The 288358-nt window shown below is 36.1% G+C and overlaps 6 protein-coding genes and 1 long non-coding RNA gene across 10 annotated transcripts; 2 read left to right on the forward strand and 5 right to left on the reverse strand.

Annotated features, from left to right (window-relative positions):
• Positions 1 to 11559: 11559 nt before the first annotated feature.
• LOC148672821 (uncharacterized) lies at positions 11560 to 63111 on the reverse strand. The gene is made up of 3 exons (XR_015935882.1): positions 62895 to 63111; positions 61476 to 61585; positions 11560 to 12101 (listed from the first exon to the last, which is right to left on the reverse strand). It is a non-coding gene; the product is annotated as an uncharacterized LOC148672821 (long non-coding RNA).
• A 5970-nt stretch (positions 63112 to 69081) lies between these two features.
• Positions 69082 to 166038, reverse strand: galt (galactose-1-phosphate uridylyltransferase). 2 transcript variants are annotated; one of them, XM_088628782.1, is made up of 11 exons: positions 165670 to 165984; positions 164293 to 164462; positions 159380 to 159455; positions 156203 to 156251; positions 152576 to 152705; positions 151501 to 151557; positions 134332 to 134454; positions 113781 to 113913; positions 107693 to 107776; positions 76303 to 76457; positions 69082 to 73194 (listed from the first exon to the last, which is right to left on the reverse strand). In XM_088628782.1, the coding sequence occupies exons 1-11, from the start codon at positions 165713 to 165715 to the stop codon at positions 73114 to 73116; spliced, it is 1104 nt and encodes a 367-aa protein (XP_088484908.1). In that variant the 5' UTR covers positions 165716 to 165984; the 3' UTR covers positions 69082 to 73113. The 2 variants fall into 2 exon arrangements, with proteins under 2 accessions (XP_088484908.1, XP_088484909.1); XM_088628783.1 differs by lacking the exon at positions 134332 to 134454 and having other exon boundaries at positions 165670 to 166038.
• A 501-nt stretch (positions 166039 to 166539) lies between these two features.
• sigmar1 (sigma non-opioid intracellular receptor 1) lies at positions 166540 to 170687 on the forward strand. The gene is made up of 4 exons (XM_088628784.1): positions 166540 to 166878; positions 167397 to 167597; positions 168292 to 168384; positions 169050 to 170687. The coding sequence occupies exons 1-4, from the start codon at positions 166734 to 166736 to the stop codon at positions 169277 to 169279; spliced, it is 669 nt and encodes a 222-aa protein (XP_088484910.1). The 5' UTR covers positions 166540 to 166733; the 3' UTR covers positions 169280 to 170687.
• A 1658-nt stretch (positions 170688 to 172345) lies between these two features.
• katnal2 (katanin p60 subunit A-like 2) lies at positions 172346 to 188854 on the forward strand. The gene is made up of 16 exons (XM_088628785.1): positions 172346 to 172593; positions 176408 to 176478; positions 176655 to 176821; positions 177107 to 177146; positions 178129 to 178246; positions 179283 to 179381; positions 180040 to 180138; positions 180693 to 180770; positions 181758 to 181856; positions 182183 to 182246; positions 182693 to 182811; positions 184774 to 184865; positions 186069 to 186179; positions 186666 to 186828; positions 187271 to 187373; positions 187903 to 188854. The coding sequence occupies exons 1-16, from the start codon at positions 172537 to 172539 to the stop codon at positions 188040 to 188042; spliced, it is 1620 nt and encodes a 539-aa protein (XP_088484911.1). The 5' UTR covers positions 172346 to 172536; the 3' UTR covers positions 188043 to 188854.
• An 87-nt stretch (positions 188855 to 188941) lies between these two features.
• On the reverse strand, positions 188942 to 194826 carry hdhd2 (haloacid dehalogenase-like hydrolase domain containing 2). 2 transcript variants are annotated; one of them, XM_088628787.1, is made up of 7 exons: positions 194594 to 194826; positions 192528 to 192640; positions 191768 to 191976; positions 191090 to 191174; positions 190303 to 190519; positions 189743 to 189806; positions 188942 to 189396 (listed from the first exon to the last, which is right to left on the reverse strand). In XM_088628787.1, the coding sequence occupies exons 2-7, from the start codon at positions 192626 to 192628 to the stop codon at positions 189293 to 189295; spliced, it is 780 nt and encodes a 259-aa protein (XP_088484913.1). In that variant the 5' UTR covers positions 192629 to 192640; positions 194594 to 194826; the 3' UTR covers positions 188942 to 189292. The 2 variants fall into 2 exon arrangements, with proteins under 2 accessions (XP_088484913.1, XP_088484912.1); XM_088628786.1 differs by having other exon boundaries at positions 192528 to 192677; positions 194594 to 194823.
• A 7419-nt stretch (positions 194827 to 202245) lies between these two features.
• Positions 202246 to 205949, reverse strand: ier3ip1 (immediate early response 3 interacting protein 1). Its single transcript, XM_088628788.1, has 3 exons — positions 205793 to 205949; positions 204860 to 204961; positions 202246 to 203435 (listed from the first exon to the last, which is right to left on the reverse strand). The coding sequence occupies exons 1-3, from the start codon at positions 205932 to 205934 to the stop codon at positions 203380 to 203382; spliced, it is 300 nt and encodes a 99-aa protein (XP_088484914.1). The 5' UTR covers positions 205935 to 205949; the 3' UTR covers positions 202246 to 203379.
• Positions 205950 to 208034: 2085 nt separating this feature from the next.
• On the reverse strand, positions 208035 to 231841 carry skor2 (SKI family transcriptional corepressor 2). Of its 2 annotated transcripts, none has more exons than XM_088628791.1 (9): positions 231546 to 231841; positions 217385 to 219174; positions 216683 to 216746; positions 216248 to 216325; positions 213593 to 213658; positions 213156 to 213254; positions 211858 to 211925; positions 209292 to 209354; positions 208035 to 208674 (listed from the first exon to the last, which is right to left on the reverse strand). In XM_088628791.1, exons 2-8 carry the CDS (start codon positions 219137 to 219139, stop codon positions 209295 to 209297), a joined length of 2190 nt encoding a protein of 729 aa, XP_088484917.1. In that variant the 5' UTR covers positions 219140 to 219174; positions 231546 to 231841; the 3' UTR covers positions 208035 to 208674; positions 209292 to 209294. The 2 variants fall into 2 exon arrangements, with proteins under 2 accessions (XP_088484917.1, XP_088484916.1); XM_088628790.1 differs by lacking the exon at positions 231546 to 231841 and adding an exon at positions 221406 to 221755.
• Between the last annotated feature and the right edge of the window lie 56517 nt (positions 231842 to 288358).

The following is a 288358-nucleotide window of genomic DNA, read 5'->3' on the forward strand; positions in this document are numbered from 1 at the left end:
CATTAATTGAATTCATTAATATCATCAGAAGAAAATCAGATGTCTGAAATTAAAAAAGAGCAAAATGTGGACTGGAAATACACTAAACTGGATCCCTTGTGGGGAAAAATTGATGTACAGTATATAGAAGAAGGTCTTATAAAAGAGGGCAAGATGGCATCGATGACAGAAGAACCAAGGTGAAGAAGGATGGGGGATACAAGCTGTATAGGTCTGCTATACCACTGAAAACCAGATTTACATATTGTTCCCTCATAGTAGGTGCTTTCAGGTAGAGTTCAATTGAGGGCTGGGTGTATTGTTAATAAGCAAACATCCACTTTCTTTTAGCTCACCACGAAGAAATAAATCGCCTCTCCTATTGGTTTCCTACACAATAGCAAACTGCTGCTCAAAAGAAGAAAAAAAATTAAAGAGACTAATTCAGAATCTAAAAGAAAAGGGGTAGCCTGAACCCTCTCATCTAAAAAGGGGTAAAAGGGGAAAATAAGAAAATTTGGTACAACCACACAATCACAATAAAAGTGTTAGCGATGGATGATTTGCCTAGAAAAAAACCAGAAAAGCTGCAGGACTGAGGCTCTCCACAAGCGGGGTAGGTGTTCCTCTTGCACCATAAACTGCAGCAACATTGATGGACTTTGGAGCTTCTGTCTGTGTTAGACTCTGAAATTATTGAGCCAGCCTTTTTCTTATCATTATCCTTTCAGCCAGATTTGGTGAGGCTCCAACTAAGCATTCACTGCAACAGAAACACATGCAATCCAAGATGACAGCTGCACAGCAGTCTGGGCCACCATTCAAGTCAAATGACTTACCACAAAACTTTCACTGTTTGTTCTTTATGAGAATTTTCTGGCACCAGAACACATTGCTTTATGTTGTTCATCCTCACAGATTAAATTCAGCGACACATGCTGTATATCTCATTAATCATCTCCTGACTCTCCTTATGATGATTTTGCAAGAATTTTGACAACAAGTAATAATTATATTAATTTCAAATGACCATGCCATGGTATCTTAATCAATGTGAAATATTATTGTTATTATATGTGCTTAGGTTTCTTAAGTTCTCAAACATGTCTAATACCTTGGTTTTACAAACATTTGCAGCGATACCACATATACTTTGTGAAAAACGCTCCTTAATGCCTCAGCTGGTGTAGACTTCTTCTGGGAACTCAGGCCAGACTCTATTGTCCAGGCAGTGCTTGTCCCAGTGTTCAATTTGTCCTCAAAGACAGATGAATTCAGACATCCAAACAGAAAACAAACTGTAACCACTGACTATGCCGCTCTTCTCTTAATAAGAGCTAATTATAGGTATGCATGAATTTACACAATTCAGATTCTGAATCTAAACCCACCCCAGTGATTTTCCTTCTAAATATCATGCAAAACTAAAATTGGAGTTACTAAAAAATATAAATTATACTTGTTATACATGAGGAGGCTAAATGTGTTTTATTTTTTCAACCGATGTCCAATACATGATTATTAAATTCAAAGCTGACCCAACCAACATATACAGTATGACAAACCATGAGCAAAGAAATCTGGACCTCAAGTAACAGCACTGTACTGGAGTCTTGCGGCAGTAGGTTTAATATTGTGATCTAATCTGTACTTTATTCTAGTTTTTCAGACTTATTTTCAGAGAAGAGAAATCAAGCAAGAAGTCCTCATTCAGAGTGAATTACCATTTCCCGACTGATACCAAAGTGCTCAAATTGTTCAGTTTCAAATCAGATTCACCACTTTCTAAACTACGCTTGGTTATCAAAAAGTCCACATTTTGCTCTTGTGGTTGCAGTGAATAAACGTCATGCATGAAGAATTATATTTTCTTTTTTGAAATACACTGTATTTGCTGGCTTAAAAAAGAAGCTAAAGTTAGAAGCCTGGTGCTTGAGGTATTCTGTTGTGTAAAAGAAAGGAGCCTCTGTTAAACTAAATACCACCATCAAGTACATGGTTTGTAAATTGGGACTGGTGGTAGGATGAAATGGAAATTGCTTTAAAATTGTACATTATAAAGGGTTGTGAGAGCCTGGAGTGAGCCTCTCAGCTTTTCAAAAGCTCCTAATCTGGGTTCCTTCTAGAAATGTCTGGATGAAACCCTTAGATCATTTACTGCAGGTACCAACAACCGAAGAATGGCCTCTTATTAGCAAACGTCTCGTATTTCTTATCCATGATTTTAGTATTTTACCTTGCTTTCTCAGGATACATATATTTTTCCAGCTGAAGAGGAAACCAGATAGCAATGACAAAACCTGCGTTAGCACAGCACCAATGATCTTACTTGGATGGAGTTCCAGGGAATTTCAAAATTATATTTGAGCTTGCCATATTTTCCGCAAAGGCTCATACTGTATATGGATATATGGAGAGGCATTAAAAACACAACAAAATTAGCATTGGAACCAACAGTATGTGGTGAGTTTATTTAATGGGATTGTTAATGGTAAAGCAAATAAGGCTATATATTGAGATCATCTGTGCACAAACTTTCCCAAATATCCTTTGCATGTAAAAATGTGCATGCAGGACTAGTACAGTAATTACTCATTTGGAAGATAGATAGATAGAGAGATACTTTATTGATCCCGTAAGGAAAATTGCAGTGCAACAACAGCTTAACACAGAAAACACAGACACAGTGTAACGAACAGAACAATACACAAAAAAGTCGTATTGCACAATATGACTATAAATATAAATGTATTGCACAGGTCCCTGGCATATATTGCACAAAAACGGTTTTAAACAGGAAAAGAAAAAGAACAGATGTATCAGTTTACCAGAAACAGGTCACTGTCAATGTTGCCTCTACCCAGACACAAAGTGGATGCGTTGTACAGTCTTATGGCAGAAGGCAAGAATTACCTCCTGTAGCGCTCCCTGTCGCACCGTGGATGAATCAGTCTATCAGAATATATAAATAAAGAAAAAACAAGACTGGGAAATATATGAAAGAAATGACTGGAATTGTTCTACACACAATGCATTGTTTAAGAAATGGCTTTTGCAAGGAGTTAGACCCCTGGGCAGTGCATGGTTAAATTTCATGTGAAGCAAGTATTCTCAGCACTGGTCTAACCCGAGAATTAAACACTTGCAAACCCACACTAAGCCACATTCCAAACGGATCAGGAGATAAACTCATGATCCTTCCAAGTTTTACCACAGAAGAGGTCGATGTGGTAGGTCGACAGAAACTCTTTGACACCGGGACCCCCAACAGTTCGAAGAAAAAAATAAATGTAAATCTGACTTTTAAATTGAATCCATTCATTAAAGAGCTGCATACCAAAAACTAATTACAGATCTAAATGTATAGCTTTGCCTGTGAACAAAACCTCAGAAAGCTGCATATTGCTTGCTTTACATATAAAACTTTTTTTGACTGGACTCTATTTAGATCCCACTGTAAGGTGCAAACATTAAAAGTGCAGTGCATTTTTGTTTTCAAAATTTAATTTTCAACATCCAACTACAGTATTTTATGTTTGTTTTTTTATTTTATCCCTTTGCGGAAATGAAGGTGAAGTAAGATAGAAAAAATGTACAGTATACTGTACCAGTTTATTACCTTAATTTTTAATGGAATATTCATGGACTAAAACTCTAATACTGTTAGCATTGTACTTGTAGGCTGCATTTCCATCTGACTTGCATTGGTTGCCTTCAGCTGTTCTTAATAAAAGGACCTGAGGGCATGAGCAACCATTTTGACTAATGAAGTGTTAAAACATGTGAAGTAAAAACACATTTTCTTTTTTTTTAAATTGAATTATGGTTCTTCTCAGACAGAAATACAGTCTTTAGCAACAAACCAGTTCTGCTTCAAAAAAAATAGTACACAATTTGTGAAGATGTAGTAATGGAAGTAAATACGACATAATGATATAATGACAAGCATTATCGTGAAGGTTATTTTTTTGATCACAGCTTAACTAATGGTATGACAGTACATTACACTACAGCATCAGAGTGTTTTTATAACAATCTAGAGGACGGACTGACATAATCTGGTGGTCTGGCAATTTTTAATACTGGTTGCTTCTATGCATGTGAAATAAAACCAAATAAAGAACATTATTATAGTAATATGAGAAATGTTATAAAACAGTCAATCATAGATGCCCCAGTGTAACTAGCCATGTAGTAGCTCTTGCCTAATCTGTCAGTACTGCCAGGAGGTTGCATTATTCATATAAATAGTATTGAATTCACCTGAAACTGTAAGACAGAAATCAGATATAAAATCTCCATACTACCCCCAAGCCCAAGCCCCCCATCCACCCCTGAACAGACACCATAGAGGTGAGAATCATAAATAAACTAGATGTTTGAACTTCCATCTAAGAAAGACTAGAATAAGAATGCAATATTTAACATTTCCAGAGGGAGGAAATTATACATTCTGTAAACTATAGATGCAAAATGTTGTTTTCACTACACATATTGCAGTTGAAGGAGCCTCAAATTGCTTCCATGGTGTGTTCAAAAATCATTAACCAAGGAATTTTTTTGTTGTCGTTGTGATTTGTAAAATTTCACATTTTCTAAATTAAAGAATACTATGTCAAAATCTATTATTTTGACTGCTAAAGATTATGATGTATAATACAAAATGCATGTGTACATATGGATTACATACATAATTCAGTCATGCAGCTTACAGTATGTAGTTAGAAATCTACCTCAGAGGGTAATACCAGGACTCAAATACAGTACCTACACTGCACTAGTTGAATGACTTACATCAAGTAAAATGATGCTTTCCAGAACCTGAGGTTGTTGCAGAATTTAGGGGAGGAAAGTGAAACATGATCTCAGTCTGTAGAATGAGAAGTGCAATAAAACCAATTGACTCTTGTCCTTCTGGAAAAGATTTGGTGTTTTCTTTACCTTGGACATTCCTGAGATCCTCTGAAGAATAAAGATTGTTCTGCAAGTCTGAGAGCCTGGTTCACTCTTCAGCGACCATCAGTGTTGGGCCATCTGATGAGTTTTAAGGGGTAAGCATTGCAATGCAATATTTCACTCTAGGGCAGGGGTCGGCAAACTACGGCCTGCGGGGCCGCTGAACTTTTCTGAGTGGCCTGCAGCTCACTACTGTTTGAATCTCGAGGATTACTTTTTGCATCAGATATTGAAAATCTTCTGCTAGTGGCCTCTACATGTTAGCTCTGCTGCTCTCTCTCAGCAGTAGCGGTCAATCACAGATCAACACCTATTGCACGATGCATTTTACTTTTAGCCTATCAGATGTCAGCTTTAGCCTAGGTTACATATGCCTGTGCTACAACTGATTCTTACCATAAATTCATTTCGATTTTTGTTGCCTACTGTAATTGGCTCTGTCACGCAATGACGTCTAGTGTATGCTATTTTGTTTGAAAGCAGGTCATGATTTCAAATGGTTCTAGAAGTTACAAATGACAAGAGGCTAACTGTAAGTTATTTCTGCCATGTCGAAAAAAAAGAAAGATCGACGCAGAGGGTTGAAAATTCAATGACAAATTGTCAGAAGAGTACTTTTGTGTCCCTTGGAAAGAAAAGGTAATGCGTCTTATCTGTCAGGAAATAATTGCTGCTGTGATTAAAGAATACAATATAAAAAAGCATTACGAAACACAACATTAAGCTAAGCTTTTGAAATACACAGGAGATGGACGGAGGGAAAAATAAGAACAGTTGAAAAAAGTCGCTTCAGGGGCAGCAAAAACCGTTCAAGAAAATGTTCAGAGAAAATGTTGTGGCTACCCAATTGAGGATCACAGTTTCTAGCAGCAGCTGGGAAACCCTTCACAGATGGTGAGTTTATGAAGCAGTGCAAGTGGTCCGGAGGAGATGTGCCTGGAGAATCGTGACCTATTCCAGTCGCTGAGTTTATCGGCTAGATAGAGGATTTCACTCAGATGGCCCAGCAAGATTAATAAAAAAATTTTGTGGCCCTTGCTCTAAAAAGTTTGCCGACCCCTGCTCTAGGGCATTTATGTCAGTGCCTTCCCCAGTTTAAGTTTTCTTGATGTGGAAAGTAATATAGAGACTGAAAGCTTTTCCACAACACTTTTGTCTGATCCATATTATGATATTATGATGCTTAGGTAAAATGTGGTAAGATGTAGCTGTTTTTGTTCTTGACGTTGATCCACATATTATTCTCATGTTAATGTTGTGAAGTTTAATGTAGCATGACATTATTTTCAGATATACAGAGAGTACTATGTTTTCTATATGAAGATTTGTAGCATCTCTGTGTACTGTATATACAGTACAGCATGTGTGGACCCTTCAAAGTCTGGCAGCTTGAATGTGTATGTGTATGAATGTGTGACAAAGAGTGTAGGACATACTGTATAAGGTGTCCTTGTGCAACACAAGGAACAGCAGCTACAGAGGTCCAGGATACTGGGTTCCTTGTGGAAAAAGATTCAGATGACAAAGAGGCACCAAGAAATGGTCCAAAAAAATGAGAATAAAATTTTGAAAAGGATGCAAAGGATCAATAGTGATTTAAGGACTCAACCAGTCAAGCAAGACCAAAGAGGACACTTAAATAGGAGGAAAGAAAACCGAAAGTCAATAATAATAAACAAAATGAGAAGAACATAAATGCTGGCATCATTTTCGAAGAAGGTGAATCTCCATTACACTACTAGTTTTCCCAGATGAGATGTATAAAAATACCTTAAAGTTAAATATTTTATCATCTCACCCTGCTTGCCTGAATCAGTACATTTTTGTTGCTGTGCATAATGAAGCCTTATGTTTCAACCTCAGAGAGTGAAATAAAGTCAGTCAGGAGATGAAGGTGCTTTATCAAAGCATTTTCATTTCTTCAGCAGAACCTCATCTACAGTATGTTGACAAAAACAGCAAAATTGTTTTTTAGTAGTATGGTGATCTGTTGAGTAAATATTGGCTAGCTTACAGCATTTTTTATTTATTTGTTGTTTCCTTTTCCACCCACTTGAGCCCAAAAGAAAATATTTTTGTGCAAGGCTCCATTTGTGCCAATATTTCTTCATACATAGAGAAAAGAGAATTCATAAAATTTGTCACTCATTCTTCCCATTTAAGGCTCTTAAAAGCTTTATTAAAAAGTCAATTATTTAATAATCTCCAATTGTTTCATAACAATTCAAAACCTGTCTTTTCAATATACTGTAGATATCTGTGACAGTATGGAATAATATGGAGCTAGGTTATTTCATGAATGAGCACTTCTTTCTTTGTAATTTTGTCCTTACAGAATTGATGCAGTTTAATTAAAAGCCATTGGAAATTTGTATTATATTTTTCTGCATGTAAAGTGGATATTGATGGAAATGCCACTATATACAATATAGAAAATCTTAAACATGGCCCAAGTATCAGTTATTTAGCAGGCAACGTGCCTATAACATTATACTTTAATGATTACAATAATAATTAAATGAAATGTTAGAGTTTTTGTATGGCTCTGATCTCTGACTACCAAATTATTTATTTTATACTTTATACATACTTTCAAAAATATACTTCATGTTTATTGTTTAAAGCAAATTGGTGTTTTAGGAGTCTGAAAAAGGCAAAAGATGAAACTCAGGTAAATTTTCTGTGGCATTAAATCCCAACACAGATGGTCAAATGTTCATATTAAATGTTTTCACAATTAGGAAGCATGTGCACTTAATTGTTCAGTATTTATTATATCTTGTGCTGTTCTACTAATTCTAGAGAATGTTTGATGTGAATTTGTTCTCCTAGTCTCCCCTATAAAACTATAAAACATTATCAGCTTCTTTTCCTTCAGTAATCATTCTGAGAGTAAACCTGTCACAATCATCATCCCTCCTCTTAAGAGCCCTCCGACCCTTTCATATTTAAGTTAATTACGTGCACCTGCCCCCAGTTTTGCTGGTTATTATTTAAACCTAGTGCTCCCGCTATTTCTGGTTCAGCATTGGGAGAAGGACGCCCGGAAGCCCGCCTACCAGCGGGACCAGGAGAGACCCGACTGCATAGGCTTCATCACGCCATACTGACCATGTGAGTCCTGGGCTCGGAGTGCCTAGCCTCGTTATCCTGGTTTTATTCCCTGTCCCTATTCCGGATCCCTTTCCGTGTTTTTAACTGTGTTTGTTTCATCTTGGTTGGTTCCCCTGGTTTTGGACTTTGGACTGCCCCCGGATTCCCCCTTTTGGACTGCCTGAACTTGTTTGCCATCGCCACGCCCCCCGAGCACTGGATCACCATAGTGACGCCCCCGTCTGTCAACCTGTCCTGATCCTCTTCGTCTCTTCCCCTGATGTCCTTCTCGACTTACTTCCAAATTATACCGTCTGCATAGGGTCCTAAACTACGCTTCATGGGAGCCTGGATCGGCTTCCGTTACACCTCCTTGCAGAAAGGAATAATAACAGTAAGAGCAAATACCACCATACAAAAATAAAATAAAAAATCACTAATGACTTCAAGTAAAGGTCATAAATGGATGAATTTCATATTCCTTAATGAACCATCTTACAGATCTATTTCAATTTTTAAAAAATTTAATGTGAGATTTAGGTTTTATTTTGAATTCAGGATGTCTTTGTTTTATTTTTAAACACTTCATTTTTAACTTCAGTTTCATAAATAAATCAACTAAGATGTTTTACTTGAGTTACAGCAAAAAAAAATCTTCTGGGAGGGAAAGAGTGTTCAAAACAGAGTGCTCTGTCTGTTCAAAATCGCAAAAGCCAAGAAGCATAATACATTTTAGAAAGGAATACTAAAGTGTATCTTTTTATTGAACTTTTTACTCAAAAAGACCTGAAAGAAGGAATTCTTATGTAAAGATTAGAAGAAAAAAATGCTTAGTTGCATTCAAAGTATGAATTATCATTTGTGACTGTAAGCATTCTGATAGTTGATCAATCAATAGTAATAAAATAAAAATAACATCTTCTTATGCAGGTCTAATAACTTCAGTTCTGTGTATTTTACATATCTTGACTCATGAATCCTCCCTTATATCCTATATTAATTACATATGATACCCCAAAATTTTGTAAGAGCAATTTGTGTGTGTATGAGAGGTAAAGTTTGAATAATGTCCTGAATGGCACCTCATTGGAGAGTGTGAGAGCATTTTATATGAATGTGAGAGGTAAAATTGAGAGTGTGAGAGAATTTTGGGTGTGTAAGGAGCATTTTGCGTGTATGTGAGAGAAGTATGAGAAGTAAAGTTTAAATAATGACCTAAAAGGCACCTTATAAAAATGTGTTTTATCTTCTTCCTGCCCTTTTCATTAGACTACAGAGATGAATCACAGGACAAACTATTAATCCAACCTTTACCTGTGGAAAACAACTTCTAATAATACTTATAGAAATATGGTTTTCTTTCATTTTGCCCATGGAGACTGAAATACTGTATTGTTTTGTTGTGTCCATAATGAAACACATCCTTAACCTCTAATCCATAAACAACAAAACAAGTTCGATGATGTAGTCTGAAAACCAAACCAAAATAGCCAGTGTTTTCCTCAGTAATGTACTGCACAGTATGTGTCTTGTCCATTGGAATAGCTTTGGGATTAATTTGGATTCTATCTGTCACGTCCCTGAACACAAATTTACAACATGCCTACAGTACAAAAAGTAAGTTTGCTAGGCAAAAGAATCTGGGGTTCCATTTTGAATTTGTTCCAGCACAGACAGATCCAGATCACAAGTCTATTAAAATGTTTTCTGCAGCTGCCAGGACTGTCACAAGACACATGGAATTTCACTTCACTAATATGGCAATGGGGGAAAACTGAAATCAATACAATGCACATATATTCTCCAACCACTTTACGGTGGCAGTGCATTGTTCATTAACTACTACATTTGGGGAAAAAAAACATGAGCCGGTCAGAAGAAACATTTTTTACATGGTCCATTCACCATCTTTATTTGTGAAGTTTATTATGTCCATGTCAAACAGGTGTGAAAGCAACCTTTCCTTTTTTGCAAACATATCAAGGTCTGCTTTTCATGCCTTAAAACTTATGTAAAAGTGGCAATATTCTCTGAGCACTTACCCTGTTGTGAGCCACTGCCTAATTAACAGACTACTGTGTTAGGTTGGTTTAGTTTTGACCTACAGGATTATAGTTATAGTCAAGAGAAACATAACTGTTGAATACTGACATGTTTTTGTGCGTACCCTAATGTTAGAACAAAGGGTGCAAATATAAAGCTTATTTATGTAAATATATAAAATCATACTTATTTCAGATAAAACTGTTTTAACAAATTTCTGGTTAAACTGGTTAATCATTTTAGTCATAATCCTATTGTATGTCTGCCGGTGGCTGCTTGTATGTGACGAGAGAAGTCAGTCGAAGGTATATCTTCACCCTGTAAATACTGTATATTTTATGCAATATTAAAAAAAGGTTTATAATGCATGCTGTATGTTTTTTTAAAGGTATACCAAATATGGGTCAATGGATGCTGAATTATATATAATCTTACATATAATCACAATACATAATAATGACTGTATATACTGTATGTTCAAATGTACTTTAAATAAATAAGGTTCTACCACTAAATTTGTTCTATATTGGAAAATCTATTGCAATATACAGGTCAATTTTGAGATGTTACATTTGTATACATTTTCTGTATACATTTCTAAATTATTTATCAACAACACCTATAAAGTACACCGTTATTTTCAGAGTTAAAGAAATGTATCCTTGTACAACATATAAATCAATTTTTAGTTATTTGAGTTGCACTGGATTTTGAGTATGGCATCAAGGGAAAGAAAGCTGTATTGTTATATGGTACAGCATTTACATGAAGGCCTGCTGTGGAGATGCACTAATCCTTTTTTGACATAACAAGAAATTGACAGGGTCTATCCACACATCTTACCTTTCAGACACACCATGTGGATTGAAACTACATCAAAAGAAAGAATATTACTACAGGGACCTTGCATGTGTTAGAACCTTCCAAATTAATCCCTGTGTTGAATGCAAGGGCAAAGGTTAAAGTTCCAGCAGACATTTACATTTCAAGATACTCTTTATTTAATTTTGAGACGGTTTTTAAACAATTTCAACCCTAGAACTATCTCATAGAAAACAAAATATTAGCTTTAATGAATTTAAATAGTATTGTAACTGAAGTGTGTAGTATGGGATACAACCTAAAAGAAAAAAATATATCTTTCAAGTGCAAACATTAACAAAATTTTTTACCATTCTTTAATGAACTTCATATATTTTAGAGATACTGTGAAAAAATTCAAATACCAGAAACTATTTGAAATACAGTGTATTGCAAAGACATTTTAAAGCATTAATCCTGAAACTTGACCAGCACCTACATATTTCACATGCAATATATACTGTAATTATGTACACAATTATATAAGTTTACAAGTATATACACAAGTTCAGAAAGTAGAATGACATACTGTACAAAGATAATTTCGCCCAGCTGTTTAAACTCACAATCATTATGGACTTTTGCTATATATACTGCATACAGTACATTGTTTCTTGCATTTTTTGCCCAGCTGTTTAAACTCACAATCATTATGGACTTTTGCTATATATACTGCATACAGTACATTGTTTCTTGCATTTTTCTGTCATTCAGAATATTTTCACCTCCCAGAATGGCGTCACCCAGCATGCATCTTGATGCCATTTATCACCAAGTAAGACACCTGAGTTACCCCTCATGCCACCCCCAGGACCTTTCCTTCCAACTTATCTCTGTTTTTTTTTCTCCTACCATTCTCTTCTCTCAGTTTTTCCTCTTATTTGTATACTATCACTGTTGCTTCTGTGCTTCATGCTATCTCTTGTTTTCCTCATTCTCCTGTTCATTAGGAACAAGTAATGGTTTATTCCATTCTGAAAAGAAACGAGACACTACGTTTCAGCAGTGGAGCCTTCTTCAGTTGTGGGGGAGAGAGGAAAACTGGTGGTTGATAAAGCTTGGGAGAATACAAGCTGGGAGTGGAGAGGAGGCAGGAGCAGGAGAGAAGCAGCGTGGACACTCAGGTGGTGTGAAGTCAAGAGAAGTGAAGAAAGGTGTGAAGTCAAAACCTGCAAATGAATAGAGAGGATTAGAAGGAAACGAGTCTGCCGTTGAGAGAAGGGGGAAAGTATTTCAGTAGTTTCAGGATAATTTGGGTTTTGGATGTTCTGCAATAGGAGTTCTGAAACCCCTCTGTGAGAATGCAGACAGAGAGGTCAGTATGATCATGGCTGTTAAAGGTACAATGGGAAACTAAAGGTTTGGAGAGATCTTTGATCCTCACAGCCCTGACATGTTCCCTGAAACAGTCTCCCAGTTTACTTCCTGACTCACCAATGTAGATAGCTGGAAATTCAAGATTTTGTGATCAGAAATTGTCCAGAGGGGCCTTGGATATGTGTGGTTTGGATATCTATTTACAGGTGATGCAACGAGTTCTGTTGCAGAGGTAAGTGCCTGGTGTGGATGATTGCTGTGGGCAGTCAAGGGAGCTGTGATCAAGAAGGTTACGCAGATTAGATGGTCGGTGATATGAGATGATGGGACAGTCAGAAATAAGGGTACAAGTGGAGGGATCATCCTATAAGATGGGGACGTTGTCATTAATGGTCCTGGGGATAGATAGGGTTTTAGGGTGGTAGGGAAGCACCAATGGAATGTGGGTGAGAGTTCCTAATTAGGTTGATGATCTGAGGGCTATTTTTGGCTCTAGAAAAGGCCCTGTCAATAATGTGGGAAGGGTATCCTCTCTTAATGAAAAAAGATTTAATTTTGAGGGCTTGGTTATGGAATCCATTTCATCACTGAAAAGTCTTTGGAGCCTGAAGAACTGTGAAAAAGGGAGAGAGTTTTTTAATGTGTGTGGGTGAAAGGAACTGTACAGGAGACAGCTGTGTGAATCTATGGGTTTATAATAGACAGAAACAGAGAGTCATGCATGGTTAATGGATACAGTAGGTTTATGTCCAGAAACAGAAGAGTAGTGGAAGATAAGTTAACTGTATACATGTGGGATGCATGGAAGTTGGTGAAGTGATGCAGGAAATGCTCTAGCTGGATGTTAGAGTATGTTGTGACACTAGTGCAGTCATTAATGTGTTGCCTGTGGAGGTCAGGGACAAAGCCAGCAACTGCAAACTCAAAAATCTACAAAGCCTAACAAATGCACATTCTCTTGAGTTCTTTTGTTTGAAATAATATGATTATTTGAAATATTTACATTTGTCTTGTTCTTCTGTAAACTTTGATGAAACCAACGGATAACCTAACAGCAATAAAGGAATGTTGATATGCCGTCTCCTATCAATACAAGCTGAATACTGTACTGTATATAGGGAAAAATTACATTCTTCTGTCTGGTAATATACTGTACAAAGTTGTTTATATTGTTTAGAGTTCTTTGAAAGAACATAGTCCATCAATAAGGTTATATGCCAATTTGTGCAATTAATTATTTCACTCTCCACAATAATCACATGGTAAATGATACCACAAACAATGATGCCAGCATTTTTTACATTTGAAAACTTGTCATTTTAGAAGGCAACATTAAAGGCAAAATTATTTCCAGTTCGCCCACACATAGGTGAAGACAAACCTGAATCATGCAATGTTTTTTATATTAAAGATTGGTCTATCTGTTTGGATACAACAAGCATTTGAAAACAGTTCTATCTATTGAATAGTGTCAATCATTTTAAAAGGCTTATTAAACGTTAATTCAGACTCCAAGGTAGGAGACAGGTTTCTAACAGTATTGCCAGCAGAACTGAATGCCCATCAATCTTGAAAGTACAAGAAGTCTCTTCAAGTACAACACAAAGGCCCAGGAGCACATTCAGTCCTTCTGAAACTTAACTGCCAGAATTTTTTATTCCCTCCACTGCTAGATGTCTTGAAAGAAATTAGACTACATAGACTGTCCTAAAATTTCTTCAGGGTAAAAAAACATTTTGCTTAAAATGCCAAAGAGTGTGTTTACTTACAGTACATGGGGGAAGGAAGAAAATAAGAAAATGTTTTTTGTACTGCTATTTACAACAGCTATGGTATGTTGCTTAAAGCATTAAAGATCAACATTTCAATAATAAATTAATTAGCAGCATGGAATCTCTGTACATTTAAATATAGGTTTATGCCAATTTAAAATGTGTTAATATCTGGGGAAAAGTGCTAATAATAATGAACTACTTATCATCTTTGTTGTTATTCTATTGATTTCTTCTTAATCTTTACACTTACAGTTCCAGCACTCATCACAATTTTACTTAATAAATATTGTCTACTAAATCATACTGTGACAAGCTGGTTCTCCGGTTAGTCAGGAAACAACCAGAGCTTGGAGGTCATAACCGTCAGGACTGTGTTTTTAACAAAAACATAAATATAAAAGTGCATAAAACGTAACTGGGGATGAAGCTTAAGTTTAAAATACCAAGAAATGGTTTTGACAAAACAATTCTCTTCACTGTATTAAATTAATAAATGCCCTGAGGCTACTCTGCAGACTTTACCAAGATTGAAGACCGCGCTCTGAGAAGCTAATGAATTGCTTGACCAAACAATGAGAATGAGGCATATGTCTGCATTCTCATGTCGGTCAACCAGACAATCAGTCAGTTCTCCATCCCCATGACCTAATTATGTCCCTGGAAGCCCCACTCTGCCACACATATTTATTTATCACTGACAACTTTTCAAAATGTATTTAACAATAATTCCTCCTAGGGAGTAGTAGGAAAAACTCCAGGTGAATTATTTCTGTTTAGACAAGGCATGCTAAAAAAGTATATCTGAAACTACATATATTATTGGTTCATATGACGGGAGCCAGCAATTTTGACTGTGACTTTATAATGTATGGTTATGTTGGCTTTCCAGAGATAACAGTTTGACTCTTTAGATAAAAATCTCTCAATTCCAAAATACTGGCAAAACATTGCACGTTTTGAATATTTTAAAATTGCACAATAACGAGTGTGGTAAGTTAAATAAAAATGTTGCCTTCCCTGTCTGACAGCTTCTTAAGGAACTCACCTTTAATTCACCAGCTTCTGGAAATGAGGATTTGACAATAAGATGTACAGTACATATAACAAGACAATGTGAGCTGTGACTAGCTTAGGTAAAGCTTGAAACCAGGCTGTAGAGTTCAGTCTGGCTTTGGTTCAGTAAAAGTCCTTTGAGACCCAAGTCCTTTGAGGCATCAGTAAAAGGGCTTTGGCGAAATAATATGAAGAATGGACAACATGAGAGCTGTGGAAGATAATTTTACCATTCCAAAAATACATGGAAATTCATTATTATCATAAAGATAGGTTTACACTTTCACCAAGTTATAAGTGATCAACTAATTTCTTTTTACATCTCTGTATTCAATTAAAAATTTCATCTTGTGTGCCCAAAAACTTGTCTCCCAGGTATCAATTTCTTTGCAGACCTTCTGTGCCCATTCCCACCAGTCCCCATCCCTTTTTTAGCTATCTATTAACTCCCAAATGTCTTCCCACATTTTCTTCCTCCTGATTACATTGCCAAATCATTGTTTTTTTTTATTTTTTACTTTTAAACACGGAATTAACCTCTACTTGCTACTTCGCAGCTTACGTGCTGATAAAGCTCACCTCTATAATTTAATAGTAGGTGTTGTATAGCTACACATACTGTAAAACAGAAATACAGACATACACACAATATCTTGAATATGTGATAACCCTACTATTAAACTGATGCAATGACCACATCATTAATTCTAAATTAAAACAAAAAAGACGAGAAGAGGGATTAATATACTGATATTAATATATATATCATATATACAGTATATATAGATTAATATGTTTTGAAGGGAACCTAAACAATATAGGAGCATTTGCCAAGTTTTCCAGCAATGTAGACAAGCTGCTTTGACAAAATCATGTAAACTGTAATGTTTTTCAAGCACCAGAGTTATGACATCAACAAATAATATTCTCAGCCTATACATCTGTTTATTGAAATTTCAGTGTGTAAAGGTGATTAAATACTTTATTCATTCTGATACTCTAACATTCTGATAAATGTACATACATTTTTTAGACATTCTCTTTGCTCTACAGTTCCAGTAATATCACTTTCTGATTATAAAGTGTATTCTTGGTAAAAGCAGAACAATCAGTATAGCAAACTGATTGTATTTTGGAAACATTTGTTTGAAGCAGAGTCTTTAGGGTGAGTAGTCTTTAGTTGTCATTTCTTATATACTCCAAATATTAATGATGATTGGAACCTTGAGTTTGTTGAGGTTCTTTGAGAAAAAAAATATTTTGTCCATTATGGACAGCTCTTGCAGAGACATACTTTAAGCTTATCTGAATAACACTTACTGTAATTAAGAATGTTGTGCACGGACAATTTAGCAGTACCCTGGATTATTTTTCTTTCACTGGAATATCACTGACCCTAAACTAGGACTGCCAGAATCCTAGCTGCACTTTAGTCTGTGGAAAAAGCTTGTTTTACAATCTTCTGTGCTTATAATTGGAAATAATCATTCCGATCATTCAAATATTTTAACACGAATGGCAGTTACTGGATAACTATGGAGCAAGTCTAGACATCCAGGTAAAATCTCTGGAGCTCACAAAATGATTTGCAGAGTGTTGCTATCATAGCAGTTTCCCTATTCATTGCATGATCTCTGTACCTTCCAATGATGCCTGTGAGTTTCTTTTGTTGTTATATTTAGACAGGATGACAGCGGCACCCTTTCACATTTTGCTACACATTTGATGCTGAATCCAATTCAACAATGAAATGCAGAATGGGAGGCATACCTTGTCAGGATCATGAGGAAAGGTGATTGGAGGTCAAAATGTGTGATTTACTAAGCAAAATAAGTGAGGAATAGGGCTGAAGCCCTTGTACAATCCTGAAAAATATAAGTTGAAATATACCTCTTAAACTAATTCAAGACCATGAACATAACAGAAAAGGCTACACTAATAGAATAGAATAACATTTGGTAGAACAGTCAATTGATGTTTTATATATAAGGATAAAAAACTACCTATTGTGGAAATGTCAAGTATACAGGACACACACTCTCACACTTATAAAAAATATATGTATATTTTATATATATTATTCCATGTGATTAAAACCACACCAGTAGAGAAATAGCAGCAGGGAAGTGCTTTCTAGCCACATCTGTTTGAGGGCTGAGAGTATTGCATCTGAAAAGTAGTTCTTCAGAAAGGAAATCCCTTTACTGCCTCTCAGCTATAAACCTCTCAGACAGCAGGTGGTGACATCACATCCATCAACACCTCGGGATCCTTGGCACAAGAATGTGAAGAGGAAGCTGACCTTAGATGAGGGCTTGGCCTTCCCTAGTGGATCTCCAGGGTTCTTACACACCTCATGTAGAACAAAGAGAAGTGTCATAATTTATATGGGATGAGATTATTCCCCTTCCTTACATCACTTGCAGAATAGAAACACATCTATGATACCTACTATTAAAAGACATGTAAATTGAATGCATGTACTTGGCAATACAACAGGAAGAAATAAATACAGCTAAATCAACAAAATAGAAGTGAAATCCACATAATGACCTCTGGTGCACTGGGTTTGAACAGAGAGCCAATACTAGCCTTGGGAATTTAAATTAAATATCTTAATAATATTAATACAAGACTTTTCATCCCAAGGTGGTTCACATATACTGTAGGAAAGGGCCCATTCCATTCACCGCTGCATAACAGCACCCACTAGCTGATGTGCTGCAGCCATTATGTGCCAGCAGTCCCACTACCCAGCAGATCAGAGGGAGAAGCAAGAAACTATTACTAAGTAGTTGTCGCTAATTGTTTTGAGGCAAAAATGTACAGACCCTCAACCCAAATACAAAGTAGCAAAAACATAGTGAACACCTAAATGGTAGAATCAACACACACATGAACAGGGAAATACACAAGGCAATTAATGTATTGTAAGGTCTTGGAAAATCCTAAGAAATAAAGTGGTAATGTCACATTCCTGTCAGTGAATATAGAAGTGCTTACCATGTACCTTGGATAAAGACCAAAGTAGCAGTCTGCTGCTACCCGGGGTAGCAGGTGCTACCCCAACAAAATACAACACCATCACTACCACTAATAATGAGAATTCTTTGTAGATTGTTTTAGTAAGGTACTGCTTTTGTACTGTACCATTTTAAGAAATAAAATGTTTCTCAACTACTACATTTCATTTAGTCTTATAATAATGCATTGAGGGAAAACGATGTTAATTATGATGAATAATACATTTATTAATGGTGTTCTTGAACAGAAGGTTAAGTGGAGGTCTTTTTATCACATACTTTCTCATCCCTGCACGTAAAAGCTCACTGGTAGGACACAGCACTGCGCACATCCATCCTAGCACTATGCATCTTGCTTTGTTGCAGATTGGTGTGTTTCACATTCCACATTGCTGGGACCTTATCTCCATCACATTTATCCAGGATCAGAGTTGCTCTCACACTCTCCAACCTCTGGTCTGCTGATGTCAATAAGTCTCCTAGAAACTCCAAGCAACAGCAGCAGCAGTTAAATGATTTAGTTCTGAACCTCCTTTCCCTTCCTCTTTCTAATCCATTCTAATAATTCTAATCCATGGTCTAATCCATGGTCCCCCTTTCTCTCTCTGTTTCAAATGTCCAACACAAGAACTCTATGGACCCATACTGTTATTTATTTTTTTTCCTCTCTCCCCCATCCTTCTTTTTACTGTCCACCACTAGTGCTCCCAGTCACTGACTCTCGCCTTGCCCTATGGGTGCAAGGACACATCTGTACCTAATCCAGGCTTTCTCATTCATCCCCATACTGTCCCTAACATGATGCATGAAGCCTAGCAGCTACAGCAACGGGTTTTGCCCCATTTACTCTCAGGTTTTCGGTTGGTGACCAACTGGGCAGTGTTGGCCCTTGATTATTCCCCCTCCTAAAACCTCAAGCTACTGTACATACATAGCTGATATTCCTTCTCTTTTCAGAAGAATGCTCAATAGAAGGCTCAATATATGTTCCTAGTGTCTGGCTGAATTGAACAAAAAGCAACTCTGTTAAATTTTTAAAACCAGGCTACTCTTTTGCTTCTGCAGCACCATCTGGAGTTTGCTCTTAGCTCGGTGTTTGAAATCTGCATCGGTGCTTTGGAGATATGTGACAGTGCTGATTTTGTTAAAAACCAAAGTACTAAACAGGCTATCTGTTAATATTGACAGCTCACGTTTTTCATTATTACCAAACAACTCAAAATGTTCTTTGAGCTGTTTTCCTTTTATTCTGTTTTATGTTAAATGGAGTGCAGAATTCACATAATCCAGGTGGTGTGGTAATAATCAAGTGATTCGCCATGTACTTGTATCCTGGATCATACCATATTACATTCTGTGGCGTTTAATGTACATGCATCATTAATCCATCCAATTATTTACTTGATTGCTTTCAAAGGAGGTTGAATGGCCTCCTGTTATACTTAACCTTTGTAATGTACTTATGTTTTATGACAAGCAGTGTACCTTGGTTTGTCGTCTTTAGAATGAAGGGAAAGTGACTGCATCTAGAAAAATCACTAAGCATGCTTCTTCAGTCACATCCATGAGCTCATAAATGATTAACAATTTTAGTTATTTCTTTGAACATAGGCAAAGTGCAAAGAAACTAAATTTTAAAATAGAAGTTTACATTGTAGGCTATAGTATTTAGTACAGAATCATTCTTTAAAAGCAACCGTGAAGTGTAAGTTCCCTAGTTTAACTACCACAAAAATTAAGTAGAAGCACAACTTTTCCTTGTGTTTTATGCTGCTTTGAGAAGCTTACTTATAGCAAAACGATGTCATGATTATATTTGTAAGCACAATATGGCAAGTATTGGTATGTTAAAAATACTTTTTTGTGGGCTCCATGCTAGCTTTCCCAAAGTAATACACTCAAAATTAATTTTAAATGCAAAACAAGATATTCTCCTGTGAAAAGCAGGCAACAATCTAAAAGCTGGACAATCTAGACACATTTTCATTCTGCTGAAAAGCATCAAAAGAAAAGTTAAACCAAAGGAAATGTGCCTAAAATTAACTGAACACTAAATTCTGAACAATGAAAGTGTGAATAAAACTAAAATAAATTTTCAAAAAATAAATAATAATAATTTGCATATCAAGCTTTCAAGTCTGTTACCCTAGTATTATTCGGAAGTTTTCTTGCATTGCCACTTAAAGAAAATTAATGTGAAGATTTATTATTATTCCATCTATTCTTCTTATTCATTTTATGTTTCTAGCTTTCTTCATGAACTATAATTACTGTCCAGCTGCGAAAAGCATAAAAAATCATTTGTAAAACTAGTAGATAATTTGTTTATGGTGTGTAAATTATAACGTTTCTGTGGGTTCCCGTTAATGTACTGTCTTGTTATTTATGCGGTTGAGACCTGCAGTATGAATTGGACATGTGTTTCCATTTAAAGCACTCCCACTGTTTTTTTTTCTTCTTAGAGATTATGCAGACTTTTCCGGTATTCATTAATACTCTAGATGAGTATATAATTTTTGGTTTGCATTTCATTGTCTAGCTCAGAGCAAAGTGCCAGGCAACACTTTTGCTTTGTTCTTCTTTTCACTACTCAGTTCCCTGAAATCAACCCGTTCTTATTGTTTTAAAAAAATTAAACGTCATATTCATGGTAAAAATATGTATCTGCATAATATTAATACATACAAATGTGAAACTACTAAAACTAAAAGAATAAAAGAAAAAAAGAAAAAGAAACATCTAGATGCCATCTATCCTACTTAACTTTTCTACTAGATTCTACTGTCACCTAGACATTGACTTTTTTTAATGCATGCTAATAATGCTTGTAACAGTACATCAAATAATGTATGTGAATGTATGTATAACGTATTAATTTAGGATACAATTATGTACAGTATATTTTAAAAATATTCAACTCAGCGGTACTTGAAATAGTACGTACTGTAGTGAACAAGAACAAGTGACATACTGTAAGCAAGGGATAAAAATAATTTATTTTTATTTTTCCGTCTAAATTAGTGCCGATTACATTGAAACACCTAATCAATAAGGCAGTCTGGACTGATCAATGCTTTGTTGGTAGTCTATAATACCTAATAATTCTGGGGGGTAAGCTTGTATCGTCAGGGTTCAGATTTAGGGACATTTGAACATAACGTATTCACTGAAAATAGATAGTAAGAACAGCAGAACAGATTATTTACAAGTTGTGTAAGGCTGACTACCCATTTAATTAATTGTTCAGTATGTCCTGTCTCATAGTCATGTTATGACAAACTTTGGAAGATACTGCAGCCAAAAAATGCTCTGTCAACGTTACACCAGTTATCATTATGCTAAGAAGTGGAAAGAATTGCATTTAATAGTTTTTTTTGTTTAAAAAGTAATGTAAAAAAATGAATGGCATTTTCAGATAACCTATAATGAATGATAAATAAAATAAGACTTTATTCAAGTTATTGTAACAATGCATTATTTATGTATCTTGAACAGGTTTGAATTTTCTAAACATAAAAGTTCTAAGCACTTAGCACTGTGGTTTTGGAAAACCATTAACACCATAAAAATGCATTCCAGTACCGAGATATTTTAATAGAGAATGTTTGAATGCCAAAACGACTATTAATAGGCAGCTTTGCGAGAATAGTAAGGAGTAAGTTGTACATCTTTCATAAAATTATCTATTTTGTGCTGTTTGTACAATTTCCTTATATTTCTCTTTCAGGACTGTAATATACTGCTCTAATGTTACTATAATTGCTGTTTCTGCAATTTTGCAGCTGTTCTATAGGAGTATGTTCTCTACAGGGAGCTCTGCAGTTGCTGATACAAGAATTTTCACTTCAGAAATTTGACGGTCCCCAAATTCAATTATGGTTATTTCACTTTTAATTCAATCGAGCCACTGGTGAGGTCTTGGGTGATTTCAGTGTGTCTTGTGGTTAACGTGAAACCTGATAACATTGTTTCTAGTCAAATTTTGTGAAACCAACTTCTCCGAAACAACTGAGGTTCGAGATTTTTTTAACTGAATGAATGAATTTTAATTGTGTGTGTGAATAATAAAAATAAAACCCTCTTTTAATAGTTGTCCTTAATGTTATTTGATTTTGTGGCAGCTACAGGCAGCCCATAAAAAAACTAGTTTTATTAACAGTAATGTAACTTACAATGCTTGTATATATTATAGTCATTTCACTTAATTCTGCTGACAACTACTACAATAACAACAACCACAACAGCAGAGCTAAAACATTTGTTGAAGATTATTTTTTGTCATTGTGGTTTTTTATTAATGAAATAAATACATATTGTTACACCATAGCAGCTGACAGCTGCGGTTACTGATAGACAAGAGTCCAACGGCAGGGACTGGCAGCTGGTGGAGAAAACCGGGACTCGCCAGAGACAGCCAAAGACGAACGGAATTGTAGTTCAGTTGTAGCATACAACATTAAGGAATAGTGGAATCTGCAGACTGGCAGGCGGTTACAGGACGATGCCACTGGACTGTTGCGAGTTGCGAGGAATTCAGGCAGTTTTCAGGTTCCAGACCTCAGATTTCAGAATCTTTTGGGTTTCCATGTTTTCAGGCTGACACGTCTCTCAGAACAGAGCAGACTGCTGCCCTTCCTGAGGAAGCTCACTGTCAGAGCACCATTCCAGTGGCATAATCGGTATTAAATTAAAACAGAATTAAATAGAATGAATAGGTGGATGAATTGGATGATTGGTAGGATGAGGGTCATTCTGACAAATGGCCCAAGTGTTGTTGGGTGCATGGAAGTGTTACTGTGTCCATGAGCAAACTTGGACTGTGAGCTGCTGGTTGCCCGAGCATGACACATATACATTATTACAAAAGAGAGGCGATTTGACCCATTTAGCCAGTTTTGTAGTTAGTACAGTAGGTAAAGTATCCAAAGATTTTAGCCATCCCTTTATTGAAAAGAGCTTGGGTACCAGCTATGGGTGGTTAGTGTGTTCATTATTCTCATAATCCACTGGATAAAGAAGTGCCTCCTTTTCTCAAGTTCAAACTGTATTTTCCACAGAGTAACACTTGTGTCCAAATATTCCCAGAGCCAGGGCTGCAAAGGCAGTGTCTTCAAAAGATATTTGAAAGAAAGTGCCGAGTAATTCAAATTCATTAATATAGCTTTTCAGCAACATATAGAATGAAAATAAAATATGGCTTTAGTAGCATCTTTATACCTGTACTTTGCAAACAATGCATGTCACAGAAGAAGTACAAGGATTATATAAATGTATTTTATAATCCAATTAGTTTTGAAATTAAAGGTGAGGAACATTGTGACCAGTTAGGTCAGCTCTTGAAACATTACATTAAGACTATGTTAAATGCCCTAACCAAAGCTAAAAGTGATGCTCAGTGGTTTATGGGAAGTAACGTAACATACTGTAACAGAACCACAAACTGGTATTTTTCAAACCTAAGAAAATGTGCTAAAGACAATTGGCTGATGGATGGTGTTGTTCTTACCAGTATTTGTTGTCTGATTTAACTGTTATTTGTCTTTAGTAAAGGCGATAAATGGTCTTAGGGAAGCTGATTAAAGTATGGAGGAATTAAAGTTAACTGAGAGAGAAGATGTACAGTAAGTGTCCAACAGGTTTTGTTTCTTAGTTTATTTCTCATGAGAAAATATCAGTATTCTCTCCTTTTCTGTATAAAAATTAAAATAAGACAATTTATCAGCAATTACAGCTTTTTTTTCTTCTTATACCACAGTAGAGATACAGTTAAATGATCATGTCAGCACTTTTCTGTATTTTTCCTTTTAAATGCAGCTGTTATATATTTAAATCATAATGTCAGCATTTATTTGTTAATTGTTATCATCAGTAATATTTCAGTTCTTGTACATATTTTGTAAATATATTTATATTAGCAACACAAAAACACATGAAATATTTTTCAGCAAATCCATACCCGCTGAGAATATTTCCCATGAGATGTCTGGGGATTTTTTGAAGCAACCAGTGAAATATTACCATAAAACTCAAAGAATGTATAGTATCTATTCCCTGAAAATATATATAAGGAAATGTTTAAGCTCTCAAATAACAAATAGCAATGAATGAGGTGGAATGACGTAGTTTTAAAAAACATGGAGAAAAGTATTTTTATTCTTAAAAAATTAATACCAGTTTTAAGGGCGTGGGGATTTGGTACAGCAATAGCTATTTTGCTTGTAGTTTTGAACATAAAAGTTATAATCATGGTGCTACATTACAGATACTCCATTCAAATCATAATGGTACAAAGTATTAGTATGGTGGTGGAGGGGAGTCCCCATTACATATAAAGCGGTTTGAGTGGAGTGTCCAGAAAAGCGCTATATAAGTGTAAGCAATTATTATTATTATTATTATTATTATTATTATTATTAATCAGGTGTGTGTGACATTAATAATAATAATAATAATAATTGCTTACACTTATATAGCGCTTTTCTGGACACTCCACTCAAACCGCTTTATATGTAATGGGGACTCCCCTCCACCACCACCAATGTGCAGCATCCACCTGGATAATGCGACGGCAGCCATAGTGCGCCAGAACGTTCACCACACACCAGCTCTCAGTGGGGAGGAGAGCAGAGCAATGAAGCCAATTCATAGAGGGGGATTATTAGGAGGCCAAGATTGGTAAAGGCCAATGGGAAATTAGGCCAGGACACTGGGGTTACACCCCTACTCTTTTCGAGAGACGCCCTGGGATTTTTAATGACCACAGAGAGTCAGGACCTCGGTTTTACGTCTAATCCAAAGGACGGCGCCTGTTTACAGTTTAGTGTCCCCGTCACTATACTGGGGCATTAGGACCCACATGGACTGCAGGGTGATACAGAAGACCACCAGTCCATACAGAAGACATCTATTCATTTTCTAACTGTTTTATTTAATACAAGGTTGCAAGAGAGCTGGAGCCTTTCCTACTAAGCAAAAGGTGAAAAATAGAGTACAATGTGGATAGAACACCAGTTCAATACAGGGTACACATAGACACAAACATAGACACACACTCACTCCAGGACCAATTTTCCCAGAACCCAATTAACCTACGAGTACTTTATGTCTTTGGACTGTGGAAGAAAACCAGAGCACACAGAGGAAACCCACATGAACACATCCCCAAATTAATACAAATTCAATGCAGAAAGCACCCCAGATCCAGAATTGAACTCAGAGCCCCAGGGCTTTAGTTACAAAAGACATTTGTAACTAAAATGTATGTACAGTATGGGTTGAGTTCTCCAGTAAAGCATGAATAACAGCCTTGAGATGTCATTACAAGGGTCCCATTTGAAAAGGGATCAACAGTATTACATACGCCATATTTGAAAAGAGATTACTGCAGTCTGATACAAGGGTTTGACTTTCTATTTTGCAACCAGAGCCACAAAGTAGAAAGCAATGAAGAACTTTAAATCTACGAAAAGAGAACTTTTAGTTTTTAAATAAATGTTTCAGAAGGTCACAACACTCCAAATGTATGAAAGTGAAAACAAATAAATGACACTTTGAGATGTAATATAATATAATGCATCCTTATAAAAAAACAAAAGTTTCCAATAAGTATCAATCTCAAGTATTTTTTTCAATATTTAAAAAAAGTGAGAACATATTTCTTGTCAGTTGCCTCTATTGTGTGTTATTTTTTATTACTTCCTATTACATAGGGACTAAGGGAATGAAATTGTTCTCAGAGCCAAGAAAAATAAACAAGACATAAGCTCTCAAAACTGAATGAAATTTAAACATAAACCTGGACACAATTTTATACATAGAATGTATAGCTTTGTTTAAAATAAATTTCTTTGAAACATATGAATTACCTTCAACTTTCAACATGTATTTCGACATATTGTAGGCCAATTTATTTTAATTCCTTAGTGACCATTACAGATTTTTCCAAGATGACAAAACCTTTTTTTCTTGTTTTATTCTTCGCTTTTCCTTACACTAACATCTAGGACAGGAATCTGAGAGACTAAAGAAAGGTCAGTATTTCTGTAATTAAGCGCTTGTTATTTGAGTGTTCATTTTGGAAGGTTGTAGTTTTTATATTTTTATTATATTAACTTGTGAATTCATACCATACGCTTATTTAAGAAAGCAATTCATTAATTAATGTATTTTTAAGCAATATTAGAAACACAAATATATAATTTGCAATATCCCATTTAGTATTGTAAATTACGAAATCTATTTATAAGATGAAGTATGTAGTTTATGTTGAACTTGAATGACAAATAGAACTGATATGTACTTTGCGAAAAACAGTATTGGATTAAAAATTTATTTAGCTCTATTACTTCACAGGTTGGGCAGCTTGCTGGAATCAAACACCAGACAATCTGCATTCATTCTACACGTTGAATAGGTTCCACCTTGTCTTTAAAAACCATTCTGAGTTACAGTATCTCTTAGTTGCTTCACTATTAAAACAGCAAAGCTAACAGGACTGCCTTGAGAAGTAGGTAATGGCTGAATTTGGAAGTGGTGACAGAGCAAGTTACTGATACCTAACAGTTGACAAAAACAAAGGTCCTGCCTTTTCCCTAAAATGCTATTGTCAGAGGTTGTCCTTACCAGTCAGCCAGGTAGCAAAACTCCCCTGCCCCAATTTATCTCATCCCCTTGGAAGGCTTATAGCATGACTGACAACTCCTGACTGCAGGTGGGGAGCAACACAGCCTGGTTTAATGCTTGTTCTTCAGATAAGCATCGTAGGGGGCCCAAAATAATTACAATTGACCACATTACACTGGCCCCTAACATGATGCAAATCAGTTATACTTTTGCAGAAACTGATAGAAACCAAGGTTGTCTAGCCTGTTTTGCTTCTGCTTCTTAAAGCTTCCAACATAGTATAATGTTGGAAGACTACCTAACAGTTGTTTTGAAAAGGAAATTAACACTGTCACTGATTTTACTGGGTGTTTTGTTTAAGATCATAATGATACAATCAACCTGGTGTGATTACACAGCATGATGCATGCTGTTTAGATAGTATAGAAAGTGTAATTTATCATTACAGACATTAGTTTAAAACAACTGACAGCATGTGCTAGGACACATGACACAGCATATCGAGTGGTGCAGAGAGAATAAACTGGATATAATCCAGCAAGGGGCAACAGATGAATTTAAACTGGGCTTAAACTGTGAGTTAGATTTTAATGCAAATTGTCAGCATCTCTGATAAAAACGTTTTCAGCAATCTCTGATAAAAACGTGTTCACTGAGGGGAGGAAAGATTGTTGATTCCTTCTGTTCAATGTGGGTGATCATGCTATCCTAATATAAAAATGCACAGCTGTTTATTTTGCTGGACAGAGCCTGCAACATTACCTGCCTTGAATTGCTTTTAAATTGAATTGCTTTTAAATTGAAACGTTATTGCATGTGTGTAAGCATAAATATACTGCTTTCCTCATGAGTGACATTAAACAGGAATACAGGTATAGAGATGTCTCTCCAAAACAAACAAATTGTAAAAGAGGTTTTGTTCTGAAATTCTGATTCTGGTGAACTGTGGTGATTCCAACTTGTGTTCATAAATGCGCACTGTGTTTAGAACTATTTAGTTTAAAACCTGTTTAGTTTTACAGGGATCATCTTTCCCCATATTAGGGACAGAGTCTGGGCAAACCAAAATAAAAATCATAAAAATCTTGTTTTCATGGTTACATGATCCTTAAAACTTAACATAAGCCACATCAAATTTGAAACAGTGGTTAATTGCCTCTAAAATGTAAAAAAAATATACACAACATTTCAGCTGTGGTGATACTTGCACCAGCAAAATGTAACAGCCATACTATTCTATAAGAACCATTTTTGTGAATGGACAGTGTTAACCTTCTTTTGATCAGAGAACCGAGGTTAAGTGATGGGAGATTATGTTGCTTAATGAAACAATACTTTAGTACTGTTTATAAGCAATAGCAGTTATTGCCTTAGGGAATTACCCCTGATATGAGATACATTTTCAACAAGGAGGACATGAATTATTTGAGGTCGAGAGTCAATTAGTTGTACCATTGGTTTTCATATTTCAGTGTAATTATTTCTTTAAATGAACGCAGATTACAATATTTCTCTTCTAAATGTACTTATTTAGAGAATAAAGAAAGGACAAGTTCCAAAATGGCAATCAACAATCATTCCAAAAATTCTGCACTAGGTTACTTGCTATCTTTTGTGTAAGTAAAAGCTGCCATCTATGCAACAACAGCACTCTTCAGTAGCAAGGTGACCACTTGTTGTCAAGAAATGTCCAAGGAGACCAGGCATCCACCTGGATTTTAATGACCCAATATACTGACTGACAAGCACAGAGATTACAGGTCCCATAATTAAAGCCTTTGGTCTGACTCCTTCAGTATCTGAAACACAGCGTCCTAAATGTGAAGTCCATGATATAATCACAAGAAAACCAGTTGTTATATGCATACTGTACATATGGAATGACAAATTAATAATGTGCATTTAAATGATAAATACTGTCATTTTAATCTGCACTATAATTGCACTATAACCATGAGAGTCTTGGAGATTCGTGACCATTCATTCTTATTCTTTTTTTATTATTATTTCTGTGTATTTTGTCTGTGACAGAAATTAAACATATTGTAGTTTTCAACTCCTTCCAGCACAACAACACATTAAGGTAAATAGTTCTCTCTTTTCACTGCAGAGTGGAACAGAACAAATAAATTGTAGCCCTGGGTTTTAATTGTTTCAGTAAATATATAACTTTGTAATCTGTAAATTACAGTAACACTAGACTGCCCACGTAATGCGTAGGCTGTGCATACAAAAATACATAAACAGGACGAGTTAGAGTCACTGCACCTTTTGTCTTTAACAGTCTGCCAGCTGTTATTCAATAAAACAAAAACTTTAGGAGCAAATTCAATTAAAAAGTTTTTTTTTCAGTCTGAGTTGAGGTAATGTATTCATGGAGACTAATTCCTGCAGTCTTGACATGTAGAAAACAATACATTAAAAATCAATACATTCTAAAAGCTAAACACAATAAGAATCTTTTCATACACTTTAATTCAAACCTTCAATATTTAAAATATATCTAGATCTACAGATCTACATATATATATAAATTGTAGATCTACAGGTCTACAAATAGATCTACAGGCTTTGTTGAAGGCTTAGATTTCTTAGTGCAGTTTCAACAAGGATCACTTCTATTGTTTATAAAGTTCTCATTGTAAAAGTTCTAATTGATTAATCAACTCTAGACCCGCTGAAGTGCTCAAAGTAACATTTATTGTAGTCTTGCAGTCCATGTGTTTTGTTCAATTTTTTAAAAAGTCAGCTTTTGCCGACTCATGTCAAGTGTTTGGGCAGTCTTCCATAGATGGACAGACAATGAGGTTGGGATAAAAATGCAATAATAAAAGTTCAACTCTACAGTGAATCTTTTTTCATACAGTACCTTGAAACTAAAACCGTCCATAGGACAACCCATAAACCTAAGTATATTACCAAAAATCTAGCTTGGGTAAATGCTGTATTGTGCTATTATAAACTTCAAGAAGATATGTGGAGCATATCAAATAGGTTTGGAAATATTTGAAGATCCTCGTAGAAGAAGAACAATACCAGATTTAGACTTTTCAATATCTAGTACAATGCATGTATCACTTTTAATCACGTGAGAAAAAGTATAATTTATGGTATTTGAGTTAGTAAAAATAATGTTTTCTCTGCTCAGTTTGAACAAAGGACCAGTTGAAATACATTTTGTTGGTTTTACTAACAGAAAAATACAAAAGCATTGCAAATAACACAGGGTCTTGGATCATTAATACATGGGCACAGCTGGGCAAGAAAATTGGGTCAGACACTATGCCTGCCCATTCTTTGTGGGAAAAATGGAGATGAAGCTTTTTGTATTAAACCTTTTTGGCTTCTATTTTTAAAGTTACTCTAGAATGAGGTTTCTGACCCAAAGAAAGAAACTGCAGCATCTTTAATTTGGAACAGCTGCAGCTAAAAGAATTCGACAAGTCCAAGATGAAAATACTTCCTATTTTGTTTCTGTGGTTTGAATTCTGGGCACATATAGCACTTCCTAAATAAAAACATGTAACCCAGAGATTTGAAGTCCTCTTTGGCTTTATTGCAACTTAACCTCATAAAAATACAGATTTAATGCATGTTTGAATGTTTGGAATGAAAGAAAAGTGCCACGGGAAAAAAAAAAGACTTAATGAAAATACTTCAGATCAGCAAGGTCTGCATGCCAGATGACCAGAGATTGCACTTGTGATAGGACACTGAAGAGGGATGTTGGGAAAAGAGGATTTTTACAGAATAGTCCATCTTTTTTTAAGACTTAAGTTTGACACCTGCATTCAACAGCTCATTGAGATCATTTAGCATGAATTTAGAATGACAGCAATTCTAAATTCAGTGCTGGCTGTCAACAAACTGCATAAAACAAAACTGTTTCACAGTGAATGTTGAACGGCAATGCCTAAACAACTAAACATCTTGAATTTCTCTTAGAACATACTGAATCAACAGATTTAAAAGACGCCATTACAAAAGACACGTGGGTTGGATTTTAGAGCTATAAACTGAAGAGGTTAGCAAACTGAAAATGTAAAATGGATTGAGCTTATCCATGTGGTTTAACTTATGAAATTCAGCATGTGGAGATTGTTTCACTATACAAATACAAATATGTGCACAAGGCACTTGCGCTAAGTAAATAGCATTAGGCCTCTTATGTGGGAGGCTTTGCATCTGTGCCCTAAATAAATGTTCAGTACACCACAATGGGCCAAGACCTGTATTCTTTTATTTAAAATGGCATGTAGCTTATGAAGTCAACACTGCTGGTTTCAATACTGCCATCTCTGGCATACTTCCCAAGTCCCAGCTTCATACAACACAAGCGGGCATCAAACCCCTCTTGTGTGGGTTTGGCTCTTGCTTCAAAACAAAGGAAAAAAATGTATTGAATGATCCTAAACACAATTCTTTCCACTCTTTTGATTCATTCACAGCTCTAAACCAGGGGGACATTTATACACAGATGAGCACAGCAGTACAGCACTTTAGATGCATAACAGAAAGAAATACAGTCATAATTTCAGGGTGTTTAAAATTATGTTCTGCATGTAGGGTATAAGATTTGAAATATAAGTGTATCCAGACATCATTGGTCAGTATGTACTAACTGTCTTGTACAGAAGGTACCTTGGGCCTCAATGGTAAACAAGAAACAATGAACAAGAATTGTATTGGCAGAGGACATTCATAAAAATTGATAATTGGCCACTCCAAATTACAACTCAGAAATTAATAGAAAATGCAAATGTGAAGGGAAACATTTAATAAAACATGGCAATAAAAGAAAGTCACCAGTAAAATGCACCCGTGGTCAGTGTTGTAAGTTTAAATAATTAAAAGGGGCAAAAATTTAGAACAAGGACCAAGTCTAAAAAAGTGTCTTATCTCGTGCTTGAAATCAGCTGATACCTTCCAATTCATGGTACACTTTTAGTTCTCTTCCTCATGATGAACAGAATCAGTGCCTCCTATTCATTCTATTTAAGACATATTTAAGTCCAAATAATTAAATACACTGTAAATGTGTTAGGTCAAAACCTAACATTATCATTTACAAATAATGAGAAGTAAAAGAAGTAAAGAAATATTACAGGGATGCGTGTAATTTTAAATAGGAAACGTTTTCCATAAAACTCTGTTTATATGGTTCACCCCATTCCTAGCCTCCCAAGCACACATACTGATACCATCCATCCACATGCTAGCTGCTTTATCAGAGTCATGGGGGAACGAGACCCTATCCCAGCAAGCAGCGGGAGCAAGGTAATATACACCATGGACGAGATGCCAGTCCAATGCAGGGCAGACACAGACACAAACTCACACATAGTCATGCCAGGAACAGTCTTCCCCAAAACCAATTAACTTCCCAGTATGTTTTTGGACTGTGGGAGGAACCCAGAGCCAACCTGATACCAGTATGATACAGTATGATACTGATACTGTTTAGCTGGTATAGACAGTGTAGAAGAGAGCCTTTCACCATTGCCTGGTCAGCTGAACCATATTTTACTAGCCGAATCAGCACCAGGAGGGTTGCAAATGCAGTCCATAATGATGCTGAATGTTTTAATTTGTATTTAAATCATTGCAGGTAACAGGTTGGTAAAGGTAATATTTTATGCTTGATTTAATAAAGAATTTAGGTAAGAGACTGACAACAAAATGAAAACACTGTGACCCCAGAGGGTTAAATTTAGTTAATTTTTGCTTTAAAAGACCCAATTGTGTTCTGTCCATGCATCCTCCAGCCTTTTTACCAATTACCATAACTAAACTGGGAGTTCTTCTGCTTGAATGTAGCCAGAATTCAGGTACACAGCTGTACTCAGTCAAGTGGAGAATGCCTGAAGAACAGGTGCAAATGAGATATTTTTCAGTCAAGAAATCCAATTAAGGCCCCAAGCATGTTCCATCTGATGTTTCGTGTCTTTAAAACAAATGTGGGATGTACTTTGTGTGGTCAGATTAAACATAGATGAAAACATGTAAAAAAACAGGTGCTTACATAAAAACAAAAACATTTTCACTATCCATCTATATATATACAAAGTATGTTAAAAATGGAATTATACAGCATAAAGTCATAAAAATGATCACTTTTAAATGATCACTTGTTAAAGGTACAGTACATATATTTTCCAGGAACATGGCAAATCTGAGTGAACACTGATACAGAGATTCCAGCAGTGATTTCGAAAGAGCTAAGAGGGTTATGTTCGTGTTACCTGAACCTACTCTTCCACAACAGAGTTTATGTAGGCTAAAAATTACCATTTGAAGAGACTACTTACAAGAACAGAATTATTTTTCCCTAAAACTGTTTGAGTTGAAAAAACTCAAAGAGACATGATGGGTTCTGGCTGTGATTATAATGATCAACAGAGTATTTTTATGCCAGATACATTTGTATTGTGTGTCTCAAATGATACATTGTTCTACTCTGACTCATACTTTGTATATTTAATCTCATGTTGTTATATCATCTTTATGTAAATATGTCTTAGTTCTAGCATTTACGAACCATCCATCTATTTCCTAACCACTTTATCTAAAACAGGTTTACAGTGGAGCCAGAGACTATATCGGCAAACAAGGCATTATACTGTATACCATAGATAAGACACCAGTCCATCGCAGGGCACACACATGTTCACTGCAGGGCTATTTTTTAACCTACCAGTAACTTTTTGGACTGTGTTCTCCCCTTGTGCAGACAACATAAAACCTCCATGCAGATAGCGCTTCAGGAATTGACCCACGGCGCCAACAAAGCAATGCTGACTACCGCACCACCATGCTGCCCCCATTGAAGAACCTTTATACAAAAATCTTCGTATCCATTTGTGATACAGTATGTGAATGCAAAAACCATAATTTAAAAAATGTATCCTCACTCACATGACTGCTGCTCAATTCAGTTTTAAAAGGTCTATAGCATTTTATTTGTTTAAGTTTATAGCTCTTGAATCTCTTGCTTATAAAAAACCTACTGTATGCTCTTTTGTGCAGGTCAGTTCTATCTTGTGCTTGTAAAATAAAAGAGTAGCGTTTGTCTAGTTTTAAAAGACAGTCTCCTTATCATAAAGCAAAACTCATAATTTAAACCAGTTTTGCTATTAACAAGATTATCAACTGGATATTAGATGTACAGGGAAAAGTGAAAATAAAAAATAAAGTATTTAATTCTTATATTATTATTTTAATATAATTTATTATAGTTAAATAAATATTTTTTGTTGGGAGACATTTGCCCATTTCTCCTGTGTACAGTTGCAAGAAAAAGTTTGTGATCACTTTGGAATTACCTGGATTTCTTTCTTAATTACTTAATACAATTTATTTAGTAACTGGTAGAACCTCCTTTAGCAGCAATAACCTCCACCAAACATTTCCTGTAGCTGCTGTTGAGACATGCACAACAGTAAGGAGCATTTTAGACCATTCCTCCTTAAAAACTGTTTCAGTTCATTGATATTTCTGGGATTTCTTGCATGAACAGCTCGGTCATGCCACAGCATCTCAATTGGGTTGAGGTCTGGACTCTGACTTGGCCATTGCAAAACACAGATTTTCTTCTGTTTTACACATTCTGTTATTGATTTACTCCTGTGTTTCGAGTCATTGTCCTGTTGCATCACCCAACTTCTATTAAGCTTCAGGTGACGGACCGCTACCCTGACATTCTCCTGTAATATTTCTTGATACAATTTTGAATTCATTGTTCCCTCTATGATAGCAAGCTGTCCAGGCCCTGATGCAGCAAAGCAGCCCCAAACCATAATGCTCCCTCCACCATGTTCACTGTTGGGATGAGGTTTTGGTGTTGCTGTGCAGTCCTTTTTTCTCCTCCAAGCATAGCGTTGTGTGTTTCTGCCAAATAGTTCAACTTTTGTCTCATTTGTCCACAGAACATTGTCCCAGAAGCGTTGTGGAACATCCAGGTGGTCTTTTGCAAACTTGAGACGTGCAGAAATTGTTTTTGGAGAGCAGTGGTTTCCTCAGTGGTGTCCTTCCACTAACACCATTCTTGTTCAGTATTTTTCTTATAGTGGACACATAAACAGAGACTTTGTGGCAAGTTCAAGAGATTTCTGCAGGTCCTTTGCTGTAACCCTAGGGTTCTTTAGTAGCAACAGTACTGAATTTCCTCCATTTGTAGAAAATTCGTCTTACTGTGGATTGATGAACACCCAGGCCTTTAGAAATGCTTTTGTAGCCTTTTCCAGCTTTATGCATCTCTACAATTCTTCTTCTAAGGTCCTCTGATATTTCTTTTGAAATAGAGCATTTAGAGCAGATTCTATCAGTAACCAACCTTTGTGTGCCTATTTTACAGGGCAGGGCACCTCCAACCCACACCTCCAATCTCATCTAATTGATTGGAACACCTGACTCCAATTAGCTTTTGGAGAAGTCATCAGCCTAGGGATTCACAGACTTTTTCCAACCTTTCCAATGTTTAAACGATGTGTTCAGTACTGATAAGAAGTTTGACTTAGTTGAAGATCAGACCACATTTTAATGAGTAATTAATGCGGAAATCCAGGTAAATCCAAAGGGTTCACAAACTTTTTCTTGCAACTGTATATACCATAGACAGTATACTGCATGCTATATTATAATACTGTATTTTTCAATGTTGGGTATAATGATGTACTCATATTGTAATTACAACTCCAAGTATATGGCACTGTTGAGCCAAAAGACCATGCTACACATCATTTGAAACACGATTTTAGCTTTCCTCAGCTTGTTCTCACTGAACTTGCTTAGCAAATTAATATATTTGCAAACGGTCTTACCATTCCCCCAATCCAATCTTTAAAACCATGTATCCCTGAATTGGACCGACTCCCCTCATTAAGTAAACAAATCTTAAAATAAAAGATTTTCTTAAAATAAAAGTAGCGGCATTCTGAGAAAGTAGGGTAATATTAACCCACTGGCACCCTGTTTGCATCTGTGCCTTCTTCCCTCCTGCTACAGTGAGCTGCAGAGGTAGTTTAAGCCTGAAGTCATGAAACTCAGTACTCTGCTGCTTGAGAATATGAAGTTCTTAACACTGAAGAAATAACAGATAACCATGTCCCCATTGCATACATACTGTATATATACAAAACATCTTTAATAAGAAAGACTGGCATTTTTTTTTTCACTCCGATTATCAATTTAATCACATCAGACTTTTATTTGAGTGTAAAAACTAGGGACATGCAAAGCTTATCTACTTTTATGCCATAAGCCAACAAATGTTTTGGTGTCCCTATGCTCATCAGTATCATTTTTAGGGGGGCTCAAAAGACAGATGTGATTATTTTATATCATTTATATCAGTTTCTATCATTTTAAATGTCAATAACAAATCCAACTTCGCTCAACTACCAGAACTGCTGCTTTGTGAATTTTGAAATCGCATTTGCCACCTCCAGTGGTCATTTAAAGAACTTATAAAATTATGTTACATGTTATGGCACATGAATACAGTTGCTCTTCATCATAGGCTTACTTCCATTAAGGTTTCAGGCCTAGTCAAGTAGAAAATAGCTTATCCTATTTAAAGAATATTAACAGAAGTATTCATTTTTATAGCATGTGGCCATATTTCATTTCTTATGACTTATTCTTTGTGTAGTTATATAGAAATTTGATATCCTTGGATATATTGTCATTTATTTACAGTATACTGTACATGCTGAGTGGCATTAAAATACAACAATTGAGTATTGTAACCAATAAAATTTGTTGGATTTTTATTACCTCTTAGTATATTTTAAATAGTATAATTCATGTACTAATTTCCTTTTCCAAGGAGACACATAAATGGAAATAAATGTGAAATAAATATATATATATATTATATAGATAATACAGATTATGTTTAAATTCATACAACTGGTAATTCTAAAAATAGAAATGTTAAACAAACAAACCTATAAAAAGTGAATGAAAACAAAATAGGAACAAGGAAACGGGCTCTATATGAGTGATTTTCTTTATTTCCAAAAAGGTTTGGTGATGCCAAGGCAAAAATCATATGCTTCTGGAAAACAAACCTACAGACTGAATGCCACAACAGCAAAGAGGGCTAGAGCAAAAATTCTCGTTTTTTTCTGCATTATGTAAAATGATAGGAGACTGCAAGGTCAAGGGATTGGTGGTGGGGAAGTGGGTGGGGGCATTTTTAAGAGGGTGAGAATTATTTCCTCCTTGTTGTTTTTTCACATTATGCTGTTATTTGTTCCATATGTATGTCTTAGCACTAAGTCCATGGAATGTTATTAGAGACAGAAGCAGGCTGTGTAATGTCTGTTGTATCTCTCCCACACACAATTCTACAGCTTTCACTTGGACAGTTTGAACTTTTAGACTGAGGACACCGCCTTTTGTAAGACAAAGTATTTTTTTCCCCATATTAAACACATAGTAGAACAAAAGGATTCCAGTGTTAGGTGGATACATCTTACCTCATTGATTTATCAGCTACAGAGACATACTTTGGATGCTGGCCAAACCAGAAGCATTGTATATTCCGATACTGCATGGTGAATCAGTTCTTTGGAGGGTCAGAAAATCTGTTCTGTTATCAGAGGAATAGTGATAGCTAATAGTTTTTGGTTTTACTTAGTATTCTAAGAATCATGTGTTTTCATACTGATAGCCAGTATGGGTATTTTATTGCAACCAATTCTATCCATTGTGTTGCACAGAACATGGAAAGACTTGATCCACCTGCTTTTTGAAACCTGTCACAAAAGAGCTTTCTTTTATCATCCCAGAGAAAATCCTGACCTTTTATGATCACTCCCTTATTTAGAAATCACAGGCTCATACAGAAATTTATTTGTGCTTCTCAAATAACTAAAGTTTCAGCTGTGAGAAGCAAAATAAGTAAAAACATTATGGAAGTATTCACATTACTGTTGCATGGATTGAAAAATAATAGATACACTAATGCAGTGAGAAAAACAAAAAAACATTTGAACATGCAAAAAGCAGTCTCTCTCAATTCCAAACAGTTCTGAAAACCACTTCTCTTTATTCTATTCTAAACATTTAACAAGAACGTTGAACAAAGCTGTCAATCTTCCCAGTGTGTGGTCAAACAGTGACACAGATATGTCCAGGAATACATCAAAATAATACAAATGTTATCTTATGAGAGACAGAACATAAGGCAAGGAGAGCTGGTTAAAATTAATAGACAGGACTCAAAGCATTTATATATGGAGTAACACAGATGGTGATTGACCAGTGAAAGTAAGCAGTACTGTTGGTACCCGATGAAGATGTTCGGGACAAGTGTTCAAAGTAAAACAATAATTTAAGTGAAAATGTAGACCACAAAATTATAAAAAAGTAATATATTGACATATACAGTATGTGTAATTGGACAACCTCTTTTGTTTAAATTCAGTAAATGTGTTACCATTTTTGTTGACAATTAACTTGCTTTTCACAGAATTGTATGCGTTCAAACTGGAGTTTGTGTCAACAGCTCCAGTACTTTTCTAATTTTTGCTTTGCTGTTCCACCTGCCCATTTTGCTTTATTTCTTTTCTGAAAGGCAGTGTCTTAACTGCAGAATGGCTCCTTTCAATAGACCTATAATCTCAATATAGCCACTCAAAACCTGGTTTTGAATCTCAACTGAGTGACTTAATACCAGCTTCTCTGAAAAAGATTTGTAGGTATGCTTGCCCTTGGACATGCCAGTGAAACCTAAATGGGGAGATCTTGTAGGTCAACACCATAACAAGAAAGGTGTTTCTGTTAAAGAGGCTGTGTGCTTTGAATTACTTCTTGAATTAGGAAATAACAGAAATAAAAGGTGAAACGGCCACAGGTTTAATTAATGGGAAAATCCATATACTGTAGGTGTTTAGCAATTTGTCTTCGCAGACACCATCATCATTAAAACTACACACAGGTCAGGGATCTCCAGCAGTCTTGATATCTTTTTTAAAGGAATGCTGTTCCTTTGTTTCCATTCCTTTGCGCTGCATCCACTTGTTCACAACAGTTTTTTTAACTCAGAAACCCAGACACACATTTTGTGATTGACTGTCTTACAAGTGCCACGCAGTGGCATTTTTAATGAAGGTTTAGGAGAGATTATCACATTCCTTTCCTCAATTCTTGAAAACCTATAAATACCATAGTAAGCCCCTCTCTGTGTTGCATTTGTCATTCTGCATCCCTGCTTCACTCCATCTACTCCTTTGTAGCTCCAACCTGGCTAACCTCTCACTCACGGGAGATCTCCCTCAGTGCACCAGGGTCCTACCCTCCTCTTCCTGCTGGAAAGTGTTTGACCCTTAGCTAAGTGGATTAAACCAATAGTAGAAGGTAGTATAAGTACTGTATATAAACATTAATAAACCCATTATTGTACTGGATGTCTTTTATTATAAATTTGAATTTATTGATGGCCACCAGTGTCCTTCAACAGGTGCAACAGAAAAGCTACAAAATACATTTTCTAGTAGTTAGGAGGCTTCTGATTTCTGTAGTCCTTCTATTTACACTTCTTTGAAACACAAAAAAGTGCATGACGTATGGTATTATTCTATGGAAAGTACCCCAATGATAACTCCAACCATATTTGGTCAATGCAAATGCAATTTAGACTGTGTTGATAAGCAAATACTAAAAATATGTAGGCCCCAACCTTGATGATAAATTTATCAATGATGATAAATGCAAAGTGTGCACAGTGTAGCTTTGCTGGATCAGAACTTTATCAAGTATGCTCAACAGGGTGATCTCAATGTGGTAATTTACCCATGCTGGATTTTCTACGGAAGCTTGTCATGGTGAAGTGTTTAGATTTAAGACGAAGATACCCCCTTACTGTGTTCCAGTGTTTAGCCTTTTACTGTTGCTTCTACAGATTGGTATTACTGTATATGTGACAAACTGTTATCAAATGGAAATCCAGTAATAGACATGTCTGAAGATTTATTGACTCATGTTGTACACTATTTGTTTTTCAAACTTTAGTGATTCATTTAACTACATTAGTTAACTGGAACAAGTTTTAAGATAATACTGTCATCACTAGTCAAAGCATGGAATATTTACTGAGTATGAGAAGAAATTATTTTTGTCAGGGTTTTATTTTGTGTGTTTGAGGTTATGCGGACTTCAAAGGAAAAAATGACTAAACTAAAAATGAATTATTTTGCTTCTCTCTAATGTGCTAAGTATCTAATGATATTTAGAATTCTTTGGCTTTAGAATTTTTTTAACTTGACAAGCTGTACAAGTTACTACAACAGAAAAAGAGGTTCCTAGCACTGATTAATAAAAGCAAATTAAATAGAAATTCAAGGATAATTTGAAGATGTTTTTTTTCCACTTAGATGATCTTTTAAAATATTAAATTGTCATGTTTGTAATTCTTTTTTCAATAAACAATTACAAAAAATATTTTGGACAGTGTTTGCAAACAGAATTGCTTGCCTTGTTCATGCAGATTAATACTGTAATACCTGCCTTTAAGGTCAGATTTTAACCAGCATTTATAGAACAGCATCTTGTCAATGTCAACAGAGTGAAATAAATCATAGCAAGCTGCCTGCATAAAAATGGAATCTAAATAATCTACAGGATGTTCCCTTGTGCATTTTTAATTATACAACTGAGTTTAAAATGTAGAGTTTAAGACAGTTTCACCAAAAGAGGGAAACAAAAGCTAATACATTTTCTTTAAGATTTACTGTACCCAAGTGTAGTTAGCAAACTGTATTCCTGTGACATTCAATTCATTTCTATGGCTAATGAAGTCAATCAGACAGTGCAGGACATGGAGACATTGATACATCACTGTCACAGGATGAATTGCTGCCTTAAGCTATCTTTTTGGCTGCAGGCCGTCTTTTACATTAAAGTGGATATTTGTTTCCTGTGGTTGCAGAGGTCCATCAGGCAATACAGAATTGGCTCCAAATCTATTCATAACCTTGATATAAAGGAATTGCAAAGTCTATTTTAGCAAAAAAAAATCAGGTGTGCATTCAGTATCTGTTTAAAAAGTACAGTAAAAGAAAACATAAAAATATTAGACTTATCAGTATTAGGTTAAACAAACATTATCAGTACTGGGCGATAATTTTCTAAATATTGTATTCAATGTTCAAAATTATGCCAAATGCAGTAAAACATATTCTGTTGCTCTCCCTTTGGTTTTCATAACACAGAGAAGCTTTTAATATGCTCATGTGCTTTCCAGAAGGGATTTGTGACTATTCCTCTATGCAGAACATCCCCAGCTTCTAAAGAGGTGGCTTATGCTTGTGTACTACATTCTTTGGTTCATACTACAAACACTACACTGGGTTGACATCTGAAGACTGCAGTGGTACATCAAGGACACTGATTTGGAAAACCTATAAAAATTGCATATGCCCCCTCCCCCATAACTTTTGTCTTGCGAAGATAACTAGTAGATAACTTTAATTAAGTCATAAAAAACATCCTTCTGCTTTAACAGAAACTAGTTGCCAAAAACAAAAAGAATGAGGAGCATCTCAATTATTTAAAGGCCTCTGCTCAGAGAATAGGATGGGCTCAACGGTCCAGAGATTGCTGGGTGAAATCTGGGCTATGCCATTGAACAGCTATGATTTACAGCCCCCAGGAGGCAGTGCACAGCTGGCTGCCTGACACTGGTGTTGGGTGGGGTCAAAGACCAGTAGGCCTGGGTTTCATCAGAATACTGCAGAACAACAAACCCTGTCTGTGGGACAGGTGAATGTGGATTTGCTTTATTGTCAGTGGGAGCACTCTCAAAGCCCCCATCTTACACTTCAAGCTCTGCTGTTATCTATTATGGGCTTGAAGTTTGAAAAGAACACACAATAAAAAAATGGCCATTCTAAAACAGCTGGATATTTTTGAAAAAAAAAATCATTCCGCTCTAAAGAGTAATTAAAATATAAAAATAAGTTTTAAATTCTTCTTTAGAAACTAAATTTTTAAAATAAAGATGTGCACCTGTCAGACCAACAGCTCTGTCTTTATTGTCCAAAAAATAAAATAAAAAGACTCATAAAGACTAAATACTACAAATACTGACTTTAATTCTGTGTGCTGTGAGGAATCACCTTAATCCCTTGGCAAAACTGTTTTTAGCTTAGCTGTATTACAATTTCTCACATTATCACGAGTGATAAATGAAACTCTTTTTAGCCGGTCCAAGAAACTTTTTATGAAGATATTTTTTTTTTACATCCCACATGGTGTTCTGGACCCTTCTAGGAGCTTAAGTTCTGACTCCAGAATAGGACATTTCACAAAACCTCATCTTTCTTCAAATCTCCACAGAGCACAGTGACCCAAATGGAATGTTCATTTGCTCTGTACAAACATTTACTAGTTATGAGCATTACCTGTGGAGGAGAAGGTAAGTATGTATTATTATTATTATTCATATGCACATTTAATAACAAGGGCTCATCTGATTCTACCGAGATCAGATAAAAAGTATTATGTGTTTATTCAGGGAGACCACACAGGAGAATTCAGAGATCATGTTTCGGTAGCCTTTTTAGACTGTGCTAGAAAATACGTAGTATCATCTGGCTACTCATTTGAATAAGAGCCCTTTCACCAATCTTTTTTTAATTTTTACATGAATTTTCTTGATCAGGCTGTTTTTTTTGTGCTAAACTATAACTTCTATTTTTTACCGTAATAACTTTTTCTACTGTGATTGATATATAAGTAAACATATTACCAAATAGATAATCAGTCACATTTATAAACTAAATTTGTGTACCCATTGACTGATATTAGATAAACAAGAATGGAAAATGTTTGTTATTTAGTCATAATGTGTTTCTTTTCAGCAAAGTTTAACAGTGCCTCATTCATCTCAGCCTCATTAATAAATTCTTACAAATAAAAACAACATTTTATATCTATAACTAATGCAACAGTCCTACATGCATGACTGGCAAACAGTATTGTACTGAACAGTTATAAATATAGGTATTAGCATCCCCAATTTCCAGCCATGTTATTCCCTTATTTACTGTATTTAGTGCAAAATGTTGTCTGTTGAACTATACTCCCCTTTTGACAGAGATTTCCCACGCATCATCTCACAATAGATGGATTGGAATTACTGTAGTTGCCATTGGCTTTCTTAACTCTTAGTGAAAAAGAGGCTCCCGCATCTTCCTGGGCAAGTGCCAGCTGGCAGTGACATCACTGGGGGACACACTACTCTGCCTGTCCATGCCAGCTCTCCTGTCAGGTACTGGGCAGCTTGTGGATGAAGATGAATCCCATGATCCATTGCTTTGGGCCAAGTCAAAAAGAAACAACAGGCAATTCCACATTAGGTTAGCAAATAATTACAAAATGTTTAAAAATGTTTCAAAAATATCTACTGTTCGAAAGCGAGATCTCTTCTACATTTTTTAGAATCCCAGCATGTAGCATTTAGTAATGCAGGACTCAGGGTGAGAATACTTGAGACTATGTGAGAATACGTAACACCATAGAAATCTATATATACTGTACATTCTTAAAAGCTGATCTTGCTTCAGAAAAGAATAGTTTTAAAATTGCTACTCTGAAAAGCAAAAAAAAACATTTTGTTAGACCCAAGACATCTTGTATTTGACGTTATTCAGTACACTCAAGAAAATTGCCTGGTACTGGAAACATAAAACACACTGACCAGAAGTGAAGCCTTCTGTTTTTTCTTGGTTTTATTTTAGATGGAGCATTGTCTGTTAAACTGGAAATTTTCCACTACAAACAAATGCTCAGTTTTCGGGCCACTCTGTAAAGCTGACCACCTCAAGAGAAAGAGAGTTTTTTTTTACAAAATTCCCCATGTTTACATTATGGGAAGAGCTCAGGCGGTTCACCTGTCATTCCAATGGGCTCCTTCATCCATTTCATGAGAATAAATAAATAAAAAGCTCCCGGTTTTAGCAACAAACAGGAAATTGTGCTTCCAAATATTAACATCAGAAGGATATTAGAAACCTCTGCCTGTAGTGAAAACAGAAGCCCATGTTTCATAGTCTGCTTTCAATTAAAAAGATTACCAAAAGGATTGTATCACTTGTTTTTTCATAACAAAAACATATCCTCTAATCCAGAAGTTAAGAAAGAAACAGGAATTTCACTCCTTATGTATTCTTCTTTAGGTTAACATTTTACAAATAATACAATTTAAACTATTGTGAAATTCGTAGCAAATTTAAATGTGGGACAAAACTTTGGAACCCCCCTGACAATGTATGCATCCACAATCCTATAAAGAATTTGGCTTTAAAGGAATCCCACAAAGATTTCAAGCACTCACCCACCCTTAATTGAATGAACCTAAATGTAGTGGAATTTGGGATTTGGAAATGTAAGAGTAGTGCAGCTGTTTGTGAATGATCCTGCCTTTGGATAGTAGTAGTATGCATGAGACATTATTGATAATGTTGACATAGTCTTCAAGATTTTGACAGGCCAGTACAGCTTTGACAATGTAGTGTGCTTTTATCGAATGTACAGCATATTTACATATAATTAATTATATTAATGACGGAGCTGGTTGTTATCAGTGATTTGACATGGATTTGTTTCAGTTCTCAGGGTGGTATGAAGATTTATTTCTACAACTGTCATTCAATGATCTGTTCTTCCTTGAGATGGTGATTCTTGTGTCTCTTCAGTTATGATAATCTCTCATCTGTATCCCTTGATAGATTGTAATACAATATGAATGAAAAAATCAGTGGGAGCAACATGATATCATTACACAGCTTACAACACAAGATAAATTCAGTGCTTTGAAAACAGTGCTTCTGTTTACCCACAGAGAAGCCATAGTTATATAAGAAAGCCTAGCCATCACAATGCATTTGAAGAAGAAAATATATATACCAAGAAATGAAATGGTAAAATATACTGTATATTGTACCCTTGTCTGCAATCTGGCAGATAGTAAGTTCAGATACTATACAATCAGTGAAATGGCACTGACAAGTAATCCACTAAGACTATGGTTTGTGGTCTGTTATTTTGAGGGTAAAAAGAATGAGGCAGTGCACTTTAGAGTTCCCTGTTACATTGATAGTTTTTTTGTTTGTCTAGCACTGGAATTTTATAAACAAAGCATTTTTTGTTTATAACATTCAGGCCGTTTGCTCCAAAGAGAAATGGTCTCAAAATAAAAAGAGTTCTAATGTTTGAGTGATGTTGGTTTATTTTACCTTAATTTTTATTTTTGTCCACGTTATACAGGGTACATGCTAATATTCTTATTTTTCTTTTCTATTAGAGTTATGATTTGGCTGATTCTCAGAACAGATGAATGTTCAATAGCTGAGGCGTTGTACAGATCACACTTTTTCCTTGCACTCAAACCAGAACATTGTCAGGCCACGGCTGAGAGCAGCTTGCAGTTGCCCTTGGCAACCTCAGCACTCCCGCAGGCGCTTGCATACCACCCAAGCCCATGAGGACCAGGTCAAGCTGCTGTCCGTACATCTGTCTCCTTTCTAAGCAGGGAACCAATCATCCAATCTTTCCTCCAATTATGTACCACATTTAAGTCCTGAAACCCTGCTGGATCAGTGTTCTGACATTGAGATACCTAGAGTAGTGCAGTTCCCCACCAGCTTTAGAAACCTACCTTTATGAGATTTGAATTTCAGAAACCCTGCTCTGTTTCAACTTCTTGATTTTCACCTGCAGTCAGAACTGAATCCAATGGCATGCATTCCCTGTCAGACTCAACTCTCCAGGCTTCCCTTTCAGTCTAACTGTGCCAGGCACCTGTGTCTGTCTGACTACGTCAGGCTTCCCTTTAACGCTCAACTCTCCGGGCGTCTCTGGCAGCCTGTCCTCATCAGCCAGGTCCGCTTCTCTTACCCATCGGTTTACACCTCACAGAGAAACCCAAATCCTGTAGTTAGATCTCAGCCAGTCATTCTGACCACAGCAGTCCACAACAACCAGCCATGGCATAACAGAATATACATTTTATTGGTATATTCTGACTAGATAACATTTGTCATCAACTGAGTTGATCAACAGGGGTTCTACTGTGAAAGTCACAGGCTAATAGTGTGTTAAAAGCAACACAACATCCTGTGACACATGATTTACACCAGGTTTTAGATACTGTCTTGTGTCCAATTCCTCTCCTACAGACTGAAAAAGTAATGTCTCTGTTCATTGGTTTCTGAACCCTAGACACCACGTCACCTCAGCTCCCAAAGATTCAGTGGGACTCCAGTCTGCCAAACAGGGCATCCACAGCATAACAGCGTCTTTTACTGGCTTCAATGGAGCTCTTATAATTTCCTTTTTGAGAGACTGCTGACATGATTCAAAAAAGCTTCAGGAAAGCAAGAAAATTAAATTGAATTTAATTTTAATCAAAACATGAAAATTTACAGGAGAGTAGGTTTTAAAATGTAAATGAAGTGCAAAAATAAAATGTGAATAAAAACAGAGAAAAATGTACAGTATATTGAAGAAGGCTCCACGGCCGAAACGTTGTTTTCCTTCTTCTCTTTTCAGTGCGGAATAAACCTATTACTTGTTCCTTTGCAGTATTGAAGGTCTGCTTGTTTGCGTGTCCCATTCATGATTCAAATATGAACTCAGACTGTACTTTATTACATATTTTGTCAAAGTAACTATTAATAGTAGATTGTATTAATCTGGTTTTAAACTATTAAAAACTCGGGCAGCCTGCATACCAAGTCTTTTGACTCAGAACTGGAAAGTTGTGGGTTCAAGTCTCTGCTAAATACGCTTCTGTTGTACCTTGAGTGAGTAATTTACTCTGATCATTCCAGTCCATCCCTCTGTATGAATGGGAACCAGGATTTTGGGGGGTAGGCTCTGTGGTAGACTAGTGCCTTATCCTGGGGGGAGAGTCTGTGCTCTCTATGAGAACATCACCTATCTAGTATTAGAGTCCAAGCATGGGTGTTATGTAGTAGCTGCTGTTTAACAGTACGGCATCGAGTGAAAAAGTCGAGAACCAGGTTTAGGACTTCAGTGAGCTCTGAGAGAACACAGACAGACAAGTAAAAGGAAGAAAAATGAACAGGCAGGCTAGCTTGATGAACAAAGGCTGCAGACTGCAGTGCCTGTGTGTTCACCTGTATAAGAATAAAAATCATATAACAAAATCAATTTCAAAGCATATTATAGATGATGAAAGGGAAATTACTAATATTTTAAATGAATATTTCACTCAGGTGATTATTAAGGAAGAAATCAACGATGTGCAAATGGTTTTTAAAGTCTATAAAACCATACAAAAGACATTATCCATAGACCGTTAACAAAACTCATCCAATTGTCAGAGAAAACAGTATAATATCCTTTGACGGGAAAATTATTAATATATCATTCATCCAAACCAAATCAATTCGGCCATTAAAAAGTTCTATTAAAGGTAATGAAAATGCTAATTAGAATTAAAATTATCTGCATGGTTTCTATGTGGATTCTAGAGATTAGTCAACACAGATCTTGCAAATGTGTTTGTATAACTTGTTGGAGTTCACTGCAAATGAAATTCAAAAGGATTTAGCCCAAATTCAAGACTAGGCAGAGACCTGTCAATGGGTGTAGACAAGTGCAGAGTACTGCATGCTCTCTCTTGCTAATAGTAATATCATATATATGTCATTCTGTGATAAGATAAATAGCAATAAACATTTACTGTACATGCTTGGACAACTTTGGACTAATTAAATATATATTGCAAGTGAAAAACATCAAATATTTTACACTTGTTGAGCTCATTCATATTGAATTAGTTTTGAACCATTAACAGTTTCACAAATGTTTGTTAGACCCTTACTGATCTAAGTACCAAACAACAGGACAATACATTTAATTTCCCCTAAAAAATATACCCAAATTCCACAGCCAGTGATGTAAAGTGTTTTTCAGGCAAATATTTCCAGGCTGAATATATGGGACAATGTATCCCATAATGTGAATGTTTCCTATTAACTTGGGTGATTGTGGGATTTTTATGGGACCACATGGAAAGCTTTTCAATTGAAACCAAGTGTATTATGTACTGTGTAGCTGAAAGGGGATTAATCATTGCTAGTGATATATAATATATGACTGGCTTTTATAGTTTTTACCATCTGCCATTGGAATTCCGTCAATTATACCTTTTTAATATCATTTTGAAATCAGAATTTAGCAGGTACTATGTTCGCACATTATTTTAGGAAGGGCAACACAAAGGTAATGTTTACAGGTAAAGAGACTATAGTGAATGAGATGTCTAAGCCAATCTCATGCAGTATTACTGAAAACCCTTTATTACTGAAAAGTGTTTTTTATGTGCTGAAACTCCTTTATACAAAACAGTTTGCTTCATTGAACATCAGAAAGCATAACTGTAATGTATCCATTAAAATGATTTTTTAATTAATTGAATTCCTCAGTTTAGCGGCAGCATTCTTTTGAGGGTACTGTATACTTGTGTGTAATCATTGTTTTACAATGAATCACCCACTGTAGTGTGATTTAATCTGCCTTTTGTCAACAGGTAAGCTAATTGTGTATAGTTGTGGTAAATAAACAAAAACTGTTCATTTTTACCTAGAAAATCTCAATGCTTTTGAACAAAGCAATTTGGTTGTAAACTGAAGAAAAAACAACAGTATTAAAGTTGTTTCAGAAGTCTTGGGCAAATTAACATTTTCATTAGTATGCTAGTAAGCTCCAGAAAGTAAATCTATTGAATTTCTTCAGCATGCTGAAATTATGACTTAGGTTATTAAGGTTATTTTGAAGATTTTGATTTATTCAGTGACTTCTTGATCTTCTCTATAACAGAATAAATTATATAATATGACTATAAACATATCTAAAAAAATACTTAAAATATGATTTTTTTTACTAAATTTACTTTTACACTACTGTGTAAAGGTTTTAGATGCATTAAGATAAAAAGATAAAAAAGATCTGAATTGTGGGATATAAAAAGTAGTCTTTTAACTTTATCAATGCGTAAACACAAACAAATTGAGTTTATGATGAGGAACAGCTGACAATGAGTCAATTAGATATAACTGGTAAATGTGATTGGACTGGAAACAATTCCTACTGGCTGCTTGTGTTTACAGTAGTTTATCTTATTATGCCAATGAAAAGCATTTCACCCATATTTTGGTGTATTAATTACAATCACAGTTGTTATAATTCCATATAAAACTAGTGGAGCCTTTAAATAAATTATTGGTTTCATGAAATACATACTGTGTACTGTATTTTGTTTAAAATACTTAAGACTTTTACATGAATGCATCTATTGATTTTATATTGAAACAAAAAAAAAACATTAATTATACTGAATTAATGTTTAACCTGATGAAAGGAATACTTTTATACTCTGTATCATCAAAAAATAATTTATCTGTTCTGTACTTTTGGTTCCTTTGATTAATAATGGAACAAGTAATAGGTTTATTCCATGTTGAAAAAATAAGAAAGAAAACACAATGTTTTGGCCGTGGAGCCTTCTTCAGGTGTTCTTTGCTCACACCTGAAGAAGGCTCCACGGCCGAAACGTTGTGTTTTCTCTCTTCTTTTTTTCAGCATGGAATAAACCTATTACTTGTTCCTTTGCAGCCTACGCATGCTGATGCAGCTACCCACCTGAACTACTTTGATTAATAAAGCTAATTAGAACAGCTTGGTTAAATTGTCATGGAAATTAGTCAATTGAACAGAATGCAAAAACGTGTTTACTATGCAATGCAGTAGTATGTGAAAATGAGTAGCGTTAACAGAAAAATAACACACATGCTGCAACTCTCAAAGCAAAATAATGGTGAGGCTCCAAACACCTCCTTACAGTATGTAGTAGGCTGGCCTGGTGCCTGGCTTTGACAGTCATGCAGGAGGCTGATACTCTTCCACAGGCACGAATGTGAAAAATGAAACAGTGGAAAATGAGCACTGTTCCAGTGTTTTTATTTGGTGGCGATCGTCATTTCATATGACTATATTGATTTCAATCATCTTTTAAAAAGGAGAAATTAACTTGAAAGTTATAGAAGTGTTGAATGACGATATATTTTAAATTATTTTCTGTTGTTATAACACCCAAGATCCAGGTGAGTATGTAAAAAATTACCTTTTTTCTCTGCAGACATTATAGCCACAAGCTATATCATGTGGGCAGAGTAACCAAACGACTGAAGCAATTAAGTTAAATTTTACTTAAAAAACATAAAAAATTAAAACAAACAGTGCAATTAAAAATCAACAGCTGTATATTTACTTCACAATAATTAAAAGAAAACAGCTTTTCCACATAAGTTATGCTGGTTTAAAATCAATCTAAAAATCAATATTTAAAAAAACAGAAGTAAAACTGACCCTCTTAAAGTAAAACCCTCTTGCAATTATTTTATTCAATAATCTTTCTCACTCTAATCATGGCTGCTTCATTTTTGACAATCTTGTGAAATGGTCACATCAAACAGTAAATTAGTATTAGAAGGAGTGAAAGTAAGTAGTGGGGCAGCACCATCATTAGATATTAGTATTACCATTAGTAATGGTGGGTTACACCTGTGTTTTGTGAGGGAGGGAATAAAATTGCAAGTCATTGTCATCACTGTCAGCTTTTCACAATCCACTTTATCTACTGGATGAAGACCTCCGTACTAATCTGTTTGAACCTCCTTTCCAGCAAGGTGCAGCTTCTGTTTTTATTTTGATTTAATCTATGTGGTCATTTTTGTGTTCTTTTACTCTTGGGTTCAGCAGCTGCCAAAAAGCTGTTTGGCATTAAATTGCATGAGCGGTATGTTTATCATGTAAATCAACCCAGAAACCAATTATTCTAGAGGCACATTGTCTTTTTGACGTTAGAAATATTCCCGGCTATCAAGGGATTCTGATATTTCTGTCGGTCTTCAAGGCAATTCTAACATCAGTAATCTTAATTATTTGCTGTTTATATAAGGTTTAAAGGTATATACTATATCTAATGTTTCTTTGCAGTGTAATGGAAAATAAAACTTCTATCAAATAAACACATCACTAAACAATGGTTGTAGTTTTTAATATAGCACTAAATACATGAACTAAGAAACTAAATTCCCCTCTACTCTTTCAGTTGTCCATTTAACAATTTTAATCATACACTAGCAACAAACAATTTATGATTTATCCAATAGTGTATGATTGTGTATGATCAAGGCATGAAAATATTAACACTAACAGGTTAATACTAATTTTGATTCGCCATAGTATCTGTTTACCACCATAGTACCACCATAGGAGTCTGTTTACCACACACAGCTTCACTTTAACTCTTAACATAATTCCAACCTTTTTCCAACTGCAGCAAACTTTGTAAAAATGATTAAATCTCACTACACACCCCTTTCTTAGAAGAAGTTTAGAGAAGCTGAGTCTCTGATATCCTTGGGGAGAGAGTTCCAGAGCTTGGGGGCATCGCAGGAGAAGGCCCCGTCACACATAGAGTGTATACGGGCTTGTGGGAAAGTTAGGAGACCACAATTAGAGGAGCGAAGGTTGCGGGATGGGGAGTAGGGCGATAATAGATCAGACAGGTACTGACGTGAATTAATTTCTTAACATTAATTTTCCAAATATCTGTGATTTCTAACCCTTAGCGGGGTTACATCTCAGGTATTGTCAAGTCTACCCAAAATTCCAGATTGTGACATTGATCATTTTAGTTTGTCACATGTTCCAAAAACGTATTGCCAGAGATTCCAGCAGCTATAACACCTGACACCTGTGGTTTAGTGATTATTATGGACTTTAGAATTTCCATCTGTCTAGCATACAAGCATATATGCTAAAACATCACTGATCTTTTTTTTCTGTTTTCTTTTCCTATTTTCTATTAAATATATTAGGTGAAATTAAGGTTCTCCTGCAGAAAAATGTTTAAAAAAATAAACAGAAGATTGGCAACATCAGATTTTCCCATTTCACATTAATCAAATCTCTTTTTTTAATTTAGCCACAAACATCTCTGTTTCATATAAACTTGGCATGTCATATTTATCAAAATGTCCAGGTGGTGTTGAATATACAGTAGCTGATGACAAAATTCTAAGACAAAATTCGATTCACAGGTTTTGTACTGTTGTTTTGCAGTGGAAAGATTACTTGCCACAAGTCTTTCAATTTGTTTCCCACTAGCAATCAAATGAGCTAGATGAGCCAAATGACCACATCTTGTTTGTAACCCTTCTTATGTTCTCAAACTGATTGAAGTACATAATCATCTGATCATTCCATCAAGTTTACTCTACAGAGCCCTCTATAAATGTGTGTATGCTGAGAGGCATTAAAAATGCAGCATATACTAAGGTTCATGTAGTGCATTTTTAAAGCCTATCAGTATATATACAGTATGTATTGCTACAAAATTGTTCTGATGGGGCTGTAGTGGCTTTAGAAAAGGTTGAAGAGATTACATAATAGTTAAATATTTTACTGGATCTCTAACATCAACTCTCCCCACACAAACATGGACATAAATCTTTGATAAGTAACTTGGACTGCTTTCATGTACTAAACAATCTTGCACAAGCGTGCCAGCCATCTAAATGGATGCTAAAAAGAAGAGAAACTCTTGGCTCCCTATCACATGTTCCACATGCATATCACATGCATTAAAATTAACAAACTCCGCTTGACAGATTTGAAAAGGAAACTTAAACAGTTCCTCAAATGAAAATACAGCTGCTTTCCCTAAACCTGCCCCCCTAGTGCTTAATACCTGAGAGCTGTTGGTTCTTCAAGAATGAATATAAGGATGCATTATAAAGCTATTACTCCACACCTGCCTTGTCTCTTCCTTTCTTATTTTACATTCTATCTTACTGTTCTTTACTATTTGTCTTTTTTACACCACATGGCCACATGAGTTTGTCATTTTCTAGAAATTCAAACCTCATAAATTATAGGCCATACTTACTGTACATGTTGACCAGTCATCGCATCTCAACTAATTGTGTTGTTTTTTATCTAATTATACATCACTGAGTTTAAAGGTTACTATAAGGTATAACAATCCTTCTGAGTTGAAAATAATTTTTGTTTTCCATTAGACACAAGGATAAAATTGTATCATTGATATAATAAAGTTATTTTATTCTGAACATTTTGGACAAAACCACATTTCTTTCCAGTCAATTTTTTTTTGGAATCAATTATTTCTATGCTGCAAAAAATGTGCATAATGGTATATACAGTATTCCCTATATTATGGAGATTCTTTTAAGCTATTCTTGTTTAGGCTTTTGCACTAACAACACTGTCAATATTGCAATACTGTATACAGTATTCAAAATGTGCAAATAAAAGTGCACCTTAGAGGCTTTTAAAGAAATTGATTTTTTTGGATGACATCAGTCTGTTACAACATTTCATTATCACAGCACAGTGTTGTCACTCACAACTAGATTGCTTTTCACGCCAAGAGTCTGGAATTCAATTTGTAAAAAATAAAAATGTAGCATATTATGATGGCTCAAATAACATTTATAAATCTGTATCCTAAAACATAAGGACTGCGAACAAATGTTTCCTCTATGTGCAAGATTTAAAGTGGGTATAGAAAGTCACCACCCCCTTTTAAAAATGTGTTCCTTTTGTTGTTTGTTAAATTAGGCTTGCTCCATTTTTATTTGCACACAGTAACCTACATTAGCCAAGTGAAAATAAAATTCTAAAACATTCTGAAAATTCATATTACAACAGTAAAATACGTTATTTGGATAAGTAAACACCCCCCTTAGAATTGCATTTGTAAACCTTCTCAGGTATAACCAATCACCTTACAGATCAAACAACACACTAATTGGCTCCCACCTGTGATCAATTGTGGTGATTTTGATTAGTTCAGAATAAAAACAGTTGTTTCTAGAGGATTCCACTGCTTGGAAGTGCATTTCAAAGCAAAGAATCCACTATGGGCAGAAAGGTGCTTTCAAAAGAACTTTGAGATAAAGTTGTGGAAAGGCACAAGTCAGGAGATGGGTATAAAAAGACTTCAAAGGCTTTAAGTATCCAATGGAGCACAGTCAAGACCATCATTAAGAAGTGGAAGGTGTGTGGCACCCAGACCTTGCCTAGATCAGGCCGTCCCTCAAAACTGGATGACCGAGCAAGAAGTATACTGATCAGAGAGGCTCCCAAGAGGCAGATAGCAACTTTGAACGAGCTACAGGCCTTTGTGGCAAAGACTGGTCATTGTGTGCATGTGACCACAATACCACAAGCGCTCCACAAATCTGGCCTGGATGGGAGGATGGCAAGAAAAAAGCCATGGCTTAAAAAAGCCAAATCAAGTCTCATTTATGTTTTGCTACAAAACATCTGAAAGATTCTTTGACCAAGAAGCAAAAGGTGCTGTGGTCAGATGAGACCAAAATTGAACCTTTTGCCCAGAATGCAAAACGGTACGTCTGGTGAAAACCCAATACATCTTACCATCCAAAGAAAACCATCCCTACAGTAAAGCACAGTGGTGGCAGCATCCTGTTGTGGGGGTGTTTTTTATTCAGCTGGGACTGGGGCACTTGTCAGGATAGAAGGGAGGATGGATGGTGCAAAATACAGGCAAACTCTTGAAGAAAACCTGCAGCTCTCAGCCAGGAAGTTGTAAATGGGAAGATGGTTCACCCTTCAACATGACAATGACCCAAAGCACACTGCCAAAGCAACAATGGCTGAAGGACAGGAAGGAGAATGTCCTTGAGTGGCCTAGTCAGAGCCCCAACCTCAATCCCATCGAAAACCTTTGGAATGACTTAAAAAGGGAAGTCCATAAACAGTCATCAAGAATTTGACTGAGCTTGAACAATTCTTTAAGGAGGAATGGGCCAATATTCCTCCCTCTAGGTGCAAAGTTGGTAGAGATTTATCCACACAAACTCAAAGCTGTAATTCAAGCAAAAGGTGCTTCCACTAAGTATTAACTCTTATCCAACCCAGTTATTCTATTTTTTTTTTCAGAAATGTTCCTTTCTTTTTTCACTTGGATGTTGCAAGGTACAATTTGTAAATAAAACTGGAAAAAGTCTGATTTTATTTAATTATAATAATAATAATAATAATTGCTTACACTTATATAGCGCTTTTCTGGACACTCCACTCAAAGCGCTTTACAGGTAATGGGGACTCCCCTCCACCACCACCAATGTGCAGCATCCATCTGGATGATGCGACGGCAGCCATAGTGCGCCAGAACGCTCACCACACATCAGCTATCAGTGGGGAGGAGAGCAGAGTAATGTAGCCAATTCATAGAGGGGGATTATTAGGAGGCCATGATTAGTAAGGGCCAATTGGAAATTTGGCCAGGACACCGGGGTTACACCCCTACTCTTTTCGAGAAGCGCCCTGGGATTTTTAATGACCACAGAGAGTCAGGACCTCGGTTTTACGTCTCATCCGAAGGACGGCGCCTGTTTACAGTATAGTGTCCCCGTCACTATACTGGGGCATTAGGACCCACATGGACCGCAGGGTGAGCGCCCCCCGCTGGCCCCACTAACACCTCTTCCAGCAGCAACCTTAGTTTTTCCCAGGAGGTCTCCCATCCAGGTACTGACCAGGCTCACACCTGCTTAGCTTCAGTGGGTTGCCAGTTGTGAGTTGCAGGGTGATATGGCTGCATATTTGTCTTCTTTTTGGGCTTAAGGGCATTAAAAGGTGAACTTTCTGAAAGGGAGTAGGGACTTTCTATACCTACTGTACAGCATATGCAAAGTTAAGGTTAATAAAAAAATATATTTTAATAAAATTATATTTCATTCCAAATATAATTTTAAATTATATTTTGGAATGAAAGCCATAGCAAACAAACCTATAAAGAAAATTTGACCACAACTGAAAACAATAAGCTGTCTTAGGGTACCTTGATAATACTAACAAATGCAGTACAACAACTGAAACGCACACTATTTTCATGTTTAGGAATTAAAAAGAATAGGTCTGGATATGTAACTCTGTGGTGGTCCAGATTCATCTAACAGATTAAAAGGTGCTTTGAAGGAGTATTTTGTAGCTAACTGCCATTTATTCCCCATCTTAATTAATCGCTTATTTCCTCAACTGCCTGTGTGGCACTTGTTTCTTAACTATCTGTATTTAGGGTGCAATGCAAGTGTGTGACTGCCTGCCTCATTTAACACTGACACGATCTGATAGGCAACATGTGCACATTACTTTAAAATGCATTCAATCCCCACAGCAGCAGCTGGGTCTGGGTCTCTCCGTAATGCATGGGCTCCTTATGAGATCCTTTAGGTACTGCTTGTTTTGTGGTTTTGCTTTCAACGCTGCACTGGGGGTAAACAGATGCCACAGATACCCCCCCTTATCTTAAACCCCCCAGGCAGTTCCCGACGTAAATTCCCTGGAAAGTGAATCGCATAAACTGTATCATTAATACTCCCACTCGGAGTAGGAATGCAGCCGTCTCACTGGTGGCATTGCTTTTAACATGATGGTAATGGTCATACATAATTCACACGGGTTTCTAATTGCTCGCATGCTAGATCTGGGTAAGCCGCCCACATCACGGATAACAAGCCAGGAACACTTTTTCAGGAAATCCTCACTGAAAAAATGTACTTCTTGCAGTACTATTTGCAAAAGAAGCAATGTCTTTCTATTCAATGATAATTCATACAGGGATTACTAAAACCAAAATCTCTGCCGTTTTTTTAAAATGTTATGGATGCTACTTCTACAATTCTTTCACACACATAATCTTAGGCACATAATGGTATATAGTTCTCCACTAACACCTAATCTAGAGCTTCGAATTACACGTAAAGTGAATGTCATAACACAGTTACACATACCCAAGCACTTGTTATGAGGATTATATTGCAAATATACTGTATATACAAAATATAAAAGTTATTAATATTTGTACATGCCTGAATGTACTTGGCTTTGGGAAATTTTCTCTGGAAAAGTATGTCGGTGCCTGGATCCCCACGTGCTTTTCTGTAGAAAGATATGACTTGACAAATAGGCAGCTGATCCCCTTTGTTTCTCATTTGGCTTCTCATATAACTTATTGATCGCATAATCTTTTCAAACCATTTCTTCAAGGATTCAGCAATCAGCCTCGGCAATAGGGCTTCTTCTTGCTATCTACAACCTGGTATGTAAGAAAATACCTACGTCCAACCTAACTGCACCTGTAATTAATCTTTAGTGGTATACTCAGGAATTCAGTAAAACTTATTAGTTCAAATTTCACAAAGTTTGAAAAGAGATTTAAAACGTGGTTCAAATTTTCGAGTTCCTGTCATGTTACCAAATGTTACAGTTGTTTGGCTATTTCTATGGCAAACTGCAACAACGTCTTCTAAAATACATAACACAGTTAAGCACTACAATCGAAATCTTAGGTCTGGCTTATGTAATTAGTCAGCTGTGACTTCGAATCTTCCAGCAGCAGCACACAATTGCCCAACTGGTTCCAGAGATAAGCAAGTTGAGTCACTGAGGGTGCTCTGGGCTTAGCTGTGTAACGTCTGTGATTCACCTGGTGCCTGTGAGTCTGTAGTACAGTCAAGGACAGCTGCATGACTTCCTCTAGCTGCTGCTAACTCTGCTGTAGCAAGTGTGGGGCTTCCATTGTGAAATCCAGTGACTGGCATTGATAGTAACTGTTTCATAGGAAAGAGCATACAAATACACTAAACATTTACAAGAGGAGGTCACTTGTCCATATGCTGTAGTTCGGTTGTTTTTTATAGAAACTAAGATTTCAACCAGTGTTCCAATCCAATGCTAGCTGTTTCTAGGAAGAATCAATGATATCTTCATCATCAACATGGCTAAATAGTTTGTCCATACTCCCAGCGCCTTTTGCGTAATGGTTTATTTTATCGGGGCTGTAATTGGATACGACTCTGGAGTCATTCCAGAGCAGCATTTTTTATTTTTGCAAAGTGATGACCAAAACTGTTCACCATATTCTAAATGAGGTCTTACTCATTGCTGCAGCTGTTATAGTTTTAATATTCAGCAAGCATGGTCCTTACCTTTCTCATTCTGGTGCAAGTTTTGTAGTGATAAAATGGATTAGAATTCGTGATTCTAAACGGGTTAGGCAAATGGTCATTTTAGATGGCATTTTCAGATTTTAGCTGTTCCACCTAACTCTACTAAAATGTTGTATAGATAAAAGTCAGTAGGAAAGTATGGAATTAAGAAGTAAATTATACTGTACAGCATACTAGATTTTTGGTTTGAATTCACAATTATTTTGTCACATATGTTTTTGAAGTGATGCCGTTTCTGTTCTAGTGGGGGAACAATTGAAAAACAGCAGTATTCATTAAATACCCTCAACAAAACAGACAGTAACCTGATTAGAATTAAAAACCTGAATTATTTACAGAATGTGATGGAACTGAGATATACAGTAGTAAAAGCCATAGAACTTTCAGTGCTTTAACAAATTACCCAATTTGGGGTAATATTTCAGATATTTTTTAATGTTTTCTGTCAGCAGTACACACAATTGGATATTTAACTACTGTACCTACCCATTTCTAGTAAACAGAACAGCAAACTGACATCTGTCAGAATAAAGAATAAGATTATCAGAAATATCAAAAATATTTTATGAGGGAGAAGTAAAAATTATTTCAATATAATCTTATTCACAAATTTAATTTGAAACAAATGTCAGTTTTGTATTCCCTTCATAACCAGTGGAATGACTTTTGTACTAAAAGCACAGTTACAGGGCAGCATAGTAATGAAATTACCTCAAAAGATTACTGGAGAAATCATTTAGCACACAGCTGAAAGGAGCTACAGTACAATCCTTGTAAAAGTGGCAGGTTCCAAGATGCTATCATTAGAAATTTGAGTCATTTTATTCTCAGAACAAGTTCAATCCTAAAGACCAATAATTCACTTTGTCAACAGCTTCTCTGATATCGCTTTAAGTGCAAATCTTGCTTTATAATCACATAGCAAACACAGTTGTTAGTACCGAAATAGGCATTAATAAAATATTTGTAAATGACAAATACAGTATATGACTTCAGTTAATAACCAAACAATCATTGGCGAGAACTACTTAATATCAGGCTGCTGACACTGCATTAATAAGCCTTTTCAGGTATTACTGATTATAAGGACATTATGCATGAATTCCCCCCCCCCCCCCCGTACTGAAGTGCTGCTTGCTTACCATCTGCAGCTGTTGATTTTAATTTTATGTTGGTGATAACAACCATGCCTAGTATCTGTAAGGAACAGACGTACGGTATATCTTGATCTTAAACTAAACATTCATTTTCCCAGTGTACCTTCTCTAGATCATTATTACAGGGACACTTGCAGTTTTCACACCTTGTAAATGAAATGTACCTGTGTGATAAACGGCAAAGTTTAACAACACAAATGCAATGCCATTTCCACACATTTTTCCCAAGAGTAAAAAAATTTGCTCCATAAATTCTGGAAAAGAATCAAGTCAATCCTCTAGGGCTGTTTTATGGCGTACCTTTAAATAACATTTTGTTAGGGCCTGAAAAGGTGTTAAATGAGTTCAGTGGGGTAACTAATTGGTTGAATTAAATTAATGAGGAGCACAGAAGGACTGGACCCAGGAGGCTCTCAGGCAAACAAGGACTGTAAAAGTGTGAACAAATGCTTTAATCCATAAAAAATAAATGCAATATACCAGCATTTCTTTACATCATTGCCATTTAGCATCTTTGTCATTCAGTCCTTAAAAAGTCAATGTTAGGAAATCTCTCGCACTGTCATACCAAGTTAAACAAGATTTTGTTAAGAACATAACTGCTGTGTTATTTCATGCTATATTACCTTAGAATAACTGGGACACATGCGGGGATAAAAGTGCATAATCCTTTAACAGTTATAATTTTACAGTTATTTGAAAGACACTGGAATTCGAACACAAAGTACAGAATGTATTAATAAAAAAGTTTAACACTAAACCAGGACACCATGTCCTGATTAGCAATGCATGAGATGCAATAGGAATCAATTTGCTTAAAAGTCAAAATTAATGATACTTCCCTTTTATGAATTCCCAGAGCTGTAAAACTCTAACCGATAAACATGTATTTAGGCTCATGACAGTTATGTTTTACAAGAGAGGTTTAGGAAATATGTTATTATGTTTTAATAGCTGGCTGGTTCTTGCTCTAAACAAACATTATTAAAGCCATGTACCAGTCTGCATAGAGAACAGATGGGGAAATTGGCAGAATGCAATTCAATAAAACAGTTCAGTCTGTAAAGAGACATTATACTTTTTAGTCTTTTATGGCATCAAGCTCTTATTCCCCACCTAATTAAATGAATATACCCCCCTGACTGTTGATTAAGCTGACTAAGGAATAAAATATTGTATACTCTACTCAGAAAACACTGAAAGCAATTGAAAAGGGAACAAATATACTCTATAATCTGTTGCGTTGCCTGAATGCTTCAAACATTTCACATGAAATTGCTTTTTTAAAAGCTTAATCCTTTCCCTCATTGTCCTTCAGTAAATTCTTGGATTTGGTAATGGTTTTTTTTTGACTGAGGGATTGATTCTTTAGCTTTAGAAAGAACTGCTGCTCAAATTAAGTACATTTACTATAGTCTAGAAAGGCTCTCAAGAAAGAATACTGAGACTGGCTCAATTTGAATTACTCATTTCCACTACCCACATGTATGTGTGGGTAAATTGGGCTACCCAACTTACATTTATTCAAACATGGCTGCCTAATCTTTAATAGCAGCTTCTGAGCCGTAGCTGAATCAGGCAGATACAGAAGCACACACAGTACAGTAAGAGCGTTTACTTACTTCTAGCTCATTTGGTTGACCCAAGGAGCTTATCCATTCATTTCTCCCAAGAAGCCAGGGTTTCAACATCAACAATGTGGCTAGGTACAGTAGCTTGTTCCAGTCTCCCACACACCTTTGTGTACATCAAAGTTTCCTCCAGCATTGCATCAGATGGTTGACAAGTGTAGAAAACCATACATTCACTGTACACCACCGCAAAGCTAAGGCAAAATATTGTTTTAATACATCTTTTATAAATAGTTTTACTAAACTGATTATTGCTTTTTTGATATTACATTATTACTCCTTTAGTATTGCCGGCAATTCCAGTAATACGTATCTTGCCGATTTATTGCTGCCGATAATGCAAGCAATTTTATGGCAACTCGAGATTTGCTTTAACTGGAAAAATAATTAGGTCTGCAGATTTTTTTATTTGTCCATCGATGATCCAACTTAAAACAGAGCCAGGGGCTCATGGATATTTCTTATAGTATGGATATAAAAATGTCAGTGGTTTCTTGTGTTCTCTCTGCAATGCTGCAAACTGCCTTCGAGTTTTGGTATTAGCCAATTTCACCAAGAATCAATGCACAAAGGAGTATTATTATTCCTTGGTATATGTATTTTTACTGCTTAACTACGACTACTATCCAACACAGATAATGACCTTTATGACATCAACATAATATTAAAGTTTTATTACAAAATTGTTACATAATATGATCCTGGAGACTTTTTTCACGAAACACCATCAGAATCAGGATTCATCATACAGTACATGAAGCAGATATTTCTTTTTTTGGATTTAAATACAGTACGTGTAAAAGTGATTGTTTGTGAGCATTTCCAATGTACTGCAATATACAGTAAAACTATGATTTACATTTGTAATTGATGGCATGGTCCCCTGTGCCCTGTTTTTAAGTACGTTTTGACACATCCCTTTAAAGCTGGCCTCTCCCTCAGCTCACCATCGAGTAGACTGTAAATAGACTGTAAATAAAAATGAACAGTTGTAAATAAAATGAAGAGGGGAGAAACTGACACTAAGGTATGTTAATGACCCTCAGGGACAGACCCTAGCTTTAAGGGGGCCCTAGGCAAGACCCCAGAAAGGGGCCCCTTCAGATCACTTTTTGCACATACACATCTATTAGGGCGGAGCGGTGGCTCTGTGGCTAAGGATCTGCGCCTGTGACTGGAAGGTTGCCGGTTCAAATCCCGCGGTCGGCAGAGGAATCCTACTCCGTTGGGCCCCTGAGCAAGGCCCTTAACCCTAACTGCTCCAGGGGCGCCGTACAATGGCAGACCCTGCGCTCTGACCCCAAGCTTCTCTCCCTGTCTCTGTGTCTGTGTCTCCATGGAGAAAAGCTGGGGTATGCGAAAAGACGCATTCCTAATGCAAGAAATTGTATAGGGCTAATAAAGAAACATTAAAAACATTAATAGCTCAAAACACAACCTTATTTTACTATAATATACTGTGAAACCTTATTTTAGTAACAATAAATTATATAACTAGAAAACTTTTATTAACCAGCTTTGAAGAACACATAATAACTTTTAAACAGGAACACGAGACACACATTTCACAAAGATGACGTATTTTAACATTAAAAGTAATAAAAAGAAATATTAATAACAATAAATAATGATAAACAGTTACAAATTGTAACATAACTTACAAATTACTGCTTTGAAACCTTTGCAGAAAGAAACTGCAGAAATTGATATGAAATTAAGTAAGACACAAAAAAAAAAACAAATACATTCAATAATATGGGAGGTGAGATCAGTTAGGCTCGGCAGCTGGGAAACATACTAAAAACGTTCTATATAAATCAATTTCCCTATCTTGTCGACCTCAGGTATGTTTAATCGACGTGAGCTCAGAAAAGCTCCTCTTCTGCTCCCTCCGCTCTCACAGGGAGAGACTGCAATCCAAAGAGCTACAGGTTGAGTTCACATAACCCCATTTAATGAAATGCAGGAGAAACCGCAAGGTAAACAGCGCGTTTTAAAGTCTTTTGTGCTGTACACTTGCTTTCGCGATTTAGTATGGCCGGGCAGCGCCGATTTTCATCCAGCCGATCCACACGGCATGTGTACCATTGCTGGAAACGCGAATCTGTAAACTTTAGTAAAAACACTTCAAGCAGTCTACGTGTCTAGCTTGAGAATGTGACATTCGCTAGTTACGTGAATCTGACAGACTCAAAACCAAATTCAAATTCAAATCAAATACAAATAATTACATTATTACGCATATTGTGCATTATTATAATGACTTGATTTGGCGTACCTGTGTTTTGAGATCGCTTATCTCACTCTTCTTTTCTGAGCTTCAGAAACATTAAGTACTGGATTATCATTGGTCATTTTTTGAATAGGTTTCCATTACAATAATCCGTACCAGTAACAGGAAGAGCCGCTTTATACTGTAGGAATTTTTCGCTAACAGTTCAACGAACTATTTAAAAACACGTTGTTTTGCACATTGAGGGGCCCCCTGGCGGCCGGAGGCCCTAGGCAGTCGCCTAGTTCTCCTTGGGCTGGCCCTGATGACTCTCAAGGACATTCATTAACAAATGTGTGTTTAGACAATATATTTACAAAATCTTAAAAACAAACAGTAATATTGAGAAAGAGTCTTTGTGCATTTGTCCCTTAAACAAAAGATCACACATGTTCTATATGTATGTGAATTTAACTTGAAAGTTTGGAGTACTGCATCTTGTGGGTCAAAAATACTCTTTGGATACATTATTCTAATGATGAAAATATTGATAATGACTGTGTAACTAAATGCTGTGTATATCTTATCTTCATCTCTCATAAAAGACTATTCTATTTTTATAAACTGGGAAGGCAATTCAAATTCAAACTGCAATTAATACAATTAAGCCCCATAAAAAATAGGTTAATGCAGGCTTCTTTACATCTGGAGCAAAAGAGTGTGTGTATCGAAAATCAATATTTTGGGGGGATTTTGGATATCATTCAGTAATGAAATTGTTTACTTTATATTATTTTGAAGTCATTCCCACGGTCATTTTGAGCAATTTAAAGCCATGCTGATTAAATGATCCATACAGGAAATTCACATATATTACCACAGGCACACACAGAGTTAAACAGTCACGTTTTTTTAAATGTAATTCACTGTATCATTTTATCCTTGATGTTTCTAGATATTGGGTAGAAAGTTGTTGGGGTTTTTTTCAGCTCTCAGCATGGCAGTCATGTCTGCAATGTGAGTAGAGGTGAAATTGCAGAGAAATTGCAATGTCACTTCTTGGATATTCACTGCCTCTTGGTTATGTGCTTCTTGCTGCAGGATGGTTATGATTTGGTGATAAAAATAAGTAATTTAACAAACACTTTTATTCAAAGCAGTTTACAGAGAACACATGAACTGTGCATCAATAGTTGCTGCTGAAAGGGCTAGAACAGGAAAACATTTCATTTACTTACGCAGGGTACCATACAAGAATTCAGCAACACATGCCAGGAAGCTCTGTGCATTAAACACTTTTACCTTGACCGGTGAAATACTAAGCTTACCAGAGGGTACAAGCATAAAATATGTAGAGGTGCAGTTAAAGTTTAGAACAAGCTACTGTACCCAGCCATGTTCTGGAAGATGGTATCCTGTTTTTTCTTGCAGGAAACTGCTGCATGAGATCTTTGGATCACTAAGCTACAACACCAAATGGGCTAGATGTGTCCTTTCTTATCTTCTTACCAGGAATTAAATTTGAACTCATATTAATTGAGAACTTTTTTAGACTATTAAATAAGATACCATCCATCCATTAGGGTTGCAGGGGAGCCGTAATCTATCCGGCACGCAATGGCTGCAAGACAGGATCCAGCCTGTATGGGATACAGGTCCATCACGGGGCACAAGCAGACACACAAACACAGACAGAAGCACCTGGAGGGACCCCACCAGGATCATGGACATGGGGAGAACATATAAACTCCATTCAGGTAGCACCCTAGAATTGAACCCAGGGCATTGCAAAGTAACAATGCTAACCACTTTGCCACTGTGTCACCAAAATAAAATACCATTATCTGTCATCTTTATGCTGTAAAAACAGTGTGCAAACATGTAAAAGCTTTTCATTAGGCTGAGATTTATTTCAACACAAATGTGAAAAATATAAATTAAATTAAACATTGATGCGTAAGAAAACAACTTTATTTCTGAATACCTGGTAAAAATAAAACTCCAAATGTTTTCTTTAAGCAGTTCAGAATTACCCTGTTATTGAAATAAGAAATTGAGAAAAGCAAATGTGTTGAAATGTCATTTTTAATAGATCCTGAATGTTTAAATGCCATATTTAATGACTGCCAAGAAGGAAGCACGAATTATTCAGAGGACTGAGTGAAAAAAACATCTTAGAAAAACTAAGACATAAACAAGTGTTCCTGTTTGCAGCTTCTAAAAAAATAATACTTCTAGGAAAATTGATCTCTTAATCACTCTAGAAAAAAGCTTGGAGACTACAAGTGCATTATTTTATGTTTTGTTACAAGTGGCATTAATTCTCTGCTGAAATACTTGTCTATTGGAATTGCCTATATCAGGTGGATGTAGTCAAGCTCTTCAGTTAATTTCTATTTGATGAAGGCATAATTTTATCACTTCAATTTCATCTTGCAGGAGCTTTGGCAGCAATGAGTTAATGAGCAAAATGCAGATGCATAACCGCTCGAAAAGCTAAATGTCATGGCAATCGCCTGTTATACTCTATCTTTCACAAAGCGTATCCTAAAGGATTGTGAATAACACTATGCAGTCCTATGTAGCCTCTGTAAAATGCTTAAACATTAAACACTAGTATTAGGTTGCCTTATTGTCTCTTCGGGTAAGGACATAAGAGATTCCCTTCACTAACCTAAGATTTGCTATTATTTTAAGACCAGGTTATTTGATGATGCCTAATGTACTTGTCCTTAGACTAGTCCTGGGAGGGGGACAGTTTAGATACCATTTCCCCAACCAAGAAAGCCTACAAGCAAACAATGGATGGAGTGGAGGCAACTTTGAACACAAAGCATGTGTATACATGATTCATGTAATTGATTGGGCTTGTGGTGCATGTAGCAGCTGAAATGAAATGGGTCATGTGAATATGCTTTAAAGAGCGTCTTGAATTGTGTGTAATGGCCTAATAATGTCCCCTGCCTGGGCCATTAAAATCTTAATAGACTGAACCCTGTGGGATTACGAATTATGTGATGCTGTTACAGTATGTATCATTCTTTAATGTTTGTGTGCCCAGTCACCATCACCGGCACTACAGCACAGAAACTGCAAGGAATCTGTAATTGTAATTGAACTACATCTGCAATCCATATGAACTGCATTTGCAATGCATGATTTTAGTTTCCTGTGTTATTTAATTTAAAAACACTGCACTTTACTACTTTTAGTATAGTTATATTTGTACAGGTGAATAAAACCTAAAGAATCTTTGTTTTCTTTTCCGAAGGTCTCTGCATGTTACATCTTCCTGTATAAGTGAACTTGTGAACATACTCAGAGGATCCTTCTGAGTGGAATGTTTTTTTTAATCTAGAACATCATAGGTGATACAATAATTAAAGTATACAAGTCAAATGGTCTTTCTTGTAGAATCATGAGCAGATATATAAAGTAACTGAGAACTCTTCAAGGTATTGCAGGCAGGACCAGAGAGAGAAAATCTCAAAATAGAAAAATACAGGACCTAATTTCCATGACATATTCTAGGATGTGGAAAAAAATGATGATGCATCATATAATTGGACATACAATTTTCAGGAAAACCAAGAGGAGGCCCTCTGGTCTAAATTAAAAGTGGTTAAGAACATGGACATAAAGCACAAAAATATAGAGGACACATGCCCAGGGACACTCAGACTCTGAATTTAGTCATCCAATTCCTTACCTGAAAGCATGTAGAGCAGTATAAAATATTATTTAGAGTCAAGAGAAGGATATATTATAAACAGCTGCTGTCAGAGATGTTATACATTATGTGAAAAGCTTATGTATGGTAAAGTATGCAATGCAAAAAGGGCAAAGACCTGTGATCGCTTGTTCTGCAGCGTGTCTTGTCTCATTGTTCTTTACATAAATCATCTCACAAGCAGTAGTTGTCAAAAAATAATTTATAGTGAAAATTATTAACCGTACCATAGAATTAATGAAAAGGCTTCTGAAAAACTAAAGTTCTTCATGCCTGAAATGTTCAGCAGAAGAGAGGTAATGGAGAGCTATCCCAGGGTGCACTGCCCAGGGCTAATTCATAAAAATGCAAAAGGCCTCACAGTGGAACATCATCTATGCCAATTAATACTGGCAATTATCCATTACAAGTCCCATAAAGGGTCATTTGACATGAAAAATGTCACTACTAATACAAATTTGTGACTTTGTTAATTTACCAGCACCCCTCTTTATTTTCTGGTCAGCAAACTACCCTCAGGAAAATTAATACTGTTGCGTGCTGAAGGGTCTTCTAATAAATAGTGTCCCATATTTAGAAAAAGGACTTTCCTCCACTGTAGGCTACAGTATAACAGGGATAAAAGGGGCGTGATCAAAGATGATTTGAGGTGTTTGCACAGGTACAGTGATATTTAGCTATCAGAGGACAGAAAGTCACCACTTCAGGTGTAGTGCCTATCCACAGAAACATATAGATCTCCAACATCCACTCCTTAACAATCTTTCTTGCACATTACTTTACAAAAGCTTCATGACAATGGAAATTTCTCAGGAGCCATCAAAACTGTTTGCAGTTCTAGTCTGTGCTTTGCTTTTTCTTATGAGAACTTCCCATTGAATCCAAAGCAGTTCAACTAGTAAAGACTCTCAGAATGCTGGTTAATCAATATAGTAGAACTATTTCCATTTCACATCTGCTCTGCACATTTCTGATATGATTAATTGATTGTGACTAGGATTCACAGTTGTCAACTTTCAGTTGTCCCAATGTCAGTGCAGATGAGGCAGGGGTTGGGAAGACATGAGCTTAATAGGTTATCTTAGGTTTGCTGCAGAACAGCAACACCAGAAACAGGATTCTGGTTCAGGAAGACTCAGATTACTTCTCCAATCACTGCTTACTTTCCTGTACTGTAGGTGCTATGAGGTTCACAGTGTGAAAGCACAATGACCCAGACAAGTTCTTGTTTTAGTGGAAAGTTTACTGTGTTTGGTCCTCACCCCTCCTGTACTGGCACAAAGATCCTAGTGAAGCCAAGCTGATTAACAATTTCAGATTTGAAAACCTGTTGGAGGTATTAAATGCAAAATAATTGGGGATCAAAACAAATTGAAAGAAAATTGCTCCTTACATCATCTTTAAAGGTCTACTGCATGGCTTCAAATGCGATTTAAATAGAGCCTCTGGGAACAACACGTCAAGTTGGCTGGCTGCCTGGCATGACATGCAATTGCAGGGTGGAACAGGAAAACAGCATGAGAAGTACAGCCAGCCAGACCGAAGTAACTGGGCTGGTAGAGCTAAAGGGATTAAGGGAGAAAGTAATTAGCAACAATAAAAAAGGAACCAATTTGTCAAGCCTGTAATTGAACTGGCAAAGCATGAGTCCAGTGAGAAGCTTTAATTAAGAAGCTTTAACAGTGGCTTTCTTAAAAAAAGGGCATTGAAGTCGGGTATTTGGGCAGCCTGGCTACATTCCCCTCTGCACACTGTCACTGTCACATGCCAGAAATGTGCTTCCTTTTCCAAGTGGCAATTTTATGGAATCCCAAAAACCATAGTAGAAAAAAATCTTCAGACTTCCATTGGAAACTGGGTTTACCAAATCAATTCAGAATCACAATGTCACTTCAGGAACCACTGTAACAGAAAATCCTTGAGTCCTGTAAACACGGAACTTCCTGACTTTTAAAAGAGTGAAAGGTAAGAGAAAAAGAACTGTGTTGGAAAATATAACCAAATGCACGTGACTTACATGTTTGGTGTTAGGCATCTTCACAAAATGGATGGAATCATAGGTCTGCTTAAATATTGCAGCCTTCAGATCTACCATTTCAGTCCATGTGGGAAGAACCCATGTGCCCCAGATTTTATATGTTAAAAAAATACAAAACTTTTTAGATGACTGCAAAAATTCTTAACCAACTTCTGCAGTAACTGAAGGCAATTTTGTATGTAATGACAAATCTTAAAGTGTTCTAATAAATTTTCACACTACTGCTTATGATATGTGAATATTTTTTCTTTAACTTACATCAGTTCCAATGAAAGATTGGTATATTACCTGAAATGCAACTTTAAATAATGGCAGAATGTAATGAAAAAAGAATGTTGCCAAAAGCAGAATGTCACAACAGACACTGTATTAAACATTAGAGAAAATATGTCAGCATAGCTTTTTTTCTTCAGTTGTAGATAAAAATGTGCCACTCTTTTGCAAATAACAGGAAACATGACCATATATCAAAAAACACAAAAATGTGACTTTGAATAACACACACACTTTTTATTTTATTATGATCTCCTGGTTGATATTTTTCTTGCAGAACAGATTAATATTTGTCAGAAATTTTACATTCCTCATTATTTGAACAGCGTACTGTATGTACTGTATTATTTTCCCTACTACAGTAAATAAACATTTTATAGTTCTTCATGTCAAATCTGTATAGCAAATTATAGTTTCAGTGTGCAATTAAACCCCATAAAAACTGTTGTTGTTTTCTGAACACACCACACTAAATATTGGCTTGAACTGCAATACCTTTCCAGGATTGCTGTTTACAACTAACATAAATTTAAGATTGGATTTTCCAGTTCACTTCTGAATTGCACAGAGTAACAGGATTTAGCTCCACACACTGAGTTTGCAATCAGCAGTGAGATTGGCACTTCATTTGTCATCTTTTAGAATATGTTAAACAAAACAAACAATGACAACACAAACTATGTGATACAGACAGAAATAATGCTCAGGCTATTTCATTAAGGGGTCCTAATGCTAATCCAACCATTTTCAGTCCACTTGTCATGGTGAGGATTACAGTGACAGTCTGTCAATTATGGAGGACTGGACATCGTTCTCCTTCTTCCTGGGAGATTCCAAAACAAGGACAAAGATATAGTTCCTCCACTGTGTCCTTGGTCGGCTTTCAGGTCTCTGCCCAGTGGGATATGTCTGGTCGAGCATCAGGGGAAACATCACATTGAGGACATCCTTACTGGGTGCCAGAACCTTCATAACCATTTATTCTCCATCCAGAGGACTAGAAAATCTGAGGCTCTCACAGGTAACTCAGCTTATCAACCTCTAAACAAAAATCAGAACTTGCCCTGTCTAAGACACAGAGGTACTAAGACTTCCGTCCATAAGGAAAATTAGAGCACCATCATTAAAACTCAATTGTGACATTTGTGGAAATGATATGACGTATGAAAAGACATTTCACAGTGAGGAATACAGTATGTCTATATGTCAAAACACTAATAATTAATTGCCAAGAAATAAAATAAAGGAGAAAATAAGAAGGTGATCAGTGTATTTCATCGAGTTCATCTCTGAATTCAATACCATCAAAATTCCAGTTTAGGGGTTCCAAATTGTTTGTGGTGATTATCATTTTGTACAGCCAGCTCAGTCAGAGCTGAGCTAAAGCTGTCACAGGCAAACAGTAAGCAGTGAGTGAGCAATGGCAATAAATAAGAAATGGAAATGCCCTAAGCCAATAAGAAAAGTAGATAATGTTTTTTTATTTATTTTATAACTGGGGCTCACAGAATGTCAATAATTTCTGAACAGCCTGATAATTCCTTATTTTAACTCTTGTGTTCCTGTAAATAAATTATGCATGTGTTTCTGAGATTTACCACATGCACATATTGTCATTTTCAAAATTAATCAAGGCAAGCAGATTAGATAGAGAATGATATGTTAGAAGTCAAATTGAAAACAAAAATAAGTCAATGTGTAGGTTAGGTTCACTGATACTCCAGTGTAAATATGACTAAAACCACATAAAAGATGATCCTGTTTTGCTGTGGTCCCTGAAGATCAGGGCCGTGGTGAATACAAGCTGAGCTCCAAGCACAGGGTCTCAGACCAATCTTGGGGATCTTTGGATGGAGTGAGCCTTGCTATTCATCATAGCCCTAATCAGAATAACAGAATGTCAGAGCCATGAAGTGAGCAAAGAGAAAGCCTTAAATAGTCTGCTCCTGGAGCAGATAACTGAATTATAGGCCATCTGATTGAAAACTTAACAGCCTTCTGGAAACGTTTCATGACCGACTGCATTCTCATGGGGTCAGATTGGGACTGAGACCTCCTGCAAATACACTGGTTGCTAGTGACAATGCCACGACATGATCTGCTCCCAGCCCAGGGGAAACAGATCCTGATAAAAAAAAAATGTACTGGAAAATGTCGTTCTTGGACTTAAAGAAAACTTTTATCTCTATATTATCTTCAAAACATCATCTATCCACTTTTGGATAAGGGTCTTCCCAAGGTACATCCACAAACTTCTGTCTTTGTAAAGTCTTCCATCTTGATTACATTAGGGCATTTCTGGACTACGGCTGCCACCTAGTACAGTAATTCCTGGACACATTAAGACAAAAGTGGATTTTAAAGTTGTCCTGAAACTGAAAAAAATGTACTTGGAAAATGAGAGCTAAACCTCTGAATTACCATGCAAGGCCTGTAGAAAAAGTTTAGTGATCAATTAATTTAGTTAATCTAATTCAATTTGTTTCAAGTTCTGTTCTGTATCAAGAGTGTCCTGGCAATATGGGACTAAGTGGCAAATCTATTATGAACTCGTAGTTGAATATACAGTACAATACAGTATCTATTATATCATGGGTGTGAAATATCACATGCCTTATTGCAAAGCTTGGGAAAAAGAATGACCAATGACTAGAATGTCATAGAATTGACTCAGAATTCCAATTTTCATTGTTAAGAGGGTGTTTGTACTTTGTACATAATTTTTTTCTGCTGACGCTGCAGTATTTTATAGGGTGAACATACAGAACTGGTTTGAACTGGAATGGAAGAATGCTGGACACAAGGTTTAATATGTAGGTCTATACTGTGTTAAATAGCAATGTGGTCTATACTGTGGCAAATAGGGAAGAGGAAGATGTGTGTGATCTTGGAATCCTGCCAATCTCATCAGCACAGGGAAGTGTGACAGTAGAAAAATATTTAATCACTTTGAGAAAAATATACCGAGCATCTCTGTATTTTTCACTCCCATGCGCATTAAATAAGAACTTCTTTTAACTTCTGAGACAGACTGTCTTTTAAGGGGAAGCGGGAAAATTTCTCCAACACCATTATATGGAAATAGAAGTCGACACCTGTTTTACCTTATTAAGGTTCATCAGTGCAATGCAGCCAACATTGACCGGTGAATCAGGAATACAAATGTACAGTATCTTGGAAGGTATATCTTTCAGGTGTATGGTATGTTATGCTATGAATTATGGGTAGGAATGTAAATTAGAAACAAGTTTAGTTTGATTCCACATGCAGCTCCGTACCAAAATATAAATTAGTCTGGGAGACAGGACTGTATCTTGTCCTGTGTGATACCCTTAAGAAACAATTGTCCATAGCTAAAAACATTGACTCTATGTATAACAAATGGAAAGACATATCCATCTCTCAAGTGTTAAGAGCTAATTAATATTCACACCCAGAATTCATAGCAATTGTGTTATCTTAAAAAATTACTTTAACCTCAGAAGGTGGCTATGAGATACTGTATGTGTTTGTCTAGGTTATAATATGCGTAACAAAAAACAATGCAAAAAACATCATTTCGGAGATTTTGAATACATTTTATTTGCTATTATGTAGTTTATTTTTAAATTGTTTACATTTTTAGGATTTCTAAAAGTGAAACTCGAGTCTGTTCAAGTGAATAGTGCTGGTGCACTATAGGTTTCTGTAAATGTAAAATTATGTACTTTTATTCTGCATTAGTATTTATCTTAATCAGACTATCTAGTTAAACTGAAATATTTTTTTAATCCTGAGCTAAGATCCTCATCCAAGGCAGAGGGTACAAAGACAGCTTCTCCTGATTTTGACCTGAATTAATGACTGAGTTAATTATGAGTTCATGTTATCCTAGGACTCTGTATGAGAAAAGCCTAAAATGTTGCCGATTTGTAAAATGCCTTACAAATCCCACAAAATGTGTTTATTGTATTAAACAAGGAGGTGGAGGAGAGTCCCAGCTTGCCCACTAATTTAGAGGGTATATTTCTCCTGTGGACTTCTGTTTCAGGAACAATCAACTGGCACCTTTGCTTCAGTACAACATTCATCACAGATTGAACTGCAAACAATCGACACAACAACCCGTGAGGTAACTTTCAGTTTGATTTTGATTAATGCCGCAAAGAGGATGGATTTGCCTGATGGAAGATGGAGAGGCTTTCCATCCTGTGGCTTTTTCATCAGTGAGCAGAGAAGTGCGTGAGCTGCCCATTCACCTTCCTTCAGCAGCCCACCCCAGATTGCTTCTCGGCCGCTGCAGTTTTGTAGTGCTCCTCCGGCAAGTTTCTCAAGCGCTCAGCTGCCTGCATTGAAATTGTTTGAGAAGAAGGATTAAAAGTGCTGCTCTCTCTAGGCTTGGCTGCCACTAATGATGTGGCCTTCTACGATCTTTACCCGTATCGAGTCACCTAGAGTATGGTTATCAGATTTTCTGCACTTGGATTTCATTACTTTCTTACTTGATGCTGTATATACACTTAAGCCAAGCTTTTACTTTGATCTGTCATAGATATGTGTCATTATATCATTCTGGATCATACCTCTTTGCAGTGTACTCTGCTTTTTCTATGGCATAACACTGTAAACATCTATATAGGGTATCAAAATAAGTATCACAAAACAACTGAGCTGTTTTTAACAACAGCTATTGTGCACATTTCAGCCCTCTATGTCAGGCCATACAATTATACACCTAGCAAAGCTAGGCACATGCCTGCTGTTACATATTGCAGCTGTAAAGCTGTTCACTTTAATATACTAAATAAGTACTACAGGCATGCAGGTTTTTATAGAAATACAAAACAGGAAGCTCCATACTACAAAACAAAAAACCAACAGGAATAGTTAATGGACACTTTTGTATAAAAGTATTTACAATCACACAGCCATACGTTATTTTATCCATGGTTATATTTGCACTCATTTGCAGCAACAGGGGAAAACTGTCTGCAGGACCAGTGAGGTAAAAAATTGCCTATGGATTTTCTTTTTCATAATGAATTTTAATAAGTAGTCATAGATGCTGCTTCTGGCAATGATAAAAATAAGATTCTATCTCAGCTCAATGTTCAGAGAGGAATAAAATCTCTTAGTTGAGCTCTCCTTGGTGTACTATGAGCTAAAACATAATGTGTCTCTTACTACTTAATCCAATCTTATTCAGCTATATACAATTCAATATCTTACCATATCACTACAGAGCTATTGAATACCTCTCTTGGGCTTAGAGATTTAAACAGGGTCACTTAAATAATGCTTTAAAGTTTCTCCCATTGGCCCATGGAAAGCAGACATATCTTAAATCTTGTATGAGATTAGTTGGATTATACAGTACAGAACTGACATTTAGATAGGTTCAATTCCATATACACATATTCACTGATTGTGACTGACCCGGGTGCATAACTTCTTCAGAAGCTTACAGAACTCTGTTGTTGCTCAGTTTAAGACATCTGTCCATTGTGCTGTACTACACAAAGTATTCTATTTCCTTAAAATATGTTTTCTGTATTATAATTTGTATATCTTGAGTCACAAATCCATGGATGATAACAGAACACTGAAGCACCCAGTAAAAACCCATGCTGCTTTCACACAGATAGCTACCCAGGAACCAGGAGAGTTAAGAAATAGCAGGATGGGTTCAGAGCATGTGTTCTTAAACTCTGGGTTAGGACCCAAAGTGGGTCATGAATACCATTCCTGTGGGCAGTGGCAGTGGCAGGTTTGAATCTGCACTCCCTACTCGAACATCTTATCTCGGCACATGTGCTACTGTACCATCTAGAGTGTATGGGTAAATTATAGGGAACTACAGTTCATGGGGAGCATGGGAAAGAGAGGTTGTCAAAATGCAACTATTGCTTTTATTTTTGGTTCAATTATTAGAGCAAATTAATAGAGTAATTAAAAACAATCTAGTTATGCTGAACATGTTATGTCAATAATGCATGTTGCCCCAGAACATGCCTAGTATTTGTTTTCAGTACCAAGGAAACAAAAAGTACATGTTTAGAATGTCCAGTCATATAATCCGAGGATGGGATAATGCTGGCAGTTTGTAAGGCTTGACTATAAAAGGGGTTGGGGAAAAAATCAATTGATTTCTTGGTTTCCGCTTGTTCTATTCAAATGCTAGCGTATACCGTGGCATAATGAGCAGGGGTATCTTGGCAGAAAGGTGTCATTGGATCATGTCATCAATCAATCAAAGCCTCTATTAAACAAGACATCCCCACTGAAGAATAAGTCTTATGTACAACAGGAGGTCAAAAGAGAAAGCTAGACCTTTCAAAGAAAAACCCTGGGTAACCTTAATATTTAGTTACTCTGAGATTGAGGCTTTCAGGTTATTTTGCAAAGTGGATATCACTTTGTTGCCTGGTTTTAATTAGATTGTCAAATAACTCTTCAGACAGTACAGCTTCAGAGGATCTGTACTTTCACACCAGGTGACATTTATATGTGTTCCTGAGCTACCCTAATGAAAGCTCATCATGGCAAATTTATATGGTAATTTTGACACTTCTTGTTACCATGGTTTTCCTCCACACTTTATACTAATTTTCTTCTCTTTCCTTTCTTTTGGTTGGACTGCACTTTAGAAACCTAGACCATTATAGTGCCAGGGAATGTTAATAATGGTGGCAATTCTTTGCTCTTTTGAGCATTTCTCATTGCAAATGATGATATTATAATTGTCTATGACAGTAAAACCATAGAAAAGCTTAGTGAATGCAAGAAATATTCATGCAAAGCTTAGTAAGGGCTGATCCTTTTGAAAATAGTCAAAAAGAACAGCTGAGTTGAAGAAACCAGTGTGGTCTGGAGTGTTCTAGTATGTTGGAGTGTTAGACAGTGAGGGACTGAAGGCAGTGAGTTAAGCAGTACTGGTGTACAGCATATTGGGATTCAGGATCTGAAGGCAGTGAGCTCAGAATACAAGGATATGAACAGCACGAGACCTGAAATGGAGAACACCCTGTAGATCAGGGCCACTTCCAAACCATTAATCAGCACCTCAGCTGTTACACTGATACTGCTGATTATTTAAAATTGTGCAAGGGAGTAGACTGCAAATGCTGCTGGTTCAGTAGCCTTTTCTGAATGATATAATGGGTTACCAAACTATAACATTCATATGTGCATTCTAAAACCTACAGTACCTAAACTGTATATTCTGGATTAGCACAAATACATAGATATACTGTCCTGCTAACCCCCAAACCAAACATTTATGCTCAGTTACAGTATATCCAAGTACACATCTCCTGGCCAAATAACACCAGAAGCCAGATTGCCTCAGAGCAGCCTGTGGTCAAAGGGGGAATTACAAATAACTCTAAAAAGAAAAGAAGAAACAATATTCCTCTAAAGATATGGTGCAGTGGCTTCACCACCCAGGTCCTCACCTGCTCAGGCGTGAGGTCTCTTTGTTCCTGTGCCAACATTTCATACCCCACAATGAATTTTCGCACTGTGGCAGAGCGCAGCAGTGGTGGGTAGTAATGGGCGTGAAGCTGCCAGTAGCTCATATCCTCTCTCAGATAGTGGCCTGTGGGAGCCCCTACAAAACAAAGTGTATTGTTGTGCATATGTGGTACAGAGTCCGCATGAAGCTGAAATCAAGTGAAGATGATCATAACCTTCTAATGCTACACAAAAAAACACACACACATGGATTTTATTAACTGTTTTTATAGTACAGTATATCCTCCACCAAGGTAGAATTGCTTACAAGTGTATTTTGAATGTTAAGTGCTACAGAGCTGTGCCTACGCTATGCAGTATGTTGTAAATGACCCTCTTGTAATATGAGACAGGGTCTTCAGTTTAAATATAAACAAAGAAGACAGCATTCAGTGAAAGGTAAGGTCTTCAAAACACATTTTTGCACACACCATATTCTTATTCTGTAAGAGATAAAATGTTCAGAACATATTAACAGGTAGAATACTGTCTCAATTATTTTATTGTTGTGTTGTCTTATTGTTCTCGCAAAGATGATGAACCTTGAAAGGTGTTACATCACATAAAATATTATTATTATTATTATTATTATTATTATTATTATTATAGAAGACATGCTATGAGGTTTCACAGTGCATATTGAGATGTAATATGGTTGTGAGCACATAAAAATCTCAGTGGTTTGGCTTTGCTCCCAGTTGAGGTCCTCCTCTCATCCCCACATAATGAATGAAAAGCGTATCATATAAGTTAAACCTGATTCATCCTGTCTGCTTCTGTAAAACAGCAGATGATTTCCTAAGCTGATATTTTCTTCCTCTCCTCTTCCCTCTGTCTTCTCAATTACCATGGTTTTCTTTCCTTATCTTTGGCAGTTTGGCTTCTTTGTTTTAATTTATTTCTGCTTATTGGCTTCTTTTGTCTTACTATTGTTTGCTTATTACACCTTCTGTTTGTATGCTTCTTCTGTTTTTAGCCATCTAAAACATAAGTGAGGCCTACAGTATCTACACAAAATTAAACAACTATTTGGACATGCGTGTACCTTAATAAAGATAGGAAAGATCAGACAACTTTAAGCTGCAAACCCATTAATCATGTCTTGTATAACTATGGTGCGGTAAAATAAAAATTAACGTACTTGTTGCTTCCATTGGAACTCTGGAAAAATTCAGGCATAGTATCTTAGGAAGGAAAAAGTAGGCAAAATCTCTTGATGAGGTTTATCTTGGGAAACTCACTGCATTTGTTACTGTACATCATTTTCTGTATTTTACTTGCTTTATCTGTGCTTTCTGTGAAATGGTCCTCTGAATTTACCAGAATATAGTAGGTCAATATGCCATGCTACAGTACCTTTATAAACATACAGTAAAATAATTTAATAATACCACAGTTTAGTGTAGTAACAAACAGTGAATTATAAAAAAAAGAAGCATGACAAAAAAAAGTGGACTAGAGAAAAAGGAAGAGGCAACCCTGGGTAAAAAAGTAAATCTGATGAAAAACTGTGGCTTACTCCACAAACACATGCATTCTGCTTGTACCGCACTCAGCGATATCATCTAATTATATTGCTAAAGCCACATAAAGATACTATTGGCAATAATTAGAAGGACTCGGCTGATAAAATACATTTTAATATTGCAACAACACAGACCAGGGAATTAGCATCCCATTAATAAAATTCATTAAAAAAAATTTGTACAAAAAATCTTAACTTTCTGTTTTGTTCACTGCTGCTTTTAGTGACAAAAGTGCTGTGCTGTCTAAGCAGAAGTATGGATTCAATTATATGTCCAGTGAAATGCAGGGTGGGTAAGTGAAATCCATATCTTCATCCGTTCCATATTGTACAGCAGGATTTCGACTTATTCAATTACACGGCTGACATCAGGAATTTCATGTGCAGTTGGGAGTCTGTGTTTAAACATCAGTGGGCGCCGAGGGAATTCACTGTGCAAAGTAACCTAATATCATTCAATCACACTTCAGGTTTTCAGGATATAAACGAGGGTCAACAATCTAGCCCTGCAACTCCTGAGGGTAGAACAAGAAGAAAGAACAGCTGGAGGAAGCTATGGCCAAAGTAAACAAACTAAAAGTTGTTTTTTGCCTCCAGAAGACCATCCATATTAGGCAAATAGGGAAATATTACTAATGTCTCTGTTGAGTTGCATAAAAACTCCACTTGCACTGCTTACAGATTCAAACATCAACAGCAGTTTCTTCTTAAAACCAAATACATCAAGTTCATAAAGATAACAGAAGAACAGAACAGTTAAACTTCCTTCAAATGCCCTTAGCGTTCTTCACAAAATATACTGAACACTGGCATCTGTAGGAGACCCAGTGTTCATAGAACATAAGTTCATAACTGCAATTTTATACTGTACTTACTGAAATAACCTTTTTTATTTTATTCAGAAGCAGCTTTTATAGTCCCTTTCCTATAGTGCCAATATCATTATTTAAGGAAACTTTGACTAACTAAACACCATGAAACGATACATAGTCATGTGATCAAACTCATAAATCTGAACATGCCATACTAGCTAATGTTACTGCTTAACTTCAGCAGACTTAAAATAAAAACATATGATTCAAAACCAGCATTAATAAGGAGTACATTTAAGACTGAAATCAGGCAGCTCTTTTTTATACGAAAGGTTGTGGGGGTCCAGAACAGACAATTTTATTTAATTCTTTACCTAAAAGGAGAGGTCAGCTGCAACTATAGTAAACTCTTGTTTTTTTTTCAGAAACCTGATGGCCTGGCCAAGAGGTGTATACCATTATAACACACAAAGAAATTAAATAAAAAGAACAACAAAATGAAAATTGGTGCTCCTCCCAAATGAGAATTATTGGTCTCCTGTCATTTGTAACCATTGTATGACCATATAAGATTATATATTGAAATAAAAAGATAAAATGGAAACTGGCATTGGTGCCATTAATTTCTGATTAACTTCATAATTTAATCACATGTGAAATTAGCAAAAAGAGGCAACAAAATACACTTCTAACCCTTTTTTTCTTGTAAGTGTCAAACCTTGGGAACTTGACCTTTAGTCACTAGCAATTTATTACAGTACCCATACTCTGACCTAACCATACACTCTGCCTGGGGACAAATAAAATATGGTCAAGACATTGGAGCTCCAAATCTGACCCTGACTCTTATAAACCAAATCTCTGGAGTTCTGCTGAATTTCGCTCTGGGACAAATCTAAGAAGGTGCCGGTTATGTCAATTTTTCAAAACACACGCAGACACTATGAATGGATTGACATTTTCCATCCATTAACTTACTTTCCGCTTTTACCCACCAATAAATTTCTCAGTTCCTGGGAAATATCAAAGTAGGAACATTCCGAAGTGCGGCTGTTACATTAACAGTGTATTGCAAATGTTGAACTAGTATATATGCTAAAGACAAACTGATGCTTGAATAGGATTGAGCATCTACAAATTATGAACAGACAAATATTTTAACTGATAAATATACAAGAGCAGACAATTATATTGTTGTATGCTGGGGGGCATGTTAGTTATATCTAATGGATTATGATAGCCATTGAATATTTTATACCATTTAGCCATTACAGACCAGTAACCGGGGATAAATACAGATTGTACTCTTCCCCTCTAAGACCACCTGCTGAGAGGCGCTTGTGCGTCTAGAGTTATGCAGACTGGAAGACCTCGCAGGTCCAGTCGAGGGTTGTTTAGTGTGTTCTCTGCAACTACTCACCAATAGGAAAGTTGGTGCTAGGACTGAACGTAAACATGGCATAGCCTATGTCTTTTAGCCTAAGCCTAAGTCAAGTTTATGTTTATATCAGAGGTAGGGTCGACCACAACTCTCACTTGCATCCTCTGGAAGAAGCAAGACACAGTGAATGAGTTCTTACATGGTAAACCTCCAACAATTTGGACTTGGTTTTTGAGGACTGAAACCTAACAGGTCTAGAGAGATCAAAATGAATTTATGCACAAAGGGCTGTTTTTATATCTCAAGGAAGATTTATTACCTTTTAGTGTCTGCCAGACAGAGTTTGTATCGCTTGTATGCATTAAATGGTTTGGAGAAATGTTCCTCACAATTTATCATCAGTTATAGAGAGCAGAATTCCCTGTAGAGTCATTTTTGTTTAGAAACCAGCATTGCCTACCTAAGCTGTTGTTATTTCTAAATGGACAAATGGCCTCCTTTCATTTTTAAGCTTTCTTATATTCTTATGTTCTTAATTATGGTTGGTCTGTCTTGGAGGGGAAGAGTGAGGGTAGCTTTGGACTGTAAAAGGCCTGAACTAAGAAACTCACAGTCTTTGTAATTGTGAATAATAATGTACATTTTAATGTGAATAAATGCTAGTCTAGTTTGGGCCTCCACCAGGAAACAAAACCCACCCATGATACACCCAGTTGTTTGATTTTCATTCCTGATTATAGGGGACATTTTATATTTTATTTTAGCTTTTAAGCTTTGTACTTCTGCCTTTATAAAACATCTTCCTAATTTATACAACAGGTGATAAGCTAATTCATAGCTGTTGGTGTTACGTTTGGGATATCTTATAATATTTCCGAAATACACCACCCACCAAGCTAATTTAAAACAATATTAATCTTTAAAATGTAACAGAAGATATCTATGTAACTGCTTATCAAATATTTTGTAAATTTGTTATAACAGTGTTTATTACGAATATGAAATTATCCCATGAATAAAAAAAACTTTTATTGATGGAAAAACTTAAGGGTGACAGACAGTACAGTAAACTGTAAACAAAACTCCACTAGTTCATAACAGAGTGGACAAGTCTGTTGTGGAAAATGGTTGTTTGATAGTCAGCTGCAATACAGAGATAGCATACAGTATGTAATTCTAACCATCTTTTATTTAAAAAGCAAAAATAATATAAATATTGTTTAAAATGTAAGTCCTAATATATTTATAAACAGTATTTGTCGTGACAATTATGGAAGCTCATTAGCACCATGAAAAAAATATTTTTGCATTTATACAAGATAGTATTGTGTTTAAACATTCTGTTCAATGTTTAAAGAGTAGGCATAAACCTACAGTTTGTACAATTGTTTTTTCTCCAGTTTCACATCAAGAATAACATATGTTTGGAAAGCTGTATCATTTCTACTTGTTACAGAAATGGTGAAAATGACATACATTTAATCCACGAATGCTGACGGACACGGTGTTCTACTTCATGAATACAAAGGACAGTACACATGCTCCTTTAGATTATTGTTTTTCCAAAAACAGGAATGTGACGATATTCTGTTGTTAAAGTCAATGCTACTTTGTATGGGACAATATTATTGCATATGTAATGCAAGATATTAAAATAATAAGCAATATTGTTTACAAATTAACTATCACTTTTTAACGCAATGCTATCTCATGTAAACAAAATAATTTACTGATTTCAATGCAATATTAACTGTATCTCATAAAAAAAAAATATCTGTGGCACTAATACGCTTCCGTAGACAAACACAGCTTTACCTCCACAGGAAACAAAATTGTAAATTTTCTCTTAAATGTAACCAACCCTAAACAAAGGTCACAGCCAAATTATATTTGGCTTGGTCTACAAAAATCTAGAGCTCAAATTAAATTAGAAAGGCAACAGCTTTCAAGACAGTCAGTCCCTTCTTAAAGGTACTGTAAATGAAAATTCAATATTTTCGCTCCTGTAATGGGCAAGTAGTGTACGGTATATCACTTGGTGACAAAAAGGCTTGTATATTATTTATTTACAGAAAGTCCCCATCTGAGTCTTTAAAATAATTCACAATTCCTGTGCTTTGAAAATGAGGCAGTTAATAAGGTCCTGTGGTTTCATTTTATGTAAATCATACACTCGTATGCATACTGAGGAGAATAAAAGACAGACAGGGCAAGAGTGAGATAGGATTGATCCTGCTTCATCTGACAAGAAATAACCTAAAGGTTATTTTATAATGAAGGCTATGCATTGCTTTGCATTTGTGTTGTAAATGTGTAAAAGCAGCATTAGTTTAAGCTAACAGAAAACAATTTAGTCTAAAAGGAGGAATATTTCAAATGTGAACCCTCTTAAAATAATGAGAATGTAGCAATTTAAGATAAAAATTGCTTTTTACTCAGTAAATTATGTCGCATATGCATTAATAAATGTTGTCTGTTTCCAGGAAACAATAGTCAGCTTTTGCGTTGTTAAAATATAAGAAATATGAGGCTAAATCGCTCAGGTACTTATTGGGATGCTTCTGAGCATTACAGAGGCTAACATTAATAATAAAAGGTTATTTCATTATTAGAATAGCAAAGTAACAATAAAGAGTAAAGTAAAAATGTATCAAGGATGGTAATGGGAAATGTCTATACTATGAAAGAGAAATGACTGAAATACCAAATAAATACTTCACTTATGTGTTTACTAGGAAATAGCTCTAATCACACCTGCTCTGTCTATTATCCTTTTGTAGACATTTGAGATGTTCAAAAGTATTCAAATCTTACTAAATATGTAATGCTATCATACCATGTACACACCATGATACATAATTTAATAGTAAATTCCAGTACCTATTTATTGACTCTCCATTTTCCCCCATGAACACTATTTAAATCTTCTGCTGTGGTAATTTTGATCAAAATTATTTTTTAATGTCCTCATGTGCAAGTTTTTATTTGTACTGAACTCATCTATATTTCACAATATTATCACTGCATGCCTGGAAGTATTCTTTTCCTCCTCCATCACCCATCCTTTCAAATTTTAGGAAACAGAAGGCCTGAGAAATGGGTTGGCACAATGTACTGTATAGTAACAGTGTGTCACTCCATTAAGAACCATCACCGAGTGACTTTTGAGAGTAACAGCCTCTACGCTACTCATGCAGTGACTGACACTTGCTATCAGCATGGATCCTCGGTATGCTGAAGTTGGGTTTTGCAAAGGACTGGTGCTTTAAAGCTGGAAAATAGCGTCTAAAAAAGTGAAAATGAACCATCCTAATCTTCCTCTTTGATAAATAAGCCTGCATGTGTTAGATATACAGTATAAGGAGGAATAGAAAGTCTTATAAGTTAAGACCATTTGCATTGTGCTTCCCCTTCATGGATGTATGAATCTGAGATCAGACTTTCTAAAGACATGTTTAGAATGAAAAAATAATATTTATTAAAAATAAAATATAATATTCTGCAGCAATTGTTTAAATCTCAAACTATTTATCACCTGCAACAGTTTGTATTCCCTTTCTAGATAGTAATATATTTCAAGACAAGCATTAAATGGCACTTATTTTATCTCTTTTAAAATAAACATAAGAAATAACAGTAAAGAAACCAATCTTGTAGATTCTACTAAACAATAGTTCCTAAACAAGCAAGGATCACAGATTATACCAAACATGGAGAATTAGCAAACACTACAGAAGTTGCAAATGAAATGAGACAGGATCTTACATACAGATAACGAAAATGTAAACAACAAATATAAAATGGAAAGCACTAGACTTCAGGAAGCTACCTAAGAAAAAAGACTGACTTTTTTATTCCAGATAATGGTCGTAAGTAATAAAAAAGGCAAACAAAATGTTAGGATACATAGTAAAAAGCACAGAATCTAAATCAAGAAAATTCCATGTTACAACCCTACAATACCCTCATTCTGAAAATTGTGAAATCTGAAAATCACTACACAAAATCAAAATTAGTGATCTGAAATTCATGGTGACCAGGTTCATTCCCAGGATTAAAGGAATGTCCTACACTGAGATGCAATTGCTTTATATTTTGAAAAGACCTGATTCCAGAATTCCACACAGGCACTGACGTAGTCAACCCAATGAACTTCTAATGAATCAACAGTGAAATGCAAACCAGAGACAAAGCATAAAAACTACATGGAAGTGCATTTGAAATGGAGAACAGGAGGCACTTTACGCAATAGATTAGAGAGGTCTGGAACCATCCCTTCTTTCAAAAAATGTCTGGATGAAATGCTTGAATCTATTAGCAGGTAAAAACATGTAAGGTGAGCAAAAGGTCTTCTCATTTTTAAACTTTCATATGTTCTTACATTCTAACTGAAAAGTGGAATGTATTTTGTTATATTGTGTTTTCTGACATTATGACAAACTAATGCTGGGACTTTTTGCTGAGTTTTATTTAACTTGCATGTTCCAAAAAACAGAATCTATATTCCTAATCCAAGAAATATATGCTCTTCATAATTACTGGAATTCATTCATGCACTGTTTTTAATAATGCCTTTTATGTTTGTTTTTCATATTAATGCCATTTTTTTTCTATATTGTTGCAGTTGTATGGCTTGATCTCAGATATGGAATCTTAGCTGCCAATCAAGCTGAAGGAAAAATTCAGAACAGCTTTAGAAATGTGTCTCAAGTTTCCGAGAGTGCCTGAATGGTTCTAAAACATTATCCATGACTGTAACTGCTTCCATTTACCTTTCAGCCTTTAGGAAATGTATTGATACCAAAATCAGTTAATCAAAAGTGATTTGTCTTTACTGGGGATCATCTTGAATGTACAGGGGGTGATTTACTAAAATCAGTACCGTGTGTGATGCTCATTTTCAGAAAAACAAACCACTGCCTGAGTGAATATCTGGGATATCCTGTTTCACGTATGGAAAAGAAAAGCCTATTTTTGATTAACATTATCCATAGCTGAACACCATTGCACACTTCTCCCCATTTATTTTAACCTCTTGGCACACTGCTTTCTTCATCAACAACAACTAGAAATTAAGGTAATATATCATGGGACTGGAATATATTTTTTTACTGCCAGTGACTGGCATCTGGTGTAACCAGATGTCTCAAGAATGAATGCTACTGTACATGCACCTTGGTTAATCAGATAAGTGTATTCATACTGCAGGGTGAACCCCTCAAATGACATGAAGAGATGTCTGATAAATTAATAAGCTACTGAAATCTAAGTAAAAGCGTATTTGCCTTTTTTCTCACCTGTTGAGGAATATCTAGGCTCAACAGACCAGTACTTCCTGTCTGTTGTTGACTCGTGCCAGTTTTTTTAACAGGTCACATTTTGACAGCTATATTGCATATAGCCCTGCGTGAAGCAGTTCCTCTAGCACAATTTCTTCTAGTTTCGATCCTGGAATTCTGTCAACATCTTCCACATTAAGAAAACTGATACATCAGCTGTCTTCCACTTAGGAGTATTGTTTTATTGCTATACTGCTGTATCTTAACTTTAATATAAGAAAGCGAGTTTGACCTTTGAAATACACCATATTTCTTGTTTTGCTTAGCAGGATCAGGAGGGAAATAATTAATTTAATCTCCCTTTACTGTACAGATTTATACTTTCCTCTATTTTAATCATATTTCTTATGTGTCATCCAATACACAAAGAAACCTGCCCTATCCCTATATTGAGTATATGTAAAATTACCATTGAGCTAATGAGCAGCTTGAAAATCAAGTTTTCATTCAATGAACAGGAAAGTTGTCTTAAACTGTTTTTTATGAGGTTATGTTCTCTTTTAAAGAATAAGACATTTTTTAGCTTAAATTGTGGTGAAGGCAATGACTGTATTTGGCAAATATAAAAAGCTGTAATATAAAACAACAACTGATTGTCTTCGTAAATGCAGATCATTTCACTTATTTCCATTGACTCAGATAGGCTTCTAAAGCTGGGATCAGTGGTAGAGGGAAAGAGGAACAGGGCCTGACATCCTTAATATACTACTACCCTGTATAATCAGATGAAAAAGATTAAATCAGAATAATGCAGAAGCCTTAAATGGCTCAATAGGTTAAAGGTTCCACAGAGGATATTACATTGTGTAAAGGGTGAATCTTCTTCTATAAAGAGGTGTCATCTCACATAATTTGCAACTAATATCCATGAAGTGAAGCTCAACCATTCTTATGGTTCATAACACATGCAATTTCACCCCTCAGACAAAATAAAACACCCTTTAAACATACATCACTTTGTAATTCTCATTTATTTTGATTATTCTTATCACTGTCATCAAAATATTGCTCTATGTCTTCTGTTTTAGGGAGGCTAGATTCAAACACAGACTACCTTTAAGTAAAAATATTAAATTAAATTACTTTTAATGTGTTCTTTCAAGACAATTGGTTTCCATAAGCAAATTTAATTGCATGCAAAGATACAAAACAAAGTCTTCTGGAAGCCTTATCAGATATACAGTGACAATACCAAAACACTACAAAATCACAGGAAATAACTATGTAAAAATTCCTGTTAGAATCTAACAGAAAATAAGGTATGATATGACATTGTTTGTATGAAAAAGAAATGCCATTCACGTTCTGAAGCACTGAGGTGCAATGAAAAGGAGGCAGTGCTCAAAATTATCACCTTGATAGACTTAATTTCTGCCTTTGTGTGTATTTAAAAACCAACAGTGGTCAATTAGTGGCATACCTGTAAGGCAGTATCAATCAGCTTTTTTTGTGCTGATCAAATTGTGCAGGAGGTCAATTACTGAAATAGACTGAAAATACAGCTTCTGTATAATGGATAATTACAAACATAATTAATTTCACAAACAAACTTAATGTGACTCATTTATGCCCAACAAGCACTCTTTCTTACTGGCTGACCTGCAGCAAATTCACTTCCAGACGTTCAGGGGAGGTTGAGTACTTAGTTTAGAAATTAGAGCCAAAATGTACACAGAGAATATATATTTTTAATTACATAAGCACACCACAGTGAGAAACTACTAAGACCATTAACAATATGATGCTTACTCCCACCTAAATGTTATGTGTTTCTGTTGAACACAACAACAATTATATGGTTCTTATAAAAGAGAAGAACATCTGTGCACTGCAGTGCTTAAACTTATTGACGACAAATTGATTACACGCTCATTTTTTTACTTTAGTTTACTAATGTAAATGCGAGAAAATTATCCCTACCAGTATGGAAAAGCCTGGAGCCACCCAAAATTCCAACACACAGTCAATCCTTGACTAAACGCACTGAGTTTGGCATGCTGCTTATGGAGGAAATACAGTGGCTTACCTGTTTTGATTGTACTGTGTGCAATGTACAGTATTTGGATACCTGTGAATATTTTTCCATGTTTTTATATGTGTAAGAGTGCTCATTTGATAACCTTCCAAGGTAACTTACAAAAGTAAATGTAAAAGAAGTAATACTTTCTTTCAGGAGTTATTAGGGAAGCACAGATCCATTTCAGTGAGGCGAGATGGGATGGCTGTTGGCCCTCAGGTCCAGAATGCCATTAAAATAATGGTGGATAGCATTTTCCCCCCAGTTTATGGAGGGCAGACCTAATTAATATTGACAGTGAATGAGCTACTGATGCAGAACAACGCCAGGGCTTTTAAGTATGCAATTTTGTTTCACAAGCTGATCATTAACAAGTACACTGACAGACAAATAGCTCAGATTTTTTTCCACCTTAGCTTTTTCAGCTACATTGGATTTTTTGGCCCAGTAATCACACGAGCCTAACTAATATTTTACGCTTAACGGTTATTGATCCTTTAAGCCAGAGTCTACCCCTGAGATGTACATGTTTATTTGACATCCCTGTAAAAAAACCTGCTGTCATTCTGAGTTGCAATATAATTCATCAATTATTCCACACATTCTCTATCCATACTTTACTGGAAAAATGCACTTTAATGTCCCACACCTGCACTGCTTTTCAAAGAACATAAATATGTAGGTCTTGAGAGAATCATTCAAATGCTTTCAGCGCTGTTGTGAAATTAATATATTTTAGTTTTTTATTTTTCTTTGCAGTTTTTGCTGCAGTTTGCACATTCAGGATTTGATTGAAAATATTCACTGGTGTATACATCATTTATATTTTTTTTAAAATGTGGCATCATTTGAAGGGAGTGAATACCCTCATATGAATCTTAAATATAAACATGTGCATACATACTATATTACAGAAATCACAGTTACTGTAAGTATTAGAACCCTCTATCTCCAACAGTATTACTCACCAATATATTAAGTATCTTTTTTGTGTGTTAAACTATGCCCATCTGACAATATAATCTAAAATAGGCATCTCATATTTTTAACTAAGGATGATGTAGAATAAACTCTTGATGAAAACCTTTTCAGAATGTGTTTTGGTATAATTTTACTGCAAACCTTTTCCTGAGAATACCACCTCCCTTATTATCAACTGCAGATACACATATTCAAGGCCTTTTGTCTCATGAATGCCTTTTGTCATAACCATAGCCATAATCATTACACATTCGGTCATAATGATCTCCCAAAATAATCTTATATTGGCTAAAAATGTTTTACATTATTCTGTCAGGTTTATTCTACAGGTACTCAATGGAGTTAAGGTCAGGGGGTGAAATAAATCAATTTTGTATCAATAATATATTGAATTTACACACTTAGGCGTAATCTGGCTGTGTGTTAATGATATTTATTTGGTTAAAAAATTAGATCTTTGGCACAAAGATTAACTTTCTAAATATATTTTACATAATGATGAAGTATAGAATTATACTGTTCATTTACTATTACTTCATTTACAGTGAAGAAAATATTGTGTTACTTTTTCATAACCCTTCCTGTTTTCTTTTGCATGCATCTTACTTTTGGATATTAAAAACTCTAGCAGAACTCTGCACTGCTCTTTTGATCTATTCCTATGGGTTAGTGTCCATTTTAAGCAGTTTGATATGTTCTAGCCATAAGTTTTAAAAATCCCCATATTCCCAGTTTCTCAGCATGAAGCGAGATTTGCATGAAACTGTGGACACCAAAACATTGTAATCATTTAGTTCAGTTTCTAAATGTCAGAATTCACTTTGTCCACATCCCAAAAAGTTTGTAATGACAAGATATTGTTTATGCTTGCATCATAAGATTATGCATACAGGATTATGACAGATACTTACACCCTTTTAATTGCATTAGAATTACATACGTTTTTATGACAGTTTACATAAAGTTAAGATGGGTATGTGATAAAACCTCTTTTGAAACAGACGGTAATTGCTGATATATCTACAGAGTCTGCCAGACTGGTATATTGGCAGACACTATAGATTAGAAATACCTAATAAAGTAAATCTATCACTAAATAAATAAATCTTGGGCACATAAATAATCACAAATCGACTTAATACATCCTAGTGCACATCACTAACTTTCACATGCACACTTCTTTCATGGTGAGCAGCACATTAAAGCCCTTGAAGGCAAGCATTAGTTGCTGCTAGAGATGTAAATTATGCTTATTACCACCCACAGAGGCAAGAAAGTAATGTATTTTTTTGCTTGAGTTACAGTATATGAACTGGATAGCGATGCTAATGATGTCCCCCTGTTCCTTGTTGTTTAATCATTACGCCTATGCGAAGCTCCAACCCTGAGTAAACATATTAACGCTTATTTACAGAATAATGGTGCTGTTTTTGGTCCATTGTACATCTGTACCACAAACCACCAAGCCAAAAGCACACTGCTGCAGGAACAAACCTAAAAGAGGGCTGGGATGCTAACTAAAGCATGGTCTTGTAATGGCTGTTAAACTCTTATGAAGTGCTTGCAATTAATACTGTACATCAGTGACATGATTTGGTATCACTAATTATTTACTTTCCAGAAAGCATGACTGTTTTTATAATTGACCACAGGCCTTGGCCACCAATCTACTAATAACAGCAGATGAAAAAAGAATGGTGGGTTTAGCTGAGTTGAGTGGATTAGTTCTTATTTCCTCACAAACTGAAACCCTATGTGGAAATCAGAGAAATGGCTATTGCTGTGCATCAGAGGTTTGAAGAAATTCTTAATGGGAGGTTTGCAAAATTTAATGGTAGGTGTCTGTGAATGGAGGCTACTGAAGATTGGCAGGTTTCACAGGTCTCCGCTGTGTTCCTGCCTGCCATTTCAAGTGTGATAGCAGGAACTTGAAAATGCCACTACCTGTTTCAATGAATCCCAAACCCAGACAGAAAGGAAGAGGTATGTTGTCCTTCAGTTGCCCTCTGTTAAGAAACTTACACAGCAAGTTAGACTTGCAGGCAGGAATAAGACAATTTCAGCAGGTGCTGTTTTTGTCCTCAATCTGACACTGAAGTTCTGATTTTTTTTCAGTGCTGACAAGGAAGGTGTCTCATAGGATCTGTGTGCCTAGCGTGTCCTCAGGTCACTCTGGGAGTACAGAAGAGAGCCTGCTTACATACTGTATCTGTTTCCAAATCAGGTATAAAAAGGGGGAACAGTGCACGACTGACCAGTCTAATTAAAACAAAGATGTTAAGCTTTTTTTTTTTGGCACACAACCTGAGAGAGAAAGGTTTATAGCATGCAGATGGCACTGACAGCACTGTGAGTGCTGGCTTGACAACACTGAAATTGAATTGTTGAACTAAACTGCAGTGGCAGATGGGTGGTATCATTGCAGAAGGTGAAACAGCGACCAGAGAGGAACTTACTCACATGTGGCACCATATGCTTATAATCATCTGTAAATTAAAAGATTCTCATCATCTCCAACTAAAATACTAAATCCTCGCTCACTACAGCATTTTATATAGTGCTGGAAAGTTGCAAAAATGTTGGACTCAGCTGTACTGTATCTGTTGTAACTATTTAAGATGAATCACACATTTCTCAGGTTCTTGTAATATACTGAATTTGAATGTTAAATAATGGTTATTTATTTGTATTCAATCCAAATGGTGGTAATGTGTAATAAACACATCTATGAAACATTCTTACAGTACATGTATTTCTCTATTCTCTATGTCTCTATTAGTAAGAGTACTTGGACACCTGAAACTACCATATGTCCCTGAATGATCACATCTCATGGTGAGATGCAGACACTGTTCTCTAAATTCTCCGTATGGCTTTCTTCACACTTTCATTTGTCCATCTGTACTAAACAGAAACACTTAAACTCATTGGAATAAATGATTGTGCTGAAAAGTTTTTAGAAAGTAAAAGTACTTTCTTTTATTTCCAGCAATTTTACCACTGAATTGCCCACCTTTTTGTGTAGCTTCTTCTGTATCCTTTCTTCTCTTGGGAAATTCTTCAATGAGGCCTTGTACATTATACAAAGGACTCGATTTTGTTATTGTGCATTAATATATTGCAAATTTTGTACTTGGGAACCTGATTTATGCAATGCATACAGAAAGTATGTACAGTATGCTTTGGTCCGTTATTTGCCAGTATAGACTTTGGCTCCCCACAGGTAAAGTGGCTAGAAAATGGATGAATGGATATACAAAACTATCTGGATAATTGTTGTGCCACTGTGAAATACAAATCACTCTACACAGAGATTTGTAAAAATACCTGTGAGAAGTGCAGGGACTGATCATCTACGGTAACATTATCATTATTGTTTAAATTACATTCTTACAAATTGCTTTCATGTTCATTTGCCCTTTGGAAAATTCAATTTTTCCGCATCTTGTATCATTGTCAAGTATAAAACAAGTAACACATAAACATCTCTACCCTTTAGCTAAGAGATATACTTATACTAGACAATAGTTTAACTTCTAGAAGTTGTTTCTATCATTTGCAATTTGTTGTTATGTACTGCAATATCTATATATGTTGTCTGGTACGCCCTGTTGTTAGGGTTAGTTTTTATAGTCACCTAGCAAGAGTGGCGACAAGTTTGTTTCAGCTGAACCTGGGAGAACTGGGGAAATATTTATTGGTTTCAAACAAATACTTCATAACTAAACCTTCAAAGTAACCGACTGCCATGTTTTTATTCTCAATATTACACAAATGTACTTTTTTAAATTTTCTTTTTTTGTTTAACTGTACAATAAGCCTAAACAAGTAAACAAGTAAAGGTTATTTCCATGCTGAAAAGTACAAAGACTAAACACAACGTTTTCAGCTGCTGAGTCTTTTTCATGTGTGATGGAGAAAGAGGAAGGACTTATGCTTTATATCCCTGCTGTCTTCTTCTGTCACAATGTCAAGACTTTGAGTGTCTTGAAAACTGCTCATAAATATTTGTTTATATACTTTATTATTAGATTACTACATTTTCCACAATTCACAAAGAATTAAAAATAATCTTGTTTGAAAAGGAGACGTGCATATTTCATTTCCTAAATAAATTTTGTTTTTTAATTAACGCTTTTGTCCAAAATGGTAAGCCGATTCAGTGCTGATATTTAGAAATTAAATAAATTCTGAATACAAAATTGCTGTAACACATTGCTTTCAAGATGTTAAAAAAATAATGTCCTACCTTTGATTTTTTGGCACAGCAAGAGCTAAAGTTTGCTACATTCTTTACCATCTACAGCCAAAGACTAATGTACTGTAGGTTTAAATTTAAAGTAAGAATAATAAAGATCAGAGGAAGAAAAATAGTGCCTGAGTTATGGGTACTATTGACAGCTTCTATACAAAGTAATTCAAGGCCAAGATATATTCTGTGTTCTTCCAAAACCTTACTGGTGTATTCTGCATATAACGTGATTAATTCTATCCACTAGTCTCTTAAAGAGAACTTTTAAAGGACCCATAACAAAATATTTTATCTACATGTTATTCTCAGACAAAGCTTCATATCTGATTTTTTTCATAAGGTAAAGCAAAGAGGCTTGTTTTATAAAAGTGTACCACTTACAGAAATTGTGATGTACATGATAAGCTATTTAAAGTCAAACAAAATGAAGGCAACCAAGGTATAAATAACAGCAAATCCCTGTCACGGACAAATCAATTTCAAGTTAAGTTAATCAGCTATAACACGTCTTTATTGAGCAGGCTAGCCTAACTGTTCAGGAGCCTGACTTGAGGCACTTGTGGCTGAGATTACTGAAGGACACCATCTGATTTTTCAGGTTAGACTGTCCTTTCTATACTGATATATATCAATGCACATTTTCATATTTCTGAACACAAACACATGATTAAGTTCTGTTGCATTCTGTTCTGCAGTATGTGGACCTACAGTATTGCTGTTCATACAGAATCCCCAGGGAAGTTTTAAAGGTGATATTGATTGGGACTTAAAAACTAAATGAACAGTGTATTCAGGCGCAGCACCTTATGTTCATAACAACAGGGCCTGGCAAATTAATCTAAGAGCTGGGAAGGTACCAAAAAACTGCTTGTGTGGATAGCAAGCTGAGAGAAGCCTTCTGTCTCCTGCTGCTCTGGTGAACACAGACATTGAACAGAATGTGGTCTCTGGCCGGGCAAAAGCAAAGTTGTTTCTCATGGACCTCAAACTGACTAACAGTTACTGTTCCAGCTCATTAATTGCAGTAGGATCTCACTTCCTCTACTTGCATGAATGAAGCAATTCACATGTTTAGATGGGCTGCAAGACAGAGTGCTCGACCTGAGAGAGTCAATGTGTTTGGATTGCATGACACAGCTTTCCCCTGCGGACACTGAGCAGCTTCCCCTTTTCCTCTCATGTTAAAGTGTCGTTTTGATTTAGTGCCCATGTGTTCATTTGCCTCAGGTTTCTATTTTGTTACTTGTAAGCATTACTCAGGGCCAAACAGTGCACATGGTAGAAATTGATATTAACATTAAAAATCAGATGCTACACTATGTGAAAGATATTGAAATTAGTGTTCATTACCAGCCACTGTAGGCTTTGGGTAAATACAACCATTACATGTAGACTCCAGTCATGCATCTAGTTGCACATTAAATGAAAGATTAAGAGAGTTTAACCCTTGTAAAAGGTTTTCTTACAAATTTTCATATGACTCAGTTTTGGAATGCAAATACTGAACGCTGCAACGTACAATATAAGCAGCCAAAAGTCTCTGAAAATAAAGTTGCAGATAGGAGCAAATTATCACTTGTCCTTAAAGTACATCTGTGTTCATATGGTCAGGGTTTACAAGCATTTACAGCATTATTAATGAATCACTCCTCAAAAGTACTTTCTGACTAATGTTGACATGCATTAATTAAGCCACTAAATGAGTGTAAACTCAGATTCCATATAAAAAGGCTATTTACTCTGTGATGGAGAACCAGACACTTCTCCATCATCAGATCCCTGTTGCACTGTTTGAAAACTGACACAATTAAGCAAAATCTGCAAATTTGTTTTAATTAATTCTAAATTCTTGAGTGGAGAAAAGGGAATGTTATTAAAAGCCAATTTGGAATGTTTCAATGCTCATTTAAACATTCCTGACAGGGTTCCATTATTAATGGAACCATTACATTCTAAAAAAAGAATCTCCCTGAGATGAAATTGCCTGGAAACCCAAATTACATTACTAAAAGTGAAAGCAGATATTTGGACTTCTATATTCAGATATTTGGTATTCTGTTGAAGATGGTTTGCTCTTCCTAATTTCAGGTTGCACATCCATTGTAATGGAGCACTCTTTGTGTGTGCATACAAACCTTGAAAATCCATGCCTGAGCTCATTACGGGATTCTGTATTCTTTTTAAATAATACACTTTTTTCTTTAGGATTTCTCATCTAAATAATTCATTTTAGATCATTTCTCATTTTTAATTGAGTTATCTAGCAATGTAGGTTTTGTTTTAAATCTGCTGTCTTATTTCTTTGCTTTTAACCTCTGTGAAGCACCTCTAATGTACCAAACTTGGTTGCGAATCCTGTTTATGACATAAAGGCATTGCTGATTGAGGTTGTTTTCAAGGTTCAATGACTCAATCAGAGAAGGTGTTGTCTGAGATTACAGGCTGGGCCCTGCAATGGAGAAATCTGCGTTACTTTACATATCTGGAATATGTTAGAGCCTCCTTCTTAAGCATTTGCTCTGCTGTGGGCAGCAGCATGAAGATGCAGATGTCTGCAGCTCCAAGCATGCATGCTTGTAATCTTCATCCTCACCTGTTCTAGCGAGACAGATTTATTAACGTGTTCGGTTTCCAAATTGAAGTTACTAACTGATGATTCTAAATAAAACCAAACAGCTTATTTGTGCGTCAGGACCAAAAGTTCTAACTGTCTCTAATATAATATTAGTCATACAATACGTTTGATAAATATATTCTACAGAGATGCAAAAAAATGTCTGTAGTTATAATGCAGCCAAAGGTTCTGATTCAGATTCAGGAGATAACAAAGCCAGGTCAACAACAAAAGTACTTGAGTGTTTCTTAAATGAGAAGTTAGGGACATTGGCTTTAGCCCACTGGACTTTAAGTACAGGTAGACTTTAAGTTTCAGTGGTCAGACTCCTCCTATGGGACAACACAGTAGGTTTGCTACAAGAGTGGCACCAGCAGGCTTGGTGGAGGGACAATGAGCAGCTAACTCTGAGAAGTAAAGGTTAAAGCCTCGCATTTATACCTAGTGACAACAGATGATTGGCAAGATCTGGCATTTGTCTTTCTCTTAAACCTTAGTTATGAATTAGAGAACAAATCCAAACTTCAACTCAAATACCAATAAGAAATTCCAAAATATGTCATATGATGGCCCTTTCTGTTGAGGCTCAATCAGTCTACACAATAGCCATTAGCTCCATTTGTTAGGTGAGTCCAGGTTTTACTTCATCTGGTCCATTTTCACCTGAAACAGTGGTATAGTGAAAACAGTATCCTAAAAAGGTTTTCATATTTAACATCTTGGATAACTGTCTATTTTTGTTAATTTTGTTCTTCTACACCAACATAAAAAAAAGAAATCCTGAGATGAAATGAACATTTGGTTTATTTTACAAAATCTGTTTCAACTGTTTGACGATATGTACACAGATTTAATAAAGCAAGGTTTTGCATTTCTATTCAGAAACATACTGTATTTTAAATATAAATTGTCAGGCAGAGCCTCCAGTTGAAATACAACATCGTATCAGAAATATACTTTTTATGAACGTCAAAAGAATCTTCAGATTTAATCAGTACCTACAGTCTTGCCAGAAAATGTTTGTATGTAAGATCAATTCTATTACAAAGTCCATTCATAAGACACTTGGTGACATTAATCTTATGCACCACTCGACATTCCAATTATAGCTTTCTCCTTTTTGATTTTAGCTGGGACATTAACTAATAAGAGTCTGACCAATTCATCATTGCGTTTACTTTGTTTATGGATCCAAGTAATCAATAGGTCATTGGTCCAATGAATTGCCAACAGCACCACACTAAGCTCTGTCTAGTACAAAGTCATTCAAGAGGGGGTCTGGCTCAATGTCAAACAGCATTACTTGCTTTCTGAAAAACCATGTACTTCTGATCTTACAACTTTAATTACAGTAACTTAAATCCAATAAGTACAATGGTATTCCAGCCACACAATTGTTTAGTATGCAACAGGGCTGTAAGCCTCACAGTGGTGCATAGGAAGAACTTGAGTTTGCTGCAATAGTACACAACCCCAACCTTAGTGAAAGTGACTTCATTGTGCTTCTGCTGTCACATTATTTGTAATTTAAATAAAATGTGAGGTTAATCAGTAAAAAATGAATAAAGCGCAATAAGCTGGCACCCAACTGTTTGATGAAACCATTCATCAGAGTTAATCCTTTCTGTCTACTTCACACAAAGAATAATAAGAAATATTTTTCTCCATGTTAGATTTTGTCAACTGCTGTAAAATCTAATTACAAATGAACTTGCAAATTGGGCATGACACATTTCATTACATTTAGGATTGTCCTGTTTTAACAAATATATTTCAAACTATCATAAAACAATAAGCCAGCAGCCATGTCACCCTGCAACTTACAATTGGCAGCCCTCTGAAGCTAAGCTGGTGTGAGCCTGGTCAGTACCTGGATGGGAGACCTCCTGGGAAAAACTAAGGTTGCTGCTGGAAGAGGTGTTAGTGAAGCCAGCAGGGGGCGCTCACCCTGCGGCCCATGTGGGTCCTAATGCCCCAGTATAGTGACGGGGACACTATACGGTAAACAAGCGCCGCCTTTCGGATGAGACGTAAAACCAAGGTCCTGACTCTCTGTGGTCATTAAAAATCCCAGGGTGTTTCTCAAAAAGAGTAGGGGTGTAACCCCGGTGTCCTGGCCAAATATTCCCTTGCCTCCTAATAATCCCCTTCTATGAATTGGCTACATTACTTTGTTCTCCCCCCCCTCCGACAGCAGGCGGAGCGACGCGCCGGTTGGAGTATTCTCGGTCGCATTTAATGGCAACGTCAGCTCAAAGATTTGGTTCAAACCACCAAATGGAGACGGGCGTGCCAACAAGCGGACCCTGCTGATGCCGGATTAACGCTAGGATGAGAGAGAGATAAAACAACAGATCTAAGTCTTTTTACTAAGAAAGTTATTTGAGTGATTGGCAATTTAAATATTTTAAATTTAAATCTAAATACACTTAAATCCTGAAAATCGTGATTAGTGATACTACACTAATTCTTGTCAATTTAAAGTCCTTTGTGACACTATTTGTTGTCTATAAGCTTCTTCAAAACCAAAGCAAACATGTATCTGTAAGATAACCAAGTAAAATGACCTGCATTGTTTTAGATTTACTGATATATACTGTAGTGCTGCTCTGTTTTCTCTCAGACGCATATACTGTGTAATATGATAGCTTAGTGCAAACAATATGATTGTTATGCTCTTATATTTCAATATAGAAATATATATGAATAATACAAGCCTGTAGCAGCACTGCAAAAACATACTGCATAATAAGCCATCATCTGAAAATGTGATGTCAACATTAAATAATTGTCTTCCTTTTGCAGCAATATAAGAAAAGAATGTGGAGATGCTTCACTGTCCCAATCTAACAAAATAAAAAGATGCAAGGCATTGTCTATTTTACACTGAAAATCATTTGCATTTCATAATAAGCCCCCTCCCCTGACAACAATTGTATTGCAATTGACATGTGGCAAAAATTTCTTAAACAAAGGAATGAATGTTAAAAGCTAGGTGTTTAATGCAGCAAAAGCTTTACTTCCAACACTGACATTGAAGAAGAAATAAAAGCGACTTCAGTTATGCACTATGTCACAAACTATACAAAGTATAGTGTAACGCATATGGCCACCATTGCAGGTTGTTCGACCCGGCTTAACAGCACGGTGACGTCACTGCCCTTCCCTGTGAATAACAGGGACCTCAAACGTTGGGCTGAGGGGAGATTTCCCTTTAGCTCAAGTGACTGGGTCTCTGTTGAGTGACGCCGGAGGCCCTGGTTTGAGTCCCCGACGGTGGGGGCCGACCTTAGGCGGCAGTGGCGAGGGCGCATACCCACGTGAACCCCAGAGCATTACAATAGTATATATGACACCCGAAGAAGGCTCTACGGCCGAAACGTTGTGTTTTCTTTCTTCTCTTTTCAACACGGAATAAACCTATTACTTGTTCCTTTGCAGCCTATGCATGCTCACGCAGCTACCCACCTGAACTATACAAAGTATAGTTCATCAATTTTTTTTTAACACCTGGTTCTCAGGTACAACAACTTTATATAGTACCGGTGATTTTCTAAAACTGCATTCTACTTAATAATTGTATATAATACATTAAACGTGACACTGAAATAGGCAAGTTGTTTGGCTAATAGGATACAAGATATGTATCCAAGTTATGAGGACAATACTAAATGAGCCTGTCCAATAGGTGTGTAAGCCAAACACCTGCTGCAAAAGCAGTCAGGGTAGGAGGAAGAGATACTGTACAAAGCCATGCATTATGAGAAAGGTTAGTTTCCCACTCACAGTTGCACAGTTTAAACAGTTAAACAGTCACATTTACACAGTTTGAACAGGTACTGAACGGGTGACAATTTGTCTTCACTTTCAAGATACAGGTCTTTGAGTTCTATTGGATTTGTAAGCAGATGTCTTTAAAACGTGTTTTACTTGGATAATAAATGTTTGGATATAACCCCTTGTGAGTTTATGCTAGACATACAGGTTCATAATCAAAGCACTTCACTGTTGTGGTGAAAATCTGAACTGAAGCAACTGACACAAATGTCTGTGCATATTTACAGATCATTCATAATATGTCCTAAGATGTAAAATTGTATACAAAAACGTAAAAAGATATGGTTTATGAGGAGCCTAAAGTAACAGTATATTTTGTTCTACAATAAACATACAATATTCACTATTACTTCCTATTCCCTTTATAACTGTCTTACCATTAGGGGTTCCAATGGTCCTCCCAAAGCAAATTAAGGATGTGCTAAGATAACTCCCCTCCGCCACCCCAATACCAGTGATCAGGTTTTGCTTTGCCACAACCAACTACTGGGTAGCTTTCAGCAGGTGGTATAACTTGGACTGAGTTTTTTTTAAAAGCACTACTTTTAAATAAATTTTGTAAAGCAAATGACTACTTATATTTGTGATTAAGAATACAACTAAAAATTAAGAATATTTGTGTCTAGAAAAGTATAATTCTCTTCCAGAAATGATATGCAAATCTACACAAAATTATTCAATTGACTTGCATTACTTACACAACTTCAGGACTGCAGTCCTCATGTGTCCTAATAATTAATAAATTCTTAAGTGATTTAGTTAAATAAAAAAATGTTAACTGAGGTAAGGTCAGTAAGAAAATGAAAATAACAAAATCTAGAAGACCCATATTGTTCTGATCCTACAAACACACCATCACAGCACTAGAAGCTAATTCCAGTCTGCACGCTATTCCTGCACTGTCTGCACTGTCTCTTGCCCCAGCAATATTAGTAGTAACACTGAGTTCAAGTACTAATTTGGTCAGAATTTTTGTGTGTAAGGTATGTTTAAATTGTATTTCTTTTTCTTTTGCGTTTTAGCAGACTTGTCAATGAGACCTGGATGCCTTCTTTTATTCACTCTAACTCCTACACCTCTGCTGGTGGACCTGCAGCTATTCTTCAAGCCTGCCAACTCAAACAGAAAATGAGTACTACCTCAAACCTGGACAAGAAATATGTTTCCATGTTTTTCAGAGAAGTTACTTCTGTAAAGAGTGGTAAACTGCAGAGCACTACAATTTAGTTTAAAAAATGAAAACGTCTTTTTGAAGTATCAAAGAAATGTTCTGTTCTCTGAAATACTTGCAATCATGCAGTAAAGTTTGAAACAAATGTGAAAAAAACAGCTGTGTCATGGAAGTTTAATACACCAAAAAGGTCTGACAGTTTTCATTTTTATTTCGGAAACTCTTTGTTGTTAAAATGCCTTTCATAATGCAGATGAGAAAAATGTTCTCTTAGGAGAAACAGTTTTCATCTTTCTAACTGTGTAGAAGTGAAGTATTGCATTAATGATCTTAACTCTCAAGCTGGCAATGCAATTTGGTTATTGCCCTTATCCACAATAAATATGAAAAAAACATCAGGTTGTTTTCATTACTGATTTGTATTCACACTGCCTGTATATTGTTTCATTTTATTTTATTTTGCCAGCACAGCACTTACATTGTGCTAGCTTCACTGTCATTGTGTTAATGTATTCTCGTTGTACTTACATGATTGTGCCTTGTACTTGCCTAATGTAAACATCATATACACAGTGTAAGTCACAATGGATAAGAGCATCTGCTAAGCAAATAAATAATAATTAGAAACAAAAGTAACAGCATTGCTTCAGTTATCTGCTCTTTCAGTTTCCTGGCTGACTTAACTTTTCAGATTTACAAAGATGAAAAGATTCACTGGGCAATCAAAAAGAAACAAAAATTATATAAAAATAATTTATATAAGTAAATAGAGGTCCATGTTTGGGCAGGAAATCACAGCAGTATTATGGTCTCCCCAGTGACCATCATGGTGGACCATTCGAGTTCAAGCTTCAATAAGATCCCTATGAAAGTATCCCAGTACACCACTTTCCAGGATACCCCAGGAAATGACTTCTGTACCAGGAATTGGCTGTAGTCATACAAGTTAGGATTGTCATTTCACCCACAGAATGTTAAAGCCACTCATAGTCTGTAATATACCAGAATAACATCCATTCTTTTTAAACCCAAATACCCATTCAGGGTATTCAATTATCCTTTCTGCTTGACTGTACAGAAAGAGAAAGGCACAGGGACAAATCCAAGATTTATAAAGCTGTACAAGTTGGTCAGTCCAGTTCATGCCATTTTATCCTCTTTTTAAAAAAATCCAATGAACAATTTCAGTGCCACTTTCCAGAGGTCATTATAAGTATAATAGAGACTTCACCTACTATGGCCAAATTGTGTTCAAACTAGAAGAGTAATTCTTCAGATAATTACATTCTAATGGATTTTATCAAACTGGTTCATGCAGTCTGTTATTAGCATTAAAATGAAGGAAAATCAACATGTGGATTGCTTCTATGTCAAACATTATGAAAGCAATTGAAAGCTGACTGGACTGTGCAATTATCTGTCTGCTGCATGAAGTACTAGAGCTTGGGTGAGCTGCCAGAACAGTACAGAAATTCAGTACAAAATTGACTAAACATGGCTATGAAATAGGGAGAGAAAAGCAAAGAATGAAGAAACCGTGTCCAGCTATGAAAAATTAATGTTAATCCTTTCTGGTTCAAAATAAAAATAATAAAAGTGATAATAATAACATCAGGCTCTCAGAAGATAATGAAGTCATCACACAGAAAATGATGAATCAGGAGCTATCACAAAGCAGCAAATCAGACCGCCACGAAGAAAGGGTGTGTGGGACATGAAAGCAATCAAGACACAAAAGAAATGTCAGTAGAATACAGCAGCACAGCGGTATTTAGATCCTGCCTGCTGTGTCACATATAGGCTTACGATTACCAACACAATTTCAGCCTCTTTTCATTCTGAAGTATTTTTTCAACAGATCTCTGTAGCAGCCTTGAACAATGAACACATAAAGAACACAGAAATTATTAAGGTTTTTTTTTCTTTAATGTGGCCTAATTCAGCTTTCTACCAGTTATTGATGCTGCCTCTTGTATTGTGCATACACATGCAGTTTAAATTGTGATATGTTGCACAAATGTAGTGAATGCTCACTTCACTCTTTGGAAGATAACTTAATTTTACAGAAATAATTGCAGACAAATGATCAAATAAGGGGTTTAACAGATAGCTCTTAAACGAAAAAGCACATACTGTATCCTTCAAGTGATTGTTTCCTTCAACAATTGGCATTATTTTATAGAAAAATATCAAATAGTTAATTACTATATCCAGGATGATAGCCCATTTTCACTGTTAACAAACCATTTTTCTCAGGTCACATTGTTTCTTTTTACATTTCTGGCATAATCATCAAAAACTAATTTGCAGTAAATAAATTCTTCTTAAGGAAGATGTAGAATTTATTTTTTATTCAAAGACATTTTTAAAACATCTACAACACAACAATTGGATAGAGACTCCACTTACTTCAGAGCTAGGGCCCAGAATTAAATAGCATTGTATAGTGAGCAGGAATTAATGGTCTGGAGGTATTTAACGGGACAGAAAAGATTTTTCATTTCTTCTCATAAATCCTCCTATGTTCTTGTTAAGCTTCGTTGTGTTCCATTATATAATGTCAAAAAGCAGGCTAGTAAGTCAATGAGGCAGCTGCTCCTATCAAATGAAAATTTTATACTGTCATTGATTTCTTTTCATGTTGGAAGACCAGGATGATGTTTTTATTGAGATTTCTTTAAAAAAGAAAAGAATAAAGAAGAAAAAACTACAAACCTTAATCACAGCATTTTGTTCCACTTATTATAAAGGCATAAAGTGTTATCACCACCAGCCATGTGATATAATTGAAGAATGACTACTGTATTACACAGTCTAGAAATACCTCAGCCTGGCTGCTCCAAAAAACAATTGAAGTGCAGAAATATTTAAAGTATTTTTAAATATTTCTGGAAAGAGCATAGAATAATTACCAGAGCAATACAACATACCAAGTTAAAAAAGACAAAAAGACAATAAAAGTATAAATATACATATAAATATAAATATGAAAAATATTCTCTAAACTACACTTTCAGAGTCTAATGTCATGCTCAAACAGAGCCACACTTTTTTAGAGGGTCTGTACAACATTGGTACAGGAACCTCTTCTAAATTTTGCTACTGTATTTTCAAAGAATTTTCTTAAGAAACAAAAGAATGAAAGAACACCCAAGTCTAGCTTTTTTTCTGGGCTCTGATTAGTATTTTTTCAGGCCTCTCAGCATTTTCGGTAGTAAATTCCCCTCAGATTGAAATCTTTTCGAAACACATAAAATTTATTTCCATTCCATTAAAGCTATCCAGGTGATTTCTTAATGTTGCTGGCATAAGTATACTGTATACTATAAGAAACAATAAAGCAAACATATTGAGCAATATTCTTGCTCTAGGGTATGAGCGAGACACAGAATATCTTGGTAACAGCTTATTTATTCCTAAATTCATGAAATACCATTTTGATGTTATGTATTTTTGCTTTATATATTTTTATATTTTTGCATTGTAGACATAGTCAAGTTAGAACAAAAGTACTGCATGTAATGAGCAATTTACTCAAAGCCGTCACTAGTGTTGTCTACTATAATAATAGCTTTGACTGTTATTAATACAACTTAGTGTGGGAGAACAAAAACAAAGCTTGTCATTTAATAAATTCAATTGAAAGCAACCTATACTGTACATGAGCAACTGATATGGAGTGTTTTAGCAGATAATCCATCACATTTACCGATCAAATCTAATTTCCTCATTGTCAGCTGTTGTTTGTTGTCAACATTATTTGTTTCTCTCTATACATTCATGAAGCTAAAAAGCAATGTTTTGTGCAACAAAATGCATATCTTGCATGATTTACTGTTTAAAACATAATGGCTAAAAGCTCAGTAGAGGATTGCTAGAGTATTGTGTTTCTGTAATAAAGGAGGAAAAATATTGACTGAAAAGTGCAGAAAAATGTCTAAAACATTAGCACAACAGTATAAATACAAATATAATATGTATATATGTATGAAGGAGTTGCTTTATATTTACTGTGCTGTCCACTGCATGTGATGAGGATATTTATTACGTACAAGTAAAAGGTTTTTAAGACAACTACTGCTTAATAATGCTACACTAATGCAGTGGCACTGCCCAGTAAATGATGTTATAAAGCAATATATAATAAAATCATTGAAATGTATATTTTACCTGCCTCACAAAAGGTCACCCTTGTATTTGTTTCTTAATCAGCCCAAGCACATTAAACACAATGCACTATTTTCTTTACTAACCCCTTAAAAAAACCAAGCAAAACAGGACTGGTTAAAAAACCTGCATCTAATATAACAAAATCATTGCTACTGAAATGATATGATTGTTGACTTGTACTCCTGAATGGTAGAAACAGGAAAAGACTACTGACTGTAAACCATGACTACAAATGAAAATGCTAGACTGGCAAGTGGATGATATCTGACTTCCAGGAACAAAGCACAGCCCATAAGCATAAGTGTGAAAGAGGACTGGTTGTGAAAACACGTATGGATCACAATGAAACAAACTATCAGTTATCAACGCAGAGAAGAAGGAAGTGAGAGAGGAAAGTGGGAGTGCCTTGTGAAGTTTTATTGAATCAAACAGAAACAATATTCTAACCCTGTCTTGTGTCTGATCATCATCCCCACTATGATGGTATAATATAGGAAATGTTACAGCTTGTCAGACTTCAGCTCAGACTCTGAAATGGCATGTGGGTGTGATTTTCTAGCTCAGAGTGCTACCCAGCAATTATTGCTTATTCCAAAGCATAATTTAAAGAGAAATACTGTGTAACAGTGAAAGTCATGAAGCATTTCTTTTGCTATGAAAAAAGCTCCTGAAAATTCATGAAGAATGTGACTCACAAGCAGCCGCAATGTAATCAAAGGAGGTCTGATTTTTAATTGAAGTACAACCCGAATGGTTATAATCTAAAGAGCGGTACGACCTTGAATGTATCACAGTGGCAGCATCTTGAGAACAAATAATACAGTATTTTGCCTTTCAACATCAAGTTATCAATATCAGGCCATTCTTCCAGGAGAACAGCCCCCCAAGAGTCACTTTCCAATTTCCTCCTTCAGTGAGCCAACAATTTTTCAAAGTTTCATTAGGATCCTTAATCAGAAATGTCAATTTTTATTAACTGTACTAGATGGCTTAGTTGGTGAAGTGTACAGATAAATAAAAACATAGATCCTTCCCGAATTATTTTTAGGAAGTCTATAGTGTCACAGAATATTTTAGTGACATGATGAAAGACAGACATTGATGCCAGATAAAATAGTACTATGAAGCACAGGAATGAGATAAATTTGGCCAGCATGCAAGATGTTTATTTGCACAAAAGCTTGAAAAAAGAGCACCTTAACAAAGGTGACAGAGCACAGGCAAGATAGCTTTCAACTATTTATTATTGGCTAAACAATTAATAATATTTTTACTGAGCAAGGAAGAATACATAAACTTATTTCTATAAAAATAATCTTTTTTTTTTGGGGGGGGGGGGTGGTTTGCATTGATCAATGTTGCAATGGACCCAGATACTCACTTCTAAATGGAATTAATTTGTCAATAAGTGAATGTAAAACATATCGGGCCAAATCATCCCAATCCTCCAAATGAATGGAAATAAAGGCAGCCAATGCTCGTCTTTACATATTTCTAAAAACACTTTAGGCTAAAGTCAATACCGTAAAGGGTTGTACTAAGACCACCGAGTTCATCATGTTTCAGTCTAGCACTAAGGGGCCCATTTCCTAAAAACAAAACCAAGGATGTTTTAAGGACAGTGTAATGGAGCAAAAGTACTCCATCACTGACATACTAGCCTATGAACCGCTTTGTGAGAATAAGGTCTGTTGAAAAGGATTTTTAATTAAAAAACATGTCAGGCGAAAGCTAAGTATCTAAGGAATTAACAAGGCTGTTCAATTAGAGGAGCAATCTATTTGATTCTTAGACACATTTTTCCTAGGTATCCACTGTAAAGGTACAGTATATGTGGCCTGAGGAAATACACAATCCATTTAATGTGGCCAAGTATTCTGTAAAGTGAGGATTAAATTAACTTCAATCAATTTAGTCTGAGAACTGCCAGGTGGGCTGACTGAGCTGACTGATCAGTGTCACAAGAAACATGAATTACAGTGTCAATGTCTTCTTGCAGAAGTCTCAGTTTAGTCACATCCCACAGACAGTGAAAGAAGGAATCAAGTGGTCAAACACTAAAAGGCACTCGCAAAGTCAACCAATAGACAACTTCAGAATCAAGATGCAATAAATAGGACACAGTTGGAAGTGCATTTAAAACTGAAACAGGAAGCAATTCTTAACACAATGGAGTTGTGGGGGTTCTGGAATGAACTGTCCAGCCAAGATGTCAAAGACAATATCCTGACATCTTTCAAGAGGCAGCTGGATGGAAACCTCGGATCAATTAGCTACTAGCAGCCAAACCGAGATAAATGAGCTAGATAGCCTGCTCATTTATAATTGTTCTTATGTTCTTATGCTCCAGACAGAATACAATCACTATATGATGGTGCAGAGCAAAAGATGAACAATAAAGGTCTGAATGAGAGTAATTGTGCAAGGCCTCTTTGGTAGTCATTCATTCTGAAAATTTAATTCATGAAAATATAAATACATCACCATGAATTGAAACTTTCAATATTTTACTAAAGTAATTATGATCCTTTGTAATATTTCCTTGGAACCTTTTTAAAAACATTTTTTTATATACTATAAATATTTCATAAAAGATTGTAAAGCATTTAAATCTAAGTAAATTGCACAAATTCTCAAAACTATCAAATTTACACAAATATTTTATAATCATGACAAAATCTTTTGACCTTCTGAAGTTGCCAGGAGTTCTTAAGTAACTAAACACTTAAACAATTCTACATATTTTTAAGAAAAGTTCAGCACTGTAATCCATTTGTGCTTTCACAGAGAAAGCTATACTATCTCTGCAATTCTAAAAACAAATAGAAGCCTCGCTAGAAATAACCTATTTGTAACACCAGTATACTCAAGTGCTAAACATAAAACATGCCAATATGAAATTGACACACTGAAAATAAAAAAAAAACATCTAACAATAAAAATGGACTTATTGCAGTAGAGGGCATTAAGTCTCACTGAACTGCTACCTTAACCTTAATTAAACTGCTTGTGAGTTGAGTTTCAATTAAAGAACTGTGCTCCTCATTTTTTCTGGTCTTGTGTCCTCAAGGATTACTTCAGGACACCTGACTGAGGCATAAAGAGGCACTTTGCATATGCTATTCCCTGCCATTCCATTTTATAAATAAGAATATAGGCTTCTTTATTAGTGCCACTTTGATCTTCCACGCAAACACTTTTCTTGTAATCTTGACACTGCATATGTCTCTTACCATGCCATCCCATTGAGTAGGGGAAAGATATCTCAAACAGATTGTCATATTTAGTCAGGAGCCTTTTCATAATTGAAGCCAGACCTAGGAAGAACAAAAAAATGTATAAAATTAGTTTAGCATCACATCAATCCAGACTAACATAATCTACTTTGATGTTTCCAGAAGGCTTTCATTATCATTGTAAGGCACTTCTCCATCTCTCCTTTTTGACTGTGATGGAAAATAATTGCCCATCTAATCTAACAAAATTAAAATAAGCAACTTCAAGCCAATCTATTTCTGAAAATAAGGTTGGACATTTTTGTCCTGCACCACAACAGTTAAATGATTTCACATTTACCGCTGATACCAAATGTAACTGAAAATGCCTTTCAAGGACAGTGTATGGTCAAAATGTAAATACTTTGCAATGACAGTTAGGACTGCACCTCCTAAATTCACAGCCAAGAAATACTTACCAACCATCATGCCATAAAACTCAAGATCGCACACACACAAATGTCACAATCCCAGGATTTTTGACACACAACCTAAGTAGATACAGTACACTCCTGAATGTGAAAAGAACACATACAGTACTTGCTCTAGAAACATACTCATGCTGGTGTAAAATGTCCCAGGGTAATATATTGTCTAACCAATGCATACGCACAGTGTAGATGAGGTCAGCTATTCTACCCTGTAGCTCTGCATCCAGTTACTGGTATAGTATATTTAATAATGAATATCCAGGAACCATATCAACCAGGTTTTTTTTGTGTTTCACATTGGTTGAGAATAGCCCACATCTTCTTTAACTACAGAAACATTTTATGCATTGAAATAATCCACGCATTTAGAAAGACAGCAACTGGCATAAACATACGTAGGAAGTCCTTCTCGGCTAATAATGATATATTACAGAAGCTATACAGTAGTTTGTTAGTTGACACTATCTAGTGCCCCGTCCCAACAAATTCGGAGTATCACAAATATGTGGCGAGGCTCGATCAATGTATGTGAATCTCACTACGGTCAACAACTGAACACTGTGCAAAACAATCCCAGTTCAACATCTTTCCAGGCAAACCACATAAAGATTCTGTGCCAAGAACAGGCTGTGGCTGTCCATCTGATGTGTACATAAATTGCCCTCCAGCATAAGGGTTTGACCAGCACAAAAACAATGATTTTGTTTATTAAATATGCATCCAGTCTGGAAAGTGGACATGACTAGTAAATAAACTGAATTAAGTCAAAAAATGCAAACACTCATATCTGCAATAAACTAAGAAGAGTTATCATTCAGGTACAAGTGCAGTTTAGGAAACATTCTTACGACACTGAATTAATGAGTGATAGCATTAGTGGAATGAAGAGTGTAAATCTTAATGTCTGCAACGGTCTAAATAACCAATTGCCCAGAGTTGATTGTAAATGCAAAGCAATTTCCTAGTCAATTCTTTCAAATTAACATGTTCTTCAATGCTCTAGGCATGAAAAATAGACTTAACCTCAAAACCCACATTTCCCAAACATGGATTTTAACATTTGAAAAGTACACTCAATGTTTAAATCACCTTGCTTAACCACTATTTTAACTTATGGAGACTTTAAAATTAAGGCTTTTTTGTTGCTGGCTTTCAATTAAAGGCAACCTTCACATTGAAAGAATTCAAAAGCAAATGACTGAAATGAGAAAGGAATGAGTTCCAGTCTTAAATCATTTAAAGCACTGTACTGTATATGAATGGAAAAAGCACAAAAAGGAAGAAAGAAGGGAACTCAAAGACATGCCTGTTTGGTTTCCAAATTTGGTGGGACATGGAAAGATACACAAAATTTATGTAGTCCAGTCTTTCAGGGGCCAAGACAAACCCAGAGTGTTTTGAAACTTCTCCACTATCCCTAAAGACAGCTCCTTCTGAAAGAAAGCTGACAATCTTGTTTGCTTGACAGTGGAATCTGAACCTTTTAAGTGCTGGCACAGGAGCTTCTGTGTATAGCAAAAAGAAATATAAAGACAAACTGTAAGAATGCTATCTTACCTTCTATATGGGTTTTTAATGACAATGAATCATACTCCATCTAAGAATAAATGAAGCCAAAGACTCTTTTAAAATAAGTAAAAAATACTGGGCCCATTGGTTGAGGAGAAATGTTCTAACTGGGAAAATACTTCGGTTTTGTGAATATAAGGACCTGAATGCTCAAAACAGGGCCTTGTGGAATAAAAGACTAATATGTGTAGAGGGGAGAGAGTCTAGAAGTCTAGTCTAGAAGCTTCAACAACAACAGCAAAAAGACATCATATATCCATATAAAATGTGTTTTTAAAGACATCAATTCAACCACAGCTTTACAGCCAACCCACACAAAACAAACATTTTAAAGAAAGCAAATAGTAAGCTACAATACTGCAAAAATCCACTACTTTAAATCTGTCACAGTGAAACAAAGAACCTTTTAATAAGCTCTTAGTTTAACACGGCTTCATTTTGATTAATGAATTTTTTTATTTTTTTTATTGGCCGCAGAGTGTTGTTGCCATTAGCACTCCTGCCTCACAGCTTTTGGGTCCTGGGTTTGAGTTTGCATGTTCGTCCATTGCCTGTGTGCATTTCTCTGCATGCTCTGGTTTCCTCTCAAATTCCAGAGACAAGTTATGTTAAGTGGTGTCTTTAAATTAACCACATATGTGTGTACGTGCCCTGCAGTGGACCGGTGTTATATATAATGTATATGTCACCAATAAAATATTTCAACTGATACACAATATATGAATAAACAGGGCAAGTAGCAACTCAATTCTCTTCGCAATACAAGTGGGATGATGTGTGATAATGTTTGAGGTATTTTTCAATGACTATTTATTTTATTGTCAGATTGAACTTGGCGAGTCAAGTTAGACATAAATTGAACCGCCATTGTAGAGTGATCTCACTAGAAAGCAAATGCTTTGCTAAAAGAGAAATCTGATTGTTTAGCAAATACAGCTTGCAGAATTGCAGTAAATTGGGAAGCCATACTGCTTAATTGCTTTCAAAGAACGTACTGCTCAGAGCTTACTGACAACACTGCTGACAGGAGCTATCCCTGAATGGCCGAGTCTCTAATTTCTCTGACATTTATTTACATTCTGGATTGCAGTTGTCATGGGGAAGACACTGATGACTACAGAGATGAAGGAGCCCAATTCATGACCTGAATATTTATCTTCTATTTCAGGCATTTTTGATGACCAACACAGCTAGAGCTCATAGACGGGGAGTGGGTCAGTAGAAATTCTAATCGAAAAGATTATGAAAATACATCTAAAATAAAAAGAATTGACTGATATAATTTCAAGTGTAAGGTTAAACTAATACAACCAGGAGATGACGCACAACATGAACTGGATAACTGGAGAAAGTATGATCATTCTGTTTCCTTAGATATAAAAAAATCTTTGTTCTTTTTATTGCAGTTTACTGAAATGACTGAAATACACAGATGTCAGAGCATCAGAGCCTTTGTTTTAGGGATCCATATAAAATAATGGCAAAATACGGCAAAAGTATGGCATGAGGTTCATACTTTTGTAACTAAGATGTGCATTTGCTCTTGCAATTTCACCACATTTCAGCACAGCAATAACAAAAGTGCCAAGTGCCTAGGTTTCTCATATTTTATTTACATGGAGCTCTACGATAAAAAATTAACTATATTATGCATTACACTGTACATTACTATATTCAGACCATTACCCATGCAGTGGTATTCCTGCAATTCAAACCTTCCCATCATTTGTCTAGTCAGTATGCATACTAGCAAAGGCTTTTTGCTTAGCTGCACAGATTTTATCATTGCATGCAGTGGACTGGGGTACTGAGGCTATGGGTTTTCTTTATGTTCGCTGATGTCATTACTTTCCCTTTCCTAACCGGGGATTGAAGAACACAAGCCATCTTCCAAATGTCCAGATATTTTTAACCCCTACCCTACCCATGTGGCCAGAGCCCTGAACACTTTCTTATTCCTAGTGTTTTAAGTGCAGATTGGTTTGGTTCACCTCATCAGTGTTTTTATACAGTACTTATCTTCAGCTGAGGCTCAGGACTGTGTTATCCCAGTCCTATCTCAAACGCATCTGCTTTCACTTTCATAAGTTGCACCTACTGTTGGTTCTGAAGTGTTAGTTCCTTGTCAGCACAGCTCATCACTAGGCTCTCTGAGAGCCAAGATTCACAGCTTCAACACCACCTTCTTTTCAGAGTAATCACAGTAATACTTCACATTTAAATTGCACTTTTCATCTGAAAGGAACCTGAGAATCTTTATAGAGTGGAGAGGACTCACCTAGCAGCTTCGTATACAACATATAAGGTAGAAACATGAAGAATTGCTTGACTAGTTAAGCTAGACAGGAAACTTTAAGCAAGCCTGAATTGGAGTTTAGCCAGGGCACTGTAGTTACTACCCTTACTCTTTCAAATATTGCCATGGCACCTTTATTGATCACAATAAATCACAACCTCAGTTTATCATGTCGGCATCTACGGCAGCATAGTGTCCCCTTGTCACCTCACCTGAGCATTGGTTTGGAATTTCTAATCCAAAAGAAAGAATAAAATCTGCTGGTCAGCAACTTCATTTTCCTTAGATTTCTCCCCATCCAAATCCCAATAATACCCAGACTTTCTTAACTTCTAAAATCTGACAGGATCAGGCTTCATGGCAATGTAGTTAGTCAACCATTCTACACCCTCTACTGTTCTCTAGAGAATGGATGTGTATCCTAAGGGCAAAACTAAAGCACAGATCACCGAAGTAAGACAATAAGAAAAGAGGACATGAAATTTACTCCTCATGCAAAAGATCTCTTTTTAAAAAAATGAAAGACGTCTTTATAATTTCCAATCAAATAACAGCAAGTTAATTATCAGGAAGGCAGCACCCTGAATCTGTTTCCTGGTAGCTGAGGGATATAAAAGACACTTGCAAAGCTTCACAGTAAACCCTATATTAGAAACATTTATATACAGTACAGTAATTAGTTTTAATTTAAAAAAAATCCTAACTGCAAAAGTGTATATATACTGTAAGATAATTATCTAAAATAAGATCATCTAAGATAATCTGTTTTTATTATCAAGGTTTGAAATACTTTTTTTTGCGGGGGGGGGGGTATAAGATTTTATGAAGAATCCTCACCAACTCCTGAGTACTGTAACCAAGGCTTTGTAACTGTCAGTTTTTAAGTACATCTAGTGGTTTAAACTGAAAATACATACATAAGTTTACATTTTCTGCAAGTACCTCATTGATTTTAATCTCAGTATCAACGGACATTTTCTGTATAGGGAAAGACTGAATATGATTTGTGGATATAATAGTGTTGTATTTCTTCGTCTGCTCAGTTTCATTTGCACATCAATAAAATATGAATATCGATGTAAACAAAGATAAATCAATGACAGAAGGAGAGGGTTCATGAAATGCAAATCGTTTAAACACTGACATCTATCCAGCTAATTTAAAATAAAAAATTCAAAGGGTCTGAAGAAAGGAGGGAAAAAAACAGAAAAAATAGCATTACTTGTACAGTACTGTTACACAAATGGAACTTTTGCCGTATTACTGCAAGTAAGAAAACTAATACACTAATACAAGTATTCAAAATCTTCAAAGACATTGACAATGTTGACACAGTAAACTACGAACCAGGAGACATAAGTGGAAACTTTGGCGTTGTGGTTTACGCCCATACTTTGTCTTCCTTAATGGAAAGAGCTAGGCAAGATTCTTGGATCAAAAAGCTTCTATCTACCAAACCATTTGTAATGTTTCTTATGGTCTTAAGAAAATCCTCAGAAGTTCATACAGTGGGTCTCCAGGCAAGAGGTTGTTAGATTCCCTAGAACTCCAGTTTAATTACTGCAGGCCTGGGCTGGGGCATGAGGGCAGGATAGAAGAAATTGCAAAAGGTAATTATGAAGAAGGTATAAATCCAACTCCCCACACCACTCTCCCCCCGTCCCCCCTGAAAAAAAGCAAGACAATAACAGGCTCGGGAGAATATAGTACAAGTTTCATTCAGCGACGGCTACAGTTAACTGTTGCTTACTCTCTTGCTCCTTGTCACTCAGGTCGCTCAAGCGCAGCACGTGCCTGCGAGGAAGCAGCAGAGTCTGGAAGGGCCATGTTGCCCAGTAGGGGACGAGCACCAGCCAGTCCTCATTTTCCACCACCAGCCGTTCCTGCCAGTCAGGGGAGGGAAATAAAGAGGAATAAACCTGGATTCACCACTGACCTCTCAAATCACAAATCTTGCTTTTAAGCGTTTTCTTCATAAGCAATAGGCATTGCAATTCAGCAATGACAAACCATGAGAGCCAAGCTGTCAGGCTATCTCTGTATACTGTAAAACAGAAATAAATCTACTGTAAGTACTGTGCATTTTCACAAGTGCAACTAAATTGCTGCATTTTTAACAAAGATCTCTAGTCACTTAGTTCAACTGAAACTGTCCGTTTTGCAATACAAGCTTGCAAAGCCATACCATCCTTGCTGTTTAGATGGATGGAGCTGCCTTAATAAAAGTTTTCAGTGTAACAACTTTATACAAGAAAAAAAAAAGAAAGATATGTGCCACTAAAAGAATGATTGAAAATGCTTAACCAACACCTTAAGCTTTTTAAACAGTAGCTTTTGAAAAAGAAACAATTGATACAAATAAAAATGCTAGGAGAGCACGTTATCCTCAGAAAACCCTGGATTTGCTTCACCTCAGAAAGCATCTTGCAAACTGTTTGTTGTTAATTCTCGGAAATGTGTTTTTCTTGTTTGTCTCCTCACCACTGACCTCTCGGATCAAAAATGCTGTTTTTGATTTTTTCAAATCTAGTTGAATAAATTTAAGTCGTTTTTCCATTAGCAATACATATATCTTTATGTATTTCAACCAATGCAAGTTTCCTATTTCAAGTCAGAGGAGTTGTCTCTGCTGCTTACATGAGGGCAGCTGTGAAAAGGTAAGAAAGAAAATGGAGCTCTAGCATGAGCATGCAAATGTGTGAGGTTTCCAGAGGCATGTCTCGGAATACAGTACATTAGCCTTCTTTCATCTACAGTAGCTGGGCCTGCATGACAAATGCAGAAATTAAGATAATTTTACTTCAGACGAAGGTCAAGTTGCAGGCTCCACATGAATACAAATGATGGTTTATATAACTAAATTACTGGCAATAATTATTTGGTGATTGTTTCCCCATTTGTTTGCATAATCCATAACGTTCCTGTGTTCATCCATTCTGTTGATCAATATTGTTTTTGGAAGAAAACAGAGCCTCATGCCCTCCATAAAGCATTGGGACACTGAAGTCAAAATTACTATTTTTCATGTATACTCAAGCAATTTGGATTTGAGATGAAAAGATGAGTATGATACAAAAGTATAGAATGTCACTTTTTTTTTAGCTGTTGTACTGTTTTAGAAATAATAATAGTAATAGCTCAAGTCTTGACTGCATCAAGTCTGTTATCCTTGGACTAAGGAAGGGCACTGTATCTCAAGGATAAATCAGGTCTCAAGCAGTGTGGACACAGTACAGAATTACAGTTTCACACCCTGCCAACCTTTTTGAAAGAAGTCAAAGAGTTTGCAGGATGCTCCAAATTTGGAATGTTTATGATGTTATGTTAACATTTGGATAAAAGGAAAAGAGAATTACATTTTACTCTGCAGAGCTGTCTGCTATTACCTTTCCTGTATAGCCTGTCCTTTTAGATCCTATTCCTCATAACTAATGGTAGGTGTAACATTGGCATATATACTAAAATGTATATATTAAATGTGCTTTATTAGTTATATCCAGCACAAAAGTCTTAAATTCCCTTAATTCTCCAGTAGTAAACTACTGTCACTTAATTGTCCCTTATAGCTTAGTACATATCAGAGATGTACAATATTTTTTGTCTTCAGTATAAAGTTTGCATTTTGACATCTGTATCCAGCAGATGTAGTACGCAGCAGGAAAATTATCAAATGAATGAATAATATAGAGAGAGTTTGAGATGTCTATTGCGGGAAAATGAGCATGCTAAGGAATAGCCACAATTGATCTGCAGCTCTTGGTTTTCTGGTAAAAAAAAATGCTGTAAGTGAAGCCGGAAAAGTATGCTGGACTGTTAAGAGAGACGATGACATGCAAACACATTTTCCTCTTTCATTTCTGAGAGGAAAATGTGTGATTATTAATTTCAGATGTCCTTTCCCTCAAGAAGTGAAAACCAAGGTCCCTAAGGCTGAAACAGCACTGTATAGATTTGAAGAACTGTAGATTCTCCTGAGAACTGGGGCGGATTCCATTTCCATTGTTTAATGGATACAGGAATAGAAGCTTAAAAAAATAAATGGAACTGGTGTAGTCAAAAACTAAAAGGCACTGTATGAGGCACGACTGCAAACCTGTACTTAATACCATTACGAAGTAGAGTACTTTAGATTTTGCTCCTGAATTGTGATGATTTTTCCTTTTATTACAGTAAATAGTCTACTGTACTTGACAATCAGTGATAGCTCTCTGTAAAGAATTGCTAAACAAATAAACAAAAATGGAAAGTTTATGGTGCAGAAAACATCTTTAAAAAAACATTGCATTTTAGAAGGTAACCTTCTGCTCAGTGGTGCCAGTAAATTAAATAAGCACTTCAGGTGGGTAATGCTAGACATTCCATCAATTCAATGTACATAACAGCACTTTAGTATTTTTTTTTGTGTTAATAAATTATGTGACTGGAGGATCTGACCACAGCCTTTCTCTTCCTTCCATTCCTTAAATGATGATCAATCACCACAGACCCATCTCTGACTATACTGCTTACATAGATGAAATGAAATACCATTAAATTTAAATGAGGACTTCTGAATGAACCCAAGTACGTAATTTTAAGGGGGAGAAAGGTTTCCGTTCATAGACTGATATATGGTGGTCATAATACACTTTACTTTCTCTGTCACATTCCATGAAAACCTCATAAAACCAATCAAAGCAGATCATGTGTTGAAACTCTAAACTGTGCTCAAGATAATGTACATCATTTAATCAATCAAACTCAGCAAAACACAGATAATTAAACTTGTGAAAACAACCAGCATAATATTGCACTGTTCTCGCTTTCAGCAGCAAATTGAACAAGCATATTAAAGCATTACATCTCATTTTTGTGGTTAACATAGAATTAAACTTCTTATTTTACTGTATCATGAATTAAACACTCAGGCTTAAGGTTTGCATTTTTCTTAATAACAGGGAAAGAAAACATTTTAGGATGGACAGAGGTAAAATGCAGGTTAGGTCAAATGTCAAATTAATTTGTGAAGTCTAACCTTCTGCACTATTTTAAAGTCAAGGGAATCCTGATTAAAATGACCCTCAAACTCCTTCAGAAAACCCGCGATCATTTCAAGGACAGAGTTGGAAGGCTCATAAGGATAACTGGATGCCTGACAGGCAATGATGGATTACAAAATTTATTAAGCTGACAGATGCCAACCATGGTGTGTGCAAAAGAGATTAAGCAGTCCTGTTTGGCACTCTTCAGTCCTGTGCAGTACCAAAGAATTAAAAACTTGCCTTCAGTTTCTAAAAGTGAGCACAACATGCATTGCTTTAAAAATAATTCTGCTGCAGAAAATAGCTAATGCAGTATGCAGAAAGTTTTTAACAAAAAAATTGTAAAAAGAAGACTACTTACTGTTCATCAGAGACTGACGTGTCCCTATACATAAAAATCTGATTCACTTAAGGTTTAGGAGTCTCAGTACACAAGAAAATGTTAACTTTAAAAATTAGTCAAAATACGCTTGAATGCACATGACATCCAGGACCTAATTCTAAATATAAAATGTCCTGAAACCCATAAAACCTAGAAATTCAGATTCCTATGAAATTTCACTGTGGAGACTGCCATAAAATAAAAGGCAATAAAAGGAGCCTATGCATATTAAACTGGTGAAATCACACTTCAAAAGTGTTTCTTTATTTCTTTTTAAACAAAAAGGTCTGCACTCCTTGATCGGAAAAGGGCATACTAACCTTGGCCATGAATATCAAAACTAATTTCCAGTTAATTACCATTTTTCCCCCACATATTTTAAAAACTGCTTTCCTCAGGTTACAGCAGATAAATGACTATTTGTTTCAGGTAAAAAAAAGTGCTTGTTACAGCAGATCTTGTTAATTGCAGTGGTTTCATTATTCTTTTCCAGGCCTGACAACCAACAGCTGAAGCTATATTAGATATTCTGACTCCTCTTGTCGTGATGGTTTGCTTGAACAGCAATTATTATCAGTGAGATAAACCCATTCAATAAAGAACTTATTAAATCATCAATTTATTCAAATACTTTGTCATCCTCAGCATGTTGCACAGATGTGAAACTCTGGCATGTTATAATCACATAAAAGAGAGAATAAGTATTACCGTTAATCACAGCACATGGTGATTCATTCTTTTAGACAGAATTATTAAAAAGATAAATTATCAAAAATAAAAATTTTCAAGAGGAAAAAAAATATTTTAATATCCATCCATTTTCTAACCACTTTATCCAATACAGCATCACACAGAATACAAGGCAGGACACACCCCGGATGGGACGCCCATCATAGGGCACACACGGACAATAACACACAAACACTCACAACAAGGCCAGTTTTCCCAAAAACCTGCTAACCAATCTGCTAGTGGGGCACCATTATTATTTTTTAACATTTCCTTACCAAAAAAGTTTGCACTTGTTATCCCAGAATAGGTTTCTCATGCAAAAACTGTGTAACATTTGCCATTTCGCTTGGGTGAAAGACAAGGGTTGAAAGAAAAACAGGTGTTTAGATTGTTTAAACAACTGCATGCAGCTGTTTGCTCATCCAAATGGATTTTCTACCTATCCCCTATCAAGAGGCTTGTTGATATGCGACTAAATGTGTTGCAAAGATATTATGTTGATGTATTAATGCTTACTGTGCTCGGTAATCTTTAGAAGAGAGAAATTATCGCTCTACTCTACACTTGGACTAGTTGAATGTAAATTCTTGTATATTCTAGCGAATATGGGATGATAACATGGTACTAACTGACTATTACATTTAGTGACCGAAACCAACAAACAAAATAAATATGTCCAAATTGTTGTTAGTAGAGAGAAAGAATAAGAATAAGACAAAAACATTTTGTTGATTTTTTCTCCTAAATAGGACCAAAATATTATTATTATTTAAAAAAATAGGATTTTATTTATTACAAAGGGTAAATATTACATGCCTAAAGCTTGCTATGTGTATCTACTGAAGAATACATCAGCAACATCGAGAATTCCAATAACAATGCTTTCAGGGTTGAAAACTCACTGCATTGCTCACTATTTTTCCCAGCTCACAGTTCATCAACAAGTTGCTTTCAAATTATTCAGACACTACATCATTATATAGTATTTGAATTCTTTAAGCTGCAAAATGTCCACTGCTGTATTTTGTGGTGCATGCTCTTCATACTTGTGCTTATTTTCAGCAAGCAAAAAGAAACTCACAAAGAGACAAAATACTGATCATTGAGAAGCAAATGGAGGTAGAAGCTTCTCTGGCTCATTGCCACTGCTCTGATTGAATGTAAAAAGCAACAACATTGTTAAATACATTATTGCTGCATCGAAGGTTATTACATTTGCAATTAAACTCCTTTGCAAGTGCATTATTAAACAATTTTCTGAAAGGAATCATGCTGGTCACCACGGTGGCAGCCCTTTTCAGCTATTCCATATGAAGCACAAAATTAAATGTACTTCTATTTTTGCACACATTATTGAAATATATTATCCCTTTGTTTTTTAAAACTTTATAATAATGCTTTAAACATAATGCTTTTTGTTGAATCTTGTACATTTGGACTAGAATTAACTGGGGACATTAGGTGTCAAAAACTGCAAGTTTAAACTTTTCGTAAATTAAAAAATATATGCATATTACTAAGATATTACTATGAAACACCTTTACTAAATGAATATACATATTATATTATGTATTCTATATAATTCATACTAAATAATGTGAGAATGTAACTTTGGTTGAATTTGCAACACAAATAGTAAAGTAGTAGAACTAGATTTTTAATAGTTCAGGTGGGTAGCTGCGTCAGTATGCGTAGGCTGCAAAGGAACAAGTAATAGGTTTATTCCATGCTGAAAAGAGAAGAAAGAAAACACAACGTTTCGGCCGTGGAGCCTTCTTCAGGTGTAAGGTAAAATTAGATTTTTAAATATAATTACTGCACACTAATAGGATTTATAATTTGGAATTTATATATCCCGTCATTAAGTACTGCTTCTTTACATGCAAAAAGATTTTATTTTCAACAATTTAATAGCAACTAAATTTCTGCTTTCTGACCTGTAATTCAGTTCAGAGATTTGCATTGACAGTCCTTCAAGGCAAAAAGAGAGAACCTCAGCTTCAGCTTTATTGAAGTAGTGTTAATGTACAGTACATGGCACCTTTACCAGTTGAAGGACTAATTCTCATCAGGCCCCAGATAATAATTAGGCCAGGTGAGTACTTGAATGGAAAGCCTATGTGGAAATCTCCAGAGGAACTTACTGTCATTTAGATAAGACCCTCAGCGCAAGGGTGAAAAGGATTCTGGGTAAACTGACTCTGCAGCTGGGGACAGAGAGCACCACAAGAAAGATACTGAAAGAGCATCTTGTTGAAAAAGTAATACCAATCCTCTCAAGCTTCAAGAGGACACTTACAGACAGCTCAAATGTAAGGTGAGTTTGGATGAAAATGTCAACCCACCCATTAATCGCGGAGTGCATGTGCATGCATGGGGCGGAGCTGTGGCACTCCGGCTAAGGATCTGTGCCTGTGGCTGGAAGGTTGCAGGTTGAAATCCCGCAGCTGGCAGAGGAATCCTGTTCCGTTGGGCCCCTGAGCAAGGCCCTTAACCCCAACTGCTCCATGGGCGCCGTATAAAAATGGCTGACCCTGAGCTCTAACCCCAAGCTTCTCTCTCCCCATCTGTGTGCCTGTGTCTCATGGAGAGCAAGCTGGGGGGGTATGCCAAAAGACAAATTCCTAATGCAAGAAATTGTATATGGCCAATCCAATAAAGTGATCTTATCTCTTATCTTATGTCTGGTGTTTAATGACAGCTCTTTGTTTTCTAGAGATTTTTTTGCTCATGCCCAGTCATCTTGCATCTGCCATCTAGTACTGAGTTTTTAATTTGCAAGTGGCAAATCAGTTTTGATTTAATATAAACTTCAGACACTGTATAAATGTAAGTCCAGCATAACCAGGAGCACAATTAAAATATCCTGACCTTGTATGCTATTAATATTCTTTTTCAAATACAGCACTACCATTCAAAAAGCATTTCAGGGAAACAACATGAATTCCAAAATAATATTTTAAAATGATAGAAGAATAATTTCTCTAGTATTATGTTTTACTTCATTTTAAAGACTGTAAAAGGGACATTACCCACACATTAAAATAATCAAAACATATTAAATGTGCTGTTCAGACTACAGGTATATTTTTCACAAAATGCACAGGTTTAGTACAATGAACCATAGCAACTACAGTATGCATACAAGGTGAACATTACTTCACCTGCGCTTATCAACATTGTAACCACAAGACATTATTGAATGTTGATTGTTTTCCCTTCCTTTTTGTCCATAAGATGCTGTTTTCAAGGCTTTAATTGTGTAAAACAGAAACAGTCATTTGTATCTGGACTTCCAAAGACATAATGAGAAATGTGTTTTTACTTCTTTACTGAATGGCATCACATCCAAATTCTAAAGTAATCAAGTCTTTGTTCGAAAAAGCACACCACCATGTTCTCCTTTTTTTTAAAACTGCATGGAAAAAAGCAAGTAATGCCATTGTAAATGAGACATATACAGATAAAGAAAAAAACATGTAACCCCAACCATACCTTCAAGAAGCCCTTCTTTTTTTGTGAAGTTTCTTCATTTATTTTATTAGCAGTTATTATATCTATTTATTGTATTTATCACACTCCATGTCAGTGGAAAATGAACAACAGCTTAACAGCCACTCAATACAAATAATGAGAATTTTGGTCCCTGAACTGAAGTGGCACATCAAAGCATTGTTGATTTTAAACTACAATCAACAATTAGCTTTTTTTTATTCCATTCTTTTAGCGGGTGATTCAGTTGAGCTTTTGCCACATGAGCATGAATGTCTGTGGCTGGAAGGCCCTACCACCACCAATGCCAATGTCACAGCTCTCCAGGATCCTTACCAACAAAAACTCAACATTATGGTGTGACATAAGCCAGCAGGGGTCTCTAACCTTGATGCTGGAGAGCCCTATTTCAGTTACTCGTAAGATTTCAAAAGACAGAGATACATGAAATTTAGATACATGAAAGAAAAATACTTAATACTCACATGTAAATTTTAATATAGAAGAATAATGTGAAGATACTTTGTTGTTACAAAAAAATAAAAACACAGCAAATACTCACCGTTACTAAATGTAATGGTTCATTCATCAAAACCCAGGATAAAAAATAATTTATCCACTATTTTCTAAACCAATCAACTGACAGCAGACAACCTGCAAACATTCTTTGACTAACTAACAAATGCGCAAGTATTGTCAAATAATTATAATATTAACTGTTATATTATTAATATAATAATTATTATCAAATAATTTCCTCTTCTTGCTACTTTGATTTTATGTTATGAAACTTGTATAGAAACTGGCCTGTTCCTGGAGAAAAAAAGTGGATTATTCTTATAAGTCCATGGAGGTTAGGAAATTAATTTTCATATGGCAAAGAAGACTGAAACCCTCATAGAGATAAAGTTGGAGCCCAAATACAAAAAGAAAAAAAAAACTCACAAGAACTCACAAGATTACTTAACACTCAGCACAATACAGTACAGTACACATCTAACAAAGACATTGCTGTCTTGTGCTAATGAACTATAACTAAAAAGACATGATTTCTGCTTCAGATTTGAGCACCTCTTTTGCTAAGTTTTTGTCTTGCTTGACTGGCTCTGCAGTAACATGTGGACATGATAAATGAAGCTTTAAAAAAAACAACTGAAACACTATATTGTGAGAAAAATCCAGATTGAATCTGACAGCATTTATAATATCCATCAGGGGATCTAACAACACTGTCACACACTATATTTTTTAGTCCTGTAGTATTCAATTGTTCAGTACTGTGTAGTCTATTGACCTGCTTTGTTTTCACAACCCTAAGACTGATCCCAGTACCAAAGAGGAGGAAAAGAAAAACAAAAATAATTTGTTTACTCCAAGATGAATGTGCAACAAAGCCCATCAAATTTTAATACCCACTTGAGTATAATTACAGAAAACATAGCTCCATTGGCCTAAAGAAGAAGAGAATGACTTTGAAGCATGTGTTTGTAGTCCCATATTAAAGGAAACTGACATTTATAGGGCATTTTCTTCTGCCTGAGAGACTTCTAGAAAGTGCATGCCTTCCTCCCCTCAGATATGCAATTTTGTGTACTTAGTGATACGTGAAGGAAGATATTGTGGGTCAAACCTAAATATGCCTGACTCCCAGAATGCTAATAATTTCTATATACATATGTATCATAAGTGTGTACAGTACACACACACTGCACATATGCATGCTTACATACAATAAATATATAATCAGTTTGCATATGGTAATTTAATTTCCCACACAAGTGCAAGGATGTGTGATGAGCCATTCTGCAAAGTCACATTGCAAGTTATAAACTGAATTAAAGAGAAAACAATCTATGTAGCATGGCTTTATCTTTAAAGCAAATCATTCTTATATACTAGACCTTTTCCCAAAAGGAAATACATTGTATTCACATCACATTCACTCCACCTTTATCTGATCATAAAATATTTTTACATTATTTTGACCTACATCCCCCTGCAAAAATACAGGAGGTTTGATTGTATAAAGTATACTTTTTAAAGATATTGTAAAACAGTTTATTAAATTTGAAATGCTAAAATATGTTACAGAAAGATTAGCAGTGTCTGGTTCTCTGTACATTTAATCATTTTTGTGTATAACTTGTGCTCTTCAGGAATGTTACAACAAATATCTGTTAAAGCATCCCTAAGTCTGGTCTGTGGGATTCCTCTTATATGACTCCAGGTAATCCCATATTGTTTCAATCAAATACAGATTAGGACTTCGTAGTGTCCATTCAAGTCCATTAAAGTGATGTATCATGAAAGGCAATGTATAAAAGATTATTATTCTACAGTACCCACTTCCACCTCAGTTTCTTAATATCTTTTAATCATATCAACAATGTTTTGGATCATTATCCAGATTTTTGCACAGTGCTATAGTCCTGTTACCACTAATATTGGTAAATAAGATGAAAGAGCCAATGAGTCATAGTCTTATTCCTAGAGGGAAACATTACACTTTCACCACCAATTTATAGATACTGATCTATCAAAGCCTTTGAAAGTCCTGAAATTTATTAACAGTGACAATGCTAACATTTTTTGCACACTGAGGAACATATATTCAAACCACTGAGGTGAAGTCATACTGGCATAATTTTGTTTTGTTTTTTCATAATAACACCTTAAATTTCCAACTGCTTTTCAAAAGGCTTCAAAGCACACATAACACATAACAGAAGAAAAATATCCCACAATACATAGACCTACTTAAACCAAGTAAATTAAAATCTACAGTAAAAGATTGGTGTTTAAGAGACTATTAAAACTTTCATCAGTCTCTGATGGATTTAGGCAATAAGTTCTACCACTGAGGTGCTGCTCAAGAGAAGGTTCTACACCCAGTTGTGTGAAGCTTGGTTTTAGGCAGAATAAAAAAGCAGAATCTGCAGAACTCAGTTAAGTGTTTGACTATACTCATGCAATAAATCCTTAGAGCTAGAACACTCAAAGTTTTATATTTAAGTGGGAGATTCTTAAAAACCACCCTAATGTTCACACTGAGCCAATATATATTATGCTGCAGTTACAGTATATGTTAAGGTAAACTACCATAGCTGAATGTGTTAAATGGCCACTGTTGTACTCTTTCTTATATAGTCTTATGTACAGTATGTTACAGTAAATGGAAACCCAATGATTTTTACAAAATCCCTAAATATTTAAGAAAATAAGGTAAATTGTTGTTTAAGATAATTAAAAAAAACAATAAAGATTTCATAAAATGGATGATTTTACATTCTTAGATTAACATTTACAATATGAATTTATGTAGTTACATAAATGTGTGATCTGCAGCAAACTACTTTCAAAGCAATTACATTTGATTGAAATTGCTTTTATACAAGAAAGCTGAATTTCGAAGTTGTAGAAACTTTTCCCACTGGGGTTTTAAAACTCTTTTCAAATCTAACTAATTCTTTGTTTTTTGTTTTGTTTTTTTCTCAACCACTAACCCTGCACTACTGCACCATGTTGTTATACGAGGTGTTTCCACTGGGATTTAATAGTGTGGAAAATGGGCAGGGGTCAATCCACATTAGTTTGGATCTATACAATTTGAGGTTCACAAACAGTTTGTTTGAAGGCCGAGGCTGCTTTAATGTTGTTTATTTGGAACTTTGGCAGTGTGCCCTTATATGGGGGGTTTTGTAAAACAATTAGTATACAATGAATGGTATACAATGTAAGGTAGCATACAGTATGTTTTAATTTCAATATAGCTGCCCTTTCAATAAACAAGGCACTCAATATATACTTTAAAAGCAGGAAAACACACTTCAATTTGAGGGTTTTGAGAGAAGCCTTTATAGGTTTCAGCCCTTATAAGGGTGTGTCTAAGATTAGAGTGTCCTGTGTACTATTATAAATAACAATAAAGAGGGCTTTCTCTTATGAAGCAGCTTTTCTGAGTGAACCTTAAATACTTTTATTTTCTGTAGTTTTACAGCCTACCCATATAAGACATGAAATATAACAATTGTGGGAGCACATTCAGTTTGACTGCATGAATGTGTTCATTCTTTTTAACAATAAATAAACTTATTAATAAAGGCTTAATCTTCCACTAAAGTAAAGCACACTAACACCATTACTTGTGAAAAATCTGGAAATTGACGTGCTGCACACTCCACATCATTGCCTAGATCACAGCTAAGACTGAAGAGTGGTATATCCTGGACTGATCCTTTCACTTTACAAATAAAGGCTCCAAAAATCTGATTCCTTTCTTTCTGCTGTGTAGATACAATTACTGTTTTCAGTATATAGAGGTTCACTTTGAAAAATGAGGTATGCAGACCAGAGATTTAACACACAAGCTACCTAGAATTCACACAGGAACATTTCAACAACATATTCAAAGCCACATTCTTTCTGAATACAGCCTAAATGGAGTCTACCTGATTAGTTCACATGATAATTAAATGACGAGGGACTGCACATGAAGACTGCATATCCTCTTAATTTGCTCATAAGGTTGTGCAGATTAAAAAAAGTGAATTTCTATATAAAGGCAGGAAAAATTTGACGGTATTTAAACGAGGCAGATGGTCACCAAAACTGTGAAGAACGGTGCTTAATAAGCTATGGCCTATTAAATGGAAATGTTTCATTTCCTTTGCCACCACAAGTGGGGTTAATTGAGGTCTACAGAGAGGGGCTGTCAATGCTCACTGAAAGGAGCAGAAAAAGATGAAAGAAGATGATAAAAAGCAGAGAGGTTTTTGTTATTACAGCCCTTGCAGTTTCAAATTTAGGGGAAGAGCTATGAAAATTATTTTAATTTTTCTTGTCTTTTACTTCAGCAAACAAAAGCCAACTGTGTTTTACGACATGACTCCTTTTATTTAGTCACATCTACAGTATTTTTCCAGCAATCGCAAAATTCCCTGTATGAAGTTAGGAATTATCTTTTTTTCTGTTGTCTACTAATGGCACAAAAGTACAAATAGGCTGAAGACCTAAGAGCATATTAATGGAATATGCTGTTTGCTTCAGCTTCAGAACTTCAGTGATATTCTTTCTGGTATTAATTTTTTTCTTACCTAGGGACAAACAGTTTGAATGAAAATTAAGAGTAAATTACTCAGCAACCAGACCTCTTCCTTCTGATCAAGGAATATGCTGAACTAAAAAAAGGCAAAAATTTGCTTTTATTCAGATCTTGGGCAACATTCATGCTTATTGACTACAGAAATTAGATATGAGAAATGAGATATGGGCACATCATTGGTGTCACGAGCCAAAAACAAATGTTCAATGCTGTAGAAGCCCCAAGTATCCAAACCACTGCATATTTTGTACACTGAACTATTACTACCCAAGATCATCTTTTCCCTTTTTCTGGGATTCAGAGTCATCTTGGCTGATGATATGCCATTCAAAACTAGCGTCATGGCACATGGTTATGCCACTCAGCTAAGTCATTAAGAAGACAAGAAGGTGGGTATTGGTCATGTTGTGGTCACGCAAACTATCATGAATGCAGCTTCAAATAAGGAACTGCTGACCCTACAGTTCAGCTCGGAGCCAAAATGATTACAACCCATTTCAAAATCTGATCGAATTCTCCTTTACAGTATGAGATTTTCAGATAAAAATGCTAAATTTCCCTTAAGGTCGGGATCTAGGGGAAGACTGATGTGTTCTAATTGGCACAGACAGCTCCAAGGAGATGTAGACCATGTGCACTAAAAGCAAGAAAGACTATAAAAAGTGATATACTCTAAAAGATATCGTGGCCAGTACTATATAAAGTACCTTGCTCAATAACCCCACCTCATTCTTACTGCGTACAATATGTATGATGATAATATATTTTCTCTCCAGATTCTTAAAATAGTGTACCACTGACAGCAATTTGTGTTTTGCATGTTTTGTGTTTTTCAATAACTCTAAATATTTTTATCAATAACACTACTGTTACACTCATTACAGTCATGCCAAATGCACAGAGTTACCACTGAACTATCATTCTATGCATTAACAGAAATTTGCTCATCCCGATCAAGGTCTAGAATGCTGGAGCCTGGTGTCTGTCTATGCCAGAAGCAGATGGCGCAATGCAGGACTGACAGAGTAACACTGCTCTTTCCTCTTTCTGTGGACAGAATGCTTGTCCAACACAGGGCCAGAGAAAAAATGATGTTTAGAATATCCAAACCAATATCCAAACCAGCATGTCCTTAGAAGGCATTTAGAAACTGGAGCACCCAAAGAAAACTCACGCAAACACAGGAAGACCAAAATCAAACCCAGGAGCTCCCCCTCTGCACTATAAACAGAATGGCTCTGGACATCAGACAGCGATTAACTAGGAGAGAAAGGTTACAACAAAACCTAACTTCAAACCAAACACTTTTAACATATTCTAACACATGCAATTTCCCTCACGGAATCAATAAAGTATCTATCTATCTATATGCATGCAAATACACACAGATACAAAAAATGCTTTGTATAGTTAGTTTCAGACCTAGTCCTAGAACAGGAACCTTATTTTTGGCTGCATTTCACAAACAATAAACACCTTGCTGTTTAAAACTCCTGCCAATGTAAGGCCATTTCATTTTTAACAAGCTCAATCCTGGCAGATTCGGCAAAGCCCTCTCACTCTTGTGCCAGTATAGTCCGGAGAGATTAATGGATGTATAACACAATCTGCAAAGGACACCTTGATTTCTGATTTATGAGATGGCTAAATGTTTACATTTTCTTTTTTTGAGGCAGGCAATGATAACACTTCCATGAAAAAAAGCAGGGCATTTCTTGCAATTATAATCAAAGGATTAGTACAATAGTGCTCTTATCAGGATAATTATATTAATTATATTCATTAAGTGTTCTATTCAAGGCATAGAATGTGTCCCCACATGTTTGCATTCACTAGCTGAGTACACAAAACAGGACATTTTCAAATATTTTGATGCTAATGTTCTAATTAATTTTAATAATGCCAATCTTGTCTGAAAGCCCTTATATTTTAAAGTTTACATTATAAAATGTTTTTACACTGAGTATAGTGAGGCATCATTTCATACAGTATATAAATTTAAAAAACTCAACACAACAATTCAGCAGTCAAAAGCAAAAAGTGTGTAAGTCAAAGTATGTACAGTAAGGCTGATTTTTAAAATTTACTTTATATTTCATCTTAAGCCAAAGCTTCTGATGTGACAGAGACAAGCAAAGGTTCAAATTAATTTTGTAAGAATCCACAAACAAGATTTGGCTCCTAAAACAAAGAAACATCACAAAATTTGATGTAGACACCTTTCTTTACCAGAAATAAAGCCTACAGTTTGATGTAGAGTGTGTGCAGAAAGGTGCAGATGTAAACAAACCAAAGACTAAGTATGGAATGTTGTATTAGTCAATATATTCTTTCAGTATTTTCAGATTTCCAACTTAGCAGTAGTAGATTAACAGAAACAATAATAGTAGAAGGTGTAATTATTTTATAATTCACAGCATATCTCTCAATGTTGTACAATTGAAAAACAGATAAACAATAACAGTAAATAGTGTGTAAATAGCTTTTAAATACATCTCTGGTTTCTAATAGCCTTACGAATTGTACTTCATAATCCTTCATCTAAAGAACAGAATGCATTGCCTTGTGTATACATAAATATCTACATTCCACAGTTAGTAGCTTACATGAAGGATAGCAACTAGAAAACAAATCTGTTAGAAGGCCGCAGCTATAAAATTCAAGGTCTTAAAATCTGGCTTTTAAAATTAATCTTTACCTTTATAGACAGGCATTGCAAAGATGCAAAACCATTATGTACACTGTATCTGTAGTGTATTGAATATGATCGTAGAGGAATTGTTAAGCAACATCTTACAATGGTGAATTACAGATTCATTTCAGTTTGGTTACACCATTGCTTTCCAGTATATCACTGTGCTCTGATGTGTTTTTCTGGCTCTGTGGTCCTTGTGTGGGTATGTAGGGAGGAACACTTTCCTTCAGTTGTTGTGAATCATTCTTAATCAAGATATCAGGTGTGTTCCCATTTGGCATTTGTTTAAACATAGTGATGTTTTCAGGTAACAAAAGCTATGATAAGATTTTAATGGACTGAGTGAAGTGACCTAACATATTATATATGTTTATGCTTTATAAACATCAAGACTCCTTGACTGATTGATTAATTTAACTAATTGAATTGATTTCATTGACTTGGTGAAGCAACACCTCTCCTAAGTTTGAACCTTGACAGTCCAAGGATCCTCCTCCTGGGACCAGGAATGGATTGACTATTCAGTTTAAGGAAGAAATCTAAGCCCCTCAAGGAAATGTGTCCAACAGAAGCTCCATTCCATAGAGCTTCCATTTAATCCTCAGCTTAAACCCAACTGGATCTGTCTTTCTTGAACACCACCAGTATCAGCTTTTTATTCTAAATGACTAAAAGGCAGGGGGAGGTTAAGATTCTCTTTCAAAGGAAGTTTTCATATTGACAGTTAGCCTGACTTTAGACAGGTTCAAATGTACATTTAAAAAGAAACAGCCACCAAGAATTGGAAACAATTAATCTTTCTCCAAAAATGTTATTTGAAAAGAAGATTTAAAAAGCCTTCTCCAAACAGTATGTGGTGTAATCATAAAGGATTCCCTTCTAAAACACAGAAAGCCCTAAACCACAGTGTCATTTGGCCAAAAAAATCCATTGCTGCATTCATATAAATCAAGGATCCCTAAGACATTTCAAAATTACACTTGTAGAGTTTGGCGAGATGACACAACAGCTGACACCTTGGAATTATGAATCTGGGAATTACTGCCCCCCCAAGAAAAAAAAACAGAGTCTATCCAATGTCAAGAAGTTTGTTATACTAAAGATCATGGCAACCAGAGCCCCCACCCCCAGAAGCAGTGTTCACAAGGCAGGGCTACATCCTGGATGGAATGCAAATCCATAACAGGACACACACACAGACACCTGTACACAAATAAGTGTACAGGGACAATTTAGAGACCAAAAATGAAATGTAGAATTAAAAGAGAGATATGATTCTTGTGGTCACAAATGACTAATAGCATTCCAAGCCCAAGGCCATCATATTCCCTTTCACACAATTTGCCTGTGGTGTTAGAATATTGATGCCAGCCTTGAACATGAGTGCCTGTATTACAAATACATGGTAGGAGATTTTGTTTTCTAGGTGCCCCCAAGACACTTTTCAGCTCAAACAAATAAATGGATACAGTCAACACAATGTTACAAAACCCCTCTGTTCACAACAAAGGAGAATCTCATTAAAGCCTAACCTAAAACATCTTTACACGTGGACTGGGGATTGGAATGTTAATGCAGTTTTCAATAGCCTAATAGAATGAGAAGACTTACAACGCACCTTTGCTACACACTCTTGATTTCAAATGCCTTCCTACTGGATACAGTAAAATCTGGAGTTATGGATCAAATGTGCATGGAAACATAACCAGTTCCTCCTCCCCTGTAACTAATCAAGTGAATCCATTTTCAATGTTTTTCTGATTTGGGAAATTCAATTTTCAACACAGGGATACAGTAAGCATTCTGCCACGCATAGATGAGTCCTTTCTATTTTTCTGAGAATGTTCTTCTTGCTTGCATATCATTGCTATTTTCCAGTACATTTTAGCTATTGTTTTGGCTATGTAAAACACTTGAAACAGAACCCACTGCCCACTGGCAAACTAATTTCAAACTGAGATTTTTTGTGGTGTTCTTGCCATTTAGAAACACTAATTACTTTCTCATGAAATGGCCAACTGTACTTTGCAGCAACTCTCCAAAACCCCTTCAATTTTCACTTAGTTAATATAAAAAACTGAAATTGATCCCACTAAATTTAAACAGGTTATATAATCTGCGTTGCTCCAGATATATCATATCCGTTGCATATCTCATTCTATGTGTCCTGACTTTTGGAGTCTCAGTAGTTGCTTTATCTTAGATTAATATTAACCATGATGCTATACTGTTCCATTAAAAATCAAAAGCCTTACATTATATATTCAAAGGTGAATCCATCAAGTACTAATAGCATCCTTCTTTTGTATTAAGTCAGACTAGATGGCTCTAAATTTCTTCTTTCCTTTGTTTTGCACAATGCTTAAAGGGAAATAATACACCAGGAATTCCATTGTAATTCTAAAGCCACATGCATGCATATAAGGATAACTACAAATAATCCAAAGCAAATTGCAAACATAATCGGTTTGTGATAATGTGTTTCAATATGTTGTGTGCTGGATATGCACGGACTTTATAGCTGTGGTTTCTCTGGTTGCACACATAAAAGGGCAAAAGACATTGAGCTGGTGCAGAGCTAATTTTTGGCTTTGCTGTTCAGGGGGAAAAAAAAAGAAGGAAAATTCTTCTTTCCAGACACTGGTTTGGCAATAATCATCATGAAAAGGAGCCAAAGCTGGCTTTGCCATTTCAGTCTTTAATTATCACAAAAGTAAAAAAAAAATGTTATTTTCTATGCTTTCTTTTTCATATTTTGTTCAAACTCTCGTTTAATTCCTCAAGAAAGACAACACTGTGTTCCGGGCAGTAAAGAGAAAAAAGTCTCTCAGTCTTTTTGTTCTTACACATAAAAAGCGTTTAAAAATGAGAATGGGTCCCCGGTGATGGTTGGAGGAGGGCTGTGTGTAAAAGGGTATGTAGGTTGATTTATACATTTAACACAAACTGTTTATTAAGAAATCTTTATAAGAGAACCTGGGTCTTGTTTTCTAAACACAATAAAAAATATGATTAAATTGTTTTTCGTTCGTACAGGCCAGAGAGCATTGTCCTGTGACATACAGCCCTCCAGCAAGGCTGACCTGGAGCAGCTTTAGCGAAGGATGGATAGAAAGGGATAGAAGTGCTGAGAGTGGGAATATTCCTAAATATTCCTAAATATTCATATCCATTTGAGAAAACTTCATTCATCACAAGGTCTTTTCCCTGCTATTTTTTATTTAAAAATTAAACGAAAGTGAGGCACTTTTTTGTTTTTGTTTTTCAGTTTGCAGGTATTTGCTCATCCCATTCTGTTTTAAGGGGATACTATTGCTCCTCCATTGCCACACATTCGTCAATAGCTCTACTTGTATTCAACCTGTGGTGTATTATTTTGTTTTCACTTTATCCCCAACAAAAGAAAGCAGACAACCTTGTGAAAAGCACAAGACACGTTCAAGTAGGGAAATAGATGATAAAAAAGCGAACTTAGAAGAATAAACAACAAAAAAGCCCTGAAAGCCTTTCAGACGCACAGACTATTGTAGCAGCAAAAAGCAGCCATGGTTTGGATTAATGCAAATCAGGGATAGATGCATAGTTGTACTGCTTTGGGTCACTGAATTTGCAGATGTTCATGCCATTCATGCTCAAAATAAATTGGTATCATTATTGGCTTAAATGAATCAACTTGACTTCTGTCTCCAGTTCTTCCAGTTCTGAAGATACAAGGAAACCCACAAAACCTACGAAGCTTTGTCCCTATAGTACTGGAGTTGTGTAGCACCTCCTGCACAGCAGCTGATTTCAACTCATTTTTAAATGTCAGAAAACACATGAGGGGGAGCATCAGAAGAACAGATTTAGGAAAACAAACGCTGTTCAGAGAAAGAGATATGGGTCTCAGTGGATAACACTTTGAAACATTTCAGCTTTGACACTCTACAGACTCTTCTCTGTAAGCTCAAGACAATATCTAGACAATATCTAGATAGTGCATTGCTTGCAACCTTCTTTTGTGTAAATGCACATATACAGAATCTTGGCTTAAAATTGAAATGTAATTTGTATATGGTATTTGCTTTTCTGCTTCTGTACAACTTGTATAAGAGCCTGTACTTAATAAGAATGTACTGCTATGTATCAGTAGCCTTATTTCTATTCTCCTTCAGTTCTCCTGCACTTTAGCACCTTGTCACCATTATAGACCTCTTGTTAAGCAAGTAACATGTCTGGCATACAACGAGAAATAACATTTCTGCTTTTCCATTTGCACCTGGGAGACAGACGACAAACACTCTAAGTAACACCTATTCATTTTCACAAGTCAAAAAAACCTTCCGAAAGGATTCGAAATTATCACAGAGGTGTCTAATCAGGTCTCATTTGCATACTGTCCCCCCACTCCTCCTCTTGCAAATAGTGGCCAGGGTGATGCTGTTACTTAGAGGCAGAGGAATGTAAAAAAATTAAACTGCTGCTCCTGAGGACACATCATACCAGACTTGAACCCAAAATCTTTTCCTCTCTTTGCTAAGATAATGAACAAACCTAATTATCTTTGCTGACCAAAACATGGCCACAAATGAACTACAAGCGCCACTGTGCCAGCATAACATTGGGCACAAGCCCAGGAGGGAGGGAGCCACTGAACTCATTCACAGCAGCAGATGGAAGACAGAGCCTATTTGGAAGGTGCAAACCAGTTACGGAAGCGGTTGAAATCAGTAAATCAATGCTGAAATGTGTTGAGAAAACTTCCTGTTAATGAAAAGGTGAGTGGTTCCATGCCCTCCTTTAAAACCTTTCAGTGCGTGCCCCGACAGATGATGCGTATGGCTTCAATATAACAACCACACAGATGACAAGAAGGCACCCTGATTCCCACAGCAGTACCTGTCTTTGAGCCTCCTGCATGGAGTACTCCAGCAGCATCGGCACCCCATGCTTTTTGTAATAGTCCTTCTGGCAGCGATCCGACAGTCTTGGTTCACTGGGAAGAAAATCACTGGCCCACACCTAGAAAATAAAAAAATAACTTACAGTCCTTTCATTCAATCCATTAAGGACTCTGGGAACACTTAGGGAGTCTAAGGCTTGGCAGAAACAAGGACCACGTCACTGTGCGGTCAAAAATAAAAACAGGATTTTTTTTTTCAGAAAAATCTGCCTATAAATCAATAATGATATACATTCCCACTATGTGAATGGGTGCACGTGTATAAATATCTCCACCCACTGAGTTGGCTCGGGCTGGCTGTTCGCAAAACACAAATTGCCAAGAGAAAAGGCTTCAATTATGTGTCTTGACAAAGCAGTGCGTGAAATCTCTTTAACTTAATAAGCACTTTATTTATTTGTACTGCTGAATGGTACAAGACTGGAAAGCACTGGGCACGGCTCTAGCCACAAATAAGCTACAGCTTTGGGCAGCTGCAAGTGTTCTTACTCATGGTTCCTTGGCCTTTTCTCCTAAACCACATTCCATGGACACTAAATTGTGCTGAACTGTGTGGTTGCTTTGTGATTTGGTTCAAAGTCATATTTGGAGTTTGGCTATGACCTCTAAAATGGTTTTACCTGGATTAGATTAATATCTCAGAGACAGGTTCAAAAGAATGAAAAAAACACTTTTATGTAAATATATTTTAATATTTTGGTCTTCATTTTTAACTGCTTGGCGAGATTTTAAATTCATTAGATGCAGTGGTTAAGCATCCCAAACTGTGGGATGAGGTGGAACAATGTGGAATCTAGGATTCAGAGTCCTAGATGGACAGACACCTGCTTTTCCTGACTTTGAGGATGCCAAATAACCCCAAAACGTGATAGAATCCCACTATATTTCATAGTGACATGAGTGCTTGCTTGACATAAGCCTCTATGTTTTCACAGCAAACATAACACTGATCAGCACATCCAAATAGCTCAATTGTTATTTAATCTCACCATAATTTATGACAAAATATTTCTGAATAAAAAATATAATACTTATCAGAGGACGCATGCACATACCGTATCAGGGTAGAGGATTAAGAAATATCAGTTTCAGGATTTGATCCTGATTTGCTGAATTTGTAAGGAGCAAGTCTCATGTTTCTGTCTTTATGACTCTGAATCATCACCAACGGAAATATGACCACCAATAATAAGAAAAAAATAATCAAGTCGCTCTCTCACTCATGCAGATTTTATTTTAAGTATCAAAGCCAACCATAAAATGAGTCCCAGTAAACCAATCAAAACATAAATAAGAATATGTGGAACCATCAACACAAATTTCTGTGAGCTATGCAAGACTAATGTTTAGTTTCTCAATAAATAATCCAGATTCCTTTCCTAAGGTAGAGAGCAGAGTTAACCACTGAAAAGCCCTGACATTACTTAATGGATGACAGTTTTCCTTCCCTTTTCTCAGTAGGTGATTTATGGTCCACAGCAAGGCCACTCAAGCAAAAAATTACACTTGGAGCACTACGTCTCATCGGTCATACAAAGCAGTCATTTTAAACAGCACCTCCCTTTTATGTGCCTCAAAATTATTGAAAGTTCTTGACTCATCAAATGCTTGCTTACATAACCTTTTGAAAAAACCGAGAACCTGCCTCTTTAATTTTCTGAGCCTTTCAAAGCAGAAGAGGTTAATTGTGTGTGATCATCTGCAAGTATCACTAAACAGAGATGCCAAACAAAAACAAATTCTTATTTGTGCTCAAAATAAACTTCACAGTCATACTCCAAATATGCAAAGCCAAATTCAAGAAAAAAATCCACCCATAAGCAACATTAAATTTAAAAAATAAACAAGTTGAAAGAGTATCAAAATAAACAAGTTGAAAGGCATCTTCATTTTCAATTTCAGAGATAATAAAATCAAGCCACATCTTCAAATTATAAAAGCTAAAATTATGACTGTCCATCGTTTTAGTCATCTATGTTTGGTATGCTTTTTATTAGTCTTGTTTGTAGGAAGTATAAATTAAGCCAAATGTCCAATTTTTTAGCAGCTCAAGTACAGTGCACAATTTCCTCTCTAAGAGCATCTGGAACTAACCATATGTTTGTTTGTTCATGTTTGTTTCCCATTTCAATGAAACAGTCCAGAATTTTTTAACTCAAAAGGACTAAGTGCAGAAAAGAATCTGTTTAAGAATCTAACTGCTTGACAGGCATTCTCAATAATAATACATTAAGACACGCTGCCACAACAGGAAGTCATTTTGATTTTTGTGTAGATGGGAAATCCTAGGAAAAAGAATTCCTCTTTACACTAGATGCAAACACCTCCAAATAAATTCTAGTTTTCAGGTCTCTTTAGGAGCATACTTTTTAAAAATCAGTATTTTTAGAAAATACTGGTTGTTTCCCCCATTTAGAGGACAACTAAGTATTCTCAGCCCTAATCTCTTTCACAATCTCCACATCAGCTGAGGTTTAATGACAAAAATTTTCCTCCAAAATGTGTTAAGCTACCCTTTTTTATTATACACCATGTTCCCAGGGTACAGACTTGCTGTCTGGGTTCACTGTGCTTTTTGTCTAGTTTGTAGTGAAATACTGGAACTGCAGTGGTCTGCCAGCTGCGTACTGCCCCATCAAAATTCTTCAAAAGCCAGTTATGCCGGCGTCACTCTACACAACTTTTCCTACGATTTTCAGTCGTAACCTTGCTTTACATAATAGTAAGGAAATCACTGCGATTTGTAGAGGGTCGCAGCGTGCGCCACTTGTGTCACTTGTGTAGTGTGACACCCCCAGCAACTCAGTCATAGTGCTCTTAATAGCTCCTGTGACTCTCAGGAGCTATTAAGTTATCAAAAAACTGGTTTGATTTTCTCGTAGCAAGTCGCAAGTCATAGGGGTGGGCAGTGACCCAGATGTGCTCTTGTGAGATAATGTGCCCATTATATTACACGTTATAGCACAATACTAACATGTTTACAATATTGATTTTAAAGGTGTTTTATATTTTTAACTGTGTCTTATTTTTGTAAATGTGTTCTATATTTATAAAGAAGAATTATTTATAATTTTTGAAGATGTTTATACGTGGAATACAATGCCTGTGTTACATTTTCAAGATGTTTACGTGCCTGTTCTCCATGTTGTTTGTTTACTTTCGTCTGGTGCTCCTCCTCTTATGAGGCGACCTCGCCGCACTTTTGCCGCGCAATACAAGATTTGGAACCATGATGAAAAGACGTGAGGGGATCGTGTAATTAATCACTCCCTGCAATTCCTAGTCGTATAATTTGACACCCTCTAGGACAGAAAAGGCAGCGAGATTCAGCAACTGCAGTCATTAAATTTGACATGCTCTCCGAGACTCATTCAGAGTTCTGTCTTTACTGTATAAGCAAATGGAAAGCCTCTCTCTAAGACAAATGTGACCTGTGAGTCTTCATGGATTTAGCATTTTAGGAGCTCTAAAACGGAAATTCAGGATTGGCTGTACAACATTTTAAGTCACTGGCAGTTTCTTTCTTTGTATCTAGTTCTGTGTGTTTCATTGTGCAATAAGAAAATCAAGGGTAACAAAAAAGTGCATCTCCTATATATCTTATGTTTAATCTCTTTTGTGGAAAGCCCGCATGTCGCATTCCACAAAAAAACAGAAAAAGCTGTGTGAATAAAAAAATAAATATCCTGTTTGTTGCTGTTGTTGTTTTCCTTGGTAAGAACCTGTACTGAAAAATATTTCTCTTCCAAAAGTGACAAGGCAATTACAACTCCTCACATGGTTGACCCGATCACCTTATTCTTCTGTACCGCACACAAAAAAAAACTACACGCCTGAAAAAAAATGAGAGTAAGAATAAAAATGTAGAATAAGAAAAACAGCTTTATGCTGACGGCTACCTGAAAAGCTTATCTAGAAAGGCCTTGGCCATTTCCAAGATGAATTCCAATATCAGGAGCCATAATGGCACTGCAAATCATCATAAATAGTTAACCATCTGTAACATTCAAACAGAAATCTGGCAGAAATAATAAAATTGCAGCGGTGTACAATACATCTTTGGTTCAATATAATAATATAAAAAAACTACTCCTTCCACTACTGGCAAAACCAATAAAGACTAAAGTTTAAAACAAAACCATTGATTTGTTTTTTTTTTCTTGCTGTAGAATTAATCTAGATTTAAACACACATTTACCAATGTTCAGATGCCAATGAATTATTCTCATTGACACTAACAAGAGCAATAATAAATTTAACAAACTCTACTGGTGGTGTAGTGGTTAGCATTACTGCTTTGCACTGCTGGGGTCTTGGGTTCAATTCCTGGGGTGCTAGCTGCACCTACTGCATGCTGAGATGGGCTCTGGCTCCCCTGCAACCCTGTATTGGGTAAAGTGGATGGGAAATGGAAGGACAAAATGCACCATGTGTTCACAAGGGCAGTATACTGTATGTACATACACAAGCAGTATAGTGTTTCTAAGATCAGATCATTAATAACGATATGACACAATATCCTTCATTCACACATATAGCTGCAGTAAATCTCTTCTAATGAGATGTGAGTGACTGATGAACACACTACTTACAAAACTAGAAAATTCACATAACGTCTTGAGTAAAGGTCATGAAAGCATATGCTAACTAGATTTTTTAAATACATTCTTACACTGATTTTCAACGTTTCAAGAGCTAAACTTTCTTTCCATTCTCTGAATTTTCATCAGATAAACTTTTTGCTGTACCATTCTACATTGCGTAATGCTTTCAGAGGATGTGTTGCAATTCAGCAATTTAAGCAATTAAAGTTTTTTACTTAATTAATCAAATACAGTAACTGTCTAGGACTACAATTTTCTGGGTAGCAGCTTCATCCAACTAATTTTCCCTGTTTTGTTTGTAACTTTGAGTGAGTTTTAAGGTTCATTTTTTTGCCTTTCAGACCATTTTACATTTTTATTTTATCTTAATGTTCTCCCAATTGGATTGATATGCTTTTCCTTTTGCATTCAAGTAATTTTACAAATTATGTATTCACTTCTCTAAAAAGAGAAGAGTTGTCTTTTCCTGACAAAAATCTTTTCATAAACCATCCAACAGCAGCATCCTGAAAATCACAACTGGCAACCCACTGAAACTAAGCATGTGTGTGCCTGACCTAGATGGGAGACCTCCTGGGAGAGCTAAGGTCACTGCTGGAAGAGGTCTTAGTGGGGCCAGTAGGGGGCTGTGTGGGTCCTAATGCCAGAGTATAGTGACGGGGACACTATAGTGTAAAAAGGTGCCGTCCTTCAGATGAGACATAAAACCGAGATCCTGACTCTCTGTGGTCATTAAAAATCCCTGGGCATTTCTTAATAAGAGTAAGGGTTGTTACCCCAGTGACGTGGTCAAATTTCCAATCATGGCCTGCTAATAATCCCCATCTATTAATTGGCTTCTTCACTCTTCACTACTGATAGCTGATGTGTGGTGAGCTCACTGGTGCACTATGGCTGCCGTCGCATCACCCAGGTAGGACTGCACATTGGTGGTGGTGGAGGGAAGCCCCCATTACCTGTAAAGTGCTTTGAGTAAAGTGTGCAGAAAAGCGCTGTATAAGTGTCAGGAATTATCATTATCTGGCACATTCATGTTGTTATTCATTAAATGTGACACACTGCCTATTAGTTTTACTTAACAAGGTGTCAGTCTGCTGATAATGTTGCCTGACAAACAAACTTTATCAGGAGATAGTCTCCTGATAAATAAACTTAAGGCACTTTAAAAATGTTCTCTGTAAACAAAGAAACACATCCACATTGTAATTACATAAACATCAGGATTCACAATGTATCTTTTTATTCAATTTAAAAAAAACATGCACTTTGTGCTTCTCACCTTGAAAAGCTTTATACAGTATTTCCTCAGCAGCTGACTGAAATGATCGCTTAAATAAATCCTACCACTTACTCCTTGAATCATATTCCTGTCACCCAGCTGCATTCAAAATTTACAAATCACTGTCCCATTCTCACTCTTATCATCAATGAATCATTAAGGTATGGACTTTTTCCTCTGGCCCTTGCAGCTATTGTCCCACTATTAAAAAAGCAGATTTTACATTCCAGCCTGCTCAGTCATTGTGGGCCAATATCTAATGTATCATTTTTGGCAAAAGCTCTACAACAGGTGGTTGCTGTTTACTTACAAGGTCACTTATCTGAAAATAAGCTGCATGAGCCTCTTCAGTCTGGGTTCAGATCAAGGCACAGTACAGAAACACTCCTGTTAGGGTTTTTAATGATCTGCTGATGATGGACTGACTCTGGATTTGATCCATTCTTGTCCTGCTGGACATGTGCTGACTTTGTTACTGCTGATCAGATCATCTTGCTGAACAGATTTGAAGCAGTTGTTGCTTTGGTTTAAATCTTATCCAAATGAGAGAAAACAAATTGTTCAAAACAGTTGTTGCTGCCCCTCTACAAAGCTGGTCTCATCTGGCATCCTCCAAGGTTCTGTTCACAACTCTTCAGTAGCTGCATTTTACTATTGTTTACATTCCTCACAGGTATGTGTTAACCTTTCTTTTCTACGCATACTTCACTGAAACGTATTACCATGTCCTTATGAAATGTGACGTTAATCAAACACTTTCTGCCTAGTCACACTGTTTAGATGGTGCAAAGAATTAAATGCAACCAACATTTTTGCATTCAATTTCTGAAAACACTGGGGGTTAAGTTAATTGGCTCTCCTTATCATTTCCACAAATGTGTCAACCATATTTTGATTGATGATCCCCAGAATCACTCCAAATACTCAGATCGGGAATCTTGGTTTATTTTGGGGGTTTGATTTCATTTTCATAACACTGTCCATATCTGTGCACATCTCTCCCAGTCTGATGCAGAAAAGTCAGTGCCTGCTTTTGTCTTTGCTGGGTGTGGTTATTGTAATGGAATGTTTTCTAGTGTTTCAAAGAATCCAGAGTCCAGAATTCAGCTGCTTGGATTTTAACCAAAATTAGCCTGTTGCATGAGCAGCATTTCACCTGTTTTATCCTCCTTCAAAATACTGCTGTTCATCTTTAAGGCAGTAAGCTTAGAATGGTTTGGCTTGTGACTCCATCAGTGACCTGTTAACACCATATACTGTACTATGAACAGTCCTAAAAACATTTAAAATGATACCAATAATATCACAAATCTTTCTTTCATTATTACTGAAAAACAGCTGGAAGTGTTATGTGATTTACATTGTTTACAAAAAAGGTTTCTTGCAGGAGCATAATTCTGTTCAACAGAAAGTGTCATTATCTGTGGCAACATTTTCCATGCAGCTGTTTTCCACAGTGAAACATATAATATATATATATATTATATATAATATATATATTGCAGTTCTCTGTTGATATGAGTCCATCATATTAAATCGTGTCTTAAAATTGCTGCAGCAAAAAACGTACTGTATTTTCCTGTTGCATTGAGATATTTGGATGTGGATCTAAAGAAAGGCTTTTCATTACCAGGACACTTACTAGTTTTGTTCTGGCAAGAGACATTTCTTTACATAAATAAAGTACTATTTTTTTGTTTTAAATTTCATATGTAGTCACTTTAAGATAAAGATGATTACTAAACTGTGCCATACAATTACAGAAAGAATGCATATTCATCCAGCTTTCTTCTCAACTGTATCTCATTGAGTATCCCACAGGGTTTTAATCTTGATGCCTCTTACCAGGTAGTGTTTACACAGTTGTAAGTGAATTACAACCTCCATTTTAAACTTGACCCACAATAAACACTGAAAGAAGCACATTTTGTTTCCCTAAAGAGGAAGTGTATGAGTGTGGGGAGTAAAAATGGTATAAGAAAAGTATTCAGCACTCCAGCTTCAGCAGTGATGTGAAATAGCAGAAACGTTAGGTAGCCAGACCTTTTTTTCTGCTCTGCTGCATCTTGAGGAAATGCCAAGACATTCAAGATTATTATCACACATATTATGCCTACACGCCAACTCCCCTTTGTAAGACACCAACCTGAGCAGCTCACAGCAATGGAGTAGCTCTTTTAATATTTTGGCTGCCTGCACATAACAATAATGTCTGTGCCTGGAGTGATTACAGAAACTTTTACGGCCTCTCAGAAATGCTTAAACCAGGCATTAAGGGAGCTGCTGCAGACCCTTCCTGTAAGTGCTGTCCTGCCTTGCCGAAGCAACAAAAGAGATGTCTTAAAAGTAAAAAAAATTGTCCAACAGGGGGCTCTTTTTAAAAGCTTGATATTAAAAAAATACTTGCACTGAGCTTTCTAATAACCCAAAGGAAAATGAACAGCAGGGATGCCAAGCATAAATGTTTCCACTTTCTTCATTATGATCATATTGTACTGGCACCTTCCAAGATGATTTTTCTTTATGCTATTACACCACAGCAGGATCTATTGCCTGCCCTGTGTGCAGCTTATTGACTCCCGTTAAGAAACCAATTGCTACCTGGAGGCAGAGTATCAAACTCCCATCACTCACATCTTAATATTCCAAAAGCCCTGCCGCCTGTCATTCACACACAGGGGGGCTCTACAGTAACAACCCTATCAGAATGGCAAATGAACAGACACACCAGTGACAGAACCCATTAGGAAACCCGAGGCGCCATCTTTTACTTGTCAGCACACAGGAATAAAAAAAGAAAGACATTTCCATGCTGAGTGAAAGGATATAACACAAAACCCTCCGAATGACAACTATGTCAATCAAGAACAGAGGGGAAGTGCTTGCAGTACTTGGAAGAGATAAAGTAGATTAGATTCTTTTTTTTATTCTGTTTCTCTTTTATCCCATAGCACTTGAACGGGGCAGGGGGAGAGAGCTGAGGAGTACTCATGTTTAACAAGCTTTAGCCTGGGGCAGAAGTCCAGAGACTGAATCCAGGAGACACACCTGCACCATGTTACCACAGCTTTTCTCCAGATGTATCTGAGCTGGCCCTGTCTGGTAGGGCCTGACCTGCAGCCTGTATTCACTGTAGCTCTAATCAGCGATACCTTCAGAAGCATAGGATTGCGTCTCAGAGTGCAAAGCCCATACTTGTAACCAGTATGTATGCCATCTGAATGCAGAAATAAACCTATGCTTATCATCCCTTTCATATCATACTTAAAAACTATAAGCGTCCCTCAAATCACTGAATAGACACATAGAACTAAATACACTCAATCTAAACTGAAACTACCTTTACAGTACAGCTCTGCGTTAATAAAGCAGCTACATAAAGAACATTCACATTTAAAGTTGCATCAAAAACCAAAAGTTATAGTCAGATTAAAAGGGAAGACTAAAATCAATAAAATGAAACACAACTTTCTTTTCTAAAACTATGGGTACATAATTAAAATAATAATAAAACATATCATAAAAAATAAAAACATCACTCATGAAATGCTGTTTTGAGGATTGGTGCTTGTTACAGTACAATAATGGCAACTAATTACTAACAGGGAAAATTAAGAATTTTGAATGTATTTTACTGGGCTTCTTTTTGTACATTTGACATTTATGTTTTACAATAAGCTTAGCAATTGTAATGTAAAGCATACTATAATACGACCTACTGATGTCAATGGGTCAAACACTACTTCTAGCATTACTGAAGGAACAAGTGGATGGATACTGTTCCTAAATGGATGGATGGAGATCTTGATGGTCTGGAATTACTCCAAAGCAGAGAGACCAAGTACATTTGAAGGCTTTAAGGAGCACACTATGCTAATAGACTAAAAAAGTAATAGTTTTCAAATTAAACAGAGAAAGACTAAGAGGATTCAAGTATTAAAAGTATCAACAAATATAACCCAACAGACTTCTTCAGGATCAATAATGAAACCTTAGTGCATTTAAGACTGAGAACAAGTAGCATATATTTACACTCTTTTGCGCAAATGGTTGTGGGGCTGTCCCAGCCAATCACCTCCTGAAAATCCAAAGAAGCTAGATGGGTTAAATGCCCTCCTCTTGTTTGTAACCTGTAACTGTTTTGGCTTTAATCACCACCAGTGGCATTTAGTCTTATTTTATGCACTGAGTAGATTTTATACCCTTTATTTAAATATGCCATTGATATACTCTTATTACCATTTCTCCATAGTTAAAATTCCATTTATAAATTACCAGTGTGACTCATGCTCTTTCCTAAATCTTAGATCAAAGTATTGACATTATCTATTGTTACGCTAATTGTACTCATAAATGAGACAAAAATGTTTACAGGTTTGACAACCTTAAGAGAGATGCTGTTTACCACTAAAAATCCTAAATTGCATTCTTGCAGTCTTCAATTTTGAATTTCTTGAAAAAAAGCTTTCCATATCTTTTTCTTTTGTACTATACATTCACATTTCAAAGGCTAATATCAGTAAATGTACAGTAGACAATAATGTATATTTTTTGCTGAGGTACTTACTGACTTGCATAAAAGCAGAAAACATGGCTAGGAGAAAACCAGACATAGAGGTCGATTTGAAAAAAGGGCTACAACGCTTAAACACCCCAGTCTAAGGAATCAATAGAATCGAATTGATTAAAAGGAACTGATAATAAAATAACACTGTATATTGCTTGAGAGATTAAGGATAAGCATTCTCTCAAGAACAGTTTAGTTTCAATAATAATAATAATAATAATAATTGCTTACACTTATATAGCGCTTTTCTGGACACTCCACTCAAAGTGCTTTACAGGTAATGGGGACTCCCTTCCTCCACCACTAATGTGTAGCACCCACCTGGATGATAGTCCATAGTGCGCCATCAGCTATCAGTGGGGAGGAGAGCAGAGTAATGTAGCCAATTCATAGATGGGGATTATTAGGAGGCCATGATTGGTAAGGGCCAATGGGAAATTTGGTTACACCCCTACTCTTTTCGAGAAACACCCTGGGATTTTTAATAACCACAGAGAGTGAGGACCTCGGTTTTACGTCTCATCCAAAGGACGGCGCCTTTTTACAGTATAGTGTCCCCGTCACTATACTGGGGCATTAGGACCCACATGGACCGCGCCCCCTGCTGGGTCCACTAACACCTCTTCCAGTTTTTACAACCTTAGTTTTTCCCAGGAGGTCTCCCATCCAGGTACTGACCAGGCTCACACCTGCTTAGCTTCAGTGGGTTGCCAGTTGTGAGTTGCAGAGTGATGTGGCTGCTGGCCACAGTTTTGTACATGTAACACAACATCACACTGTCTGATTAGTACTTCACTGTTTTTTAAATATTGTTGTGACCAGTGGGGGGGCAAGGTTAGCAACAGTTGGTCTACTCAGTATGATTGCCTTACTCAGAAGTTTTGGAACAATTAATATTGTTTGGCTGTATTTATGAAGCTGTCCTGGGACCATGAGGCAACTAAACATGCAAAAGGACACAGATGATCAAAATAAGTCCTAATAATTTACTCAGGTTAATTAACTTTACTGTAAATCAAGTCAGCCATAATAAAGCATACATACTGAAAAGTGACCAGGCCATTTCTAGCATGAAGTAGTTCAAGTAGGTAGCTGCGAAAAGAGAAAGAAGGAAACAATGTTTCGGCTGTGGAGCCTTCTTCGGCTAACAGCCAAAACGTTGTGTTCCCTTTCTTCTCTTTTCAGCATGGAATCAACTTTTACTTGTTCCTTTGCATTTCTTGTGTGGTCATTAAATGAGCCTTCATACGAATGGACCATGACATAAATATAGGAACATTAAGGTAGACAAGACAAGAACAGAGAACAACATCTTATCACTAATTATCATCATCATCAAAGGTGTGCTGTGGGAGAGCTCTTCTTTTGAACCAGACGTGGAACCAGATTCTTTCCAGATAACATCCTGTATTGTAGTATTCACAAACTAAAACACCTATTTGATTTATATATTGGTAGAATAGGGAAATTGGTTCATTTACAGTATGTGCATCCACATTTTAGAGATGGAGATTTAGTTCTGGTTAAGGCTCATTTTATGAGAACAAAGGTTGCTCTCTATTTGACCCATTAAAGTGCCTGTGATATTCAGTTTATAAGGGCAGAATTTTGGATTTTCAATGTCAATAGAAAACAGAACTCTGAAACCTTCTGAATGTACATACATGTCTACAGTATAACGATTGTATGTCGTATAATTGTAAACTTTTGTCTGTCTACGTTTGGGTCTAATTCTAATTTATGTTTGGGTCCAATTATTACCCTCTTATCAAACTGAGCTAGAGAAAATGCCACATGACATGCTGTAATCCGAGACTTTAGGGTATGGAATTATTCATCTTTAATATTGATTTAATAACCTCTCTATTTTATAATTTATCAAAAGGATTTAAAACAATACAAAATCAATAAATCCTAAAAAGTAATAAAAGCAAAAGCTCATGAAAGATGTAGCCAGTTTCACAGCTCTTCTCCTGTTTTTATTGCTTGTAGTCATAGCATAACCTGAAGTGTTTACATATTGTATTCAGTCAACCTACGATTTACTTGATTTGAGCTACAGGTACAATGTCTGTGGAAACACTGCATTCTGTTTGCTATGGAGGCTGCACCCAGACTGATATCACCCCTGGCACTTTTCCACCCTCCGTTCAGCTCACATCAATAAGGTGCCCTTGCCAATAGCATCAATATCTTCAGTTTTAATACCTAAACAGGTAATAGTGGCATTATTGGAGAATTGGCAGATTTGGGCTTGTTTAGTGGCTTTATGTTCACAGTATTACATGAGATATGCTCTGTGCTGAAGGCGAAAGAGCTTTTGAAGCATAGGCAAAGGAAAAATAGAGGTTGAATATCTACTCAGCAATGCATGGTAGAGGAGAAAATTAGGGAAAGAAATGGGTTGCTGTCATATTCATTTGAAGCTTGGTAATATCAGGAGACACATTCACCCTGTGTCTGCAAATTAAAATTAAGGAACAAAACAACAGTGCACTAGATACAGATTTTTGACCTCCTCTGTATAGTTTTCGTAAAAAGCTAAATGTCATTGCATGTTGTCACTCACAGCATAGAGCTGTGTCTTTGCTGTGGCAGTTGACTGCACAGTGCTCACGACACAGACTGAAAACCACTGAAACGGCATATAATGCTTGGGCAACAGCCAGAGAACCATGTTTAGAAATGCACTTCTTAAAATGCTAAATTCAAATTAGTCCTAAAAGTAATGGTTTTAATACGTTACAGACTTTACCGTTTTACTATGTACTCCTTGCTTCAAAATAACTATTGGAAGAAAAAAAAGTTTTTTGTAATAATTTGGTTTCAGTGGATTTTATTCTGGTATGGTTTCCTCACCAATATTACAAAGGTGAAAGGAATATAAGAGCAGGTGTCAATGTATAGGGTGAGGGCAGAGCTTGCGTCAGAAATAACGCATGTGACATGACTGTTCCGCCACCTAGTGGGCCTTCCTGGTATGGCAACCATTTGGAAAACGAGCATTGAATTTCCCTGCAGGGGACCCTGACTTTTTATAGCCCGGGGGATGTGTTTGTTCCAGTGGTAATAATAAGTGTCTAGTAGTTAAAATGGAGCAGTAAAAACAAAGACCCATCATACCATTTGCTGTAAAAGATAAAGACATTATTTACAAGGTCCAGTCTAGGAAGTTCATCCCTAGTGCCCTTGTCAGGGGATCTGATTGCACGTGTAGGTGGAGTTCACATGTTTTGCCCCCAGGTGTTCAAAATCATTTCAAAGCCAGAGTGGCATCTCAGGAGCATGTCACATAGCTAGATCCCCAGCTAAGTGGCTGAAGAACTTGGTAAGGCTTGCACCATCATCCCTCACCAAAAAACAATAGCTGTCACTTTTTATTTTTATTTTATTTAGAACTACACAACTGAATATTACATGTCTTATGTAAACTCAGCAAAATTATATGTGGGCTGAATGTTGACAGCCTAGAAGTAAAACATTTATTGGACATATTTCTTCCGCAATTCTATTAAGGTACAGTATTGCATATTGTTTCAAAAAGGTATGCATCAAAGATGTACGGTATCTTCTAAGTTTACTGAATGTTCAATAATAATGTGAAGATGTCCAAGCAAATTAATTAATACTCAAGCTGCCAGAACCTACAGTATATCTTAGTTTTCTTGTTTTGTCACTTTCAGGTGTCATTTTTTTCCATAGTTCTGAGCTCATGTTTCAGAGTTTCTTGAAAAATGCAGACTGTGGCCCAAGTTTCCAGCTTACTTCCCAGAGTATCACCAACATCTTTGGTTTGCGTATTTCTAAATTATTAAAACCTGAGGTCAAAACTTAAAAATTAAACATATTAAAGAGCATCTGAGAACAAACATGGATAAGAAGACATAGGTAATGATGGTTTACGTCACTGAGGAATAGCATAAGACCTGTAAAGGCCGTTTAAAATGAAGATTTTACAATCTACAATTTATTATTACATTCTTCTAAATATTTGATGTCTTTACTGGTCAGTTCTGTTTGCATCAATTGTTCCAATTAATTGTAACCTGCTCTACTTTACATTTTTAGCAAAATAACTTCCCAACAAATTTGTCACAAAAAAATATGGAAATGAGGCTCCAAATAGCACCAATGAATACTACATTAATATTTCAGTCCAGAAAGGTGCAACCAAGGACAATGAAGCAGAAAACACAATATATTCTCACAGCAGAAACTCAGACAAATATAAACTGAAAAAATATCCATGCTCATGTTCTAATGAGGCTGAAAATCTCATTTGAGCTATCCCACTATCTCTCCTATTATGTATGTTTTATAGACTTACATAATTCGGGATTCAAAAAGATAAACATCTTGAAAATGTTTTAGGTAAAACAAAAAGCTTAAGGTTTAATAGACTTCTTTTTGCACTGTTTTAGTCACACATTCAGGTGTCATTTATTCCTACATACAGTGCCTTGCGAAAGTATTCGGCCCCCTTGAACTTTTCAACCTTTTGCCACATTTCAGGCTTCAAACATAAAGATATAAATTTTTTATTTTATGTGAAGAATCACCAACAAGTGGGACAAAATTGTGAAGTGGAACGAAATCTATTGGATTTTTGAAACTTTTTTAACTAATAAAAAAATGAAAAGTGGGGCGTGCAAAATTATTCGGCCCCTTTACTTTCAGTGCAGCAAACTCACTCCAGAAGTTCAGCGAGGATCTCTGAATGATCCAATGTTGTCCTAAATGACTGATGGTGATAAATAGAATCCACCTGTGTGTAATCAAGTCTCTGTATAAATGCACCTGCTCTGTGATAGTCTCAAGGTTCTGTTGAAAGCGCAGAGAGCATCATGAAGACCAAGGAACACACCAGGCAGGTCCGTAATACTGTTGTGGAGAAGTTTAAAGCCGGATTTGGATACAAAAAGATTTCCCAAGCTTCAAACATCCCAAGGAGCACTGTGCAAGCGATCATCTTGAAATGGAAGGAGTATCAGACCACTGCAAATCTACCAAGACCTGGCCGTCCCTCTAAACTTTCAGCTCAGACAAGGAGAAGACTGATCAGAGATGCAGCCAAGAGGCCCATGATCACTCTGGATGAACTGCAGAGAACTACAGCTGAGGTGGGAGAGTCTGTCCATAGGACAACAATCAGTCTTACACTGCACAAATCTGGCCTTTATGGAAGAGTGGCAAGAAGAAAGCCATTTCTCAAAGATATCCATAAAAAGTCTCGTCTAAAGTTTGCCACAAGCCACCTGGGAGACACCCCAAACATGTGGAAGAAGGTGCTCTGGTCAGATGAAACCAAAATCGAACTTTTTGGCCACAATGCAAAACGATATGTTTGGCGTAAAAGCAACACAGCTCATCACCCTCAACACACCATCCCCACTGTCAAACATGGTGGTGGCAGCATCATGGTTTGGGCCTGCTTTTCTTCAGCAGGGACAGGGAAGATGGTTAAAATTGAGGGGAAGATGGATGCAGCCAAATACAGGACCATTCTGGATGAAAACCTGTTGGAGTCTGCAAAAGACCTGAAACTGGGACGGAGATTTATCTTCCAACAAGACAATGATCCCAAACATACAGCAAAATCTACAAAGGAATGGTTCACAAATAAACGTATCCAGGTGTTTGAATGGCCAAGTCAAAGTCCAGACCTGAATCCAATCGAGAATCTGTGGAAAGAGCTGAAAACTGCTGTTCACAAACGCTCTCCATCCAACCTCACTGAGCTCGAGCTGTTTTGCAAGGAAGAATGGGCAAGAATTTCAGTCTCTCGATGTGCAAAACTGATAGAGACATACCCCAAGCGACTTGCAGCTGTAATCGCAGCAAAAGGTGGCTCTACAAAGTATTAACGCAAGGGGGCCGAATAATTTTGCACGCCCCACTTTTCATTTTTTTATTAGTTAAAAAAGTTTCAAAAATCCAATAGATTTCGTTCCACTTCACAATTGTGTCCCACTTGTTGGTGATTCTTCACATAAAATAAAAAAATTATATCTTTATGTTTGAAGCCTGAAATGTGGCAAAAGGTTGAAAAGTTCAAGGGGGCCGAATACTTTCGCAAGGCACTGTAAGATGACGTGACCCTTTACTTTTGCAATTGACAGTCATTTGTTACCATTATTTCCACACGTCTGCTCAGAGAAATGAAGTAAAGTCACATACAGCACATCCTCCAAAAGATTCACCTTCTTTATACCTGCTTCCTTTTGCAATAACAGAACAGAAAAGCCCATATTTGCTGATGTGCAATAGGCAAAGGATTCTTCAGATCACTCCACTTCACTCAGCTCAACTCAAGTGGTACTCAGCCAGTTATGTGCTGCCCGTGGGCTCTGCCAACTGCAGAGGGCTTAGTGTCACACCCTGATTCGAACTAGTAATCTCCTGGCCGAGGATTGTGAAGAAACATACAAATAAAACATTATATAACATCTATGTGACTATAATGAACAAATGTGCTTAACAAAAAAATACACATCCTGAAGTACTAAACTGGTAAATTACTAATTTGACATTAATCATATTGAAGTCTGAAGAAAGTGGACTGAGTGAAAAACACAAAACAAATTTGTTTTTAACAATGTCCTCAGGTTTACAAAACACAAACATGTGTTTGTATAAATTCATTCATCCAGCTCACCTGACAGTGTGGGTGTGGATTGGAACAGCCCATCATTGCACCCTTATTTTCAAAAATCTGGAAGACAAAGGTGGATTGCAATGTTACCTAGAATCAGAAATGATCAATTTTCAAACTGCAGTATTCTGCTCCAGACTGGACCTTCAGAATCCTAGCCTCATAACTCAGTGTTCTAGCTGAGATTCAACCAAAATGAACTTAACTGTACTATTCATTTCCTTAACAGGAACATTTGTTTCTGCTAAGAATGTACAGATTTCAAGTTTCTGACCAAAAATGTGTGTTTAATTTGAAATGTCCAAAAGTTGTTTTCCAACATTCTTATTTAATTTTTTTTTTCTCCAACCAGCATTCAATCATTTATTTTTAAATCAACATTGGCTTACAGTGCATAGGGAAAATTCAAAAGCCGCACACAATTCTAAAAAATTGAATCTTTATGTGTAATGTATGGAATTTTCAAATTATTGTATTAAGATCAGAAGATTTTCATTGCTACACGGTAATAAAACATAGCTCTGAGAATCCTACTCCAGTTTTACAACAGCAGAGAGAGGAGCTGTAAAATAGAGAGCTCGTATTTTCAGAGGAGTGCATGCCTTGGTATCCAGCTGATCCAATTAATTCAGAAGAGTAATTACACTATGTTATCAGTTAGTGTCACTTCAGACGACACAGCATGAAGGATTATGAATCAGATTATGAGGAATTTCGACGCAACACCTTTTGAAAGTAAAAAGTCATGCCTTTCTAAATTACAATTGGGTATTTTTAAGAACAAGCACACAAAAGAGATTAAATTTGCCATACAAATTACTTTCTTCTGTCTTATCTTAATAAGACCCTTGTGGCCATCTATGAACCTACAGTATGGCATTCTTGTGGCATAAAAGTAAAAAATACCTTTTTAGTTAATGTATTCGAGTTCTGAGACGTTCCAATGAAGTTGACCAGAAGAGAACACAGAGATATCAACTCTTTGCAAATTAGCTGCATAAGAGCAAAAATAATCCTACTTACTGCCACAGTTAGCTACCTATTTATGCTGCAATTCTCAATTTTGTTTCAGCATTACCTGCACCCAGGGATATGTGGCTCCCAGTTCCACATTCAGCTCTGCCCACTTGTGAATCACAGCCTTGATCTCACTGACCTGCATCAGAGGCAGGGTGATGTCTGACCAGGGGTGGAAGCACATCACTTTACTATAAAACAAAAACGACATGCTTGTCAGGGTGCAGTACTCCAAAGAGAAAGACATTCACAGCATTGCAACAGCAGTCTATCTACTGTAAGTAGTTTTGCGTTATATTTTATGTTTTTCATGACCTCCTCTAATTTGTAACCTTTCTTATGTTCTAATAAAGTAAATGTCCTCCCCAATTTGCCCAACAGGCAGAAAGAACTGAAACTTTTTGTCTTGAAGAGAGAAGAACACGAGAGGACATGATTGAAATATTCAAAACCCTCAAAGGCACTGACAAAGTCAGGTCAGTGGCCCTCTTTAGAACCACCAATGCAATACAAACCAGGGGACACAAATAGAAATTCAAGTGACATGCATTTAAGACTGAGAACAAAGGCATATCTTTATATTTCTCTACACAAAGAGCTGTAGGGTGTATGGAAAAACTACCCAGCCAAATAGGGGAAGCTGACTCCCTGGTTGGAGAGCCAGCTACTAGCTATTGAACAGCCAATCGCCTTCTCTCATTGGTGACCAGTCCCAGACTGACAGTGCAATTTCAGATACACCTTCCAGTATTCAGAGCACAGCTTTGTAAAAGAGGTGAGGTCTTCAAAACATTTTCATGTATACATGAGAACGAGCCAAAGTGAAGGGTGTGGCTGCTGAAAGTGATTGTACAATGCTTACATGCTGGGGAAGGGAGTACGCAGAATTCAATGTTCTGCTGTGATGCAGCACATTTTTCCCATGTTACCTGTCTGATTCATCAATACAATAAATTCAAAATTCTGAACGTGGGGAAATGGAAGGAGTAAGTATATGAGTGTTGCACACAACATTTATCCACTGCTCTTTTCAAAATGTCCTTCTGTTTTTATTAGAATAGTAATAGAACTTAAACCAGAATCATCTCGCATATACAATCTGTGGAATAGGTTCATAGCAGACTGAATTTCCTCCACCTTTATCATTTGGGTGGAGAAAAAAAGGTTTTAAATGTGTTTTATATCATCTTTCCAGAAGTAATTTTACCAACCTTTATAAACCATTTTCCCTAGATACCCCTGTAATCTATCTCTGTCTATGAACACTATTTCTGGACAGTTTCTCTATTTCCTTAACAGCTGTAGAATGCATCTTCTTAGCTCATAAAGTCTTAAGATCCTTATATACAATTTTTAAAGCTGTTCTTTACATTACACTGCCACCTGGTGGTTATAAAACATATAGGGAGAAATCACAACTTTTTTTCTTAGGTTCTGTAAAATAAGATTTATCTATCCTTCCATGATGTAGTAATTGCAATCTACTGTAGTCAAACAGATGTCTCATCAATCATAATCCATATGTAATCTGGGTGTCTCAAATACATTTTAGTATCTCTGTGTTATGTGCTGTGTGTAATCAATCTTAATTTGTAACAAAAATACCACGCTTCTTGTTCATTTTATGACATGATGACAGTTAAATTCATCCATCCATTTTCTAACCACTTTATCCTTGACGGGGTCTGGGGGAAACAGGAGCCTATCCCAGCAAGCAAGACAGGATACATCATGGACAGGATTACTACCCGCAGGCACACACAGACACAAGCATGCACACATTCACATTGAGGGCAATTTCCCCAGAAGCCAGTTAATCTACCAGCATGTCTTTTGAGTGTAAGAGGAATCCCACAGAAACACAGAGAGAACATACAAACTCCACACAGATAGAGCCCCAGGTCCAGAATTGAACCCAGGGTCCCAGCGCTGTGAAGCAGCACTGCTTACAACTGTGCCACCATGCTGCCTACACTTATAATTGTATCTTATTAAAAGAACCTCAGTAATGACAGTTATTACAAAGCAATAACTTATCTCTTCTATTATTTAGTAATTAGTACTTTTAATAGCCTGAAGGCACCATCCTAATGTGGCAGAAGAAATGTGTTTTGAAGGTGTAGTTTCCCAAGACTGACAGCGATACTCATCTCAGCCCAGTGTAACTCCTCAAGGCCTTTTTAAATCCAATAATGACGATGGAATTTTGGTCAAGACTGATTAAATCAACTCGTAATACAATGATCCGACATACCTAATTACTTTACAGTGGAGCCGACTACAGTTTATTAAGGACATGATCAAGCATGCAATTATGATCAGGTGCATATCATCGCATTCGACACAGATTTTATACTTCAATATCTCTGTGTTCCATCACAGTTTTTAAGCTGACCCAGGTGTCACTTAAAATAGAAAGTTAGGTTCAAAATGAAGGGGATATGCAACCTTCTTTGCTAAATAAACATAAAACAGTATTTAAGTCAGATGATCATAAAGATTTCTGATCATTTCAAGGTGAGAATCACCCCCTTTTCTGGTATTGTCAGTCTGCCCTGATAACAATGATAATGTGGAGGTGTCTTTTGACAATCTATATTAGTTAACAAGCTTCTGACATATCAATCTCTGTGGTGATGAACGAGCATCTTGTCCAGGGTGTGGTCCTGTATTGTGCTTGAGAGATAAGCTCGGTTGCCACAACTCTCACCAGAAATACAGAATGTTATAACACTGAATTATAGAATGCCCCTGTTATGAACAATCAAATTATGCATATTTCTAAAATGGCATGTTTAACCTTTTGTCTGTAGTTTTCAATTACTTTGATGACATGCTAACATTTTCAATCAACAACAATCCAAGCTAACAGCATACCTTTATGCCGCAATTGTGGGAATAACCACAATTTCAGTATTTTACCTGACGTGTATGACTCCTAGCATATACTAATCAATGTATGTAATTATTTATTATACATATAAATAAATATGCACATAAATGTTTAACATGTAGGCTTATCTGTGCAAAATTGCTTTTTATTAACATATTTCAACTCATTAGTTGTCTTTCTGAGGACATTTCCCAATTCTGAAACAAGAACATAGAAGATAAACTGTAAGGTAGTCAGTAGTAGGCCCTGGTCAAAAGATTAGTTTTAAGTTTGATTTGAAAAGAGTCAAATAATTTGTCTCTCAAAGACTCAGAAGAAAGGCATTCCATAACAATGGAGCAACTACAGAAAAAAGCACTGTCACTAGAAGTCTGAGACGTAGTCCTAGATACAGTGAGCAAATTTCTCATGAAATAAAAACAGACTGGTTTATTAGTTTTATTTCTGTCAGTATATCTACCAGAGTGAATGCGCTATCAGCTTTCATTAAACAGGAGTAAATGCTACATTCTGAATATTGGGTATTCACCCTATGTACTATTTTTCATAGAACTGCAATTTCAAGGATTAAAGATCCTTAGCTGCACACTTTCCCATAATTTATTTGCTCCATACCCTACTGGCTATATCTGTTACCCTAGCTTTCAGAAAATATAAAATGTCACAGTTACATGCCTGATTGGTATAACAAGAAAAGATTCTGCTACAAAATGTGAGAATTCACACACATGCTCATTCGCATAAAATAAATGCAAACTAATTCAGCCATGACAAAAAATAATTAATTCTTCTTACCAAACACCTCTGGCACCTTTCGTCTGAAACAATGGATGGTCGCTGGATCCTGACAGGGGAAAATTGATTTGGATTAAACATATTTTAGTTAATGGGTACTTAATAGCACAATTAGATGCCTGTTCACAGTTCAGTGATTAAGGAGCCGGTTTCATGCTTTCCGATTTATTAGCTGCGCTTAAAGAGAGCATGTTACCTCCTGCAGGGTGAACTCCAGGACAGAAAAGCAGCACTGCTGCTTTCATTACAAATGTCACAATCAAAAATTTTTCTTTTTTTAGGTGAGAGTGGTATTCATTTTGAATGAAAATAAATATTCTGCAAATATCATGCACTTGTTTTTAAATGTACTTCTTGTAGCGCATACCATTTGGCCACTGCAAACTGATAAAACGTAAATGAAGATAACTGGGGAAGAACATAACTGTTTCACACTATTCCAAAGTACAATGAAATCATAAAGTATTAGTTCTATCCTGAACACTTATTGTATTTAAATTTAAAGGGATTTTGTGATCATTTTGTAATGCAGAAGCTGGAGTTTTTTCTATTTAAGCTACTTGCAGTCCTTAAATAGGAAATACTTCATAACACTTATGCTGCCTAGTCAGAATTTCCTACACTTTTTTCCTCTTATATTTAATGACTACAAATAGCTATGTTTCTCATATGTTTCTTCCCATATTAAAGTCATTTTGGACTGTGTAGACTGCTGCCCCTCCCCCACTAATGTCCCAGACAAGGAACAATTTGCTACGTCATTAAAACTCTCAAATGGAATGAAAAAAGTTATCACAGTGGGGAAAAGACAACCCCACAATTTTCTAGGAAAGAAATCCACAAAAAGAGATGCACCATATTTTGTCTGAGAGGCATGCTGGTGTCTTTAAAAGCTCAATTTCAATATTATATCAAAGTTATTTGTTGCATTACCTCTGCCTCCCGGTCACTTATGTAGAAGATAAGGACAGTACATACACATAGGATAAACACACTGTACAGCTCCCCTTTACCCATAGCAGTAGCTGAAGTGGGCTCCATGTCCGTAAAAGACAAGACACTCCATGTTACATTTATCCCTGAATTTCAGAAAGTTTTGATCCGTTGTTTTTTTTTAACTCATTTCCAATGTTGTTTAACACATACCCTTAAAAACTATTTCAGCGCATCCAGATGTATTCATTAACATTATATTTTGAAGATTAAACATAGGAGAAGACAGATTATCACAGTATGTGCCAATAAGTTGTTACTAACCACTTTCCTTTAGACTAAAGACAAAAATAAAATAATATCACTCTCCTGTGATTTCATCTCCCATCTGCATTCCCCCTTGTAAGTATTCTCATGTTTCTCTTTGCACGGTTACTTGCCATTTTACCCTGTTCTTCAGACATAGGTTCTGAATAGCTTTGTCAATGGCAAACACTATTGTTTCACACAGATTCATATTCATCCCCCGACATTATCTGACAGTATGCAGAAGCTGCACTTTTAGCACACTGGAGCTAAGGTGTACAAAAGAAAAAAACAAAAAAATATGTTTTACTTTTAATTTCTATAAATGTTTATGTAGTTGACTAAAAAAGTTTGCAATTGTATGTACACCACCATTGTTTGCTAGGACAGTTATTTAGACAGTTATATATCTAAATTATTGATTAAATTGTTATGGTAGTATAAACATCAACATCAAGACAAGTCCTCTGCCTTGGGCACAAATATCCCCCAAAGAGGTAGGTGCTCATGGCTCTTCTGATACATTTCAATGTAGTATATTTGTTTCAATTAATTTATGATCAGCAGCAGGATCAATAGAGCAATTATGTAGCACTAACCAAAAATAAAAATTCCACAAACTCCATTACAGTAATAAAAAATAATTAATTTATATCAGAAAACTTAAAGTGCAAAAGTATATTCTGAGTCTAGATGTAGCATTTTGCACAATCTGCAAACGTAACAAAGCTTAGATAGAGAGAACCAAAAAAAGAATATTAGAATAGCCCTGTCTAGAAGTAACAAAAACATAAATGTATTTCTCAGAATTTACAGCTGATAGATATAATTGTACTCTGGCAATATTTCTAAGTTGATGAAAGGAAATCAAGTTCAATTTTCAGCAGTATACAGCATGTCTCAATAGAGTGGAATGTAACTGAGATTTTGTTGCCTGCCTCTAGCCTATACCCTTTTCCTAAACACTTCTTCAATTCCTCATCTGCCAAGGAAGTGTTTCAGTCCTCGATGCTGAAACTATTTATCTCCAATTTTAGTTCATAATCCTATCCATGCACTATTTCCTTGAAATAACACATTACATGTACAAATGCCAGCAGCCATATCACCCTGCAACTCACAACTGGTAACCCACTGAAGCTAAGCAGGTGTGAGCCTGGTCAGTACCTGGATGGGAGACCTCCTGAGAAACACAAAGGTTGCTATTGGAAGAGGTGTTAGTGGGGTCAGCAATCACCCTGCAGTCCATGTGGCTCCTAATGCCCCAGTATAGTATTGGGGATACTATACTGTTAAAAGTTGCCGTCCTTCGGTTGAGACGTAAAACTGAGGTCCTGACTCACTGTGGTCATTAAAAATCCCAGGGCATTTCTTGAAAAGAGTAGGGGTGAAACCCCGGCATCCTGGCCAAATTTCCCATTGGCCCTTACCAATCATGGCATTATAATAATCCCCTTCTATAAACTGGCTGCATCACTCTGTTCTCCTCCCCACTAATAGCTGATGTGTGGGGAGTGTCCTGGCACACTATGGCTGCCATCGCATCATCCAGGTGGATGCTGCACATTGGTGGCGGTGGAGGGGAGTCCCCATTACCTGTAAAATGCTTTGAGCGGAGTGTCCAGAAAAGCGGTATATAAGTGTAAGCAATTATTATAGATGTCTTTAAAGAGTGCAGAGTGAGAATTGAACATTTTTGTGGTCAGTCTCTGAAAGTATTTTTATGTTTAAATGTGAAAATGTAAGGAAGAAACAATACAGGCAGAAAAAGGAGAACTTGTTGACTTCCTTCTACGTAGGGGACATTGGGGCACACACTGAGACCTTAGGAAGGAAATAAAGAACCTTTTCTAAGGATGTTGAGTTTACTGTAAGTGAATGGATTGAAAGATAATAATAATCATTTGTAATTTCGCTTCCAAAGGAAAGTAGACCAACCTGGCTCTGGAGCATCAGGCTGAAGTGCTGGGAAGTCGTTATCAAACAAGAAAGTGCTCTCATAGTCAGGGTTAACCTGCAACACATAAAACAAGCTGCAAAAACCAAGAAGACAATTTGATTTGGGATTTGTTTTAATCTGTCCATCAGTGAATAAACATTACAGCCAGCCGCTGGCTAAAGGCAAAGTAAAAACATCTGTGTTCTGTGCTACTGATCTTCTATGATATTTCCCAGGTCTCAAGATTTTTCTCTTCATAGTTCACTAAATCACAAGGAAAAAAAATCTAAAACATACTTTAAGCTTTCTATACTTCTCCTGAGAAACCAATTTCCTTAAAATGAAATGTCCTTCTTCTTTGACCTCTTACACTCTGTAGGAATATCACTGAGCAAATTTAAACATAGCTGTCACTTCAATTCATTGACTTCACTAATGTGGGCACGCAAGTTCTATTAGTTAAGTGTAACTCCATAACTTCTCCCTGATAAAAGTGAACATGTATTACATGGGTTGTCTACAAACGTACACTGTATATTGCATCTCTGATAACATGTATTGCAACACATTCTGTACATCAGTGGAATTACTACCCTCCTTAGGACAGAGTGGCAGCTGCCTCTGTGGGATCTGGGCTCCTTTCAAAAAGAAATTAACTATTCTGTTTCCCTGAGGGGTGTTCTCTGTGTAAAGAGCATACTGATACAGAAAGGTCTGATTAAAAAACACTAACATTTTTTTTTTTGGCTTCGAGGAGAAAGTAGCAGGACGACACTCTAATCGGGATTCCATTGCAGGGAACCCACACAGAGGCAATCTGAAACACCGATTAACCTGTCCATAATGACTTTGGGAAGAAAGAGGAAATCCACATTGGACATGATGACTCTACACAGAAGGCACCCCAAGCTGAAATTGATCCCAGGATGCAAGAGCTGTGAGGCTACAGTGCTAACACCTCTGAGCCACCCTATATACAATCAAACCCATGTAATACCTCTATTGATTGTTGAGTGTCAGCCTTTGCCGATTATCATTAAATTGAAAAGTCCCCGACAGCATGAAATCTGCTGATAATATCAATTTGATTAGTGTCTTATATATGTTAATAACATGTTATTATCAGCCATGCAATTGATTGCTATTCCCTCGGGAGGGGGATCAGAATACCTCCTGGGTATCCCTGCCTGTCGTAAGAGGCGACTAAAAGGGTTGTGTCAGGAAGGGCATCCGACGTAAAACCATCTTGCCAAAACCATGGTTGCAAAGAACACAAAGCACATACCGGATCGGCCGGGGCCCGGGTTAACAACGTCCGCCATTAGTGCTGTGTCCCAACAGGGTACTAATGGAAATTATGCTACTGTGGGGAAAACTGTAGAGTGGGGGCTACAGAAAAGAAACAAGGTGAAGGGGCCTGGAAGGAATGTTAAGTCAATGAGAGTGGGGAGTTGGAATGTTGGCACCATGACAGGGAGAGGGAGAGAATTGGTTGAAACTATGGCAAGGAGAAAAGTGGAGATCTTGTGTGTGCAAGAAACCAAGTGGAAAGGAAACAGCTCAAGACACCTAGGAGAGGGATACAAGATTCTATATGCTGGAAAGAGTACCAAAATGAATGGAGTGGGTGTGATAGTGTGCAAAGACCTAGCAGACAAGATAGTGAGGGTGGTTAGACACTCAGACAGGATTATCAATGTACAGGTGGCTTTTGAGAGTGGGTTATGGAATATCATCTCTGTATATGCACCACAGGTAGGAAGACCACAGGAGGAAAAGGATAGCTTTTTGGAAGATCTCGAAGAAGTGGTTAGCAGAATCCCAGGAAATGAAATGGTGGTAATTGGAGGAGACTTCAATGCACATTTAGGAGAGAAATGCCCAGATTATCCAGATGAACATGGTCAGAGAGGGCTAGGAGAGAGAAATGAAGAAGGAGGAAGGCTACTAGAAACACTCCAAGCTCTTGAATTGTTTGCAGTGAACACAGGGTTCACGAAGAATTATGAGCAAAAGGTGACATACAGGAGTGGAGGCCATGATACCCAAATAGATTACATATTAGTGAGAAGAATTGATAGAGCGAAAGTCCAAGATGCTAAAGTCCTGCCCTATGAGGCTGTTACCAGACAACACAGGCTACTGGTGATGGACATCACAATATTGAAGGAGCGAAGAATAAGGCAGAGGAAACACCCAGCACGAACAAAAGTGTGGAAACTGAGAGAAAACAAAGTAGATTTCAACAGGCTGGTGAAAGAAATGAAAAACAACACAGAGGAAACAGAGGAGCCTTCAGTTGAAGAAGAGTGGACTGAGATGAGCCACATCCTAGAAGAGGCTGCTACCAGGGTTTGTGGAAAGACAAGAGGAGGCAGACCGAGGGAAAATGAAGAGTGGTGGTGGGATATGGAAGTTCAGGAAACACTGAAGGAAAAGAAAAAAGCATACAAGGCACTGAAAGATGGCACTGGAGAATTACAAGAATATAAGAGACTAAAGAAGGTAGCAAAAAGAAGTGTAGCAAGAGCAAAGGAAAGAGCCTGGAAAGAATGGTATGAGAAACTTGAAACAAAGGAAGGAGAGGACCAAATCTACAAGATTGCTAAACATAGAGCGAGACAGAAAAAAGATATTATCCGGGTGGCGGTACTCAAGGATGGAGAAGGCAGAGTCTTGATTAAACAAGAACAGATCAAGCAAAGATGGCTGGAGTACTTCAAAAATCTGTTAAATGTAGAAAATGAGAGGGAGAACCTAGTGGAGGCAGACGTAGTGTGTGGACCAATCCAAGAAATTTCAGTAAAGGAAGTGACAGAAGCTATCAAAGAGATGAAAGTGGGCAAAGCAACTGGACCATCAGGAATAGCAGCAGAACACTTTAAGAACCTCGATGAAGAGGGGATTCAGTGGCTGACGAGATTGCTAAACAATATTGCAAAGGAAGAGAGAATTCCAGAAGAATGGACAAAAAGCAGTATGGTTACCATCTACAAGGAGAAAGGAGACCCAATGGAGTGTAAAAACTATAGAGGAATAAAACTTCTGGAACATGGATTGAAAATCCTGGAAAAAATTCTGGACAAGAGACTCAGGAAGATAATCAGGATCCACAACTCACAATTTGGATTCTCAGCGGGGAAAAGCACAACAGATGCCATTTTTGTGATGAGACAGTTACAGGAGAAGACACTAGAGAAAGGGAAAAAGCTGTATGTGGCCTTTCTGGACTTGGAGAAGGCATATGACCGTGTGCCCAGAGAGGTGGTGTATTGGTGCTTGAGGAAGAAAGGAGTACCAGAAAGCATGGTGAAGTTAGTTCAAGCAACCTATAGAGATACAACTACAAAGATGATAACACAACAGGGAGAGACAAAAGAGTTTGAAATCACAGTTGGAGTACACCAAGGATCAGCACTAAGTCCTTTCCTTTTCATAAACATTATTGACACACTGACAGAGGAGGTAAGAACAGAAGTGCCTTGGGAACTCATCTTTGCTGATGATGTGGCACTGATGGCAGACTCAGAAGTAGAACTACAGGAGAAAGTGTTCAAATGGCAGAGGAGTCTGGAAAAGGGTGGACTGAAAATGAATGCAGAAAAATCTGAAATAATGGTAATGGAGAGAAGAGGAGATACTATGACCAATGTTGAGGAGACAAATGGAGGAAAACTGAAACAAGTTGATGACTTTAAATACCTTGGATCAAAACTGGTAAAGGGAGGAGAAACACTGGAGGCAGTAAAACAAAGAGTGAAAGCTGGATGGAACAAGTGGAGAGAAATAACTGGAATAATCTGTGACAGGAAAATTCCCAGAAAGTTAAAGTGCAAAATGTACAAGACTGTGATTAGACCTGTATTACTATATGGAGCTGAATGCTTGGCAGTTGGAAAGAGGGAAGAGAACTTGATGAGAAGAACTGAAATGAGGATGTTGAGATGGATTCTGCAGATTTCAATGAAGGATAAGATCAGAAATGAAGAAATCCGTAGACGATGTAGGGTGGTGGATGTGGTTGAGAAGATGCGAGAAGCGAGGTTACGGTGGTATGGACATATCATGAGGAGGGACGTTGAGGAAGTAACAAAGAGGGTAATGGAATTTGAGGTGGAAGGTAACAGAGGAAGAGGCAGGCCTAGAAAGAGATGGATAGATTGTGTGAGAAAAGATATGGAGGTATGTGAAGTGAGTGAGGAAGATGTGCTCGACAGAGACAAATGGAGAAGAGCAACCAAAGCAGCTGACCCCAGGACAGTCTGGGACTAAGGCTGTGAAAAAGAAGAAGAAGAATTGATTGCTATTTAAACAGTGTATAAAGTGAAACACAAAGCAGAGCACACAAGTGGAAACATGAAAGCACTATGCAGAAAGAAAGAAGAAATAATCAAATCTCCTGCTGGTCCTTGAATTTGTTTTTTTTGGTGATTAAATGAAAATATTTATCAAAAAAACTCTCATAAAAATCGCAAGCAAGATGAAAAACAAGTTAGTTTCTAAAGGAGCTAACTGCATTTTTCAGTCAGAACGCTCAATAACCACAAGATAGCCGGTAGTAAAGCATTTCTTGAGTGAGATATAGGAATTTGTTCAAGCGCAGAAGGACTCAGTATATCACAGCAGTCAACAGATTAAAAAATAAAACTAGGGAGACAGCAGTTATCAACAGGGAATTCTATTGTGTTTGCTAGCTTGATTTCAGTGCTGGCCAGACATAATTTCCAGCAGATGAACTGCAACATGGAAAATGCTGAGCTTTGGCTTTCCAAGTGCAGGTTAGAAATTTGAAGGTTATCCGAAGGCCCAGGTCTCTGCCAGCACCCACTGGCATGTGAAGCCCCTCAGAGGTTAAGTCCACCACTTCTCATGTAGCCTAAAGGCACATCACAAGGTGCTTAGTGTACCCTACCTCCCCATTGGCTCTTGTGCTGCCTGGACAAAGTGGATTGGAGGGATCGTGGCGGGGGATATTGTCCTCTGGGGGTTTCTCCATTTGGCCCTTCCAAGGCCTCTTCATCCTGTGAGCAGAAACCAGGACCCACGAGTCTCTGAGGGGGTTGTAGCGCATGTGCTGGTGTTCTAAAGACATGGCACAAATTCAGTTATGTAGCTTCTCATTTGTGATTTCACGGTCTATTCTTAAAACCTGAAGAAAGTATAATAAAGGTCTGGCGGACACACTATTACACATATTACGTCAGTACAGCCAAGCCTGCTTAATCCATCAATACCCCGTATCTTATATATAGCATAGGGGTTATAATTATGAACATGTAAGCAATTGTATTGTAAAGGATAGTTCCAACTATTCATATTAGTTTTTGCACAATGTCTAAACTTAAAAATATTTACATAGTATCTTGTGTGAGAGATATATTAACTAAAACTACTTTAAAATGCAAGACTAGGATAAAGCTTTTTTGAAGGAAAACGCACTAGAGATGATTATGTCAGTTGACTAAAATCTCAGGAAAGTCAGTTTCTTGATAGTTCCATTTAGAAAACATGTTTAATTCCTTTAATTTTCTAGAATCCAAAAATCTACAGTACAAGTGAAGACTTAGTGTTGATATATCCATCTAACGTTCTCCACAAATAACTAGAGAACATAGTTTTTGTCCTTTACGAGACTTGGATACTTCATAACTTATCTTTGTTTGGGGAAAGAAGGACAATGTTTAAACTTTAGCTTTGTGTTTTCTATTCTGTAGTCCTATGTACCAAGTTCTACTAACTGTACCTTTGCAGTTTTTGCTTCGTTCATCTTTTAATAGGGAGTTAACAGAGGTTTTTATCCTCCTGAAACAGATCCATGTACTTCATTTTACAGCCTTTTAAGTGTTAAGTATTTTTTATTTTAAGTAAAGTGTACACAAAATTAAGGCTTGGCAAGTTGATCTCGTTGTCTGAAGAAGGCATAAAATATGAAGTTCCACAAACACTACAGGCATAATATAAAGAAAGGAAGCCACTGTTTAGTGACAGAAAAGATTCCTTCCGACTTCATCTCCCATGATGCCACGAAATACAACAGTTCCTTAAACAACTTCCTTAAACAGTTTCCATCACCAGCGTTAACGATAGTAGCAATTTGATATCTTCATCTTTAAATGGTGTTGTTCATTTATCGTATCTTTAAGATGCTGGAAGCTTTGAGATTCGAACCACGTATCTTCTGTTCTCACTCAGTGCTATTTCCAATACAACCAGAATGACAACACAGCTGGACAAAAGGTAATTAGACCATATGACTTGCAGGAACAAATCTGGCCAAACGATAGGTTACCTCCGGGGTCGAAACCGGTGCGCTCGCTCTTATTTTCTGTGTTCATCGTTCTTTAAAAAAATCTATTCAAAATCCAGTCTCAAGAATGCACTTCTGTAAAGTGAAACAAAAAACTGAAATGGGGCAGGACAGATTGGGACTGCGTCTACAGCAGGAAACTACCGGACGTCATTCTGATTGGGTTAGACTAGCGAGAAGCTGCGTCAGCGTGCAACAAGAAGCAGAGGTTAAATCCACGCGAAAAAGTAAAAAGAAGGCGTTCTCCAAAGCCCAAGACTTGTCATCTTCCTGCTATCTAATTTTCAGCGTCCATGTGGTTCTGATGAAAAACTATTTATTTTGCCCATTGCCCTGTATGTGAAATATTAACAGCATTACTACTTTAAGTGCCTATAAAACGATCAATCAAAGGTGCAAAATATATACAAATATATGAGTATTACACGTAATAAAGCACTTTATTTTATGTAGAAAGCTTATCATTTCAAATACATCTATAACAGAACTAGTAAAGGTTTATTCATGCTGAAAAGAAAAAGAGACAACGTTTCGGCTAAGGACCCTTCTTCAGGTGTCAAAAGACCTACCTGAAATACAGTTCTATAACTACTTGAATTATACCTACAACAGTCCACCGTATTTGGTTGATTTGGACATTTTTATTATTCTGTTTCTTAAACCAATCTTTTTTAACGTATTTGCCTACAATATTGCATATGCCGATATGTGGAAAGCACATGAGAAATTTCGGATTACATTTTGCTCGTCCATCTGCTTTAAGGAGGAAAAAAATCTCTCCGCCCATCGGCAGACTGTGGGTCCATACTATTGGAGCCGAATGAAGCCTCGTTCACTTACTATTGGTGGCCCAGCGCGTCATTTTTTTAAAGACTGGATAGGTTCAGACTGGCCCGGCGTGACAGGAAAATGTATCAGAAAATGTGGGTTAGTTAATGTTTGATGCAAGCCCCGTCGATCAGATTTCTTGATTAAAGTAGTATTTTTTAACTTTTATGGTTACCTCCATTAGCGTTTGGTGAGTTAGACGTGTTCAGTGTCCAACAATGTCTTTTACTTCGAAGGTTTTAAAACTCGTGGTGGCGGTAGGGGTCCTAGTGTTAACGATCCAGTTCTTGCAGTACTGGATGGGGAGCAAAAAATATGTTTTTAATAAAGAAGATGTCGCGAAGCTGGCCAAACAGTATGCAGGCAAGTGCAGTGTTCCTAACTTTTTGATCATTTCTTCATATTGTTCATGTTAAGTGATGACGAAAATACCAAAAACATATTTTAAACGCCGGGACAAGTGAAAGAAAACCAGGAGATTTCGCGAAGGTGGTCTGTTCTTGACTAGTTATTATTGAAAAGTTTGAATTAGTTTAGTGGTCTGTCCTGTCACACTGATCTGCGTCGTTGGCTCCTTTAAATACCATTTACGTTTAAATCCTGTAACATACTGATTTTACACAATGCAACTATTTTCAGTAATGTATATACTTAAATACACAAGGCTGTCTTTTTGGCGGCTTTGCCTGTTCACTCTTGCATTATCTGAAATTTCTACTCAGGCAAACACAAGAGTAATCTTTTGGGCTTCACCTGTTGCAAGGTGTACAACCATCCCCGACTCCGCACGTTCCTGCAAGAGAGTGGCGTTTCTCTGTATTATTGAGGGTACTAGTTTTCTGTTTGTTGGGGTATTATACCGTATGTGTGTGTTTAAACAGGACTGGATCATGAGCAGGCGTTCTCGAAGGTGGTCGTTGAGCTGAGGAAGAAGTACCCTGGTCACATCCTCCCAGATGAGGACCTGCAATGGGTGTTTGTTAATGCTGGAGGGTGGATGGGCTCCATGTGTCTGCTTCATGCGTCAGTCACTGAATATGTCTTGCTCTTTGGAACAGCAGTGGATACCAGCGGACATTCAGGTGAGAATCCCAACAAATCTGGATTTGTCCGTCTCCTATAAATAAAATGCTTTGCCTCTGCCCTTCCACACGCTTCTGCCTTTACAGGTCACCAAACCTGCAGTTAGAGACTTCGTTTAGCTGAAACAGTTTCTGACTGCATGAGATTTTTTGAAGTCATTTATCTCATTAAGACCCATATATAACCATAAGTAAAATTAACCTGAAAAAAGTGGATTTCTCCAAGCTCGCTGTTCACACATAAGTCAATATCTTTATCCACGACAGTTGTAGTGGGTTCCTGTTATATAGGGACCATAGTCCAATGTGTTTTGACTGCATCTTTAAAAGAGCAAATCTACTGCTTAAGACCAGAAAAATGTAAGTTTTTGAGGTATATGTTAAATTGCCTATTTGCAATTTGCCGTTGCCTATTTGACACAGTTAGTGTGTAACAAGAGCAAAGACCAGCATGCATTTGACCAGACGCGTTGAATGAGACAACATTGAAACGTTACTTGTGTAAGTTTACAGTTTCCATGCATTAATACTGATGCTCATTCAGCATAATGTTTTTTTCTGACTTTCTTTTTCTTTGGTAGACTGCAGTGCTGTAGTGCTTTGTAGCAATAAGGTCTTTCCAAAGAACAATCTGGTTTTAATTTTAACAGCTCCACAAATAAACCTGTTCTACAGATGAACCTTCTGTTTTTAGGTCGCTACTGGGCTGAAATTTCGGACACCATTATTTCTGGAACATTTAGACAATGGAAAGAGGGGACTACAAAGAGTGAGGTGTATTATCCAGGTGAGTGAGGTGTTCAGTTTATAATTGCATAAACATCTTTAAAACCAATAGTGAAACAATAAGTAGAGGACATGAGTGGATGCTATAAGGAAGTGCTTTTAGAATTAAGGACAGGGTGTGCTTTTTTGCACAAAGAGTTCTGGGTATCTTATACAAGTCTCCCAGTCATGTTGTCTTAAACCCTGTCTTCTGTTAACCGTCAGCTGGAGGAGATCCTCCGATCAATTAGCTGCTTGTAATCAAACCAGTTAGTGTGTTCTTGTCAGAGTGGTCAAATCCACTTACTGTGTGTCTTAAAGAGTGAAATGGTCAACTAAACACAAAGGTGTAATGCTTAAATATTCTAAATATTGTGCCTCTTGCCATTATCATTTTAAAATATCAACAGTCATGCACAAGGTCATATTGTAGGTTTTTTGTTTTTATTTTTTAAGCTAATCATTTTTTATATTGTATTGGTATGAATGCTCTTGAATGTGTCTTTTTTCTTGTGTGTGCATATTTAAAAGTTTGTTTGATTTATGTGTAGTCATTCAACAAAATCTGAAATAAGTCATTTTTAGAATTCTGGGTTTATTTGTCCTCTGCGTGAGAACATTACTCTGAGAGGAATATGATGAAACGGTGTGCGTTGCCTATTTGACGTCTTTTCTTCCTGTGTCCAGGTGACACTATCGTCCACGCGGTGGGCGAAGCAGCTTCAGTGCAGTGGAGCGCCGGGACATGGATGGTGGAATACGGGCGGGGTTTCATTCCTTCCACATTGGGGTTTGCGTTGGCTGACACAGTGTTCAGCACACAGGACTTCCTCACACTCTTTTACACCGTTCGAGTGTATATCAAAGGCATGCTCCTAGAAACCAACACGTACCTCACCGAGGCTGGGTTCTTTTAAACTCCCTGTGAAGTAAACCACCAAGTAAACTGTGTTTTTAATGTTTGTTGTGGGTTATTCTGAAGACAATAAAATTTCCAGTTTTTTTGTCATGTTATGAGTATCGGGGCCCAGTCAGGTTTTTAAATTCCTTTGGGTGGAAGACTGTGTTCAACTACCAGATGTGGCACTGCTGTAAGACACTTGAGCAAGGTACTTCACTCAGATTGCTTCAGTAAAATACCCAGCTGTATAAATAGGAATAAGTCACTTTCGATAAAATCTATAAATTAAAAATAATTACAGAGGTGGGGCCCGCAAACACCTTGTGCCTGAAAAACCACTGTATGCAAAAATGTGCATCTCTTTTACAGAGGACAGTTAGCCCTAATGAAAAAATATAGAATGGAAAAATCAGATCCCTTATTTAACAGACTAAGCCACCTTGTGTGGTTTAATTCTTCAGCATGGTTTCTCAGGCTCCATTCAGAACAGCTTTTCATTGGTACAACCCCCCGAGGCTTAACACTACTGTTACATTGTAGGTGGCATTGAGCAATGTATGTCTCTCAGTGGAAGCAGATTGTTTGAATAATGAAGCTCAAAACACCTTTGATGTTGATGTGCCCTGAGGGCCAATGTAATAGACAGTTAGCCATTTATCTACAGGAAAAACATGACCTACTGTCTTTGATTATATATGCAGTCTAGTACCAAGGAAACAATTTGTTTGAATGAGTAATAGAAAATGGTTACTATACAATGTTTTCTTGTTTGAACATTGGTCCTGATAGAAAACTTTGGAGAATTATCTTTGGAATACCTATTATTATTTCTCAGGATCTCGGTTTGACTTACTTTCCCAAAAACACTGTGTAGACACTTATAAAAATCTTATTGCAATGTTTTATTACACTGTGTATGAAGTAATCAAAATATAATTTCTATGCAGTGCATAGGTCACTTAGGCATTTTTGTAATTCTCATTTTTTAAAATTGTTTTCTGGCTTTTTTTCTATCCAGAATTAAAGATGATATAGACAGCCTAATCCAGATTTGTCAGTGTATTTCACATCTGAAGGTTACTTGTGACTACCCAGAACATTTGTCTTCAACAAATGTTTAGCTATTGTTATTTACAAACCTTAGTTGAAGGCCTTAATTTGTATTATAGTTTTTAATATTTCATACAATCTGTTAACTACAATATGAGTGCAGCCTGCAGTTAAGATATCTGAATTAACCTAATCTTATTCAAGATGTGACAATATTAGTAGATTTTAACCAGCTGCACTGTTGTTTGTATAATTGAATGTTATTTTGTAAAACTAAGAAATGTTTAACATATTGCATCAAGCATCTATGTATATCAAAACATTTAGGTTCACTCTTGAAGGGAAAAAACTAATAAATTGCTCATTCATACATACTCGTATTTAATACTGTATTTGTTTTTCAATTTCAGTACGCATACCAATGTGGTAATCAATGTCATGGGGAAGAGTAATCCACTGAAGAAAATGTTAAACACTTAGTAAAAACATTCAAAGTATTACTAAATATAAGGAGTTGAAGTGTAAAAAAAACATTTAGACTTACAAAAGCTTATGGCAGCATGGTTCCCAAATTCCAGAAGTATTTTAGTCCTATTGTTTTGCTCATATAACCAGAAACATTTTTCATTTTAAGCATGCCATTAGTTTAATAAATGTCCTACCAATTGTTTTTTTTTTTAAACTTGGAGCTTATATCATGTAAGGTTTTATGTTGTCATTTTAATTATTTACAAATTAGATAAAATGCTGTCAAAATACTAATAAAGACATATAAAGCAATTGGTTTAAACAAAACAGATTAAGATAAAGGGGATAATAATGTCATAACTGTTTACCTATAAGGGGAAACAGAAAAGCAATAAAACTGCTTCTGCACAATCCTGTTTTAGTTTTTAATCCCCCAACATTTCTACACTAAAGTTAGAGAACCAAGAAACATGAAGTGATTCAGGTAAGGTCAGACGTCTGTGAACGCTGCAAGATTCATTTGTAATAGGGATATGTGATGTACATATGTTGTAATTAAATCACTTGTTTTCATGCTTTTAGAGGCCATTTGCCCAATGAGGCTCATGTGGTTGTCTTTAGTTAATTTCTTGAAAGAAGCCAAGGTATTGGCTTCAACCATATGGCTCAGTTTATACCAATGTAATAATCTACCATACCCTTGTACTGGAATGCTGATAGATTGGTAGTCACCTGTGTACAGCACTGATGATGTTATAGGGAGAAAATAAACTATTCAATAAGGATGTATTCACCAACCCTATGGCATTCAGTCCTGGTAATGCACAATAAAGCAAGTTTTCTATCTGTCTTTAACTCCTCAACTGACTTGGAAAAAGGCTGGTAAGAATCAGCCAATTAACCAGTTCAAGTTTGTTTGATAAAAAACCCGAGAGCACATATAGAAACTCGAATTCGCTGCAGCAATAGAGGACCAATCAATCTAGAATCATTCTCGGTAGCCCTGTAACCTAAAGATTTATTTGATCAGTTGGCCATTTTTCTTCTCAGTCTTGTAAGTTTTTAAGTGTTGACTAGAAATTGTTTTGCGTCATCGATCGTTGTGACCTTCACTCCTCAACAGGAAAGGGTTTGTAACAACACAATTCCTGCTCCGCTTCATGCTCAAGTTTCGAAATATGGATTTCATATCAATCATTCTTACTGATCAAAGTTATAAACACCATAAGGTATATCGTGTATAAATAAATTCACACTTAAATGCTGACCGGATTATTTAATTTAATAATTAACACAAAAATAGTTCACTGCTACCAAAAAGGACTTAATAAAGTTAAGTATAAAAATTCCGTCTATTTATAATTAAAAAATCATGCAAATATTTTTGACACGCATAAGGAACATTACATTTTTACTCTCCCCACATAGCTAAGCTTATCCTATATTTATACTCTCAAATGATTGCGGGATGCAATAAATTTACTTCACTCTTCACAGTAAAGGTCAAACCCTATTAAATGTTAATGTTGGCTAGAAGCCAGCCATTTAAGGCTCTGCGCTCGTACGCACCTGGCGTACCTTAGGAGGTTTCAGTGTAGACTGAGCGAGTAACTAAACTACGTAAAATGTAGGTTTACGCTACGAACTACGAAGAGCACGTATAATGAATGGAAGGCGGAGTGGAGGATTTCCTTCTTGCATGGGGTTATGCATTTGAATTTGAATACATCGCGAAGAAGTTGGAAAACGTAACACATGACAATGGAGCTTTCTTATCAAGCCATCAAAACAGCAAATCAAGTGAGGGAGGCGGTGAGTGCGTGCAAATTTTTGTTATCAACACTGAATCTGTCGCTGGTAGGGCTCCTATAGTTTTTGCAGTAAGTAGTAAGAAGTGAGTCAGAGGTATTTGTATGTGCTACACTGTAGTAAACGGAACATATCGGGTTCAGTATGAACTCTTTTATGTTAGCCTCAGAGAAAAAAAAGACTTGTTGAAAATCGCGAATTCTCATTTTAAAATGCAAATGGTGATAAAAAATCTCGATTGTGATGCAGGAAAGCATGAACGTGTTCTCTGGAACCTTTTCTCACAACTACGGAAATACGTTAAGAAACTGTTTATTTTCCACACTTTCTACTCTTTATAGACATATAAATGGAGTCTTTGGTTGCCTTGGTAATCCTTCACTGTCACGTGATATTGTGTCATTTCAAGGCGCAGATGCGAGATTCAGCGCCATCTGTAGGAGACGCTGTCGAACTGTATCGTATGCTGTAAAGCACAAAAGTTTACAAATATTCTTGGTCCAACATGCATTATTTGGGTGGTTTTGGACTTAAAATAATTGAGCTACGAAATTCGATGAAAACCTATGATTTTTGTTCGCTTTTGTAACTGTTCTCTATGCTACGTATATTATATTTTATTAAGAATTTAGAAAAAATCCAGAAAGGTTTTGTTAATTATTTTTAAATTGTCAAACCAAGTAATTAATGTATTCAGTCATGTTGTCTTGGCTGGTATTCAGACTATTATGACCACTAGGTCTCTTTTTTCCACCAAAAGTAAAGTCTAGATTTATCACTTTAAATGGAGTTGTACTGGAAAATCAGAACTAACTAAACTACTGGATTCTAGTTTGAGCCCACGCCTTTTGTATGGGATATCCCAGAATTCTGTAAGGCCTTTTTACTGCTTTCCTGTACTTTCTGGATGTTGTCAATGTAAGTTGGCATGTCCTGTTCAAGTTCAGTATTCATACTCAATTAATTTTAAGTTTATTCTAGCATGACTTGACTTAAATACTTTACATTTGTTTACATTAATTGAAATTCTGTATCTATTCATTTCTGGAGGTGGTCTGAATTCTTTTGAATTTCCAGCACTGCTGTTGTAGTGCCAGTCATCATCCTAATTTTGCAGATCTTCGAATGTTCAGATCAAAATTTGGTAGTTTTAAGTTTCTAGGCCCTTGACCTATCAAAGAAAAATCAGAGCAGCTAATAAAGACTTTACAGTGCCTTGCGAAAGTATTCGGCCCCCTTGAACTTTTCAACCTTTTGCCACATTTCAGGCTTCAAACATAAAGATATAAATTTTTTATTTTATGTGAAGAATCACCAACAAGTGGGACACAATTGTGAAGTGGAACGAAATCTATTGGATTTTTGAAACTTTTTTAACTAATAAAAAAATGAAAAGTGGGGCGTGCAAAATTATTCGGCCCCCTTGCGTTAATACTTTGTAGAGCCACCTTTTGCTGCGATTACAGCTGCAAGTCGCTTGGGGTATGTCTCTATCAGTTTTGCACATCGAGAGACTGAAATTCTTGCTCATTCTTCCTTGCAAAACAGCTCGAGCTCAGTGAGGTTGGATGGAGAGCGTTTGTGAACAGCAGTTTTCAGCTCTTTCCACAGATTCTCGATTAGATTCAGGTCTGGACTTTGACTTGGCCATTCAAACACCTGGATACGTTTATTTGTGAACCATTCCTTTGTAGATTTTGCTGTATTTTTGGGATCATTGTCTTGTTGGAAGATAAATCTCCGTCCCAGTTTCAGGTCTTTTGCAGACTCCAACAGGTTTTCATCCAGAATGGTCCTGTATTTGGCTGCATCCATCTTCCCCTCAATTTTAACCATCTTCCCTGTCCCTGCTGAAGAAAAGCAGGCCCAAACCATGATGCTGCCACCACCATGTTTGACAGTGGGGATGGTGTGTTGAGGGTGATGAGCTGTGTTGCTTTTACGCCAAACATATCGTTTTGCATTGTGGCCAAAAAGTTCGATTTTGGTTTCATCTGACCAGAGCACCTTCTTCCACATGTTTGGGGTGTCTCCCAGGTGGCTTGTGGCAAACTTTAGACGAGACTTTTTATGGATATCTTTGAGAAATGGCTTTCTTCTTGCCACTCTTCCATAAAGGCCAGATTTGTGCAGTGTAAGACTGATTGTTGTCCTATGGACAGACTCTCCCACCTCAGCTGTAGTTCTCTGCAGTTCATCCAGAGTGATCATGGGCCTCTTGGCTGCATCTCTGATCAGTGTTCTCCTTGTCTGAGCTGAAAGTTTAGAGGGACGGCCAGGTCTTGGTAGATTTGCAGTGGTCTGATACTCCTTCCATTTCAAGATGATCGCTTGCACAGTGCTCCTTGGGATGTTTGAAGCTTGGGAAATCTTTTTGTATCCAAATCCGGCTTTAAACTTCTCCACAACAGTATTACAGACCTGCCTGGTGTGTTCCTTGGTCTTCATGATGCTCTCTGCGCTTTCAACAGAACCTTGAGACTATCACAGAGCAGGTGCATTTATACAGAGACTTGATTACACACAGGTGGATTCTATTTATCACCATCAGTCATTTAGGACAACATTGGATCATTCAGAGATCCTCGCTGAACTTCTGGAGTGAGTTTGCTGCACTGAAAGTAAAGGGGCCGAATAATTTTGCACGCCCCACTTTTCATTTTTTTATTAGTTAAAAAAGTTTCAAAAATCCAATAGATTTCGTTCCACTTCACAATTGTGTCCCACTTGTTGGTGATTCTTCACATAAAATAAAAAATTTATATCTTTATGTTTGAAGCCTGAAATGTGGCAAAAGGTTGAAAAGTTCAAGGGGGCCGAATACTTTCGCAAGGCACTGTATTGTTATGAAATAGAAAGGGAAACAAAATTATCAGAAAATGTAACTATATCACCATAAGTGGGGTTATTATAATTTAAACAGTGATAATGATGAAGATGGTGATAGCACTAGTGATTGACTGGTGCCAGAGTGACTTACAATAAAACAAGGTTGCCTAGCAAAAAGGGAACAAGAACTCACAAAATTATAACAACATACCCTGTTATAAAAATAAAAAAATACAGTAATAAAACTAAAATTGAAATATGGGTAACGCAAAGGCTCAAGATGAGATTCAAGGTACATATCATCAGTTGGTGATCCAGGATCAGATGGCTAGAGACCCATATTCACGATACACCAGCTAATCCCCAGTGGACTGTTTCAACATCTGTCACAAGGCTTCTCAGAAGCTGTGTTTTGCCTTACTTAGTCTAAACATAATGGCCCAAAGCTGCACAGACCATGTGATGTTATAAGCAGTAAGCAGAAAACATAATAGGCTCAACAGGAAATTCAAGACTGTATGCATTGCTCCTTCTGTAATAATTTGAACTTGTAATAAAGAGATGAGTTCTTATTGTAAGTGGTGCTGTGTGGATGTAAGCATCCATGGTTTATTGCTGACCATCCAGTACCTACCAGTACCATGGAGATCAGAATTCTTTCATGATTTTATATGTGGATATCTAATTCAAATACTCCTGAAAAGCACTGATCGCGTCAACTTGGGAAATGTTTTCATGACCAGCAGAAAACACAGGAACACTGAGACAGAAGTGGGAATTTAACTTTCGCATAATTTAAGACGGAGAAGAGGAGACAACTTTTCAGCTGTGTGGCTGAAGATGACTCGGGGGGATCCTTTAACAATCCTTCATCCTTTAATGAAAAGATCATTTAGCTACTAGCTTCGAAAAAAGCAAGAGCACCAACTGGTTCCCTCCTGTTTGTAAGCATTCTTCTGATCTTACTGTATTTCTCTTGCATGTGCAGGATGAAATGAAAACTGAGGCCAGAAGAAGAAATCTGCTGATTCTCATTTTCCATTACCTGTCGGAGGAAGGGTAAATAACATGGATAGTATTTAATTTTCTAGCATTATTATTAAAAGCTTGAATTACTTTGTTGCTAAATGTGACAAGAGTGTTTGGCATTACTGGTGCCATTTACTGAATGTTGAAGGTTAAAAGTTTTAACTGAAATTTAAAGGTGAAAAGTTATTTGTTTGTCTTCCTCACAGGTATTTGGATACAGCTGGTGTACTCGAACAGGAGACTAGTTTAAGCTTGCGTCGCTTTGAAGTCTGTGACAATGTAGACTTAGAGACTATCCTCATGGAATATGAAAGCTACTACTTCATTAAATTTCAGCGATATCCCAAGCTTACTAAGAAATCATCAGAATCAGGTAGGTTAAATTGGCCTCTTTAATTCTGTTATTTGTGTTTATACAGCAGAATATTTCCTTTCATTATGGATTTACAAAATTGCTGGATGTACATTCATTGATAAATACTTAAATGACATTTTAAAATGGTTGGTGTTAAGTTTTAATCTTTTTTAAAAGTACAGGGATTCTGTAATGTGACTTTTGCAACTGAATGGGCTTAGATGTCTTTGTTAATTTCCAAGATGGTAGACTTAATGTCTGTATATCGCTCTTGATATATTTTATGTGTCTTTTCCGTTTTAGGAGAAACCAGACAACCACGAATCAGTGGTCGATTAAAGAGGTAAGGGAAATTTTAATTTTTGTATTTTCTGCTGGTTACAAAATATGTAGAGAAGTTTTAAATTCATTAGAAACAAGAGGAGTTCATTTAGCCTAGATAGTCTGACCTTTAGAAGTCTGTCTAGTTTGTTTGCATACTAGTGGCTAACTGTTCTTATCCAGCCGCTTCTTGAAAGCATCAAGGGTATCAGCTTTGAAGACATGGCTGTGCACAGTATCTTGTTCTGTACTCCCACATTTTTTGTATAATATAAAGTAAATCAGGTTCTAAGTTTCAGATGCACTTTTCCTTGGTTTTCACTTGTGTCCTCTGGTTCATGTTGCACTGTTGATCCTGAAGATGTTTGACCTCCACATAGGTTTTGAATTTATTTTTAAACACTTCAGTCAAGTTTCTTATTGTCTTCTCTGTTCATCAAGCCTGAAATGATTCAGGTGTTTTACTCTGTCTGTGTAGGACATTGGTATAGGCCTGGGGATGTACCATATCTCACCTTTTTGTACCATCTTATTATGTAATGACCAGAATCATACAAAATATTCGAAATAATGTCTTACTAAGCAAATAAAAGGCAATCCATGAGTCATCCTTGTTTGAGCAAAGCCAGGCATGTGCATACAATAATGTACAGGGTGTCATCATACTGGATAATGACCACCATTTCAACAATCAATCTATCGTGTCAGAAAATGTAGTGCTACATTCACAGAAACATCTAAAAACTTCAAAAATGAAAGTTTGGCAGGGAAGATAATCTCCTCAGACTCATATTTCACCCGACTTTCTGTCCAGGTGTAATTTATTTTTTGTGTAGATGTATTTTTTGTGGAGTCATGTCTACAACAGAATTTGAAAGTAGAAGAATTTGTAGAGGTAAATTGTGCTGTGTTGTAAAATTCTCCAAGCAGATAATCAGCTAGTGCCATCTGTTTACTTTACCTGTAAGTACACAGTGTGTTTATTATAATGTGTTATCTTACAGATCCTCTAGCTCTGTAACACACACACTGCCCAGGATAAATCAGACCCACCGCCCCAGTTCTAAGTTGGGTGCAAAGAAGACTGATCCCAAAATTACAGCAAAGGACACCAGTAAAGTTGTGAGTGTTTCTGTCATAATCTGTACATCATCCTGGGCTCAGTATTGGTGGGCTTCACTTTCCTTTTTTCCATCAACATCTAGGAGAGAGCTTAAGGTGTTCTAGTTTATTATTGGATTACTGCTATTTCTGAAAGACTAGCACCTCCGGACAACAATTAGCAAAGAATTTATATCATTCAAACACTCCAAAAACCAGTGTTACACTTTAATTTATTGATGAAAAGGATTTCATTGTATACTATAGTTTTTAATTGGGAAATTAACTGCTGTCTAGAAATTCTAATAAACAAATGTGCTTTCTTTTTACCGTCAAATACAACATGTGAAATAACTGCATACAGTGTGGGTAAAGGTTTTCTCAGATATGGGTAAAAACAGCAAACAAAACCAATCTCATGACAGCATGAGAAAAGCTGCAAAGAAGTGGGTATCATTTGCCTCATAAGCAATTGTGTGCTTAACTTTGTGTTCATCTCATACAGCATGTGCACAATAACTAATAAGTACTTAGCCACTTTACCATTGTTTATGTTTCCATGGAGAACAAACCCTAAATGTAAAAAGGTACTATGCTAATAATACTATTCAATGTTGTGTAAACAGAATTCGAGATACAGATACTTTGCAAAGTACTTCAAGTTTACAAAGGACACTTTTTGACTTTAAACAAAAGGTACTGGGAACAGACATTGATTCAGGTGAAATCTTCAGTAACCTATGGATGAAAGACCTTTTGAAATGGCTTTTGAAGAGCACCAGTGAATCACTTTCTACAGGAGTGTCCCGTCCATTTCTGGTGCTCTGCAGCTGGTACAGTATATCTGCAAGTTGTGAAGGACACTTTAAAGAACCAGCATCTAGAGAGCTGAGGGAATCTGTTAAATTGCTCTAGTCCAGTGATTACCTCAGTTAAGAGCTGATTTGGAATGAAAACTACCTGTAGATACAACATTCTCCCCATGACCAGAATCGGACATCCCCATTCTGTAACATGACAAGGAAGTTTGTTTCAATCAGTGTTTTTCTCTTTGCAGGAGAATGGGCGGTTAACACCCCCAGAGACAGCTGATTTCGGATTGAACGTCTCTCCGATCAGTAGAAATGGGGGAGGGGAGGGTGCACATGCTAAAAAGGTAGACACTGATCTGTCGTTCTCTGAAAAGTTTTACTCTATTATGCCAAATGTGTAATCCAATTAAACATTAAAGTAAGCATGCCCTTACATTCACAGACTGAAAAACCTTCTCACTCTTTGTGAATAATGTAGTGAAAAATCAATTCTGGCAAAGCATGTTTTGAGTCACTTAAACAACAGTGAATAAAATATAAAATATATCTTCTTGTATTAAATTACCGTTTTGTCTGTCTCTGTATTCCCCTTGGTCATGAAAAAGTCATGTTAAAATGTAAAAAATAACAGCAAATGACAAACTAACAGCTGGTGGTTTGCTCATACTTCCTTGTTGGTGAAGTCAGCATGAGTCAGTTCCTGAAGCACAAATGTGTGCAAGGGAATTCTGCCAAGTGGCTATACAGGGACACCTTTCGAAAGCTTTGCTAAGAATGTTTGAAAAATCAGATAATGCTATTAATTATATAATTAATGCTATTGATGCCTCTTGACTAGATATCTTCTATAAAAAAATACTTTAGAATTAAACAAAAAATGCATAAGACACACAGCATGTGCTTTGTCACTGCTTTATTCAAGAGTTGACTTCCTTTTTCTTTGCTGTGAGAATTAAAACATACAGTATTTACTCAAGCTCCCAGGGTTTTTTCTTTGCTCAGGGCCAGCTGATTGACTATCGTGGGTTGATTCAAGATGCTGTGAAAGGAGCCTCTAATGAAATAACAATGAATGGCTTGATCAGTAACCCAGACCCTTCGGTAGGTTGTCACCCTTGTGAATTCTGATTGTGACCAAACCATAAGCAGATCTAATTTCTAAAGATGTGGAAAGAGATACAATTGAAATGATATGTGGGAGTGATTATAAAAAGAGTGCTATAAAGAGTTATCCAGAAACATCAATATCCTAAGCACTCCTTCAAAAGAAACTACCTTTGCAAGAAATAATGTAATTCTTCTTTATTCAGGAGACCCTGCTTAAATTCAAAACTCTGCTTAAATAAACATACACCAAAAAAGTTCTATAAAGAAGTTATTATCTTTCAACTTTAGGAAATAAAAATAAATTAAAACAGCAACATTCCCACAGTCCTTAGCAGTAAATCTTAGTGTCTACTGGTTTCTCTGCTACATAACAGCACCAGTTTTTAAAGAAATAGAAGAATGTAATATTGTATGGTATGTAGTCTGTATTTTAGTAATTTTGCTTATTCTGAATGAAAAAGCACAGATACTATCTTTAGGGCAAATAAGCTTTCTTTGATTTGGGCTCAAAGAATGCCTTAATTTTTTTATATATTTCTTTCGTGTAGGAGCGCCTGATGAAGCCTATCAGTGCCTTCAGCGGAATGAACAGTGAGATGAGAGAGCTGGCGGCTGTAATAAGTCGGGTGAGACGGGCCATGAAAATGGCTTCCCAGAATGATAATTGTTTTGTTGACAAGGTTAAAAGCTGACTTCAGTACATTGAAATTACTCCAGTCTTCATATATTTTAAAACGTTTGAGTCAAAAATGTACAAGAAGTAGAGGTTAAAGGAAAAGTAGAAGAAAAAGCACAGATTTAAAAATCTCTGTCAACATATTTGTGACGGCAAGAGCTCACATCCAACTGTGACCATGCGGGCAAACATGACATTCAAATCCTGTAGGTCATATGCCCATCTAGTGTCCTACTCAGGAAGAATTGACATTTTCAAGTCTTCAGCAGCTTGGACGCACCACCTTTGTTTAAGGGGGTCTCAGACTCAATTCCTGGATGGTCTTCTGGTTGAGCTGCACAAAGAATTAGCTGTAGGACTTGGGTCATGTGTGCAGATGGACAAACAGTTGGATAAATCAAGAATACACTTTCCACTGATCTCCCACATCACATTCTGAAATTATTCTCTGGTGGTCTTGAGCCTGGAGGTCAAAGAATGATGGACAATGGGATGACAGTACAGTACTGAACAGTCAGGTGACTTGCTCAGGGCATGAAAAAGCTTCATGTTGAGTATAGTGTTAAAGCAATCCCAGAAACATAATGGGATGTACAGTATGTATATTTCAGAACCCTTATCAGTCTCATTATGCACTGTAGGTGTATTAAAGTATAGGTAAAATCAGAAATTTAAGAATTATTATAACACAGACCCAAAAGGTTTAGACAGTAGTTTGGTCTTAATGTTTTGACTACTATGGATTTACTAATAAAGAAAAAAACATAGGGAGAGTTATATCTTATAAAAGGATGTGTGGAGAATTTTGCTGTTGTACCATTAGAGGGCAGAAAAGAACCATTACTGTTGTGTTAACGCTGCAGCACATTCTGGTTGCACTGGAAGGATCTGTGTTAACGCAGTTCTAAAACCATTTACTGCCTGTCTTCTTTTAAAGGATATATATTTGCACAACCCAAATGTGAGGTGGGAAGACATAATTGGAGTGGACGCAGCAAAGCGTTTAGTCAAAGAAGCTGTTGTCTATCCTATTAAGGTAAGGAGGTGCTGATGCTGATGGTATTTCTTAAACTGCTCTGGAGATGTGTTATATATTGTACTGTATGCCCACGTAAAGATACAGGGAAGAACACTGGAGTTATTTCTTAGTGCATGCAGGGAAAAAAAACTTCTCATGGCAGAGTATTTTTGCTTGATTACTGTACTTATATAATCAAATGTGGAAGAATATTTTCCTAGTAGAAAGAATAATATATACTCCTATGAGTTGCTCCTTCACTTTTAACTGAGTAGAAATAAAGCAATGAGAAATATAATGCACATATATATTTAATTCTGAATTATTCCTTTTTCTCACATTAGTATCCCCAGCTATTCACAGGCATTTTGTCTCCTTGGAAAGGACTGCTGCTCTATGGACCTCCAGGTATTTAGGGATTGACTGACAATAAGCTATGAATTGGATCTCCTTAATATAACTGTGTTAGTTCACTGTTTAAAATACCATACATTGAGATAGCAGGATTATGTAGCAGAGTTGTGATTACATCTGTAGTACTAGGCTTACAGTACATTCACTAGGTTTGCATACAGGCTTACAACACAGAAAACTACTTTTGTAGGCAGCTCTACCTGTATAGAATAAAAGAGCAGAAAATGTGAGCTAAATTCAATACTTTTAAAGCCTTCATTGTAAGCCATACTAGATTACTAGATTCTTTACATTACTTGACTTCTGTGGTTTTTTATAATGAAGGAAAACAGAGTGCCGTTTTTAAGGTGGTAATTGCATCCTTTCCCTGTCATTAATGTGAGTTTAATACAATATCTCTATATATGGTTTCCACTCACCTGAAGTGTCTTGTCTTGTAGGCACTGGAAAGACACTGCTTGCCAAGGCGGTGGCCACAGAATGCCACACTACGTTCTTTAACATCTCCGCATCCAGCATCGTTAGCAAGTGGAGGGGGGACTCTGAGAAGTTGGTTCGAGTAAGGTTGCACTGCTCTGTACTTTCCTGGCAGGGGTTTCTAACACTTGCATGCCTCCCGTCTTGTTAAGTACTTTTTATGAATGATTCTTTATTCACTGTTAAAGGAAGAAAAGAGCGTCCAGAAACATTTCTCCAAAGTAATTGGCATGACGGTGTGAGAATAACTCATATTCATATTCAGCAGTCTTTTTCATGATTAATGTGTGAAGTGCAGTTTTCTGGACAGGAGTGTGTAGTCACTATAAAACCCCAAGTTTGGTGACTGATGGCATCTTGACTTCACAGCATCAAGCTAATCAATTCCAGGTGTTTAATCAAGCTCTTTCTCTGGGCTCATGCGGACATGACATTTCAGCAGGAAATCCGTATCATGCTGGTGTAACAATAACTTTCTTGTGACATTAGAGTACTATGTTGGCCCTGCTCGCCTAGACTTCACCGCTATTGACATCTTAGTGGCTTCTAGGGATCAGAAACCTGCAAACAGGCACATGCTTGTCCAGGCTTTAGGAGAAGAATGGGAGAAATCCCACAAGACAGCATCTATAGCCTGGTGCAAAGCATGACTGATTCCAGTGGTGGCTACACATGCTACAAATCCGTGACTGTCTTGGTTGACCACCTATTGATCAAACCTTCAGATGGCAAATTAGAATTATTTATCACATGTTTATTCAGTAAAATATCAAATCACCTGTTACAAAAGATTTTGTCATTATCCTGATAACTTTGTGAATTATTTGCAGTTGTTTCGATGCCCTGTATATGTTTTATTTCACTTATCATTTCTCTTGTAGCATCACTTAAGTTAAAGGAAATACTGTTGTAAACCTTTTTGACCATATATGTTGTCATTTGAAGCTCATGATGGAAACATCACAAGGATGATATATTTTCCACCTTCACAATATTGCTTGGTAATGGTCTTTGCTCTTTCCTTGTATTTTTAATACAAATATTCAGCAATATCTTTATCATCAAGGTTTGACTGCTCTAATGCCTACCTTACTGGGATATTTACAAAGGTACAGTAGTTTCTTGACTTCAGTATGACCAGAAACTGATTGAAAATTACTCTACATCTGCAAACTTTCATCCTTTATAATTACACAGCCTCCCTAAAAAATTTCAAATTGATTTTAAGGTTTTTCTGCTCATATATACAGTATATATATATCAATGCTGTTGTGACTTATCTGGCTATAAGCAGCTGTAGTAGTTCTAGTATTTCTTCAGGCTCAAAACTCATTTCACACTCATGTTTTTTTTTTCATTTGCATTTTATCTGTAGGGAAGATACAATAAAGGACTAGTCTCTACTAGTCCCAGAATGAAGCATTTTACAGTATATGACAAGAGGGACTTGAACTGTATAAATGAGTTAAAAACAAAGTTTCAGTTCATGAGACTCACCTGGTTCCTTGTGATCCAAGGACCTCATCAAATCAAATATTCTTGAAAGAAATTGCATCTGCAGAATGATTCGGGTAATTTTACTCCATATGCGAATGCACCAGCACAGCATGTGAGGATACCTCCCAATGCTAAGCATTAGATCAGGCCCCACATAATCGCTATTGGTTTATATGAATAGCATGTAAATTAACCACCCATAAGGGAATAATACTGTTTATGTATGTGACAATATACAGCCATTCTATTTATTCACAATTGGGAAGAAAATGTGCACTTGGTGACCACATTGTGCTTTGTTGATAGCTCGCTCACACTGTTGCACAATCCGTGTGACTAGGTGAGAGTAGGTGGGAAACAGCAGCTGAGCTGGTAAGCATAATTATCTCCACAACATGTGTAAGGAGCAGGATCGGTCAATTCCTCTTCTCTTTATCTTCTTCTCTGTGTTCACACTCCGGGGTAACAGAGCTCAGTGTAAAGTATTTTCCTGTGGTGACAATCATGAAAAATGCCTCTGTAAAATAAGCATTTTTTCTTTTCTTAGGTACTCTTTGAACTGGCCAGGTATCATGCCCCTTCAACTATTTTCCTGGATGAGCTGGATTCTGTGATGGGTCAGAGGGGAGCTGGGCCAGGGTATGGGACATCTTATTAATAATTTGTAGCCAAAGTGAAGCAGTCTTGTTTCTGCTTTATGACTAAATGAGCTACTGTCTTTCTCCTGGGCATATTTCTACCTGCTGCTGAGATAAAGACCAGATGAAAGTGCTCCCATACTGTAAGTTCCTGTGACCCCCCAGAGTGGTATGAAATGGCTATGATGTTCCTAACTCTCGACTGAACAGATGTTAGGTTATAATGGGAACCACATTGCTCTAATTACTCTCCAGGAGTGAGAAGTGTAATAAACTAAATAAATCTCAGTGACATTTCCTATCTCAAGCAAGTAAAAATGAATTCAATTTTTGTAGTGCTCAGTATCATCTTGGACAACAAAACTGATTTGTAAAATGTCATTGGTAGGTGCCCTGTGACCTTTGCTGTAAGCACCCTGTAAAAGAAAGATTTACAACTTATAAGGTGAAGTAGACATATTGTGAATGACTGCATGCCTAAGCAAACAAGGGCTTTTCAGTTTAAGAGTCATTTGCAGATGTAGACTAGGCAAAAGAAAAGATTGTAAAGATGAGCTATGATGGACTGGATAGCCTTTTTATTGTTCTTCAATTTTTCTTAATTACATAAATGCAAAAAACAACTTACAGTATTGTATCTGGGATTTACAATGATGCAATGCATTTAAAACCTATGCAACAAAGGATCAAGGTATTTTTTAGTATTAATATGGCTAATGTGTTTCAGGTAGTGTATTACTCTAGTTATACTTTGATAAATATCTTTAACAAGATTTTTTTTTGCCTTTTTCCTGCCTTCTCCTTGTTGTTGAACTTTGACTACCACCTTGACATAATGCATTTCATTCCTGACATGCATCATCATCTATTTTGTGTGGTTCAGACTGTTTTGAATTAAATGGTATACATGTTGCTTACAAATCATTTTAGCTGTCTCTTAAAACTTTGGTTAGGAAATGCTAAAAAAGGTTTTTATCTACTTCTCAGTGTTAAGCATTGCATAGTCCCCTCAGTCCTTTTGGCTACTGTGCTGTGTTTTAAGTGGCCACTGGTTATTGAGAAGCACACTAAAAACAGATGGATGAGTAATGGGACAATGTGGTGCACAGACAAAATTCATCATAATGAAACTTGTCTTGCTATCGGAGTTTGAGGCTGGGAGTAGTCCAGTAACTCAGTCTTGTGTTTCTCTTTGGTCCCTCAGGGGCGAACACGAGGGCAGTCGTCGAATGAAAACAGAGCTTCTTGTTCAGATGGATGGCCTGGCACGGTCCGATGACCTCGTCTTTGTGTTGGCTGCATCCAATTTGCCATGGTGAAAAATTCCTTCCATTTAAAATAAAAGGCCTGATTACAGATTCAAGAATCCTGCCATATTAGAATGAGAAACTCTGACCCCACCCAAAAGAAAAAAGATTAGTAATCAACTTGCAGTACTTCTATATCCTTAGTATATAGTCTTCTATATATATATATGCATTGGCCCTATGTAATTCCATGGGACAGTGTCTGTTCCACCTTTTTAGTGCTATAGCTCTATGTCAAAGCTGTTTGGTCTAGAATGGTAACTCTTTACAGTTGCGCCTCAGTGTTTATAATGAGGGTTAAACGTGGTGTGGAATTTCTTAGGTTTTCATATACAGATTTTCTTCCTCCATTGGGATGGAAGCTGCAGTCAAATGATGTCCAATCTCGGCCAGAATCAGAACTTGTACACTTCCCTTGTTGACTGCAGTGACTTTGCTGACAGAGTGATTCAGTATATTAGACTTTAATCCAACCAAGCTCTTTGGGGATGCAGGGAGCTGGATCATGCCATGCTTCGCAGATTAGAGAAGAGGATTCTCGTGGGCCTGCCAAACAATGAGGCCAGGCAAGCAATGATTAGCCACTGGTTGCCTCCATCCAGTAACACGGGAGGTGTGGAACTACGGACTGAATTAGACTACAGCCTTCTTGGACAAGTAAGAAAAATGAGCATCTACAATACAAGATTCAGTTTTACATTTGTGTCGAATTACCAGAGATTTAGGATTTTTCCTATTTAAACATGAATATTCCATTTCATTTAGGAAAAAGTTACAGTCTAACAACATTATTTTCAAATCAAATCAATTTTTTTTTTTTTGTTTACAGCTGCTTAATTTGCAAGTGATATGCCCTTTGACTGGTTTTATTCTGTAGTGACATTTGACAAAAGTGGGATTTAACATTCAGAAACTCATTCTTCATTTAAATTACTTAATTCGTAGCTTTAAAGTTTTAATGACATAATTAGAGATCTATGGGGGCAGGATTTTTATTAAATGTTTTTCAGAAGTGTTCATGAATTGAACAGATGCAAAAAGACAGGCATTCGAACTTCTGTCAATTGAAATTAAAAATAACTTTTGATATGTCTTTCAGGAAACGGAAGGTTATTCTGGCTCTGACATAAAATTAGTGTGTAAAGAAGCAGCAATGAGACCTGTACGAAAAATATTTGATGCCCTTGAAAATCACCATGCAGGTAGGCATGAGTTCTTACACTATGATCTTCCTTTCTGTGCGCAGCTTTCAACCATCCTGGCCATTTGCCTACTGCTTATGGACAGTTCATATAACTGTTTTCATATCTGATTTCTTCTTTGGTATTCTTGCCTCATCCATATATTTTGCAAAAAAAAACCATTTACTTAAGGAAGTTTGAGAAAGTATTCTGACCTGTTTATGAAGGTGAGGAAGCAGTACTTTATTGCACACAACCGCATAAGCTGGTGATTAAAGTATCGTGCATGTTAATCAATGGTGAAAGCTTTTCTTTGGGTGACTTTGGAAACACAACCTTGTATGATGCCCATTAGATGCTATACATGCCATGGTACACTAGTACATTATTCAGATGAGTTTCTGAATGAACAGCTCAACTGTGAAGTACAAAACATTTTTTTATGCCTTTCAGCATGAAATGAACCTTTGCTTTTTCCTTATTATACATCGTCATATTATGATGATACTCACAGGAACCCCTGTCTCATTTATTTTCTTACTGACTGCAGGTAACACAGAGATGCCTGTGCTGAAACTGGAGACTGTAACCACAACAGATTTCCTGGACGTCATTGCTCACACCAAACCCTCTGCAAAAAGCTTGAATGAAAAATACATGGCGTGGCAGAACGAGTACGAGTCAGTGTGAACACGCTATGACTGTGTGAGACTTTTAAGAAGAGATGTACGTTTCCTTTGACAACATGCTCATCTAGGGGACATCTGAAGTGCAAAGAGGCTGCTGAAGTGTAAAGAATATAAAGGCCACGTTTTCATTCCAGGATAACAAAGCCTGATGTACAGTGGAATTTACAATGCATCTCTATATTAAAGGCTGATGCTGTTGAGTTGTAAACTGTTTTATCAACTCAAGCACGTTTAGGTTTTTAACATTAAAATACGCCACTTAGTACTGATTCTTAGCAGTTTTCAATTGATACTTTTACACTTATAAATTATACTTTATCATTTATATGATGGTTTCCTCAATATTTTTCACTACACATTACCTTGGTAAAATGTAATTGGATGAATGACCAACTGAAATCATACAGCCTCTTTCTATACAGTTATCAAATTCAAGCATGAGGAAAATAGGCCTCTTTAACTCAGCAGCATCTTAAGAGCTATGTAGCTCTGGTAAACTGCTCAATTTAATACCAAAAATTAGTTCAGTTGAGGTACTGAGTGCTGAGCTTCAGAAAAAGCTGCCCTCCATGACTAGAGTTAGACACTCCTGTCCTTAGATTTTATTCAAAACCATTCTTAAGAAGTGTACCATTTACTGCACTGACTTGACTCTATGCATCTATTTTTTAACTTGACTAGTTCATACTATGTTATAGTTATAAGTTACTTGAATGTTCACTTTTTTGTTTTCTTAACCTAGAGTAGTATACATATAAGAACAGGGAAAAATACTGTTTCTGAAACTAACAAAATAAAGTGAAAAGAACAAGATATTGTTCCACTTGTGTATGGATAAATTACACTAGAAATTATAGAAATTATTTTACTTGTATCACAAGAATTCGAAAAATCCCTATGTGTTATCCAGCAATCCATTTTTTACTAGCCCATAAAACAATATTTAGTACCTGAAACATTTAGCCTCTACATTGCCTTTTTTAATATTTTATAAATCAGTGTTTCCTATCTGCCAGATATATCTAAATAAGGAAAAGGCACTGAACATTAACCTAGGGACATCATGTTGTATGTACAGATTAAGCAAATTTCAAACATACTATATGTTAAATGAGATATTTATTACTTAAAATATTACTTCATACATACATGTACTTCATAATACATGCCTGGCATAATTTGACAAAGAATAACCCACTAACAAGCTTCAGACAACTGCAAGGAGCAAAATGATCTTTACCATTTTCCTGCTTATATTAGGTTTTGAAGTATATGGTCTACAGCTTGAAGGAAGCTGTCACAGGTCAGATAGGGTGGTGGGTTTATTTTTACTTCATCTCCTTGTCTGTATTTTCCTGAAAAAAAGCAAACTATGTATTAGTTACATCATGTCTACTCACTTTTATTTCTTCGATGGTTCAACAGTTTTTAAAAAAAAAAAATCCTTTCAAATGCAATATTCAAAAAGAACATTGATTAGCAGAAGCACAAGGGCACTATAACAGTATCTAGGAACTGCAAAGATGGTATCAATGGAACAGCGAATGTGTTTGTAAAACATCATAAATAAGTTCAGCCATTGATACTAGATATACTGTACGTTGGCCTTTTTTACTACATCTTCCTGGCAAAAAAAAGATGCCAGACTGTTGATCAGACTGTTATGGTGCATTTAAAAATTATTGCTGACACCCCACTTACCTGTTTTTACTAAAATTCCCATCATTCCAGAGTTTTGGGCTCCTCCAATGTCATCTCGTACATCCTGTTGGCATAAGCAGAAATATTGTTCTGTTGAAACAGATGTCTGGATGTGTATAAAAAGCAACATCATTAAAACTGAAAGCAGGCTCTTAAAACATGCAATGAAATTGAAAGTTCCACATGTTCCTTGTGTGATGCATATATACAGTCTATTTCATAGGTAAAAGCTAGCTAGGTCATGCTGATGAACCCTAATAAAAACCCTTATATATAAACCAGGTTTTATGTCCTCATTATTTTATATATATCACATAGAATGTCATAAATGTTACTTTAACAAATAAATGGTTTTTCACAAATACTATTTTCATGTAAATGTTTATATGGGGTATAAAACTCTTTAAATAACTTAAATCCCTGTGGATCAATATTTTCATACATTTTATACTGACCCTACAGTAGCGGCTTTTGGTTAATATTTTTGCTTCCTGATTTACAATCACAGTCAATACCCTAACAAATTAACCAAATACAGTTAGCTTGCACCTAACACGCACATCACCAATCATGATGGCTTCTTCGGGTTTACAGTCTAGGTTTCGGAGCGCCTCGAGGAAGAATGTTCTCTCTGGTTTCCCCACAACTGTGGCCTTAGTGTCTGTTGCATATTCCAGTCCCGTGACGAAGGGCCCAGGCCCCAGAGCCAGCCCATCTTTCCTCTTGTAGTATCGAGCTTTGTGTATAGCAATCAGTGGAGCTCCATCAAGGATTAACCTTGGGGGAAAAAGACACAAAACTGTTTATTCTTCCCAAAATCCATTTTCTGATGGAGCGGGTCATTCTGATAGTGTTTAATGCACTACTTGAGAACTAGGACATTAGAATGAACTAATACAAAATGCCAGGCCCACTTAATAGGCAATTGGTTAATACTAACTTAGTAAATATCTACTCTTTTTGGTGTGATATTGATGCAGTTCAAGGGCGACCACAGATATGTTGAATACTCTAAGTATTAACATGCTGTATTGGAGCAAGACAAAGCAATGCAAACAGAAATTAAGACATATGGACACCTGCCTGTCTCCAGAAGAGGTTGGTGCTGAAGAACAGTCAGAATTGTGGGGAAGTATTGGTTCAGTCGATTATCACAGTATTCTAACCAAGTATAAAACATTAACATTCCACTGATACACTACTCACAGAATGTAAACCAAAATTATGCTAAGATATTTTTATGTAGTAGACAAAGCTCAATATGTTTTTGACATTTGTTTGGGAAATGAAAGAGGAAGAGGAATAAAGATTAGCTGCATGAAGTTAAATCTGATTTGTGTGTCTTACCTAAAGGCTTTGTTCATTGTTTGGTAGTTGAAGTGGTCAGGAGCTAATCCTATTACCACTGCATTGGGATCAGAGGTCTCAATTCCTACAGAAATAAACAGAATTTCTTAACATTTAATTTATAAACCCCAGGGAATCTTAAATTAGACTGAACGACAAAATATTGTGTCACATTTATTTTGACAGTTTTCTCAGTGACCAGCAAATGCCTCTTACCAAAACATTTCACCAACCTAAGCCAGGGAAAAATGCAATTACAAACCGGAGAACACGTGAAAATTGAAGAAAGGCAGATTTGGAAGAGAACACTTCCACAAAGTGAATAACATATACGGATTATTATTTATTATGCCCATAGATATATCAGACATACACCGATATACTGATTTTTAATTACAATCTCTGCATTTCTGTAGTCCTAGCTAAATCTCAGGCCTTGAACAATTTGGCCTTCTTAAACTTCCTTCTTAGATCATCTGCTGAAGGAATATCTCCACATCTTTTCCACATCACCTATTGTGTGGTGGGACTTCTGGCAAATAGTGGCTACCCTGTGACACCCATGTAAGAGCAGCACTTCAATGGTGGATGAAGTCAGCCCTTTCTTATATGTAAAGTGCTTTGAGATCCCCTGGTATGAAAAGTACATTAAAAAGGCAAGGAAGTAATCATCCATACCTGAAAAGTCTTCCAGAGTGCTATTCTCCACCAGAAGTAGTGGTCTGACATTTTGCTGTTCAACAAGGCTCCTGGCTGCAGTCAAGGAAGTGAAAATCTCAGTCTCTTCAATGTCAAACTCCAGTCTTTTCAGCCTTTCAAACAGGATTCTTTTGCACTCTTTGGTTGTGTTGGTCACAAACTTAACATTGACAGGTGCCCTGCGTAATCTAAAGAAGAGTAAAACAGGAAAAGTTGTATATTACAATATAACTCAAATATTTTCATTATTAAACAGCTGAGACAAATATGCCAAGAGGACTTCACATAAGAAGTGACACCAAGACAACAACAGACTATAGATACAGTAGGTTTTACACACACATGACTGAAAATAGTGCAACTGTATATGTGAGTGCTATTCCAGAAATGTAGACTGCTGTACAACAGCACACATGAAATACACGTAATATAAATAAGTATGTGTGTGTACAAAAGTCACTAGCAATCACTGAGTATTAACCAGAGCAAAACTGATGCCTAGACAACCATTAACATCTCTGTATTGTTGCACTTCTCGATAAGTGGTTCTCAATACAGATACATGCAGTTTCACAAGCATTTAAAACTAAAACTCACAATGTGCTATTTTGAAAAGGCAAGATAGATAAAAAATAGATATAAGTAATGAAAATTAAAGTTTGGTGTACATTGTTGGGTTGGTATGGTTTTGATGGCTCCTGCTCAACGACCTCATCTTCTCACACTACATCAAACTAACCTGGCGAGAGCTTCTTGTGCTCCAGGAACCGCTGAGTCCTCGATGTGCAGAGTGCCGCTGAGATCGATCAGCACTGACTTCACAACACGCCGAACCGCCATGCCCAGCTGGAGCTATGCAGACAATGAAAATAGTTGCACTTCAGAAGACCTGCAAGATAGAAAAAAGGGAGTATCATTCATGCTGAATCATTACTGTGGTGAGTAATTTCCACATAGGGGTGCTCTTCCGTGGTACAAAATTAGTCTACTCCTAGAACATGACATTGAACTTAACTGTGATAGCAACTAGGACCAAATCCAGGGTTAAGGAAGAAAAATACAATAAAATATGAGGGTTAGACTAATCCTCACTTTAATTTCCTAAAATGTCGACTTGTGAATCCCCACCTTTCAAAATTACAAACCTACCACGGGTTTTGAAACCACAACTTGTGTCATGCCGCCTAATGGACAAACAAAAAACAAAATTTACATACAGAGTTTTTGTCTAAAATGCTAACATATGCACGCTCACTAAAATCTAATTTAAATCTTGCCATTTAAAATGGCTTTGTAATCATCCTATAGTCAGTACAGTCACAGTGTAGAACTTAATGTTCATGACACATGAAGCCTTGTGACTCACCAAAGGAAAGGCAATATCTCAGAGCACCAGATGTCTGTCCAGACATTTTTCTTAAAAATCTGTCATCTTTGGTAGCCAGGCAATCAACACAATAATTTGGATTTTAACATAATTGTAAGGCTAGAATGTGCTCAGTATGGCTCATCCAGTTATAACCTGGCCACAACAGACAGACCAGAGATCACTGGGACAAAAATAAGGTATCTAACTGGAACTGCACCAGGCAGCAGCACACACCTCAGCGTCACTGAGGCTGCGTGTGTTTGAAGGCCTGTGACATGCAGGTTTGCATTGTTACCAGCACAAACTGCACCTATTCTGCATCCAATGCTTAACCCTCATGTCAGTCTTATGGGGCTTGTGTGTGAGTACTCATTTCAAAATTGGAGCATTCATCCATTCTCTTAACAGGTTTATTTCAATTAAGAGTCTTAGGGAAGCCAGAGCCTATCCTGGCAAGCAACAGGAACAAGCCAGGGTACACCCTTAAGGGGAAGCCATTCACACCAGTTGTCCCAGAAGCCAGTTAACTTGCCAGTATGCTTTTTGACTGTGGGAAGAAACTGGAGGACCCAGAGAAAACCCACACAAACTAAAGAGAACAGACAAACTTTATACAGATGGTACCCAAGACCCTAGCACTGTGAGGCAGCAAAGCTAACCACTGTACCACATAAAGTGAAAAAGATTATCTTTAAAAAATAAAACAAAAAATCTTACTTGTGATCAAGACCACTGCTGTGCCACTTGGGGACAGTAACCTAAAATGTCTATCTGTAGAGCAGCATGACAGCACTAATGCAGATTATTTAATGCTAACAGCTGACATTTTATCAGTTTATGAAAAACAGAATGGCTTCTGCTGTTTTATTTAGAAATGCTGGATTTGTGCATTTATGTATCAGTCACTGAAAACACAATTAATACTCTTATTCAACGCTTAAATCCACGGATTAGATAAAGGATATATAGCTGCCAATAAGGGTTGGGATGAATGCATTATTTTCTATGCCATGTAAATTTGACAGCTCTTCAATGGATTAAAATATCGTGTTAAATTCATTTACAGAGCACACATCCTCGATACAGACGGAGAGTTATCTATAAAATGCCCGGTGCATTTCATCCCCCTTACGTGTGTGTATTCGAGAGAAAAGCCGAGAAAATGTATATACATGCTCATATATACTGATATTTCCAAGCGTTTGTAATTCGGCTAAATAAGAACTACTGTACATAATTACGACAACCATTCCCACAACCGGCTTAAAACTGCAGAACTTTGGCAGCCCTCTCAAAAAAAACTATACACTATGCTTTTGTTTCACTTTAAGGAGAGATTTTAGCACCCACGGTAATTTATTAAAAACATTCAAGCAACTGTCCTGCTAATGTCATGTTTTTGTTTCCAATCACCTACAATATCTTTCGTTACTCACTTCCTCTTTGCGGGGTCCTTCAGTTAATTAGTAGACCTCCGAAGCGCCTGCCTGAACTGTTGAAACTTAAGTGAGCTGAGGCAGCCGCCAAGATGAGCCGACAGCATACGAGCCATTCAGACGTATTAGAACGTTGTAGTTAACTTTTATTCTTTTTTATCCTGTGGGTTTTGATTAGCGTTATATAGTAGTTTCCCTTTAGCTCAACTGGCTGGGTTCTTGTTGAGTGACGCCGGAGGCCCGGGTTCGAATCCCTAACGGTGGGGGTGCCCGCCTGAGGCGGCGAGGGCGCATACCGACGTGAACCCGAGAGCACTACAATATTTTTTGTTGGTCTAAACCATTAAAATACAGAAAAGATCAATAGGCAATATCAGGCCAATAGGAGTCATAATTAGAACTGCTATTATACTTCATGAATATATCCAATTTTAACCCTCTTGCTAATCATAGAGGACTGGCTTTAAATTCAGAATTTAACAATTGTGTGTTAAAACCCCGGATCGGACACTGCTGTTGTACCTTGAAGGTACTCCGATTACTCCAGAAAAATGCCAAACTGAACAAATGAATGTAAATTTTACGCAGCCAAAAAACGGAATATTAACATATTTGCATACACCAGTAAATACAGATCACCAACAGGCTCCTTATATGTGCCTCTGTAATAACAGGACACCTTTCAACGGTCTTTGTTTAAATGCAAAATGTGCTTAAGTTTTTTTTTTAAATTCATAATCAAATATAATCCAGCATATTCATCATGTTAATGTTGTAAACATATATATGGTATGGTTAAAGAAAATATATCCAACCAATCCTTGTTGTAAACATAGATGGAATGATTAAAGAAAATATTCAATTCTTTTGAATAGTGGCATCATATGCCTCAGTATTTTAAAAAACTAAGTGTGGACACCCAAAATATAACCAATGTAGGATGACAACCACCTCATAGGAGGCCATTTTAATGGGAAATGTTTGTGTTAATGAAATAATTTTCATGGCCATTTTTCATTTATGACCTGGGGTTTATGTTGAACATGCCTGTACTTTGTGTTTAATGTCTCAACTGTAATTCTTGTCATCTGTGTTTTTAATTCTGAGGAAGCAGCTCTTGTAATTATACTGAATTTTTAATGTTGAACGGAGTAGGGGGTTATTTCAAATACCAAGATCATTTGATTTTTAGGTTTATACTCTATTTCCAAAACATAGCGGAGGTATTCTTTGCCACTACATTACAGATGGTTCACTTACAAACCAAGTTAACTGTAAGTACTATAGACAGGAGATAACTGAAATAATGTGATATGTCACAAATATCCTCAAACACCAATTACCAATTAACATTCCTTAATTACTTTTGTCAGATAACTCTACACACAATTGCATTCTGCATTTTACCTAACTCAGTCTCGCTTTCATGAAATTAAAACGGAAAAAAAATACTTGGTAGTCCATAAACTGTATTTATATTAAAACCTATCAGATTCAAAGTACTAAATTCTTTAATTACTGTATTGTGAAAATACAGACACAAAGATTAATTCAAAAGAAGAAATCTATTGAGCAAGAACCATGTGAATCCTCCCTCATGCTGCTCAAAGAGGGTTCATAGGTTCCTTTGCTAATCATTTAAGCGGGTTAGGGATAGCTTAATCACTCGTTAAAAACATATGAATTCCACTATCACAAACATATTTGCTGCATTTAAGGTATTTTGCCTAGGAATACATTTAAATGCAAAAAAAAATGTTATTTAACTTTTATCAGTCACAAGGTTTCAGAACAGAAACAACTAGATATAATTGTTAGATATATCAATCAAGTTTCCAATGTTTAAGGCTTATACAGTGTATGGTAGTCACATACTATTCCTCATAAATTAAATTCATATTCTTTATTAATTATATTCTTATTTCCAGAATTATTCTTGGGTAATGTGTAAAAGATTGATTGCCATGATGTTTGGTGTCTTCAGATTCATAAGGTTATCACAGTTACAGTACTTCAACTAGTGGCTAAACGCTGAATGAATACATGCTGATTTCAAACACATATTTTTCTAAATACTTCTGCAAGTTATTGAGTAATAAATCAATTGCTAGCTGTTTGAAATACTTTTAAATTAATTTTATACACATAGAATTTTACAAAGTTCATAAACCATAGAGAACTGTACCATGACCACTTTAAAAATTGAAATTTTACTGCTGTGTTAATATTACCTCATTCAAAATATGTTAACTTTCTTAAGAGAGATGTAAAAATACTATCAGACACTTTCTTGTCTCAGGCTTCATTTCTGAGATTTTGAAACTCCTTTCTGTATGTTCTGTATGTGTACATTGTCTAAATTATTTTTGCACCATTTTATTGATTTTCTAACTAGGTTTTAAGTGGATTTATTTATCATTTTGTCCATGTTAATGTCACAGAGTGAAAAGGGTGGGTGTTTTGGCACTAGGTGTCTAAGACTGCATCGATGTTAATGTTGCAGTGATGGGCCACTGACACCCTAATGTTGATAGTTTCATGCCTTATCCTTTGCAGTTTGACAGGTTTGACTGGACCTGTGATCAAGGGGATGGAGTCCTAAGAAAGAACAGTTTGCAATTGAACAATACATCATTACATCTGGCCATTTGTGTACGGCCATTTCCTGAACAAGTCCTGGGCACATCCAAAACATCACAGGAACACTCCTACCTCCCAGAGCAGGCAAGAGCCCTTGCTAAAAAAGATTCAAAACCCCAATTAAGAGAAAACAGAGGACTTTTGGAAGAAGAAAGGGTTGTGTGACAGATTACAGCATTGGACCCCGGAGAGGCCTCAGACACTAGGGACTCTACAGGGAGTGGCTGAGGATGACTCAGGTATCACCTTCCCCCCATTTATCTGATACTGGACAAAAAAGGTAGGGGGAGCATGAGAGCAATATTGTTCAGGACAGCCAGGACCAGGGAAGATGCCTAACAACCACCAAGGGAGCTATAAGGAGAAAAGCACTGCTGGACTGCATTATTTTGGGAATAGTTTCTGCAAACTGCATTAGTTTGGTAACTGGGGTCTATTGTGGTCCTTGTGGCTGGTCTGGAATGTGTGTTTTTTTTTTGGGAGTTGGTTTTGTATAATGTACCATGGGGGTATTAAGTGCTGTGGTCATGAAAATTAAAATGGCACTAGTGTCTGTTGCTGGTCTGCATGTGCACAAGTGACTCTGGGAGATAAGCAGAACCCGTGACTAGGGAAAAGAGTCCTAGCATCCTTTGTAATTGCTAGATGGCACAGTCATCTACAAAGTAAAGTAATTCCTGACTTTGGGTCTCACCCAGTCTTGATATTAACATTGAACTATAAGACAGCACTATAAGAAAAATTGAAAACTGTTCTTTAAGGAAAATCCACTCTTCTAGAGTACTGTGAAAAAAGTATCTGTCTCTCGTCTGATTTTTTGCATATTTGAATTTGGCCATATCTTTTGGTGGGTCATAGTAGTAAATAGATCAGGGTCTGAGAGAACAAAATGACATCAAAGTTTGGTTCTTCTTTGATTTGTTTGGTGTGCAAGCAAACCAAACACGCAATCTTCGCCCCCCTAGTGAACATAACCCAATTTAAGGGATAATTAGGGTCAGCTGTTAGAATATTTTTATTAACAATCAGGCCTGTTTTATGCCATCCCTGCCCAATATAAATCTAACTAACTCTGGGCCTTACCAACAGTTGTTAGCACATAGGTGTTAAAGGGACATTATGCCACAATCAAAATAAAAACCTGAAAACCTGCTATTTCTAAGGCTCTTTGGCTTCACCAAACCATAGTCAGAGCCATTTTTTCCAAATGGAGACAGTAGTGAATCTTCCCAGGAGTGGCCATCCTGCAAAAATCTCTTGGAGAGAAAGGAGTATAATTGTCGAGGAAGTCACAAAGTGCACTAAAACAACAACTAGAGATCTGCACGGCTCTCTTGCCTTGGCTAAGGTCAGTGTTCCACTATCAGAAAGACACTGGCCAAAAATGGAATATATGGCAAAGTAGCAAGGCAGAAACCACTGCTCACTATGAAGAACACGTTCTATGGACAGATGAGTCAAAAGTGAAATGTTTTGGCTGACATGGGCACTGTTATGTCTGGTGAAAACCAAACACTGCTTTCCACAGTGAGAACCTCATACCATTGGTCAAGCACGGTGGTGGTAGTGTCATGGTGTGGGGATGCTATGCAGCATCAGGACCTGGATGACTTGCCATTGCTGAAGCAAGAGTGAATTCTGCATCATATCGGAGAATTCTACAGGAGAATATCAGGCTGAAGCTGAAGCTTAGTTGGGTCATGCTGCAGGACAATGATCCAAAACACACTAGCAAGTCTACATCAGAATGGTTGAAGAACAAGAAATGTAGCCAAATTAAAAAAAAATTAACGATTTAAACACGTTTTGAATGGCCTCATCAAAGTCCAAACCTAAATGTTATGTCAGTGAACAAGCAGTTCATGCTCAAAAACACACAAATGGCATTGAGATGAAGCAGTTCTGCATGGAGGAGTAGACCACAAGTTTTCCACAGCCTACTACACAAAATGACTGGTTGCAGTTATTGCTGCTTAAGGTGGCCTAACCAATCACTGATGGCAAGTACTTTTTCACAGGGGGCATTGGGTTGTGCATAACTTTCTTTAATAAATGAATGAAATAAGTATCAACATTTTGGTTTTTTTTCCACTCAGGGTCCTTTTTCGTTTTGGTGGAAGACCTGATAACATTCACTGTGAAAAACAGCATTTTATGCTGAAAAGGAAAATAACTGAATAAAAACAGCAAGCAGAAAAGGCACCATGGAAATCTGAAAGGATCAAAATCAAATTCACTTATATTTAAATGTATGAAGATAAATACAGTTAAAATTACATAAAGTGTCTTACATTATTTTTATTATTATTATTATTATTATTATTATTACTCAGTACCAGTAACAACTTATGTTCAGAGCTTATGTTCCTCAGAACAAGAAAAAGTTTATGCCACAACATACTTTACAGTATATTAGTCACCTGTGTCCAGAAATTTTTTTAAAAAAATATTTCTAGGTTACAGTCTGAATGATTAAAACATCCCAGACATAGATCTGACTTGTAATACATTTGTGCAAGAAGTAAATCCATGTTATTTTAGGCTCAGAAAATACCAAACTAATCTTAGATTAAACCGGGTTTTATAGTTGATCCCTCTCATAAGCATATGGTTGTGATTCTACAAAATCCCAACTTTTACATATTAAGGATAATGTGAGCTTTAATAACAAATACTGCACTCCCGCACCTCTAACAAACACTAAAAAATTAAATTCTAAAAAATATTATCCATATTTGAAGACCTGGGCTAAACATTCAAGATATCGTAAATGTCATTGAAATTCATTGCCAGCAGCTTACAGAATTGATACTACTCAGGTTCTGACCTCTTTACTTCCATTATTAAAAAATTATGATCATGTATAACAAAAATGTCTCTCTTGAGGTCTTCAGTATGATGGCTGACATTTTAGTGCTAATCTAACCCATTTATAATCCCAGTCACAAAACAAATACAATTGCTTTAAGGCCTTTCTAATTTGGTGTGCATTTTACTATAAATGTTGTGTTAATGAGATGGTATACATCTGCAAATGGTACAAGGTAGCACATCCTGGAACCCAGAATACACGAGAGTGCAGTGATATACATTACTACTTTAGTAAATCTAGTCTCTATTTGTAAATAATTTAGTCTCTGGTAAATTACTCACTAATTTAAATTCATTTAAAAAATAAATGAAAGAGTACCAAATACTCTAGTAAATAACAGTCATGAAAGGAACAAAATATTTTAATTCAAAATCACCATATACTGTAAGTATTAAATCACAATAAAAAACAACTTTTCACCAAATGTAGTTTTTCACATTAAAAGGCTAATATTGTAAGAGTCAGGTTGTGTTAATGGTATAAAATTAAGGTATAGAGGTATCACAAATTACAAACCCAAAACCCAGCGGCAGCTTCTTTTTATGATAGTTATGATAGTTACATATTAGATGTCCATTAGGTGTCATTATGTCCATCAAATACTGGACCGTGGTTTGCTCTTTGGAGGATGGATTGACATTATGATTTTAAGCTTGGTCTAAACCACCAGTGCTGCCAAACTGAGTCAAAGCAGCAATGATAAAACATCTCTCAAACTAACAAGCCATGGCCAAGAGGGTTTAATAACTGAGGAAGAAAGCACTTTACATCATGATAAAAAAAACACAGGACGCAGTTAAAGAAATTAATGTTATACTGTATATTACAAGCATAAGTATAAAATGGTCAAGAGAGATTTAAATTAATTTTGTATTGGGTGTTTTTCAGTATTACAATGGCAAAATAATCTGAAAAGATGTACATTGGGTATAATATCAGGAAAAAGTATAGATAAAAATATAAATGATAAAAAATAAATGGCTAATGTATTAAATAAATATCTCACTCAAGTTTACACCAAAGAAACAGACATCATGTCTTAGCCTGATGAAGGATTAAAAAAGTAATACAGAAGGGGCAGATGTGTTGCAGGTACTAGAAGAATTTAAGATTTTACATAAAATCATCCTTGAGGAAATGAAAAATGCCACCTTTCGGGGCATTAAGAAAACTCTTTGAGTTGCCACACAAGTCAGTGGTAATGCCCATTGACTGAAAAAGTGCTAACGAGGTATCCAAACATAAAAAGGGTGACAAAACCAAATAAAGTCATTATAGATAAAAACGTCTTATTTCTGTTTAATGCAAGATAACAGGATCATCGGTATGAATTCCAGGCAATAAATTTAGAAAAGGAAGATCTTACTTAACTTAAAAAAAGCAACTGCAGTAATGGGCAGAGCATAATATAGTAATTGTGACTGTCAGAATTGTTTTTAATTAAACCTCCTCATAATTCTCAGACTGCAGAAAGTAGGCATTTTAGGTAACGAAGTAAGATATACAGACCAAAGAGTATAAAATGGTTGAATACTCTAATTGGGGTTATGCAATTAGTGGAGTATCAGTATTAATAATCTAGTTTGGTATAATTAGTAAACTGTGTTCACAAACAACATGAAAGGGGAATTAATAAACACTGTAATAGTTGTACAGGAAATTAAAAAAGATTTAGATGGAATTCAAGCCTGAGGAGAACACCAGGCAGATGATATTTAATGTAGATGAGAATAAATTTTTACTGTGTATGCACTGGGGAAACAAACTATAAGACAGTACACAATTAGCTTGAAGCTTTTGTAAGACTTAAGTGTTTGTGTTGACAACTTTTCATCTATATACACCTCAGAGAAGCAATAAAATAGGTACACACCTAATTTATAGGTATAGTTAAAACCTACTTAACCCAGAAGTGAGTGGATGACCTTTTCTCATGAACAGAATTGGTGACAATGTCTGTATCTGAAACTTTACCCGTTTTAAAAAAAATAGCAGTAGATGCCCTATGACAGTTAAACAAAAATATTTTGCATACACGATTCTAATTTTCAAGAGGCTAGAACAGCAGATTCCCACAGGACTATAGAAAGTAGAAAGTGAGCAGCAGACGTTCACCATTTGAACAAAACTGAGAACTAAATGAAGGGTTTGTGATACAATTTATTAAAACCACAGAAATTTGAAATCTGAGCAACACAACATGGAATTACTGAAAGGATATGATACAGCCTTAAGAAAAATAACTGCTCCCAAAGACAGCTCCCACCTCCCTCCCCTTATAATTTCCTCTGGGACAGAATATGTACTCAGTATTTCTTATATTATAACATAGTTCCTTGTTTAAGCTGCTGGATTCCCTTTCCTCATTCCAAGTAGATATATCTCAAAATTGTCCTAAGAAGCAGACAATTTGCAAGGTATTTACCGTAGGAACAGCTATCCTCAAGAGCTGTGTGACAAGACAATAAAACATTATGCTTGTGCTTTCAATCTTAACCAGAAATCTAGGATGGATTTGCTCACCATGATGTTTTTACTTAAAATTTTGCTCACGGCGAATAACTTACCGCCTGCTTTAAAAGAAAATATTGATAATGGCATAAAACCATAATGCCAAGGCTGACATTTTATGACAACTGGGGACTGGAGTGCTTGTTACAAATTTGCTTTATTTCTTCACAACTGAAACTCTTACAGTGTTTTATAGGCTTAAGACTACACATGACATATTTAAGGGTCTCAGGAAGCCCTCTGCCTATCAACAAAATGTTAAATGAGAAAACGGGTCTCTGAGCAAATTCTGCACAGTTGTAATGGAAATCTGTGTCAAAGCCGATGGGATTATATTGAGAGGCTTATTTTCAGAAGTGAAAAAAATCGAAACTGTGCTTGAGACATGGGTAATACTATCCAAGAATGTTCTTAGCTGTTTTATTGTCTATTTAACTGTTGAGGCAGCGCATTCTGATTTTTTTTTCACCTCCTATAATGTTTATAACATGGCACACATGACAAGCAATGATATGGCTCTTGCTAAATTCATAACAACAAGCTTTGAGCAATTATTTCATTCTTTAAAGGTTTACAAAAAAAGAGCTTTGGACAACAGTCTTAGGCAACTTTTATACTGGAAAAAAAAGAGTAAGAACTGGAAAGTGTGTCAGAGGAGTTTTGACACATGGAACAAAAACCTCTCCCTGGGTTTGGTGAAGGTAGTCAATATTGTCTCTTTGAATTCAGTCCAACATGTTGTTTGTTCTCTTCCAGATCTTCTCTATCCAAACAACAGAAGCAGCACAATACACACCGAATTGACAATTATTAAGGGCACTACAAAAAAGAAAACAAAAAGAAAAATGTCATTATTGTTTTTTCAAAACAGAGACTTAAAAGATAGCAATTTAGTTTCTCTCAATTCACCTGTTACAGATGTTAGATTTTTCATTAGAAAAAGGACTGTCCTTCATCTGAGTCTTCTCAGCTACAGAACAATCTAAAGGCAGTGCTGCAGAGCTCATGCAAAGCCTATACCTTGAATTATATAAACCTCTTTAAATCCTCAGCCCCTGTTCTACCTCAAGCTAAGAAAAAACAATCACTACCTAAAACTAAACCTCATACCACGACCACTGCCAAAGCAAACCACACTGACATCACAGCAGATTTTGAGGTGCGGATAGTGTGTGCTATGATCATTCACAAGGCCACAAGATAAATTCTAGATTCTTCATTGAACATGGTACCTATCAACACTATTGAAACAAATTGGGAACGTGGTGAACATAACAAATACATTTAAATGTTGTGACAAGGTATGGCTAAGATAAGCAATCCAGGCTGTACATTTCAACAGTTCTGAATTTTAAAACATCTACATAACCAACTGATGCAATTACAGTATTATGGGTCTCAGTGTTACAGCCATAGAACACCCTAACTATTAACAACAGAATACTGAGAGGAGACAGTATGTATGTTTTATTGCTTTTGCTGTCCTTCATTTAGCTAAAGAGCAACACTTAGTAACCAGCCCTGAATTACATTATCCTAATAGAAAGTATCCAGTCACATTCTATGTTACAAGAAATGGCAACATGCATTATCATTAGCTTTCCTCAGTATTATTTATCATGAAAATAAAAATATCTATTTTCTACCTTAAAATAAACAAACTTACCCTTTTCATAGTCATAAAAAAAAACTAAACTTTAAAACACCAAATGGGGCATATATACAAATTATCAGTGATGTTGCTGTAGATTTAATATTAGTACTAATACTTGGAGTAGAACTAATAACAGCAATAGTAGTGACAAATATAATTGTACTAATGCGATTAAGAGATTTGAGTTTCTTAGAAAATATGGCTTTAGATTATTTTATTTAATAGAAATCTCAAGCACAGTTAATGGAGGAGTTCTAAAATTAAATTTATATTAATTAGTTTAAGGATGTTAAATGAGGTTAGCGATACACCTAGAATAGATATGATTAGTTTCAAACCCCACAACATAGTCCATGTCTGAAAGCTCCAAATAAAATCTTAAAATGTTGGAAACAACTACATCCTGGAGAATTAAAGCTGAACTACCATAAAGTATGTTTCCCAGTCTAGTTATGTAAACTGGGATGGTGCACAGTAATGACCTATGTATTTTACATGATCTAGCTAGAATGTAAAGTTTACTTTCTTTATATCTTGTATTAGCATCAGATACAAACATGCTGATTCAGCTAATGCAATACAAACTTACCCCTCATCACTGTCCTCACAGAACGAACAAGGTTCATCAGCTGAGATTTAATTCCTGGTTCATCACCAAAACCTCCAATTCCTTGATCTGCTCCCCAGCCAACTAAGAAAAACAAAAGTGAAATTATTAAGACCAAAGGGTTTATTTATGTGTATGATCTATTTTATCCTTTTGTGCTGGCTATAGTTAAAAAAACAGTAAATTATGGAACAAGTAATAGGTTTATTCCATGCTGAAAAAAAAGAAGAAAGAGAACAAAACGTTTCGGCCGTGGAGCCTTCTTCAGGTGTGAGCATTACTACTACCCACCTGAACAGTAAATTATAATACGTTAGCTTCAATAATATTCTAAAGTATTTTTTTAAATGAGAGCCTTCATTTGAGTTTTCATTTGATTTTATTTATAAGTCCATTAGCTAAATCATTCCTAAGGATAATCGTGGTGAAAATAATCAAAAGTCACCGTCCGTATTCCAGAATACAATAATATCAAGCGAAGCAATATGGAATCAGCTTAGGTAGCTAATAATAAACTTCAAATCACAGTCAAAGATCGCTTTTAGTAACCGCTGAAATATAATTAATGAAATAATCGGTCTTTTTCACATTCGAGTTCATTTGCGTTATTAAAAAAACTTGTGAGTGACACTCGGGTTGTCTGTAACGACGTTCTACTGCTCTCCTCACCTTCTTAAAAAACTCGGTATTTGTACACACGTCAAAATCGTGTAGTACTTGTTCCAGGAAGCTATCGTACACTCATAATAAACGAAGTAGTTTCGCAGTATTTATAAATGTTCATTAAAGTTAGTACTGCCTCACCCTATAATACCATACTGTAAAAAGATGCTAAAGATGCTTTAGTTATTTCACCAGCTAAGTGCATCATATTGTTATATACGTTACAGAAATACATTTAGAAAATACACTTACTTTTACTTAAAAATCTCTCTTCGTGTAAGACAGCTACCGCATTTACACATAAAATCGCTGCTTGAATCAGAGAATAGAGTGTGAACGCCATGCTGGCACTGTCTTCGGAGCTATGACGTATACCTGTCAGCTGGGACGGCATCTCGCAAAGGACAATCCGGGCTATAACAGGATAGTTACTTTTTTAACCAAAAAGTGGATCTCATTTTTCTGACATATTTTATTTTGAAAGAAAACAAGTGAATGATTAAACACAAAACACTGTTTTTACTTTTACACTCGTACACGACTGTAAAAGGTTTACATGTGCTATTCTGCTTCCTGACAATGGTAATGTATATTGAATTTAAGACAGGACACAAGTGCTATTTGGAAATGGACCAGATCCCAGGAGGTACTACCAAGTCACACTGAAAGCGTTTCCGAAGAGTTGTTCAGTCGTCCGTCTCACGAAACAGATACGCTCCCATTTTAACCAATGTTTCAATCCACACCGGCTCCGCTAGACGCGTCTTTCAGCGTTTTTTTACGCTCCGAGTCTATTTTTTTCCACTTGCGCACGTGAGTGAAGCGTAAACCCCATAGAGATCCATTCAAATCACACAAAACTCACACTTTCTATGCCCTGTAAACTATAGAAGCACAGTCAACAACAATATTATGATCATGCTGGCCCAGAGTGGTCCATTAACAGTGCAACTTTTCACTTTGTCACAAGCTAGCTGATGACACCGACATGGGTAAAGTATTGTGGTTGTTTAGCCACAAAAAACAAGACATCTTTTGTTTGTCCAGCCCCTCGTGTCGGGTTTTAATCAGCTACACTGTGTTGTAATTACAGGCAGTCCAACTTCGGCTGTTTTTCTCTCTCTCATGTTCCTTTGACTTTCCCATGTTTGAATACGGAACGCAACTGTCGGAATTGGTGTGGATTGGACGGATGGTCGCTTATGCTACGCTGACGTGTCGCTTCTGGTGTGAATTCGGGGTAGGATTTTGTCAGATTTTAGAAGCTAAACCAGACTAAAACTGAACAGTGCCGTGATAGGAAACTTATAGAAACCTAGTGTTGGTCAACCAATAGGTATACACTTACGCATTAAAACATTCCTGAAATACCTTCACTCAGGTATTTGCAAAATACTCACAGCCATTGAATGCCACGTAATGATAACTGGGAGCAGGAATGACTTCAGCAGGTTGCATTTTTCCTAGTGCTGTGTGACAGTGTGGTCAAATGCTTTCTCTGATCTTCAAAATATGCTCAATTAGCCTCTTTTCCCTGCATTTTCTCTTGCTCCGTGTGTTCTTCTTTTCTGCCTGTGATTTAGTTTTTGTCTTTTGCTATTTTCTTCTCATATTTCTTTTTATAGGATTTTCAGAAAGAAATTACACGATTCCTGCTCTGCCAAGCAACTGTGTAATCTAATTGGTAAAGAAGCTGTGCATGTCTTTCAATGCATCATCTTGCAAAAAAAAGAAGTCAAAATTAAGGAATAATAAATACAGACGTTCTGATAGGTAGTATATGGTTGTATTTGTTAGTATAAAGCTAACAATTCATTCAGTGAATTATATTTCCTGTTGTGTCAGTGATATGGCATCCATTTGTATAAACCAGGAGACCCTTAACGTCCGTACACACGGTTAACTACTGAACACAAAGTGCTGTGTTATGCGCTTTCTTTTTAGTCTTTAATTCATTCATGTGATATAGAAAGAAAGGTTTGTAGATTCTGCAACCATATTTTCGTCTTTAAAATGAAGGTGTAACTCTGAATATAATTAAGTAATTCTGGTCATTGAATGTCAAAATTCACATATATGACAAAGTCTTAAGAGATTTAAAAACTGGAAATAAGAAGCAATCTGTCACATCTTTACAGATGTTGTGGGCATACAGTACTTTAATCTATGCTGACTTTACCATGAGGAATGTTCTGACATTTAAATCACTTCTTCAGGGTGAGCTTTGAATTAATATTGCTGTCAGTGATAAAAGGCTAAAATCATCTCTATTGTCTGTCTGCAAAAACACACACCAAATCATCTTTTGTTGGTGTAATTAAAATGAAGTACTAGTGAAAAAGAAAGGGAAACTAACAAGGGAAAATATTTGATAATATTGTGGATTCCAAAAGGGAATTTTAATGTTGTTTTTCACACTGTATTTACACATGAAAAATATATCTGTGCTGTTGAGAAAGACAAAACAGTTCATGAAAAAAACAAGCAAGCCTAGTTGTTTTAAGTTCTTATTATAGACTTTTTATTTTATCCACATAAATAGTAAAGAAACTACAAGAACATAATTTAAATACATTTGCAGTAACAGTTTGTCATAATGGTTTATCATTATTTTTTTAATTACAGTCCCAAAAAATGGGCAAGGGTTTTCTGTTGTTCTGTGACATTTCACTTCACTCCAGCGCAGTTTTCTTCAGAAATGAACTTCCTTCATCCTCAGATGACAGCAGGATGATACTGTCACTTCAGTTTAATGACCAAGCAAACAAAAGATATGCATTCATTTTACAGGTACTGTATCAGTCTGAAAAATGAAAAGGCTTGGGTGGTCTATCTTACAACTTTTGCCGACCTTACCAGGGTGTAGAGTGGAGGAAAGAGGATAGGGGAGTCCTGTTTTCGCAAAGAGGAACAAATACGAAGCTGAGAACCAGTGCTCCCTGTCCTACCACTGGAAAATCCTTGTAATATAACTTTGCTAATTTTACACTTTCAAGTCCGTGTATGGGTATGAGGTCACTTGTGTCTGGATTGCCTTGTGGAAAACCCTTACGTTAATAACATGATTTCTTCCAGAGATCTGCTGGAAGCTCTGGGCAGGTGATTGTAGCTAATAGCAGGTGTACTTCAGGTACCTGGAAACAGAGGAGAATGCACTGCATCACACATGTACTCTTCATTATTTCTCTTGATTCTTATATACTACAAACTCTTTTCTGTTCACTCACACGCTCTAGGGCTAGCATGTAGTAATTCTTAAATTTGGACTAGTTTGGACTAAAAGCCAATAAATGCTAATTACTGTACATTAAACTGGCAACTATTATATACCAGCAGTTCCACAACACAGCAGGTCAAGTGGAAAAGTTATTTTTTCCCCAGTTGAATTAAGGAGTAACTTTAAGTTGGCTATATTGTGCAAGCCTAAAGTGCAATTTAGCCAGGACACCTAGATTAACACCTTGCTCATACAAACTGTGACATGGGATCTTAAATGACCTAGTAGCAAGAACACAGATTTAATGTCTCATCCAAAGGATGGAATTTCATACAGCACAGTGTCCCTTTTCAATGATGGGGTATTGCATTATAAATTCAGGTCAGAGGTCCAATAATGCAACCTAATAATGCATTAATGCAATTCTATGGTCAAAGATCCCAGATCACAAATGTGCATATACAGTACAGTACAGGCAATTTTAAGAAAGGGAGATGAATCTGTTTATAGAAAAATACATAGATGTTCACATACCTTTTAACTTTTGTTGAGATGGGTACCGATTTTCTCTTTCCTTATTAGGCTTGCATAGGGAATCTAGAGCAAAAAACATGCAAGGTTTGGATAAAGTAATAGCTAAAGAAATATTCTACCAGTTTAGGGTGAACTGTCATTATAAGTTGAACACAATGGAAACCTGTGTGAATACAGTAACATTTTTCCAGTTCTTTAATTTCAAAGGAACTAAAATGTTGCATGTGGTGAGAAACTATACTGTACTGCTACACTTGGAAAAGTTTTTAATTTTAGTACATTATATGTACAGTAGCTGTAGTTCTGCTCTGGGAATTGGCATGACAGGTTGTTGTTATGGGGGTTTTGTATGACATTCAGAGTTGGAACTCATTAAAGTATAGATGTAGGAAAGATCTTCCATGGCTGAAACAGCACAGCAATGTTGTCACTTCTGCTGAAACAGGAAATGATAGAAGCTGAGCTTTTCTGCACTGCAGTCCTATCCTAACATGCCTGTGGTATTTTAGGTCGAGTAGATCTGTCAGCGGTTTGCTGGTGCTTCTGCTTATATGAAGAAAAGAAACCTTTGAATTAAGTTAATAAAGCTGAACTGTATTTTGTCAAGACTGACCATTTTTGACTGACCATATGTATGCATAATTATGCATACATAATGAAAGGGATTAAAATGCAAACAAAGCTGTTGATTCCAATATTCAAATTATGATTATTTCATGTTACACTTGAAGCTATCATTATCTATTGATTTACACAAGAAACAAAATTGAAGCATTCTCTTCAATTTGTGAATTTCATCCATTTGTCTAACCAAATTTGACTTATTTTACATTAAAAAAAGGAGAAAGGACATTTTCTGTAGTCACTGATTCATCTTATTTTCTGTTTCCTTTCTGTTTAAGAAATAAGTTTTTTTCAGTTTCATAAAGCTATACGCTGATACAGTATAGAAGTATTCATCATTTCTTAAAAGTAGGGAATTGCATAGTACTATGCATTGCATAGTAGTGACATAGTATCTGGTAGATATCACTAGTAATGATTCCTTTATGTGTTGATGTATGAGTATGATTAATAAACAAAAAAGTTTCCGCTTTTGATCAAATTCTTAAGTTAAAGAAGGAATGCAATATCATGTATTGTAATGAAGCAGATAGATGCTTTGATAAACTGCTATAATATTTTTAAGCATTCCTTGTTCTGTCAGAATTTGAGTAGATGTTTTTACTAATTTGAAATATATCACACTAACAAATGCTTACATACAGTATTCTCCAGAAATGTGACAGTTTTTCCATTCACAGATTTGACTAATGATGTTCAAATGAAGCAGAATAAATATACACAGAATGGTAGTGAGGGCGTGCAGTCTCTTAAGGTATAACTCGACAGATGTAGAAATGATTGATCTTGAATATAGAACACTACATTAAACTAAATGCAAACTACTTCAAATAAAATCTTACGCTTGGAAGCTGTGAACTAAATCATGACATTTGTAAGTTTTATCTCTTTCAGTGTTAAGATTACATATTCAACAAAATCATCAGATTGAATTGATCAGATTGCAATTTTTAAAAGTTAATATTGTTTTTTATCTCGTCAGCAGTTATTTCTTTCAGTACCCTATCTTTAAAAAAATCTGTGTCCCACAGTTAAGCAATGACTTTGGTTATTGACTGCATGATTGCTTCCCATGCCTGTGTGTGTTTTTGCCGCAGTGTGGGCACAGTCAGATACTGGCCTTTTCATGAATCCTTTTATTAACTGATAAACACCATTTTATAATGTGACCGAAGCTTGCTGTTCAAGTGTGACATTTTAATCCTTCGCTTCATTTCCTGTGGCTGCCTTATTTAGTATTGTATTTTTTGCTTCATTAGAAAATATGTTGCTTTATGATCATACTGTAGTATCTGGTTTTAACTAGTCTACTTAGTTTTGCAGCTCCCAAGTGTAAAGGCATTACTAAATAATAATACAAATTATTATTATTATTAAAGATGAATTCATAATGAGTTTGTTTAATTATGTAGCTGGGTTTAATAGGAATTTATATTGGAAGCCATTTAGGCAGCCCTGATTAAATGCATATGAAGTGTGGCGCATTAACAGTCAAGGCATCTGACAGCCTTCATCTGTCCTCACAGCAGGGGTAAGGTTGATGACCTCTGGATCATCTCTTCAAGGAATGTGCCTCTGCCTCATCCTAGATCACAAACTCCCCTGAGACAGGGGTACTCAGTGTCCGTATCAATCAGGCTGTTGTTGCCTTTTATTGAACAGAGGCGTCCACCACTAACTTCATTTCACTTCATTTACCTTACATTGTTATCCGTGCTGGTCCCCAGCATATGCTGGAGCAATAATTATATCTGACCTTACCCAGCAATGTTAATCTGTAACGTCTGATATGTACACATTTAATTGACTGTTTTTTAATCTAGATAGCTGTATGACGTAGATAGATGACGTATAGTACAAGTCTCTTTTAAGCATGTTTGATGAAGGGAAGTTTTTTTTATTATAAATCTTAAAGAAATTTAAATCGGTGCTCTTCTCTTACCATTTGCAATTGCTGAACCATCTCTTCTCTGTATGCCAGCTCTCTCTTCATTTGGTCCTGAAAGTTATCTGGTTAAAAAAAAAATAAAAGCAGAGATTTCTTGGGGATGCAACATAATTTCATCTACTGTATATGGAGACATTTAGATTGAAAAAAAAACATTTGTATAAAAAAATGCATTTTATTATGACAGGGTACAAGTGGGGACCTGAAGTTTCACTATCCAGAACATTGTGTTTCTGCTTTTTACTTTTCAGAGTGGAATAACCTTTAAGATAATGGTTATACAGCTCATTCTTTTATTTCTCTGTCTACACTCTGTTATTATGGAATATGAATGAAATCTGTATTTTTATGTGTAAAATCTTCTTTTTCTTTTTCATGCCAAACACATTGGACAAAAACGTTTTAAAAAATAGACAGGATGCATATTTTTTAGATATCAAAACAGTGAAAAAATTATAGTTTTTCCATTTATGCACACTCTAAAGTTTTGTAAATTATATGTGAAATAATGAGCACAAATAAAAATCATATCTTCAGCTCACCGATATTTTTTATATCTGTGCTGGTTAAACTATCTGCAAACTGTACTCCAGAGTATGTTTTTCCAGGTCATATTATGTCCACCAGATGTCACTGTTGGCATATGAACTAAGACATCAGTTGTCGCAGTTGACTGTTAAAATGGATTCATGGCACACCTGGAAAACCTTTTAAGGTTTTCTTTACTTGACAAAAACAGTTTCATGTTGCTGGAACTGCTGTCTGATAACATAAAAAAACAACAGATTTACATCTTTAAAGAAACTCACATTTTTATGAAAAACTATGCCAAGGCATTTAATCGCAGCTCCCCTCAGCCATTTCTGTATTTCAAAGAGTCGTGGATTTTTCTACTGCCAAACCACGCTACTTAGTAAGTCAGTTCTGAGAGGACCAAAATGCTCAGCCTCAGGGTTCATGTTCAATGACAGCTGACAAATGTGTATTCTGCAGTTCATATATAACCATTTTATAGTAAATATAATTTGTTTACATACAAATTCAAAGAGTTCTATTGGCATGACCAATGAATTACATGTTACCAAAGCAGAAGCAATGATCAGAATGTCTATAGATATTTATAGTAAAAAAAACATATTGGCCACTTATGGACATAAAACATTATTATTTGACAGACTCACTCTCAGGCTGTGACAGTATGACAACATAAAACTGTTAAGGTAAAAACTGACCCTGCACTATGATTTGGAGAAAGGATTGTAAGGTGGGAGGACACTGTAACGTTTACTTACGGAACACTGGAAAAGTAGCATTGCCTTTCAGTGCATGAAACTCCTGTTCTAGCCGTCTTCGTAGATCTATCTGTTCTAACAGCACTTTCTGGAGCTCTTCTGCAAGACAGACACAGTGGAAAAGAAGCTATTACAGTCAGGAAGCTAACCACAACACAGTAGCCTGCAGAGCACCAAGGAGTCCATTTCTCAAGCCAGACAAGCAATGATACATAAGAGTGATCTCACTCTATGAATAACAAATAATTCCAATACATTATAAATGTATATATTAGCTTCAGTAACACGTGGAGCCCCTCAATGAATTCTCCATCAATGGAGGCTTTCTCCTCAGTTACATTAAGCTGAAATTTGCTGCCTTATTAAAACCTTATTCTTTGCTACGAAAACAAACCAACCTGACCCAAATCCCTATAAGCTATTGGCATCTTTTGTACCTTTTTCCATGTTTTCCACATCCTTCTTTAGAGATTCTGGTGGATTTGCTTCTTGGCTCTCATCACCTGTATCAAAATGGAAAAATGTTTGTAATTGTTATAACTTGTAGAGGTGCAATTACACACTACATAAGTCATGATACATTGAAAACACTGTCTTCAATTCTCCTCACAGTATGGTGCAGATGATATGTGCAGTAAGCAAGCCAAGGAAACTAACCTCATTTTACTGAAGGATTTTTATGTATTGCTGAATATATGTGGTCCGGTCATTTATTTAACTATTATTGTATTTGAAATAATACTAATACAATATTATGGTGATGACAGCATGGTACCTCTGCCTCACAGTTCTTTATTTTGATTCTGGATTAGAGAGTCTTCTGTGTGGAGTCTTCTTTTTTGTGGGGTAATCTCGTTTCTTTCCACCTTTCAAAGGCATGCTGGCTAGGTTAATGCATGTCTCAGAAATGTGTCTCGCTCTGTGTGTGTGTGCCTTGCAAAGGACTGGCCTCCCACCAGGGGTTCAGTCCTGCCTTGCACCTTGTGTCTGCCAGGTTAGGCTCCTGCAAACTTTTGCAGAACAAAGCGCCTGTGAATAATACAGTAACTGTGTTGTCTCAGTTTATTCATGAAATATTCCCACCATGCCAAGAATACTTTTGTTTTAAAAAAGAACAAACTCCCAATATTATTAGGTGAAAAGGAAACACTTGAACTCCCAGGAGGGACTTAAAAAGTAAAAATCTTCAAGACGTATTTTAGCAATTTACGGTGTAACAAACTATGATTATAAGATTTCTGCAAGGTTCCAAATAACCATCATATTCTCCCAAGATTCAGCAGTACTTCAGTCTCATTACAGGTGAGCATTATAGCCTGTTAGTGATGTTAGTGTTAAAGTGCATCCCTGATATTAGTCAGAAGAAACCTCTGGACAATGGTTTCTATGACAGAAATTTGGAGTTTAAGTGATTATTCGAACATTTCCTGTTTTTCATGTTAAATGCAAAGAAGATATTACCCATGAAGTGGATTAACTGATATAGAAACAGTACAATGCACATAAGTGTAGAAGATACAAATATCTAAGACTATTTGATTTTAAGATACACATTACATTTTTACATTTGATTCTTATTAGAGAACAATTCTCTTCCATTGCTGCCTGAAATGCATGGTTCGCAAAATGTGATCTGGGGGACCCATGGGGTAACTCAGAGAGATTCCAAGGGTCCCTAGGGGAAATATTTCACCCCAAGATTAAAATTGTCAGTTATCAGTTCTGCACTCATTAATAGAAAGGGCTTCCTTGCCCTGCAGTAAACTTTCAAATATTTCATTATTATAAAATTATCAAAAATAATTTTCATAACTTTATGTTAATATAACATGATGTGCAGTGCCCTTGTTGAAGGTGATCCTGAGCCAAGTGACAGGGAATTTCTGTTGTGGGTGGCTATTGTAAGTGACTACAACACAACGTATTCTAGACATTTTTCACTAATAATATCAGAATTAATATCAGAATTTAAAGGGGGCTTCTTTTAAAAGTGACTGCATGAAAAAGAAGAAAAATGCTGAAGATCCTGACTTAATTTCCTAAGGCTGCAACTGAATTGCAGTATTGTATATACAGTAAAACCCACTGGAGTAGATTGAAAAAAAAGTATTGCATGGATTTGTTGAAGGGGAAGAATGTGAATAATACAACTTGGCCATATATTACACAGGTATATTGTATACTATACTGTATGTCAATGTGTGAATGCAAAGGCACGGACAAATCAAAAGCAATCCTACACATTTGGGTATATACTGTAATCTCCCTTTCTGTTTGATTTCTTCCTCCTTAAGCCTTCTAACATTTCCTTCATTTCAAACTGCAGTGTTCTCACTCCCTTCCTCTCTCTGTCTCATTTGACAAGCAAATTTGCAGACATTGCCGGAGGATAACAACCTCGTTTGACAGTCAATTAACCGTGAATAGTCAAAGCCAAAGCAGTTTGCATTACATAAATGGAAAATTAGATTCTTTTCTCCCAAGAAACAGAACTCTCCTTAAGACACTGCAATAGACACTTTGGAATCAAAACTTCTAATCACGTCCTCTCTCAGCCCTTGGAGACATTTAGCAATCAGGCAAAGGTGGTTTCATTTAATTTGTTTCATGTAATTTTTAAAATGTATTATACATTATGTGAAGAGATCATTATCGTGTAGATAATATAAATGTTGGCATAGATGTCATAAAACACTTTTAATGTCTTTTTGACAGATATTAAAAGCAATAAGCTGTGATCTTTTTAATGGAAGGTTTCTTGGAGGAAAATGCAATTATATCCTTTCTATATTGTTCAAATACTGATTGTCGTCTTTCTTATGTTCGCTGATATTCTTCTTGAAATTGTACATGTCCCAGAAGAATGGATTTGCAATGACATTGGAATAAAATCAAGGGCTTCTCCTTTTTCTTGGTTATAGCTGGTAGTTTAAAGGTTTCTTATTTAAGTCCATACATGAGTTAGATACACTATATTCACATATTTACAAGCAAAACTACTCATTGTTTTCTATTTGTTGGACTGCAAAAACATTCTACCGTAAAAATTAATAACCTTTCATAACATAGAAATTCACATGCACAATACATACCTCCAGTCTCCCTCCAGTATTCGGGAGCAGAAGTGTCTGTGTCTGAAACAAAAAAGTTGCTCTGTTCTTTGTTTTCCTCTGTAAGAACAAGAAACCAAAAAGGTTGTTAATTCCTCCACTTTTCTGGGGACATGACAACCTGCTTTGCAATTGCCAGAGTTAAACAACATCTTCGTATCGCCTTTCCTATTTTTGTGTAAAAGTATCTAAAGATGAGCAGACCTTTCTATACAGGACCTGCTTTTGAGATGTTAATGACAAATTTTATTTTTTTATGGCAAAAAATACCTTTTGCGAAACAAATAACATTGCAACCTCCTTAATTCCTGTTTCAGGAAGTGACTTACAAGGTGTGAAAATATCTTCAATAACCAGAAACTGTGCCAACTTATTGGAGAACAAAATATCTGACACGATCAATGAAAGCACCCGCACCTGAAAGGCTGCTGTTTTCTTTGGTAGCAAATGCTGTTTGACTGTCCCCTCTGTTCTTGTGCCCCTGAAAAATAAATAGCGGAGAGAATAGTGAAATATCTTTACAAAAAATAGAAGTAATTCAGAGCACTACAGTCACACTTTAAAGGACTCTTGAAGGATTCTATATGTGTAATATATATAGTAGGTTATGAACCTACAACTAAAACGTCAAAAGGAACAATCTACATGAAAGGCAGCATAAAATCCTTCAATATTGCTACCGTAGATCTGGCGTTTGTGAATTTATATAACTATGTAAGCATATATACACGGACGTAAACAATAAGGGGTGATTTGAGGTGTGTCAGTATTAATTTAACCACGCTGTTTTCTCCATATTACCAGATTAACTAGCATCATGAAAGAACAATTCTTCCCACTACAACAGCTGTGCCCAACTCCTTCAGCTATCACAGCTGATGCAGTCTTTCCATGGGTTAAAGATTAAGAAGGCTAATAGGGAAAAGTGACAAAGGAAGAACAAATATAATGTAGCTGTTAAACAATATGCGATTCGGCTTATTAGGGAGAATCAAAGCGCGCTGAATATTTCATTTCTGCAGGGAACAGGACTATCAATCTTATTATGCATATATATCAACTGAGCCTAAAGCTGTATTTAAATAATAATTAGCTAAACAGCCTTAAGGGAATATTTACATCTTTGTAGCTTGACTCTTCCAGTGAGGCATGAATTGGGCTGGAGTCTTTTAGACTGGCAGGTGAATTGACAGCCAGGCTATTTTTGTCCTCTACTGCTTCTGCAGCAATACTGGGGAAATGCACCCTGTCTTTATTCCTATTCTCCCCATTCTCCGTGAGCCCTCGAAGCTGGGTGCACTGCCTGTTGTTGAAGTCTTCCTCCTCTTCATCCTGCTTGGTCTCTACATCCACCTCCTGCTCCTCATCACTGTCACCACTCTCACTTTGGTAGCTGCAGCTTGTCCCTGGAGAAAGATGCCGGTCGGAGCCAAATTCCTCCAGATTTCCATGCAGCTTCGCAATGCTCTCAGCATCTTTCACAACTGGCCGGAAGGCAGAGTGGTAGCTGGCCTTCCTGGCCTGGAAAGAAGGTGTTTCCATCAGCTTGAGCCGCCCGTCTGGGACAGGCCGGAGATCGTTGGTCGCAGACGTGCAGTCATTTTCGAACAGCCCACTCCTGGGATTGGCCAGGCTCCCTGTTTCGCTTTGTTCCGAAAGGTCTAGGAAAGCCTGGCGCAATGTAGGGTTTTCCGTCAGGGAGGTGAGGGCGTTGGGCTGAGGCTGGAGGTAGGTGGGGACTGGTATGCCGCCTGTTGTCCTTGGTGGCCAGAACATGCAGAAGGGAGGGTAGAAAGTGTCTTTTCTACCTGGCCAAAGGAGACCAGAAAGTCCACTATTTTTTTGCCCGTTGGGTGTCTCGCTGTCGTCCTTTTTTTGACAAAGACTGAAAGCTGGGAAGGTGTAAGGGTTTGGGAAGAGAGAGGTAGCAGGAAACTTTTGTAACATGCCAAAGCTCTTGCTTGGGACTGGGATGACAGGGTAGCTGCGTGGATTTTTCCGGGGTGACAGGCTAGTCCCATCAACGTCTTCATCCTCATCGAATCTGGCTCTTTTCTGGCCAAGATCTGGGGAGATCATGTGTGGGAGTACACTGTTGACAGCCTTTACCTGCCCCAGAGAGGAACAGTGGCCATGGGGAAGGGCTCTTTTGCGGCTGCCTCCATTGAACATGGCCTTCACATCCTCCCAGGCAAAGGCCAGATCGTCTGGTGGAGTTTTGTCAGTCAGTTTGAGGTGGCGCCGCCATGAGTTGAAATTGGCAGCATCAGGCTGGGTGTACTTTGCTTCCGGGGTGCGATGGGAGTGAAAAATGAACTTGTTTGGAGAAAAGTACATATTGCAGTAGGAGCATTTAATGCACTTTGCCCTGGAGCTGTTGTACCGGGCAGGAACAAAGTTTCCTCTGCAACCCCAAGCGCATTCGTGCGTCACATCAAAAGCAAAGTTGTCAGGGAGCTTAGGGGGACTGTTCTCCCCCAGGAAGGACTTGCAAAGTCTTTCAGCTTCTCGTTTGGTGATCATGCCACACCTTCTGGAAGAGATGGGCATGGCCCCTGCTCGTCGCAGGATCTCCAGCTGCACCGGAGTGCACTGAACACAGGTGATGCCAAGGGCCACGCGGCGGTTATGGATCTCATTGTAGCTGTAGTTCTTCAGCAGGGTGTTGGAGATCTGAGCCAAGCACAGCCGCTCCTGGTTGTCGATCACTAGGGAGACAATGGGAACGCCATACAGCACAACCTGGCCAACCTGGTTGGGCTTCAAAGAGGAGGAGTGGTTGGTCCTAGGTGGTGTAATAGGCTCTTGCTGGTAGGCGTTTGGAGGTGTGGTCATTACGATGTCGTTTGGTCCAGGGAGTTGATTTTTTTCCATTCTTTTGAGGTTCTTCTATGCAGTTGTATTTCCCCCTGGCAGAAAACATTACAAATATGTATCATTACAACCAAGCATTTAAAGTGTTACACCAGATTTAGGGTTCTTACTTTTTTTTTTAAATGGAGGTTTTGAATGCCTACTGCTGCAGTTCCGAATTTGAAGTATCAAGTAAACAACACATTTTGCGATGTTCTTAATTCATAGTGATATTTCATTTGAACCCAATTAAAACATAAGAAATACCACCACTTTGAAATCAATCGGACATTAATGATCCTTAATTAAACTAATATTCAAGAAGAAAAAGGGTAAGACTGATGGACAACAATCAATTTTAGATTTAATATTTGCAAAAGAAATATATAAGCCTTTCATTCGGTTATTTTTTGCAAAAAGGGTAGAAACTAGAAGTGTACTGTAAATCAAATATCTCAACAAAATCACGTTTTGATTAAATAAAATATGGGTAGGCATAAACTCTAAACTCTTTAATGTAGGTGGACACAAACAAGAGTTTGATAAAACATAAAATAACAAGACTTTGCCAGGTTTTCAGGGAAGATTTCAAGCTCACAATCGGTGGTATATTCTAAACTATGAGGAACATTTTTGTCTACTAAAAATAGCTCTAAGCGCTAAAAGAAATCCTTTACTATTTCTCATTTTGTTTTTAATTACAAATGTTATAGTTCTCATAAACGATATATCCTGCTATCAAAACAGATGTATATCAAGTATTTTGCTTTTTGCATTACATTTGAGTAATTTAACGACTGTTTTTAAGAAAAGTAAATGTATTTCTCCGTTTATTTTTCTTTCAGGAAGACAATTAGTAAAAATCAAAACGTGAAACAGAAATAAAAAAAATATATATCATTTTAAGACATAATGCTTAAAAATCAGTTTAATTTCTGTCTATCTACAGTATATTACTATTTCATTTGACCTAAAAAGGACATACCAATATTAATTGCATGGTTTTATCAATTATATTTTCCGAAAAGTTACTGAACTAATGTTGTATGTGAAGACGACTATTTGTTTAATTGCCGTTTTAAATATGTGGTTACAATTTTATATTGTAAGCTCTCGGTGAGACTTAATTTATTTCTGTTTAAAATATGCATCATTGAACTTAAATGTCGTCTCATTGGCAACGACGACGATGAAACAATGATAGGAAAAATAATAGATTTCTCGTAATGTTTTTCAATATTGTAATCTTTAATCCTAAACAATTTAATTTTGTTTACATAACCATTTAAATTCAGCCAACAACAATAATAACCTTTATTTTATATAGCGCTTTAAGGTATCACCGAACACTCTATTCAAAATCTGCAACCACTTTAAAAAAATGAAGATTTAAGATGTTGACCTTTGCAACGTCAAAACACTACTTTAGGTACCTATTAAAAATTGCATTTGTTGTTAAACACACCGTACAGTATGTTTAATGGGCTGCTCAGAGTGCGAACTGTAGAGGTGTCCCCTTTTTATGTACAAACAAAAATAGGTTTTCACTTATTCTATTACAATTTGACAATGAAAAACATCCCTAATGTAACACATGTAACTGAATTAAATTATTATGTCAACAATGATAAAAGCAGAAAGATGTATGTAAATTATTTCCACACACTTCAAGCCTGTTGCTCAATCATTATCAAACGAGAACTACAGTATATAACTGTAAACCTGCTCAATTGACAATCGTGAAACGATTTAAGAATACATTTTGCAAAGCGGTCAGGACGGTTTATAAACGTCCCGTACAAAACGCAGTCTATAGACATAAAATTATGCACACCCTTCCAAAATGAAAACAAACATACGTTGCGTTTCCCGTAGTCTAAAATACAAAGAACAGTTCGAATAGTTATGTAAAAAAGAACAAGCTCAATAATAATAATGATGATGTTTTAATGCTCTAAAGTTATACAAAAATTAAACAATAGACTTTTACCTACTTCAGAATATGTAGTACAAAGGTCGCATACAATAGAAGAGGAAGCGGTTTTACTTTAAAAAAGAATAGAAGGGTTTTTAATATTTTCATTCTAACAAACACAAAGCTAACCTTTCCCTACCTTTAGTACAATAAGGAAAATATATATCCTCAAATGAAAGCGGGGGGCAACATTTTCTCCAATGCAAGAACAAACAGACAATCAAACATTATCTTCTTTGTAAATAAAAACAAAAAACGCAAAGTCCCCACAACCAAATTACAATTATTCGCCTTCCAGTGCCAACAACTTACCCCTACTGCTTTAAGAGTGGATACTCTACATTGCCAGGTTACAAATTCCCTTTAAACGATCTGTTTGCTGTCTGAGCTTGTACCAGTGTGTTGGGTTGCAAGTTGATTGGCGTAGCTCTGCCTCTTCACTGGTCCGGCTGCTGAAGAGCTTTTCCGAGCAACCAATGACGTCTCGCTAACTGCCACTCAACGCGTTTTACACTCTAAAGAGGGGCTAATGCATGAGCCGAGCCCCAGGCTACCTCGGATGCCGTTCACCTCGAATCTGAATGAAGAAACCCGACAGTCGACACACACCGTGTGTGCACATTTTGTCAAAGTTGAGGAGGAGAGGAGAATGTCGTTGGGAAGGCTGAAAGCGTGAGAGCTGTTGCCCAGATTGTGAATGATGTTGTGGGTCTGAACTTCTTAGCTCTGACCTCTCCTGCCCCTGCCATAAAGCTACCATTCAAAACTACCTGTATTAAACTGAGACCTCTGCAAGACTACGAACATCACTGCGGTTTTTAAAAGATAAATTCAAAATAAATAGTAGTGTTTGCTTTTCTGCAAGTTCTTAGGCTGTTCAACACTCGGTTAAGTGAGGTAATTAATTTTGTATTTGTACCTCTATGCCAAGAGTTGTTGAATAGTGATATTTAAATTATTAGTTTTCTTCCACAAAAATGGTAAACAGCTCGATTGCGTGGTTAATAATTGAATTGTCCATACTTTATAATATCCCAAATTATTTACATAGTTGACTAACACGTTTTAAGACATTGGATTGTAACCGAAACAATATTTTTATTTCATGTTTGATGAATACATCAATTTTCATTCAGAAATTAAATATGTAAATTAAAGTGTTAGTGCAAATCTGCGAGTCATATTTGCCATCGTCAATGTTTTTGAGAAATGTACCTTTGACTAAATATCTGAGAATGTAAGCACATTTGTAAAAATGCAGCACAAGGCATTTCTGTTATTTAGCCTCGATAAACCTTGACAGAATTGTCGAATACAAATTATGTCTGCGTTTATGTTAAGAATTTAACATTCATTATTGTGATTTGCACACGCCATACACCCGATTATATCAAAACACAAACAGAATTATTCATTGGCAAGCCAGTGACAGTAATACTGCGGCAACTGCAGTGTAGTCAGTGTAATGACGTGAGACTCCTCTACAGACACGGCCCGTAATGAATAGACAGGTCTTCAAGAAAACGAAGGAACGCCTTGTTAACCCCTCCCAGCCTCAAGCATTATACTGGACGCCGTCAGTCCCACTCCAATAAAAAGTATTTTTTTCATAGGTCAAGGATAAGACTTAAATGGGGTTTAATATACTACATTATAATGACATTGTATTTCTTAGCAATGTATAGGAGGGTGGGCTAATACCGAGCATTGCGGCAAAAGTTTAATCAATATGTGCTATATATATTTGTGTACAAAATATTTAAAAATGATGAGACAAATTCAGGAGTTTCAAACAAATCGGCTTCAAAACGACATGGCAAAGTTAGGTGTTCTCTGGCATTGCTGTTGGGTTTAAATGATAATCTGCCAATCACTCGCGCAGTTTTCCACGAACAAAATAAACACGCAGTTAATTAATCAAGTAGTGACATGAGAGGACAGTGGGGCTAAAGACCTTTCTTTATTGTTTATCATTTGATAGGCTACAAGATTAAATAGGATACTCCAACCATCAGTTGTAATCAATTTGAAAACGAAGAATTAGATCATGTGAAAACAGAAAAGAGACAAAACGACAAATACATAGTACGCAGGACTACCGATCAATCCCTTCAGCGGGTCAACTAGCCATGACACATACTTTATTATAACCCATAGCCTAACATTAACCGATTAATATGGCAACAATAAAAATGTGCATCATCTTGTTATTGATCGCTATGAAGAGTCTTGTGCTCCCTTTTCTAGGACATTTTAATTATAAAGAAAGTGACAACATAGAACTTTCTTTAAACAACAGCAAGAAAGTGACCGTTTCCTTAAAACGGTACACTAATTCATTTCCTTCACACACAAATGCTTAATCAAATTTGAATTTTTTATCATCATCATATTCCTATCTTCCTAACAAAGCAAAACATTACTGCGATTGGTCTGTAGTTAAACCTGATCGTCAAACTGTAGTCGAATCCGTCTAACTCTATTATCAAGCACTGTCTATAGATTTATGTAAAACACAAAACAGAACTACTGTACCGCTACACTAAATGATGAGTTAATTACCAAATAGTTCCATAATAATGTCATGCAGAATAGTCTGATAAAAATTTCGCGACAGGATCGTTCAGGGTTTAGGGCAATTTGCAATAATCACCCGAATCATTTAGACAAATATTTTATATAAAATAAGTAAAAATTGCATTATCGTAATTTAAGTATTATTTATATTTTATACTATCCAGAAAATGTTATAAGTAACTTTATAAACGTTAGACCTGGACTAGATCGTAAATACATACTAATTTATAATGCACGAGATATTTTCAAGCTTTCATTCGTGAGTCTTTGAAAGTTTTGGATTAACCTTTTTGTTAACTTTTCATACATTTAGTTCTCCTTGCACTTCAAAAGGCTAAATTAGGCATAAAATATATAGAAACCTCGATAGTTAATACACACCATCGATAATAAAACGATTGCGTACAACAGTAGCTTTAAATGGAAAGTTGTTCCTAGCATCGGAACATATTCATTCATAGGCTTCATATTTCTTATGAATAATTTAAAAAAATAATCACAAAAAATAAAACTCGTAAGGATGAATATTAGCTTAATATACTAACCAAAAAACGAGGACACAACAAATGTAGGTTGCTGAAGTTCTGTATTCAAGGTTTTGCTAAAATATGGTTTTTATGCGCATTTATAATATTTTCCCCTCGTGGTTCTGTGATTAATAAAATGAATAAGTGGAATAATAAAGGTTAGATTTTTTCAAAGCCAAAGGGTATTGACGGAACAGTAAGAGGGCCCCATCTGGTCCATCTAACATCTCATTTAGATCAGATCACTTTTGCCTTTGTCTCGACTCTGACCCAACCAACACACCACAACACAGCTCAACACAGCTCAAGCGCGCTATAGTGTGGAAGTTTCTTTTGCATGAGAAAGACAATTATAGTGTATGCATGTGTAGAGATTAATAGATCGATAACGTTAGCAACTGCATATAGTTGTTTTGAGCAATCATAGAATATGCACACATATTTCGGTATTACAATTTCACCATATATAGAATACAGGAAAACACTTTTCCTAATGCAGGTGACATTAGTTATGTGATTACTCTACTGATAAATTAATCATGCGTTTTAAAAGAATTGCCTGTATGACCCATTGGGGCAGCCTTAAAAAAATTATATAAATTAAGGGCTACAAGACTTAGTAAAACGAAGCCGTTTAACACGAAATCAGACAACAAATCAAAGATGCTCCAGGCGATTCATTTGAATTTTTAAATACCAGAAATCTCTCTGCCAGCTGAAATGATACATTATCCCTCGTGCTTTCATAGTGCTCCAATTCCTTGCACAGCATGACGTGAAATTGTACCCCTTTTTGCAATTATACACGTATTGCATGCAGACACATTATATTCATTATGATTTAAAACCCATACAAACTTTTAGGGATGGTCATTGATCTTGAAGCAATTCTTTTCGTTCAAAACAGCTGTAGGTTACATATATAAAATCAAAGGACGAACTTTCGCATTTAAATGCAGATTCTGTCATTATTACAGAAATCTTTTAAACCTTCCCCTTCAATAAAATACCTAATCCTTATTTAATACCAAGGTTCTATCTCAAAATGACAAAATCATAATTCCCGTTTCTGAAAAGGCTTACCGTACAATGTAATTTAAGAGACATTAATAGCACGTTTTCATTGGAAAAAGTAGGCACGAGTTGAGTTTTTGCCTGTTAACCTATAGTGCATACCTTAAACATATTTTATTACTTCTAAAGATTATTTTAGAGAATTGGGGTATGATGCAGTATGCGGATGTGGTCAACAGTCTTCATAACGCTGGGACCCTGAACCAAAATCGGATAACATGTTTACAATTTATTGTTATTAGTTTATTTTAGTTTATTTAGTTATTGGTTTTCCAATTACAGATATGACCTAAAGGCCTTATTCTGATTTACGATTTACGATAACATAAGCCTGACAGAAACCGATATTCGATTTTTACCCTATGGTACAGTAGGTTAAAACAAATTTAAGCGCAATACCCATTACAAATCATGGGAAAGACCTCACATTGCGCCGGTTGTTAATCCACACCATAGATACTGAACCTGTACGTGTCCCTAGCAGTGAATTATATTGTGCTTAAAAACTAATTCAACCTTTTCGCGTTGTTATATGCAACTATCTTTTTTATTGTCACCTCGTTGTACCGTAGCTCTTAGTGCTTTTGCTATTGCAAACTGCTAATCCTTTAAATTTTTTGTCAGTAAAGTATCATTTGCTGTGTTTATATTATATACTGAGACCCGGGGCCTCCCACACATCGTAATTTACTTTATGCTCAGTTTTAGTAGCTGTTCGCCTTGAAGTCATTGTTTTGCTTCACATAATACAAATAAAGAGTTTATTAATTCAGTCAGTTCCATCCATTGTCTTATTCCTGGTAAACCCAGATCCTATTCCGGTAGCATGGTGCGCACGGCTGCAGTATAACGTGGGATGGACAGCAGACCATAGCAGGTCACATAGCCACAATTTTGAGACGCAAATTAACCCACCCTTCATGTCTTTGGAAAGTGGAAGAAAGCCGGTGAAAAAAATTCGCGAAAGTAGGATTTCAAGCTAAAATGCTGATTTCATAATTTCGTTTCCAGGTTTAGGCATCAGGTGAGTTGTTGTAAAAAGGCATACGTTCTGCTGCTGATGATATTGAAGGTAACGATGATTGTGAAATTACAAACTTATAAAAATATAAACAACTTAAAATAATACATTTGATCAAAATTAATTTATGTGCAAAGGAAATGGGAAATATTTTGCCAGGAAATCTGAGACCACTTTGCAGTAAGTGAGGTTTGTAGTTGGGTTTGTTTTTTTCTCCTTAAATAAAGTCTAATGTTTTCCTTTGTGCTTGTTAATCAATGTTTAGAATGCTTTATTAAAATTTAGTTCCGGAAACAACGTTGCAGTTGTTGCAGTTCCGAGTTTTCAATGTAATAGACAGGACATCATTTCTTACGTAACGTCTTACAGCGTTACAGTGACTTTAAAGAACAAATCACGCAGTTCTTCGCAAATGTAGAGGCCTACCTACGCAAGACAGTGTGGAAGCTTGTATTAATTAGCTTACTAAACTGACAAAAAGGCTGACGGTTTTCCAGACCAAATCAACCAGCGACACAGAGACTCATGTGGGTGACCACAGACCTTTCTGGGGATTTCCTGAAACAAGACGTCGCATTTCTCCTGTTAAAATAAAGCCCTATTTATTCGCGCGAATCTGCTTGAGTACAAAGCATATTTTCACTTTCAATTAAGCCATTTATTGGCTGTTAGAAATAACATTACGTATCCTCATTTCATGCGTTCCGACCCTGCAGTTCATTTTTAAAATCAGTGGTCTTCATTGAAAGTAATTACTGTCCTTAAAACTGAGCCCTTTCAATTAGACAAAGTTAAAAATCGACATTTACAAATTTGAGCGTTGCAAACTGCCTTTTTGTAACCTGTGAAGGAGGGATGCCTGAGGCCAAATGCAAAAAGAAAACAGATTTTCTTATTATACTGTATATACAGTAGCTTTAATAAATGCCTTTGAAATTGATTATGATTTACAACGGCTGGGGGAAAAGGCCTGATTGTCATCATCCCTGTCAAATTTCAGTTAAGAACTTTCATGAAGATATCTAACCCACATAACTAAAAACACAGTCCTCCTTGGATGAAAACTGGTACTTATTAAACATCTCTGATTAAGGAGGTAAGGCTTTCTTGTAGACGATGTGTTAATACTTTGCCTGAATAGCAAAAAAGAAAGGGTTTCTTGTAGACTATGTGTTAATACTTTGCCTGAATAGCGTAAAAAGAAAGAAGCTGTCAACACGTGTGATAGAGTAAAATGTTAGGATTCATGGACAAGGAGACAACTAAAGATTAGTTAAAAATACGAATTACAATGTTTGGTGTTGGTCATGAAGTCGATGAACCACTGCTTTAGAGCCACACAGCAGAGTAGTGCAACCCAAGGACCTTCAATAACAAGACATTTGTAACATTAAAGATACAACAGAAACAGCATAGTGTAGGTTATGTTCTTACACACATAACTATGAATTGGAGTCAATACTCTCAGCTCAGTTACTGTACTTGGCACTTCTACGCCTAATTTAATTAACAATAAAACCATTGAAAACTGTTTATACAGTATGTGACTCAATTTCTCATTTTACTAGTTTTACCTTCAAGGCCATGTTAAGGTAACCTCTACATCACTTCTGTTTTCCTGAGGTTGTGCTGTGGTGTTTACAATGAAGCATTCTACATTTCAACCCACCGCAAATACAAACAAGTAATGTTTGGTGCAAGATATGAATGAGAACCTTCTCCCTCTTGAAAATCTACTGTCATGATGAGTGTACATCTGTTGATGATGATGACAAAAGAGGTTAAGTTTTTTTAAAAAGATTATTTCTGTAAAACCCACTTTTATTGTTTGTGATGAAGGAAAAACAATCCCAAAAGGCCAATAGTCTAGTGTCAGTAAACTGAAGTGGTATTAGACGTATTACAAGGTAGTTTCTCAGGAGGAACAAGGAATGAGCAGCTTGACCTTAGAAGTTACAGCTGACACTGTGGGTCACTTTTTGCTGGCAATAAACAGATTTGCCATTTAATTTGTTTGAAGTTCATTTTGTTTTAGCACACAGGAAATGCTGGAGGTGGACGAACACTGGAATATGAAGTGTCCTGATAAGCAAAGATTACATAAAGCCAATTTGGCTCCAGCTTTGCTCGTCCCAGAGGAATGACCTATGAGAGGTAAAATGATGCAGTGATTCAACCCTTACCTTTTCAGATTACCTGCAATGAATCTGAAATGACTTTGTGGGGAGACCTTGTAATATCTCCTGTACAGTCTCATCTGAAATGACAAAACTCATTTGACCTGTGACCAGATGAGACCCTGAACAGAAATCTTGAAATTGTGACCAGCATCTTACTGTATCCACAGACTGAGTAGATACTACACTGGAATACACAAGCCCTTATATTATTATAAATTATAAATATAATTATATAATGGTATGATTCATGTCAGGTTTCCAGTTTTCATATATATATACCAACACAAAGTGCTGAATATTTCAAGACTTTCTGTATTTTGAGAAAACATTTCTAGAAAAACAAAAGGTTTGAAACACAATCAAATATAATGGCTCATCTATAAAATTTGCACAGGAGCCTGTGAACTGCTAAGAAAGAGAGAGACATAGATTGAACTTTTTTTTGCCACAAAATGTATTTGTTTTTCAGGCAATCCCAAATTCAAAACATGCATGCTTTCAAGTTAAAGAAAAGTAAAAAAAATCTTAATGTATTTTATATAATGTCACATATTTTCCATCTTTCCACACTTATGGTACTTGCAATTAATATTGGTATGGAGTTAAAGAATCATACTGTACAGTATGTTCCCATGTTTCTTTTACTATCTTGTTAATGTTGAATATAGTCTTCCAGGCTCTCTGCAGTACTCAGAAAGACAAACAGTGAAGAAACCTGTGAGGGAAACTGTTTAGCTCAGTTCAGAGGATGGCAACTCTAACCCTTGATAGCTGGCACCCTGCAGGTTTTGTGGGTATGCTTTAATCAGTCTCTACTTCAAACCCAGAAAAGTGCTGCTCTTCACACATTAAGTCAATTCACTTCACTTTCAGTTTATGGTTTATTCACTTTGCTTAAATAGCACTCCAGGTGAAACATAAAGCATATGGCCATCCTGGACCTGAACACTTGGAGTTGCTCATGAATGATGTAATGTATTAGGAAGAATAAAAGAATCTGAAACAGAAGTACAAACATGAGTAAGAGAAACAGTTTTACACATAGGGTTGTAGGGGTCTGGAACAAGCTGTTAATCCATTTTGATGCTGTTAGATAGGCTTCTTCAAGACAAATCTGGATGAAATCAATTTTAGCTGATAGCTACTGAACAGACTTACAAAGTAGGAGTGCCTGCTCTCATTTTGACCTTTATGTTCTTAGTCAAAGATGACTGCAAAACATATCGGAAATCTAATATCAGCTCACTAGCAGTATATAAGCTACAGTAGAACAGTAATAAAGGTGGGTAGCTGCGTCAGCATGCATAGGCTGCAAAGGAACAAGTAATAGGTTTATTCCATGCTGAAAAAAAGAAGAAAGAGAACACAACGTTTCGGCCGTGGAGCCTTCTTCAGGTGCCTGAAGAAGACTCCACAGCTGAAACATTGTGTTCTCTTTCTTCTTTTTTTCAGCATGGAATAAACCTATTACTTGTTCCTTTGCAGTAATAATAAATATGCCCTTGTCCTACATCCAGACATATACATGTAAAATTATAGCTCTGAAATTAAAATCACTTTTCACAACTGTAGGAAAACCACATGATCATTAATAGCTGTAAAGGATTCAAAGAAACAACTTTGAAATGTAAGGGCTACACTCACAGATGTATCACATACTGCTGTAGTTCAGGTGGAGGTAATGCAATTTCTGTATTTTCAAATGTGAAAATGAAGGAAGAACCGAATGTGAAATTTTTCAGCTAGATAGTATTATAACCTTTGTATAGCACAAAACATTACTGGACATACCTTACATTGCAAAACTTATACAGCACTTTATATTATAAATACCAGAATATTTTATCAGTAATCTACTCCCATGGATTCCACTGTATTTTGATATTCATGCATGCTTTTTTGTGTATACAGTACATAAAGCTGACACTTAACATGCTGAGATCTCCATAAGCAAATACACAAAACATTCTAAAATGGCACTGGTACCCATTGATGTTTCAAATTATTCTGAGAAGCATCATTTTGTGAGATGTTATGACAGATCAGTTATGAGTTTACAGGCGATTCATGTGACTGTGACAACTAATTTAAAGACAGCCAAGTGCTTTTATACCAGACATTTACATACTATAATATTTTACACTATTATATGTTTGCTGCTGTCTTTGCTTTCCAATAGGTGAAGGTGTATTAGGTCGATAATGTTCTGTTTAAACCGAAGGATTCATTTAAAATTTTACAAATGCACTTAAATTATTCACAGGCAAACCAGGAACATGAAGCACGTTATTACAATTAAGATGATTGCACATCAATGGGGAATTCTACAAAGCTATCGTTTTTGTGTTGTTTCATTTATTTTACAAAACTAAGTTTTTGGGACTGTAGAAAAGATTTGGGGTAATTTGATTGATCGTTCTAAGATTTTTTCTTTTCAAATTAAACATCTTACAAAAACAGTGTAAATATAAATAAATCTGGATTTGAAAAATTAATGTAAAAGCATGTCCTAGTTATTGGTGTCAAGCAAAGGAATATATACAGTATGGAGTTCTAACAAATCACTGTAACAGGTTAAAACTAAAATGGAATTTTGAAACAGCATTAAAATGGTGGTGGTGGAGGGGAGTCCCTATTACCTGTAAAGCACTTTGAGTGGAGTGTCCAGAAAAGCGCTATATAAGTGTAAGCAATTATTATTATTATTATTATTATTATTATTATTATTATTATTATTATTATTATGTTCGAGAACCACATCATCTTTACTACAACTGCTTCAACCGTTTAACTCAAAGTTAAATTATTCTCTTTTCAAGTGTGCATGGCGAGTACAGATCAAGCGACTTTAGTTGATCGACTTGCTTCAGTAATTAATTTTTTACTAACAAATTACACACGGTAATTCCCAATAGGTCACAAGGCAGGCAAAAGCTCTTTTCAAAACCACCTTCAATCAAAAGCACGCGGTGTAGATAAGGAGATCAATCAAGCCAATTACTGATTGATTTCCAAACATAGTTCACACGCCCCCTTTGTCAATCGCAACTGGGAGAAAAAAAGTATTGCTTACCTACTTCTGAATAGAGGTCAGTCTTTAACTGGAGTGGAGCATTCGCGATTCGTCAACCGCAGACGTAGTCTTCTTTTGCCTTTGGGAAATACGAAAAGCACCAGCCTGTATGGTTTACTTTAGTCTTCCAAGCTGCTATGCACCCTTCAACTCCCCTTTGGGCACAGAGATATAAAAAATCGACTTGTTCTGTCCAAGAAGTTTATGACAAAGATCTGTTTCCTCTGTCTCTGCAATATGCGTGCTCTCCACCATTCAGACCGTGCAATACGTAACCGTATCAAATAAAATTACACACGCACGCTCACAGACAATGGAGCAAACGCTAGACAGGGCAGCAGGATCAGACACGAAAAATATGCTCAGCTCAGCCAATACAAATAGACTACACACAAGGAATACACAACTAGGACGAATGAGTGCTCCGCTAACTTGCAGAAGGTCATTTTATAGGCTAAATGAAATAAGACGAGGTACCTTATGATTGTTTTGTGTTCAGCATAGTGTTAAGATAATCTACACGAACTGATTAATTAAGCTATCTCTTGCTTTATCAGAGCAAAGACAGCGGTTTTCACTACGATTACGCACAACAGCCCTGCTTGTCATTCGCAGTGGAGCCGTCAAACAAGGGTGGTAACAGAAAGCACCTGCGGTAGCGCTTGCTTGAGCAGAAATCGTAAACTTAATGCGAACATCATGCACGAGTTCTTCAGCAGCCAGCAACAGAATTAAAAGCACAAAACGTTACTCCAACCATGTATTTTTATTTAAAAATAAAACTGTTATTCAGTCAATATACACCGCATGTAAAATGTATTTTAAAACTTGCTTTTCAATAAAAATAATGAATAGAAAAACTAAGAAACGTGCAATCTTTGTACAGTTGCTTTTTCGAAATAGGCTATACTGCAAAAAATAGCATCCTCTTGTATTAATCTAAGAGTTTTCTTAAGTACTGTACGTACTGTATGCTTTTAGTGTTTTCTTTATGTAAAGGGTTTGTTTACTAATATAAGTGGATATAATCATCTACTGAAGTTTTTTTCCTTAACTCCATAACTACAAGGCGTATATTTCTTTACTATTAGCTCATTGGGTTAAGAAAAATAAGTAAACCCGATGCCTATTAATAATAATGATAAAAACAATAATCCAATAATCTTTCACAGAGTGGTTATTATTCAGTATTTTTAAAATTCGGTTGTAGGTTACTGCGTCAAACATGCTTCTAAGATTCAACTGAAGTGTGAAAATGTGAAGTATAGTTAAAAAAATTACAGTTCAATATTTAAAACATGCAACAGATAAAATTTAGATTTAACTCTAGTACTAAGCCTTCGGTATAAGAGTGTGTTTAGTTTCTTTCTCTGATTAAAACCTGTAGTTTTTAAATATGAGACTATTTTTGTCTGGTTACATTTTTCAGTTTTGCCTCAATCTAACGTTACATTACTGTAAAAAATATGAGAACAAAGAATTAAAAGAAAAAAAAAACTATTGCGCTAATTACTTCTGTCGAATGCACTAAACACAGCAATCCATGCACTGTAATTAAACATACAGTCCAATTTCAGCTCATTAGTAATGCAATAAGTTAATAGCCTCTTTAGTCTGACGGAATTGAGTAGAGAACAATTACAAATTAAGGATAAGCTTCGTCAAGAAACTCACGGTAAAGGAAAGGAGAGTTTTTACAAGTAATAAATTTTACTATGTACACAAAAGTAAAATCATATTACATGCGTTTGATCGTTCTTTAAAAACTAATTTAAATAGAAATGAGAAATTTATTTCAACTGTAGTGCACTTATTACAAGCCTTCAGAGTTAATTTGTAAAAAAGTGACCTACAATACACAATGTACCTTACTCTACCCTAGCTTAAAAATACGACGGACAGGACAACTAGTAACAATCGACTCAAAATGTCAAAATTTGTAACTCCTCACCCAAGCTTTCAATAAAGCGCCCCTGTCAATCTATAGTGGAATAAGATCCATGAGCTTACTTCAGTAAAAATATACAAAGGTAAATATACAATGATTTGTACTGTATATTGCTGTCCATTTTAGCTTCTGTATTGCAACGTTTGGCAATCATTTGAAACAGACTGTTGTAACTCAATTTTAACACATTGTTATTTTTTATATAAAAGAGGCTGATACCTATTTCGGAAGGCCTTTTACAAAATGGTACATTATCTATATTTACAATATTTTGACCATTCACTTATAAATTGGAATCATAAAACTGACGTCTCTTCTATCCGTGATTAGTGAAACACAAATTAGACTAAATACATTTATTACTCAACAGTCAAAACGTATGGGGCTTTAGATAACGCACCATACGTTTTACATATCCGCAACATTGTAAAACTTTTTTTTGCCTTAATTCGCATCAACCAATTAAAATTACAAGGTGTTATAAACAAGAGAAAAAAATCCTTGCAATTTTTAATGTCGAATTCTAAAACTGCGAATTATCGCGTTTTTTATTTTGTGTCTTGAGTAAGGATACTCGTGTCTATGTCTAAAAATAAGCTTATAAATTTATACCTGCAAATGTAAAAGCATTCTTAAAAAGTGGTTAACGATGCGAGATTAAAAAGAAAAACCATGATTGTTGAATATACATTAATATGAGAGTAGCACTGGGAGTTTTCAAATTAATAACCAATTTCACTTGTAATACAACACAAAATGCTAGTACATTTAAGCGAACACGTATTATTTAGATTACTGTTTTTGCATGCACGTTTGATGGCTTCTGAAGTTCTTATTTGCGAAATACACTAACTATAGATTTAAATAGATTTTAAGAGATCTATTTACTTATGTTAAACTTTACAATAATTTAATCACTGAATAAGAATTGCTGCAGGTCAGAGAACTCAGAACATGTACTGTAACTCGAAAAAGCTTCGTACTGTAAGTCACGCCTGTTTGAACTGCAGGTTACTGTTATACCCCCTATTGCAGTATCGGACTATGAGACGATCCCTTTGAACTCCAGGAAAACGAGAGATCATAGTGCATCATGACAACATTATGTTTTCTAAAAAGATCTCTCTTATGGTTTAGTAACTTTTAGTATAGACTGAGCTTTCAAGCCACATCAAATGTTCTAGTTTTTAATTTATGGTTTCCTCTAAGTCCTTTGTAAAGTCCCTCGTTCTTTGTGAGTAGGCTTATTGACTCTTGTGGAAGCCTTAAATTACTACGTACTATACATTAAATAAGACACAACAGATAGGTATCAAATGAATGATATCGCAAATTGTTTTTCGTAATACACTTGCGCCGCTCATTGCACAATTCATAAAAATAGACTGACACTTCAGTATATGATGTAAATAAACCCATAATTGCGTAAAATGTGATTTGCAGTAGTCTATCCTAAAAATATAACAAAAGGGACTTTTGGGCAAAGTAAATGTCGTTTATATTGAGGAATTATAATTTTACAAACAAGTTACGAATGGAAACAAGACGCTCCTGCAACTCTTGCTTCGCTTGTTGACAATCACTTTGCTTTCTACATCTACAACAAATTAAGAATAGGTTCACGATTTCGTAATCCACCATTTAATTTGGGCCAGAAACAAAATGACCGAGAGTGATTATACCCCTTGTTTGACTACATTTTTGTATCATAGTGAAACAATGTGTCCCTCCTACGCATTTGTTATTGTATGTATCCACAGAATTGTGCAAATTGTTTCGCGTTTGGTCTATATTTCTAATTGTATTCCTGTTTTGGGGACTAGAGACCATACGTACTGTTCTCTATTAACGTTGTAACATTTGGTAGTGTTGTTCTATACTGTGAGAACAGTGCTAAATTCAAGAATATTGAATTCTGTGGCATAAACGTCTACTCATTAAAAATGGGAGTTGAAAAAAGTAAATGAACTGTACTGGCTTAAAGTTAAGCGATCTTGACTGTCCGCGATTCCATAGAAATTAGTAGAGCTCGGTTAAGGAAATGTGACACGAATGAACATGAACGCGGTATTGCAATGTGCGTGAAAACCAAGTATTCAGTCATGAAAACCAAGTACTGTATGTCATGAAAGGAAATTCGCTGAACTGAAAATTAGGGAAAATCTAAAAGAAATGTACTGTAGCCCGTTTCCCTGGCAAATTCAGTATAGTGCATTTTCCTCCGTGTTGAATAAAACAAACTCTTACTCTGGAAAACGCTTTTTTCTTGTGTCTATGTTGTTAAAAGTCTAACCATTTATTTAGAAAGTTGTATTTTCTTAATGTAATATACTGTACTACATATTGATCTTTATGTTCTGCAAACAATTACGGTCAGGGCTATAGCATACTGCAAGGAAAGCTGGGTTCTGAAAAATTCTTAGCTAAATGCACTGAAAGTTCACTTTTTAATTTGACACTTGCACCTCAAGTTTGGTGTAGATTGGGTACTCTCTCCTAATGCATGTTGTTGCAAGTTGATGACTGGCTCTCTCTATCATGCATTTTTTACAGCATATGCAGTACAGTACTAATTAAAGTTTTTTTTCTTTCTATGAAGGCCACTCTTAGTTTTTGATAGGTAAAGGAAATAGCTAGGAAAATATTATGTAGAACCCAGGAAAAAGTATACTACAAACAAGGGACATCCAGTTTCTCACTTGTAGGAATGCAAACAAGTGAATGTACTGTATGTATTGGCCTGTGACAGAAATGACAATTTATAGAGTTTTCACAAGAATCTTAACTACTTGAACATGGAAGGTGTAAAGCTTTGATGAATACATTACTAACACTTCTACAAATCAGTGAAGCCTTATTTAAAATATAGCAGCTTTTATTGTGCAAGAAAAATGAATAAATAATTTTCCTGCCACAATAAGACTACTGTGGGTTTGTTCTTGTAAAACAAATAGGACATTTCTGGGAATAAGGGTAAACATGTGGCTGTAAGCTATATTATGTTTTGAGGTTGCTTTACATAAATTAAAAACCTTATTAGTATTAAGTGAAGTCAATAAAACCCTATCCTTGCATTATTTGTCCGGATGTACAAAATCTAATAAAGGCGTTTTTGTGATTTTGTACTCTAAATAATGCTCATGACTTTTAATATAAATGGTATTGATACTGACAATCAATGCTTTAATTAGATCATTTAAAAAGTTGTTTTGTCTGGGAATCTGTCAAACTTTGCATGAACTTAATCTTTAATGGTGAACCATGTGGGAGACATAGATTATGTAGTCAACGAAACAAATGCCTTATTTCACTCAAGTTGCACAAAAGTGTTACTAGAATATGTTGATCTCTTGAATTGAATTTCAAAAACTTTATCACACACAGGACTGCTGGAAACATAGAGCTCTGGCTGTGACATTTCTTTATAGCTGTGTTCATGATGGTGTTAAAGGAAAAATATCTTATGCATTCAAATAATGAGATAATAATAAACTGAAATTATTTGATATGTAAAAGTTGATAAGGCTTGGCTAAGTAAATCTATTATTCTTAGCTGTACAAAAGAAACCCAGAACGTCTGTACTTTGTCCCTACAGGTTAAGGCAATCTAATTGCTTTGGTCTGAAGGAAAAGGAAAGCTTGTCTTTTATAGGCATGGTGGATTTGGATCACCGTAAAGCGTGCTCGCCTAACTTGTACCTCCTTAATTAATAAGTTGGGCCTGAGCCAGTTCTTTATGTCTTTATTATTAGGCAGTTTCCATTGGGTTTATACAGACAGTCTTACTTTAAGAAGCCTATTGATCTGATGTCATCTGTGCATTGCTGGAGTGCTTCTCCAAGGGAGCACTCCTGTTTTTTAAGTGCGCACAGTTACTCTTGCTATTGGCTTGTAAACAGGTTTTAATGGAGCTATTAGTGTAAAAGGACAGGAAACTTTCAAAAACAGCCCCCTCAATTATTAATGAAAATGTTTAATCTGTTGCTTAATCACCATTGTTTGCACATAGCTGGCTAGCAGGGGTCTGACAGCATTGTTTTACCACGGATGACTGACAGGACATTAATAAACGCTTTTAAAGCCGTGATTAATGCTGAAGAGGGGGACAAATGAAATTTGTTCAGCGGAAGCTTCTTGTTAAGAGAGCAGCCTTACTGATAATTTAAGGGCAGTTGGCCTTTGTTTTGGGTAGGATATGTTTTAGCCCAAATCAAAGACCTCCCACTTCCACTCCCCTCAAGTTACTGGAATGAATTAAATTAGGCTTTGCTGCCAAAATGTTGCCCTAACATGTCTTGTAAACCTGGAAATTGGGTTTTAGCCATATCAATATGTGCTATCTGGCCAGCTGCTGATGTTTTGCTTAATGGGAGCATGTGACCTGGAGGTTAGGCACAAGGCTGTCATGTCAGAGGTGACCTGTTCCCAGCCAGATTCCTGTCAGTGTTGTCTTTTTCATTCAATGACTTTGAAAACTGTGTTAGTGCATTTAAATAAAATGAACAAACTGGATAATTGATCGAGAAGAATAATGTGAAAAAAGCAGGAGGAATGTTTGAATTTTGGTATGACAGTTCTCAGTTATTGGTGCATATAGACTGTTTTTTATTATAAACTGAATACAATTTCGTAAGAGAAACCAAATCTGTTCCCTTTTCTTCAGTTAAGCTGTAAGTGAATGCCATCCTCCCATAGACTATAGATTTAAAGGGTAGTTTAAAATAATGTTACTTCTTTCCTCCAAAACATTTACAGCTTTGCTTTTCTAAGTTCACAGTAATGATTTTATCTAGAATTTTGTTGTGTATTAGAAGCTCATGAGATGCAACAGCTCATTTTTCATGTTAGTCCGGGGGGATATTCATTTGTTAATAGATAATAGACTATAATTGCACAAAAGATATATAGACTTTTATCTGAAAAACCTGTTTCTTAATTTTTGTAACATTTCTTATGGCTCCTCTGAGTAAATTATTATATGTTTTCAAACCTCTTAAAGGCCGATAAAGTTTTAAGGGAATTTGGTCAATTATTATATCCATAACAGGCTGTATATTTAGCGAGTCAATTCTGAATTTAGATTTTTGGGGCTTCACAAATACACATAGCATAAACAATAAACCCTATATTCTGTTATTAAGCAAAACCGGGGACATTTCCCATTGCACATTTATAGAGAAAAAAAACTAATGATACTTCCCTTCCACGGCCAGATGCAGTGTGAGTGGGCTCAGTCTCACTGGATGATACACTGTCTCCTACATTAAGAAAGATACACAATGAAGCAAAAACAAAGCAGAAACAAGCCCTGAGCACACATCTTCCCAGTTAACTGCTTTTGGCAGATGTGTGCTCAGGGCTTAGTTTTCCAAAGCTGGTGAAGATTTGATTAAGGAATGAGACAAGTACAGAACATACTTCATTAAAGTTACAGGACACTAAACTCATTAGTTGTGTGACTGTAATTTATATTTATTGTAAGTCTTTGTCCATTGTATCATACTGTATGTGTCTTGAAACCAATAGTATTACAGTGTTACTCCTTCTAAGTGTTATTTAGATTTTTAACCTGTTCAGTGGTATACATTCATACTGGTGTCATGTAACAGCCTAACCACATGTTCATTTTTCCTTTTATATTGCCAACTCAAAGTGCATCTATTACTTTACACTATGTCTCTTATGAATACATCAGATTCTTTGAAGTATCCAGGTGGTGTGTATAGTGCATGTTTATTTATTTCATCCATTTCATTAAAGAAATAGAATGAAAAAAAAATGTAATTAGTTTAATAGAATATTGGTACATGTAATCAAATTGATCAGTGTTGATTTTAGAAAGTGTTGTAATGTTTATATCTGCACAACCTCTTACTGTTTAGTGTTTTTTTATGGGCACTAGTGATGAACACCTCTTCAGAGATTTGTGGAAATGGCTCTGTGGTCAGACACAATGGACAAAGCCGGACAGAAGGGTTGTGACACTAGAAGGCTGTAGCTCTGAACTATTGACCGCTGATGGACCTACTGTGATATCTAATGGACCATATAAAATAATATAATGGTGAGTGAGACGGTTAAATTTATAGCTAAATCAAAAGAGCTTGACTTCAGCCAGAGGTGAAATCAGACTAGATGGCAAAAGTGAATTTGCATGTTTTTGTCATAGCATAGCAAACTTGAACATTTTCCATGAGAAAGGGTTACTTTTACTCTACCTGTTTCAGTTGTTTGTCTCAGAAAATATCTGTAAACCCGTTAGCTTGGTTTGAAATCCATTTGAAATGTACCCACTTCATTGAGTTGTGTAAAATAATATTGATGAATGAAAGATCTTTTCAGTATTTAATTGTTTAATAGACATATACAATTGTGCATTGTTTGTATCTAAAAATTAGACTGCAAACCTGTGTCTTTGCAGTGTTTGTGGGTGTTTTTGAAGAGTACATTTAAACAGCTAACTTTTGCCATTGCAGAGCTTTTATATTTATGTTATTTAAATAATGATGCTATCTGAGTTTATTCTGATAGAGTGGCATTGCAAAATGATTTCAAAGTTATTGTAATATACAAAGGTGAGTCATTTGAGTTCAAGTTCAAGTTTATTGTCAAATGTACCTGAGTAAATGAACTGGCGTGTTTTCCTCACATAAAAAAAGACATAACAGATGACTTAAAAGATGACATAACATTGATATACAAAAATATATAACAAATGACATCACAATTTTTGGATACAGGAATAGGGTAGCAGCTATAAATTTAACCGCCATTTCGATAGCAACAGTGTGCAAAATTCAGCAGTGACAGTATTTTGAATTCAGTGCAAAATTCAAGTAGTGGCAATATTTTGAGTTCAGTTGAAAGCAGAGGGGTATAAGTGGGGGAGGATTTAAGGAGTCTTATGGCTGTGGGGTGGATGCTTTCTTTGAACATAGAAGGCTGGGCTAAATCTTCTGTCAGAAGGAAGAAGTAAGAGAAATGCATTCCCAGGTTGGTTTTGGTCTTTAATTATATTATTTGTCGTTCTGAGGCAGCGTGTGGTGAAGATGGTCTGAATGGAAGGAAGTTCTATACCAGCGATGGCCTCAGCTGTCACCCCCACCTTCAGTAGTTTTTTATGTTGATGAGCTGAGCAACTGTAGAAATTTGTTTGTGAAGACATACCAAATCTCCTGAGTCTCCTGAGAAAGTAGAGGCACTGGTGTGCTCTCGTGATTACTTTGTCTATGTGATGGGACCAGGCCAGATTGTTGGTGATGTGAATGCCCAGGAACTTGAAGCTGCCCATTTGATTAGTTTTACATGCAAATTTACATACAAATATGAATTTACTACAAAAATAAGTTATTTAATTGTTGTAAGTTTACATGAAACCAAAACTAATCACATGTCTTTTAGTAGAAGAATTGCACATTGTGTGTTTTAAAGAATTTAAACTCAATTTTAGCTATTTCATAAATTCTTATTGTTATAGATTTCCATGCAAAAATTTAAAGTGGGAGTGGGAAGCTGCATCAGCTGATTCTGATTACAAAGAACAAGGTTCATTCCATGCTGAAAAGTGCAAAGATGTAAAACATTATTTTGACCATTGAGCCTTTTTCAGGTGTGAAGGAGAAAGAAGAAGGTAGCAGGGATATGAAGCACGCTTTTATATTGTGAAATATACTTTCCATTATATTCCACTAGAACTTGAACAGGTGATATCTGGACTACAGATCTCGACCTGTTCTCTAAGTAACCAACTTTACTGATTGTGCTACTCAGAAGTGTTTTTAGTTTTTCTAGACTTTTGGGATATGCACAGGCAGTGCCACATGAATAGGTACATTGGGATGCTAACTAACACCATATGTTCTGGATATTGCTGGGAACCAGTTCAGAAAATTGCAAAAAATACATTCCAGTAAATGCATGTATGTATGAAAAGTAAAAAATAACACCCCTTGTGCGCAACTGGTGACTGGTGCAATATATATTATTGCAATGTTCTAATCAGTTATTTATTTAACTGAGAAGAAAAATGATTCCTTCTGGGTTTAAACTAGGAAAAGGTTATTTTCTGCAGTAGCTATTGTTAGCTAATGTAATCTTGTTTCTGACATAATAGATATACATAGTTTTAGTCTGAATGACCCTCCTTTCTACCACCAGCTTGAGGTCTGAATTTTAGTGTCATGTCTGAAATCATCCCAGAGCCACCCAGACCAGTATTAATTGTGTAATCCTATGATCTGCTGCTTAATCCCTTGTAATGTATAGGTTATAGAGAAAATACAGGGGTTACAGGATAATCTGTTTACAGGTCACATATTGTTCTCAAGACAAAACCAAACACTAAGTGTTTTTAATGTGTAGCTACCCATAAACATCACCAGTAAATAAGCAATACCATCCTGAATACATTGTTTTTATAGTTTTAGAGAACCATCTCACCATGTTCCTTCTTTCTCATCTATTTAAGAGAATACACAGACAATAACAAAAATGTACTCTTCCATTCAGCACTGACAAGAGTGTAAATACATGTATCCGAATAGAGTGGTTTATCTGGACATCCTGTACAGTACATGGTTCTTTTGATGAAACATTTGAATTTCAAAGTTAGCAAGATTTTTGTAGTATTTTAAAAAACTCTTGATAATGATTTCTTTAGGTTTTAGGGAAATGCAGAAACTAAAGGACACGAAGTTGAAGTACTAAAGAAACACATATTTATGCTGTGTGGTTTTTAAAGATCTAACAGTCTGTATTCTTATTTTATGCATTACATATTTTGTATTTACACTTAATGGCTTTCTCAAATTCTTTCATAGTTCAGAGTCTATATTTTATACTCTTAATGGTGCATGACTTTCCAATGATAAGTAGTAGATTTAGTGTTGAAAATCGCAAAACAAACATTTATTGGTTTTCAGTGTGTAATTTATCAGTGTTTTTCAGATTGACTCTGAAGAGATATAGAATTAATAAGAATATCAGAACAAACAATGTTAATAATATGAACAACAACAGCAATAATAATACAAATATGAAACAAAAACCATTAAGCCAAATCTTGGTTGTGAAATATTCCATATGAATTGCATAAGAAGCTGTGTACTGTAGAAAAACAAAAGTACATGATGATCACTAGTAAACAGGATGGATTTAACTCAGAAAATTTGCTAGATTCCTGGGGAAATATTGCAGCTTTGCCTTATTTTTATTGTCCTGTGTTCTCATTAGCACTCTTGTCTGCACAGCAACAGAAGCAAACATATTAGACTAATCTGCTCTTAATATGACTTAAGTGTGTTTGGTAGTGATATGTGACAAGAACATAAATATGCCATATTCCTCCTGGTCATATGTGCTGCTTAAGGATGAAATCCAGGGTTTTTAATAATCAGTGGAAGCATGGTCAAAAAAGCAAAACAAAAACAAAAACAGTTTGGATTTTAACTTCAGAACATCTCGTAAAATAAAAATAGGGTATTAAAAATATATTAGAAAGGACAACATTTCCTCTTGCAGAAGTCTTCTCATGAGGACTATGTGGTGAAAAGTATTTTATATACTGTACGAGTAGCACAGATTGTTAACTTTGTATGTTCCTGCCTTATAAACAGTGGGCCCTATCCACAAATCCAGTTCCCCCCAAAAACCTCAGTTTACATTAATTGATTAATTATTTTCTGGTAAGTTTAATTGATATTAAACAAAGTCATAAGTGATGTTTTTAACAATGTTTGACAGAAAAAAGTGAAGGCATTCTTATCTTTCATTCTGTGGTAAGAAATGAATCCCATATTATATTGTATAGTATATATTTAGACATTGTACAGATAGCTAAATTATTGATGACCAATATCAAGGTTTATTGAAAAACTATTAAACTCTTTTTATGACATTCAAAGTACTATTAAATGAACTGTACCAAGGGCTTTACTTAAATGGCTGCTGGCAGTCCTTTTGGCTCCATGAAGAAAACTCATGAGGTGTCCTTGGCACTTAACAAAGACTGAGACTAACAGTCATATAAAACCACAAAGTAACTAAAAGTACTAAACATGTAGGAAACTGCATTCATGAAAGGAGCCACTGTACTCCTGTTAGAAGCACTGATCAACATTATATGGCTAAATGGCTTAATAATTTTTGGATTTTCTACTAAAACTAAAACTGCTACAACTATAAAACTTGTCTACTAAATTTTAACTTTAGAACTGGTCTACTAAAAGAAAAAAAGTAAGAATTGCTTATACAATTGTGCATATTTGCTTACAGGTCATGTTTACTCCAATTGTTTCTTTGAACCTGTCATTTGATTTTGATATTTCTGTTTTAAGTGGCAGGATTTTTTTTGGGAGATTGACAACATAACTGTTACGTATAAATTATATGACCCCATCCACGACCGTTGCATGTGATGTCTGTTTCTGCGTTTGTTGAAAGGGTCAAAATGATTTGAACTTGAAACATTACTGTGGCATTCCTTTTTTCATAAGTGTTATTAGCAAGAATGTGGAAGTGTAGGTAATAAGTCAACACTGTGTTTGTAATTAGCTGTGACATACATAAACACATAATCTAATAAATGCATATACCTAAAATTTTACAACATATACAAACAAACCATCCAGCAATGTTATATCTTTGATGCAGGAAGTTTCATTTGATTTTGAAGTACAGTATATACTAATTTCTGAATGTGGAGAATTATAACATTCAGGTCTCTCAAGCAGACATACTGTAGCATAACATTCTTAAACCAAAAAACAAAAAAATCGTATTAAGCACGATGTTTACTGTCTTTAATGGCAGATTATAGTAGATTAGAGATCTCACTTTAGATTTTAAATATGATGACCTGGACTGTTTTATAGTCTCAATTGTCAACCCAATGGCAGAAATAAGTAATCATCCTTATGTGAGACATTAACTGACGGATTTGTTGCAACTTTGTCTAACAAGGGGTAGGGCATGAGTCTGTCAAAAAAAGTGTACTGTCCACATTTTCTCGTCTGTCTGCCTTCATTTGTGCTTGTTAAACAACTGCAATTTGAGGTCCATTTAGAAGAAGACTAAGAGCCATAAACCATTGAATTAAATCTAATCTCATGAACTGGTTAAATTCTTTGTTTTAGGTGTTCATACAGTATGAAGCATGTATATATTATTTCTTTATTAATGAAAAACACATATAAATCCATTTTTGTGAATCATAAATGCATTAATAATACTTTAAAGTTATATTTGTAATGTGTGTATAAGGCAGTTAAAGACCTGTTGCAGTGCAGTCCTTGTCAGGTACTCCTAAAATAAAGATCTGTAGCTTTATTTGCACTTTTGAAAGGGGATAGTAATTACATAAATATATTATATATAATTAATGTAAGTAATTTTACAAGATACTGTATGTAAATAAGAGAGATCTTGGACCTTCAGCTTTTTTCAAAACAGAAAAACTGAATTTAATTTAATTAACTTTTTTGTAATGGGAACCATGCAGAACAAGACTCAATAACTTATTTTATTTAACTCAATAACAGTCATTTGTGACTGTTGTATCTCAAACACCATTTTTCTTTGGGTTTGGCAGCACAGAGGTCATATGGACAATACATTCTCTTGAATACCCTTCAGCCGTGTTAATCTTAAAACCCATTGTTATATCTGCACTTACTGTATACAGTATGTGTGAACAACCAGGTCAGTGTGCTCTTAATCTCCTAACCAGTTGCTGTACACCAAGCATATCCCAGCACTTAAAACCAACAGTTCTCATGCCCTGTGCTAAAATACATAAGCACCCAGTGAGTCCCCTTGCAGATGTCTGGATGCTAGTCTTTGTTAACAATAACCATTTTGTCTGCTGATCTGTATTCATCAATAGCTACTGCTCAACAATCAATGAGGTAAATGTTTGCACATTAATTAATCACATTCATTCCAATAAGATGCTCTGTTTTTTTCTCACTCTGTTTAATCACCTACATTAAATCATCCTTATTAAGTGCAGATGACAGAAAATAAATGCCAACATCAGTTACTAATTAAAACTTGATTAATTAATAGGTGGCAATAGACTAAATGAATTGCCTAACCTGTAAAAGCATGCGGTTGTGAGATAAAAATCAGGTTTTGAACCTGCCAAAAAGAAAAGAATGAAAGAGAAGAATATGTAAGAGAAACATTTGTATAAAAATAAATATCACTTATGCATTATCTGAAAGAGGTATTACCTTTTAGTTTATTGAAATATGTAGTGTTCTCTGCAAAGTGAACAAAGAACAGCACTATAATATATTTATGGATATTACTGTCTAATAAAAAAAATACTGGGAATTTAAATAAAATGACTGAATAAGAGATGTCCCCTATGCATACTTTATCTATTCTCTAACATTCGCAATTCATAAAATGTGGCAGTAAATCACATATCATTCAAAATACGCCCCTGACATGGCTTGCTCTCTAAATGGAAGTTATTAACTGAAGTTTGAGAGGGATAACAGCGACAAGTCAATCACACACAGCTGTACTTAATCACCATCATTACGGAAATTAGCTCTCAAGTATATCAAGTACAAGCACCTCCCTTCACATTCATCTCAAACATCTCTCCTCTCCCCATCTCCACCCTGAAGCTGCTCCTTGGTTCACTCCTTCTGAATGGGTTCGACTTTACACATCTATGGCCTGGAAGCTACCCATTAACCAAGTGGGTTAAGATAAACCTACCTCACCAAATATTCCAAACATTCACAAAGCTTCTAAGTCTTGGATGTTGTTGTCCCTAGTGAAATTTCTATTAAACAAGCACTTGTAACTCTTTTAGGCCCATGTAAAATATTTGAAGGGCAGATTCTTATGCCAACAAACCAAATAGGTTTCCTCGGTGTATATATACAGTATAATATATATATATAAATGATACCAATGCTATTTTTATTCTGCAAGGGGTATTGTATATGTGACCTGTAGGATTTAGTGATGCTCAGAAGTATTAAAGTCTACATTCTGGAGAATGTGGTTTTGGGAGATCAAATATATTTGAAATGTATTTAAAAGTTTCAAGCACATTGAAAATAATATTTATACTCTGTTTGATACAGTTGGAAAACAATCAATAAAAATGTATAACATACTGTATGAGCATCATACAATATATTGTTTTGTCACAATGGCCACAACTGTCACCATAATCTGCACTTTTAGTACTCACTAATACTGGTGTTTGTGTATGTAAGTATTTGCTCATTAAATTTAACTGAAACAGTTGCTTAGTGTACAAAAGTGAGGAAAAATATAAGTCAAGCTGGTACCTCCTGGCTTTGCTGATGCTTGACCAATGGGAGTCACTCTTTCACTTAAAAAATCCTCAGGAATATGTTTCAAGGGGTGTTCTCACATTTATACAGTATATACAATCTCAAACCTAACTGTAATCTTATTCATCACCACCCTAACTTTATGTTCTGTCCTTACCCATCCTATTCTGCATCTAAGCAATCCCATCTCCTTCAGTAACTGCTCTCCAGACTGACTGAACTGTGATGTTTAGTTGACTCTCTGTGGAGGTCCCATACCACTGTCAATCTTTGTGTCAGCCCTGGAGAGCTGAGTCACCATGCCACGAAATTGTTGTGTTCAATTGCTATGTAGGCCAACTGTAACCACCAACCACTCTTGGATGATGAAGATTTGAAATCTACACTAATACATACATACAGATAAAGAGGTCAACTTACATAACTTTATTGCACAACATAGATATTCATCCCTGTGAAGATGCTGCTTAGGTTTCTTTTTAAAATGTGAATTTTAGGAATATAAGCATTGTTACAAATAAGAAGGGATCATTTTTAGCTCATTGGCTTGCCAGAAGGTAATTGATATAAGGATCTTATCCAGCCTTTTCTTGAAAGAAGATAGGGTATCAGTTTTAATAAAATGGCGGTACAGTTTGTTTCAGACTCCCACAATGATTTGTGTGAAGGAGTGATTCCTGCTGTCAATTGTAAATGCACTTCCTCCTGATTTCTACTTGAGTCCTCTGAACCATACTTCACTGTTGATTTTGACTGTGACTTTGTCCACGCGTTTGGGCATTTCAAATTGTTTGATCAGGTCTCCTTTCAATCTTTTCAATAGAAAGCTTGCTTTTTAACCCTGTCTTTTAGGAAGACAACACTTCCTCCAGAAAAGGTCTGACAATTGCTAGCCTGTGACAGGTGCTACTGCTCTGTTACAAAAATGGTTTTCTGAACTCTCCCTTGTTTTGGAAAAGTAAGACTACTTTAGCACCTCTAAGAGCAACAGACATGAGTGGAACACCCTGAACCTGAACCAACCATTTCCAAGATATTTAACTTATTCTGAACATGCAGGAAAGGGTTTATAGGACCAAATCTGCCTTTTCTTATCATAGCTAGTCGCATTTGTATTTACTCAAAACAAAATCATCAAATGCTATAAATCAGAAGCTTAGTCACATCATATAAATAATAGAGGAGCGAGGGCTGAAGAGGATATGCATTACTCTGACCTTTGGGTTGATAATGTCTTGACATTGTTGAACAGATCACCTCTTTCCCCTTCAAACATATTCTCTGTACCCTCATTTATTTTTATTACAATATTAAATTGCTCAATAATCCTGAAACTCATATTTCATCTATTTCACCACTGCCATGTTTTCATAGACTATAGAACAAATCCATCCATTACAGAATGTAAGGTAATGGAAACAAACACATCATGGGTGGTAAAAAACCTTTTCCTTGCATATCCAGCAAAAGGTTTTCATCGCTCAATAGTACTGCTGTTTAACATCTGTTTACTGGACAGATGTTTTGTCACATTAACGTTTAGCCTGTTCTTTTATTTGCATTAAAATAAATTGGCATTTGGATTAGAAAAGTCTGAATCCAACTTCTGTACAAAATGTGTGGTAGCAGCTAAGAGAATACCATAAGTCCTAACCAAAGTAGAAAGGAAAAACATGTTTACTCACTTAGCAAAAACATATGTGCTGCATTAATGTTTATCCAGATGTTATCTTTTTAAGCTCCTGGTGTCATAAACGATGGGCAAATTACACTTGTGTTTTGCAGAAAAGAAAGACAGTTATTAAACAGCAGTAGAAAATGATGAGCCTTCACTGGAACTGTTGCGAGCGATAGAGCAAACAGAGGAAATACCTAAATCATCTTTAAATTCACACCCTACTGGAAAATACAAATTTCTCATTTAAAATAATAATAGATGACAAAGTGCATTGATCATTTGTTTTTGTGTTTTTCCAGACACAGGAAAAGTGAGCATGCTGTTGGATTTGTTTTGTATGCACAAGCAGGGGAACTTTCAAATGATTAAGTAAAGTTCTAATTTGATTAAATAATAAGTTTCTTTTTGTTCTCTTCCAACTGATTACAGCTGAGCTGAAAATTATCCTTCCTTCATCAAAAGAGCTCTGGTTATTATTTTGATAATAGGAGATCACCACATTTAATTACTAAATGCAGTTCATTTCTATTTCCTTTCAGGATAGCATGCTATAAGCAAAATATATCGCACTTAGTGAAAATTAAAAGAAAGCAGAATCATATTATCTAATAAAAGGAGTCTTAGGTATTTCAGAATCACTTAAAAGAGTGGTCATGTGTCCATTGAGAGATGTTATGGTTGTTATCACTCATGCTGTAAGATTTAATTAACAGTATCTGAAAGACTTTGTATTAAGTTACTTAGGTCACTATTGGAACAGGCATACCACAGAGCAGAAAGAATTATATAGATCAATAAATGTTGTTCATATGGGTACAAATCAATTCAATTTGTACAATGTATGGTTCGATACTAGATGCACCAAAATCAAAGAAATGGTAAGATTCTAAATATTTTCATGTTCAAGGACCTGTATGTTATTTGTGTTGAAGAGAGAACCTTTACAGTTTTAAAAACTGCCCAAAATTCTAGAAATCATCTTATTTGTGGTTTGAGGTCTACGCTGTTCTTAACAATTTGAATTGCCCTACTTCAGTGCACTTCAATAAATAACTGAATGATTTTACAAGGTAGTAAGAAATAACTATTAACAACAATTAGCAGATGAAAATACATCTCTGTGTAAATATTTGTTGACAGAATATTTTAGATGTAATACCATTTTAGTGCCTTTCTTTACAAGCTGTTAGCCAAATTCTTTCCATTTAGAACAGCTAGTGTTTTTGTCCTCTTTAGAAATATGGTAGGCTGACACATTCTTGACTATGGAGGTTGTGCTGATTTGCCAGTGGAATGGCTTCTCCACCAACAGCAAACACCTCTAATGTTTTTAATGGCCCCCTCAAGGGTCATCTGAATGCAATTATAATGCCAACCAATGAATGAAAGCAATCAAAACTGGCAAACTGAACACCATTCCTGTGCTTTTGCAGATTGCCATCACACAACATGGACAGAATTCAATTACAGGAGAAATGATCAGGTTTTAATTTAGCCGCGGGTTACTGACTTTAGTTACCTCCACACACACACCCATGACCCCCATCCTTTTCTCTCTCACAAGGTCTGGTACAGTCAGGGAACTTGTTAACTAGTTCTCATGAGGATTTTTTAGAGGCTTTAAACACCCAAGTGTCCATAAAACATGTACTAACGAAAACTCATTTGGGCTATTTTTGACTGTTACTAGTTAGGATTTCCCACACAATATACAGCACAAGCTTTTAAAACCAATGAATTAAGATGGTTTGATAGTTTGACCATTTCTGATACTGTTACAGACGGGTACATCACAGATTACATTCAAACAGCCTATTTAACACTATTTTATATTGATGTAGTCTGAATCTGTGGTTTGTACTGTATGTAGGTCATATTGTAAGCCGAAAATCAAACAATATCAAGCAGAAAGCTTAGATCAGAATAGTAACATTTATGCTGATGCAAGTTTTCTGTTCTCGCTATTGTAGTCCCAAGCATGTCAAGACAGTGTTGCACTGGGAGCAAGGTAGCAACTGAATATTTTGTATGATACATATGGTGAAAGTGGAATATACCCACAGGCTTCTTATGGTGGGCAAGCTGAGTAATGTGATTTCATATCCATTATTTATGTTTATTAATAAAATTCTGTATCTATTCTGTAATCTGTGAGATTGTGGCTCAAGGAAAGCTGGACTGTATCTAAAAAATTTTTAAAGAAAAAAAAGACGAGCTATTACTATTATTTCAAGATTATTCAGCAAAGAGTAAACATACAATAAACGGAAACTCAATAGGACTGATACAATCAAACCTTTTTGTTAGCACTCATACTGGTTAATAATTCAAGCATATTTTATTGGACATAAGAATCAAAGGATCTTTTCTTGTTTTTCACTTTGTGAGTTATGTAAGAGGGTAAGTGACAATTTGGGAAAAAAATACCAACAGTACAATAAACATTGTTCAAGCAATTATTTTATTTTGGCCTCTCAAAAGTCACCGCCCATCTCTTACCAGCTCAACTGCATAGCAGAAAATAAGTGATCCCTCAAAAGAGCTCGGCAATCAGTGGGACTTCAGGACCATGGACAGGGGCAGAGTGTCTCTAGAAAAGCCATGCGCTAATGAAGAGTGTGAAACTGTACAGTACATAACAAAATATTTGTGTTTACAAAGAATGTGAATTGAACTGTGGCTGCCATAGTCTTAAAGAGAAATATGCAGATAGAAAGCTTTTGAAACATATGGCTCAGCACAGCACAAACCTGCCACATGCTCTGCTTCCTTTCCCTTGGGCCTGTTGGTCTTCTGATTTTCTTTCCTGAGCACTATAAAAAAAAAATTCATTATTTATTTCACTGTATTTTTCACATGTATTTAATTCTTTACCCAGAACAGAAATAAAGATATAAAGAGACCCCAAAAAACTGCTGTACAGGTGACACTTACTTACTGTATTATCCTGAAGAGCCAAAAAATCATTTCTCTGAAATGCACACAAAATTGAGATCTGTATAAATGTAATAGATTCAATTACTTCTTTGAATTGTTTAAGAAACCTTTGCTTTCGTAAAACCTTCTTCCCAGGGCTGCTCTACTGGCTGCCTTTATACTGTTGTATTTTGATAAAACCAGCACCTTTTACTGATTTTAAATAAAATACCGATTTTAGTTAAATGATTAGCAGATGATTATCACAACATGCTAGAATGGAGTTGAAGGATTTCAAGATAAGTAGACTGACTTTAGCCATTGAAGTTCGTTATAAATGCTGGAAGACTGTGGCTCTCCAGAACAAGTAGTGAATATCACTGCCCTGGATTTACAGACCATGAGGACCACTGTTACTTCTAAAGAAGCAAAAAAGAACATCAACCAGCAAGCAAGCAAGTCCTGAGTGGGGAGCACAGACCATCAGAACCTATGTTTTCCACTCCTCATCCCATGGACTTCAGTGTATTTCATTTATAATAAGTTACTTAATATTTTTAAGGGTTATTCTGTAATTTTCCAGTGGATTTCAAATCCCTTGCAACTGTCCAATACACCAATTTCTTGCTATGTGGCCCATTCAAGATGGTTGCAAGGAAACTCGTAGTTCAAAACCCAGTTAAGCAACTGATACATTACAAGCTCTATGAGGAAGTTACTTAACATCCTGAAGATGAGCAGTAAAAATCTTCCTATGATAGGTTTACAGCAGTAGTTGTTGGTGTGGTGTCTATTCCCTAAGTCACCATAAATTACTCTGGCTTCAGATACCATGAATCCTTGATAAATATTTATTATTAACTCTTTGCTAACTCCTTAAATGTTTTTAAATGTATTGTGGAAGTGCTAAGAGTCTCTTTTGCTGTCTCTAGGTAATATTCCAAATGATGCAGTAGATGGCGTTTTCATTCAGTATTAATAACCTTTCTCTTTTGTATTATGAAAGTCACTGGCCACTGCTAGTAATGTTCATTAAACCTGTAAATGTTTGCCACCACAATCATGTAATTCTCCAGTCTTGAGAAAGTAGCACTGTCAGACATTGAAATTAACTTCAGTGAAAAAGAGTTTTGTTTTACATACAGTAAGTGAATGGCGAAAACCATTACATAGACCATGAATTTTTCCTCAGTTCACTCTGTTTTGGCAACAGTACTGAGTGTTCTGGTGGAGCTATGTTACAAAATACACAAATGAGAAACCCATGATCTTTCTTATAACATGCCTTTAATAAGCATGGCTTTAAAGAAAAAAACAAAAGGACTGCTTGGATGGAGTAGATTTTATAGACTATTTTATACCAGAGTGAATGATGCACAGTTCAAAGGGTCAGTGCATTAAAAAATGATTCTCTTTAATTATTTATACCACTCCATCTTCTGTATGACAGGCAGTGGACACGCTGGATGGAATTTCTTCCTCTCCTGGTCTACTACATTATAGCTCCTTCTCGCATTCAGTTGTTTATTGTCTTGCCATTTTATTTTTAGTTTATTTTTCAGCTTTTAAATTATCTCTTGAAATTCAAAGTGCTCCACACAATTAGCTTAATTATTCCTATCCTTCAGGCAAGTAAAAAAAAAGTAATGTACTCGTGTTGAGAAAGGTGGTATTTTTCTGCTTAAAGCTCTTGGTCACAGAAGATGATTCATTTTTAGCGCTGCATTGACAAAAGGCCTGAAAGACTGTTGTATGAGATCAAGCTTTGCAGTTTTTATTTTACTGTTTATTAGGATCTTAAAGAATGATGGATATTAAGGAGGAAGAGGAGGCTTCAGCGAGAAAGTGAGAAATGTAGCTGCCAGCTGGCTCAGACCCAGGATGTTTCCACGGAAGGATTTCCGCTCATACAGGGTTAGCTTCTGACTGAGACTTTTGGATTCCCTCCATTAAATTGGAGTGGCTGCTAGTCAGGATGTGACATGCCTTGTACTCATCTGCCCATGACACTGAATTGAACATTTCAATGTGTGGAGATGTTCCCTATGCCAAGATTTGTAAAGTCAGAATGGAAATCTGCCCACTACCAGATGTACACAAGGGTTAAAGTTCACAAAGTACCAAGAGTGATGTTTGTAATTCACAGACTCTGCCACTAGCAATAAATCTGATGTCACAGACCAAGGACTCATCATAAAAAGCAAAATATGTATGCCCATATTGTTATTTTGTATATGTCTATATTCAGATATTTCTTGATTGGAATAATTAATATGGTGCAATTTTGCCCTGTCAAAGAGACCTGCTTGGAGTATAATTTCCTAACTTGTCCTATCTCCACTCTTTCCTCAAATATCTCCAGGGATCACGGAAATTATTAAGGGAGACAATTTGAAATACCTTTTAAGTTACTCCCTCTGGCTCTGGGAAAGCAGGTATTAGCAGAATTGAAGAATTATGCAAGAATATAGCTCGGAAAATTAAAATGCTAAAAATGTACCAAAATGTAGGTAGTTTCTTCTGAGATGCAGGTAAGGCACTGGTGGTCAGAAAAACCAAATGGTCATTATGGTTTATTTACAGTATAAATAAATACTTTCATTAATGAACTGTGAATGCTGTTTGAGCAGCAGCTGCATATCAGGTGAAATAGTACCACTTTATAAAGCCCATAAGAAAAAATTCTCAAGTAATCTGCATTATTTCCTTCGTAATTGTGAGTCAGGGAAGCACAGAGCACTAATGATCAAGGTGTTTGCATGATCATTCCTTCCTGCACCTCCAACTTAAATTTGAATTTCCCCAAGACAGAGACAGGTCTCAATTCTGACAGATGCCAGTGGGCCCAACATAAATGATACAATAGCACTGTTACTAATTTACTGTAATTGCAGACAAGTAATTAACCTTCTGTTTACAAATCAGCATTAATAAATCATCAGTAATGGGAGATATAACTATATGCAGCAGCGTTGTCACTGCAATCAGTGTAAAGAATTAAAAAGACTGGTTTGTTCACTTCAGCAATTCATAGCTACATTACAGTGCAGTAGGAAACCACTCAATGTGTTTAATGGAGAAGGCTTCTTACACTTGCTTTATGCCACGTTCTACCACCACTGATCTTAAACATAGTAACATCGTGTTACTATGGCTATTGAACATTGACAAAATGTCTTTTGATGTTCCTCTGTATCACTTTTGCCATGTTGCTTCCCAATGTTGTGAAGTGAAAAGCATTTACTAGCACAGCTCAAACCAATATGCAAAGCAGGGAACATGAATGACAAATGAATGTTTGTGAACTCTTTCATTGCAGGAGCATTTCAAGGAATTAATAATCTAACTACTATTTGTTTCAGAGAGAAAATCTGTTCTAATGATCTAAGTGGCTTAGACACTTGATAACTGATAAGATCACTTTGTTAGCCATATACAATTTCTTGCATTAGGAATTCATCTTCTCACATACCCCAGCTTGCTCTCCATGAGACACAGACAGTGAGAGAAGCCTGGGGTCAGAGCACAGGGTCAGCCATTGTACAGCAGCCCTGGAGCAGTTGGTGTTAAGGGCCTTGATCAGGAGCCCAACAGAGTAGGATTCCTCTGCCAGCCATGGGATGTGAACCAGCAACTTTCCAGCTATAGGCACAGATCCTTAGCCACAGTGTCACCACTCTGCCTCAATATCTGTAGTAACATCGATGATAAGCATGATAAGCACAGTTAAGATCAGTTACAGATACCTGACATACTGTGTCTGAAATACACTGAAGGTTTTAAAACACACTTATTCAACATTTATGTTTTAACATAATCAGTGAGTGGATGTGGCCAGTTATGAGATTAAGTACACTGAAACAAGAAAACCTTGCAGACATGGGGGTTCATGTTGAGAAGATTTGATTCAGAGCCACACTAGGAGTTAAAAAAAGCTTTTTTGGCTCACTTTCTTATTAGAAACTGATCTCTTTTTTTCTATTATCTTAGCCTGCTATCTTCGGATAGAATTAGCAAGAGGGAAGGAGGTGTGATGTTTTGGACGATGTTCTTAAACAGACATAGAAGAATGCAGGAAGCATTTTTGAACACAAGCAGTTAAACCAGTTAGACTGAGATTCTTCCTTGAAATTCTGAATGCTGTCAGCTATTCCTGAGTTAGCATGCTATCACAGCTCCCATTTTCTTTTGGCATTGTTAAAACTAAATGAAACAAGGTAATTAGCTTGTTACAATTAAAGTGACTCGACTGGATAAATTGTAATCACCCGAAATGAAGTTAGGCATCCCTGCAGGTTCCGGATAGCCAGCTGAGCAGCCTAATTTGCATAATTAAAATATACAAATGATAATGGATTTTGTACTCAATTTCCAGCGGCTGTAAATTCAGAAATATGAAATTACAATAACGACACGGCCGCCTTGAGGTAATAAAGATGATGTTGTTTTTTTTTTTTTGGTAGGAGATGGTGTTTGAACAGCAGGCCATCAAAATAAAAAATAAAAAGGACAAAAAGATTAAAAAGTGATATTGTTTAATAATTCCAGTGGTGGAGCTCCAAATAAAAAAAAGAAAAGTAAAAAGGCCGGACAAATTACATTTGCAAATTCTAAGCTGCTGGTTTGACATGCTCGGCCTAACCTCAGGGGAAACCTTTTCCCTGATTACACAAAAATTGGGATTGAATTAAACATCTAAAGGGTTGTCCTAAGACAAACCGAAATGAAATTAGACTCGCTGTTTTAGCTGGGAGCATAAGGAAGCGAGCAGAAAAAAGGAAATTGTGCAATTAGGCAAGGGACAATGTCATGAAATTAAGCCTTACAGCTTTTTTTCCTTGCTGTTACACATTTGCCATTAAAGTTTGGTGGAGTTTTATTGCACTGCAGAGTGCCAATCTTGCTTCTATTAACCTTTTAATGGAAGACAAGACAGTAACTGAATCAAAAGAACTACCTTTAGACTTCCTCTGGATTGAAGGAATATAATAGCACTGTTAAGACATTAACCATGTAACAAATCTGGTGGCATCTTAAATAAAAAGGCAGCATGAATAATCTTACCAAGGTGTTGCATTATGTTAATGAAAAAGCCACATTGATGGTTGTGGTTTAGCATCTCCAATTAAGTGGCATCAAAAGCAGAGAAAACCTTTATGTAACCCCTGTTGAGAAAATCATAGTAATAGCAATAATTTGGTAATAACAGTATAATAAACTTACCATGACTTACCATTGCTAGGTGTAGTGTATATACAGTATCATGTTCAAAGGTTCTTAATGTGTAAAAATAAACGTATTAAAAATAACAGTTTTCTGTGTAAGTTACATTTATACTTCTTCACATTATCTTAAAATAACAGTCAATTCTGTGTACTGCTACTTTGTTTTTTAAGAATTTGGCTTAATAATGTTATATTTTAATGTTAATCTCTGCAATTTGTTACTTATAATTTTTTGGTAAGTGTTTGCTTGGTCCTGTTACATGCTTTGATATACTGCTTTTTTCAAGGCTCTACACAAAAATAAGCTGCTATTGTCAGAAACATACATACTGTAATGGCTTGAAAGCACAAAGTTCGTAGAAAAAAACCCCAAAGAATGTTCAAAGAGTTTGTGGTCCAGATCTATACTGTTGATGCCACTGCTGCCGTTAACTGAACTTTTACGGTAACTGAACACTTCAAATCCATTATTCTGCTCTGTGAATAGTGTCTCTTGTAACGTTCTGCCAAATACCCATATTATTAGTAGTAATTAAGTCAAAGTGAAACTTTTAAAGGGTTTAATAGTAAATATAATACATTTAATAATAATTCAATCTGTGATGTGTCTGAACACATCAAAATGAAATACAGAATTATTCAGTTTCTCAGAAACCACTGAGCAATGTTATTTTTAATACAACAATCAATTATTTGCCCTGCACATTAAATTTAAAGAGAAAGTCATAATCATAAGGCAAAACTTGAGGAACAAGCCTTCCTATAACTTCAAAATATCCTTGTCCCTGGCCTACAATAGTGGCTTTTGAAAAAACACAAACCCTATTTAGAAGAAGATGAAAACAAACAGTGAGCGTGCAACTCCAAAATGGCCCTGGGTGCTAATTTTACAACCAAATCTGAGTGAAAAGAGCCACTAGGCATGAAATTATATAGAGGTTATACTGTACATGCTTTGTCTAGCTGCTATGTTATTTCGGAACTCTGAGAAACAAAAAGCAGATATTACTATTCATAGCTATCAATAAAGAAAAAAATATCTCATCAGAATGTAAAATAATATACATATCACTTTTGCAATAACATCCTAAAATGGCTTCTTACAGAGCTCATAGGCTCACTTGCTCATCCTAAATGCACCTTAAATAATCCTAATATGATCCTTAAATAAATATATAAAATATACCATTTTGTATCATAAGTATCTATGGGGTTTTGGAAAATGCGGGCAGAAAATATTAAAACTGTTTTTGTTTTGTAAACCAAATAGCAAAGGGAATATGGTACTTCTGTGAATGCAGGAATGCTCTTTCAAGGAGCAATAATATGGCTTTCACTGTAAGTAAATAATTAGCAGTAATCAAAGTTAATAGAGCCCAATGGGAGACATTCTCAGAGTATTGGAATAATCTAGTTTAACAGAGCATGTTTACCACATAATTGTGTTTAAATAAAAATAAATTCCCATCTGCTATTATTCTTCGGGTTACTAAGGGTAGATGGAAGGTAAAGATTGTTTTTTAACAGGAAAACATGTTTTTTGCTACTGTTAATACTATTTTCACAAAATTATCCATGATGATTCCTTGCAATCAGTGCAGAGAAACATCAGAGAAACCCTGACCACCGAGGTAAAAAAAAAATCTGTGTATCAGGTGACCACATAGTTGACGACTGGGACGCTGGCAGAAGTTGGTAGGAAATTGCGTGAGCTTCAGTTGTGCTACTTCCAAGTCTTAACAGGCTAATACATTCAAGAGAAGCTGAAAAGCTACCCTTCATCCTTATCCTGGAATCTCAAAGCCAGCAGAACCAACATATTGTATTTTGGAACTGTGATGGGGTAGGAGTTGATGGATGGCTGTTTGAAGAAACTAAGCCCAAACTGTTGTTTGCAAAAGTAACAACCATCAAGCATCATCATCATAGGGAATAAGTCAGAATGTAAGAAAACCATGGTGCACAAATTGTGAGGGTCTTGCCTCATAATCATCAATCATCACCCTGGATGAGGGTGTCTGCCAGGCAAACAAATTGTGACTTTGAAGGACAAGACAGACACTAACATGCCCTCCAGTCTTTTTGGAACATTGTCATTTTTGATTATGAGTCCTAGTTTTCAGAGTTCACAGACAAACGTCTTTTTGTGTTCTGAAATAATTCAAGAAAGTATGTTTACACCTTGACAGAATATGCCTGTGTCTACTTATTTAGATGTGTGGAGTAATGTTGGCCAATAGAGTCACAGATAGAGATCTATAAAAAAAACTGTACTGTGTGCAAGATACTGTATGTAGTTACAGGACTCATGCACAAAGCTAGTTACACACATGCTGTCACTCCCCTCTGTAATCTAGGCAGTATAGAATTCTGCTGCGGCAGGAGACGTGGTCTTTTCGGTGTGGCAGAGTTATCCAGTTATGAGTCTGGGATTGCATCCCAGTAGGAGCAAGTAGAGCTGCACTCTCTGCTCAAGATTCATTAAACCTTGTCTGTTGGTTTTCCTGTGCAGCTGAGAAATGTTCACAATTATTATTTTGTTTGGGAAAAATGAATTCCTTATTTTCTCAAAGCTTACTTAGTAAAGAGACAACTGAAGGGGCTTGTAATTCTTTTCACTCTAAATTCTACTTTTATGCGTCAGAGTTAAAGGGATCATTTTCCAGGGTAATTCCCTGGGTAATGAAAGCTAAAGTCTCACTACCTTGACAAGGTCCCCAGCCAACAGGATTTACTGAACTCTTCACAGTCTTTTATAACACAAAGGGTTACATTGCTTCTAATCTATACTTAATTCTGTTCACCTTAGATGTCATGTTACCCATTTACTATATAAAAAGGTAAAAGGTAGGCATGAGCTCATTCTTAGTACAAGTTAAGGCACTGAAAAAGAAGACAATTAAGTTGAGGAACAAGTGAAGGTTTATTCCATGCTGAAGAGAAGAAAATAAACACAACATTTCGGCTGTGGAGCTTTCTTCAGTTTAGAGTCTTTCACACAATATTAAGCTTAAATGACAGTGATTTAAGCTCCAGGTGAATGGCTTTATAGTGGAGAACCAACCCCAGAGGTGCTTTAATGCCATTAAGCTTTTTCCTCATCTAACCTTGAAATTTCTTAATTAGAACAATTATTTCACTCAATCAATAAAAGTTAGATATTTTTTCAAGTCTTTTCTCATTAACTATTTAAATAGTTTCCTTAAGTTCGTGTTAAATGTAAGGGTGTGTATTCATTTATATGGGTAGGGGAGAAAGGAAGTACTTACACCCCCAAAATATTCAACACCATGCCCTCACAGCAACCGATGGAAGTTGGCACACCCAACTCCTTTATTTTAATTGCTGATGCCAGTCATCTTTATTGTATTTGCTTTTGCATTTAAAAATACTAGAATGTGTGGAGAACTGTGAAATGGGTACAATGTGACTAACTTTATCTGTAGCATTTAATATAGGAATGAATTAAGAAGGTATTGCAACAAATTTCATGCCATAATATTCCTCACTGCTTTCTCTCCTTTGGTTTTTGATTGAAATGCATTTTGGATTGATGCTGTTTTCTAATCATCATCTTCAGATTGAAAATATGAATGGGAATGTATTTAATCTTAAAACATTACATGAAGTTATTTTTGCTTACCATTGTCCGATATTACAAAAATAAATAAAACCTTGTGGTATGAAGTTAGAAAATGAAAAAGGCCCTTCTGCATGATATTAATAAAACAAAACCATAAGCCTGATGAGACTTTCCAGATTAGACACATTGTAAGCTTTCCTTAAGTGATGCCATTACAGAAATGAGAACTGATAAGATGATTACTGTAGATATTAATTACAGAAAGGGCAGAAGATTACATTCTATCAAGAGGAGCTACCACCACACTTTCACTTTTTTAAGCAGAGTGTGTGTTTTGGCACTGTTGTATGGTTTCAACATAATGAAAATCAGGCAAAGTAGCTCAGACAACCTGACAGTACTCTAATTTTCTCTAACGAAGTGCTTAATTTAAATACCTAAACTCTAATTAAATAGAAAATTAAATTGTCATCATTTACTTTGGTGAAGGACAGGAAGCAGAACAAGCTGATCTCCCCAGAGGGTTTTGGCACAGTGTTGCTGTCACTTCATTCTGAAACAACAGATTCCTACATTCCTACAGTATGGACTGTGGGTAATGGAACCAAATAATGACGATCAAGACATTCAGGAAGTTAAGGTAACAAAAGGACAGATGGCAATGTATGTAAATTTGTTCTGTAGAGCACAGTATTGTTTGACTTTGCCAGTACTATGATCAATGATTGAACTCTCAAAGCCTATAAGCCTATAACACCTCTTCCAGCAGCCATATCACCCTGCAACTCACAACTGGCAACCCACTGAAGCTAAGCTGGTGTGAGCCTGGTCAGTACCTGGATGGGAGACCTCCTGGGAAAAACTAAGGTTGCTGCCGGAAGAGGTGTTAATGGGGCCAGCAGGGGGCGCTCACCCTGTGGTCCACGTGGGTCCTAATGCCCCAGTATAGTGACGGGGACACTATACTGTAAACAGGTGCTGTCCATTGGATGAGACGTAAAACCGAGGTCCTGACTCTCTGTGGTCATTAAAAATCCCAGGGCGTTTCTCGAAAAGAGTAGGGGTGTAACCCCGGCGTCCTGGCCAAATTTCCCATTGGCCCTTACTGATCATGGCCTCCTAATAATCCCCCTCTATGAATTGGTTTCATTACTCTCTGCCCTCCTCCCCACTAATAGCTGATGTGTGGTGAGCATTCTGGTGCACTATGGCTGCCGTTGCATCATCCAGGTGGATGCTGCACATTGGTGGTGGTGGAGGGGAGACCCCATTACCTGTAAAGCGCTTTGAGTGGAGTGTCCAGAAAAGTGCTATATAAGTGTAAGCAATTATTATTATTATAAAATTTCATGTTTTTCCAATGCTAATGCTTTAGGTTTATATTACTTTACCATAATATTCCAGTGTATCTGATGCAATTTTACTATGATTTTTTCATTAGCATTCTTTCTACATTTTACAGAGCTTTTAAGTAGGCACACAACAACATATTGCAAAAAAGGAGAGACTTTCTTATAAGGGGCAGCTGATGCAGCTACCCACCTGAACTACAATACCCTCTTGATTAAATGTACAATAACATTAAGACATTCAGCCTTGGAAAGATGTTTCAATGTCCCCACTTAACTAATTAATTACACCAATTAATCAAGAGAGGACTTTGGTGGGACTGAAAAGGCTCTGTGCTCCTCCAGAAATATTGGACTTGGAAACTTTTGATGTACAGCAAATTCCCAGTTGTGTTTGGTGTACTTACATGTACATGTACACTCAGTGTTTTGGTCGAATTCTAATAACAACTGCACAGGCTGATGAATATATGGGGATAGTGTACTTACTACTTTCAGGTGTTCACTCACCTGTCTGAGGAAATGAGAGCTCTGGACAGAGAGGTGTGGGCAGCCCTGGAGTATTCGACAATACAATTTGACCTCCCCAAGAAATTCTGTAAAATGTCACCACATGTCCTAAAGCATTCAGTAAGCTGACACAAGACAAAGTCCTGTGAAACTACAGTCTTCCACATCAAGTTCTGGGAAAGCAGCTTGCATCTTATTCCAGTGAAATGAGCTAATACACAACCTGCTTTAGTGAGAAGAGCTCCCGATGTGTACTGTCTTTTCAGAATTTGTGAGGTGTCCTGGTCTTCAAAGTTACTCTAGGTCTGTCCAGCAGACAGCCTTAGGCAAGAGGGTAAAATGGAAACTGCCCTTTAAACATGTTACTGTTTACTCAGACTGATGGTTTGTCTCTGCGTGTACCATGTCAAACTAAGATATGATATGTGTTTTTTTTGGCTTGCAGATTTGATGTATAGCAAAGTATAGTGTAATCCCAAATAATACTGTAAAGGCATGTTAAGGTATTTATGTTATATGAGAATATGATGTGTAGTATCTGCACAACTGGCAATCTTGTTCAAAGAGCTATTTTATTTAAGATATTTCTGGCAACACTGGAGGATTATTGACAATATACTATTAATATTTGTATATTATACTTTTTTAAGCAAAATGGTCCTGGAAATTGAAGAATGTGTTGTAACATGTTATAGTGCAGTATTACAGATAATCATTTATGCAACTGGGGTGGCACAGTGGTTCCGTTTGTTACTGGGGCCCTGAGTTCTGTGTGGAGTTTCTATGTTTCTATGTTTGTGTGAGTTTCCTTCCACAGTTTAGAGACATATTGGTAGGATCATTGGCTTCTGGGAAATTTGGCTCTGTAGTGAATGTGTGTTCGTATCTGCGTGTGCCCAGTGATGGACTGGTGTCCTGCCCAGGGTGTACCCTACCTTGTTGGGTGTGCCCGTTGCTTGCCAGGATAGGTTCTGGCTCCACCAAAACCCTTTATAGGATAAAGCAGTTAGAAAATGGACGGATGGATTTACACAGCTCCTTTTAACAAATGAGAAAATACACCTACCTCCATTTTAATGTCAAATCTCACACATATTTTGAAGTATTTATTACACGTTTACCAATAACATGCTAAAAATTCCATATTTTCTTAATGTGGATGGAAATAAATCCTTAGTTTTAAAAAGAGGGAAAAAAATCAATGTATCTTTGACTGCAGAGGTATGTCTCTATCTCTTTTGCTCAAAGTAATTTTTCTCATCGCAAAGGAAAACTGTTTAGACAAACTGTCTGTGGCAAGCAAATTGAAAATCCATTTGTTGAACAAGTACCTTTCACTTAAAAAAAAATCGAGGCAGGGTAATATGACATGTGTGCTAATGATGTATTTTCCAAAGTGCCATCCGTCTTGGGAAAGGTCAGCCTGCGATGGCAGCGACGTCTCAGGTGATCGAGAGAGAGAAAGAGAGAGGGGGGAAAAATGGTTCTAATCTAAAGTGACAAGCAACTCCTGTGACATCATATAAATGCCATAATTGGGCAGCAGTAAATTGAGCAGGCTGCTTTGATGTGTCAATAAACAAGTTCAAGGTGACATGCTGGATCAATACAGCGCGACAAGAGCCATCCGACAAATTTACTGCAAAGTAATTGGGTGCAAAATGACTCAACTCAACCTTCACGCTGCAGAAAATCAAACAAACAGCAACCCGCAGGCAACAGTTTGTACATGTCAGACGTTCCTTAAGGTGGCATGTGCAGACATAATGGACTCTCTGCAGACAGAGGCCTAAATTGTAGCCTTGCAACAACAAAAAAAAGGGAGAAGAAAGTAAGGGGATTGGTGCAGAAAACACTGGTTTCTTTTTGCTTTTTCTGTATTTTGTTTGTTGTCTCTTTCTCTCAGAATTGCAGCTGTAATCCTTGCTCCGAATGATTTATATTTCAATATATGCAATACAAAATGTGAAAACTGCTTACTATTTTATGTTCTTAGAGTCTTGGTTTAGCTCCCAATTATTTTTGTAACATGAGCAATATTGTGCTTACACATTGGAAAGGTACACACTGTAGGAGCTTATTCAATACTTTGAATGAACAGTCATAAAGCTACTAGAAGTGAACACTGCCCAAATTCCAATCAATTCCAGCCTCTGTAGGCTCAAAAATGGGACACTTGGCCTGTTTTGATTTGGTCGAGGGATTAACAATTGATATACCAATGTCAGAGCCCATATAACAGGGTGTCTTGTTTGTTCCATTTCCTCTTCATCTGCTCTTAAATGAGGATGTCTCTTAAACTTTTTATAAGCCTGCTACTTAATGATCTGAGCTGTTGAACTGCATTTGTTTGTTTTTTTTACGAGACTATAAATACCATAACCACTTTTGTACCTAAAAGGTTTGCAAAGGAATTAATAGCCAACATATTAAAAACAAAACAATCAGGAAAGTCCGTGTCAATTAGGATTTTGAATCATTTTTAGAACAATTTTATTACATTAAATAAAAAAAGGAAATTAGCAATTTTGTTTGTAACTTAAATGTTTAATTTGGTTTGCTTGCCATACCTATCTTGCTCAGAAGTGAGTGTGGTAGAAAAATCGTATGGGTGTGAGAAACACCATGAATCTTTGCCAAAGTGCTTGCTCCCAGTTCCCAAATGCTGCTTAGCCTCTGTCATCTGTGAACACCACCACAAGCTGGAATAGAGAGTTCTATAGCAGCGTGATTAAGTTAGGAGGTGCAGCTAATTGATTTCAGGACATATAATCATTAACCTCCAAACCCACCCCTCCTCTCCAGTGGAGGGGTATTGATTAATTAATGGACAGTCAATTCCCCATTATCTTTAAACTGTTCACAAGCGAGGTATAAACATGACTTTAACCTCACTGTTTCTTTCTATGCTGCTGCTGTAGAGCCTGCTTTTCCAGTCAGTACTTTTTCTGAATACTTTTCTGACAGTAGTAAAACTAGAAGTAGATCTGAAGCAAATGCGGCAATAGATATCTCCTTTCGGTTGGGAGAGGAACTATAAGTCCAACAGCCCGAGGTGGGACTTCAAGGTAAAAAAGGTGCAAAGGCTTTTGACCTGTAGGAGGAATGGCAGCCCAGTATGGGATCTGTCACAGTCTGGGGGACAGAGAGTGACTCTCACAAACAATAGATTTTGTTAATTGTCATTACTTTGGCAACACTATAATAATTGCTCCTGTCAACAAACCTTGTTAAATACGAATTTTGAAAAGAACAAATGCACACGTGGTGGTTCAGCTCACAAAATAAGGACAGGTCTAAGTTCTTTTTGTGGAGTAATTATAGCCCACTCTTTATTTGGGTCTCATATCAAAAAATGTATGTGAAATGGAAGCTGTTTAGGTATGGAGTAGAAATATATAATCCTTCTTATCCTTCATTTAATAATTCTGGGATCTACAGTTGCACTAAGGGTGAAGTGAAAGGTCCCAGGAAGCAATACTCCTCGTGGAGTATTTTTCAAAATAAATTGGTTTGCACAAATTGACCGCTCTTTGATATAAGCTCAACAATGTTAGGACCATGGATCCGTAAAGTCTGTCAGTCTGTAAAATGTGAACCTATCTAAAGAGTGGCTCTTTTTAATATGTTCAGTCATTGTTTTATTTTTATTTTATGAATTTTATTAAGCAGCTGAGCTGATAACAATATCAATGCTGTATGTAGCCTTCTGTATTGCATCCACTGGATTATTTGTACATTACCAGTTTCTACAAGGGTTTTCCTTTTTGTTTTGTTCTTTTCACTAATGAGGGTCAAACCATACAGTAAAAGGGAAACATAGGGAGTAGTTCCCACTTGGTCTCCGGATGAGACACCAGTCAATCTTGAGGCACAATTAATAAAAAGTAACACACCCAACTGTTCGTTCTACTTAGACAATAGAGAAACATGTAGAGAACGTGCAAATTCCAAAAGAAAGACTAGAACTGCACCTAGGAAGCAAGAGCTGTGAGATAGACACTTAATGCTCATTCTTTGACGCATTGTGTCTACATATGCAAACACAAAGCATGGTTTGTAGATAGATTAAAGTCACAGAACACGACTGTGAAACTGAAAAAAAAATGCCTGTACCATAATTGCAACAAGTTCTTGTGTATCCTTAATTTGTACTAAATCTGTACAAAATTGAATTGAGCGATGTAGAAAGATTGGCTTTCTGTGGATGCTGTCCTTTTATTGAACGCTTTCCCTTGAGAATGTGACCACTTCAATGTAGCAAGAGAAAGCCTCATTACCCACATTTCAAAGGTGTTTAAAAAACCCAGAAGAGGCTCAGTATCTCAATATTATCCACTTTGAACCCAAATGTTTTAATGGTGCATTAACAAGTGCAAATCTAAGAAAACTTTGCATTGATTCCTCTTGTATTGAGCTGTGTGCAATGTGGGAGAACATGCTCTCAAAAGTAAATAAAAGATTAGGAGGTGGGGAAGAGGGGGGGGGAGGTGTTAAAACAACATTGTAAATGTATTTTTATCTGGAAAATAAGGGTCCAACCCCCCCCCCCCCACCATCCAAAGACCCCCACCATCATGCTAAAGCATTGAGGTGTGAAATATGATAGAGAGACTTGTCGTTCAATTTGTCCAATATACCTTACAGGTGTACTCCAGGTGCGTATCCCCTCAGCTGCTGAAAAATGAGCTGTGCTGAGAGGACTGACTTTGATGAACCTCACTGGGGCTGCCCTATCATTCTTTTCCATCTGGCTTCTCCAGCTAAGCATGGCCACTCCAACACAAATTTGTCTTATTGAAGGAAGCTGCGCTCTAATACATATCATTCTAATAATTGCCCCCCTCCTTGCCTAGAGTTCACTTAACTCCCTGTTCCATAAAACTATAATTGACAACGCTGTCATCGCCACTTCATATGCTTCTTAAAGCGTATCAATTATTCAGCAGGGATGCACTGTAACTCATTGTGCTCCCTTCACTGATTGAGATAAAAAAAAAATTAAAAATAGGTGCATTAAAACCACTTTGCCAAAAGGTTCTAAAGTTACATTTTAAATACAGCTTAAATGACTCTGGCATATTGGTGGCTTCTCAGCACAGTAGATGCAATGAGCAGCTTGGCTACAGTTCTGGTACACCCATTTAAAAGCAAACAGTTGAAAGTGGATTTAATTATCTACACAACCATTATTATCTATCAGCACACACCTAACTTTAGCCATTTTTACTGTGTATTAATGTCCATCTTACTTTTGCCTGCCTTTTGTCCGGCTTGAGTGCAAATGGACATTTGAGGTGAGAGGGTTTCTAGAATGAAGATACAACTACAGTATATCCAGACAAGAGGGGGTGCTTGTAGGACCAAGAACAAGGAGCATACCCCCTCACAAGGGATTGTGGGTGTATAGAACAAATATCCAGGTCACGCTGATGAACCTGATTCCATTGGTTTCATGAAACACCCGGATAATGTCCTAGAATCCATTAGCTACTAGTAGCCAAAGGAAGCAAGATGGGTTGGGTAGATCCACTTGTTTTTATCCTTTATTGGGATATTTATGAATGTGGACTTTTTACGAGAGCGTAAAAAGCTGATTCACCCACTACATGTGAATGGGAGACCGAAAAGTCAGGCAAGCCCTTTCTCCATTCATTCCTTTAAGCAGAGAGAAAATAAATTTAAAATTTATAAATAAATATGTGACTGGAATTTTAAAAGGAAATCCAGAACATTCATTCACAGTATGTAGCAGAGGAAGATTTATATATTTTGATAAAACAAAATGATGCAGGTGCAACTAAAGACATTATGGGCAAAAGAGTAGCTAAGTACATATTATATTTCACCTTTACTTTCACCTTTGTTTTTCCTGTAAGATGTTAAAGGGAGTACACCTTTTAATGTAAGAATGTAAAAATATCTCCAAGATCACAGATATCCTTGCTCTGTTTGTTTGGGGCTTTATATCCCTTACAATAGACATTAATTTCTATAAAAAACATATTTCTCTTGAGGGAGATATGCAAAGCCCAAATTAGCAGGATCTACTTCAATTTCTTATTTCTTATTAATCATCCCTGAAGCAATGAACAATTAGACAAGGAGCAGAGGTAAAAACTTGAAAGCATTGAGTAACGTGCTTCAAAAAATTTACAGATTTACTAGTTACTATGTATCTTCAATGCAAGACTGAAAGAAAACTGCTTTTATTTGAATCAAAATAAACAAATAACATACCATGCTTGGAATTAGAAACCTGTACTTTTCATTATCATAACAGCTTATCATAAAAATGATGAATAGTAGTCATCAGTGCTGGTCACTGAATGAGCATTATTCCTTGCTACTAAAAACTGCTTATTTCAACTAATGTCCAAGTAAGATAAGCAACTGATATCCCTACTTAGACAAAATGCCATTAAAGGTGCCTCCAGGCTGGCTTAGTTCAACCTTTTAGAGTTCAAATCATGTAAGCTCTGGTACCCATATTGAACGCAAGAAGGATGTGATTAAGATGCTGTGATCTTCAGTGAGGGCTTTAGCTCCGAGACTCCAAATAATCTGGATAAGTAGTGTTTGACCTTGTGCGGAGATTCAGTGGAGATTCATGGCTTTATCGACCAAGCAAGTGAAAGTCTTTGTCTTCTTAACTAATAAATATGGGTTATTATTGCCTAATCGCTCAAAGAAGTGTGTCAGCAGCTATGCAAGGAAGATATTATAATCTGGGTGTTATAAACTCATATTCACAGCTTGTTCTACTTCCCAAAGAAAAGGAGATTTAGGCTTCAGTATTATCAAAGGATCAACTTGCATTTGCTGAAGAAAGCTTACTTTGCAAACCATTTAAGAGGACGTTCCAGAGCAATTACTATATCAAAACTGCGCCTTAAAAATAATTTAATTGATGATTATTTATTCGTTTTGTAACATTCCTAGTCTAGATGAACTTTTTTCAGAAACCATACAAATACTACTACTACTACTACTACTACTACTACTACTACTAATATTAGCCAGAAGTTACAAACTGCAGGATGTAGCATTGACCTATTGTGTTGAAGTACACAATGTACACAATTGCATTGAGGTACACAATGTACAGTACCTAATTCAAAGGCACATGGAGAATTAGAGCAAATAAGGAGTAAAATAGAATAGACTTGTGTTTTAATCTTTATCTTAAACATAGCATTTAGTTATTTTGTAGGATTACATACTGAAGTGCATTATAATTAGGGATAGAGCTGATATTAAAACAAATGTACTGATACTGAGTACTTCTACTGAAAAAGTAATATTTTTAAACTCTATGGTCTTTAAACTGCTTTTGTTGACTGTACAAAAGTGGCCTTAATTGTATCTAATAAAGGCTTTTACTAATATTAAATTGGATGTATTGCATTTGCCCAAAGAAACAATTCACTCTTAATTACCTGCTTTAATCCACACTACTCCAGCTTATTGTAAAATAAAATATTTTTATCGTGTCATTGTGTTCCTTCTTGTCATGTGATACAAGATGAGACAGCATTCCTTAACAAATAGTGACCTCAACCTCAAAAGACACCTGTTCATACTGTATGGCCTGGTGAGGGTTTGACAAGTCAAGAGTTAAAAAAGTGGAAGCTATTCACCGTCATACAACAAATTATATTTTAGGCACATTCCATTCAAAATCACATCAGTTCAATGCATACAGTAGATGTACAGCTTTTGAATTAGTGACATACCTGTAACAACTGTATTTTATCCACCCTTATCTACCAAAATTATCAAAACAATGCAGATTTCTCTTGGTCATATTATTTAATATTGATGGATGTTTCAACAGCTTTTTTACCTTTATTTGGTCTTACGTTTGTGAGGTATGTGGAATTATAAGACAAATGTGAGCTTGTGGGGTGGTTGTGCTGTGCTGTCCTTTTATGTGATGGGGTCAGTTTAAAGTCAGTAGCCTTATTTAAGCTTTTCCTTATAAAGTTTTTTGGGGGTCATTTAGTTCTACATTACACAAATAATAAAGACAATCTTTAACATTGCCTGAATATGTATCAGTTAATATGTGAAACTTGGTTTCTGTATTCATAGATTAGGCATGCAACTGTACCATCTACTGTGACAAAACGAATCCATCAATTTCTCATGGCTGAATTATATTGCCATGAAAAGAAAATGAACTTTAAAAGATATACAGATAACGAATATGACTGCAACTGTTTCTTTAATAAATGGGCCACATTTTGTTATATGACATACAATAGATTTTAACTAATAATTGCAATAAGAAACATTTTCACCTCAATAGTGCATCACTGATGTAAAAAGCATAGGTTTTCATTCTGCCCCCTTGTAAATGTGCTACGCCTTGCAGTTTAACATAGGCTGATGGTATCTTTGTAATTTATCTAATTAAAATTAGTAATTCAAACTAACAAGAAAATAAATAGTGGTATACCTTACTTGTTGTTTGTTACTTTTATTATATTTTATTATATATTTTGGTCTACAGTATACCTCTGCTTTATAGAAAATACAAACAGGTGTCTTCAAGCCTGGTACCAACCTAAACGTGGGTATTCAACATGAAAAGGAGGTGTTGAGAATTTGACACAAAAGGGCGGATTGATGTGTCACTCTGGAAAATGCAGGATGTTGCTCCAAAGGAATCTGTAATGCATCTTCATATGGAAATAAATATATATGGGTATTCATATTTCATGTAAATGTAAAATCTATTTAAGGTTAGGTTTATTTTAAAATAAAGCATATTATAGAGTAGAAAACCCCAGTAATCTCTCTTAATGTCAAAACATTCCCAGCAAAAATGGTAAAAAGACAAAGACAGACCCAGTGGAGAAGTGGGGCCTACATAGGCAGAAATCCCCGTGCATTAACCCCATGTCTGTGCACAGTCTTACCAATCTTATCATTTCTGCTTGTGAAACAGCCGGGATTAGTGTGAGATAAGAGCATTCTTAATAATAATTACACACGGTATGCCTAAACTATAGAGCCACCGAATTAATCCCCAAACAATTTTTAAAACGGCCAAATGCATTACGCAAATGAAAAAAAAAACAGGGGAGCCTGAATATTATTTAAGTGTTCTTGTAAGCCATCTAAGATATTAATGTTGCAAAGCTACTTATGAATATTTAAGAACATAAAAGGGAGATAGACTTCTGCCTGGTCTAACCGCTGAAGCCCCTGTAATACAGTGGAGTCCACTTAAGAAGGCAGCTCTTGACGTCTCCGACAGATTTAAACATGATAGAAACAATCAGAGTGTTTATGGTGTACAAACCTCAGGGTTGCTGTTTAAAAGCTTCTTCTAAGTAATGCTTTCTGGTGTAAATAGAACAATAGGACCATTTCCTAATCAGATGCATTTGGCACAAGCAAGAAAAACAAGTGTAGTGAAACACAGTGTTGTCACTGCTTGCTCCAGGTTTTTATTTAACCATATCAGCACTGAGGAACATAAATTATGCGATTTTTAAAAGCACTATATTAAGCATTTGCATTTACTTGATATTATTGTAGAACATGTACAGTACTCATAGAATGTTATGCTAATGAAGAGGTAAACAGAAGAGCATGCAAAGAGCAGATAGCAGATAGCAGTTTTCATGTAAGGATTTTTTGTATCCAGTATGATGTACTTGCCAAACATAAATGCAAGTACATTCACCTACAAATATATTTCATTTACAAATACATGTTAACAACTATATACAGTATATATAACTATATATCCTTGTGACCCCAGACCAGATCAAGTGACACAGTCTGTAAAACATTCCTGTGAGAGGAAATCACATAATGTAAAGTTGCAGTGTTAAAATCCATTGTCAGAGAACTTTTAGCACAATCATCATTTTCCAGAACTTTAGCTCAAAGCTAAATTTTGGATTAATTTTAAAATTCAGGATCATGTTAGCAGTTGCCATTCTTATCCTGAAAAATTCCTGCTTATTATGTTTTTATTCCAAATAAGTAAAAGTAAAATAGTCTAAACTATTCTACATCTTCAGGATTTAGTAATTCAAGGGTGTCCTTATTTGTGGGATTGATAGGGTGTGAATCTTACTTTTATCCATTATATTGCAAGTTATAAATAGGTTAAATAAGTTCAAAAATTAAAAAGTCAATCATGATATATATAGAAGTTTCTTTCAGCAATGCAATACAAGGCAGAGAAATTCCAGAGTATTTCTGTTGAGATTCCTCAGGTAACCATGTCACCAGACATTTAAATGTAATGTTGCATGCATAATACAAACAGCCCACAACCATGCACAATACTAACCTTATCATTTACACAGTCAGTTGATTTAAACAGTGGCACTCAAAAACAAATTGAAGTAATGGCAGAGGGTTCAGATTTATGTGATAAATTGCTATTATGTAATCCTGACAAGAATACTAAAAGGAAACTGGGAAACATTTGTAAAAAACTTACATGGAGCTGAATCTTTTGAAAATCTATTTCCTTTTTCAGGTTTCAAAATAGAAGATCTTCTGATGACTTTATTACAATACACAAATTATATGTTATGCTCTAGAAAAGCAAGTGAGAATTTGTGACAAGTTATATTTTAGATGAGTGCTACAGTATAGTAACGTTAAATGCACATGAAAGATTGAGAATTTAACCTCAAACATGGTCAGACAAGTCAACTTGTTTGCAAAGATGCTCACAGAGAGGTTACAGCAAACTGCAGTTCGCTGGACAGAGTTCGTTTCAGGATTCAGATGTGGATTTAACACTTAATCACTTAAAGGGAAAAACTTTAACAAAGAAGTGCATGGATTATTTTTGCAGGTTTCTGTGCCTGCTTCCATATCCTTTGTTAATTCTGTAAAATGCGAATACATTTTCTTGAGAAGTACAATAACAATGACAGTCACATCTCACAGTAAAATGCTGACAGCACTATTGTTTGTTTTTGCTTGGTGCCCTTCAAGCTGTAGAAAGGTTCTCCCTCAGACAAGGTAGTGTGAGGACCAGAGCTGACATGACATTAAGCAATTGACTGACATTGCTCAGTGGTGATCCTTTTCATTGTAGTTCGTGAAGCAAACACAATTACATTATTTAAAAAAAAAATTGCTCCCAAGCACAATATTTTATTGGGTAGCAGAGCATATGATAGGAACTTTCTTATTACACTTTTCAAATAGACAAACATTGGTATGGTATGGTCATACCATACACAAACATTCACATGAATTTCACATCCATTGGATGAGGGAATGCAAACAATGTGATCTGACTTAAGGTCAACTCACTCCTCTGACACAAATTTGTTAATAATAATAATAATAATAATAATAATAATAATAATAATAATAATAATAATAACAACATCACTTTATTAACCCTTTACAATTTCTTGCATTAGGAATTATTAAAAGAAAGCAATATGGCAAATCACGTTATTTTTAAAATGCACACAAAGCAATAATACCATTACCTTTTCTGTAAAGTGGCCAGAGGACCTCCGAAAAGACAGATTCCTGAAAACCCCAAAGTGATTATCATGCAATAGTAATGTACATGTTACAGACATAGCAAGCATTCATTCCACATGACATGACAAAGTCATAGACTTTTGTGGGCTCCTGGGCGGTGCTTGGTGAATAAAATGTCCCTATACCTGTATGAAATTATGACATACAGCTCATCTATCACTGTGGGAAATTGAATCCATTTACTGAATAAGGATTTGTAAAAGAAGGGCCATAGGAGCAATTAATGATGAACACATTACCATAAACATGGCATCTGTTTAAAGAAATGCATTTCTGAGCACCACTCACAGATATGCGAGCAAAAGATTTTTACTTTAATGATGCCTGCACTTTTAATGGGATAAATTTAAACACGCAAAGGAAAGCATGCAACAGAAATAAAGTGCATTCTTTTGAATGTTTCCTATCAATATAAAATTGTCCCTTTACAGATACTCTTAACGACAGTAATATGAGGCCTGTTAATCAGACAATCAACACTTAAGAACTTTAAATCACAGATTTACCCCATGTGTAATTAACCCTTTTGCACACTAAAGAAAAGGCTGCTGCCCCAGCCCCTGCCTAATGGCCTGATAAATTTTTAAGCACAAATGAAGGAGATAATGCACAGTAATCCATTAGTGGCAAGGCACTGAAAGCCCTGGTGCTAAAATGGATGCTGTAAGTGCTAAAATCCCACAGTGAGCAGAAGGCCTGTGGACACTGAGGGATTTCTTTCATGGGTGTGGGTCAGTGGAAGATGGCCATTTCACACTTGAAAAGGTTGCTGTATGGAGATTATGATGATGCACAGTAAAGTAAGCAACCAGTGGCTAACGATCCTAATGAGTCTGGAGAAATACATGGAGGGCAAATGTCACTGTGGGTAACGGGTAGCGTACTGTATGAGCTAAGACCACAGAACAATTAGACTGCTAGCCCACTATGTGTAAAAAGAGTTTAGAGGACACATATACAAAATACATCAACACCATTAGTGAAAGGAGCAACCTGTACACTTTTAGATGTAATTATTTATTTCATAACAAAACAAGTAAGGTTATGTATTTTACTTCAAATGAAGTACAGAAAATTGCTGTGTTTTCTTAACTTTAGAAGGAATAAATGTAGAACTCATGTGAAATCCCAGACTTTTTTCTCAGAGTTCTACAGAGTACCGTAGTTGAACACTAGTTGTTTTTATTAAAAGTATTTTCAAAAACATCAAATACCTTATCTCTGTTACCTTATTTTTATTTCAGTGTCAATTGAAAGATGAAATGCCTGGTCAAATTAGAATAAGAATTCCTAGTTACCAAGGGTGTAAAAAATTCAATAGCAATGGAGATCGAATTGAACAGAAAATACATTTTAAAATAAAGATAAAAGCACTTTATTGTATCTTAAAATTCCTGTTTTATGACAACATTCTTTTAAAAATAGTTTTAAAAAAAGAAAAATACTTTTCCATTTCATTCATTTTCACTTTTGTATATGGCACATCTGCCTAGGCTGCAAACTAGTTTTTTTTTACAAGATCTTCATTCAATTGCTGGTAATTGTAAACTATTTCTAAGCTTTAATTTTCCCAACTGTGTACAACCTTTGCAAATTAGTGCAATAATGTTTATGCATACTGTAGTTTCGCACTCTATTTACTTAATTTAGAAACCATTTTTTCAGTGGCTGCAGCTGGAATTCTGAAAGGGTTTGCGTACTATTGGCTGAAAGCTGTTAGGATGAAGCTGAATTGAGGTTAACAAGATCTTCCTCAGCTTGCTCGGCCCTCGTGAACTTGCACTATCATTGTATAAATTTGGTGTCATTCAGCGGAAATGTTCAGAGTTTTGGAAATGTGTGTATATATTGCATGTGCTAATCTGCTGCTGTCCATTCAAGAGCCAGTTACGGTGGCATGACCCCCTAGGACTGCCAGCAGCAATGAATTCCCCTATAATGGTGGCAGAATTAACAGCTGTTTATAGAAATCCTCTTTACTTTGTTTTCCTTTTCTGGTGCATCTCTGAATTTATTGTATTTACCTCTTTCTGAACCTAATGCGCATTACTTTATGATGAAAAATGTCCTTCTCTTCATTTTATATAAAACCATAAAATGTGCTCACTCTACAGTACTTGAATTTTAAGTAAAACTTTTTTTTTCTTAAAGAAAAGTAAATAAAAAATAAAGGAACAGAAATCATAGTATGGTTGGGAAAGCAAAACATGTTGTATGCTGTTGAAACAAATTCAGAAACCTTTTCATAGTATACTCATGGCAACTGTTTTGTCTTGTCAAAACCCATGGTAGTCCAGGCTACTGTTACACATTTGAAAAACACTCTGCAGAGCATTTACTAAATTACTAGCTATGGGCTACACAGGCAACTGTAAATTCTGTCCCTTGCGATGACCTAAAGCAGGGCATGATATATATTTGTTCTTCTTTGCCTGTGGGACAGCAAGCATGCTTATTTACACAGACAACCCCTGGGTTACGAAAACTGCTAGTGCCATTCACATGATCTACCAGGATTCCCTTCATGCTTTTCATTTAGAATGATCTGCTCTCAAATCAGGCTTTTTGGTTCCACTTCTGACCAACAAGAAAATGCATTGATCTCCAGCCCAAACCTCACACACAATAAGAAAACAAATCAGGAGCTAATACTTAGAGGGGTTAATACATTATGAGATGTTTTAGAGGGATAAAAGGTGAAAAGAGTAGAAATGAAATTTCTGTAAAACAGAATGATAGCAAGTTAAATTGGACCAGATGAGCACAAACATTGAAAACAGAAAACAAAGGAACCATTTATTCAATGAGGGTGAATGGAACAAACTGCCAAGTCATCTTGTGGGCATTTACAATACATAGAGCACAGGTTTGATGAGGTTATGTCATCATCAAGCAATTAACATGACTGAAACACGTCCCCTCATCTGCATTGTTTCTTGTTTTCTTCAGTAGTCCACTGATAATGGAGCTCGCACATTAGGAGCTTTTTTTAATCAGTTTGCTTTAAATAGGTTCAGTGCTAGCAATTTCCAAAGTCCCAGTTTCCAAAGTTGAGGGCACCAACTCAATCTCCTCCAGAGGCTGGCGGACACTGGGCAACTATATGATGATACTTGGGGAAGCCTTGTTGCCATTCATGTGTCAATATGTCAATGGCTTGAGCAGTTGATGTGTGTGCTCTGAACATGCAGGAGCTCCTATAACAGGTAGAAGTTTAAGTTATAGTATGTACTCATCCAATATAAGCACTCAAAATCTTATGTATGAAATTAGGAGTTAGGAATCATACACACAGTGCAGTACCACAGTAAATATATAAAAAGCCTTGGAGAGATGAGTAATATATAAAGAGATAAGAAATACACAATTCATTCAAATGTAAATGTCTACAGTGCCTTCTAGATTTATTCTTATCTCTGATGAAATAGGAACACAAAACATCACATGCAGTGCTTTGCAAAAAAATTTACCATAGAATGATATCCTATTTTATTTAATTACAAATGTTGTATACATATTATTTTAATCAAAGTGTAAATTAATTATTCACATGGATAGAATTATACAGTAAGTATGTTTAGATGGTTCTGCTTCATAGCATTGTGAAAAATTTAGGGCTAACAAATATTCACATTCTCATAATTCTGCTTTTCTACCTTGAAAAGTATTCCTTGTAAAACATACTGTATATACATATATGTGATATTATATAGAGTATGTATCATCTATTTTAAAGTAAGATCTGTCTTTGATTGCCTCCAGTGGCCACTATTATAGTAATAATAAAACAGAATTTATTTTAAAAAATCAAGGGTTCTGTTTTTTTTTTTAATAATACCCGAGTTACACAACAGCTGTGATAAATTGTCTTTGCAAACAGTTAATTAAATAAGATAACTTCCCCAGATAATCAATGCAAGGTATTGATATTGTTTTAACCACAGCTTATACTTGTAAGATTGAATTTCTAATATTGAAATTCTTTCCTTGATTTGTCTGCAAATTGAAAAGACCATTTAAAATGATAAACCTTCCACCACACCTAAAAACAACACTAAAAGAATATGCTATTGTTTTTTTTTTTATCGTGTCCGTCTCCAAATCACACACAAAATTGAAATTGGTCTTCAAACTTGTGTGAGTCACAATCAAGTTAGTCTGGATTGGGTTTGATTGCGCTGAATTAGAAAAAAAAAAGTATATGTTATAAAGATGTTATAAAGTTATAAAGTCACATGTTTGTAAAGATTGGAAATAGCTGTAAGTAACCTGCTTAAATTAAGTGAGCTCTTGTCCTTGAGAAATGAAGTGTGTTTATATTGTGATCCAAGATGATTCCTTAATTACTTAACAGATCACATGCTTGATTGATTACAATGAGATTGTTTCAGGTCTTAAGAAACAGTGACATAAAACCTCCTAGACTGGAGCTCTCCAAGACCAGGGTTGGACACCCTATGTGCAGTACAGTATATGTCAAAGAATACTTTTATTCTTACTCTAAACCGAAAAACCTTTCTATTCTTTCAATGACTAGAACGGACATTTTTGAAATCATAAGGCATAAGGCATAAGGCATTCGGATTTATTGTCTGATCCCTATGGTCATATAAAGGGGCTGTCCAACCTGACATAAATTAGATGCAAGCTTACATTTATATTTACTTAATACATTCACCCTAATGTATAAGACTTTTGTAGTACATTTATTGTTTGAAGTGTCCCTGTATTAAAAAAAAAACAGTTTACTTTTTTTTTTAAAGGTACACGGCATACAGATTGACTGGGGTTTGTGTGGTGCCGTGAAGGCAAGAGAAGAACCAGAGAGTCCTAATGATCTCTTTCTGACTCTGTCTCCCTCAGCAGGGCGTGGGGAGAACGAGATGATGTAACTTCAATGAGAAACTCCTGCTTCAGACCGTGAGACGAAGAAGCACTCACCCCTTCTCAATGACATCTTGTCAGCTCAGCAGGCGTCAGTCAAAACTGACGACACTATCAGTGTGGGTACGTATGACCTTGTTCCCAGGAAATAAGATTGCCCGAGAATGACAACGCTGAATCACAGTTCAGTGGCACTGTCTCCATTCTTTGTTAACTAAAAGAAGGCATAAATTGGGTCAGCTTGTCAGTTGTCAGTTAATGAATATATACATCATACTATGCATTTCTATTTGCAGTAATTATTAGTTAATGGTCTGCTTGACTTTAAAAAGGTAGAAAGTCATTCTCTGGACCAACATCACTTAATGATGAAGGAAAATAGAATTGTGGAGAGTTTTAAATTTTCACCAATTGTCACTCTCATTGATTTAAACAGATTTCTATTGTACCTACTATACGCACAGCTGTAAGACCCTCCTATTCATGTGTAGAGTATCATGGGTCAGAAGATACCTGTTCTGCACCTCTGTGTTAATATGATACAACTGGGTGGAGATTCCAAAAAGACAACCCATCTATCCAACCATTATCAGAATTCTGCTTTTTTCTAGCAAAGGTCAACATGTTAACCGAATAAATGGAGATTCAAACAAACTTTGCAGAGGAGGTCACACACTAATCTCACCCAGTTTCACCTGCCTACTGTACTGTATGTACTGTATAAATATCATGTTTCTTGCTGACTTGCTCGTGTGTTTCTTTAACACATCCTTCTCTCCACCCCATTTTCGCTCTTCCAGTGTCATCCTGGCTAATCTTTGTTACATGGGAGGTTCTGACAGCCCAGTCTTTACAGATGGGTTGTCATTCTCCTCGGTCAATATGTTATTTACCCCAGTAAAACTCCATATTTCTATCACTCCTCTTCTCTGCCTTAATTAGGGTTTGCCAAAATGGGCATGTGCAGTAATTATTGGGTAGATACATTAAAATAGTAATTAAAAAAGTCATTAAACTAGAACCTACTAACTACTTTGTTATTCCTGGTATCCTTGTTATCCTCAGCCTCAATACTCATGTACGCAACAGAGGGAAAATAGTTGAACTCAACAACCACAAATACCAGCTTGTACTGTTTGTATGAACAAGTTACATTTGCTCAACATCTTTGCATCAAAATATAAAAAACTATGAATTTTCCATTTTTTTAATTTAGACTTTTGTTTCGTTAAAGAAACAGTAACCAATTATTAAAATGCTAATCACTTATTAAAACACCAACACATCATTCAGTAGATCATTACACCAGACCTAAATCAATTGGTTGTTTTTTTTTACAAAACATATTGCAATAGGTAAAATAGTTAAATCCATCATTTCTACTGGCCATTCTTGCAAAGTGAGTGATAGGAGTTCTGAGATTGCTTCTGGCACAAGTATCCACACACGGTTTCAGCTGGCTTTTTGTCATGCATGAAAAAATTATAATTACTATTTAAAGGAACCAATCTGTCACATCAGACATGTACAGTATTATGTTAATGGGATTATTTAAGAAAACACAAGAAATTAAACTTTTGGATTTTAGTACCTAATTGACCTGATGATCTCAGGGGGTATGGGTGAATCACATCACTGGACAGCTTGTTTTTATCTCTTGCAATTCTTTGTGTAAAGAAGTGCCGCATGTTCTCAGGAGGAAACACACTGGACAGCCTAAGCTGAATGTGAGATAGTGTAGGCACAAAATGTACTGAAATGTAAATGTTCAATGAGTTTGATTCACAGCTGTTGCTTAATATAAAAAAGTAATGATAAAAAAGGCACACAAACCAGAGACCTTGCTACCATGAATCTTTAATATAATCCCTATGCTCCTAGTGGAAGGAAAGTCAATTAACAAATGTGAGAGTTTTTAAAAAGAGAAAGTCTCTGATGGCTGTGAAGCCTTCTATCAATTTATTGTTTTAATCCGGTGTTTTACTACTGTGTTTCATTTTAATAGGGTTTAGAGAACGGACTCCAGAATTAATGAAGAGAAATAGCCGCAATGTCAATGTGATTCAAAGCTGACCTGTTGAACAGTTATATATTGTATTTTCATAGTCTTAGGGGGTCTGTGTTTTTTTGTGTGCTGAATATACATTAAACTGCATTCTTTAGTCTTTACGTGGTATGTACAATATGATTGGTACAGAATAAAGTACCTATTAAAACTGATTCTCATACATTTTTTATACCAACATGCAAGCAACTGATTTTGCTGTGATCAACATACAGAATGTGCATGATCTGAGAATTGACAGACCATTTGAATAGCAGACTTGGATTGGTGTGAGTCATGATAATGAGGCTGTGGACATACACAATCAAAATGTTAACAGGTAGTTGATTTTGCTACAAACGAAGCCTCTCAAGAAGCTACTTAATATTTACTAGATATGTCCATTGTGGCAAACCATAATTACTTGTTATTAAACCCATCCTTCATATAATGGGACCAATTTCAAAAGACCTTGTTCGGGTTCTTACAAATAAGCCAGTGTTGCTGAAGAAATGTTTTTTACACTTTTGTAACTTTTTCTATTCTTACTTATCACGTCATTACGACACCATCAAGAGATTTTATAAATTTAAAGTAATATTAGTGAAGTTGTGAAACTCTAACCTCTTAATTGCTAAATTGCTCAATTTTAGATTAGCATTATCAAATGGAAAAGTAAGTAATCACCCAAAGAGAGTATTTTGGGAGTCTTTTAAATAGGCAATGACATTTTATAAGAGAATTTGAATGCAAATTGTTCTGCCAGAAATGTGCGATTAGTCTTCAAATGTGCATCTTTTAATTAGTTTATTTATTTCGCATTTAGATAACTCCACCAGAGAAAAAATAAGAAACATAATGTGCAATTAACGATTTACTTTTCATTCTAACTAGCAGATTCACTATTATCTTGGAAATTACAATGTAATTTCAATAAGACAAGGTTGTATTTCACAACATTTTTTGCTTATCTGAACAGTTAAATCAGACACTAGAACTGTGGGGGAATTTCACAGTTTTACAACAGTTCATTAAATAACAATTATGAACTACATATATTTTAAACAGTTGAAGAGAAACATCACTTCTTTAGGCGTTAATTCATTTCATCATGTGGGTGGAATTACATTGTAGACCCTCCAAGAATCGGCACATATACTTGAACTTGTCCTGTTTCTTCATCTGTTGCACTGTGTATTTTCTAGTACATACTTCATGTTTTTGTTTCTATTTCTACTGTAACTCTGTGTAAATGAGAATGATTGGTAGAAGAATAGCAGTGAGCAGAAATTATTTTCTTGAGTCAGATCCGGCTTTCCAAACATAGAGGGTCTGTCTCATCTGTGAGCTCTGTAGAAAGATTTCCCCTAATTACCTTGCCTACTTGCACTTCTGCTTCCTACCAGTAGGGGTGAATGTAATTCAGGCTCCCTTTTTACTACTTTTTTTGTGTGTCTATAATTGTTACTCAGACAACTGCCAGCAATGGTTTCTGAAAAAAAATGAAAGACTGAATTAGAAGAAATGACACAGAAAAATGTGTTGCACAGATGTACATTCCATAGTTTTTATGGTAATAAAAGTAACCTCAGTCCACCATAGCCCATTACTTTCCTCAATGCAAAGTCAAGGGTTTTCAACATCTAATCCAGGACTTGCAGATTTGCCTTCCAAAGAAAGTCTGTTACCCTTAAAATTCAAATAAGCAAAACAGTTTAATTGGTCTTTTTTTATTGTTGTTGTGTTAAATTATTCTTAAACACTTGGAAAATTAAAGGTTGCTGTGAATTGTATAAGTACCTTGAAATCACCAGCTTTTAGGAGATAGGAAACAATCAAAAATATCTAATTAAGCAAATTACAACTTTAAAAGAACATTATTTATTTCTTTAAATTGGGCTGTGTTAGCATGGAGACTCTCAATCTGAATAACAGATTTCATATAATTGAATACAAATGTGGCTGGCTCACCACAAAGAAGTCCATAAAAATGAACATACTGTACTATGAGCACAAATGCCATCTGGCCAATTGAAAATAGTGAGCTTTTATGTGCTTGATGTAACATTAACTTTTCCACATTGTGATTCTAATCCCAAAGGACTCATAATACATCAGGAGATACAACTTGGACAACAAAAGAATGTTTCAACTTGTATGTTGACTGTCCACAAGATTTAGTAAACTGCAAACATGTTAGAAGCCACCATTTGTGTTTAGTCAAGATCACCTATGGTATACCGTATGAGCTCAAGATAGAGAATCCCACGTACACTCAGAGGAAAATTTGATCTAGCCCATCTTTTGCTATTTACAAAAGAGGTTACAAAGTCAGACCTTTCCATGAATTGCTTGCATTTACAATTTATTTAATTAATTATCTTTGTGTTGCACGAATTACAAGATGTGTGGGAGATCTGAATTTCGCATATCATGCTCCTTCAGCAGTAAAGCCAGGCTGATGAAAATTAATTGATGCAGTCCCTATACTTTCAACCAGTCCTAAACTACCTAATTTGTGGGTTCTGCTTAGATCAAACATGGTCTGAACATTCACCATCAGTAATTGATCACATGTGAATGTTGTTGTGTTTATACTTACTTGCACTTAACCTTTAGAATGTTGCCAATAGTTATTTGACATTGACACCTTGCAAGACTTTAATAATGAAAATTCCTGACAGATAATTAGACAATTAACCCTGCCTGCAGCTCCTCCTTGTTAGGCATGGTTCCTTTGATATGACTTGTCATTTTCAAGTGCAGCTATCGCTTCCTTAACCCTGTTGTTGGTGGTCCTCCTCATCACCATTTTCTATGAGAGAGTCTCCTCAGAGGAGTTCTCTTCCTTGAAGTGTCTATAGTTATAAGAGCAATTAGTTCTTCATCCTTCTCCTCCTAGCAGATTCTTTAGCCAGAATCTCCTGTTCCACCCCCATCTTCCTTAGAGTAGCGAAACCTCCCACCGAGACCATCCCAAGAACTAGATCAATTCTCTTCAATTACAAACAAATCTAAATGTGATTTATCTGCCCAGGAATCATTTCAATATCAGGCTAGCCTGGCCGGCAAGACCTATCAATAAAAAAGCCCCAAAGGCAATCATTCCATGAGATGTCAATAGAACCGACGAAGCACAGAAAAAGAGCAAGCGATTGAGATATTTTGATTTTTTTTCGTTCTTTTTTGAGCACTTAATTAAGTCGACAAGAAGCTGTCAAGGATAATTTTCAAAGTGTGCGGCTGTAGCAGTTGACATTTGATAATATTACACTCCATGCTGATTGAAATTGATTTTAGATGCTGGAAGTGGTGTTTGACAACTCCCTGCCTATAAACCCAAGGACAAGGGCCCTCGCGGTAAGGTAACTCATAACCTCCTGTGTGATGGGCTGCTGAGAGCCAGTGGTTCGAGTAAAGTGAGAGGTAACCGCTGCACACAACCGTGGGGTCATGGAACTGGCAGCCACACTTACAATAAATCACACAAAACAGGAGCTACTCTCACCAGAAACATTTCAGATCTGCCTAACAGGAGGGCAAGTGCTGTGTGTGCATGTTTGTTTTCTTTTAATTGCAATTACTGCTTCAAGAAAATCAAACAATTAAATGATGAATTCACATGAAGGAAGGAAATGTTACTCAATGAAATGAAAGGAGAACACAAATTCCTGCAATAATAAAGGAAAACACAATAGAATCAGAAATGCTGCACAAAAGTAGCTGGAGCTTCTTATTACATACTGTATTGTTGCGAATTTGATTTTGTCACCTGAAACACATCTTGTCCTCACACTAACAGTACATATTTATATTCTATGCTGAATTACATATATTTATTATAATGTTAATATGACATTTATAGTATAAATGAAAGAGACAGCTTGCACTGGATATTGCTCCATATGTTTTGTGGTAGATTGCAGTGACCAAATGAGATTAGGCAGCAGGACCCACTGCCATGAGAATCTGAAACTAATCTTTCAAAAATATTTTGGCTTTCTTGTGTTCTTGTTTTCATGTTTTGTTGAGTGTTCAGTGTCTCATGTTCTATTTGTGCAGTGACAGAAGAATAGTTTGTTTCTTTTATGACAATGCAGGCATTTTTCTTGTAATGCTTGACAGTCCTTTCTGACTAATATGGATACAGCTTCCCTTGAGCCAAGAAAACTCGAGGGAATTCAACTTCCAGTTTCAACTATAAATCCTTTATACAGTAGCACTCTTTCAATTAATATGACATAGAATCTGTACGAGACAATAGATAAACTTGATATTTTCATCTTTATTGCTTTCAGAAGAAATTTCATAAATTACTTGCAAAATTCAATATTAAGAGATTAATATTAATAAGTATTGAAATATTAAGAGATTGGAAATGATAAGCCGTGTAGCTGTTGCTTTATGACATGCAACACAGACAGTATGGAAAGACATTAATGATTGAGCCTTAAATCCTCCAAATAGAGTTATTTGTTTAGTTAACTTTTAGTTAAACAGAAGCTGAAAGTATTTGTTGTATATTTCAGGTTAACATACAGTAATGCTTTAAGCGATTTACAATGTGTGCAATGTGTGCTTTTTTGTAAGAAAGCAAGTTATTTGACATGTGAATTATAATTTTTCTAATTACTATGTTGTAGTTTTCAAATACACTGTGCACCAGAGCAATAAATGAGCTGCCAATAAACTAAATGAAAATTGATTTATAACTATTTCTTGTGTCCAAAATGTTAAAAGTCTTTTTTTGTTTTTGGAGTTCTTGCATCTCGATAAATGGACACATGTTAAATGTGTAAAGTGGCTTCTTCTTAAACGAAAAAAAAAATGAGTCTGGATTCAACATAGAGTCAATTATTTGTTTTTTTTTGCAAGGTCCCGATGCTGTTCCACCAAAACACCTGACTCAAAGTCAAGGGGACAGCAGTACTGTATGTGTGACTTATGGAATTTCCATGTCTAGTTTGAAGTGGTAATACACCCTTTTTGTAGATATAGTTTTGAAAATAATTGCTTGGTCTTTACAATAAGTTAATTGGATTAGGGGGACTAGGGTTATATGAAGGGGGTGTTTGTTTGGTGTTTGTTTCATGTCAAACCCTTCCAGATAACATCTGTGTCTTCTCAATGCACATCAGTAAATATACTGTATAGACTTTACAAACAATAAATGCAGATTTGCACATCACCCATATGCTATTTAATACACATTCCCAAACTCAGTTCTTAAATATGTAAAGTTTGAAAAAAAGGCAAAAAAAATGGTTTTCCCCTCTTGGCTTACTGTAGTCTACAAAGTGATTCCTGGTCATGCATGTAGAATTTCTTTGAAAAGGAGACATATCCTGATTAATTTTGTAATAGCTTATCCATGTTCCATATACAGTACATACGAGAAAATAACGATCTCCTTACATATACAATATGTTTCTGTAATACTTTTCATTTATTAATTAGAGTCCTACTTGGTATGACAAAATCTGCTAAATGTTTGTTGTTAGATTTTTTTTTCAGGTGGGTGTAGTCAGGTTAGCATTAGATCCAAGTGCTGGAAAGTTAACACAAGCTTTGAAGGCAGAGACAGACATTTGCATGACATAAGAAAGAATGAATATTATACCTGGCATAAAAAAAATCAATGTAAAGCAAAAAGTATAGACATAACAAAATGTTTAATGTTTGGCAGCTTCAGATGTTATGCAAAAATTTATATATATATAATGATTTATAATGGTTTTTATTACATAAAATACCTTTTATTAACTGTAGCATACACAGAGTAGGAGGTACTGTAGGGAGTATATGATAATACATAGAATAAATAACAGACTATGTTCATAAGTTTTTTTGGTAATATGTTTGCTGCTTTGAAATCTTGAAGAAGACATTCCCAAAATCGGTCTACAGTGAGGAAATGTAAGATTTCAAGAGTTGTAACGCACTGCATTAATTATATTCCATACACTCATCCTCAAAGTCAAGTAACATGCCAAATTATCACACCTACACTGCAGGCAGAGGCAGATTTAACATGGAGTTGTACTCTTTGCACATTTGCACAAAGTTTGCAAAGAAATTATGTTTTCAATAAATGTAACTAATACTTCTGGACCAGTAAAGCGATGAAAGATAGAAGAGTAATAGGAAAATATTTTTTAAAAGTTAATACATTGTTATACTGTCACTTTGCAGGATTCTCAACCCAGTTTTCATGCTAAGCAAACTGTGGGCAAATTGCACAATTATTTAATGTGCTGTAAAAAGGACAGTGTTTTGGATGTGCAAATGATTGCAGTCTACTTCAACTTATTTTTGCACACCAGCAGGTACCTTTTTGTGCCTCTTTGTGCATTTTCACTTTCTTTACATGCCATTCAGTATAAAATATATTTATGTGTTTTATTATTGATTGGAATGTTCCACTCACAAACTAAATAGTCACAAATGAGAGATCAGAACTATGGTGCTTGTTGTCCACTGCAGGCAAACTGTAGGGTCCTGACTTCACCACAGGAAACAAATCAAATGGCCTGTTTGTCCAGAGAAGAAAATTAGACCCTGTATCCAAAGCAAGCTGCAAACACAGTATAAACTGATTCTGGAAACAAGGTAATGGAGAATAACTTCCAAATGAAGAGGGGTGAGAGGGCTTGGGCTGTCAAAAGAGAACATGATTAGCCATTTGCTTCAGATACAGCCATTATCGGGCTTTTTTTTGTCTTGATTGGCACATAAACCTTTAAGATCATTTCTTGCCCGGCATTCAATTATGAGCAAAAAAAATCAAGACAATTCTGACAGATGATTCTCATGCTGAAGGTCAAAACATTGTGTCTCACAGGCAATATGTCTCTTGTTTTTTTGTTGAAAGAAAATTGCCCTTTTTGATTCAGAACATTTCTGTTGGTTCAATACCTGTTTCTTCATTGTTTTCTCTCTCTTTTTCTCAGAAAACATATAACCCCTACTTTTATGTTGAAGTGTTATTAGGATTAACTGAAACATGACCTCTGCTGTGCTCCATTGTTAATACTTGACAAGCCTTATAAAGGTTTCATAAGTTACAACTATTTAGTTGTTAGAAATTAGAAAACCAAGTATTTTTCTTGAAATTTTGCTGTCATCTGATGCTACTAATATTGCTACAAATAAATACTGAATATTTATTTTCTTTTTACTGCATATTGAATGTTTATCAGTATCATGAAAGGTATATAGCCTTATTAGGATATATTTTATTTTCAGGGAGTAAGATTATGTATGGCATCATCATGGCAATAGAATTCTGAGGGTTTATGAATATAAAGCAATTTTTAAAATAATTGATGGTGATTAATCTTTTATTATTATTATAGTCTATCTGATTTAGAACCTGCAAGAGTCCATTGGTCCCTTCAAATATGGATAAATAATTTTGCAATATAAAAAGTGTTTATATCTCAAACACTAATTCATACAATGGTATGTTTATTTTTCTTATTTATTTAAACGCTGTCCCTGATTGATCACAGTATATACAGTGGTAGGCATTTCTCCATACATTTACAAAAAATCAGTTTCACTCATCAAAATGTATCCTACTTTTTTGTTAACCATACTATAGCAATTCGGCCTGATGAACCAAGGTCCATCTTGTGTGCTTTGGAAAGTGTGCTACCTTAAGTGCCGAGTTTCTCACAGGCTTGCACATCAAGTCTCTTGTCAGGTAGCTCTTGGAGAAACAAGAGCCTAATTGATCAGCTTCTGCTGTAGCCTTGAGAACTTGATTCAAATATCGACTTCTGAGGAGCTAGTTTAACTCAGGCTTCCAGAGACG

Source organism: Lepisosteus platostomus, chromosome 4 (assembly GCF_059453375.1).
Source record: "Lepisosteus platostomus isolate fLepPlt1 chromosome 4, fLepPlt1.hap1, whole genome shotgun sequence".
In the NCBI taxonomy this organism is placed as follows: Eukaryota; Metazoa; Chordata; class Actinopteri; order Semionotiformes; family Lepisosteidae; genus Lepisosteus; species Lepisosteus platostomus.

Excerpts from the sequence above, each read along its gene's own strand:
- katnal2 (XM_088628785.1), top strand. The coding sequence starts at position 172,537 with ATGACAATGGAGCTTTCTTATCAAGCCATCAAAACAGCAAATCAAGTG. Across the intron at positions 176,822-177,106 it reads TAAGAAATCATCAGAATCAG|GAGAAACCAGACAACCACGA; the intron begins GTAGGTTAAATT and ends TTTCCGTTTTAG. Across the intron at positions 181,857-182,182 it reads CTGTTGTCTATCCTATTAAG|TATCCCCAGCTATTCACAGG; the intron begins GTAAGGAGGTGC and ends TTCTCACATTAG.
- sigmar1 (XM_088628784.1), top strand. The coding sequence starts at position 166,734 with ATGTCTTTTACTTCGAAGGTTTTAAAACTCGTGGTGGCGGTAGGGGTC. Across the intron at positions 167,598-168,291 it reads GGATACCAGCGGACATTCAG|GTCGCTACTGGGCTGAAATT; the intron begins GTGAGAATCCCA and ends TTCTGTTTTTAG. Across the intron at positions 168,385-169,049 it reads GAGTGAGGTGTATTATCCAG|GTGACACTATCGTCCACGCG; the intron begins GTGAGTGAGGTG and ends TCCTGTGTCCAG.
- hdhd2 (XM_088628787.1), bottom strand. The coding sequence starts at position 192,628 with ATGGCGGTTCGGCGTGTTGTGAAGTCAGTGCTGATCGATCTCAGCGGC. Across the intron at positions 191,175-191,767 it reads CACTCTGGAAGACTTTTCAG|GAATTGAGACCTCTGATCCC; the intron begins GTATGGATGATT and ends TTATTTCTGTAG. Across the intron at positions 190,520-191,089 it reads ACAATGAACAAAGCCTTTAG|GTTAATCCTTGATGGAGCTC; the intron begins GTAAGACACACA and ends TTTTCCCCCAAG.
- ier3ip1 (XM_088628788.1), bottom strand. The coding sequence starts at position 205,934 with ATGCCGTCCCAGCTGACAGGTATACGTCATAGCTCCGAAGACAGTGCC. Across the intron at positions 204,962-205,792 it reads AGAGAGATTTTTAAGTAAAA|TTGGCTGGGGAGCAGATCAA; the intron begins GTAAGTGTATTT and ends TGTTTTTCTTAG. Across the intron at positions 203,436-204,859 it reads TGTGAGGACAGTGATGAGGG|TGCCCTTAATAATTGTCAAT; the intron begins GTAAGTTTGTAT and ends TCTTTTTTGTAG.
- galt (XM_088628782.1), bottom strand. The coding sequence starts at position 165,715 with ATGAACACAGAAAATAAGAGCGAGCGCACCGGTTTCGACCCCGGAG. Across the intron at positions 159,456-164,292 it reads GCACAAGAGCCAATGGGGAG|GTTAACCCTGACTATGAGAG; the intron begins GTAGGGTACACT and ends TATGTGTTGCAG. Across the intron at positions 156,252-159,379 it reads GCCTGATGCTCCAGAGCCAG|GATCCAGCGACCATCCATTG; the intron begins GTTGGTCTACTT and ends TTCCCCTGTCAG.
- skor2 (XM_088628791.1), bottom strand. The coding sequence starts at position 219,139 with ATGGAAAAAAATCAACTCCCTGGACCAAACGACATCGTAATGACCACA. Across the intron at positions 216,326-216,682 it reads AGAAAACAGCAGCCTTTCAG|AGGAAAACAAAGAACAGAGC; the intron begins GTGCGGGTGCTT and ends TTGTTCTTACAG. Across the intron at positions 213,659-216,247 it reads ATACTGGAGGGAGACTGGAG|GTGATGAGAGCCAAGAAGCA; the intron begins GTATGTATTGTG and ends ATTTTGATACAG.